This window comes from Triplophysa dalaica, chromosome 12 (assembly GCF_015846415.1).
Source record: "Triplophysa dalaica isolate WHDGS20190420 chromosome 12, ASM1584641v1, whole genome shotgun sequence".
Classification (NCBI taxonomy): Eukaryota; Metazoa; Chordata; class Actinopteri; order Cypriniformes; family Nemacheilidae; genus Triplophysa; species Triplophysa dalaica.
The window spans coordinates 2,176,026-2,415,333 of NC_079553.1; the positions used below are offsets into that span (position 1 = coordinate 2,176,026).

The 239,308-nt window shown below is 38.3% G+C and overlaps 19 protein-coding genes across 26 annotated transcripts; 12 read left to right on the forward strand and 7 right to left on the reverse strand.

Annotated features, from left to right (window-relative positions):
* The first annotated feature begins 204 nt into the window (after positions 1 to 204).
* Positions 205 to 1,999, forward strand: si:ch211-198c19.1 (uncharacterized protein LOC100151013 homolog). The gene is made up of 2 exons (XM_056763073.1): positions 205 to 352; positions 1,096 to 1,999. The coding sequence occupies exon 2, from the start codon at positions 1,109 to 1,111 to the stop codon at positions 1,622 to 1,624; it is 516 nt and encodes a 171-aa protein (XP_056619051.1). The 5' UTR covers positions 205 to 352; positions 1,096 to 1,108; the 3' UTR covers positions 1,625 to 1,999.
* A 6,114-nt stretch (positions 2,000 to 8,113) lies between these two features.
* Positions 8,114 to 27,635, forward strand: cep162 (centrosomal protein 162). Of its 2 annotated transcripts, XM_056762634.1 has the most exons (26): positions 8,114 to 8,227; positions 8,431 to 8,527; positions 9,249 to 9,405; positions 12,928 to 13,080; positions 13,161 to 13,329; positions 13,419 to 13,474; positions 13,564 to 13,683; positions 13,852 to 13,962; positions 14,068 to 14,229; positions 15,047 to 15,128; positions 15,785 to 16,016; positions 17,373 to 17,598; positions 17,719 to 17,867; positions 17,952 to 18,125; positions 19,994 to 20,131; positions 20,833 to 20,945; positions 21,030 to 21,135; positions 21,771 to 21,897; positions 21,985 to 22,148; positions 22,219 to 22,323; positions 23,580 to 23,828; positions 24,308 to 24,960; positions 26,274 to 26,415; positions 26,634 to 26,732; positions 26,833 to 26,967; positions 27,056 to 27,635. In XM_056762634.1, exons 2-26 carry the CDS (start codon positions 8,462 to 8,464, stop codon positions 27,275 to 27,277), a joined length of 4,110 nt encoding a protein of 1,369 aa, XP_056618612.1. In that variant the 5' UTR covers positions 8,114 to 8,227; positions 8,431 to 8,461; the 3' UTR covers positions 27,278 to 27,635. The 2 variants fall into 2 exon arrangements, with proteins under 2 accessions (XP_056618612.1, XP_056618614.1); XM_056762636.1 differs by lacking the exons at positions 8,114 to 8,227; positions 8,431 to 8,527; positions 9,249 to 9,405 and adding exons at positions 10,898 to 10,974; positions 11,168 to 11,452.
* Positions 27,636 to 28,841: 1,206 nt separating this feature from the next.
* Positions 28,842 to 37,491, reverse strand: mrap2a (melanocortin 2 receptor accessory protein 2a). Its single transcript, XM_056762637.1, has 7 exons — positions 37,355 to 37,491; positions 35,584 to 35,664; positions 35,455 to 35,504; positions 35,194 to 35,297; positions 33,422 to 34,956; positions 32,950 to 33,049; positions 28,842 to 30,208 (listed from the first exon to the last, which is right to left on the reverse strand). The coding sequence occupies exons 5-7, from the start codon at positions 33,537 to 33,539 to the stop codon at positions 29,773 to 29,775; spliced, it is 654 nt and encodes a 217-aa protein (XP_056618615.1). The 5' UTR covers positions 33,540 to 34,956; positions 35,194 to 35,297; positions 35,455 to 35,504; positions 35,584 to 35,664; positions 37,355 to 37,491; the 3' UTR covers positions 28,842 to 29,772.
* A 7,431-nt stretch (positions 37,492 to 44,922) lies between these two features.
* On the reverse strand, positions 44,923 to 61,977 carry plekho1b (pleckstrin homology domain containing, family O member 1b). The gene is made up of 6 exons (XM_056763492.1): positions 61,637 to 61,977; positions 60,508 to 60,654; positions 53,434 to 53,574; positions 51,015 to 51,119; positions 46,916 to 47,017; positions 44,923 to 46,008 (listed from the first exon to the last, which is right to left on the reverse strand). The coding sequence occupies exons 1-6, from the start codon at positions 61,667 to 61,669 to the stop codon at positions 45,325 to 45,327; spliced, it is 1,212 nt and encodes a 403-aa protein (XP_056619470.1). The 5' UTR covers positions 61,670 to 61,977; the 3' UTR covers positions 44,923 to 45,324.
* Positions 61,978 to 75,997: 14,020 nt separating this feature from the next.
* si:dkey-23o4.6 (retinol dehydrogenase 13) lies at positions 75,998 to 80,011 on the reverse strand. Of its 2 annotated transcripts, XM_056762403.1 has the most exons (8): positions 79,768 to 80,011; positions 79,596 to 79,680; positions 78,801 to 78,935; positions 78,521 to 78,712; positions 77,094 to 77,255; positions 76,804 to 76,923; positions 76,391 to 76,595; positions 75,998 to 76,318 (listed from the first exon to the last, which is right to left on the reverse strand). In XM_056762403.1, the coding sequence occupies exons 1-8, from the start codon at positions 79,843 to 79,845 to the stop codon at positions 76,213 to 76,215; spliced, it is 1,083 nt and encodes a 360-aa protein (XP_056618381.1). In that variant the 5' UTR covers positions 79,846 to 80,011; the 3' UTR covers positions 75,998 to 76,212. The 2 variants fall into 2 exon arrangements, with proteins under 2 accessions (XP_056618381.1, XP_056618382.1); XM_056762404.1 differs by lacking the exon at positions 77,094 to 77,255.
* Positions 80,012 to 83,861: 3,850 nt separating this feature from the next.
* On the forward strand, positions 83,862 to 97,197 carry pogzb (pogo transposable element derived with ZNF domain b). Of its 2 annotated transcripts, XM_056762580.1 has the most exons (21): positions 83,862 to 83,984; positions 84,466 to 84,526; positions 84,682 to 84,809; positions 84,952 to 85,041; positions 85,120 to 85,292; positions 85,397 to 85,505; positions 85,613 to 85,861; positions 86,033 to 86,212; positions 86,297 to 86,394; positions 86,521 to 86,807; positions 86,942 to 87,096; positions 87,712 to 87,812; positions 87,934 to 88,080; positions 88,323 to 88,457; positions 88,589 to 88,779; positions 88,869 to 89,009; positions 89,673 to 89,723; positions 89,821 to 89,933; positions 91,123 to 92,784; positions 93,474 to 93,507; positions 93,759 to 97,197. In XM_056762580.1, the coding sequence occupies exons 3-21, from the start codon at positions 84,686 to 84,688 to the stop codon at positions 96,106 to 96,108; spliced, it is 6,390 nt and encodes a 2,129-aa protein (XP_056618558.1). In that variant the 5' UTR covers positions 83,862 to 83,984; positions 84,466 to 84,526; positions 84,682 to 84,685; the 3' UTR covers positions 96,109 to 97,197. The 2 variants fall into 2 exon arrangements, with proteins under 2 accessions (XP_056618558.1, XP_056618559.1); XM_056762581.1 differs by lacking the exon at positions 83,862 to 83,984 and having other exon boundaries at positions 84,095 to 84,526.
* A 1,518-nt stretch (positions 97,198 to 98,715) lies between these two features.
* On the forward strand, positions 98,716 to 104,080 carry selenbp1 (selenium binding protein 1). The gene is made up of 12 exons (XM_056762572.1): positions 98,716 to 98,822; positions 100,705 to 100,764; positions 101,150 to 101,262; positions 101,468 to 101,653; positions 101,768 to 101,888; positions 101,958 to 102,140; positions 102,250 to 102,431; positions 102,513 to 102,591; positions 102,857 to 102,978; positions 103,175 to 103,267; positions 103,463 to 103,581; positions 103,678 to 104,080. Exons 1-12 carry the CDS (start codon positions 98,819 to 98,821, stop codon positions 103,838 to 103,840), a joined length of 1,425 nt encoding a protein of 474 aa, XP_056618550.1. The 5' UTR covers positions 98,716 to 98,818; the 3' UTR covers positions 103,841 to 104,080.
* Positions 104,081 to 104,715: 635 nt separating this feature from the next.
* pi4kb (phosphatidylinositol 4-kinase, catalytic, beta) lies at positions 104,716 to 120,878 on the forward strand. Of its 2 annotated transcripts, XM_056761872.1 has the most exons (12): positions 104,716 to 104,875; positions 106,820 to 107,868; positions 115,145 to 115,189; positions 116,800 to 117,027; positions 117,144 to 117,371; positions 117,461 to 117,570; positions 117,651 to 117,755; positions 117,845 to 117,968; positions 118,119 to 118,384; positions 118,686 to 118,818; positions 118,896 to 119,016; positions 119,103 to 120,878. In XM_056761872.1, the coding sequence occupies exons 2-12, from the start codon at positions 106,840 to 106,842 to the stop codon at positions 119,282 to 119,284; spliced, it is 2,571 nt and encodes an 856-aa protein (XP_056617850.1). In that variant the 5' UTR covers positions 104,716 to 104,875; positions 106,820 to 106,839; the 3' UTR covers positions 119,285 to 120,878. The 2 variants fall into 2 exon arrangements, with proteins under 2 accessions (XP_056617850.1, XP_056617851.1); XM_056761873.1 differs by lacking the exon at positions 115,145 to 115,189.
* Positions 120,879 to 123,635: 2,757 nt separating this feature from the next.
* myo1eb (myosin IEb) lies at positions 123,636 to 140,223 on the forward strand. The gene is made up of 27 exons (XM_056761823.1): positions 123,636 to 123,965; positions 125,380 to 125,517; positions 126,744 to 126,833; positions 127,953 to 128,047; positions 128,145 to 128,232; positions 128,603 to 128,692; positions 130,266 to 130,397; positions 131,490 to 131,624; positions 131,719 to 131,851; positions 132,014 to 132,210; positions 132,310 to 132,390; positions 132,490 to 132,576; positions 132,651 to 132,737; positions 132,828 to 132,995; positions 133,615 to 133,700; positions 134,021 to 134,102; positions 134,710 to 134,915; positions 135,028 to 135,172; positions 135,264 to 135,378; positions 136,100 to 136,269; positions 136,413 to 136,558; positions 136,827 to 136,973; positions 137,086 to 137,243; positions 138,996 to 139,070; positions 139,158 to 139,353; positions 139,475 to 139,650; positions 139,746 to 140,223. Exons 1-27 carry the CDS (start codon positions 123,963 to 123,965, stop codon positions 139,820 to 139,822), a joined length of 3,303 nt encoding a protein of 1,100 aa, XP_056617801.1. The 5' UTR covers positions 123,636 to 123,962; the 3' UTR covers positions 139,823 to 140,223.
* A 229-nt stretch (positions 140,224 to 140,452) lies between these two features.
* On the forward strand, positions 140,453 to 151,524 carry prune (prune exopolyphosphatase). The gene is made up of 8 exons (XM_056761824.1): positions 140,453 to 140,637; positions 144,941 to 145,045; positions 145,274 to 145,476; positions 146,230 to 146,414; positions 146,689 to 146,847; positions 147,045 to 147,139; positions 148,110 to 148,268; positions 148,383 to 151,524. The coding sequence occupies exons 1-8, from the start codon at positions 140,599 to 140,601 to the stop codon at positions 148,791 to 148,793; spliced, it is 1,356 nt and encodes a 451-aa protein (XP_056617802.1). The 5' UTR covers positions 140,453 to 140,598; the 3' UTR covers positions 148,794 to 151,524.
* Positions 151,525 to 151,693: 169 nt separating this feature from the next.
* bnipl (BCL2 interacting protein like) lies at positions 151,694 to 162,921 on the forward strand. 2 transcript variants are annotated; one of them, XM_056761825.1, is made up of 10 exons: positions 151,694 to 151,959; positions 155,760 to 155,840; positions 157,435 to 157,505; positions 157,987 to 158,238; positions 158,317 to 158,508; positions 158,627 to 158,729; positions 158,814 to 158,945; positions 161,152 to 161,238; positions 161,322 to 161,420; positions 161,620 to 162,921. In XM_056761825.1, exons 1-10 carry the CDS (start codon positions 151,916 to 151,918, stop codon positions 161,642 to 161,644), a joined length of 1,086 nt encoding a protein of 361 aa, XP_056617803.1. In that variant the 5' UTR covers positions 151,694 to 151,915; the 3' UTR covers positions 161,645 to 162,921. The 2 variants fall into 2 exon arrangements, with proteins under 2 accessions (XP_056617803.1, XP_056617804.1); XM_056761826.1 differs by lacking the exon at positions 151,694 to 151,959 and adding an exon at positions 154,275 to 154,412.
* An 800-nt stretch (positions 162,922 to 163,721) lies between these two features.
* On the reverse strand, positions 163,722 to 173,911 carry cdc42se1 (CDC42 small effector 1). The gene is made up of 5 exons (XM_056762083.1): positions 173,779 to 173,911; positions 172,193 to 172,493; positions 167,494 to 167,598; positions 165,262 to 165,340; positions 163,722 to 165,183 (listed from the first exon to the last, which is right to left on the reverse strand). Exons 2-4 carry the CDS (start codon positions 172,244 to 172,246, stop codon positions 165,272 to 165,274), a joined length of 228 nt encoding a protein of 75 aa, XP_056618061.1. The 5' UTR covers positions 172,247 to 172,493; positions 173,779 to 173,911; the 3' UTR covers positions 163,722 to 165,183; positions 165,262 to 165,271.
* A 430-nt stretch (positions 173,912 to 174,341) lies between these two features.
* On the forward strand, positions 174,342 to 178,768 carry gabpb2b (GA binding protein transcription factor subunit beta 2b). Of its 2 annotated transcripts, XM_056762080.1 has the most exons (8): positions 174,342 to 174,514; positions 175,257 to 175,364; positions 175,705 to 175,872; positions 175,995 to 176,189; positions 176,431 to 176,578; positions 177,132 to 177,272; positions 177,356 to 177,474; positions 177,557 to 178,768. In XM_056762080.1, exons 2-8 carry the CDS (start codon positions 175,257 to 175,259, stop codon positions 177,917 to 177,919), a joined length of 1,242 nt encoding a protein of 413 aa, XP_056618058.1. In that variant the 5' UTR covers positions 174,342 to 174,514; the 3' UTR covers positions 177,920 to 178,768. The 2 variants fall into 2 exon arrangements, with proteins under 2 accessions (XP_056618058.1, XP_056618059.1); XM_056762081.1 differs by lacking the exons at positions 174,342 to 174,514; positions 175,257 to 175,364 and adding an exon at positions 175,392 to 175,617.
* Positions 178,769 to 178,921: 153 nt separating this feature from the next.
* elp6 (elongator acetyltransferase complex subunit 6) lies at positions 178,922 to 181,526 on the forward strand. Its single transcript, XM_056762082.1, has 7 exons — positions 178,922 to 179,863; positions 179,945 to 180,023; positions 180,113 to 180,183; positions 180,481 to 180,605; positions 180,696 to 180,900; positions 181,086 to 181,235; positions 181,315 to 181,526. The coding sequence occupies exons 1-7, from the start codon at positions 179,810 to 179,812 to the stop codon at positions 181,435 to 181,437; spliced, it is 807 nt and encodes a 268-aa protein (XP_056618060.1). The 5' UTR covers positions 178,922 to 179,809; the 3' UTR covers positions 181,438 to 181,526.
* A 10,382-nt stretch (positions 181,527 to 191,908) lies between these two features.
* Positions 191,909 to 195,823, reverse strand: LOC130432382 (basic proline-rich protein-like). Its single transcript, XM_056761715.1, has 9 exons — positions 195,605 to 195,823; positions 195,067 to 195,462; positions 194,489 to 194,926; positions 193,932 to 194,348; positions 193,393 to 193,791; positions 192,844 to 193,251; positions 192,415 to 192,512; positions 192,237 to 192,290; positions 191,909 to 192,099 (listed from the first exon to the last, which is right to left on the reverse strand). Exons 2-6 carry the CDS (start codon positions 195,407 to 195,409, stop codon positions 193,157 to 193,159), a joined length of 1,692 nt encoding a protein of 563 aa, XP_056617693.1. The 5' UTR covers positions 195,410 to 195,462; positions 195,605 to 195,823; the 3' UTR covers positions 191,909 to 192,099; positions 192,237 to 192,290; positions 192,415 to 192,512; positions 192,844 to 193,156.
* Positions 195,824 to 195,832: 9 nt separating this feature from the next.
* On the reverse strand, positions 195,833 to 202,653 carry LOC130432668 (proteoglycan 4-like). Its single transcript, XM_056762160.1, has 14 exons — positions 202,170 to 202,653; positions 201,432 to 201,689; positions 200,517 to 200,801; positions 200,286 to 200,420; positions 199,771 to 200,145; positions 199,275 to 199,628; positions 198,681 to 199,133; positions 198,251 to 198,348; positions 198,073 to 198,126; positions 197,557 to 197,935; positions 197,304 to 197,360; positions 197,011 to 197,148; positions 196,269 to 196,831; positions 195,833 to 196,151 (listed from the first exon to the last, which is right to left on the reverse strand). The coding sequence occupies exons 1-13, from the start codon at positions 202,213 to 202,215 to the stop codon at positions 196,734 to 196,736; spliced, it is 2,730 nt and encodes a 909-aa protein (XP_056618138.1). The 5' UTR covers positions 202,216 to 202,653; the 3' UTR covers positions 195,833 to 196,151; positions 196,269 to 196,733.
* A 7,140-nt stretch (positions 202,654 to 209,793) lies between these two features.
* Positions 209,794 to 215,851, forward strand: aldh5a1 (aldehyde dehydrogenase 5 family, member A1 (succinate-semialdehyde dehydrogenase)). Of its 2 annotated transcripts, XM_056762087.1 has the most exons (11): positions 209,794 to 209,907; positions 210,369 to 210,611; positions 210,962 to 211,045; positions 211,201 to 211,371; positions 211,467 to 211,583; positions 211,825 to 211,968; positions 212,042 to 212,185; positions 212,766 to 212,924; positions 213,044 to 213,207; positions 213,419 to 213,477; positions 213,714 to 215,851. In XM_056762087.1, exons 2-11 carry the CDS (start codon positions 210,393 to 210,395, stop codon positions 213,923 to 213,925), a joined length of 1,473 nt encoding a protein of 490 aa, XP_056618065.1. In that variant the 5' UTR covers positions 209,794 to 209,907; positions 210,369 to 210,392; the 3' UTR covers positions 213,926 to 215,851. The 2 variants fall into 2 exon arrangements, with proteins under 2 accessions (XP_056618065.1, XP_056618064.1); XM_056762086.1 differs by lacking the exon at positions 209,794 to 209,907 and having other exon boundaries at positions 209,914 to 210,611.
* Positions 215,852 to 215,955: 104 nt separating this feature from the next.
* Positions 215,956 to 227,358, reverse strand: kiaa0319 (KIAA0319 ortholog). The gene is given in 20 exon segments (XM_056762085.1): positions 215,956 to 216,867; positions 217,106 to 217,200; positions 217,613 to 217,703; positions 217,816 to 217,938; positions 218,044 to 218,180; positions 219,339 to 219,498; positions 219,641 to 219,779; positions 219,868 to 220,019; positions 220,653 to 220,801; positions 221,166 to 221,295; positions 221,619 to 221,742; positions 221,887 to 222,115; positions 222,635 to 222,767; positions 223,159 to 223,254; positions 223,580 to 223,678; positions 224,368 to 224,527; positions 224,700 to 224,881; positions 224,884 to 225,414; positions 225,797 to 226,058; positions 226,271 to 227,358. Coding segments are annotated over 19 exon segments (2,952 nt in total). The 5' UTR covers positions 225,846 to 226,058; positions 226,271 to 227,358; the 3' UTR covers positions 215,956 to 216,694.
* A 559-nt stretch (positions 227,359 to 227,917) lies between these two features.
* LOC130433617 (tyrosyl-DNA phosphodiesterase 2) lies at positions 227,918 to 232,386 on the forward strand. Its single transcript, XM_056763577.1, has 8 exons — positions 227,918 to 228,062; positions 228,278 to 228,395; positions 228,899 to 229,028; positions 229,590 to 230,135; positions 230,298 to 230,389; positions 231,014 to 231,132; positions 231,467 to 231,637; positions 231,765 to 232,386. The coding sequence occupies exons 3-8, from the start codon at positions 228,997 to 228,999 to the stop codon at positions 232,041 to 232,043; spliced, it is 1,239 nt and encodes a 412-aa protein (XP_056619555.1). The 5' UTR covers positions 227,918 to 228,062; positions 228,278 to 228,395; positions 228,899 to 228,996; the 3' UTR covers positions 232,044 to 232,386.
* Positions 232,387 to 239,308: the final 6,922 nt, after the last annotated feature.

Consider the following 239,308-nt stretch of genomic DNA (forward strand, 5'->3'; position numbering starts at 1 on the left):
AGTAAAAATCCCTTGTATGCTATTGCAAGGCAGTTTTTTTTGAGTATTTCACATTATTTGTTGTTATTTTCACAGCTGTCATTCTTTGATTTTAATCAAATCTTTATTTTTGCGTTTAGATAATTAATAATCTGTAACTGAATCTAAGCAACAGTGCAGAACGCACCTGTCATGTAAGCATAACAGATTTAGTCTAACCTCTTCCTGTTAGATAGGGAAGGAAATAAGACATTATTCTTAAACCAAGGGCCCAACATACCCTGAGAAGACCCTTCAGAGATTCAGTTGTCCTCCCAAAACTTCCACAGCCTCTTCAAGACAGTCCACCCCCGGTTTCTGCTGACTCATTCAGGTAAATTACCATTAAATTATGTTTATTAAGGTGCTATTTTTGCAGGTATTCTTAATTGAAAAAGCTCAGCACAGCACACTTGGAAATGTGATTGTCCATGTTTCAGTTTAGGCTCAGAAGGTCAGTGGTTTTGTAGAAGATTGAATTGTCATACAGCAGAAATATGTTATATTTGGGGAAAGAAGCACCAACAGGGAACGTGATGTGACAAGATACAAAAATGATATGATGTATTCTTTCCACTGCTGGCATAGTTAAAGATGTCAAAAAACAAATGACCCAAATGTCAAGAATTTATCAAATTAAATATATCTTACTTAATATTTTACTTAATATACAATAGATTTCTACGACAAGTGTTTTTTTCTTAGGAATAATGCATGCAATGATAAATTGTTCACAATAAGAATATGTCCAGGGGTTATTTACCCCAAAATAAATATTCTGCCATCATTAATTCACCCTTATGTGGTTCAAAACCATGTTGAACACAAAAGAAGATATTTTGAGAAATGTTTTAATTGTTTTGTGTCCAAACAACGTAAGACAGTGGAAGTTAATGTTGTCCGGTTACAAAATTCTTTAGAATATCTTCTCTTATCTTCTACAGTAGAAAGTTATACAGGTTAGGAACGACATGAGGGTGAATATTTTATGAGTGAACTGTCCCTTTAAGAAATAAAATAAAGTATTTTGAATATTTGCCGTTTTGATCTTAAACTCTTATGACATTCTCTGTCTAGTCTGCACACAGCAATGATAGAACATCTCATCCGTCTGCTTGCCATCCTGGTCATCACATCCTCTTTAAAAACATTAAACTCTGAAGAGGAGCTGTGGGACACACATTTTGGCTATCCACCACCCCGACACGGACTCGCCCTACTCATGTGGTATTTGAGAAAATGCATCGACAATAACATGGTGGCACTCTGTGACCCGGTGGCAGGAGAATTTGGATTTCATCCGTTCCTTAACACTGGGTCCCTGCTTCCCCCGCTGAAGGACAAACGCACTTATGCATACTTCACCATAGGAAACCTACACTATAAGCACGCTAGTGATCTGCCCTATGAAGTGAGGAAATACTATGATCCGCATGATGAATTGAGCAACATGGACAGAGTGATTGTCAAGCTCAACATGAACAAAAACAAAATTGAGGACATCTACATATCAGAGCATTACAACCCGGACAGAACTTTTCATATGGGGGTGCTTCTTATTGAGGACTTAAGGCGACTCCAGAACTTAAGACAAAAGACAACTTAAAAATTGATTGTCTATTCATTGACACTTTGTCTTACGATTATCTTATTTCCTTCCTGTATTTCAACATAGTAGAAACCCTTTAAGTCTGTTTAATTTAAGCATTTTCGGTTTAGTGTTTTCCGGTGATTTGGTTGACTTAACTTTCACTTCTAATTTGTTTTTACGTGTTTCCCCATTGTAATTCCACTTCTCTGTTTTATTCACTTCATCAGTTTCTACTCTATCGTACTGTATCTTACACTATTAGTAAAGGTTTTTCTTCAGTACATTGAAGGGAGATCAGCTTTTCCTTTCTTCATTGGGAATTAGCTGTCTCGTCAAAACCTGAGTACATAAAAAATGAAAAGGACTTGTTCTGCTAAGCATTATAATGTACTGTACATTTGTATAATGTACTGTACCACCACTTTATTTAATATAACCAACATTTGACTTGAAATGTGCTCATAATACAAAACAGACATTAGGCTGGTGAGCAGGTTTAAACACATTTTTCAAACGTGCCTTTCATATCTGTACGTGTGAAACATTTTTAATGAGAGAACAATTAGTGCGTCTTTAAATGCTGGGTAGAGCCCACCTGTCAATGACTCATGTATAAACAAATTGGAATTTAATGAGATGGAAGGAACGCAAACTTATATCTAACGTTTCACTCAGGCTGTCCACAACAAAGAGGTGACCATTTATTTCAGTTTTCTGTATCTTCGGGGGGAAGTCAGCAGCACTTCGACAGAATTCTGAAGCAGGCAAAAGAACAGATGTCTTTTGATGATTAATGTGCTTCTCCTCTCCTCTGAAGAACCATGCGCCGTGCCTTTTGCACCCTCCTCTCTCGAGTTACAGAGCAGAGCCGAAGTCCCTCCCTCCATCCTGTCCCCAAGAGTCAGGGCCACCCTCCGGCTCCGCATCTCGCCGTCGAGCGAAGATGGGCGATGGGCCGCAAGATTCGTTCAGTGGCTCGGCATTTTTAACGTGTCATCTGAACACTCGGTGCTTGTGGATGTTAAGGGTGGTCTGATAGTTAAGTAATTTTGTGGAGATCATGAGAAATATGGAATCACTTGGTTGTGTTGTAGTGGCCTTTGACAGAATATCATTTTGTAGTGGTCTAAAGTCACATGGTGATTAATAAGCTTTATTTAGTGGAAGAAGGGCATGGAGAGCAGGTTTGTATGCTCAGAGGATTATTTCTAAACCCCAGGGATAGAAAGGGGCAGAAAGAGGAACAGAAGCCAAGTGGGACTGTTTATTAAAGCTGCCAAAGAGCAATCCTGCCCCCTTCTGAAATATATTGGAAATTAAAATTACATTTCAAGACTCTACCATGGCTCTAAACATTGGACTACTATGACTACTATGTGGCGTTTGGGTCCCAAAACTTTTTTTAAAACACGCTGGTGCTTCAAATGGTTCTTCACAGTGATGCCACGCACGGATGAGTCATTTTCGATTGAACTTTGTTTTATCTAAAGAATCCCTTTTCCCTAAAAAGAACCCTTGATAAAACAGAACCTTTCTTCAGATGTTAAAGGTTTTTTATTAAACCGTTCAGCTAAAGACTTCTTCTATATGGCATCAGCAAACCCCTTTTTAAAATGATAGTTCATCCAAATAGGAAAATGATGTAATCATTTACTCACCATCTTGTCATTGCAAACTTGTTTGACTTTCTTTTTTCTGCACAACATAAAAGATGATTACCGACTTTTTTCAAAACATAAAGAGAAAGAAAGAAAGTCATACAAGTTTGAAATGACCAGAGTAAATTATGACTGAATTTTGGGGTGAACTATCACTTTAAAAAAAGGTGTTTATTATTGATTGTGTCTGCATTTTTATTACCTTATCAGACTATGCATCATTTGAAAGCTAAAACACTCAACATTTATGTTCTGAACTTGTTTTCGCATAGAATTCTCAAAAATATGGGCGCTAATATAAAAGAGTACAGATGAAGCAAATCCAATCTAAATAAAGTGCTATAATAATTTACAAACAAAGAAATTGTTCCTTGCAAGCCTTTAATGCTAAAAATGGAGAAAAAAAAAATTATTGGGAGAGATACCTTAATCTCTCTGATACAACATGTGTGGATTATTGTCCAATAACCATCAAAGGCCCTGAATGCTATCAGCCTCAAACAGATACGCTGGATAATGGCCAAAAATAGGAGAGAAAGATAATTTTCGCTCCCTGCTGAGCGGTGCGTCAAGCTGCAGCACAAGTCTCACAATTGTTCCTTAGAGACATGAAAATTAAAATCCACGGTAGAATGCCAGTGAACATCAGGGTCAGTATTAAATATTTACAGCATCCTTAATATTTAATGCTTAAATTTTGTATCTGAACCACAATAAATATTTGATAGAAATACAATGCTTATGGGAATGGGAATCCTACTCTTAAACATGAACACGGACAATCTCTGTATATTAAAAGTTCTCCTGACTCATCCCTCAAAAATAACCATGATTTATAGATAATATCGCCCAAAATACTTTGTATTCATTAACAGATTTTGTGACGGGTTACCAAAACTGATGAGGGGGGCTACCCTACACCTCATGAATCGAATGCATTAATAAAAGCTTATCCGGAATAAAGGACTTGAGATTCTACAGGTGTGTATGGCCTCCACAGTGTCCTCAATGACCAAAGTCCTCATTATAGCATCATAAACAGCATCGTCTCCTTTTCGATGTGGCAGGAACGTGCCTGAGGCCACAAGACCAGAAGCTGACGATGAATCCGGCTGCCAGTCTGTAGTGTCCTGTGCCAAAGTGTTTCAGGAGGCAGTAGAAATTGATCAGTGAGTGAAGGGGATGATGTCTGAAGAGACTGCCAGCCTCGACATTTAATGGGCTCCCTCTCTTCTCGCATTTATCTTCACCACTTCTAGATCCATCGGAGCCACATTCACAAAGGTCTCCACATTTATTCCCCTCTTCTCTTTAAATCGATCCCAGCACTAGATTTACTAGGAATTAATGTTTAAGTGGGATTGGAGGCCGTGGTCATACGATGGGGCTGAAGTTCACAGCATTATTGAAAGATGAGATATAGCTTCATCTTCTCTTCCACGAGCACTTAAGTGAATCCATTAATGCGCAGAATGCATTTAATACATCTATTAAAATGTTGTGTCAGTATTTGACTTATTTCTTATTTTCATGTCTGTTCCATTCTATACATCTTTGAACAATTTTAAAACGTTCATTCTTTAACGTCTATGGCATGTCATGGATGTTTTTCTGTGGATAGAAGCATCCGCTAAATGAATAAAGGTAAATATAATGTGTGACAACCTTTTGCTCTGAATACATTTGTTATGACCTTAGGGGACGGTGCATCCTTATTCTTATTGGTTTTCAATCCAATGGCTTTGATCAAACTTCCATAACAAATTAAACGTGGAGCCGTGGCAATCTCCAAAGCACGGCCTGATGAAATGTATTCCATGTGGCTTTTAAACGTATACGTTTAAAGGACATTCAATGTCGGAGTAGGGTACGCCCATAAAATACAACTGAAAGTCACTCCAATTATCTGTAATGGACCCCCCCCTGCCTTGAAAGACGTTCACTTTGTCGAAAATATTAACAGGGCCTTGCATTAATATGAATTACAGTGATGGTGGGGTGGACGAGATCCTGTCCGGCCTCAGCGAGTGCACCTGCATCCCAATGTCAAGATGACAGGTGAGGACGATGCCTTCATCAGTGCAGGGGTGTACGGTGGTGGATGGTGGGGGCGCATTTGCATGAGAAACAAGGTACGAGGGAAGCATTCACGTCCTAATCACTCATTCAGTTATCTCATTGAGAGAGTCAGATAAAGCCCTGGTGACACCAGGGTCACCATTAGAATGCATTATGCGTTCATTTAGGGCAATCGGAGACAAATATTAGCATGAACCGTGCCCTCAGATGTTTGCCTTTCTGAATCTATGCCTGTGACTTGCTGATTGTCCCTTTCGGGCTCTCATCGGGGGGCTAATGCAACAGAAATGACAAGGCGAACGATGTGCGATGCCTGGGGTTGATATTTTACAGGGGTCTGTGATGTCACTGACTGAAGTTTCAGCCATTTGCTTATTTTATCTATTTTTATTCATTTGTGACTCTGGATCACAAAACCAGTCTTAAGTAGCATGAGAAAAAAAAATTTATATAGCTATAATTATATAAGTATAGCTATAGTCAAAAGTATCGATTTTTCCTTTGTGCCAAAAATCATTAGGATATTAAGTAAAGATTATGTTCTATGAAGGTATTTAGTAAGTTTCCTACCATAAAAATATAAAAACTTTATTTTTGTGTGTGAATGGTCTTTTACAGCGGTTCGGATGGACAACTTTAAAGGCAATTTTTTTTGATGTTTCGATTTTTTTGGACCCTCAGATTCCAGAGTTTTAAATAGTTATATCTCGGTCAAACATTGGCCTATACCAGTGGTTGTCAAACTTTTTTGACATAAGTACCCCTTTTTATGTTTTTTTCATGCCAAGTAGGCCTACCCCTTGAAATGAGAGTCAAACCTTTATTATTACTACATTTATTAATTAATTTATATGCCTCTTTGTGTAGTCCTAATTTCTTATATAAATACTATTATCATAATTTATTGATTTTCATTATTTATTCCTAAATGTCAGTTTCTCTCATGCACCCGCTGCAGCACCCCAAAGTACCCCTACCCCCACTTGAGAAGCACTATACTAACAAAACAACACATCAATAGAAAGCTTATTTATTCAATTTTCAGATGATGCAAAAATCTCAATTTTGATTGGTATTGTTGTTTAAGGTCACATTTGTGGTTTATTCATTTATATTTGCATATTTGGTAGGACTTGTTATCTATAGTTCTACTATTTTATGCAAAACTGCAAACAGACCGTACTAGAGACAACAAATAGGCTACTGATTTGTGGAACAGTACTGCCCCTTAAAGTCGCTCACTGCTGGTGAAATGGATTATGTGTTGTTATGTATTCAGCGATATTGCCCAGTGGTTCTCTTTTTCTCTCTCTCTTAAGTCTGTCTACCTCTAGGTGATGGTGTGACCAAATTGAAAGGAGTTCCTGATTGAAGTGTTCCATTCCAGGTTTGCATTAAAAGAGACTTAAAAGGATAGTTCAGCCAAAAACTCAAATTTGCCGTTTATTTACTCACCCTCAGTTAATCCGAGATGTAGGTGACATTTTTTCTTGAGTAGAGCCATAAAGAAGATTGTTCTAAAGTTCCTAAGAGTTCCTAAAGCACATAATTCCATAAAGTGGCTCCTGTTGACATGTTGACATTCCATGAAGTGACTCGCTCGATATTATCATAAATGTGAACGTCATTTTTAATAATATTTACCATACTGTACAATAAACGGCAAATTGAAGTTTTTGCCTAAACTATCTCTTTAAACACTTCTCTTGGTCCATTTTGGGCCATTTGGCTTCTGTTTGGGTTTAACCCAAGTTTGATTGTGTTTCGTTAAAATTTGCCTTTTGAATTCTGTTATATCTTCTTATCTAAGATGTTTGTTTGAGAACCTTTGATATTCTGTCTTTTCTTTTGTTTTAATGGTTTGTCATTGTTTTTAATTTAAGAGTAAGTAGGGAGTGTGTTGCCATTTTCATTTGGATGTATTTATTCTCCATCTGTTTTGAGTTTAGGGAGTTAGGTTAATTGATTGTATTTTGTTTCATTTGTTTATTTGTTAATTAAGGTGTTTGGGTTATTTAGTTGGGTATTTATTGACCACTATTTATTTGCGTTTCCTTTATACAATAAATATTTCTTTACAAAGGTTCCACCTGTGTGGACTTCCGTTTATGGGGTTTTCAACCTGGGGTCCCGGGACCCCCAGGGGGCCTCCAGAAGGTTACAAGGGTCCCCCCAGAAAAATGTTAACGGTCCACAGTGTTAATCTGCTTGAATCTTTCTAGTGAGTTTTTTGGGACTCAGAGTGAAATTGTTGCCGACGATTTAGAAACAATGTGTTTCTTTATAACATCTTATTTACTATTTGTCTAGCAAATTTTTACACACACAAAATATATATTTTAGATAAAGGGATCCCTTGCAAAAGGCGTATCATGTTTTGGTCCTTGGCATCATAAAGTTTGAAAAACCCTGCCCTAAACCATAAAAATAACTTTACATTGAGATACGTTTAGTGGAGATTTTATTGGGAGGGACGATGGTCGGTAGATCATATGTCCAACAGCAAATCACACCATACAAAATAAACTTGCAGGTAAAAGTTGCCGGTTTTTCTGGTACTTCCAAAGGTAATTTCGAAGAGCTAAAGTTTTGTTTTGGTGTCTGTTCCTTTTTTAATCATATTTTCCTAAATAACAAGAAATGTGAAAACGTTCTTGTTATTTAAAGTAGTGTAATACTGCCTGGCTGCGTGGATTACTCCAACATGGCAACCGAACACGCGGAACAGAACCGGCCAATCGAAACCCCTGATGACCGTGACGTAACATAACCAATAACATGTCCCTAATCCCCCGGTTGTTGTCGCGGGAACCACACACGTAAACAACCGTGTAATTTCAAAACAATGTGAATATTAAAGGATTTTCTTTCCATTGTATCGGTAAGTCCTACTTGAGTCTTGTTTTTACCTCAGTTTGTCTAAATCGTTTCACTCAAGTCTCATTGCCAAACTAGCTAGCAAGCTAATAACAAAAAGCAACACATTTGATTCAACAACAGTAACACATATTTCATCTCCTTTTATTTACGGAATATGTTCATTCTCAATGCGCCTCGTTAATTCAGTTTTATTTTTTCTTACAGATAACACACGTTTGAAACGTCATCGTGAATTATGGCACATAACGTTAGATTGACTAAAGAAGAGTTGGATCAACAGTTTGAACAGTTCCTGAAAGAGGTAACGTTACACTCTTTGTGTTCATTTGTTTAATGTGTGTTTTTGTTTACACGTTCTCTTAAACGTTCATAATTTACCTTAAAATCTACATAGTTAATGAACACGTTATGCATCAACTACCTATTTGCAAGAACTGAATCATTACAGATGATCTTTATGGCGTTGTGTATACTGTATACAGTGTTGGGCAAGTTACTCTGAAAAAGTAATGAATTACTAGTTACTCATGACATATTCAATAGTGTTATTAGACTACTGTACAAATTAATAAAAAGTATTTATTAACTTATTTCTATTTACTTTCTATATCCCATATCAACCTTGATTAGTTAAGTGATTCATGGATGGGCATGAAATGGCTCTTTAAATCATTTAAATAAATAATATTAAACTACATAGTAGAGTAGTATTATTAACTGACCGAGTACAACAAATGTGAGAATTGTCCATTAAAGCACAGATTTTAAAGTTAGACTTTGAACTTTAATGACAATTCCACTATTCCACACACATGTATTACACACAGTTTTTACTTCGATTACATCAGAAGTAACTGTAATTAAATTACAGAAAATTAAGAGAAATCCCTTACTTTACTTTTTCAAGGGTAAAGTAATTAAATTACAGTAACTGATTACTTAGTAACTAGTTACACCCGACACTGACTGTATATAATACTGCAATTCACTGATTCCCAGTCTTGGTTTCTGTTGTGTTTCAGTCTGTGTCTGATGACTCCTTTGAATTGGGCTCCAGCAATAAGAACCCCAGTGTTCTTGACAGCCTGGGAAAGCCACCCATCAGGCCAGTAAAGAAGAAAAAAGTGTCTGTACCCTGGTGGCAGAATGATGATGATGATGGCAGTGAAGAGGGAACAGGTTAGTCAATGTGACATTGAAAAATAACTTTTGAAGTGGCTTCTACAGATGTTCTGTGCTTAGTTTGTAGGGCTCCTGTGAATCAGAATAAATTGTTTGGCAAATTGCTTGTGTTGTTCCTCATTTGAATAAAAGACTCCGCCTGAAGACTAATTGTAAATGTAAATTGAGTTTTAATTCTGGATTTCTCTTGGGATACTCTTGCTGTAATGAGTGTATTGTGAGACTCTTTGGAAAAATAAAGGTTTTGTCTAAACATAAATTGTGCCTTGAAAAATGTGCACCTGCATATTACATGTGTGTCCACTTGAGGGCAGCAAGCTCCAAGCAGTGGGTGATATTCAGTGTATTAAAGGGAAAATTCTTTCTTCATTACTCGCCCTCAGATTGTTCCAAAACTTTATACATATTTTGTTCTGCTAAACACAAAAGGAGATATTTGGAAGAATGTCAGTAATCAAACAGATCTCAGCCTCCATTGACTCCCATAATATCTTTTTATTTTATTTTCACAAGATCCATCTATCAGAGACCCCTTAGGATACAAGATTAATTAATTATAATATAAAATATTAAATATTAAAAAGCTTTCAGCTTTACAGATTTTTACAGGAATAGCTTTCTTGTAGCTCAGTGGTAAGAGCATTGCGTTAACAAAGCAAGGTTGTGGGTTCGATCCCAGGGGATTGCAAATACCTATGTAAAATGTATAGGATAAAGCAATGCAAGTCGCTTTGGATAAAAGCGTCTGCCAAATGCCTAAATGTAAATGTAATATTAATCCTGAACTTACTTGGATTTTGTACAATGAAATGGATAATACAATATATATCTTAATTAATGGATTATATAAAATCAACAAATTTACAGTGTTTCTTATTTTTCTATTTTTTCTATATTGAGAATATAACATAGGAGTCGTGGATTAATGGTTACAGAGTTGGACTCGTGACCAGAAGATTGCCGTTTTGATTCTCAGGGCGGGTTGGAAACGACTGAGGTGTTCACTACTCACTGGATGGGTTAAATGCAGAGGTCGCATTTTGGTTATGGGTCACCATATCTGACTAATAGGTCTCTCACTTTCACTTCACAAAGGATATATAATTGGTGATTCTGTCGGCGTATTAGACCAAGCTGAATAGATGTTTTTCATTACATCATTTTAGATATTAAATCATGCTGGAATTATGGTGATGCATTAGTCATCTAGGCAGCCTAATTAATTTCTCTTCTGCGCTTAAACAATAGCAATTTTTCTGATTATATCGTACTCATTACTTATTTTGTTTTTATGTGCATGGGGTTTTCGGAGGTCTTGTGCTTAATTGCCAGTCAATTTCCTTTGCCTGTTACCCTGAAATACAAAAGTTGACACAAAGGTGCATTGCTTACATTACAGTATCTGACGTCATTGTCTCATCTATGCTTTTCATTCTATCTCTGTTCCTCCTTCGCTTTTCCCATCACTCTCAGAAAAAGCCATTAAACAACGATTTACTAAAGCTAGAGAGTCCCAAGTAGTGAATCCTCAGGTGGAAAACAAAGAGGGAGGAAATTTCTCTCTGGGTACATTTCTCACTTGCATTTTCTTCATGTTCCTATATGATATTTCTTTTGTCCCAAGTGCCCCTGACTTAATATAGTCTTGATTCATCATTTACTTTTACTAGTAAATGTTATGAGGCATTTTCGGCATGATCTGCTTTGGTTTAACTTTTGAATTGTTCTTTCTGTATCCCTTGACCCCTTCACGCAACAGTCCCGTGTAAGCCCACCCCTAAACCTCGTAGCAAACCTCTTGACAGGGTGAACCAGTTGTTGAATCAGAAGTCATCAGACAGCGCATGCAGACAGAGAAGCTCTGGACATAATGCATTAGAGGAGAATTGGCCATCCGAGGAACAAAGGGTCTCGGAGAATGACCCCGGGCTTGCACCCGATAACTCCTCCAGTACATCGGGGGAGAGGAGTCCTATTCACAATCACAGTTCCAATGAGGTGTCTGTGGAGAACGATGATGAAGAGTCAATTGAAAAGGGCCATGGTAAAGATTCAGTCCAGTATGACAACGCTGCGTCTCTTATCGTAAAAAAGACGTGTTGTATTAATATGCATTTGTGATTTTAAACCTGTATGACTTTCTTAGAGGTAAGAATGTCCCACTTCTATGGTATGGACACAAAAGCAATGCAAGTCAATGGTGACCCACGGTTTTCTTTTTCCAACATTCCTCAAAATATCATCTTGTGTGTTTTGCAGAAGAAAGAAAGTCATACAGGTTTGAAATGTCAAGAGGGCAAACTATCACTTTAAGGATATAAAATAGAACTCGTAACACGGTTTCATCTTCTACATTGTGGTGTACGGTTTTTATGCATTTCGTTTCAAAGTGAACAGTGTAGGATGAGACTTGATTTCATCAATCAGGAATTGATTGGTTTGTCCAAACAGGTTCCATGTTCCATGTGATCTTAGGGCTTGGTGACGTCAAATGAAAAGAAAAGTAATTTCAGGTGTCAAACCTTGATGAATGAATATTAAGCGTGTTTCCTTTGGAATACATCCCACTTATTAATCGCTAATAAGAAGGCCAGGCACACATGACGTTAAGGAAGTTGGTTTCACATGTATCCCAATATATGGTTTTGTTTGTGCCTAAAAAAAAGCTTACCCACAAATGAAAATTCTTTCTAGATTTGTACACCCTCGTGTCATTTCAAACCGGTAGAAGATATTTGGAAGAATGTTTGTAAATAAAACAACAATGAGCGCCATTGACTTCCACAGTATAGACACAAAATGAGACGCCTCTTGAAATATTATCTTTTGTGTTGCACAGAAGAAAGTCTTATGATTCAATGACTTATTGGTAAACTTTCCCTCCAAGTCACATTTGTGATCTTGTGCTCTGGTTTTAGTTTAAAATATTTATATTGCTTCTTTCTTCATCATTTTGCTCTGCACAATTATACAGTATAGCGGGGCAATTAAGTTGCTTTGGTTTTGTGTAGTTGAATCAGTTTATTTCAGATTTGCAGTAAACGAACCCTTTGCGTAGTTACTGCTTGTTGTTGAGCACATTCTGTGCAAGTTAAATGACGTCTAGTTAATTGAATATGTGAGGTTCAGAATGATAATGTGTCAAATTGAGAGGCATTTAATCAAACAGATGTTATTATAGTCTGATGCATCCCCAGGGAAACTTTTAGTAGATAACAAGAAGTTGATTAATTCTGGCACGCAGAACCTCCTCAGTCCAGTTTTTAAACTAATCTAAAGAACAGGTAGTTGAAGTTGTAATAATTGTGTCATAACAGCCATAAACGTAGCATCACAAACATCTACATTTTTCAGTATGTAGTACTTTGTCCTGGCCTAATGAATGACGGTGTGAGCTACGGTAGTACTCGGAGGTTGACGTCACATGCAAAACCGTTTCCATTTAATCTCATTTGAAACAAAATAAACACATTAAAGCAGAATATGGTGCGCCATCGTTATCATAATTCTCACTTTTAGGGATGTCATCATCTGGAAAGTCCTTCCTCAAGTCCCTCAGGAACACTCCATCTATTAAAGAGGTCGATGAGGAACAGTCAAAGGAGCAGATCTTGGAGAATGAAGATATACGAGATCCTGTCATCTTCAGCAGAGACAGTCTGGAACCTGAAGGTCTGTACTGCTTTTGAACTCCTCACATTCATAACAACTCTGTTTGTTCACCAGGGTCATCTGTATTTACTTCCTCATAGATATTGTTATGGCGTCCGGACCGGGAACAAGGGTAGGATTTTTAGGTTTGGACACGTCCGACAAGGATGAAAAGAGCAGGTTTCTATCCAACGTTAAGTCCTCATCCTCCGTCGACTTCTCCAGACCAGACCAAGAACGAGAGGTCTCCACACCTACCTTTCTCCAAAGGTGCTCGTAGACACAAAGCTCTGCAAGATGCCACTTTTGTGAGATGTGAACATTTGCATATTTTATGTATGTTGTATTTTTATTTACAGGGAGAAAGAGATTGATGCCACCACTGAAGAAGAACAGAAGAAACATGAACACACCGGTATGAGCAGAGCATGTGACTCTGAGATGATGATTTGTGTTATTTTTTTAATAAAATGTGTGTAGTAATATTGTGTTTGCACCAAACAGCGTCTCCAGCATATAGTGAAGATTTTGAGGAGGAGTGCAGTGAGAAAAGTGATGAAGAGCCACAAGAAAAAGTTACTTCTGTATTTCAGAAACCTGATGGACATGGAATGTTGGCTAAAGGTGAGCAATTCATCCTAAAAAAAAATCTGTAATTGACTCTCACTTCATTCCTCACTCTGTTGCCAGAATTTGAAATTAATGATGACGAAATTTTCATTCTTGATAAAGTATAAAAAAAAAACTGCACATTGTTGTTTAATCATCCTGCTATGCGCATCTCTGTTCCAGTTTCACTGCATGACTCTTTAAACTCCACGGATGGAGCTCTACACCTTCCTGTTGCCGTCGCGTCCCCCGAGAAAGAAAAACGTCCAGAGAAACCAGCCATTGAACCTGCAGGTGTGAAATCCCCATATCTGACCTAAAGCTTGTTTTGCTGACATTTGATTTATTGTGTAAGATACATGTGTGATGTAACGCTTGCTCTCCTCCACCTCTTTAAAGTACAATCGTACGGTCAGAGCGAAGGGAGCGAGATAGAGGCTCTGCAGGAGGCGTACAGACAGATCAGCGACTCTGTGGGGGTGTGCGAGGAAAGGCGAGCGGGGGGCAGCGGGACCCCTCTCTCTCCCTCCACCCTCCAACCTGCCTCCACCGCAGAGTCGGGTAAGACTCGGCACTCAATTAATTGTAGTCGCTTATCGTGTTCGTGCGGACCCTTAAAACCTTTTCATTAGCAGCTTTCGTCACAGAAAATGTTTCCAGGAATGGTTTATAGTAAAGGACGTGAGATTTTTGCCAGATGCTTTGTTTGTGCTGTGTGGTAAAGTGACGTCCCACTAGCCCACTAGAAACAACTGTTTGGTCGTGTGGTGTGGTATGTTTTTTTAGGTGTCTCACTTCTTAATGGTTTCATTTAAGTTATAACAAAATGGTTTCATAATAAGTAAATACACAATGAACTAAATAAAATACGTGTTAGACTTTTTATTGTTTAATTTTATTGTTGATATTATGATATTGTTATGGTAAATTATTTTTGCACATAAAGTAAACGTGATATGTTATGTTATATTTGACCATTGAAAATATATGATTTGAGAGAGCACGGACTGTTCTGCATGTGCCTTCTTATTTTATTAGGTGAACTCCAAAAGGTTGCAAAATCACCATTAAATACAATAAACATTTGCTATATGTGATTTTCATTCATTTAGCGTGGGATGAGGTTTGTTGGTCGCTGCCAAACTCACTCAACCTCGACCCGAGAATGTCAGCAATATTTTCAGAACAATTTGGAAGTTGTCATTGATGCCAGTATTTCAGCAGGGAGTTGAGTTCACCTGCCGTGAGATGCGGTCGTGGGGACCCACTCCCTTATAAATAAAGTTAAACGACCAAACGTTGTATGATTAATTGCCCAGTGGGATGCTGCGCTTTTCAGTATGTTCCATGTCATCAGGTTCTTGTTTGTGTACCTCAGATCTGCCAACTGCAGAGGAGCTGATGCGCCCAATTGGACCTGATTCTGGATTCACCCGTGGCTTCTCTCTCCAGCCCATAATGTGAGACCGGTCATTTTCATCACACTGTGTAAACCATATTCTCATTACAGTAGCTCTCTATAAACGCACGGATGCCAAATTGACTAATAATAATAAATTCTGCACTCAAGAAAGCTGTTAGGTCAGACAGTTCAGTGTTTTAAAAATGTAACGGTAATGAAAAGCAGGTGTTGTAGTCTTGTTCTTTTTGGGCAGACGTTGATTGATTTATTCACACTGTTGAATGTTAAATTCCATCTAAAACATTTTTTGTTGTTTTAATTGAAAAAGAAAATGAAGTCAAAGGTGCAGAAGTCACACTGTAAAAATTCTGTATTCTCTCTCTATTAAAAACAGAGTATTGCATAATGCTCACATTTAAGGATACGTTTTATTGAACATTAAGATGTGACGTCAGCTGATCCTTTTCTGCCCTAGCCTTTTTTTTTTGATTGTGTTGTATGACATACTTAGAGGTCTTGATAAGCTCATGATAAGATAATAAAAACACAACGCTTCTTCATTATGTAAGGGTTTTATACACCTCTGAAGACATAGTTATGTATTTCACATTACATTTCTGATAATAGATCCTCCTTAATATCACACATCGCACCGTTAGATTTCTGGTTCTGCAGAGGTTGTTACACATCTCAAAAGAGGTTTTTGTCTTGCAGTGAGGCAGCAGCTCAAGACAGCGAGAGTCACAGTCCATTAAGGGTCTCTTCAGACATGAGCCCTTTCAGCTCAGCTAATGACAGCTGTGGAGCAGGTTATACCACAGATGGCATAATTGGAGGTGAACATCGAGGTTCGTTTCAGCACACACAGAAGAGCATTGCAGAGGAGATCAAATGCCTCACGCAGGAGCAAGAAGCTCCTTCTCCTCCCAAACCCAAGAAACGGCAGGTGAGACGCCATATTTCATTTTATACATAAATGGTAATAGCAAAGCAGTGAAGATAGACCTTCTGGCTTTACTGTTGTCACCAAACTTGTCCGTTTATGTATGTGTTTGTATATTTGTATTTATAGAATGTGTATTTCTTTATTTTTGTGTAATACATTTTATATGAATACAATACGCTAAACACTGAGAGATATAGGGCGCTATCATACACCCGGCGCAAGGCGCTACGCAAGTGTTCTTGCTGGTCTCAGGCCGAAGCAGTGCTCATTTTCCCGTTGTTTAAATAGCAAATGCATTTGTGCGCCCATGGGCGTGTTGGTCTTAAAAAGAGGTGTTTTCAGACGCATTGTTTGGCCGTTGCTGGTTTGAGGAATTGAAAATAGACTGCTTATATTTTTTTGTTATTTAAAGAGGGCGTTAGTAGAAAATGCACCTCTGGACGGGTCCAGAACGCGCTTTCACTTTACTTATTACACAGAGGGAAGCAGCACACAAACATACCAAATATGAAAATAAATGGAGTACAATGTAAAATATTATTATTTTGTACATAAAGATAAGAATCTGGCTTCTGTAGATGCCTTTACACATTGGAGTCCAGTATTTGCTCTTGCAAAGTCTGCCGTGTAAATAGCGAATCTGCCATGGTGCGAGAGCAACTGGCTCATAAAGGGAATGAGAGATGAGACTCTGATTGGTTTATTGCACGGTACACCCAAAAAACACCCAATACTCATTAAGAGAATCGGGACAAACCATTTAGACTTTGCGCCCGGGCACGCCAACCGTTTTCCCTTCGTTAAACTAGCAAAAGTGGAATCGGACAAACCCTGAGTGTGCCATAGACTTTAGACAATGCGCTTAGATCGTGAAAATAGGGCCCATAAAATGTATTACATAAAAATGTATAGATTTCTAGCTCTATTAGATATGCTATATTGAAGCACTTCTTATGTTACTGCTTTGTAGATAAATTGCTTGTGCTCCTGAAGGGCTTTTGTTTGGATAAGAGCATCTGCCAGATAAATAGTTATAGATAAGTGATGTGAGCAATTCAAATGAAAAAAATTTAAGTGAGCAAAAACGCATCTCTCACAGCCTCGTTTTTATGTCATTTAACACACTTTACCCTGACTAAGAACTGCTATTAGTTATTTTATGCATTAGAGTTGGGTTTTAAGCATTGTCTGATCACACGCATGTCATTTAAAAAGTAATTTAAACTCACTTTCATTTGTAATGTGAATGTAGCCTTAGATCCCAGAATTTTGATGGTTTTGGAAATAGGTGGGTTGCAGCACAGACTATAATATGAGATATACTGGGTGTTGTAATCATATTAACTTTTTTCTCAGGTTCCTGCCAGATCTAGCGTATCTACAAATCTTTTAGCTCCCTCGAGAAAAGCTCCTGCTCCATCATTAAAGACTAAAAAATCTGAGAGTCGGCCACTACCCAAAGCACCTGCTCTCGTCAGAATAAATCAATCTTCCAAACCTCCATCACATCTAACTCAGAGGAAAGCTCAAAGCCAGGCCTTTAAAAAACCTCAGATCCTCAACCAGACACACACAGTCAAAGGTACCTGCACTTGAGATCCTGGAGAACATTAAAGAGTAAAGACCATCAAGAAATGTTCTGATCTTTCCCCAGAATGACTACTGCTAGATGTCTTATGTTGTGTTTTTACACCTCTTTCAGGTTTAGACACAAGTTTAAGGCTAAGCAATGAACTGGTGGCTTCAGTACAGTCCTTTGCTACGTTCCTACAGCATCAGGTTCAAGCTAATAATCTACAGGACAAAAGTCCTCACCAAACTGAAACAATCACACCCAAAGCCAAGACAGACGTGAGTTAACTGCAGTTTAATGAGCGAATCTGAGATCAATTCCAGTGATTTATTCAAGCATCTGTCCTGTTGTTTGTCTCTCAGCGTCAGGTGATGGAGGACGAGATTGAATCGGGTCTGACCTCTAACCAGGAGCGTTTACACCTGCAGTCTGCCCAGAAGGAAAGTGAGCTCCACCTGAGAGAAGAACAGTTACAACAGGAGCATGACAGAGAGAGAGCAGCGCTCTGTAAGGAGATCTACATGCTGCAGAGCAAAGTGAGCTTTTTTCTGTATCTGCAACTGTACTTTTAGCTGTATGATACAGTCTAAATATTGAATTCGCTTGTGAGGTTGAACAACTGTACATTCATTGTGTAGTAGGCCTAGGGGATATTGGAAAAAAAGGGATATGGAATGATTTGCCAAATAATCAAAAATGCATAGAGCAGTTCGATAATGCTTAAAAGCATGAAATTAAAAATTCTAATTGATTTACACAGTGTTTTACCTCTCTTCACTTCTGGTCATGGGGTATAGAGCGAGGGCGGTGGTGCAATAATTTACAGATTGCAAACTGTATTACAAATCTGACTCCATTTTGTTGGCAACATCCAACTTTCAACGATCCAATCAGTACTCAAGGAAATCAAGTCCGCCCTACATTTTTTTTCTAATTTCAGAAAAAACAATCGCTACTTCAGTCGACTTTAAAGTTTGTCGAATCAGTTTCAATTATATTAAAATTAGGGCTGTCGAACGATTCATCACGATTAATCGCATCCAGAATAAAAGTTTGTGTTTACATAATAAGTGTCTGTGTACTGTGCATATTACCTTTGTGTTTATAAACGCATACACATATATGCATTTATTTAAGAAACATATAAAATACACAAATTAATAAATGTTTATATGTTATTTAAATTATTGGTAAATATACATAATTCACCTAAGAATTAACATATATATATATACATTGACGTGTATGTTTTTGTATTTATAAATACAAAACGAATATGCACAATACCATATTATGTAAACACAAACTTTTATTCTGGATGCGATTAATCGCGATTAATCGTTTGACAGCCCTAGTTAAAATACAACTGCTGCAAAATTATGAGACCACTCCAAAATATAAAAATACTATTTTTTAGTTATTAAACCGCAGATAAATATATGTGTTTAGACTGTGTCAGCTCTGCCTCCTCTTCATCATTGGTGACGTAAAATGCACTCAACATAAATTATTTTCATGGCCTTCATCATTCTAGTACACACATACCTGTAGGCTTTTCTCTTGTTAAGATTCAATGAAAGACCTTCGGCACACTGAGAGCGCTCTTCATATATGCCCAGATAGTTGTAGATCAATTATAGTACTGTTTGTTCTGTAACTAGGCCAACCTGTGTTTGCAGATGAGTTTTTTTGTTCATGCTTATTAAACATTACATAACTATGGACGCACACCAAATCCACACCATGTTTTTATTCTCAAACTATTCAAGTAACTGGTCGGTTTAACAGTGATGGATTGTGCTTTTAGCACAGCTGATGGTTAAGGTATACGTTACATTACATTTAAATGTACAGTTCACCCAAAAACTACAATTCTGTCATGAGTTACTCACTCTAGTTGTTCCAAATCTGTATAAATGTCTTGTTTGGTTGAACACAGAGAAAGATATTTGGACGGATGCTTGTTACCAAACAGTTCTTGGACCCCATTGAGTACCATAGTCAGAAAATGACAAGGGTAGTCAAAATGGCTAGCAAAACTGTTTGCTGACATGCATTCTTCAAAATATCTTCTTTTGTGTTCAACAGGAAAAAAATGATAGTCAATGGGGTTCAACAACTGTTTGGTTATTAGCATTCTTCCAAATATCTTTCTCTGTGCTCATCGGAAGAAAGAAATGTATACAGATTTGGAACGACTCGAAGGTGAGTAAATGATGACCGAAATCTTAGAAACTCAGCTTTGGATTCAACCAGAAATTCATGTGAATAATTGGTTGATTTTAAGCATAAACTGAGCAGCCTACACCCAAACATGAACCCTGAAATATTGAAGTTTGATGCACTACCCGAGTACAGCCATCAGGGCAGAGAGTCTTCAGTCGAGTAACTGTTCGTTGTGTAGCTACACAGTGCAGAAGAGGCCGGTAAGAGACAGAAGTGGAGTTTTGGCGAGGCTTCGGACCCCGTGACTGAAGAGAAACTGAAGCTTATTGAGAAGGAGATGAAGGAACAGGAGACTCTTATTCAGGGTTACCATCAGGTAAGTCATCCTCTCTGTTTCTGTACGTTTTTTACGGTATATTTGAAGAGTTTATTTGCAAAAACGGAAAACTATGTTAGAAAAATGTTTAAATCCAGTTTTTATTGAGCATTCCAAGTACTATCAATCAAACTTAAGTTGGGTTGTTTCGATCAAGTAATAATAACTCAAAAAAAATACAGCTAACTTACACAATCAAACATTAAAAATTTAGAACATAATAAAACATTATTTTTTAAAATAAATGATAGTTTTTTGTTTTTGCAATTGAGGGATGCTGAAACATGGCTTACAGACTTGCATTATATGTCCGGTTTATTATTCAGTCCCAGAGGACAAACCTTAACACCCTCTCAGTTTTCTTTAGATCATTGCGTCATTTTAACATAATGAGTCAGGTAATGATACACGCCAGGTCTATGTGGTAAAATTACACTTTTACCTCTCAGAATTCAGAATAAGGTTAGTTCAGTAATTACTGTTTGTACATTCTTTCCTGACAAAAGATTTTCTGGCCTTTTCACATAGCACATCCCTTTACTTCTTCGAAAGCCTTTTTACACAGCACATCCAATTACTTCTTATCCAGAGCTGTATTCTGTTAAGTGCACATGCTGAATATTCATTTGGGTCATTGGTATTCATGTGCGGCAGCTAGGTTCAGAGCCAAACATGAAACTTGATGTTTTTTGACGATGCAGGAAAATGAGAAGCTGTACCTGCAAATGAAAGCTCTCCAGGCTCATAGCAAGCAAAACGAAGAGACTTTGTTCCTGGAGAACCAGAGACTTCTGACCGAGTTGGCCCACAGTAGGTCAGTGCACATCACAACAGGCTTTCAAAATGTACACAGTTTTTTTCCTGAAAACAAAGCAATGAAAGTTCATTATCTTATTAGGGACCGGTTAAATAAGAGCAATATTCAGAGAACTGTTGGGGTGAAAAGCATCGCTAATCAAAGCTTCAACACGGCCGAGTTGACAACTCAGGTGCAAGCCGCACAAGTAAGTGGAGCGAACAATATCAAACATTATAGATGTCGTAGTAGAGAGCATGTTAAGTTGTTCATTCACAAGAAGGCTATTCTTTAGGGAAAAGCTATTCTTCTTACACCATGTCTACACCGGACAAAAGACAATAAAACGCATTAGAACCCATTATAATTTTACATTTTGTATTCACAAAATGTGGCGCAATGCGACAAAGTTGTTTCAAATCTCTACACATTGTGTTTTCCTGAGACAGAAAGAAATTTCAGCAACTGACATCTCTTGGACATAATTGAGAAGCACAGTAGAAACAAAATTTGTATAATTTTTTGGTTCTGTTGGACACAAAATAAGATATTTTGAAGAATGTAGAAAAGCAAACAGTTCTGGGGCACTTTTGACTACCATAAACAATTCTAGTTATCGTAGTCAATGATGTCCCAGATATGGCAAACATTTTTCCTAATATCTTTTCTCTGTGTTTAACAGAACATTATATGTATATGTGTTTGAAACAACTTGGGGTGAGTAATTCATGACACAATTTTCATTTTTGGGTGCAGTATGCCTTTAAGTAACAACGTTTATCTAAGAATATTTGATGTTGAAGGGTTCTTAGTATTGCATCATATTCCATCTTTTTTTTGTAGCGAAACGAGGAGCGACTGTTAGAGGAAATCCGTAGGCTGAAACAGGAGAAACAAGCCATGCACGTAGACTTGGAGATGATGAGAAAAGAACGAGACCTCTCCAAAGCTCGGGCTGTCTACACATCAGGTAAGAGCTTTGGGTGTGGACGAGGAACAATGGCTTTTTTGAGGGATATAAGTGTCAGGTTTGACAGCATCTGGCTGCATCTGGCAGGTGATAAAAGTTTTGAGCTGAGGATGCTCCAGGAGAAACATCGGGATGAAGTGACGGAGCTGAAGAAGAGGCTGCAGTGGTACGCCGAGAACCAGGAGTTGCTGGACAAAGATGCAGCCAGACTCCGAACCGCCACAGCAGAAACTCAAAGGCTTACTGAACAGGTCAGCATAGATGCTGTTTTTCGAATAAATAGAGGTCATGTCCTATCAGTTGATCTTATTTCTTGATAAGGTTGAAAAGCTAAAGATGGAGGTCAACAGGAGAGCCAATGAGCAGCAGAAAAAGGTGAAGGAGAGGGCGGGTGAAGCTAAAAGAGTTCAAGACCTTGAGCGCCAGGTCAGGCACACTTTGCTTTCCTATTCACAAATTATGAAAATACAGCTCATTCACGGCATGTTCGTACACTGTGTGACTCGAGAGCTGGAATTATCCAGCTGTGTCTGCCAGTAATAGACCATCTGTCTGAGTGGAGAGTCTGTTGCCAGTTTTCTAAACCCTTTGTGCCTGCTGCCTCTTCTTCAGGTTGAATTTTATCAGCATTTTTGACTATTATGCTTCTACTCAGTCAGATAATTAGAACTGGTGTCAATATAATATGACAAACTCTTTGCACAACACCTGTAAGATCCTTTATGAGTTGGTAACAATTGTTTACATTGAAGGTCTGGTCACTTTGTTTTTGTTTGTTTTACACAATGAGCGCGTTTACATGCACAGTTTTAGTTGATTAATAAACGTGTAAAACGATTTTCTTTTATCAGGGAATGGTCAAAAACGGCTTAAGCAAAAACCGATCGGCGGTTAGTTTTTTGCCCATCACTCCGATTTCACGCTGCATGTAAACGCCTTTACCGGTTTTCTCTCAGTTTTGTTTATGTGCGCATGTCTGAAAGCACAGTAATAAAAGTCCCAAACAGAAGTAATAATGTATAAAAGTCCTCTCTCGAATCATGCAGTTGATGTAGAAACGTCAAAATGAAGAACTATTGTTGCATATGCAGGTACTGCGGACAGGAGAAGAGATATTAAAATACAGCTTCTGACCATTTTTAATGACTAAACAGACTATCGACGATGATGTAACTGCACCCGAGAAACCCGGCAAGTCTTAAACTTCTATGTAAACGCGGGTTTCCTCCTAGCCGGTTAATAACTATGCATGTAAACTTTTTAAGCAGATTTTTGATAGAAATCCGTTTATTTTGTGCATGTGCCATTGGTTTCTCTACAAGGCATTTTAATCAAGTATCCTAATTTAACTAAGGCATAGTTCTGAGTTCTGACTGATAGCTAAACCTTGTCTATGAAACCGGGCCCGAGTAAAATATTTAAAAAAGAATGTTAGTAACCAGACTTTTTTGTTGCACTATTGACCACCACAGTAGTTTTTTCCCCTACTATAGAAGTCAATAGTGCCCCAGAAATGTTTGGTTAGAAACATTCATCCAAATACCTTTTGTTCGGCAGAACAACAAACTTTACATCAGTTTGGAGTAAAAAAACATTTTTTGGTGAACGGTCCCCTTAATTGGCAATTAAAAGCATTTTTGTGGATTCTCCCCATTAATATGACGTTCCTCTTTAATTCACAGCTTAAACAAATGGAGGATTTGCTGAAGAGCAGACACCCAAACTCTCTGCCAGCGCTGATCTTTGCAGCTGCATCTGCAGGTGAAAAGGAAGCTGGCGCGGAAGTCCATCCACCCGCCGGTCCTCAGTCCTCCCAGACGGCAGCTCTGCTGGAGAGACGCGTCCATCGTCTGGAGGCAGAGCTGGAGGGTCGCGACGATGCTGCCAAACGCAGTCTCAGGACGATGGAGCAACAGTATCACAGGATCAAGGTACTCACCATAGAGAGTATTTTGCTTTGTAACACATTAATAATTACATATACTGGTTCGTTTTAATCCACAGTGGAAAGTTAATTGAGGAATTTCTTATATTAATTTCCGTAGGTTATTGCTTCAATTCAAACTCAGGAATTCAATTTCGTTCTGAACGCACAACAGAACTGCAATGTACAAAAACAACTCAATCTCTCTTGTTATTTTCAGAGAATGTTGTGTGCCAGGTCTCAGCTGGACTTTTTTAATGCTTTGAAACAGGTCAACAAGGAAAATAAGGTTTCTATTTAAAGGACTGAGAGCTGCTGTCAGCGTGGTACAGGTTCCATCTGATGCTAACATTTCCCATGATGCTTTAGTGTCTTTTCCTAGCGATGAGTCCCACTGACACAATATCGAGAGGAATCATAATGTAATTTAGATTCTGCCTAAAAATTAACATCTGTGTATTCTCTCTGTTCTCTGTGTCTCCTTAGCTCCAGTATGAACAGCAGATAACAGATCTAGAGCAGCGTTTGGCTGAGAGAAGCCAGACGAATCACAATGCTACATCTGAGGATTCCCAATCACAAATTGAAGCATTAAAGGCAGAGCTGGAGGAAATAAAGACGACCCGTCATAATCGAGAGAATGACCTCCAGGCGGAAGTGGCTTCTTTGAAAGAGCAGCTCCAACAAGCGGAGGCTTCATCAGGAGTAGACAAGCCCGTCCGCAGCCCCTCACGCCACCAGCTCCACACGGAGGCTGCGCAGGCATCTCGCATCGAGAGGCTGACCCAGGAGATGAACGCAAAGAGCCGCACCATCCAGGACCTCAGTCGCACGGTCGACCGTCTGCAGAGGGAGAGGAGGACCATGCTCTCTGCACCTGGCTTTAGCAGAAGAGCCGGCGAGCACAGGCGGCAGTCGGGCACAGCTAAAGAGGCCAAAAAAACAGCAGCTGAAACATTTCCTCCCACGCAGGATGAGAAGGACTATCATCCCGGGGCGTTTGCAGGGTCACACATCTCGGAGGTGCAGCTGGAGAATGACAGTTTGCGGGCAAGATCGGAAGAACTGGAGGCACAGAGAGAAGAAGAGAGAGATTCACTGAAGGCTGAAGTCACGCGTGCTCGTGCTCAGCTCAGCAGGTTGTTTTATCAGTTTTAGTTTAGTCTGCATTTCAAGCCCTTTTTCAAATACTGTCTTATGTATCTGGCCCTCGACCAGAGTTTAATTTTTAGACTCAAACAGCTCCAAAAATATATTGTTTTATATAAGGAAAGAAGATTATTTTCAATAAATAAATGTAAAACCTTCAAAGACCTTGAAGCAATCCCATGGTTCTTTACAAAGAAATTAAGCTTACATGCAGAACAGAATTTCTGATCCGGAGTTATGCACATTTTCCCTGAAATTTGTATTACTGTAGTAAATATATATATATATATAAGGAATGTATTATATTTCGATTATTACACGGCTCATTTAAACGCTTGATTCTGATTGGCCAGTTGCGACATTCCGAAGGTTGTTATTATCAAATAACAACCTCTCAAAAGTAATAACTTGCTATAACCCAGATGCATCAAATCATATTGAGAGGGGCAGTTTAATATTACACAAAAATGTATTATAAATAAGTCTTTTAATAACATGTACAAATGGTTAAACCTATTTGCCTGTTCATGACGTTTGGATGTCGAAATAAACGGCTTTTCCTCGCGGAAGGTCTGGATTCGGTAAAAATGAGCTAATCAAATATTTCAAAATCACATTATGTCCATTTTTTTTCTCATGTGGCAGGTAGCTGTGTAATAAGCAGGATAATGTACATGCAGCCGGCTGTTATATTGAAATAAGCCCATTCGGTGTGATACAAGACCATCCGCTTAGTGTCGAGTCCTGATCACACTGTCGAGGCTCATTTCTGCGATAACAACCGGCTGCCTGTATATTATCTCTCACATATTGTAGCAATAATGTAAAACATCCTTTTTCTGGACAAAATGGAACGAGTCACCCAAAAATGAAAATTCTGTCTTCGTTTACTCGCCCTCAAGTTGTTCCAAATCTACATAAATGTTCTGTTGAACACAGAGAAGGATATTTGGAAGAATGCTTGTAACCAAACAGTTCTTGGCCATCATTGACTACCATAGTAGAAATAATTGCTTTATAAATGTATTTGTTATGTTGAACACAAAAGAAGATATTTTGAAGAATGTAGGAAGGCAAACAGTACTGGAATTGGCTACTATTGTATTGTTTCCTACTATGGTAGTCAATGATGGCCAAACTGAACACCAATACTAAACTTAAGTTTTTTATTTCAATATCTTTAAGTAATGTATTTCCCTTCATATCCTTGATTTTGAGGTCAGATACGTAATATGACTGATGGGTTTTAAATAGTAACAGTATATAAATGTGTGAATGTCCTTGTGTGGTGTGATATTTTCAGGACTCGAGAGCAGAACGCAGAGCAGCTCGCAACTGTCAAGGCTGAACATCACAGAGAGATCGAACGCCTCCTGGCTTCACACGCCCTTGAGCATTCTTCATCCAAAGTGGCTGAACTCGCCAACCAAGTGAACACACAAGAGGTTGTTTTTTTATGAATTCTTAGCTGTTTATGTCTCTCCAGCAGATGTGCATTTATTTTCCACTAGCTATTCCTTTGCAATGACACTAGAAATGCCAACATTGTGAGTTTATTTGCCCACAACCTTTATACTGATAAAAAATGTATACTTTGAATTCATTTGTAGTCAATTTAGATAAAAGCATCTGCAAACACAAAAAATGCTATTTCTTCATGTAGATCGTAGTGCAGCATTTACAAGCACAAGTGAAGGAGCTCCAGGGAGCCAAAGATGGCCTGACCGTGTCTAAAATCAGAGAGGAAACCCTTCAGAATCAGGTAGTGACGTTTACACTATATAGACTACACATTGCTATCAAGGTTTGTCATGGCCTCGTCCTAATTCTCCGTTCGTTTCCTGTGTCACGCATGTCACCAGCTATCTAAGCTGCTAGAAGAGCTAAAGCAGGCTAAAGAAGCACACCGTCCTGAACTAAGACACTTCGCCAGTCTCGAGCAGAAGATTCAATCCATGGAGCTTCGCTACAGTCAGCGCGAGAAACAGCTCCAGCAGGTTACATCGCTTTCATTCACCTACTCGCATGCACACCATGTGCATGTTTCATACTTTAGCACTTATGTTTGACGTTGATGCGGTGCAGGTGATCGCAGACACACGGCGGGTGGTGGAGCAGGAGCAGTGGGGTGAGGTGGACCGCTGGAGGAGAATCGCTCAGGGCAGGGCTAAAGAGCTGGAGGCGTTCAGACTGGAGCTGGACTCCATACTGGATGTGCTCAGAGAACTCCAGAGACAGGGCGTGGTTATCCCCGCCCCAGAACACACTTCCACCTCTGCCCATGCATGCTTGCCCCTACGATCCTGAGCTGTGCTTGTCCGTGTCAATCGCTCTGTGGTGATATTTAAAGTTACTTGTGTGATAGTTTGTGCGTGTAAAAACTAAAGTCATTAATAACTGTTTAGGAACCTTCAGCGTATTTATAAAAGGACATTTTATAATAGTTATACTTTCTAACTACATTTCATCAGTGTAATGTAATGACATTTTGTATTAAAGTTCATTCTTATTTGCTTAAAATGATTTACCCTTTTAAGCTGCTCTGTTGGTTATCATTCATAGTGGTCACCAACCTTTTTGAGCCCGTGATCCCCGACCTTGGAATTGTTGAAAGGCAAGATCTACCACCAAAATTGAAAATAAAAACAGCCCAGGTTGAACCTCCCGCATGAGCCCTTTTATTTAGCCCGTAATTATGGGTCAAATTGAATTACCTGAAATTCTTTGTTCCACATTTCAGATGTAACCAAGCAAACTCTGTAACATGTAAAGTTGCCACATTCAGTGTGCCGAAATGAGGTGAAAAACACCAGTTTGAGGACTTTAATTCACACATGACTGCTTGACTTTAAAACGAGGTTAAGACTCGGTTTAACAACACCCTTATTATTTAGGTACATTGTGTACTGTAAATACAGTATATAGATGGAAAGTTATAATAATAACAACAACAACGTCAATCATTCATTTTAAATCATTTATCTATTTAATTTTACCCGTCTAATGGTATTGGTAATAATTATCTGTTTCACAAAATGTCTAAAGGTCTGACAATGTATTATGGAATGGGCTATCATATTAGACTAATTGAAAACATAAATAGGATGTCAGCAGTGATGTTATCTCCCGCACGAGATCGTACTGAAAACTGTGCACCATCACTGACAGACCTGCGGATCATTCACAATTACAACTTTGTGAAGAGACTGAAGTTGTCTTTCAGAAGCTGCCGCGCCTTTCGCATCCAGTGTAGATACGGTGTTAGTTCTGTGTGAGCCACCGTAGTGCTTTGAAAGGCAGGGGTGGAGTGAGCCATTGGTTGCAATTCGCAACCTCAAAGCTAGATGGCGCTAAATTACATAATTTAAAATAGGAGTTCCAAACTTTTAAAGGTCCTCTGTGTCACTCTGACCCAGAATTACATTTCGAGATTTAAAACCGCAAGCTAATAATAGGTCTGCGTCAGAGTAACTCAAATTGATGAAGCAGGTCAGATTTTTCACCACAGTCCATCTCATTGTCCTTCAAAATCTAGGGCTTTACATTTTCAAAGAAAATCTGAGAAGTGCTTGCTCACTCCTACACAGTGTTAGTTTTTTTTAAAGTGCTTGCGAGTGCATTACTGTGCAGTTGCTTAGGCGTCTTGTGGTTTTTAGGAAAGTTTTCTTCAGTTGCTAAGATGCTGCTAAATATGAACTTCGTAAATACCAGTCCTTGTTCTATCATCTGCCAGGCAAAATCGGAAAATCAGATCTCTCGGGGGGGGAAACAGCACACCCTCCTTGATAATCCGCACTTTTTGAAGCGTTGTTCATTTCCACCGCACAGACAGTTACCTTTATTCTCAGCACCTCTCCACAGGAAGCTTAGCGCCGGTGTGAACCAACTTTTATTGGCATACAGATGTTCAATAAAACAGAAGAGAAACAATCGAGTTGTTTACCAGCATTATCAGACATTCACAGAGATTTAGTATGCTCGTACACTGCAGATATTCAGTACAAAGACAAATTTTCAGCCAACAGACCGTTTTAAGCTATTTTTACTTGCACATTTGCTTAAAACAAAAGCCAGAGAGAATCATATTGTGCGAAACCAAATTGCTGCAATTGTGCTATTAGGCTACATTAGGACGACTCATGTCATTATTTACACACCCTCAAACATGTTCTGCTGCAGAACACGAAAGAAGATATTTGGAGAAATGTTGTGCTCCCCGTTGACTTGACTTGCATACAATAGAAGTCAATGGGGACCAACGGTTTCTGTTTACCAACATCTTTCGAAATAAATTATTTTGCGTTTTGCAGAAGAAAGAAAATCACACATGTTTGAAATGACCAAAGGGTGAGAAAATGATGAAATAATTTTCGTTTTGAATGTGAACTATCCCTTTAAGTGTATGAATGAATAAGGCATTACAGCGTTACATTCAGTTTGAGGAAACGCAACAGTATGATTTCATTTTTTTACCCTGAATATGCTCGCGACATATGTCTGACCAAACACGGTCATCATGTCTCTGTGTCTCACCATATCTCTCAAGAACATGCTTTCTGACCCATGTTTTTGATCTTTCCTCCTGACACAGCCTAACCCACATCATGCCACTCTGACATTCACTACCTTAAATATGAGAAACCAGCCCAACTCCCGGTATTCTTGCCACAGCTCAGCATGGAACTCTCGAAGCAAAACACCATCAATCTCCACATTTACCGTAGAGCTGCATTTAAGACAAAGATGAAACCATAAGTGAATCGAGGCATCTCTTGACCATCCACAGAGAGTCCAGAGTTGATTTAGTCAATAAAATGATGGGTACAGCGAGGACGAGCCTCTTCCATTATGATTGGTGGATCGCCCAGCAGTAAATCTTCATCCCCCAGTGCAGAGCTGAGTTCGGAATTCACAAAGTTAGGAATGTTGAAATGAGCCAAAAGAGCAGCCTCTCTTTCTTCCCTGGTCTCCGTAATCATATTCTGGACCACAAGACCAACCGGCTGCACCTGTCCTCTGGAGTCGCCGCTGCATGCACGTCCGTGAGCGGCCACACCAGCATCGCTCAAGGCCCGTCCCCCTTCTCGTTCCTCTTCATTAATATAGCAGTGAAACAGAGACCGAGATTCATCCAGTAAAGGGCGAGAGAGACCTGCATGGGTGTCTGCCTCACGTTGGCGACTCAAGACGTCTGCACAGCTGGTGAGACGCATGCATTTTTCGTAAGACTCTGCAGTTCTGCAGGTGGAAGAAAAAACAAGGTTCATTTTAGTTCTGCAGTATGTCTGCATTAAAAAACGTTGAGGCTATACTTCTTCTCTTTTTTAAATACCAGATTTACAGAAGTACAGTTCTAGATATATTGTGGCCATTTTACTCCAATGTCTCTTGAATTTAACAAAATCAAACCTCAGGAGTGACAAAGTCATCTGATGGCACATAGTGAAAGACTGACACATGAAAACTGTGATAAAAATCAAGTTACTTACTTTTCCTAAATACATATGTGACTGTTTTACTGCTTAAAAGTGAATATGAACTTGTTTTGCTGTATTCGATGTCTAAAAATACAGCGTTATGAATAAACTACAATGGCCCCTATTAACTTCCATTATATAAAATCAAAACCATTCGGACATTTGAGATGTTTCTCAAAAGAATGAGTCATATACAGATTTTGAACAACATGAGGGTGAATAAATGATGACAATTTTTATTTTGGGGCAACTATGCCTTTAAGTCACTGAAATCTTATTAATAAAGTTCCCTTGTTTATCAAATGGGAGGACAACTCTGGGAACCTTAATGTGTTGGGAAAAAAGCTGAAGTTATTTAAGCCATTTGCTCAGTGAGAATGTTTGTATTTCACCCAGTTCTGTTTGAAATCTAGATGAAGAGTCACCTTGATTCTGCTAGACCGTCTGAACGAGCACATCAGACTAGACCGTCTGACCGATCACATCAGACTAGACCGTCTGACCGATCACATCAGACTAGACCGTCTGACAGATCACGTCTAACCGATCACCTCAGACTAGACCGTCTGACCGATCACATCAGACTAGACCGTCTGACCGATCACCTCAGACTAGACCGTCTGACCGATCACATCAGACTAGACCGTCTGACAGATCACATCAGACTAGACCGTCTGACCGATCACATCAGACTAGACCGTCTGACAGATCACATCAGACTAGACCGTATGACCGATCACATCAGACTAGACCATCTGACAGATCACATCAGACTAGACCGTATGACCGATCACATCAGACTAGACCGTCTGACAGATCACATCAGACTAGACCATCTGACAGATCACATCAGACTAGACCGTATGACCGATCACATCAGACTAGACCGTCTGACAGATCACATCAGACTAGACCGTCTGACCGATCACATCAGACTAGACCGTCTGACCTAGACCGTCTGACAGATCATATTAGACTAGGCTTGCGGAAAGTTGTTGATTAGACAAATGAATCGTGCAACGAACCATTTGAGGATCAGTCAATAACTGCCTATTATTACGAAATAATAGTTGTAACGAGGTTCATTAAAAGGAAGGAGACGGGAACCGGATAACATTTAATAAAGGAATAACAGCCGGCGGCCCCTCACGGCCGACTGCCGGCGAACAAAACATAAATACAAATTCAAACATGTTCGGGCCCGGTCCTCTCGTCAACAGACCCGTCGTTCATCCTCTTATGCTCCTAATCTCCACCGTGAGATATCCGGGACCGGTGTGCACACAACTGATTCAAACTATCAATCACGCCACCGGCCCGCCTCACGTCTTCCTAACCACAATAGTGTTTTTACACATTCTCCGTACATAAACATGTTGTTGGACACTCCATAAACCAAAGTAGGACCTAAAAAATCCAAAAGTTATGTACACTTTAATTAACCAGATGTGTTTTTCCCCCTTAAATCCTTTCATCTTTTTGAGTTTAGTATTTCCTTTAGTATACTAAGGCATGAAAATGTTCTGCATAACAGGAGTGAACCAAGCAGGCATTGAATTCTAAGAGCAAAACCTCATTAGCAGCATTTGAGAGCACTGTTTCACCTTTCGGGAGGAGAGGTGAAATGAGATTTCGTGCTCTTGGTGCGTGGGAGTACCCTTAGCAAAATCTCCTAGTGCATCCTCCATCTGAACGGGTCTTGCTCGTCCCTCTTTTCAGTGATCTTGAGTAGTGGGCTGATTGCTTTCTGCTGCTGTTGTGTTAATGGATGAGTAGGTATAATTAAAAGACCGCTAAACACCCAGCCAGCTTGAGCCCCCGAGCGTTCCCACTTCTCCGAGGATGGGGCTATTATGGCTTACTATTATAACCGATTCTAAATACATGCCAGACTGTAAACCCCTTTAAAATGATCTGTCTAATACATTCAAATGTGAGAAGACTGGGGCCATTATTGATAATTAATATGCTTTCAAATGATTTTGGATTTGAATTAAGAGTGCAGAAAATAGATGATTTGTATAGCTGCATGAAATTGTGCACGTTAGTAAGCATGCGGTTGTGTACAGGCACAACTCCCGATACAGAAGTAAGTTCTGGTCCACGAAGCTTGTGCGATATCGATCGACTGTGAGAAATATAACACGATGTGATTCACGCAGAGAATACGCCGTTGAGTTTGTCAGACGTAAGCCTGTGCTAATTGGGCCGAGATCACAGAGAGAAGGTAATTTAATCAAAGTTTCTGGAGAGGTCCTTTGTTGGACTATAGCACAGTGTTGGTGGGGGGACACGACCTACCACAGACAGCTAATGAGAGCGAGGCGAGCAACAGAATCCCGCACGCGGCCTTTTGAAGCGTGATAATGAGACGGAAAAAAGCACAAGCAGCTGGAAACTAAATGCTGGGTGTTCAATCTGTTGCCTGTTTTCAGAGACGAACTAAAGAACAACGGTCTGTCGTCCTTGCTGCAAAAGCTTGTATTGTATAAATGTACTTACTCTGGATGTGGAGCTCCTGTTTTGGTGAGGAGGGTGAGAACAAAAAACATGAAAATGACAAATACTGCGAGACCCACCCAGAAGCCGATCACAATGGAATCTGCAGAAACAAAACAGAATTTAGTGGTGAAATCAAATCATCATTTATATTCAACCCACATTTTGTGACTTAGTCATCACCCAATAGTCTGCTGCGTGCAGTTCACACCAATAAAAGAATTCATTAAAAAAATGCATCTTAATGAATGCATTTGCTTGTAAATCTATTTCTTTTAATATCCATCTTTCTCCCAGGAATTCTTTATATTTCGTAATTTTCTTGTTTTCCATGGTTTATTTATATTTATACTCATATGACTATTTATTTGGAAGTCAGTATAAAAAGAAAAACACAAAAAGAAGAACAAAACACATACATGCAGAACAACACTTAAAGATGTAATGGCTTTACATAGTTGGCTGGCAGACTTACATCGATGCGCTTTAAGTCCCTCGAAAGACACGGGCTCTTCGTCGTCGTAGTATTCGTAGCTCCATTCATAATTGTGGTTTGGCACGCTTGTGCTGTTTAAATACTGCAGCCTCGGCATTTTAAAGTGATGATAACCGAGCTCGGAAGAAAGAAAACATCACAGTTCAGTGTCTGTGATCTCCGCATCTGCCGGATTCTTCAGATGGGCACGCGATCATTTCAGCATCTTACGTTATTTCTCCGCGTCACTTACACGAAGAAAATCTTCTCTTATCCAAAATCTGTCAAATAGAAGTGCTCAGATGTGCGGGTATGGTGTTGGCAGATTGTCGTCACTGTACTGTTGTCACGAGGGATGTTGCGAATGTGGGATGAGATCACGCATCTGCTCTATTTCTCCTGTAAATGGATTTCAAACGAGATGCGCTCAGGCGCCACAGGGGGCATCAGTGAGCTCAAGGGCCAATGGAGATTATTATTGACAGTGCGTCAATCAATGGGAATAACGCATTACGCGCAGTGTGCTTCCTGTTCTCTTTGATCTTCTTTCCTTTTTTTATCCATTCTTTTTTCTTCCGTTCTCAACTCAACTTTATTTATAAAGCGCATTTTATCATTTTCATTGCAGCTGTACATATTGACTAGACATATTGACTTTAAGCAAATCGATTATAGTGAAATATTTGTAAAAACAAGAAAAGGTTGAAAACACAGAAGACACACAAACTCATCGCACATACGAACACACATAGACACCGATGCGCAGACACACTCACGCAGACACGCACGCACAGTGAAAGCGCACATTTAAGATAAAGGAGAGAGAAACACAGGTCAAATATGACTTTCTTTCCTTTTATATAATGTATCCTACACCTACACACAGACCATTTGCACAACGTAAGCAGCAGTTTCCAGAAGAACCTCTTGATTCAGGTTTTTATTTTTTTATTGCACATACATAACAACTGTTTAGAGCACCCAGCCGGTTTGTGTCACAGCTACTCTAAGCTACTCTCTTAAAAAATGCTGGGTTGTTTAATGAAAAACTTATTATTGGGACATATATAAACCTCTTGTAATGGTAAATCAACTGGTCTGTGTAAGCTCTTTAGTGGTAGGATCTCTTTCTTACAGTCAAATAGATGAATGTTATTTGTGATTGTGTGTAGTTTGACTGTCTCAGATGTAAAAAGGTCAGGAGTAAAACATTTACATTGACAGAATTTCACATTACTGCTTCTGATGCATTTTTCCAACAATGCTTTTAAGCTATTCATTCAAAGTGAACAATCTGAACAATCACAGTTCTAGTTACTTAAACAAGAGTTTTATTTGATCGTTATTTTTTTCAAAGAGCATTGCTTTAGGCAATGACATGGATATAGTACAACCTTATAACCAAATATTTGCTAACTCTGTGCTTATTTAAAGTCAGATGTAATGGATACATTCGTTATAAGATGATTTGAATAATACACAGAAAAATGAACTTGTGTAGACAGTGAGCAGGTGTTCTGAGCCTTCATCAGCAGCTTAATATTTTGAAATAGAGAGAGAGAGTTTGTACATAAGAAACCATTATATTGCCATTATTTGTCATCGATCACATTTAATAGATGTCAAATATCCAATATCCATATATAGATAAATAAACTATATAAACAGACTGGGGTAAGTTTTCACAGTGGCCGTTTAAAGGCTTATTAATCAGCTTGACAATGATGAATTTATGAAACAGCTGAATTGTAAAGCAGGTTGGTTAAACATACCTTTTTTAGTCCACATAGGACTGTCTAAGTCATGTCTGTTGGCAGACTAGAATGACCAGCAGTCCAGATAATATCAGATCATGTCTAAACACTTGCACAGAGTCCTAAAATACAACAAATGGTCAAAGCAGAGCCAGTTCAGTTCAGAAGTTTGCTTTTTCTATAGATTGTCTGAAATAGCAAGTAAATGACAATCTTTTTTATTTATTGTTTGTGTTGAGCAGGTTGTATGACCTTGTGTTGTATGGCACCCTAGCCTACCTTATTTTTTGGATTTCCACTCTCATCGAGAACTTCGTAAAGTTCAACATCTGAAATGGAAACAAGAGATAAAAACACATGCCTCTGACTTCATTTCTTCGTTACTCTCTTGAATATTTGAAAACATACTGTATGTATAGTAGTCCATGGTCGAGTTCTCATAATCGTAGTCATAAATTGATGTCTGTGTCACATAATCGTCGTCGCTGCCTGTTTAAACAAAAACATTTTCGTTGGTTTTCGCTGTAATCTTGGAAAAAGTCTTTCATGCAAGTCTGTATGCACTGTATACTGAATGCACGGGCCATCTAGATACTGTATATTGGACAATATATCGGTTATCGGCCAAAATTTACATATCGTTGCATCCCTAATTTTTGGTAATCCGGGTGATTGTTATTTTGTAGATATCATCTGGATCTGATTTTTTATTGTTTCTTGTATTTAAGTGTTGCTGTTTTTATATAAAATAGTCTTAATGTTTTAAAAAAGGAAAATGGGGAAAGCATGAGGCCTTTTTGTTGTTTGTAGAGATATTGTTTTGAAAGTGAAAAGTCCGGCAAATGAGCCAAGAATGAAAGATGGGATTCGTGTTGTGATTTCCGATAGCCAGAAGAGTTTATTTCTTGGAAGTCACAAGTTTCAAGTTTCAAGCATCATAATTCGTATTAACTTTTCCCTGCTATAACACTCCTAAAACCTTACGACTCGCAAATTCTTTCACTCATTCTTTACTGTGTTGTTTTCCTGAAAAAAAAAAGCTTTGCTCAAATCTGTAATAAAAAAAATGTTATTATGTTTCTCAATCTGGGAATACATTTCTTAAAGGAAATATGCCTGCAAACTTGATTCTTTTTTTTTTGTTACTTACTCAGGTCGCTCTCAGGTGAACTGACACCATCACCCCTAGATGACAACTCTACCATAAAGACACATAACAGAAACTAAAGTGACTAGGCCTCTTTACCTGGTTCGACAAGCTCAGGCATGATCTGGATTTGTTCTAGCCTTTGGTAAAATAAGATAAAGAGTGAGTTGTTGGCAAAAAAAATGGTTTTATCAAAATATACCCATGTGTCTTCTTTTGTTATGTAGAAAAACTACCTTGGGCTATAGTTTCTTGAGCCTGAGATAAGTTTGTGCATGTTTTTGGCTATATCACAGAACCGCATACACCAAACTAATTTCCGTTGCAAAACTTCGTCCGTGTTAAACCCTTTAAATCTCCCCTTTTAGTGCTGCTGGAATATAAACTGCAGTATAATTGTGTATTTCATGAGGAACATTTTTTAATAAAACATCTCATGCTCAATACTGCTGTGGAAATTCCCAGCAAATGCCATCTATGTGAGTAATGCCAGTCATCCCACCATCACAGATAAGGTTCAAATGCTGGAACATTTGACATCAACATGAACAATATTTAGACTACAAAAGCATTAATCTATTAATTTGATATAACCAAAAAAGTATTGACTTTGGTCGTTTTGAAACTGAATTAGAGAAATGAAAACTGAAACAGGATTTGTTTTCAAACATTTGTACTTTCTTACCCATTTGTGCCATCATGTTTAACTTGACTTAACAACCTAAACTAATTAGTTAAGAAAGTGAGATAAACACAAACTTTTTGAAGTTTAACCAAAGTAAACCTTAAAAAAGCTTTATCCATCAGATCCTGTATATTCCTGCAAAGCAGGGCTGTACACTTTATATTACTGCTTTGCTGAAGACAGCACACATGTACTGTACCTTCACTGGGTCTTCTGCATATCTCGTACCACCTCAAACATGATCTATTCAACAGCAGCACTGCATTGATACTCTTAACACAATCTTATACGTAATGCATGAATACACCAGACTGTTTGGCAGGGTAAGCGGTTGGATTTGTACTTACCACAGCTTAGGGGCAGCAGCAAAGCCCCAGTCACCCAGAGAGAAAGTAGTCTTGTGAACATGCTGGAGCGGGAAGTATTTGGCATGCGTGTCTTTCAGTATCTACAGTATATGAGCACATGTGGAAGTGTAAGGGAGGGAGGCTAGATTGGGGAGGGACGCTTACAGGAAACGTTTTTGACAGTTCAAATTATTGCTAAATTTTCATGTCCATAACATTTCAAGGAAATGGCATCAACCTTTAGTTTAATTTCCATTTATTTCTCTTGTTTTAAATTAAAGCTATCAAAAGAAGAAGTGATAAATGAATTGTTACACCTGTAAATAATGAAAATGTTTTCCCTAATTTAATGTTCACGATTTTCAATGTTTCTTTACATATAGAAGAGTGTTTTTTTTCACATTTTAAAGAAACGCAGAAACTCTCAGACTGACAGATCCAAACATGCACTATGTGCTTTTATGAACTGACAGTTATTGTGTTTAGAAAATTCCCCCAGTCGATATGAAAACAGCATTCTGGGACGGTGAGAAGACTTTTAACAAATGTTTTTTGCAGTAGCTAGTGTTGCATTGCATGCAGTGACCTCATGTCAGATGAGACAAAGATATGTTCTAACAAATGCAGTGGGGGTATTTATTATTTGTAATTTGGGAGAAAACATAATTTAAGTCTGAAACATCAAATTAATCCTTCCTTAAAATGTCTCTTAATGTACGGAAGTCCATTTTTTTCTCTTTAACACATTTATAACATTTCCTTGTACTACCTTTACACAAGGAAGGCTTTTATTGCATCTTATAACTAATTGCAAAATAACTTGGAACGTTCCAGGAAAACAGTCTGGTGACTGAACAGGTTTGATATGATGTCCCCTCTGTGTTCCAAACGGTTAAGCCCTCAGGGGTGGATGCTGTCTTGCATGGCATTCAAAAACAATGTCTAGCTGGATAAAAACTGAGACATGTGTCAAATTATGAACTCAAAACAGGCCCTGCTGTTTTTATCAAGCTGATACTGGTTCCAGGTCTGTTTTGACTGTTGTGTCTGAATCTCTCCACCAGGTGGCGCTGTATACCGTAATTCCGTGCCGCTAAAAAAGGCCTAAACACCTTTTAGTAGTAAAACAGTGGATTTTTGTCATTTTCCTTTTAAAAAGGCCATGAAGCACAAAAAGCCAGAAAACATTATAATTTCTAGTTTTACTGATTTTGGTCATTGTGGTCAAAAAGGGTGCAGTGAGGTCATAAAGAACATGAACTTTTTATTTTGCATATTTTTTTCTATTGTAAATGATATAAGCCTTACCATAAGATGACAATTAATTTCCATCAAATATTAGTTTTTTCCCTTTTCTAAATAACGTTTTCTGTTATTTGTCAAATAAAATCCATATTTTACAGATTTTAATGTGTTGTTCTCAGGTCAACCCTCCTGTATAAGTTCCTGTGATAGGTTTACTTTTATTATCATCTATTTTAATAATAGTGCACCTGTAAATACAGGACAAATCAAACTGTTATATAAATAGAGAGTTTCGGTATTGATCTGTTTTCAGGAATTTTAAGTACCTAATCTGCATAAATCCTGATGCTCTGGTGTATTTTTCTGGTGTTGTTTTAGTTCCAACATAACCTTTGAACTTTTCAACTACATCGTTCTAAATGACTGAGTTCAGAACTGGGTGGGGCAGGAACATGTCAGAACCTGCATCCAGAAAATTCTCACATGTCTTCCATCTTCTCCTTGACTGATATATTATAATTAAGGGTGCTTATGGTGGTGCCTACTAAGAAATTGACAGCAGCTGATGTAATAATAACATCTCTTAACAAAGAATGGCCTTGTGTACTGCATGGCATGTATTTAACTGAAAGGAAATATCTTTATTCTGTTTCACATTAGACAGATGGGAGGATGAAAAATGCATGACAAAGTGTGTCCCGCAGTCAGCCTTGTTCATTTGTGACACTTCTGTCTGCTGGAGTGACTCCGCCCCCTTTGTGTTGCTCCTCCCCTTCTAGTCATTTGTCATATTGTCAACAAATGAGAATACTCTGGTGGGTTAATGCCTTATATGGCAAACTTGAACTCAACAGAAAGAGTGTTTGATCTACGATCAATTGGAGCATTTTATTTATTTATTAATACTATTAATCATTGAATAAATAAATTACATAAATAGGCCCTTAGTTTAGTTCCATCTTTTGCTTTCATTTTAATGCTCAATTGTATTTCATTTATACCTAATATTACAAACATATGATTACTTTGTGTGTGTCTTAGTATTTGTTATTGTAGCCACTCACATGCGTACTGTCACCAATACTATAGCTGCAATTTCATGTGAACTATTGTAAACATACTGGAAATTGTTTATGCTAAATCTAAGCAAAGATCGAAAGACTGGAATAGCAAAACGTTTAAAAATGCTTAATACACACAAAACAAAGGAATAATACTGATATGACACATTTTAATGACGCCCCCAACAGGATGCCTTACAGGAACATACGGACGGACTCAACAGCTGTAGGGTTCAGCCCTACTGGACTCTTGAGATTAATTACTGCCTAGAACCAACAATACATCCCTTTCCAAATTGTCACCATGGAAACACTTCTTGTGAGGAATGAGGATGCAACACTATAATATTATTTTATGGAGTACTTTATATGCAGTTGATTTTTGTGACGCATTAGTTCATCGTCTTTAGAAATAGCAAAATTGTATCTCAGTTCTTCTGCGTGTGATTATGAGTAACTAACCGATGTAACAGATTCAGTTTTGACTAAAACTTTGATGACGCACAATTAAGCGCAGAAGTGAAACTTGAAAGAATGTCCTGTAGCTCAGTGGTAAGAGCATTGCGTTAACAACACAAGGTTGTGGGTTCGATCCCAGGGGATGGCAAATACCTATGTAAAATATATAGGATAAAGCAATGTAAGTCGCTTTGGATAAAAGCGTCTGTCAAATGCCTAAATGTAAATGAAAATGTCAAATGTCTGATGTGTTGAGCGGTACAATGCTAAAAAAAGCTTATAGAGAAGTTAGGGGAACAATATATGATGAAATTCAGCTATTTTTATAACTTTCTAAAAATAATTTTGATCAGAATTGGTTACCCTTAGCCTAAAAAATAATCAGGCTTTTTATCCCAAATGCAATTCTTGTTTTTTGACTTTTTTTGTGTCAAACGCTATCTGTTAATATAAGGACTCTTCATAATTCTGCAGCTGTTTTATTTACATGAAATTTTCCAGTTAGCTCAAATGACTCCAAATTCAATCTTTCGTGATGGCATGTGGGGGTCATGCATTTTTTCCCATCACACAGAAAAGCACTTGTTTAGGAAATTGTTGTGAAGTTTTTGTAAATTGTTTTGAAAGACGCTATGGTCAGTCTTACAGCGATACAACAGGCCTTTCACTCCAAAGACTTTTTAACCTGTTTTGCCGTATGCACGATATCTTCCATGGCAGCAATACTCGGTTATTCACATCTTCACAACTGTCAGTTCCTGCTTTGCATAACTGTTGTCATATAAAGGCGTTGTTCCTGACATTTCAAGTATAGTAGCAAGCTTAACAAATTGTGAATGTTGTAACGTGCAGTCTTTGTTATTCATGCCGTTTATTTTAGTTTGTAGCAAATGTCAAGTGACCAGACAATTATTTGGTAAATATAGCATTTTGGTATGAAACTCTGGTTACCTAAACAGGCAATATTTAAATCTGATTTGTTATATATAGAATTAAACTATAATGTCAAATTGACGTTGCTAAAATAATTGGGTTCAATCCTGCAGAAATAGCTTCATCAACCTCTGCCAGTGGTGCCGAGCGCTGACACCAGAATACAGTCGATATTAAAATCAGACGGAGAATCTGTCTGTGTAAACATTATATCTGGGGAATAACCCAAACCGGCAGACTCAGCCGGGCAAAGGGCATTCATTTATGTTTGGTGTGTGTGCGGAATGCAATGACACCTTGACACAGTCCTAAGTAGTGAAATATTTCTATACTGCCATGGCAACAGTGGCTTTCTGCTGTCACACTTGTGTCTGACTGCTTACGTTTCAGACCACATTCGGTTTTACCCACCCAGCACCTGCTGGCTTTCAATGTGGTTTTTAAGGGGCACATATTCTGCAGTTCACTCATTTACATTTCAACCGTTGTTAATAACTTTCACATATTTAACATCAATAACTTATAACATATTTATAAAGTTCAGCTGCAGAATTCAGCTTTGTTCAAATAAACTAAATAGTACCAGTGACAGTGTTGGGTGTAACTAGTTACTAAGTAATTAATTATTGTAATGTAATACGTTTCCCTTAAAAAGGAAAGTAAGGGATTACTCTTATTTTTCTGTAATTTAATTAGTTACTTTTCATGCAATTAAACTAAATACTTTGTGTTATATATGTGTGTGCAATAGGGGAATTGACATCAAAATGTAAAGTCTAACTTTGAAATCCGTGCTTTAATGTATAATTCTCACATTTGTAATACTTTGGTTGGTAAATAAGAGTACTTTATGTAGTTTAATATTATTTATTTAAACAAATTAAATAAGCTTTTTCATTTATATCCGTGAATCACTTAGTTAATCAAGGTTGATATGGGATATAGAAAGTATTAAGTAATAAGTAACTAAATACTTACTGTACTCATTTGTACAGTAATCTAATTACACTATTGAATATGTAATTATTATGCCATGGTCTGTTTGAATACTGGATTCTTATTGGTTGGAAGGTGTGCATTAAAAGCCTTTAACGCACTGGTAGCTCCAGTCGGTTTAATTACATTTAAAATTAACTGACAAAATAACCATCATTTTCACCTGTTTGATCTAAAATAGCACTGTAAACATCAATAAATGATTTAACTTGGCAAACTACCATGGCTAGCTGTGCAATAAAGGATTTTAATGCACTTTGCGGAGGCAGCCACCCTAAGCTTCGCCTGGTTCTTCACCTCCACGTCGTGCATTAAAATCCTTTATTGCACGGCTAGCCATGGATTATCTCATACATATCTAATAATTAATTACTTTTTCAGAGTAATTTACCCAACACTGAACAGTGATGAGCTACTTTACATGTATGTATTCTCTTAGTGTATGGCTACTTAAGATTACTGTAGCAGGCATCGTATGAACATCTTAAACTCGTGAATAAAATGAAGATTAGTTTTATTGGACACATGGTTTTGTCTAAAGTAAATAACTAAGAGATGAGCCGGTCCTAAGCAACCTGACCTCCAGATCCTTTTTACTAGTCCTTTTATCAAATAGATTATTAATGCAATAATGTTTTTATTATTAAATTCAAACCAAATATTTAGGTTTTTCAATTAAAAAGAAGAAATTAAATGACCTCTTTGGAAAATTAACTTCATTTAGAAAGCGTAGGACAGAAACAGTGTTTTTTCAGTACGACTCGCTAAACCACATTTAAAACTGCACCCCCAATACGAAACTACAGGTCCGGCCACAATGACACAGAAGAGACATTTTACACATTCACATTTTATCACAGATCTGCCGAAGTCAAGAAAAATAGCAACAACAGTTGAACAATCTTATGGCATACATAAATGGATCAACGCAGCATTTAAGAAACATCAGAACTAAGCAGTCACATGATTTCTGACGTCAACATAGAGTAAACAAGTCATAAATGACTGATTTAATGACTCTCAAAGTACAGGCGTAATATGGCTGGGTTTCTGTTGTACTGCGTGATGGGACCTGTGGGACAGGATTGGTTTTGATGTAATCTAATATTACCCCTGCTGATCACGGCCGGTCTGAATGATGAATGCCACTACCTGACAGATGCTCGGGTATTGAGATTCACCTTCTGCTGGCACTGTAAAAATATCACATCATGACAGACAGAACAAACCAATTCATCTGAATAAGCATGAAAAGATCGCACGACGTTAGAGATGAGAGCGTGTGAGATACAGAAAACCTTTGGCATCTGTGTGGCGATAACATGAAGCGATTTTGAAAGTTTTGAAGCATTTACCTGTATTTCATTAAGTTAAGGAGTGCTGTAGGCTTTGTGCTTTGTATATGACGTTATGATTCGGACATTTTTTTAATCCAGAAGTGAGGAATGTCTGGTTGTTTCAGGAAAAGGGGTTTCTGAGTTAAACATTTTAAAAGCAAAAACTCTCCTCTAAGTCTCTCTACAAAAAAGCACTTTACAATAAAATGTACAAAAAATATAACACTGTTTATAATCAAGCCTTAATGACAGAACAGGATGACCTGTGTCAATTTAATTGTGCAAACACATTATTTAAGCTACACACTGTAAAACAAGGTGTGGTGTACTGGCAAGACGTACCCTTTGGTCACAAAAATCTATACCATACCGCACACTGCCAGTAAATCCTAAAACCTGTATCGTATGTAGGTGAATATCATGAAATCTGGTCATATTTCACCTCCCAAAAGAGTTTTTTTGTTGTAAAAAACAATTCTATCCTTATTAGCCTTAAAGCTCCCGTGTATGGAATTTAGCGGCATCTAGTGGTGAGGTTTCGTATTGCAACTAATGGCTCATTCCACCGCTCACGCCTCCCTTTCGTAGCACTACGGAGGCTGACACACAACTAAAATGTGGTTACGATTTTGCTTCTTTGCTGAAGGAGATAACGTATTTACGAAACGCGCTCTGTAGAGCAGTTTGTTCGTTTAGGGTTACCGTAGATCAACAAGGTGATGTAAGGTCTTTATACACCTCTGAAGACAAAGTTTTGTATATTATATCGATTTGTATATAGATCCTCCAAACAATTACAAAGCAAAATTAACATTTCTTTTAGGTGAAATGTGGCACGTTCTGACAGGTTTCATGAGATTCACCCATGCAATCTTGCATAGTTCCCCAAAGACAAACGTCCTGCAAAGCAAAGCACAAGCAAAATAAAGTCCTGCTAAATAGCATCTCTGCCAACATTTCTTGAGGCGCAGGCAACTTGTTTTTAAAATCTTTGAGAGTTCGAAATGCAATTTGCATGTGCCCTTTCGACAATAAGGCAGCTTTCGTATTTTGAAAGATCTTTATGAAAATACCACTTAGGTGTAAAGACTTGGAGCTACACGACCCATATTTCCCTACCTACAGTAGATTGTCTGTTCTGCCTCTTAGGTTCGAAAAGATAGCTTGCCAGTGTCCCTCTCGTTTTACAGCATTCTCCATAGTGCAAATGTGTAATTATTATTATGAATCGCTTCCTTGCAGCTAGATGCTTCCAGCCACTGCGTGGCGTGTCATCAATGGCAGCTTGGTCTCCCATCGCTTTCCGCAGCAACACTGGCACCAGACGTCAAACGTATTCATGTTAATACAGGTTACACATGGCTTTGTTCACAGTTACAGCCCATCTGATGGGACGCAGAGCTCTGCCGTCCAAACAAAGAGGCGTGGCCAAATGCATTGGGCCACGCCCTGATTGCATCATATTACAAGCTTGATTTGCATCAACAGCAAAGGAAAGTGTGCTGGGAATTATTTTGACAAAAAAGGACCCAGGGTGTAAAATAGACCTCCATTTTACTGAGGCTCCTCCAGTGTTTTCTGAAACATTCACATTGTGATAGGCTGGCGAGCATCACCGTCTGGTGTTTCTCACCCTGTTTTACCCTGATGGGCCCCTCGGTGACTCCACGCTGTGAAAACTGATAGCGCGGGGCACAGCGCAACAGCTTGTGTTTGGAAAACCACCAGGCCCTTTTGTTTCTGCTTGACTGAAGCTGATATTAAGGGAGCGGAAGAAACTAGATTTGCTCTTTTGCAATTCATACATACAAACATGTACAGTATAGCTCATGGTATTCGTTATTAACAACATTATTCATATTGTAATTCCAGCGATAACAAAGCAGGAAGAGTCCGTATTGTGTTCGGAGAACATTCAGTTTTACTGTCTGCGTTCCTGTTAAGACATCATGCTTTTCCTCTGGATTCCATGTTGAGGGCCGTTTAGTTTGCCATTCTGTGACGGACTGAGTGCCATCGAAGAGGCCGAGTCGAGCTGCTTGTAAAGAGCTCGAAGCTCCTTCACTTCCTCCAGTACGTCACGCGCCTGACCCCAGGTAGAGGCCGCCTCCTCCAGCAGGCGCTCGGCCTCCTTCCTCTGGCCGTCGGGGCTGGAGTTCTTCCCAGTTGGCGAGCACTTCCCCTTGGCCTGCGTCCGTACTTCCATCAGGAGCTCTTGTGTTCTCTCCAGCTTCTGGGTGATGAGGTCCTGAAGCTGACCGACGGGCTGTACGGGAGCCGAAGTGGAGCAGTGAGGGATGGCCCGCGTCTCCGAATGCGTCAGGATCTCGTCCATGGATGCGCAGCGGTTTTTCTCAGAGTTTTTTTTGCGCAACTGTGGCGTCTGCGACTCTGACCAGTCCCACAAGCACTCGCTCTTACGAGGGAGACTTTGGGATTTCCCAGGGGTCTCTTTACTGACGGAGAGCTTTGAAGTGTCAACCGTCGAGCACTGAGAATTGGGGGTGTGTTGAGACTCGGCTTGATCGAGGCTCTCCTTACAAGTGGCGAGGTCTTCTGTGGTGACGTCTTCTTCCTGTATGAGGTCAAGGGTCAGCATGCCATCCGAGTTAGTGGTAGAAGCCTGTAAATAATAAGAATAATGCACGATTCACATTTGAATACTTTCTGAATGTTTAACAAACAATTCTCTGTGATTCAACTCAATTCTCTTTGCTCAAACATTGCTCAGTCTATTTATATAGATATTTGTATATTCTATATATTTTCATTTTGTTTTTTTGTATTGTAATTTTTTGTATCTTATACATTAAACAAACTTTTGTATATTTGTATATTCTATATTTTAAAATTTTTGTATTTTGCTTTGTATTTTTTTTAGTGTCTTATACATTAAACAAACATTTGTATATTTGTATATTCTATATTTTCAATTTTTTGTATTTTGTCTTGTCATTTTTTTTGTATCTTATACATTAAACAAACGTTTGTATATTTGTATATTCTATATTTTCAATTTTTTGTATTTTGTCTTGTCATTTTTTGTCTCTTATACATTAAACAAAGTTTTGTATATTTGTATATTCTATATTTTCAAATTTTTGTATTTTGTTTTGTAATTTTTTAAGTCTCTTACACATTAAACAAACGTTTGTATATTTGTATACTCTATATTTTCAATTTTTTGTATTTTGTTTTGTAATTTTTTGTCTCTTATACATTAAACAAAGGTTTGTATATTTGTATACTCTATATTTTCAATTTTTTGTATTTTGTTTTGTAATTTTTTGTCTCTTATACATTAAACAAAGGTTTGTATATTTGTATATTCTATATATAAAAAAAATTGTTTGCAAATGTTTTGTCTATTATACATTAAACAAACGTTTGTATATTTGAATATTCTATAAATTTAAAAATGTTGTGTTTTGTTTTGTAATTTTTTGACACTTTAAACGATAGTTTTAAATGCATAATTTCAGGCTTCTCATTTTCAAAGAGATGACCTTCAGAGCAAATGGAGCACTTACCACAGCCATGAGGTGTCCGCGGGTGGGCAGGCGGCGAGTCTGGGGGATCTTAGCCCGGTCACGCGTCGGATGGGCCAGCAAGCTGTCCTCTTCCACCGTCACCTATGGGGTCACACAAAGAGTTGAAATAAAGCCAAACAGAATAGTTTAATCCCATGTGAACTATCAGATGCTGCATGTTTCACACCAGCCTGTGGCATCATGTGAAGGAGGAGGTGCAGGTGTTTTAATTAGTCAATGGATGAGTCTATTTATTATTTGCATGTGTTGTATGAGGACCAGTGTTGGGTAAGTTACACTGAAAAAGTATGAATTACTAGTTACTAATGACATATTTAATAGTGTTATTAGATTTCTGTAAAAATTATTCTCCAAAAAGTATTTAATTACTAATCAACCTTGATTAGTTGAGAAGAGATTCAAGCATAGAAATGATATGAAACTACATAAAGTAGTAATACAAATGTGAAAATTATACATTAAAGCGCAGATTTTAAAGATTGACTTTGAGTTTTGATATCAATTTCACTGTTACACACACATATATTACACAAAGTATTTCGTTTAATTACGTCAGAAGTAGCTGTAATTAAATTACAGAAAAATATTGAGTAATCCCTTACTTCAAATTTTCAAGGAAAAAGTAATTAAATAACCGTAACTAATTGTGTTACACCCAACACTGAGGAGGACACACAAGAGTAGATTGGAAAAGTGTGTATAGAAAATGTGTAACACAGAAAATAAAGCCAGTCAACAAAGCCTGTTGTTTACAAGAAAGCTTTTTCTGTGATGGTTTGTGTTGGGCCAGGAGCTTATAGCTTATTTTATTGTGTGACTGGTCAGTTTTAATGGAATAAGATTGCATTTGTTTATTACAAACTCCCTCAAAATGTTTGTAGATTATTTAACAAATTTTACTTAATACATATACATATAGACCATTTTGCAAGAAGTAAACAACAGCGTTCCAAAAGCACTTTCTGTATTATTTTAATTAACATATCTAATTAATTCTTAACATTTTGATTTAGTTCTAAATGTTGTGTTGGTTGTGTAGAGTTAAAAAACTAAAATAGGAAGTGTATCTGACTAGTGTTGTTTACATGTAAAAGTCTATATACTTAGATGTGCTTTCATAAATATCTTTTCACACACATCATTTTTTTTGTGGTATTTGCTTACACAAGCATCACTATTAATAGTGTTGCACAAAGGGTTATGTGTTCGTTCTCAGTATAAAACTAGTGAGCAACCCTTTAAGCAACCATCCAAAATCCCCAAGTGAACCCTTGACAACTTTTACCAAGCATAATGGCAACGAATTTTGCAGACAGGCACATAAAATCCAGTATATTTGTGCATGTTTGAAGATATTGGTGTTGCTTGTATCTACCGAATGCATATTTTATCAGTGTCAAGCTACTAAGCCTGCCTACACATTTCTCAACACTTGCATCATGCATCGGTGCTTGGCACCGGTTGTGCACAACTTTGACATGCTGAAATTTTAAAACCAAGCCAACAGGAGCAGAAAAGAATAAGGATGTGATTTAAACTTCATTTAAACAATCCAAGATTGATTCCTAAAATCATCTCGTAATCTACACGTTTTAATGGATGCATGTAAAATGTGGCTATGAACATTATTTTGAGCGTGCCTCCTGCGCAACAAATAAAGCAAATGCTGGCGGATCCTGGTAACCACCCCCACGCTTAGCTCTCAAACGCTCATTGTTCTTCTCTATCATATATCAGTTTTATGAAATTGCATTTGCTTTCAATTCTGTGACTGTTCACCCTCTCATTTAAAATAAATGGTGTCCTAGCTAGTCCCTTTATCTGAGCTGTGTCCTTTGCTATACTTCCTGTTACCCGTCTTGGGACCCGCAAAATACATGTGGTTACGTAATTAAAGCAGGCCTGTCAACATGTTTAAAAGGGAAAGCACAGACGCACGCTCTCTTTATTCTCTAGTATAAATCACAGATTTTCTCATTTAATAAGTAGACTACTTGTTTGCCTGTGCAATTCTAAATTGCGTGTGCACTTAAATGCGCAAATAACAATGCATGCGTATAGGTTTGACACAGCCCACAAAGGAGGCTTTTATGTGCATGAATGTTAGCAATGTCATATTTACAACTCACTTAATATGTATTTATTTGATGTGACAATGTACATAGGTCAATATGAAAAAATAACACATTTAAGACCCTTGACAACAAAACCTCTTTTGGGTCTATTTTTCGAAATGTAGATGTTAGGATAGGAAAATATCTGCAATCTGAGGGTGCAAAAAAAGATCTGAATATTGAGAAAATTGCCTTTGAAGATGATAAAAGAGCCAGTTAATGCTGTTTTTGAGGCTTTGATTATGTATTTTGGGTGTTTAACAATGGATGTTCATGTTACTAATTTAAAAAAAACGCTTTATATTTCACATATTTCAAGTCTTTTGTTCAACGCTGTCCCTCTTCTTGGATATCTTCCGGTCTATATAAAGTCCCTAGTTCCGAAACACTCTGATTGGTAAAGCTGAGCAGGTCTGTCGTGATTGGTTCCCCGCTTAGTGTGTGAAGATGTCCCACCCATACCATATCAGCGAGCTTCCGCTTTTAAGGCTGTTATGATTGGTTGGTCCCTATCTTAGAGCACGTGTATTCATAAACTTGGACTTTTGGCAATAAACTTTAACAATGGCGTGAACTTCACTTTATCAGTTAAACACATCCGGATCATGCAATCAATTTTTCCTACTATGGCGAGAGAAACGACACCGGACAAAATGCCGTCGGACCGGTTATATTAATTATCACTAATAACAGAAGGGATAGTTTTGGCTTTTTATATTAGACCCGAGTTGGATAATAAAGCAAGCAGATTGACCAGGAGACATTTGCAAGCAGGAGTTCAAAGGACGTTTCATAGAAGTGTAAGAGGTATCCGCACACACACACAGTATTAGTGTATTACACAGAACAGCTTTCACAGCCGATGTTAAAGTCATGGAAGCTGTTATTTGAGCGTTTGGTTATCTTAGAATGTGTGTAGCTGAATTTGTATTACCAGCTGTAGGACTATAATGAAAGTAAAAGGAGTTTAGTGCGTAGCTCAGTCAAATGTTTACCATGTCAGCGAACCAAACACTACTCCAGCGGCTCTTCCTCTTTTCTCAGGAAGGCCAAAAATCGAAAAACCCATACAATGTATATTTGGCTTTTATTAAAAGTGTTCATAAAAAAGTTTATACTAAAAATGTATAAAGGTCTGCGTTTTCTCATTTATACCTCGATTATAGTAGGTCTCTACGATTATGATACATGTCACGTCAAATGTTGATTTAAAGAAAGCAGACAGCATGAACATTGAGGCCGGATTAAATATTTGATCCTAAGGAGGAAAACAAAGGTGGGGATGTACTTCGATCTAACTGTTTGAGAGACATGACTCTCTAGTCTATTTTTGGTGGAGTGATTCATTTTCTTCCACTGTGTGCCGAGCGTGATTATAGATCCGCTTTTAAAATGAGCAAATACCTTGGCAAACAAACTGTGAAAAGATCAGGGATCGAGAAGGCAGGCGTCTGTGTGATTAAAACTTTTAATAAAAGTGGCTTCTCCAAGGGCCTGACAAATGACTTTTGAGTCTTTGTTGGAAACAAAGCGTGTTGGCCTGTGGGTAACTCAACAACACCATGCTAAAGTGTCGATGCCTAGGGGTTTCTATGCCCTTGCTACTCTCTGCGCCTGAACTGCGTATAGTGACTTCCTGCGATAAAATACGTCCCATTTGTCGTGTAATGTTGTAGTCCTAGTTTTGAGTCGTTCTATCTTTCTATGTGGTTACTAGTATGTTTTGAAGGTTGCTATGTTCTTCTAAGTGGTTGTGTGGTGTTGCAAACTGATTTTTCCCTATGAAAATGTTTTGGTCGCTATAGATTCTTTCCACACCACCAGCTACACGATTTTGGGTATCGTTGGCGAGATGTTGAATCCTGAGGGTCTGAACCCTTGTAAGCAATAGCAATTGCAAGTGCCACCAAATATTGACATCGTTAAACGTTTAATATGCAAATAGAAGGGCATGTCCTGCTTACCTCATCCAATATGCTATTCTTGGCCCTGGTGATCGCTCCATTTAAAGCATTGATCCATGATTCCTTCTCCTCTGGACTGACAGCCAGAAATACTAGATTTGGGACCTGCGTGTATGGGGTGAGAGGTTTTTTAAATAAAGTGCCTGAATATTAACAGTTTCACATTCAACTGACATTTTGAACACAACATTTGGCAGATTTACAAATGTCATGAGGCAAGCGTAAATGAGCAGGTATGGCCATACGGTTCAGTCTATGGACAGCTGATGTAGCAACAGCAAGAGGCAGAAAGCGCCATATTAGGCAACACCACTGCTGGTCTCTCTTACAGCGTCTGCTGAATCTGTGATGACCACCACCTTCTGTTAAATAGTGCAGCTGTGTGGATGAAACCGCTGATGTCATATCCCTTCCATTCACATCACCTCTATGCTGCTTGCAGTACAGCCAAGAAATCATACTGAGCCTCGTGCATGACATGTAAGCATATGTAAATCCGTGTTATTTGTTCATAAAGTCATTCTGGCAAATCCATGCATTTGATTAAACATGAAAAATGACTTTAGAATGGTTTTGTTAACGATTGCACCAATGATCGGTGGATAACCCAAAAAGGTCCTGAAGGGAAAGAGAGGTGAAGAAGGTCATTTATACGGGTGGTTCCTCTGTTGAGCTGCATGTGCAACAGCTGTTGTAAGCAGGGGGGACGTATTTATCCATGTGTGTGTAGACTAGAGGGCCGTGTTTGTGTCCTGAGGATTAACTCAGTCCCCGTGTTGGATTTTAAAGCATTGGTCAGACGTTACCCTAATGTTTTTCCTAGTTCTCCAAAATATATATCCAGCTGAATATATATATCCAGCTGGTAAGGGCAGCCGTTTAATCTACACAAATGGAGACAACTAAAAGGAACTTCCCTTAAGTGACAAGGAGAAGTGCATATATTGACTTCCTGCACGGAGCTATAAATTTAAGAGACAGCTATAATATACTTCGCTACATACTGTATGTACAGCCCTATTTTCACGATCTAAGCGCATGGTCAAAAGAACTCAGGTACACTCAGGTTTCTCCACTTTTGCTAGTTTAACGACGGGAACACGGTTGGCGTGCCCGGGCGTATGGTCTAAACGGGCTGTCCCGATTCACTTAAATAGTCATTGGTGTTTTTGGGCGTTACGTGCAATAAACCAATCAGAGTGTCATCTCTCATTCCTTTTAAGAGCCAGGTGCACTTGCGCCATGGCAGATTCGCTATTTACACAGCGGAGTTTGCAAGAGCAAAGACTTTGGCTTTGAGTTGGTCTATGGCCAACATTGCGCCTGAAAACATCTTTTATTAGACCAGCCCGCCCATGGGCGCACAAATGAGTGCAAGTGCATTTGCTATTTTAACAACGCAGAGCGAGATGGTGAAAATGAGAACTGCGTTGAGCTGAAACTAGCAAAAACATTTGCGCTGTACATGTGTACGATTGGGTCCGTAGTATGTATACTAATGAAATACTATGTTGGCTTTTCTGTGCAACCAAACATAATTTCACTACAGCACTTTTTTAAAGTATTTTATTTGATTTCTGCTTCTATTACTAAAGCCAAATTTAAATAAGAAGTAAATACTTTCTTTGTTGCTACAAGGCGGGTATTTTAACATGAAAATACACCCATTTTAACCATTTGAAATAAGCCTAAACACTGCACTCATGTTCTGTTTGTGTTGGTCTTTAGGATGAAGGATATTCATGGACGCCTGTGGTGTACTAGTGAAAGGCATTAAGCTGAGACGTTCTTACTAAAAGCCAATTAAGCAAGATGGGATGACTAAAGAGGTCAGTCCAAGTATGAGCTCACAGACCGATGACATGCCAGCTATCGACTAGTGGCTAATTGTCCAGTAAACAAAGCTCTCAGCCCTCGGTCCCAATGCAACTCACCCAATCCAACAATGTAACATTTTCCCAAAAAACAACATGTATTCACTCTCCTTTACCTCAAGTGTGTTCAAATGAATAGGCATGGAATTTTGGGTTGTGCGACAGGTTATCCGGTCTCATTTTATAACTGCAAACTGACAAACCAGCCAGCAGTCTTCTGGTGTATGCCGCAAACCCATTAAAGGGGATAGTTCACCCAAAAATAAAAATTCTGCCACCCCATGCTTCTTTAAACCTGTATATGACTCTTATCAGTCAGTTGAACTTTTGAGAAATGTCTCCGTGGTTTTGTGTCCATACAATGGATGTCAATGAAATCAGCAACATTCCTCAAATTCTATTTTGTGTTCTGCAGAACAAGGAAAGTCATACAGGTTTGAAATGACATGAAAGTATGTAAATAATAAAGGAATTTCCTTTTTAGTTGAACTTTCCCTCTATGCTTTATCTTCTGCTGTAAAAACTCACTTCCTTTAGAAACTGACCGTGTTTCCTGGCTGCCGGGAACACAGGAGCGTGAACTTGCTGTGGTTCTTTTTGCTTCTGCTCTTGGCTTTGCGGAGTTCCTCAGACCTCTCGTAGTCGGTGAGGTCCACCACTTCCTGGATCTTTTTTTCATCTTTTACCTGAGAAAGAAAGCAGACATTTCTCAAACCTGCAGAAATCGGCACTTCAGTACTTGGGGTTTAGTCAAAGTGGCCAGAGATATTGCTGCAAATTGGGATCTGGGACCGATGTCAAACATGGTTCAAAAACCCAAAGACCTATGGGGTCAGACAACAGAACCTTTTAGCCCAGATTCAGCGGGAACAACAGGGTCCGATTTGGCATCACCAGCCAAACGGTCTCATTAGATCACACAATCAATTTCCATTAACACTGCACCAAAGAAAAAAAAAGTTCTGCATGCACGTAAGGCCACAGCTGGTTGTGTGTTGTACTAGAGCCGGTCTACAGCGCAGTACTTAAGAGTATTGGCATCACACACACTGCCCTATGGGTGTCACATCGGGGGAATGGCTTTACAAATAGTACATCTACTATTCCAGCAGCACAAAGACTGCAATTAACTTGCAATCTGATCATGGAATCCTTTTTCACGAGTGGATAGATAGGACACAGTCCGGACATTTGAAAGCTCTACCTTCAACAAGATTTAAAATTGTACTGAAGTTTGCTGTTCTGACTACTTGCACTCTGTAGTGGATGAAGATACTTTGAGGTATGATGATGAAAAATGACGCGATGCAGATATTCAAGCATTTATTTGAAGAGATCTAAAGGCATTTGGTTTCACTGTCATTATCTGTAAAATGATCGCTGACATATCTGACACCAAAACTGGCACAGTAAAAGTCTGTAATCCGAGATCGTTCTGAAAAATTCATTGAATGAATGTGCTAGACAGCAACTGGAATCGTATAAGACTATTCGTTTCATGTTAAAGCATTTTTCTAGTTTAGGAGTTTGGTGATTGTGTATGAATCTAATAAGAAGCTTGTTGCACAGTCTACAAACGGACAACACATACGTGTTTTCAGGCTCTATTTGGACCTTTAAAGAGAACTTAGGAGACTTGAAATTGCCTCTTTAAAACTGAATTGACAAGGGATCACGAAACGGCTGACCTTTTAACAGCAAATAAAGAGACTCATCTATATTTAATGTGTTGTCCGTTAGTCTTTAAACAGATTCAATCTTCTGCAAAGAATAAAACGGCAAGAATACCATCCTTAACATCGAAAAGAAAAGCTCAAATTAGGGCTCCGCGATAACTCGAGCAATTCTTATGCTCAGTTTCCTCAATAAATTACAGTTAAATGCCGCAACAACCGAAAGCCTCAGGACGCTGTCGTACAGAAACTCTGAATATGGGACACAGTATGAATGGGAGTAGTATAAATACATTTTACGCCCTCAGTTTCTCAATGAATTACGGTTAAATGCTGCCAGATCCGAAAGCCAGAGGGCGCTCTTGCGCAGAAACTCTGAACATGGGAAACAGAAGAAGAACAATTAGTTCCAGGAAATGACAATGGTCATATTCTATCGCTGTTCTTCAAAACTTTTTAGGAATTTCATGATAATAAAGTTGATTTATGGTAATGATGATAGACGAGTGTTGCTTTTTCAAATACACGTTATAACGACTCAATCTCGTAGTGATTTTAGATCGAGCAGTACTTCCTACTGATCAAAGAGCCGTAGTTCACAGAAGAGCTGTGCATAAAACATCAAATTGATTTCAGAATCGAATTAGACATGTTTAATTAGTGTGAATCGCGATATATATCGCCCAGCCCTATATTATGGTCATGTTACCCGTATGCTCCTTGACCTATGACGTAATGACAACAACCTATACGTGAGCTTTGATAAAAATTAATTAGTCATGTGATATTCATTTATTGGCACTTACTGACGTCCGCCTTAAACTTTTCCGTCATATTTATTTGAGTGTATTTATTAGAAGTGTCCATCCCATCCACACTCCCGAATCTCGGCGGAAGTAGTAGACCATCCGGGTATTTCTCGCCTACTGTTTTTTGCATACTGAGATTTCGGCCATACTATTAATTACTCACACTCATTTTCGGCTATTTGATAGTATGAAAAAAAGAAAATTTCGGACGCAGCCACATCGTTCCAGGAAATGACAATGGTGATATTCTATCACTGTTCTTCAAAGCTTTTCAGGTATTTTTATGATGATAAACTATATTTATAATGATGATGTTTGACGACTGATGCTTTTTCAAATGCACGTTATAAACGACTCAATCTTGTAGTGATTTTAGATCGAGCAGTACATCCTACTGATCAAAGAGCCATCGTTCACGGAAGAGCTGTGCATAAAACTTTGAATTGATTTCGGAATCGATTTAGATTGTATAATTAGCGTGACTCGTGTTATATTTCGCCAAGCCCTATAAGTTGACAAACTTTCTTCCAAGCAGAAAAAACAAAGTAAAAATAGTGTACTTCAGAAATAACGGCACCAGGCTGTCTGATATGTGCTCTTTAATCACAATGCTCTCTGTTTTATACCAAAGCTGTCTGGAATCTTTGTTGTGTGTGATGTTACATATTCTGCATCTGTGGAATGCTGTCAGTTACCACGGAAAGTAATTTAGCCACGGATTGAAAACAACTTAAAACAACCAAAAGTCACGTTGACTTCAGTAATAAACTTACAATGGAAGTCTATGAGGAAAGAAACTGCACTGAACAAACTTTAAATTCCAGTGTTTTATAAAAACTTGCACATTTTTCTTAGTAGATTCATTGCTTTGGCATTATTTGTCCAATTTTTTTAACTCGGGTCATAAACATTTGCACAAGAATAATCTGACTTAACCCTCCATGCATACTGCAATGCACCATGTAAAAGGTACTGTGATTTATATTTGTAATGCATGCCCTAACTATTATAGTTATGCACTGCACAGAATACTAATCTAACTGTCTAAAAGAATGATTTATACAATTTTATGGCTAAAAAACCTAACATTTTTGCACATACAAAGTTTAAATGCTATAATAAAAATATGAGCTTATCCTTTCAAAACGCCCTAGACTTCCTTTCTCAGTGCATTACCGTAATATGCCATTTGTTTGTTTTTTCAATCTGATATATATTTTCTGACGTGAAATTTCGTTTCTTGTAGGCTAGTAGTTGCTTTTTTGTATTGTGTTGTGAGACATTTGCTCTCCAGCACTGATTTCAATGTTTGTTCATAATGGGACACTCAACAAATCAACTGTATTACGGAGACTTTTCTTTTGACGTCTCTTCATTCAATTATTTTTAGTGTGAGGCCAGGTGGATCATTCAGAGACTCGTTTCGTGTTTCACTGTCATTTAAGGGGCCAGTCGAGCCCTTCCTTAAATCACATTTAGCTATTCAATTTCATGTTTACTTTCCCCATTAAACCGTCTAAGCGTCCAACAATGTCGATGGAGGTTACAAAACATTGCAGGGTGTATTAAAGAAGCCAAATACCATAAAGGGAAATCTGAAATGAATACCGCAGGGAATGAGTCCCCCCGGCCCACACGTTAAAAATTCATGATGAAGTGTTTAAACAGAAATTTATGAACGGGGTGGATATGAGTTCAATGGTGCTTTATGATACGAAGGCTGTAGGAAGGATCTGGCATGTGGTGAATGTGGTGTGTTTGTTCAGTCTGATAGAGAAACAGAAAGGGCAGGAGAAGGAAGCAGAACTGCTTCACATAAAGGTCTGATGAGCTCACATCACCTCTTACAAACAGATAACGGTAAAGAGTTTGAAGATGTTTCCTCTCTGGCATTCAGTGCGTCAACGGGTTTTTGCTTCAGTTGGACATTAGGTGCTGAAAAAACATATTACAAAAATAATATGAAGATTAAATTATGTTACATTATTATGTAACAAATGCAGAGCAGGTCAGGACCTGACCGGGTCTGATGAATGCAGTGCCTCAAGGCTAAATAAGGGCTCGTCTCTTCGGCATCGTTCTTGTATTAAATATATCAATTTAATGTGGTTTCCTTCTTCTGCAGAACACAAATATCGAAAGATTTTAGTAACCAAAAACATTGACCCCTATTGATTTCCATTGTGTGGACACAAAACAACAGACATTTCTTAGAATCTCCTCTTTTGTGTTCCACAGAAGTAAGAGGTAAAAGTAAGGCATGCACCGATACCATTTTTTAAAGACCGAGTACCGATATTTTTTTCTGGTACTCGCCAAAACCTATAACTGATGCCTGTATAGTACGTACGTATATCGTACGCATGTACAATAATGTTAATAAACCAGTATCTAAAAAAAAATTAATTTTGTTTTTAAAAAAAATATATGATAAGTAGCACAATTTTACTAGCACATTAACTTCAGTTTGCTAAAGTAAACACTATAGTCTGTGGTCAAATTATAAAAAATTCAAGGGGGGGTGGTTTGGTAAAATGTGAGAGTATTTTAACTTGTTCAAGTCAACCGGACTTTTATTTTGACAGATCGCCGCAAATGTTGTTTGTTTATGTGTTTGTGTCCTCGTGCAGTGAAACGCTGGCTCTGAAAGCTTCACAAGCACAATGTGTTCAGGTTCAGTTCACGCAACCGCACTACTCTTTCACACAGCCATGTGATTTCCGCCGATAGCCGGCTGTTTAGTTAGCAGCGGCAGTAAAATTCGTCCAGTTAAGAGTTGTCCTACCACTAAAATAATTTTGGAGAAATAATTTTGGAGAAATAATTTTAAGGTCGAAAAACGGCTAGTTGTTGCTTTAAAGTTTAAACTCTTTGCTACTTGCAATTTCGTATTAGTAATAGACATCTGATTGACCAAGATTCTTGTGAAACTTTGCGGAACAGAAGAAAAACCCTAAAGTAGTCAGAAATAGTTCATGACTGTAGCTGGCATGGCAACACAAGTACTCTTTTCTTTAGAGAAAGGGAGACAGACACATACCAGGACCTAATGATTCATTCATTTTGTGATTTCATTTGTGCTCATGGCAATGCAACTGGACACCGCATGGATTTGTTCAAATGTGCAATGGGGTTACCTAACCTTTACTATTGCACCGCATCATCTCTGCATTCCATAACACTGATTCACACAGCTAGAATAATTAAACCATCTGACATCTGGCCCTCGATATTATTCACATCTGAACCCCTTTTATCGGAAATGCTCTACTAATATGGGAATTCAATTGCTGTGCGATACACAAAATGTATGAAGTTGCTCATAATGTTGACTGTCTTGAGTGAAAAGTATAACATCATTTCAAACGATGACATCGGTACCATGGTAAAGAGCTTTCAATGTGAGTATTCTCACTTGAAATGATGTTTTATTAGCGAGTAGGGCGTTTAAGTGAAATAGCTTTACAGAACTGGATCAATCAATAGTTATCAAACTGAAGGAACAGAAAACAGGAACGCAGAAAGTCAGCAATGAAGCCTATCAGACAAACTCTGATGCCGATGTAGCTGATTTAATTTTAGGGAAGCAAAGAGGACAAAGGACCTTTAAAACAGATTAAGACCACTACACCCACATCTGCCTCTGACACATTACTGCAAAAAGCAGAAGATAAATACAGGAGAGTTTCTACATAGATTAGACCACAACTTCCTTATAAAGACTTGAGAGCACAGACAGAAGCGCAGCTTCTTGCTCTCTTCTTCTTTCAAGTTTTGATGCCATTTAGGGGAAAGGGGACGACTTTTATTTACAGTATTACTTTGCAAAGTGTGAGAAGTACATTACACAGAGACCGACGGCCTGCAGCAATTGGAAGAGAGAGGAATGTAAATGTGCAATGGAGAAGATTACAGTACGTTGGGGGAAAGCTCTCCCACACGTCTGTGTATGCTCCATACATCATTTTCCAGGAATCTGATCTCCAGACCAGACCGGGACACCAGACAACAATCACATGATATCTGCTCCTATGAGCATTTCTTAACTTAAACATACTGTCACATGAAAAATGTCCATATGTCCAAACGTGCAATCTCTATAACAAAATTCCAAAATGTGTAAAAAATTACCGTGGACCAAAACACTATAGTTGCTGCCTACAGCAAACCGTAATTTTGCTTTTCATAGTAAAGCTTACCGATTCTTTCTTGAATTTCTGTCGACAAAAGTCATTATACAGTGCTGCCATGGTTTTACCGTGGTAAAAACGCAGTGAAATATCATCACTGTATATTTAGAGGTCTATTAGACGAAAATAAAAACGAAGAAACGCGTTTAACTCCTCCAGCTGGGATATTTTTATGTTTATGTTCTCGTTCTGTTTATCTGAAACGATGACACTGCTGGATCATTAAAACTGTTGTCTGTCTAGACAGCTGGAGGCGAACATCTAGACACCAGCATGATGAAACCTCAGTCTGTTAAGCACTAAAAGGGTCAATCCTCCTCCTGAGCTGCGAGCCAGAGCCCATATGCTTCCTCTGCATTGTTTGATCTGATGCTGAGCGCAGCAAACGGTCTTGTGCGTGACCATGACTCAAACTCAATCATGCTTCTCCTATACACCCACACTGCAGTAAATCTGCCACGGTGAAGACAAACACTGAGGTTGTATGCAAAGAGTCCTCGTTCATCTTACATATCTCATTCTGAAACTTGTTAAACCTCTCTGGAAACATTTTTGAAATGAGAGGAACATTGTTTAAAAGGCAAAGTATTGACATTGTGTTTTACACTGTGGACTAATGAGTAATGAGTGTTTGTTTACAATATTGTCGTGTTCATCTGAGCCCTGGCGTCCAGATCTAATCCCCAAACTATGTCTGCAATTGGATAAAGGTGTTATAGGCACTAAGATCACAGTAAGCCTCAACCGAGCAGGGCACGCTATTAAAGGAATAGTTCACCCAATATGAAAATTCTGCCATTATACACCAAGATGTCTTTGTCATGACTAATATTGATCAAAAAGGAAATGTGTGATTTAAAGTGAGCAGTTGTTTCATTTTATCAGTCAAATAATGACAACATCCCCCCAAAAAAGAATATATACAGTAGGTATATAAGTAGACTAACCTCTTTTTCAGAAATGTAAAGTTGGTCTCCTTTCAGCACCACAAATCTGTTTTTCCAAATTTCCCTGAAAATCCCTTTGCCGCAGAACTTGCGAATCCAGCCGGTTTTGTCGGGCTGCGCGGGCTGTTGATTGGCGTCCTGAGGGCCCTGCGTTTACAAAGACGAAATCAGAGAAGTGAGATTATCTCAAAAGGTTCCCAAGGGTCCGAGTGGGGAGTCCCACGTTTCAAAGCCTAAAGGCCTACCTAGACAGCACTTGCCATTCATAGGCCTATGACGCCCAAATGTGTTGTCTAGGATGGCAGCTCGCTAGGGTTAGAGACACGGCCATGGAGACAGAAAGGGGGGTCTTTCTTAAAGACCATGTCTTTGTTATGTAGATTTAGATTATATCACATTCCAAGCGCTTACTTCTCACACTACACACACACACACGTCATTTTCATAACATTGAGATATTATGAGCCCAAAAAATGATATAACTATTATTTCGTTCCTGCGTGATATGCAGAGCATTCTTATAAAACAAATACAGACAACTAATAAACAATAACAAATAACGTAAGAAAATAAATAAATATGCCAATATGGTGTACATGGGAATAATATTTGAGTACACACGCTTTGAGGAGCATGTCGTTTAATATCTCTTAGGAAAATTAATAATACTACACTAACCACAATTTAATTATATGACATTTGAAGAAATGCAATAAAAGCTCAATTTTACCATTATCTCACTACATGAACCATATTAATATTTAATATTTGAATGGCATTAAATCCATCAAAGGCATACTATGCTTATAATATACTAATAAAACCACGATTATGTTTCTTGAAGACTGACACATAACGGAGCAAGTATGTAAGTACGATTAAATATTGCATGAAGCGCAATAAGTCTTCCTCATCGTAAACCTGCTCAACTTTAAATAAAAAATGCATATAAGAAAATACCGCTATATCGTCTTTAAGCGCGCGGACTGACATCACATATCCAATGAAACATTGACTGCGATGCACTTGTATTGTTAAGTAAGTACAAATAGTGTTTAAAGTGCGCGCGATGCGGTGTTTAATCCCGGTGTAGAGAGACTTCACATTGACAATAGACTCGATGTCTTACCCGCTTTGTTGAATTGTTCTTCTTCATGGCCATGAACCAGCTTTCCGACTCCCGGCGGATCCAGATCCTTTGTTTTCGCAACAACGTAACAAAATCCTCAAACGCTACACGCAGAAGCACGATGTAGCTTCGGTCTACGCCTCCTCCTGTATACGTACTTCATTCACTGTCCTCCAGATCCACGCAGGATATCGTGAGACGGTCACGCCTTTGGATCGCGATCATCTGAGAAATCTGCTTCCTAGAGCAGCAGAAGAGTCGATGCTGACGGCATCGTGTCGCGCGGGGCTGAGCGCTCGTGGAGTTAACTGAGATTGAGGAACTTGCAGCTGTGTGGTCCCTCTCTTTGTCCCCCACAGCTCCACCTATGGACACCACAATGATGTCACTGGCGAGATAATGGGGTGGTCTGAATCCAACGTGATGTAGTTCACATTAATGCGTCTACTGTTTTATAAGCTGTGAATTGCTTGGACTGAAAAAAAGTGTTTTTAATTATTTGCAATATAGGTGTCAATCTGACATCTCGTATCTCAAAATGTCTTTATTTGTTTTTTCTTGCCATAAATCTTTATTATTTGAACCCTTTATGTTTGTCACTGGGGTTTGCAAATATCTGACCGACAATAGGTATAAAAAAGTGCTTGTCAACTTTAACGACACGGTATCTATAAGCACATACAAGGGAGTGTGTTTTTTCTGTTTCCTTAAAGACTGTGAATTGTGACATCAGAGGTTTTGGAAGGACAGGGAGGATATGTTCTTTATTACAGAATAATCACATTACAAGTGACTACATCAGAATATAAACAACAAAAGTCATTTTAAAGGGATAGTTCACCCAAAAAGGAAAATTCTGCTTGAATTGTTCACTCTCAACATGTATTACTTTGTTTTGATAAATACAAAGAAAGATATTTGGGAAAATGTTAGAAATTTATCTTTAATGTTAAAATGGTTTAAATGGTTGCCCCAAAATCCTACAACATTCTCCAAAATCAACAGAATTCTTCCAATTCAACAGAACAAAAACATTATGCAATAGTTATTTCTACTATGGTAGTCAATGGTGCCCCAGAAATCCCAGTTGCTAACAATTTTTACAAAATGCACGTTTGGAACTACTTCATTTTTTGGTGAACTATCCCTTTAAAGGTATAAATCGAGTGGAAATAGATGGCAATAAACAAGCACATTACACAGCGTGTTACTGTAGTATTATGAACGCAGTATAATCATAGTTTTAGTGACTACATCAGAGTATTCCAACAGATTTCATTTTTCAAGAAGGAAGGCCAACATTTCAAAGAGTCTAAAAAAGCCGCCCATGGGGTGTTGGGGTGTAAAATGATGCAACCCAGCAGCAATAAAAACATGTCCACCTGTTGTCTTAAAACCATCCTGGCTCTTCTTAAGAGTTTAAAAATAGTCATGCATAATGTTTTGAGTGTGAAACACCCCACACCAAGTGCATTTTATTTTATGTATTGTTTCATTTTGGAATGCGTCAGGAATGTGAAGTGGCGTAACTGAATTACTTGAACAACGTAAACACAACTGTATTTACTCTATGTGTAGACAAACACTTTCTACAACCTTTACGATAAATCACAACGTCTGATTTTGTCGCTATTATGATCAATGCTAGCTGAAAACTCAGCGTGAAAAGCATAACATCACAGATTCGCTTTAAGGCCGTTCAAGGAGTTAATATGGGTCGTCAGTTAGAGTAACCTCTTGGCAGGGTGACAGGGTGTTGCTAGACTAACACATTTTTGTCTAGTCTCCTACTTAAAATTCCACTTATAATGTGAAATTAGGTCATTTTAAAGGTCTATCAAAACAACACGTGAGGCTGCTCTCAACTGGTGTAACAACGTGGTATTGAACGTTAGTTATTATTGACTGGCAAGAAATGTGAATGTAATGTAATTCACCTCATTACGGGGTGAATTCTCAATTTTGTCGTCTGCCATCCAGGAAATGAATGTCCTTTTTGTCTACATTGCTGTTAAGAGTTCACGTCTTTAAATCAGTATTCAGCGCACAATCTTTCTGCCTGAGTATCAACAAACCTATTCAGGGATAGATGATAGAAAAATACAAAGTGGTGCAATCCTGATATTTGTTTTCATTTACAACCTAGAGATGTGCAAAAATATGCAGCTGCTCTACCGTACATTTAGGACCCTGTACAACAAAACCAGTCTTAAGTAGCACAGGAACATCTTTTGTAATTGTCAAAAATACAAGGTATGGGTAAAAAAACAGATTTTTCTTTTATGCAAAAATCATTCGGATATTAAGTAAAGATCATGTTCCATGAAGATTTTTTATAAATTTCCTACTGTTAATATATAAAAACTTTATTTTTGTGAGTGGATGGCCTGCTGCATTGCCTCAGATTAACAACTTTAAAGGTGATTTTCTCAATATTTTGCTTTTTATGCACCCTCAGATTCCAGCTTTGTAAACAGTTGTTGTTCCGATATTGTCCTATCCTAACAAACCATATATCAAAAGAAAGCTTATTTCTTCAGCTTTCACATGATTTAAAAATCTCAATTTCAAAAAATTGACCCATGGTCACATTTATGATTCGTTACAGATATGTGGTAATTTTGGGTGAAAAGTTCCTACTACGCAGGCCTTCAAATATCCATTTTTTTAGTTAATACTTGTATTTATAAACCCAGGTAATCACACCGTGGCATCATTGTAATGACACACGCTGATCCAGCAGTGAAGTAGAATTAAGCAGCGCCGCTGGCCCACTTTAAATAGAGCTCTTGCACAACTGCAGCGGAAATCAGCTTACCGGGGATAGCCGCTCGTGACGCCACTGCAGAGAAAAGTAACACCCGGGCTTCGGGTCACTGTTCTCATGTTAGATGACATTTTGTGTTAATAATCATCTATATCCTATAATGCTTGTCACCTTTGTTATGATTATCAGTACAGGAATTCCCACAAAGCTTACGACATCAAAACATCCCCTGTTCGACATCTCTTATTTTCTTATAAAGCGCTCCGACCCTTTTTGTTGCGATTGAAAAATTCACCCTAATATAGAGACCAGTCTGACTCATAAATGTTATCAGCAACATTCATCGTGTGATGCTGATGGGGTTATGAACTTATATTATGTGATTACCTGTATACAATCTAAAAAAATGTTTCTGGTATGTACAATATGTCACGATGATAAATTGGCAGTTTTATTTATTTATGTAAACTATATTTATATCTATATCCACTTTACTATATGGATCACACAAGTTAAATAAATGTTTAAGGACTGGTAACAATGACCCAGCTGCACATGTACAGGTATAAAGTTGCACACCGATCTACAGGTCTGCACATTGATTAAGATGTGTTGACAAATCTACTAATTTGACTTAAACCACAAGATTTACATCTCTGCTTTCAGATACCATGCACATCCCGGAACGTTTACAGCATGAACATTGTGATGTCTGCTCTGTGTAAAAGATACTTTTCGCAAAACCTAGATACATTCTTGTGATTAACTTACCTTTAAGTTCAACGTATCGTAGCGAACGGCTAAAATCGATCAAACTATAAGGACATGATAAGACTCCATTAACTGAATCATAAAACAGAGTCGAACCAAAATGGATTCCATTATTGCTTTCATGATCTCAGGCTGATTGAATTCGTAAGGTTTTGACAGACACAGTTGTTAGTTTGTTTCCTGGGATTAGAATAACAAGAGATCCCTCAAGAAAAGCGACATTTACGACTTGCATGTTGTCTACAGGCTTGTGTTTTCTTAAAGGGTTTTAAAGGGGTCATATGACACGAATACGTGTTTTCTTTTTTCTTTGGTGTGTTATAAATTGTCCATGCATGTATTAGACACTTACAATTAAAAAAATTAAAGTGTCGAAACAAAAAGATGCATTCTATCTAAAAGCGAATGCTCACCCAGACCTGCCTGAAACGCCTTGGTAACCACACCCCCACAAATCTACGTCAGTTGGTGGTATGACTTGACTAAGACCGCCCAAATGTAAACGCAAGTAAGGTGGGTGTACCTATAAATACTATTGCTTTGGAACCTGATGTTCCAAAAATGGTAAGAGGCGCTACATTTCAGTCACACGCTTGCAGTATTCCACCAATCACTACACACTGGTTTTCACTGGTATTCAGAGCGATGAGCTTCGTAAAATGCGTTTCAGAGAGGCGTGGCAAAGACGAGATACAAAAATGTACGTTATATGGAAAATACAGCATTTTTGAACCTTTAATCGTGCATACACATTACATTCCATCTAAAACAAAAGATAATATATGTTTTAGCAGTGTTATACATTTGGGCGGTCTTTGTCATATCATACTCCGAACTGACGTAGATGTGTGGGGTGTGGTTAAACAAGGCGTTTCTGGCAGGTCTGGATGTGCCTTTGCTTTTAGATAGAATGCATATTTTGCTCCGACACTTACATTTTTTGCAATTTTCGTGTCTAATACATGCAAAGACAACTTATGACACACTAAAGAAAAACACGTGTTCGCGCCATATGACCCCTTTAAGAGAACTTGTCTGTCTAAGCCATCTGAGGCGTTCCAGATCCAAATGAGCTTAGATGGCTGTTAACATCTAACCACGTCTTGTTGGCCACTTGTGCAGGACAGAAACATATACTTAAGTTGAGAAAGTATTCGGGTATTAGGAAACAGGGGTTTGCAGTGACCCAAAGCAAATGTGGAATGTGAAAGAAAGCCTTGAAATTCAAAGTGGCCGTTCAGCTGCGCTGACAATCAAAACACACCACATCCTCGCACCGCGTGGGCTGATTCGACAGAAAAGAAGCCGCAATAATGAACCCGGCTCCACCCCTAATTGGTTTGTTGTTTCAGTTCGAACAGAAAAATGTGGAGCCTTCAGTCATGTTTTTGGGGTTTTATTGAGTTTTATGAGTGCGTAAAACCATTTCTAAAGAAAACGTGAGTGCTGCTTGTTTGTGCAAAAGTTGGCACTATTCTGACTGGTTGTTATTGCACAGCTGAGGAACCACATTGTGGTTTCTGCAGTTCTACAGTTAGACTAATAATATTTAGCAAGCAGCATGGATGCTATATTTAATGATTGCCGGATTATTTAATGACTAACCGTATGAGATTTTCCATGTACTGCTTACATATATTTACTGTAAACAGTGTATCTGTTGTGTATACTGAATATACTCTTCCGTCCAAAGATAGACTATGACAGTGTGTCTGTTTCTTGTGTGTATTGTTACCTTACACTGCTCAATGAAACATTCAGTGAAATCTCATCTGCCTGACAATGATGAATCTACTCGTCAACCTTTAAGTGACCAGGTAGTAAAATGTTAGTGTGGAGTGAGTTGTGGAAATGTATACCCTTTTCAGACACACGCCATTTACATTTAAAGGAAATATTAGAAACGGTTGGTGTGTCTTATTTCACTGGTTTATGATTATGCATCACAGACGTGCTTTACTTTTGTAAAAAAAATCTTCTTTTTCATATAAAATATATCAATTGTAATTTAGCATTAACGGAATTGTCGAAAAGTACTCGCAGGAAATTACCAGTAAATTTACATATTTTACAGTGTGTACATTTTTGTATATGTGATTCACATTGTACGAATTCATAAGAATTCGGCACCATGTAAAATAGATGCGGTCAGGTTTGACAAACCCAATATTTGGCTTTAAATAAACCTATGCTGTTGGGTTACATTATCTATGTTGATTTAACCAAGGGTTTGGTTTTGCATTTTTTACTATATTTACTTATTTTTTTTAGAGAACTGATTCTGTATTTAATCAATAAAGCAAAATGAAAATAAAACACTATGATAGATGTTTTATATAAACATCTGCTTCCCTAGTTTGTTTAGAATGCCTCACAACGGTGCATTCTGTTTTTATTTCTCAATCCCATTAGAAGGCCATGGATTGGTTTCTGGAGTGTAGAACTCTTTTGCAAAAAGACCACCTTCAACTGGATCATAAATGAAAAAAGGTGGATTTGGGAGGGTCTACTGTTCTTTGCAAAAGTCAACAGCATATGACCACAATTCCTGCTTTCCATGCATGTGTCTCTTCTGCCCTTTCAAACAAATGCATGAATCTTTATGAAACAACTTTATTTTAAATCTCCAAATGATTAAGAAATAATACAGTTATTCCATAAGATTTCATGGTTTCAAATTATTTAGAATTATTCACTTGTTTTTTTTTATCTTGGGTCTTTAACATCATGTTGGTTTTGTAAGAAACTGTCAAATCCAACACCAATCACCACCAAAAACTGTGAAGAGCAATTCTGTCTACAAAGTGTCATAAACAAACCAAAAGTGTCACATTACTGCATTCCAGATATGCAGATGTTCAAAACAAATAAAATAAATCTGTTCCTAATCACATTTCCCAGCGGGGCAATTCTGTGAAAATGTCAACCTTACCACGAAAAAAGTAGCATTTTTTACCATGGTAACAGCACAGATTTTAACATTTGGTTGATCAAATACCCATGTGAGATCTCTCTTCAAATGTCATTTTCAGGATTGTCACATCCATAACGCTACATATTCCTCATAAATGGACACAATAAAATGTATATAAAGTAACTATTTTATGTTCTATAAAGAGGCATCCCTTCTCCATTCATTGGGTATTATTGCTTCAGGATTGTGCATTTTATTTTACAGAAATCCTACAAAATTTATCGTCTCCCAAAAATCACGTCCTTTTTGTTTGTCACATGTCGCATGTTTATTTCCTTAATTGATTTTTTTTTGTTAAGACTATCAGCAAGGGTTCAGTAAAATATAAACAGATGGTTCAATATAATCGTATTAATTCTCTGAGCATGGTATGTCACATCCATAACGCAAAATGTCACGTCCATAATGTTGGAATTGCCCATATGCTAAACATCACAGTCCTTGTGATGTGAAGTGAGTGTTTTGGACGTAAAATGGATTGACTTGTGCTGCTAGTGTAGCTCTATCTGAAGGAGATCTGGGTTTGTAATGCTAGCCCTGAAACTTAACTCAGATCTATCAATTATAAAGTAGACCAACGTCAGGACCTGATACTCTCTCCCACTATCTTTCCTGAAAACCTTTGGTAGCATCAAAAACAATAGAAGAATGACAGCAAGTTTTATTTCACAGGTGTCGTTTTGGTTTTACCATAACGTGGTATTCTTCTCATACCATCCAAATTGCATGCCTTGCATCACTGATCATTGTGTACCATCGAGGAATTATTCACCAGACCGTGTTATATTCTAGAAACAATATTGCATTTCTTAAACCAGACAGCTTGAGATTACAAACACTACTACAAACACAAACTATTTTTCCTTTAACAAAACATGAGTTGAAATCTATAACATCAAAATCAGATCACACTCTTTGGGTGTTTTAACAATAGAAAGTTTAATAACTGCGCGTCCAGCGTATGGGCAACAGTGTGCTGCTTTGGTTTTTATCATTGCAGGTAAGTCTAAAGTTTATATGTATGTGATCTGAGTTGCCCTCCTTCATTATTTAAGCATCTTTTATTGGGTTGCTCATTATTTATAAGCTTTAAAAAGGGAGCAGTGCCCTCTCGTTCATCCTTTAGAGAGACTCATGTCATTAGAGTAATCCTTCATGTAAGAACTTGAGAACATTTTATGATATGATCACCACAAACCCTTAAAGTACCTTCATGGACCCAGGGGCAGACTGGCAGGTAGGACATTTAGTCAAAATCCAGAACGGCCGTCCCACCGATGGCCTACGGCCGTGACCAGGGGTGGACTGGCCATCTGGAGCACTGGAACTTTTCCCCGTAGGCCGCTAACTAATGGGGCAAGAATGGAACCTTGGGTCGGACAGACGGATGTATTATAAATGTGAGTGCACGCAACGTAAAGCGATTAGCGAGTCGGACACGTATGCATGTATAGCAATGACACATAACCAGAAATCCACCAGAAATGGTGGAGGGCCGATGCCATCAAACAACCCCCCCCTCGACAGAAATGATGGAGGGCTGATTTGGGCCGAAATAATCCAGGGCCGATTTTGCATCCCAGTCCGCCCCTGCGTGGACCTATGTTTTAATAAGAGATAATTCAATTTATTCAAAATGCATCATCTCAACAATATTTCAAGTGTACACGAGAGTACATAAGACAACATGACCCCAACAGAGCAATTCTACAATACTGTGCTGACGTACAGTAGAAATACTTGTCCAGTCAGTTCAAAGCAGATAACTGGGTTTGAGATATTGACTTGTTCTAGTGCAGCGTTGTTGTTTTCCGTGTGATCTTTCTCCACCACAGACAGGAACAGTGTTGTGTTTTTCCATTTAGAACACAGCATGGTCACTTGAAATGTCTGGCAGCTACATTAGGTTAGATAACACAATCGAAGCCCTTCAGATCAATAATGGCTTCTCTCTCACTCATTACAACTCCTGTGATCAAACACCAAAGTCACAGTGACTTTCTCATGAAGATTAGATTGTGGAAAACACATTTCAGAATGAATTCTTTGAATCTGTTCTATTCAACTATTTGAAAAATGAGAAAGAAGTATTATCTTTATTTTGTTAGAAATGATAAAGGTCAGTGCATTGATTTTTGTATAGTTGCTATATTTAGTAACCAGCAGTAGTGAGAAGTTAAATTTACATTTATGCATTTGGCAGACGCTTTTATCCAAAGCGACTTACATTGCGTTGTACTATACATGTGTGTCTGAGTATGTGCAATTCCTGGGATCGAACCCAAGACCTTGGCACCATGCTCTAACCACTGAGCCACTTTTAAAGTTACATTACTATCACGTTCCATTAATAACCACAACTATTCTATGATATCTGGTTCTGATGGATGTAAATAGTTTTTCGTTGAAGTTGCTACATGATTGCTTACTTCTCCAAGTGCAATGAGCCCACGATTCTCGTGGTCCCATCATGCTTAAACATCATCCATAAATATTTATTGAACACGTCTTTTTAATACAATGTATGACCTCATTCACCTTTGCACTAAATACTAAGTTCTAAAAGAGTAATATGAGGGCGAGGAAATGATGACAGAATTTTCATTTTATTATGAGCAGAAATGACAATGTATGTACTACTGATTTAAAAGCTGCTGTGATTTTAGCAGCAAATAATAGTTGCTGATAATGTAAGCAACGCTTTCCAATAACTGTCTCAATAAAAACAATGGACATCTCCACTGAGGAGTTCCGTCCTGTTCCATTTCAAAGATGTCTGCCGGGATGATTGTGTCTAAATGGATTATGAAAAATGCATCAGTATTGATCCTGATGCTGGGAAAAATAAAGCACTTTTACCCTATTTAAAACAGCAACCCGGCAGTAAACTCAGATAGAAGAAGATTTTAGGTAAATCTGACAAATGATGACAACTAATCTTACTAAAAGTCAAAAATCGCATCGCTATAATGTGGATTGTTTACTATTGTAAATGACGGAATATTTAGTAACACTTTCCTTGAAGCATGTATGTATAATGCATTATAAAGAGTTATTAAAGGGTAAAATGCATCATAATTCTTCATAATGTGTGTTGTATTGAGTTATATGTAGTTGTAAAGAATTATAACCAATTTAAAATGTGTAGTGTAACAATGAATTGCTAAGTGTTATAACGTATGAACAGTAATAACAATTATTTATAAGACATAAAAATGCATCAAAAGGTGCATCACAATGCTTTAAAACTACTTGTATAATGCATTATACATACATGCTTCAAGGAAAGTGTTACCGAATCTTTTATTGTCATCACATAGTAAAACAAAAAAATTCAGTTTAGCAGCTACTAAGAAATGCTGTATTTATTTCATTTAATAACTATTTTACTTACAAAACATCCGCATCCACTTCTGCATCTTTCAGCAAATCTCATGTTAGATGGCCTGTGACTCATTTAAGACAGACGAATGCATCTTAGACAGTTTTATCATGAGTCACTAACGTTAAAAAGCACCACAGGATCCGATCACAAATTGTACGATATGTGATTTACTGTGGAGACTTGTATGTGTGTCAACGCTTACTGCCCTGCGTTTGTAAAAGCGGCCAGCTGCTTCTATACCGCTCGCTATGAATTTGCCACCGTGCCCACATGTATCCGTGTAGCACAAAGCAGACAGCAGTGATTACGGCAAACGTGCAGCTGCAAGCTGCTGTCAGAGCTCAGTGTTAATTACACAGCAGTTCTGATCCGTCTGTCTTTCTCTAAAGAGCCCGTCTTTAACCCCCAGCAGACCACCACAGATTCAGGGCATGGAGAAGCGGAAAGGGGGCCGAGTGTGATTACACTCTTGTTCTGTGTTCGTCTGAATCATGAAGAACAGCAGAGAGGAAGGAGAGCTGATGTTCTCAGCTGGAAAATTAATTATTACAGTTGAAACATGATCTCATAATTCATAACCACTTACCCTGAATGTTGTGTAATTATTTCACCCTAGTGTCATTAAAAACTGTAGATGACTCTTTCTTCTGCACAACACAAACGAAGATATTTTGAGAAATGTCCATATAGTGGAGATCAAAGAGAGCCAATGTTGTCTTACAATGTTGTGTTCTTCAGAACAAACGAAAGGCATAAACGTTTAGAATGACTTGAACACTTAGCAACCCTTAGCAACACCCAAGAGAACCTTAAAAAACGCATAAAAGCATCCCGGCAATCACACTTTTTTAAGGGTGGCAATGTCAGTTGTATCCTCATGCGGTTTAAAGTCTCTAAGCAGGTGTATACTCGGGGGTGTCATGCTGACTAAGCAGCTTGTGGACGACTGTGGTCTCCCATCAGCTGTGGGTGATAACTGCTGGTCGAAGACCCCTCTTAGATTTCACTCTTTCTCACCTGTTCTCACCCCTGGCCCACGGCCTTCAACCTTCTGTCACAGTCCTGACATGTTTACTGATGTTGAACCCAAGATCACAAGATGAGCTCTCAGGTTTCCATCAACTGTTATGCATAGCTGTTTGCACTGATAATCTACAAAGATAAAAACAGTTTCCTTTGTCAATGCAACCGTGAGTGAATATTCTTCGTGTTTCATCTCCCTCGCCGCGTCCCTGGGCTATTTTTATCACCCTTTGTGCCAACACCCCATGGTTCGCATGTTTGTGTGTGTGTACCGGGAGACTCATAAATAACAGAAAAACCGATGGCGACCCCTGAGGAGCTGCAAATCAGACTGGCTTGCCTGGAATGGAGCAGTAAGGGTCTTGTACACTGGTCCATTCTTTCTAATGAAAGACCTCTCCATGTACCGCTATTATAGAGTCTAATGCATTCCAAGTGTTTCCCAGCAAAACAAGGCAGTTCAGCTGAATCAAATTCCCTCTGAGCAAGTGAAGTTTGACTTTAATGGGGCCCCAACGGTCAAGTCAACTCAATGGGTCAGCAGTTGCTGCGACCCCACGGCTCCCGGGAGCCAACCACACAGAGACCCTGGAAGATGAGGCTTTTATGATCTTTTCAGAGCTCAACCGGTCTCTATTGAGGTTCTGTTACAGCCCTCCCGATTCCCACAAATCCTCCCAGAAGCCTCATCAAGACATAATGGATGGGGGGTTTTGCACAACATTAACCCCTGAGGAAAAACAAATAGAGATGTTTTTAATGACGTTTTAAGAGCACGGCGAGAAGTGCATCGACGAGTACATGTGTATGCGTAGTAGAAAATTTAAAATGCACGGGAAACATGATAAACATGGATGTTTTGACTTTGTAATGAGACTTCTTTTATTTAAAATACAAAAAGCTTTTTTAGGCCACTAGGATGCACCATCTTTATATTTACATACGTGTCAAAATCACAGATTTATTCTGGTGACACGATCACAAGAATTAGCATTGTTTAAAGGTTTTTTTTACCTATAGATTATTTTTGTGACCTAACAAAATTTTTTACTAAACAAATAAAATGAAGACTTGTGCAGGCATGTCCAAAAGAACAGGAAGCCAGAAGAAAGTCGTTGTTATCTCTTACAATTGTGGCTAGTTTTAACAATTTGCATTTTCTTTGTCAAACAAATCGGCATTAAATCCTTGTATTATGCTTATAATAAACACAAGGATTATGAAGGATCTTCGGTTATTGGACAATTGTTTTTTTTACCAGCCGTCCCATATTACGTAGGTAAAAATAAGCTGAACCTAAGACCACATTTGACTATGAAACATACCTGTTGTTTAGTGTACATGCAAATTATACTACAGTGCCCTCCACTATTATTGGCACCCTTGGTATGAGCAAAGAAGACTGTAAAGATAAATCTGCATTGTTTCTCGTTTTGATCTTTTATTTAAAAAATCTACAAAATTGCAACATTTCATTTAAGTAAAACAGTTCGAAGTGGAGGGAATATCACATTGTAAAAAAAATCTCTAATACACCCTGACCACAATTTTTGGCACCCCTAGAAATTCTTATGAGTAAAACATCTCCCAAGTATATTCTCATAAATATTTAAATTTTCTGAGCACACCAAGGTGACCAATTGGTCACTGAATACAAAATCAAGATCCTGCCACAGCCATCCCAGTTCCCTGACCTGAACCTATAGAAAATGAGTGGGGTGAACTGAAGAAGATGGAGCACCAACATTTGAAGGATCTGGAGAAGTTCTTTATGGAGGAATGGACTCGGATGACTCTCAATCTCTCAAACCTCATCAGACTGAAAAGAAAACACTCAAGAGCTGTTTTTCTTATCATAAAGGTTGCCGAGTCAGTGTATTAAATACAAGGTTGCCAATAATTGTGGCCAACATGTATGGAATAAATACAAATTTTTACAATGTGATATTTCCCCCACTTCAAATTGTTTTCCTTCACTAAAAAGTTGGATTTTTTTGATTTTTCAAATATAAGATCGAAACGAGAAATAGCCTTCTTTGCTAATATTTACCAAGGGAAAAAGCACATTTTGAGTTTTAAGTATGAACAAAGATGTGACTTTATCTTCTCTTTTGCTATGGAAAATGGGTTTTATGATGTCATCATTTCTTTTGCCTTTTGTCCATATATTCTTTAAACATATATGAAGCCAGCAGACGGACAGACTTTGGGATATGCCCATAGGGGTCAGCCATGCAGCACACTCATTGATTGAACAAAGACTTCAATCAGGCCTTGTATTGTGCTAGATATAAGTGAATTACACACTGTGTTGACCATAAATGATGTGTTAATGGTACAAGCTAAATTGCGCTGGGAGTTGGACAGTTTGATTGGCCCACTGATGGGTTTTTCATTAGATTTTATCTTTATTCTCGGTGGCAAGACACTCGGAAATGACTGAGGATGTCACATGTTGTCAGGCTGTAAAGACTTTGATGAATCACCTTTTTTAAACTAATTGTTCACGTGATACATCTCGGTCCCGCTGGAGAGGAAAAGTGATTTTGTGTAGCGAGTAGATGCCATACTACACATGATTAGTCAATTAACAGTAATGAATTTACAAAGCAACGAATACTACAGGATAAACCAAAAGGGATATTCTGTTCAGAGGCCGATTTTGCACAAAAATGATTCCCTGGAGGAAAACGTGAGGGCTCGGCCCTAATGAGACAATTCTTTTCTCAATCTTTTGGCCTGAATTATTCAGCACAGTCGCATTTGTTCTGAAGAACAAAGTAAAATAAATGATGCCATAGCAAAATAAGACATGAAATCATGTAATTTAGGATTGTATTTTAATCGTATACGAAAAAGTGATGACTGAAATCTCTGCCTATGGATTCTTACAGGCACATAACAGGACATCTTAAACATCAAACAAATATTTTATTTATTAAATTGCAACTTTCAACTGTGAATGTATATCAGGTTATATATGAACAGATTGTATTCAAAAATACAATTTATGCATCAACCAGACTACTTTGTTTTTCTACCATCAGTGCTAGTTTTGTATCGATTGTTCTACTTATTGATTTTAGTGTTCTTGTTACATAATTACTGTAACTATGACCATATTACTGGGCTATCATGTTATACATGGTCTGCTGCTTTCCCCTCACATATCTTCTATTATTAGTTGACTTCAAAAAGTGTTTCACAATTTAAAAAATCATGGCATCTATACAATATGTTTACAAAAACTGCCATCTAGTGGCTATATGTAACTCTTGCAACCAGTAATACTGTCCAAGAACACTGGAAACTGCTTCTATTTTGCATCTTTCTAATGTAGCTTTTTTTATTTATTCTAATTTTCAATGCAAATTATGACATTTAAGAATTACATTTAAATCAAATATAAAAAATTAATGGTATAGTATAATTAGGCGAACCGGGACGCAGCATACATCACTAAAACAGAACGCCATCACACTGCAGCAGCAATTTAATATCTAACATAAATTTACTAGTGGTATGTATTTCTAATGGTCTGGCATCTTTGAGAAAGATCTCTGGGCTGCTCTCTGTTTACGCCACCTGTACGAGTTTTCGTTCGCAGGATCACCTCTAGGGGAAGTAAGTGCGTCCTACTTGTGCAGTATGACGTTTCAGCACTGGTCATTTAGTTCGACCAATCGAGCGCTCTCCTCCCACAACCTTCTTGCCACTGCATCATCTTTCCCTTCTGGAGCAGGGTCTTTATCAGCACAATCACTGTGATACATATCAACATATAAATACAAATGATTTAGGAACGAAATGGTTAGTGCCACATCAGAGATTCACCTGAAATAGCAGCCGGACTTCCTCTCCAAGCCCTCTGTGACAGCACAGTAGATAGAGGTTTGTGCACCCTGCCAGGGAGTTTTCATCAGCAGCATACTGGGCAGAGTCATTACGGTCTTCATCATGGGGTACCACGACTCGATGTGACGACCCAGGCCTGTGCGAATAACTCCTGGATGCAGGCTATACGATGAGACTCCAGTACCTATAGAAGCATCCATTGGGACATAATATAACCTGAAATGTTTTGTACATGTTTTTGTAAATGCAATTGCTTTGTTTGCTAATGAACTGATCAAAAATGTAAATGCATCAGTAACGCCAAGATCAGTTTCATATTTGATCAAAATAAGTAAGCACGCAAAGAAAAACATGACTGTGGTGAATGTGTTAGCTATACTATGAAGGGTTACCTTTCATTCTCCTTGCAAGTTCTCGGGAGAAAAGAATATTGGCCAGCTTGCTCTGTTTATAGCTGGCCAAAGGACTGTAAGGGTTTTTGTCAAAAAACAGATCATCGAATTCAATTTTCCCTGTAAAGAATAAATATTGACAGCTGTCATTGAACGACAAATGTGTGTTCATCCTTGTATCTCATTCAGTTTAATTTGATCTGTACACCCAAAGATATTCTACAGCTTGGACTGACAATAGCTCCAGACTATATTTTGGGTGTGCTGACATTTAATCTAAAGGAGATTACCTCCAACATGTGCAATGCTGGACACGTTCACGACCCGGCTAGGGGAGGATCTTTTTAACATTCCTAACAGCAGATTGGTCAGAAGAAAATGCCCCAAATGATTGACAGCAAACTGTGTCTCAAAGCCATCCTCTGTGGTCCATTTGGGACACATCATCACACCTGTCAACAAAAAAGACGCCTCTGAATGAAACATCTCACTAATTGTTCATCTTACTGTTGGCTGATAAACTTAATGGATATTTAAAGATGTAGTTCACACAAAAATAAAAAACGATGTCATTCAAAACCTGTAAGACTTTTTGCTTCTGCACAACAAAAAAGGAGATATTTCGAAGAAAATTGCTATCCAAATAAAATAGGACCTGTATATGCATTTTTTTGAGACACGTTTTCGCTTGTTTGGTGGGTGTGTCATGAATGTCAGCCCAATCAACAGGAACATGTTTTATAACTCACCGGGTATTAAAGAAACATCTCGCAAAATAGGTCCAACTGAAGTTGTTTACAAAAGCAACAGTTGAAGATATTAGAAGACATGTTTTTTGCAGTTTTCAACACATTTATAATGATTTCTTCAGACTCCGAAAATTCTTCAAACGAACACAAATAATGGACTTCTCAGCTGCCATAGTTCAACTCTTAGTGTCATCACAAAAGGGTGTTCAACCCATAGACATTATAAATAGCTGCCATATTAGTGAGGGCAACAGTGCACTAAAAGCCCACTGAACCCGATGGGAGGGCTGCGCGTTTTCAGCATTAAAAGCACAATCACGTTTACATTTCTAAACATATTTAATTTTTTTACGATACACGTAGAGAACAACTTCAGTTATATCATATCTCGATAGTTATAGCCTGCTCTACAGTTAAATGATTGCGTGACAAGCCTGAATTTTAACCTATCCGTATTACAATAAATACATCTATAAGTCTATAACCATGTTCAACTGGAGCCAATACGTTTCTGCATACTTCACGTAAATAGAAAAGTATTGAAATTAGTTGAGAAATGAACACGATGTTATTGAAAACATCCCATTATCCAGAAACCTTCAGCTCCACCATTCACTCGTATGTCATTAAAGTCGGACCTCACCAATATGGCGGCAGCGTTGATGTACAATCCATTACACAATGAGGCGTCTAGTTTATATATATACGTCTATAGTTCAACCACACCACCGTTTCCGTTTAAAAAACCTTTTGCAACGTTTGTCGGGGCTGAATGCAGCCCTGGTTTGTGGTGGTTTAGGCTGGTCATGTGCTGGTTTAAGCTGGTCCTGAGCAGCACAGGACCAGCTTAAACCAGCACAAACCAGCTCCCATGTTTCAAAACCTACCTAACCACCATATGCTGGTTTTTTTCAACAGGGAGGATTTTTAGTTTGGTGTGAACTGTCCACTTAACTTTGCCAGTTTACCTGCATTGTTGATGAGTATGTCCAGTCGTTCCTCTGTGGCAATGAGCTCTTTTGCAAATTGTCGGACAGAGTAAAGAGATGCCAAATTCAAGTGCCTGACGACTACATTGCCATTTCCTGTGGAGCGACGAATAGAGTCTGCAGCGTTCTCAGCGCTAGTGAGGTCACGGCAGGCCATCACTACCCGAGCACCTAGGGATACACAAGCACATGTACATTCATACTTATACAGATACCCAACAGTGAGGCTTTCCTTGAGTGCCTGAATAATATGCCATACCTCTGCGAGCCATTTCTCTTGCAGTTTCCTTCCCAATCCCATTATTGCCACCTGTGATCACAACCGTCTTTCCGTCCAAACCAGCACGGCTTTTGCACACTCCACCAGCTATCCATTTTCTCAGCAGAATCAAGCCTGTATTGGGAACGAAACTAAGACTATGCAACATACTAATGAAAGGTTTCAGACAGATTTTCAGCTTTCCTTGAAAGGCTGAAAGAGTGTCACATTTTTATAACCGGTTTATAAGATCATATGAAGAGTTTGGATAACTCCATTTTAAGAATTTTCAAAGATCATGTTTTTATTATGTTATCATGTTTTATTGTGTTAGTTAGCTGTATTTAAGTTATTATGGCTTAAATCAAAATCAACCAACTGCAGTTTCACTGATATTAATTGGAATGCACAGTAAAAAAACATACATTTACATTTAGGCATTTGGCAGACGCTATTATCCAAAGCATTTTACTTTATCCTATACATTTTACATAGGTATTTGCAATCCCCTGGGATCGAACCCACAACCTTGTGTTGTTTTAATTATTAAAACATAATTAAAAAAATTAGAAACGGAGTTAGGTCATTATGAAACCAAACTCTTCATATATAAGAGATATAAGATCACAATAAACCCTGATAACGTGGAATTAAGGATGCATTTTTAAGTCTTGGTGATTTCAAGAGTTTATTTATTATGTTACACATATTTACATGGATTTTAGTGGATGTAGTACGCACTTTTTAAATAAAGACATTAAATGTGTATTAAAAATAAACAATTAACGAACTTACTGACTGCTGCCAGCGCGATGACAGCGCCGTGATTCACGCGATCAGATGTTATAACTCGATCCATCATCTCTCCCGTATCCAAAGTCTAATGCCGGGGATGTCACATTGTGTGCTCTCAGTCTACAATCGGACTATATTTAGGGCTTAAGCAACTTAAACAGAAGCTTAGGACCTGTTGTACTTCTGCCTGATTCCTCACCAATGTCATCGACATAAGGTTAGGAGGACAACAGCTCCCACGAAGAGACATCTCAACATAATAATATGAATAATGTGAACGATTGATTGTTAATATATTTAGAGTTGACAATACAATATTTACTATAAAGGCAGGTTATAAAATGGTTACAATAATACACAGAAGTATTGCCGTTAGTATTTTGAGACATTGGGCACAGAAATAAATTAGGCTATCAAAGGCGGTCCGGCCCAAGTACACCTGTTAGAGGAACGGGGCGTGGCTTGCCCTAGGGAGTGGGTGACGCTCACTTAACAAGCCTTTTTATTGGTTCATTTGTCGACGCCTCACTGTGAAAAAACGTTTTTACCAAAAGTTTTACTATACTAACAGCACAGATATTAACATTTGGTGGTTCATATACCCATGTGAGGTTTTTATTTTTAAGGCATGATTTTTCATAGTCAAGATTTTTCATTTTCAAAATTAAAATAAAGTAATTATTTTTGTGTTAAATGAAGAGGCATCCCTTCTCCATTTGTTGGGTATAATTGCTTCAGGTTTGTGCATTTTAATTCAGAGAAATCCAACAAAGTATAATCTTCCAAAAACCGTGTCCTTTTTTGTCACTCATAACGCATGTTTATTTCCCTTTTTGCAATAGAAAATCCCCCTGGGGTTGAACCCACAACCTTGCTCTTACCACTGAGCTACAGGAAAGCTGTAGCTTAGTGGTACAGTGAATTCATTACTTATACCTGGTAACATAATGTCAAACACTTCGAATTTGATTATTTCATTCACATTAACATTTTTAACAATAATTAATTCACTTAGCGTTTTTAATGTCACATTTTTGGCAACTATAAATAAAAATATCAATGAATAGGCTATTTTTTAGTTACAATTTCTTTGCATGATATTTATGGACATGCTTTTAGGTTACACATGTAAATGATTACTTTCTAAGAGTGTTCTTAGCAAGAGTTTCAAGTCTTCAGATCTTATTAAATTATGAATTTCCTAGAGATAAGGAAAAGGGTTGGTATCAACGTTATAATTGTTTGTTAATAAATAACATGCCACAATACGATTATTTTATTGATATTTATTTAATTCTGATTTGATTGCAGATCTTTTTTGTTATATTGTACAGTTATCCCTCATCGCTCCCCCGGCACATAAAGTATCACTCTGGGTCCTCTAAGCAGCCATAAAAATCCTTGGGGATAATCGAGTTTCCCATTTCCAAAGTACCCAGAGCAGGATTTGAAAATTGTTTCACATATCTTACACTCTTTGACTTGAAATTAATTCACTCTGAATTCATTTTCCCCCATTTTAGAACTGTAGCAAAAACACAGCAGAACTCTTTCATATACACATCTTAGCTTATTTGTTAGCCATGATATTGCTTTAGAAACACAAAAAAGATTACATAAAGCCAAACTTAATGCCCAAGAGGCCTTGTGCAATACTTAGCTCGAGTTTTTCCAAATCTATTTACATGTTTGCTTGAACACAGAGAAAGATTTTTGGAATAATGCTTATAACCAAACAGATCAACACAAATTGAATAGGAAAAAAACAATGGTGATAAAAAGTGCTCCAGAACTGTTTGCTGTCTTACTCTTCAAAATGGCTTCTTTTGTGTTCAACCCAACAAAAAAAGAAAAGTTTTTTCTCCTGCTATGGGAGTCAATGGGTGTTTCTATGTGTTACATCTGGAAAAATCTAGAGTGACTAAATGATGACAGAATTTTAGTTTTTGGGTGAAGTATCACTTCAATAGCTTACATTCAAACTTTAAGACAAGCCAGACATATAGACCCTTCTTTTGGAACAGGGCTCTGTTAAAACAAAAATAAAAAAGCAACCTTGGTACACAGAAAATAAACGGGGATGACAATGACCTGTAAAAATAAAAAGCTAAGAGCATCAATATTGACATCAAATGTTTTATTTCTCTTGTGCATATACAGTAGCAGTATGCAATATAACAATACACCCTACTTTCAATTGCTGTTTTACATGGATTTACTCAGTGAAAAACAACATAATTTTGCATATAGTTAATATTAGTTAGTTTCTCTTATATATTATGGTTAAGTTTTGCCACGTCTTATGCTGCGTTCAAGAGACCTCGGATTTTAAGAATTAGAAGGAGCTTTACTATACAAATTATGTTTACACACACAAAGAATTTGACTTGGCGACAGGAGGTTAGTGCAGAGGAGACTGTATACATGGTACAAACATAGTGAAAGTATGCATTAAGATAGAAAAAATGAAAAATTAAATAAAAACAATAATGCACTATATATAAAAAGTGAAAAAAAACCAACAAATGATTTTTAAAAGAGTGTACAGATGTGTTTTTTACAGGTTAACCCCTTTTGTTTCTCACAAAGTACAGTTTCCAGATCCTATGTGCGACTGTGCAATGTGATGAGCAGTGTGCTCACTGATATCCGGAAATATTTTTTTAACGTGAATGTTAATAAAAACGTGTAACTTTTAAATGCTGCTAAATCATAAGTTACGTTTACATTAAATATTCTTAAATACTTTTAAAGATACTATATTCAGAGTTTCCTTTCGGGTTTGTAGTAGTGGGAGTTTCTCAATTCGAGTTGACTTGAAAGCAGCATTATTTTAAAACTACTCAACTTCTGTCATCGACAAATTTAGCGCAACTTTAGAATTAACAATTTTTTTACATAAATAAAATAAAAGACGTAGCGCCTTGATCACCAAGAACAAAATGCGAAAACTGTGAAAATAAAAACCTGCTAAGATCAACGTTATTCTTCTTCTCCTTATCTTACGGCGGGTGGCATCCAGAACATTACGGTGCATTACCGCCACCTAGGCGTGTGGAACACAGTATCAATTCATACCATTTCCACTAACCAATGAAAATGCTTGTGAGCGGAGCCTGTCATGTAGCCCCTCCCTTTGGGTAGCCCCTCCTCGATCTGCATTCTGCAGACAGGAAGCTGGTTCGAGTTGACACATACTAGCCAGCCACAGCCGAAAGGGCTTCGTGCTTGCCGTAGGGAGCTGAACCAACACCATACCCCGGGATATTAATTTCTTTAACAGTGTTTGCGTGAAAATGATAGGAATACTTATTTTTTCGCATTAAGTTCAGTACAATAAACATTAAATGTGTTATAAAATTCTAATTTGTGAATATAATCGTAACCGACTGTGTCAGAATAAACACGCAACACATCTTATATATAAAACGTTATATACGTGAACAATCTGGTCAATGAGAATAAAGTGTATCGTCATCATTATATTAAAAAACGAAAAATAAAGTAATTAAAATATATATATATTAAACAATCCATAAAGCCACAGGTGCATTATAATCGTTATGTCGAATGTCCGCGAGAGGATACCGTCAGACGCAGGTTATATTACGTCAGTGTCCGAAATCGTTCACTCATTTTCATTCACTTCTCCCCCATATAGTGGACTATTTAGCATTCGCTATATAGGGAATAGTGAATGCGTGAACAAGTGCGCGAATTCAGACGCATCTAAAGTCGGACAAATTGTCTAACCAGAATGCTGTGCTGTTGTCAGGCGGCTGAAGATTCTTGCTGCGCCCCTTGAAGTCGAACAAGCATAGGTGTTCTCGTCACGCGCGTAGAAAATGGCAGGAGCACAGGAACACACGCGAGTTCACCCAAATATGTTTAGGCACATTGTTATGCAGTATTTAATCCACGCTTTGTATATGCACAGATTTTACATAAACAATATTTTTTATATAGGGGTCATTTTATGTGATACATAATATTACACAATGAAGTGCCTCTATAAAACCCCATTTGTGTGATGTCTTTATAGTGTCTCTGTAATCCACAATCAATGTGATGAATAACATCCCAACACTGCATGCGCTACATTATTAAACTGACAGTTGTGTGGATACTGAAAATGTTGTCGTTGCAAGGAAGGACGCCATTTTCTTGCTCCAGTGACCACTCCTCTTTATTTCTGGGATAACAGCGAACCAGCGGTCGGAATTCAAACCCGGAAATGGCGTCTTCCGCGTATCAACCAATGAGAGCCCGGGTACGAGCTAAACGTCAGTCCTTTTAGCGCACTTATTTGTCTCGTATGTGACGTGCCGGCTGGCTTTGTGTTCTTTCAGTACATTGATTTGAACATATTTCAGTAAAGCTTATTCACTGGTAAGTATCATTTAAAAATTCGACCGTATTTGCCAGATTCGGGTTTAATTCACTCGTTGGATCATCGCGTACATTATATGCGCAGAGGGCAGTATGCGGAGTGCGCACTCGATAGGCGACGTGTGAGAGGTTGCTGCACAATTTGTGACCGAGCGTTTGAGATATATGTCGCGCTTATTCTCGTTCGGGGCAACTTTTAATATTCACCCCTACGCACTGTTATAGTACACTGACGTATGGCGTATGCTTTCGTTCAGGTCCGTCAAATCACCCACAATCTCGCGCTCGATGTCAGGGGACAGGGACTACTTTCTTCCATGAATTATATTGCGCGGATTTATACAGTTTACGGGGGGGTTTGCATAAGTAATATGACAGCGCATTGTATTAATAATGTCCGTCGATGTGGGAAATGTTTACTATATGCAACACACGTGAACATAATTGTTTATAATTTAATAAATTATTTTCTTATTTTTAGGATGAAGTTTTGTTTATGGACAAACGACAGCGTTGACGTGTAAACCTGACGGACTTGAAGGGTACTGTAAATACTAAACATCTTCACTTCAGAAGTGTTTCATACAAGAAACCTTTAACAATCTCACCTGATTTGTAGCTTTTATTAATAAATTAAGTAAATGACGGAAATAAAATAAATGCACATTTTAGCTCAATCTATATTGTTGTTTTTCAGAAACATGGATGCAGATTTGTTTATGGAGTGTGAGGAGGAGGAGCTGGAGCCATGGCAACAGCAGCCTTCAATGGAGGAACAAGTGGGCAATGCAGAAAGCAACACTTACACTAGTGAGACCAACATGGGTGTGTAATTTTACATTTTCTGTAATATTTGTAGCTGATTTACGTATTATATTTAGACATGTATTATATTTTTATATTCACACTATATCTAAAGCCTGTTTTTCCCACTTCTCATTGTCTCCCTCTCCTGCCACAACTATAGATATTCCAGCTGAGCCTAAGACCATGGTGATCCAAAGCCTTCCACCTGTATTGAATGCAATGAGCACCATGCCACTGCTAACAAAATCATGTGAGTAAACTCTACCCTATTGATGTGTTGATTGAGTGTTGTTTATTTTGTTAATGAAATGTTTGTTTTTTATTTTAGTAACTCCTCAAGTAGTTTCCGCTGATATTCCTAAACCAGTGCAAGGGCAGCAGGTCATCTTGACTCCTAGCGGAGGAGGGTTGAGCACTGTGTCTCTGTCACAGGTTCTCCTGCCTGGCACATCCACAATTACCAATGCTGGCAACAGCCAGCCGTTTTACTTCACCACTCAGGTAATGCCACCACTCAGATCTCTTCTAATTTCCGCTTATCTTTACAATTGGTAATTGTGTAGATTGATTTCAACCCTGTTTGTTTTTCTGTTGTGTATGAACAGGGTCTTCCAGTCCAGAATATTCATACTCTCCAACATGGCCAGAGCCCAATGGGATTGGTGCTAAATGTCCAACAAGGCCAAACTGTTCGACCTATAACTTTAGTCCAAGGTGTGCCAGTTTTGTATTTTTTCTTGTAAGCTCGTTTGGGCTCCAGTTTTGTTGTGCAGACTCCGTATTGTATAACAATATGACAATTATGTGTCTTTGTATGGCAGCACCTGGAACTCAGATTTTTAAGCCAGCTGTTGGATCAACCCAAATAATTACCCAGCAAGCTCAGATGAGAGGCGCAGCTCCGAACGCAAGCGTGGCCCAGACACCAAGTTCCTTCAGCACAGTCCAGATCCCTGCTACTCTCACAATACGTACCACAACGGGGGTAACCCTGCCTACTGTTAATTCTCTGAGCACCATGTCCTCTACAACTGCTCACCCTTCCGCACAACGGACCACAACTAAAATCTGTAAGATAATTTTTTTACATTGCATGTTAAGTAAACCAGTGTTCAGTCGGCATGGTGATTCACATACTAGCTTGTGTTTTATAGCATGAGTGAAAAACTGCATTGACCAATCAGCATCCACTGGACCTGCCTGTTTTGTTTTATAACCAGCTTTTATTTTTACCGTTACAGTGACGATAAAGCCAGGAACTAGTCCCTTAGAGCTGCAAAACCTTATGAGCCTTGTGAAATCGGTTAACCTTCCTGGTGGAGCTCAAGCACAGACATTTGTTGTCATGAACCATCAAAAGACCAACGGGCCTCCTGTTGTCTCCTCTGCTGTTCCTTCCACACCTCCAACTGTTGTCCAAAGTAAGTAGTTGTTGAATGTATGACATGTCGGGATTTTTCCTTGATCTTAAATCCGCATCCATAAATGTGCTTCTTTCTTTTTAGCGATCCCTGTTACAAATATAGCACAATCTTCATATCATTCGTGTCCTCGATGTGGAGCTCCGTTCAAAATGATTGAGGCTCTGCGGAGTCATATGTGTGTAAGTATATGATTGCATTTTCCAAAATGGCATTACTTGATAAATCATCAGAATTATCTCTCAATGTACTGTATCTGATAGTGATAGTCCAACATTGGTCACATTATTTTTTAATGCCCTCTCTAGTTCTGCTGTCCAGATGCCGGTACAGCTGCCACAGGCGGAACCACACCTGCTTCTAACATCTCAGCCTCCCAAACCTCGCCCAAAACTCTCGTCGTTGTACCTAAGGTTAACACCGAAAGTTCCTCCATCAAGGGAGAAGAGACCCAGTCCAGACTCGTAATGCTGGTGGATGACTTTTATTACGGTACATTTGAGGGAAATCGAGTCTACGTTCCAATGGACAACTTAAAGGAACCGTTACCGTTCAGATGTCTCACCTGTAATAAGAAGCTGAAGAATAACATCAGGTAGGAAAGTGATACAAATGGATAAGGTTAAGTTGGTGCTGTTAACACTACATTTCATCATTTAGCAATGGGAAAAATGTGTAATTTTATAAACTAGAATGCAGTAGTTGTGCAACTTTTGGTTCTGCCTACAGGCTTATGACCCATATGAGGTACCATGTCGAGCTGGATCAGCAAAATGGGGAGATGGGGACTCACACTTCCTGCCAGCACTGTTTTCGCCATTTTCCTTCTCCGTTTCGCCTTCAGTGTCACCTGGAGAGTGTCCACACTTCTCTGGAGTCATCGAGTAAGAGCTGCTTGTATTTCTAATAATAATCCCAAAAGATCACAGAACTAGGCCTTAATGTTTTTAAACTTGTAGACTTTTGGTCTTTATTTTATATTTTCACAAAATAACTTTAACATCAACAGCAACATTACCTGTGTCCTTAACGAAGAATCGAACGAATTTCGGCATTAAGCAGATGCTTTTATATTTACAGCATCGATAATTGTATAATTTGTACTAAGATACAAAGTTTTGCAATGCTTTATTAGATTTAGCATTTAACGGGTTTATGTCTTAACTGTTTTTGAATATGTTAAGGGGTTATCACATTTTTTAAAGAAATTATATTGGTTGTTATTAATTGTTAAAAGTAATATTGATTCCGCCTGCTATATAAACCCTTGAAAATGAGATTGCAAATCCAGTTATGCTGATAAGAACTTGTGGAGAGACAGTTTCTCACTCTTAGTGTATTTCAAATTCTTTACAAAATGAAATACATTTTGTAAATGACTTCTTTCTGGTTGTGTTATTAGGCTATCTATAAGCGCATCTCCCTTTATCTAGCTATTTGCTTTAGTGACCGTAAACTGCATGCAGGTACATTTCTATTGAATTATGTTTTTTTTGCAGCCACGTGTAAGATATGTGAGTGGTCCTTTGAGAACGAGCCAGTGTTTCTCCAGCACATGAAGAACACACACAAACCTGGAGAGATGCCGTACGTGTGCCAGGTAAATAAAATGATCTAAATAGAAGAACCTTTTGAACAACATTCAACCTGTTAAATTGTTCTTTTTTAATGTGGTTCAAATGTATTCGTGTCTATAAAGGCTGTTCCTGTGACATTTTCAGGTGTGTGAATACCGGTCTTCTTTCTACTCTGATGTTCTTAAACACTTTCACACCTGGCATGAGGATACCCGTCACCTTCTGTGCCAGTATTGTCTTAAGGTTTTCAAGCATTCCTCCAGTTACCAGAAGCACTATGTTTGTCATCAGGTTAGCAAGAATTTATAATTAAGGACATATAAATAAAACTTGTAATAGAAAATTATAACAGTAAAAATGTGTTTTCCAAATACATTTAAAGGGATTGCGATGTGATAAAAAGCAAACCACGTTTAGTCATTAGAAGGCTTGAAATAAAACATTCAATGCAGATTTGGATATGTACAACACATGCATGGTTGTTTGACTCAACAGAGTTGAGAAAACGTGTTTGTTTTGTTTGTTTCCATCAGAAGTCAACTGTTTACCACTGTAACAAGTGTCGCCTTCAGTTCCTTTTCACAAAAGACAAAGTCGAGCATAAAGTGAATCATCACAAGACTTTCCGCAAGCCTCGTGAATTAGAAGGACTCCAGCCAGGAACAAAAGTAAGACTATTAATCAGTATTTAGTTCATGGTTAAATATTTGTGTCATTTTCTTCTGGTTTTTGTTTGCCATGTTTTAAAGGAAAACAAGTGAGCAACATGCTAAATATAAGTTTTACCTTTTTTACTCAGGTAACCATTAGGGCATATGTTGGACAGAAGAAAGCAAGTCAGTCGTCTTCAAAGACACCTGTGACCTTAATGAATAGCATAACCAGTTGTCAACCCATAAACACTGGTGACCAGAAGACACAAAAACAAGGACCAGGGAGAAAACAGGTCAGCAGGATGTTTGACTATATAGTCAATTTCCAAGAGCAGCGGTAAGTTGCCGTTTTCCTCTTATCAATTTAGACAGAAATTAAGTTTCAAATAAATGCTTTTCATCATGCTTTTTTCCCTTCTTTTTTAGTGCACTGCTGGGTAGACATAAGTGTGTTGAATGCACTTTTGAAGTCCCAGACTTTGCGAATCATTATCCTACTTACGTCCACTGCTCGCTGTGTTTTTACAGCACATGCTGTTCTCGTGCGTATGCAAACCACATGATTAAGTAAGTATTTTCTCGTGATAACATATTTTTGTGAAAATAAAGAAGTTCACCCAAAAATTTTAATCATAATTTACTCACACTCATGTTGTTCCAAACCTGAAATGTCTTTGTTCTGTTGAACACAGAGAAAGATATTTGGAAGAATGCTTGTAACCAAACAGTTCTTGACCACCAAAATGGCAAAGTTAGTCAAGTGCTTCAGAACTGTTTGCTTTTTATACATTCTACAAAATTTCTTCTTTAGTGCTCAACAGACAAAGAAATGTGTAAAGTAATTTTTCCTAATATGGTAGTCAATAGTGGCCCTGAAGTGTTTGGTTACAAGCATTCTTCCAAATATCTTTCTCTGCGTTCATCAGAACAAAGAAATCTTTATCTATGTTTTTACCCGTAAGAAGTCAATTCACATATTAGAACCAGAATACCGGTAAACTTAAATCATGGGTGGGTTTGACTTTGTATCCAAACATATGGGGGTCTGTATTCATTGTTTTTAACTTCTCATACCGAAAAGCTGCCAGTATTCACTGGTATTTTTGAAAATGTGTTGTTCATACATGATCTCTAAATAGTCATTTTATTTACTAGTAAAGAATTGATGTGTGAACTCCAGCTGTAGTCAAAGGGAAGTGAAATCAATTGAAATGTCATTATTCATTTTAGCAATCACGTTGCTGGAAGAATGGCCAAAGCTTCTAAAAGGGGTCCCCCAAGGTATTATATTAATATATTATATTATCATGTTTTTACATTTCTGATCTGTAAACGAAGTATGATCTTACAACTTTTACAAAATGTTGCTCTTTTGAAGCGGTTTGAAGCTGAGCTGTGCAGAATGTACCTACTCGACCTCTGTGGGAAACTTAATGGCCAAACACATGGCGAAGTTCCGTGGTCACTCCTCTTGTATCTTCACTCGTAGAGGTGAGTTTTATCCAAGATAGTAGAACATTAAAGCCTAAAGTGTACTTTGGTATTTACGGTCACACAGGTATATGTGTATAGCCTTTTAATGTATTCCTTATTTGACCATGAACACATGGTTAAAGCATAGCTTGGCTCTACTCTTCCTCACCTGCAGAGTGTTGCAGAGAGCTTTGTACTTTGATTCGTATCTAAAAAATGCGTTGTTCGCATGTGACTACCCGTAAAAAGAGGTTGTATTGTATTGTGAACCCACTAATTTGTAAAAAACGAATTGCATTTTAGAATCGTATTTTCCTAAATTTGCATTACCTGTGTAGGTGTAATAAAAGTATACTTTGGGCTTGTGTTCTTTGAGTCCTTAACTCATAACACTCAACGTACAGGAAACTCTGCTTTTTTTGCATGGTCCCAAATCTGCATGCTTGATTTTCTTTTTCCACATTGTTGAAAGCATCCAACCCTATTGTAGGTGTCAATAAAAGTAAATTCATGATGATACATCGTGTGTAAAATACAGCATAGTAATTAAAACTTGTAACATGATTAACAAAAGCATTCGTCTGAATTTTTAGATTCTCTTTGTTTGACCAGCTTGGTTGTTATTAAATCTATTGATGGACACCTATAATAAAGATGGATCTTTTTTAACAAATAATAATTTCCCTTGTGTTCATAGCTACACTCGCATATGACAGATTTGCCTGCAACATTTACTCAGTGGCCAATCTTGGGGAGCTGTCACAGCCCAGTGTAATAGCCCACAGTATGTGATAAACCGTGATCACACGTGTGGGATATAAGCTCAAGCTGTCCATTGTTAAAATGGAGAAACTTGGGCTTTTACTGGTGTGACTTTACAGGACTTACTGGCAAGCATTTGTGAAAGCACTCTGGAAAATAGAGACAATAAATTTTGACACAAATCCTTCTGCAGCGAAGAATATCAGGAGGAATACAAAAATCCTAAAATGATAAACATGACAAATGATTAACAACCAGGACTATCCCTCAGGAAAATATCTGCTGCTTCTGAGCTGCTTATTGTTGCTTTTTTTGAAAAGCTTACTGACCTATCAGAACCACATATACATTGAGCATGGTGTTATAAAATGGAATATTGGTGATGGTAGAGACTCCGAGGAGAGGACTAATTCTGTGTTCCTATAATCCCTCCCCTCCCCTACAGAGTGTTTGGAGACAGATATAGAGTTCTGCCAGGTTGAGGAGGAGGTGGAGGGTCCACAAGGGGATGAAGCTTGTGATGTTGGGACACAGCCTGACTGGTTGTCCATGGAACACTGGAGTGTGCCGAGAGATGAAGGAACTGTGCCACAATTCGCGGAAAGTTGTGGCCCACAGCTTTTAATGTCCAAGACAAGCGATGTCCTTGACTACTTCACGCTTTTTTTCCCAGATGTCCTCTTTGAGCAAATCGTTTACGAGACCAACGCCTACGCTAGCTACTGCTGTAAGTTCGGCAAGGGGGATCCTACCTGGTATCCTGTGGTTACAGAGGAAATCAAAGGCTTTTTTGGTCTCTGCATCCTGATGGGGCTTGAAAGCCTGCCAGATCTAGAGATGTACTGGTCCTCGGAACAATGTCAGGGGCGATTCGCCTCCAAAACACGCGAGGTCTTTCAGTGGACCATGTCTGTCACACGTTTCAAGCAGATCAGGGCTCACATCAGAATGAGCAGCATGATCGTGGAGAACAATGAGCAAAGTGTAGACAAGCTGCTCTTTTTTCAGCCCATGTTGGATGTCTTGCAGACAAGCATGAAAGACGCCTACATTCCAAATAAGTGTCTGACAATCGATCAAGCTTTTCTACCAAGCCATGAGAAAGGAATCGCCAGGGAGAAGAGTAAAAATTCTCAGCCGAGGATATGGCTCCTGTGCGATTCAAAATCTGGCTTCTGCCACAAACTGTTAGTCTTGACACAGCAGGAGAAGCACAAAGACATGGGGAGATCCGTTGTGCCGCATCTCATAGAAGACCTTCAGGGCAAACATCACCACTTCTTCTTGTCCAGCTCATTAGCGTCTGTTCCTCTAATGCGGGAGCTGTATGAAGTTGGTATATACTGCTCCACCTCTGTCCTGCCTAACAGTTCTATTCTACCTGTTGAGTTATGGGATCTGCCCCCATTGGAAAGTCCAGGAGATTTTCAACAGTACGACTACTCTCCACTACTTGCTACCAGATGGAAAGATTCCAAGCAACTAGTATGCCTCTCCACAAACGCTGAAGCAGGCCAGCCAGACACCGTGTGGAGGAGATCCACGGTTAAGATAGGTGATCTTACCTCCATCGAAAGACCTCTGGCCTTTAAGCTGCTACAGGACAATATGCGTGGAGTTGACATCTGTAATCAGTTACTGACCTGCAATCAACTCGGCGGGCTGATTCTTGACACTAACTGGCGACGCCTCTTCTGGTTCCTCGTTAACTTGAGTGTCATTAATTCTTTCATCGTTCTACGAGAGACCCGCAAAGACCGTCCACCTGTGTGGTGTCTGGGCGGTCACTTCTCACAGGTCATCTATCGTAATCGGCTAGGATACCAGCTGGCCAAGATCGCTGAAAGATACCACCGGAAGCAAATCTTTGAGAGCACAGTCCTGCAAGACTTCAGTCAGACATCAGTCAAGCAAGAGAGCTCAGAGACACAAGAAGGGGTCAGACACCGATTAGCCAAAATTTCTCGTAAGACGAAGAGATGTAAGGTTTGCAACCTGCTAAATCAACGTCATGAGACCGTGTACGGCTGCACGGTGTGCCTTGTGAATCTGTGCAAGCGTTCTTGCTGCTTCTGGGACTTCCATGGTTTCTCACCTAATTTCCAAGGTTATACAGCTAAGAAACTGACACTTTTATTCAATGTATTCTTAAATAAACAGTTCACCCAAAAAAACTCCCCTTGACTCACCCTTGAGTCCAAATCTGTATGCATTTCCATGTTCTGATGAACATAGAGAAAGATATTTGGACAAATGCTTGAAACAGTTAATGGCCACCATTGACTACGGTAGTAGAAAATATTACAATGGTATTTAAAAGTGTTCCAGAACTGTCTGCTTTTGTCACATTTTTCAAAATATCTTCTTTGGTGTTCAACAGAACAACAAAATTTCCAAGCAATTTTTTTCTACTTATGGTAATCAATGGTGGACAAGAACTGTTTGGTTACAAGCATGCCTCCAAATATCATTCTCTGTGATCATCGGTACAATGAAATATATACAGATTTGGAACAATTGAAGAGCGAGTAAATGAAGACAAAATTTTCATTTTTGGGTGAACTGTTCCTTTGATGGATACATTGGCTTTCCTTTAAGATGTTGCACAACATTTCAAAAAGTACTTTTTTACAAACATTTTAATTACATGCGATATTTCGGAGTTATTATTTCACAACAATAATTATTGTTGGTAAGCTTTTGTTGGTTTTGAAAACATCTACCTTATACATTGTTTACATATATTTACATTGTTTACAAATATTATTATTTAATTTGTGTTTGTTGTCTGTACAGGTAACCCCAGGGTTGGATTTGTGGCCCCTAAGAGGTACATTTCTTATAAGTTTCTTTCTACCTCAAGGAATTATCTGATTAAAAAAATGATATGGTACATTTATTTTGGTAACTTTCTGCGACGATGTAACACGTTTTATCCTTTATGTTATGACTTCATCCTTTTTAATGAACTTCTTAATATTTTTACGGGATGAAATGACATGCAGCTAGCAGGCATTTGCACAATATATTTCTCCATAACACTGTATCGATTTTGCAAATTTACATCCGTTTCACTTTCAGGGAAGGCATGCCATATGCACTTGATCGTCGCACTAAAAGATTCAAGGCTAAAAGAGAGGTGCACCCCTCAGAGGACAAAAATAGCTGGTGTGGTGGCGATTCTGAGGATCAATGTGTGGATCAGGAAATGGCTCCTCTGGAAGACACAGACATGGACACTGATACAGCTGGAAGTGATGTGGACCCACAGGAAATCCTAAACAGACAAAAGGGAGCAATAGAGGTAGCCAATTCTACACTTTCCCACCCTGCTAAAGACAGAGATGAGCCTCTCTCTATTCATCAACGTCGAATTCTACTGCTGGCATTGTGCAGTGGAATCCAGAAAGCGTCTAATGAAATGTCCACCAAGCCTCAGCTTATTAAATCCTGGCTTCGAGACAAAGAGAAACAGTTAGATGAAGTCAGCTGCAGTAGACGTGGGGAGGCCTTTGACCGTCTGGTGGAGTGGGTTCTGGCCCAACGGGAGCAACAGTTTCCTATCAGTGAGGCGAAACTATTTGAGAAAACTTCAGAGATGCAAAGTCAAACCAACGAGGGCGACTCGTTCCGTATTTCTTATGAGTGGGCTGTGAGCTTCATGTTGCAGAACAAACTGGGCTTGGATGTACCCATTTCAGAACATAGGGAACTTCCTCATGCCATGGAGGAGAATTGCCAGCGCTTCACAGAGTTTGTGCACAGCCAAATCAAGACCAACAACATCCAAAAATGCATGATCGGGGCTATGGATCAGCTCTCAATTTTTGTGGACTTTAATTTGTTGAATGAGAACACCAGCGTCAGCAATGAGAAGGCCTTTCAGTTGACGGGGTCTGGGAAACCTTTTGTCAAAATTTACCTTACGGTGCTTGCTGATGGAACTGTGATGCCTGCGATGGTCTTTACGACTAAAGCCGGGAGCAAGTCGAGCGAAAGCCTCCCAGACTCGGTCTTACTTATGGCTACAGAGGGAGGTTTAAGTGGAACAGAAGAGATAGAGGTTTGGGCCGCCCGAGTGTGGAAGCAGCATCCTGACTGGCAGAGCGAGATGGAGGCCATGCTGGTTATGGATAGCCACCATACCCGTGTGTCTGAGGATTTCATATCCACGATCAGCAGTGCAAAAATTTTACCTGCTATTGTTCCAGTTGGGTGTACTGGACGACACCAACCCCTTGAGATGTGTGTGCGGCCCGTGCTTCAGAGGTTGCTTCTTGCTCGATGGGCGCAGTGGTCCGCAAGTGATGGAACATCTGATGTCCAGCCTGAAGATGTGGTGCAGCTTCTTGTTACCTGGTTAGGAGAGGCCATGTCTTGCTTCTCGCGTAAGCGGGAGTTTATTCAGCACTCATTCTGCTTGGCTCGACTGATTCCTGACCATTCGGAGGAACATACCAATTTGCCAGGTAATCCATTGAAGCTGATCAATTTGCTATTGGATGGGTTAGGGTTAGTGTCTGGACATGAAGTAGTTGAAATTGACTCTGCAGATGAGGAAGAGACAATGGAAATGTGTACTGTAAGCAAGACGAATCTGGTTGATGCACCGATTGATTTAACAGAGGAGCCAGAAATGGCAGAAAATGAAGATGAACAAACAGACGATGAAGACAAAACTCCAACAGAGAAAAATAAGATAAAAAATCAAACACAGGAAAGGACTGAAGATTGTTCTGAAATTGTGAGCGAATCTACAGATATCTCACAGTCGCCTAAATCAGACACAGGTTCAAATAACTCTGAACACGACGATACCTTAGAATCTTGTAAAGATCTCAATGAACCCCGTCAAGATCTCAATGAACCCCGTCAAGATCCCATTGAGCCCAGTCAAGATCCCATTGAACCCCGTCAAGATCCCATTGAACCCCGTCAGGATCCCAAGGAGCCCCGTCAGGATCCCAAGGAGCCCCGTCAGGATCCCAAGGAGCCCCGTCAGGATCCCAAGGAGCCCCGTCAGGATCCCAAGGAGCCCCGTCAGGATCCCAAGGAGCCCCGTCAGGATCCCAAGGAGCCCCGTCAGGATCCCATGGAGCCCCGTCAAGATCCCAACGAACCCAGTCAAGATCCCAACGAACCCAGTCAAGATCCCAACGAACCCAGTCAAGATCCCAACGAACCCAGTCAAGATCCCAACGAACCCAGTCAAGATCCCAATCCCATTGAACCCCGTCAAGATCCCAATCCCATTGAACCCCGTCAAGATCCCAATCCCATTGAACCCCGTCAAGATCCCAATCCCATTGAACCCCGTCAAGATCCCAATCCCATTGAACCCAGTCAAGATCCCATGGAACCCCGTCAAGATCCCAACAAACCCTGTCAAGATCCTGATGCTGATCAAACAGATTCTGCATCCAACAGGTGATGTTCGGTTTAATGAGAGGTTCTTGTGGTTGTAAATATAACTCTTGAGTGTCCCTAACAAGACTGTTATTTAATGTATAACTCGTGGTGGGGTAAAAAGGGGGTCGGGGTCTTGTGTTTCATAAAAACTGTATTGATTCAAAACATTGATGAGCATGGGAGTTTTTTTTACTGTTTGATCATTTTTGCTTATATGTTAGCAGGTCAGCTAACAGGCAGTGTAAACTTTTATTGTATTTGTTTTGTGTGATGGTTTTGCATCCCAAATGAACATTTCAAACATCAGCATATGTTTTTTTTTCCTGAACCTATGGGGCCTAAAGTTAATGACTCAACATGGAATAACCTAAATGATTACACTTGAAATTAAATGTTAAAACTGTTATGTTATGAAAATGGTAATTAATATACTTTACAGTTATTTCATGCAGTAAAAGTTGTGATTATGGGTCATTTGTTGAGCAGGGTTCCTAAAACAAATATATATATATATATATATATATATATATATAAAATTTGAAATGTGTAAAGAAGCAGTGTTCTTGACCATACAATAAGATGATATAAACAAGGAAAATCTAGTTGCCAAAATATTGCAGTGTAAAACATTCAAGTTTGACTTAATGCACATAAGTGATGAATCAAATCAAAATGTGTCTTAAAATTGTAAAGGTCGTGGACAAACATATAAATGGTTAAAAAAAGTGTGGGAACCCATTTATTTCATTTGGCTATTTCTGAGCTACATTACTGAGGTTATTACCTAACATGTTTAAAAGTCTATTTATGATAAAGATGAATGACATTATTTGTCTTTATTGACATTCATCTTGCAGTGTTTCTGGGCAACTGACCAAGTTTGTCTTGAAGTTCATCTGACATCCAGAAGAGTCTTAAAATTTCATACTCTAACAATGAATGCTTTGGAATCATGTGTACATTGAAATATTTATATTCTGTATTGATTTCAGTATCTGATTTATACACAGGATGGTTTACACTTCCATTTGTTCTTCAGCAAATATAATGGATCCTTTCATATTTTTCTTGAGTGTTCTGCAATAAATAAAAGAAACTGCTCATGACTATGTGTATGAATACTGTTTGAATTAATATTGAGTTTTTTCTATATTAAGATTTTACATGTGCTGTTTTGAATACATTGCTAAAAGGGCATAGAAAATGATCATTGATTATCATCGAAATAATCAAATGTGATGGTTGTGTGTTGGACTTGTCTCTCTTAGCAATTATTAACAAATGAATCATAATAAATATGTGCATAAAGCCCATCATTTTCACACAATCTACACACATCTAGAGATGTGGTCAGTAGGTTATTCTGGTTTCCTACAAAACGCAATTTGTTACTTTTATATAGTTAAAATATTTTCATCCATCTCTTTAGGACTCTGAAGTTTAGTCCTTCCTGCTGAGCATGCGCATTGCTTAAAGATTATGCAATACAATAGAATTGTTCTTCCAGTCTACTCTTTTCATTTTTAAAGAACTGTCAGGTATATAAAGAATTCTTTTCTGACAGAAATAATAACTTTTGCTTATTTTCGTACGCTTTCATACCAGCATTTGTACTATTAAAAGGCAAACTATAGACTGACCCTAGTCATTTTCCAGGACTGCAGAGGATATTTGATCCTAAATGAATCCTACAAAACAAGTCTAAGGTGTGGTTTAAAAGGATCGTTTACAGCTCCTGAAGGCATCCTTGAAAGAGTTAAAACATTCCCGCTGTGTGCTCCTTGGTCCTTAAGCCGCACGTGGGCTGTACAAACTTCCAGAGGATTTTAATTGGTTTATTTAATGTCGTGTGATGCAGTTGGTTCATGATCCACAGTTGGTGTAGTATCTTGCGATACTAACAAAAAGAAGACTCGGAGAAGACCATCATTCTCAATGGTCACCTTATTGAGGACCCATCGTAGCTTAAAACATGCACACAAAAGTATACACCACGCATCTTCACAGCCTTCTCAAAGCCCCAGACACAAAGCCTTACTGAGAGATAAATCTCAATATCCACATACAACAGTTGTAATGTTTAGTGTTTTTGTATAAAATATACAAGACTAACCCCTCCCCAAACCCTAAATCTAACTCGCATGATAGTGCTGCACAATCTGATGGGAGCACAAAATGTTAGAACAGCGGCGAATTATCATTTTAATAATTGGTAACATAAATAGAAACTGCAGTGCTCGCAGTGGTTTAGAGACATTGTGTTTTCTGAAATTAAAATACAAGCAAAGCCATTATTATTGTTTTTCTATCAATGTGAAGACATCTGTTTGAACTTTTGTTTTTACTTTTGTATGAACTTTTATTGTGCCATGCTGGCCGTGAACTTCCGGAAGACTTAAACGTGCTTTGCTCATAAAATAAATCGTTTTTGCTTTATTGTATATTCATTTGATGGATTTGCGATCAAACAAAACGTTACACTACGATGTATATATATATATCTATAATGTAATTTTTATAGTGTTTTCACTACTGTCTCTAGCTCCTGAGATCCTTAATCACCGCGTGAAAATCCAGCCCACTTGCGGCCTAAGCTCCTCCCACTTGCAGTTTGTGGCGTTAACTCCTCCCACCTGCCGTTCTCCCGTTTGCAGCGACCACTGCTTGGCTTGACTGCTTCCGTTCAACTTCTGCAACTTTCCTCGAGCCACTCAGTAACTAAGTTCGCCAGAATGGGTAAGTGTCACGTCTTCTGCACGGTCTTACTGATAGCACGAAAGTCTCTAAAACTTGTTTTACGCGATTTGTCAGGTTTGTAAGCATGATGTTCGATGACGTTTTACATTAATATTGTTTTACGGTATTGTCATGAGTGACACACGAGGCTTGCGGAATTCATTGTTAATACTCCCCTTTTTATTGCTAGCAGTGCACTGAATGATGCATGCAACAAAATTGAAGTTCATCAACTGTTAGATTTGTAACAAAATTTCAAATGCTATTAGATCGTTAATGATAATCTGTGTTTAGCTGTCAGGAAGCAGATCTCCTTAAACTAGTAAATACCTCACTGCTTTCAGGAACTTTCCCAGAGTCACTAAAAACTGCAGTTGTCAAACCAACTTAAAAGGGCAATCTAGACACAACCTTACTGTCTAACTACAGACCAATATCAAATCTTCCTTTTATAGGTAAGATCATTGAAAAGCTTGTCTTCAGTCAGCTGACCAAATTCTTGAACTCAAATGGCTACCTGGACAATTATCAGTCTGGTTTCTATCAGCATCATAGCACAGAGACAGTGCTCATAAAGATAATCAAATATATTAGATTGAATTTTGATTCATGCAAAATATCAGTTCTGGTATTACTAGATCTCAGTTCTGCCTTTGACAAGGTAGATCACAGCATACTCCTACATCGGCTGGAAAACTGGGAAGGGCTTTATGGGTTGGTACTTACTTGGTTCGGGTCATACCTTAAAGTGAGAGGTTACTATTTGAACATAGGCAACCATAAATCTGACTGGACACCTATGACTTGTGGTGTTCCACAGGGCTCGATTCTTGCTCCGCTCCTCTTCAATTTGTATATGCTCCCACTTGGCCAAATAATGAAAAAGTACCAAATTGCCTACCACAGCTATGCAGATGACACTCAGATCTATCTATCCCTCTCATCCAATGACTACAGGCCTATTGACTCTCTTTGCCAATGCATGGATGAAATTAACAGCTGGATGTGTCAAAACTTCCTTCAGTTACATCAAAACAAAACTGAAGTCATTGTTTTTGGTAACAAGGATGAAACAAACAAGGTAAACACAAACCTTGACTTAAGAGGTCTAAAGACACAAAGCAAGGTAAAAAATCTTGGGGTCATTTTAGAGTCTGACCTTAGTTTCAGCAGTCATGTCAAAGCAATAAGCAAATCAGTGTACTACCATCTCAGAAACATAGCCAGAATCAGATGTTTTGTCTCAAACCAAGATCTGTTTAATATTTTAAATGTGTTTCTCTCTCCTTTATCTTAAATGTGTGCTTTCACTGTGTGTGTGTGTCTGTGCTTTCTGTGTGTACATGTGCATATTGTGTGTGTGGAGTGTTTTGTGTGTGGGTGTGTCTGTCTTCTGTGATTTCATCTTTTTCTTGTTTTTACAGGTATAACTTTAATTGTTTTGCCGTCAATATGTCTCATGTACAGCTGTTTTGTAATGAAAAATTGTAAAAAGCGCAGTATAAATAAAGTTGAGTTGAGTGCTTGATTTTGAGTTGAAGCGAGTATTAAAAGATACACAAAAGCTGTTTGTATGGCTTTCCTTTGAACCTCAATCTACAATGAAGTACAAACTCAGGGATTACAAAGAATTTGCTGACTTTTTAAAACATGTAAACAGTTATTTAAAATCACCCCTTGTGCATTGATTACACAACAGTAACATTGGAAGAGGTTGCATTGACCTGAATGTAACCCATAAACATAAAAGAGAAGGAAGTTATCTTCTTGGAACAATTCCTTGGCTAGACATGTCCTCTTATTGTGACATTACACATCTGTTGTAGCTCTCTTTGGTTGTATAAACATGTAAGTATATATTTTGTTTTCCAAACATTTACAGAACAGAGGACTTGCTCAGGATGTGGACCCGGGTTTAAAACCCCTCTTGATGCAATGAAAGGTGGGTTTATGTCAAAAAAAACTTATTGCCTCAATACAAACAAGTTGTTGGTAACTTGGGTTATACAAATGTTGCAAGACACTTGGAAGTAAAAGTGACCCTTTGCACAACATCTGATCCTGCAGTTTCTCCTACCCGCCACTAGAGTTCCCCCCTAAACTGATTATTGCCTATATTTACATTTACTTATTTGGCAGACACTTTTCTGCCATGTTCTAACCACTGAGCCACAGGAAAGCTTGAAAGCCTATATGCTTTTTCATTAATCTCTGACCATACGCCTTAAGCCTGATTTTAGATCTGACATATGTTGTTTGAATACAAATAGGTTGTTAGATGACAGGAAAAAAAGAAATATAATCAACCTAAATTCTTACCCTTGCAGGGCCAAGAGAAGAGATTGTCTATCTACCATGCATTTATCGCAACACAGACATCCTGAAACCTGACTACCTTGCAACTGTTGATGTTAATCCAAAATCTCCAGATTTTTGCAAGGTAAAAACAATAATGCAACATAATTTTTTAGATTAGATTAGATTAGATTCAACTTTATTGTCATTACACATATACAGGTACAGTGTAACGAAATGTAGTTTAGGTCTAACCAGAAGTGCAATTAGCAAGTGCAGATATACAGTGTGATATCAAGACGTTGATAATGTGCGACAGATTATTATAATGTATCTCGGCTCTTGTCCAGGTGATTCACAGGCTACCGATGCCAAATCTGAAGGATGAGCTGCATCATTCCGGTTGGAATGCCTGTAGCAGCTGTTATGACGACGCTTCTAAAACACGCAATCGTCTTATTTTGCCCTCCCTGATCTCTTCCCGTATCTACGTTGTTGACGTGGGTACAGATGCTCGGGCGCCGAGGCTTCACAAGGTTCATATAAAAACACTTGTATATGAATGACAAAGCTTTAAAATCTAGTGTCAATGGCTCACTTCCATGTTTAATTCTTATCTAACCCCTACATGCACTACCGTCTACCTCCAGATGGTGGAGCCCACAGATCTGTTTTGGAAATGTGGCCTTGCCAATCCTCACACTTCTCACTGCTTGGGCAGCGGCCAAATCATGATAAGTGCCATGGGTGATCCCTCCGGCAACGGAAAGGGTAAGGTCTTAACTTCAGGGTATTTTCAATAAACACGTTCAACTAAGTTAACTTTGGGTGTGTTGGAAGGGGGTTTTGTGCTGCTGGATGGACAGACCTTTGAAGTTATCGGCAACTGGGAGCAGCCGGGTGAAGCAGCACCCTTTGGTTATGACTTCTGGTATCAGCCGCGTCATAACGTCATGATAAGCACTGAGTGGGGAGCGCCCAAAGCCTTGGGGAACGGCTTTAACCCTGCAGATGTCAAAGCTGGTATGTGTTGTACCCACAATTACAGGCCTGAGTATTCATGCTTTCACACACAAAAAATATGCAGTTGCAAAACATTGTAAATGACTGAATAGGAAATAAACGTTTGTAGGACACTACGGGCAGTGCCTTCATGTGTGGGACTGGACAACACACAAGCGAATTCAGACTTTGGATTTGGGAGAGGAGGGTGCAATTCCGCTTGAGATCCGTTTCCTACACGACCCTGCTGCATCCGAGGGCTTTGTGGGCTGTGCGCTGCAGGGCACGGTCTTCCGCTTCTACAAGACACCGGCAAGTGTATATAAAATACTATTTGAGACCATTAAATGACTTGAGAGAAGAAATCTTTTGTTATAAAATTTGTTTTTATAGAAAGGGGATTGGGCAGCAGAAAAGGTCATCAAAGTTCCTATCAAAAAGGTTGATGGTTGGGCTCTTCCCGAGATGCCAAGTGGGTGTTGTTTTTAATTATCCTTTAGACAAGTAATGCATAAAGTTGCATAATTTCTATTTCTTTTGAGACCAACACCGTAAATTCACTGCATATTAACCGCTTTGTGACATCACAGTTGGTAGGCTATAAATATAAAATGAATTGCATCAAAAAAATTCATGTAATTTCGTCTTTTGAAGCTTTGTAATGACTATTGCAAAAGTTAAATGTAATTTTTTTACTTTTTTTAAAGTCACAAGGTTTCTAATATCTGTTCCCATAGGTCTTATTACGGACATCTTAATTGCATTGGATGATCGCTTCCTGTACTTCAGTAACTGGTTGCATGGAGACATTCGGCAGTATGACATCACTGACCGGAAAAATCCACGGATGGTTGGTCAGGTGAGACTGCTGTGATAAGCAGAATCAAGAAACCTAGGTTTACATTTCAAAATGTCTAAGTAGAATACTATTACTATTATAGTGCAATATATTATCTTTGTGCATAAAGATGGTGGTTATAAAATGAATTTGCTGTACTATTGTACAATATAACGTGCAGTGACATTGTCTTATGTTCTAAATTAACATTCGCAAGGTGTTTCTGGGGGGAAGCATTTTAAAAGATGGACCCGTCAAGGTATTGGAGGATAAAGAACTGGATACCCCGCCAGCGCCACGAGTGGTGAAGGTAACTTTTTTCAACTTTTTATTTTTGCTTGTTTCCTTAAAGTGATTGACAAAATCACAGATGGAGCCTTAAGATGATCCCAGATGACAGATGACCCAACTGATTGTCCTCCAAATCATGAGGTCACACAGACAGACCTATGAAGAGTTATAGAGCATATTATTGCTGGTGGTTAATCATTGTTTTCCACATCAGGGAAAGAGGATACAGGGAGGACCTCAGATGTTACAGCTGAGCCTGGATGGAAAAAGACTCTATGTCACCACTTCGTTATACAGTGCATGGGACAAGCAGTTCTACCCTGACCTCATCAAGTGTGACCATTTTTATTTCACTTTATTAAAAATATCTGTTTTTAATATAATATATACATATGCAATGGTTCAACATCTCTTTTACTCTCTCTTCAGGGAGGGTTCTGTCATGATGCAGATTGATGTGGACACCGATAAAGGTGGCCTGAAGCTCAATGAGGACTTCCTTGTAGATTTTGGAGCAGAACCAGAGGGTCCAGCGCTTGCCCACGAGCTCAGATATCCCGGTGGAGACTGCACTTCTGATATTTGGTTATAAAATGAGATGTACTCAATTATTATGATCATGTATGTAGTAATACTCATCATTTAGAGAAGACACAGGTTTCACGTTATCATGATACTTATTGGTTGAATGGACCAAACGCTTAGTAGAATCAAAAGTATTGCAATTAGCTTCTGAAAGAGTAAATCTTGTGTATTACGTGAATCACATCAGCCAACAAAACAAATGTCTGTGCACTTTGTATGGTTTAATAAACAATTTTAACTCCGTCAATTCCTAAGGTCTTTTTCATTTGTTGTTGCTAGGGCTTTCCAGCTCATTAGAATTGCAAAGCGGCTTTTCAAACATCTTATGCAACTGCACAGAGGATGCACACTACATCATGCCAAAATATTTTAACAACAAGTTAACAATTAAAAATATATGTTAAAATGTGATTAATTGTTACTCTGTGTTTCAGTGCTTAGACAAATCACAACGTTTACGAATCTAACATTTGTGCACTAAAAAGAAGATATTTTCAATCGAGCAACAATACTTATAATGTCAAATTATAATGTTACGTCTTTGCTTTATTTTATTGTTATTCTAGTCATACGAAAATTACAATTAAATTAAAATATTTTAAATAAATTGCGTATTTTTATAAGTAAATATTATAATACAAAATAAGTATTTTAGTTTATTCTTGTTAATATTATTGATGTATTTTTTTATATTTAGCAGTCAATTATTTGCTTGACTATGTTCTGGTGTTACTCCGTAGTCTCTAAAAGAGAAAGCATGTCAAATTCACTTTGTCTGTGCGTCAAACCCAACCAAGCCTCCTACTCAGACAGCATTTTTCAGTTTTGCCGAGGTGGCACAAATGTTATCTAAATAGTCAGCTCGTCATGTTTTTATACGCCGCCTGTACCAGGCAGTTGATGCGGGCAGCCCTAGCGTATCATTGCTCCACTCACTTAGCGAACCGGCTAGTCAGCAACAGGAGATCGGCTGCTGCCAAATGGGGCATTTAAAACACAGATAAGCCGATTAATATACCCCTTTCACCCGGTTTATTTTGAGGTAAGACTGCTGTTCCACTTTAATAAGTGTTCCTTTGGGTCGCTCCTGAGGTGAAGGAAGGGACATTTAAAGAAGAGACGTTGCATTAGCCGCTCGGCTAAGCGTTTAGCATCCGTTTGTGTATTTATGAGGCTGTTTAATTTTTGGCCTTCACAACTGTCAAACTTTATTTAATCATTCACCAATTTATCATAAATACTGTAGTGCTGCCTTCGGGAAGATTTTTGGGGGGTATTACATGGCAGAAAAGTAGTCGACGTGTCTCCGCTAAGTATGCTCGGATGCTAACTCGGTACAAAAGTCATCATGTCGAGTCGGACAATAACAAATATTATTGCGATTATAAAGCCCATCGAGCTGTAAATACGGACACTTTTATGAGTTTTGACAGTCTAAACAATGCACTTGTTTAGTTCGAAGTATCTTCTCAAACCTTCATTGAACGTCAGAGGTATTTAAATATGTGTTTTATATGAATGATTTGTTGTGACGATGTTGATGACTTGTTCTCTCCGGAAAGCATCGTTGATACTTTTTTATTTTTTCCAAGTTATTGTTGACAATGATTCTATAGAAGTTGGGTTTTTACATGATGCGTTTCTTTACCGGTCTTATGAAATACTGATAGTTGAGATAACTTGCTCAGTGCAAGTCTAGATCACGATCTACGTGTTGTGTGTTCCTCTAGATCACTGTGTCAGTGCTGCTCTCACATTTCAATGATTGCATTGCCTTCTTTCCATTGCAATAAGAGAAGCATATATTTCGGACGACGGTTTTCATGTGAAACCAAAGATAACACTTGTGTACAAGCAAAGTTTGAATGTGATTTTCTTTCTAACACAATTGTGTGAATCCATGTTGCAATGCTATCACTGCCAAGTATTTTTCCATCATGCAGGAGGGAGCTGGCACAACACACAAACTATCAGCTCGGAGTAAACGGTCCCCAAGACTTGGATGCGTCATATCACACGTGCAAAGCAAGATGGTTTCTTCATTCGAGATGACTAGATCTCCACTAGTTGCCATGTGCTTTATTCTACATCCCTTTCAGAATCGGTTTTGAAGTGAGGTGTTGAAGTTTCGGGGGTTCTTAAAACAGTTGTATCTTCCTCTTGTAATGACTAATGATGTAAAGTTCTGCAGACATTTTGATGATCAGGCTTTCAACTATGTCAATCGAAGTCAACTTTTCCATTGTTTTCTTGATGACTTCACTATCTCGAGGGCTTTAAAAGATGATAACAAAATCAAAGAACAGGCGTGCTACTAATGAAAATGATTAAGCGCTGTATCTGGTGAACTGTGTCTCGTATGATATGTATCAGCACTCAGGCTTTTATAATGTGGAAGTGTTGTGGTAACTGGTATTTTAGACACCGATGCTTCACATTGACTGGTACTGGTCTTCTGGTTATGGCGAGGTAATCTGCTGGAGGCGGATTATGGCGTTGTGTGTAGCTGGGGATCAGCATGACCCTGAGGAAGAGCTTTTCTTGCCTCGCTAAAGGATGTTTATCTAAACATAAAAGTTGGTTTTAATGTGATCTAATATATTTTAAAGACACAGAGGAGTTTACTCTTTTAATGTCTTTTGTCTTAAAGAGATTCTGTCATTTATTCACCCTCATGTCATTCGAAAACTGAATATGACTCTGTCGTCTGTGCTCACAACACAAAATTAGATATTTTGAGAAATGTCTCTGTGGTTTTATGTCCATACATTGGATGTCAATGGGGGCCAATTTTGTTTGGTTACCAACGTTCTTCGAAAAATCTTTTGTCTTCTGCAGAAGAAAGAAAGTCTTACAGGTTTGGAATGACATGTTGGCTTAGTCTCATAGAAATGATGCATGTATGTTTTATTGCTTTGTAAAGCAAGTTTGCTCTAGTCCTGGTTTTATGTTGCCTCTTTCTAAAACCTGTCTGTGTCTTTTGCAGTGGCCTGAGAGTTTGTGGCCATGGGTGACACCGAGCTGGAGCTGTCCCCTGCCCTGCTAGAAGAGCTGCAGAAGAGCCCGTCAGCCTCTTCCACCACCTCCTCAACCTCCTCTCTGTCCCTACCCTCTTCTCCATCGTCTGGCCCTCATCCCCTAACCAGCTCCAGCCCGAGCACCAGCGAAGGCCTGTCCACTTCCAGCCCCCCTCTAGACGTCATATCCGAGGGCGTGGGTGAACTCAGCCTGGTGATTGATACCGAGGTGGCTCAGAAAGCCTGCCATGAGGTTCTCCAAAAGGTGAAGCTCTTGAAGGGCGACGGAGATGTACCTCCAGGGGAAGCAGAGCCCGGTCTGCCAAACGGTACCGTGCACCACGAGGCCACAGATGTAGGCGGAGGAAAGCCTCAAAAGATCAGAGAGGAGGTGGCGGAGCCCCTAAAGAGCGTACGGCGGCGTCAGAAGAACAACTCATCCAAGCAGTCCTGGCTCCTGCGGCTATTTGAGTCTAAGTTGTTCGATGTCTCCATGGCGATCTCTTATCTTTACAACTCTAAGGAGCCCGGTGTCCAAGCTTATATAGGCAATCGACTGTTTAGTTTCCGAAACGAAGACGTGGATTTTTACTTGCCCCAGTTGCTCAATATGTACATTCACATGGACGAGGACGTGGGCGACGCCATCAAACCCTACGTGGTTCACCGCTGTCGGCAAAGCATCAACTTCTCCCTGCAGTGCGCCTGGCTGCTGGGGGCCTACTCTTCTGACATGCACATCTCCACGCAGCGTTACTCTCGCGGCACGAAGCTGCGTAAACTCATCCTGTCAGACGAGCTCAAGCCCTCCAGCCAGCGTGTCCGCAGGGAGATTCCGCAGCCACCCCTCTCCTGCCCTCCTCCCCTTCAGCATGGTCAGGGCATGAGCGAACACAGCCTCTCGCCCTCCAAACGCACGCACCAGCGCTCGAAATCCGACGCCACCGTCAGTATCAGCCTCAGCAGCAATCTGAAGAGAACCGCCAGCAACCCCAAAGTAGAGAGCAGTCAAGATGAGGTGAGGTACCTTTGAGGTCACATGCTTGTGAAATTGTCATATTTGTGTCATGTTATCTTTAGTGTTTCAGTGATTAAGTTCACTCTCCAGCCATTGCATACACCTGCCACCGATGTTGGTTCTCAGCTGTTTGATGCAAATGAGGAAGGCAAACAGCTCACCGATTTGTGTGGTTTCTATGGATGCGATGGAAAAGGTGTGTCCCTGTTCCACATTAGCTAGTGTAGTGTGAGTCTGGGACTAATAGTCAACTGCTCGGCAACGAGAATGTTAAAGCGGTTTCTTTAATGACCGGTCTTTGTGAGATACCATACTGTGTTCTGTCTCGATATATTATCAAAAAAATTTTTAATAAAAAAGACTTTAATATATAAGTCGTGATTGTTTTGGAACGATGTTTGTAGCCGCACAGATAGCACACACTTCTGTAAAGCACATAGGAGACTTCATTCGAAGGTGGATTTCAGTAAACTAGTGTAATATTACAAAGCTGATGCTTAGAAATACAGCCGCAGAAAAATGTAAGATATTTACAAAAAATAGTGTTTTTTCTGAATTCACTGTTCTGTTATTTAACTACTAACAATATTTCTCCCGAATTCCAATATTTGTACATGTATTTAGGAAAGAAGATAGCCAATTTTTATATGAATTAATTGAATTTCAAGTCTGCATTCCTCTCAAAACTTTTCAGCTTGTCACAGTGCATTATGGATTGCATACGATGTATTGCTGGCGTAAAATGTGTCCTTACAAGCTAAGAATGCAGCCTAATGTTGCCGGCTACCTTTTGGAAAGCCTTTGGTAACGTGGCTTTGATGCTGTCTAGATACTCAGCTGATTTGATTGTGGAACCAAGCCGTGGTTTCGTGGCGTATTTGATTACATTACCGCAGCCACATATGTACATTTGAAACCCCCAATCCTATTAAAGGCAGGAGCCAGAAGCGGGTGAATCCATTTTTGTTTGTGCTCACAGAAGAATCTCTGCAGTTCTCCTTGTTAGGACAGCCTATTCTTTTGTTTTTTTTGCTAAAAATCCTCACGCTGACCTCTCTGGGGATCAAAATTCCAGCATTAGTTTGGAGATGTGTGTAGCAGATGGATCGGGTCCTGTCGGTATGGCCAGGATCCACCTTATTTTTGGCGTTAATGTGGGCGCCGCCATCTTTGAGCTGTTTGTGTTTAGACTTCCAGTGAGCCTCTTTAGCTGATGGCAGTCATATTGCGAGTTAGACGAATGTGCTGTTTTGACTGGCTAGTTAATATTTATTATGGAATGAAAAGTACAAGCTTAATGTTTGCAGTTACGAGTTTGCCATAATATCCAGTGCAAACGCAAAAAAGTCTACTAAAGATTTGTTTTGACCGTAATCCACGCACCAGAACTGAATCTAGATGTCGCGCTCCCTATGATCTGGATCCATTATTCATTATTTTAGCCCACTGGATGCCCTTTCTCCTGGACAATTTACCTACTTGAATACAATAACTAATAATCATCGTTCAAAGGCACCACAACTAAATAAGCAGTATGCAACTATTGGTATAATAATATTAGCAGCAGTTCGAATGCTGTCAGTATTTTTACACGTGTTTAGCAGTTTAAAACTTAATAGTCAAAAGTAAACTTTCCTTCAAAAGAATCGCAGCTGCATGACTTCGTAACAGGACTTGTGCTGCCATTACATTGCAGTTTTATCCAAAGCACATTTAACACTTTGTCAACATGTTAAACAGTACTGATAGCTTGTAATTTACCAGGCCGTGTTACTATGAGGAATAAAGCTGATGTGAGTTAGGGAGAAAGTAAGCATGATGAAATAATTTAATTTATATAAAAACAGACAGTTACTGAGTGTGACGGATGCTGCAGCTCGGTGGACACCAGTGATAAAAGAGCAACCAGCCGTCTCGATTCTTCCGTAATTAGTTGGAATGTTTTATCCACTTTGACTGGGATTCACGTCTGCTTTTAAAAATACGAATTCATGTTCTTTGTCATGTACAATTTCGAACGACTTTCTCACCGTGCATGCACTGGTATGTCTATCCAATGCGAAGACCCGGCAACTCTGACAGAATATACGAAATAATTCAATATATCAGGCCACTTCATCCTCCTACTGTGTAAGGCGTTGCGATTTGCGGGTGTGAATAATATTTCCCAGAACTGTTTTAATAGTGTTGTGAGCGTGGTCCCGCGACACCACTTCCATTGTTTTCCGCCGGCTAGTAAAACAGAAGTCTCAAGACCTGATGTACGTCACATCGTTTACCTCCGCCTTTGAAAATAAGGTGGATATTGTGAAGGAAGTGGAAGGACAGTTATTACCTTTTCATTATACCATAATGGCCATTTCTCGAAACAATGTATTTATTACCTGATAAGGATTTAAGGTTTGCTTTCCAACTCTTTAAGTTTAGAAAACTGATCCAGGTGTGTATTTGTTGGTCAGTATAATTTTTATTTTGTGTGTCTAGTTTATATCAACAGTCTCTTCATCAGCCCAGAAGGAAACTGTTTATATGGGTTAGTATGAAGAGCGAGTTGTCTTTTTTTCGCAACCTTTATATAGAGTCAGGTCAGCAGGTTATGTAATGTCCTCCTACGGATCATGTTCTTTTGTAATGTGTAACTTCAGAGCACCTTTCAGTTGTTCTTTATTTTTGGTTCCTTTATTTCCATCTCATGACGCATCTCACCCCGCCGCTCCTTTCACCCAGTACTCCCTGTGTTCTGACATCCAGTCATGTGGACACAATCATTCGCCTTCCTCTTTTATCTCTGCGCAGAGTTGTTTTGTACCCCCCTACTGAACGTGATCTCGGTGCAGAGATGTTGCCACGTCTGCTATGGTAACAGAGGTGACGTCATTTCCACGACAGCAAGCTGTTCTTTGTCAAATGATTGTGAAATGTGTTCATAGCATTGGCTCACAAAAGAAGCATGTTAAAGGTGTAAACGTAGGAATTACCTTTAGAAGTGTAGTGGTCGTTTACTATATGCAAATTCGAGAAAGACAAGCATTTAAATATATCATGAGTATAGGACAGATTAAACATGTTGTAGTGTTTTTTTTTAAAGGGATACTAACCATCTAGTTGTTTTTACCCTGTATGAATTTCTTTGTTCTGTTTAATAACAAAGAAAGATATTTGGAATAATGTGGGACACCATTGACTACCATACTAGAAAGAATTAAAATGGTAGGCAATGGTGACCCAGAACTGTTTGCTTTCCTGAATTCCTCAAAATATCTTCTGTGTTCAACGGAACAACACATTATACAATAATTTTTCTTCTATGGTAGTCAATGGTGCCCCAGAATTGTCAGTTGCTAACATCTTCTATATATATTGCTTTGTATTTATCTGAGTAGTTCATGAGGTCATTTGGAATCGGGGTGCATTTTAAAATGAAGTTTTGCTTTTTTGAACGTTGATCTTCTCCGGCATATTGAGCTTTGCCGCTTGTGTAGTCTTCTACAAGTGGATTTGGTGCTGACTCTAATCAGAGCAATTTGAATAGCATACAAGTCTATCAGATTCTTTGTCAACAGAAGTTCTGTGTAAATAAATCACTGGTGCTTTTTAATCTAATCATGCAAATGTTTCATTCTTTCTATAAACTTTTAGGAGTTATAGCAGTAGTTGTATCTACTTAATGGAGCTTTTCCGGATAGAGGTTTTATCTGGGGCGGACAATGTTACTCTGTGTTATCAGGTGGAATTTGGACCCCTGCTTTGCTGGAAGAACTGATGGGTTTAGTTCAGCCTTATCAAGAGACAAAGGTTTATAATTCAAGTAATTAACAGGGAATTAATAACTCTCATCCACAGGCAGTGCCAACACAAGATAGTGTTGTGCTAGAAATACAACCGACTGTTATTTTACTGGAGGATGCTGTGAGTAGTTTTTAACGCTCCAAGCCGTTGATAGATATGGCTCACGTCTTTTTAATGGAATTGAAAAGCCTCCATCCACCAGTGTAAAATCAACCCAAGTGTAAAGGGACCGTTTGTTGGACGTGTTGCAAAAAAACTGATTTTATTTTAATGGTGGCTTCAGTTCACTCCTGATCAATTTACAATTATTTGGAGGCTGTATTATTGACAGTAAAAGCCTAAATCGTAAATATATGATGACCCAATTTTTTCCGATTTATTTCCCCAAAAAAATATCTTATATTCAGAACAATATATTTGTTTCAAATCTGAATCAAAAATGTGTTTAATGGCAAAGCTCTAAAACAGACTATTAATCGTCATAATCGCAATGATTTATTAGACAATTATCTATTTCATAATCGTGACAGTTGTAATATTGAAGCATGTTTATCTCGTCATTTAAGAGGTACAGGTCAGTCGAGAGGTGGTTGGGCGTCCTGCAGTCATAAGGTGTGGGGGAAGAAAGCATTAAGGAGTGTCAACAGAAAGTTGAAATGCTGATGTGTCTCTTTGTTAGGGAGATGCTAATGTGGCTCCGCAGGACTCTTTTGTATACATTATTGGGTAACACTTTACAATATGGTTGCATGTATTCGCATTATTTATCATAAACTATCATAAAATTATGAAACTCGAAACAAAATGTTGTCATTATTTACTCACCTGTACCCATTCACATCTATTGTATGGATACAACAACAATGCAAGTCGATAAAAATGTTCTTTAAAGTATTTAGAAGTGTTTGAATTGACGAGAAGATTTATAGGACTCCCAGCATATGCATGTTTATTTTACTTCCACCCTGTTGGGTGATTCATCATCTTTCGCATAAGACCACCACAGTCATGGTGTGTGCACAGAGTATGATGTCATGATGTTGGTGCTGGTCCAAGATGCAGTATGATGCAATATCTCCGTGACTTTGATTTTATGATCCGAATTACTCCTGATGATGATTTTAAATGCAAGATATGATTTTCTTTATGGTTGCAGCAGCCTTGAAGTATGATGATGCAGTAATATGACGCCACACATTTGGTAAATAGTCAGTATAAACATGCCTGTTAATAAGGGAAATGCTTATATAAGTTGGGGTTAGGTTAGGTTAGGGTCAATAAACTTTATTACACGGCTTGTTGGAATGCTTGATTCTGATTGGCCAATCGCGACATTTGCAGGTTCGTTTTTTTCCCAGATAACAAGCTCTCTAAACTAATAACACACAGTAACCCGGATGCAGCAAATCATTTTGACAGGTTTATTGATAAGTTAAATATAAATGTCTTTTAATAATATATATGACATTATATTTACAAATTATTAAACCAAATTGCCTGTTCATGACATTTGAATGTCATTTCTTATCTTAAAATCGAAAGTAAACCGCTTTTCCTCACGGGAGGTCTGCTTTAGGTAAAAATGAGCTAATAAAATATTTCAATTTCACATTTCATGTACAGTTTTTCTCATGTGCCATGTAGCCGTATAATAAGCAGGATAATGTACAATCAGCCGCATGTTATAGTGAAATAAGCCCCTTTAGTGTAGTGTTAATTTCGTTAGCAAAAATAATGATGAAAAATATTTGCCAACGGCTATTTTCCCAGGATGCTGGTGAGACAAAAAGCAAGGCCATTAAACGACAACTGAGCCTTTTTCAGATTGCAATATCGTTGATGAAAAATTATGAGACTAAAATGTAGTTATACAAATACAAACTTACCTAAAAACTCTTTTCAGTTTGTCGATAATAAAACAAAATAAATATTACAGATTTTTGTGCAAGCGTCCATGTTTGCTGGCACCAGATAACAGGAGTTCAGATCCCCCAAACAGGGATGAAAGGTTAAAAAATGTATACGTTTCCTTCCTTTTTTCAGACATCAGAAAGACGCTAGTTATTTGCAGGAGAAATTTAGGTAGAGGTTGGATGTCATGAATATCATCATGGCATATGTCCTATGGACTTGTCAAACCTCTTCTTAGATGAAGCTAGATGAAGTTGAATAAATGATGCACTTGATTTGACATTCTTTTGATTTGTGCTTCTTGGTATAAGAGATATTTATAATGAGTTGACATTTAGTCGACTAAACAAAAAACAGGACAGGGATGACTTAATAAAATAAAAACTAAAAGGTGTATTCGTCGTGGGAATAAAACTAAGAATAAATGTAAAAATAGCTGACAAAATGAACATGACTTCAGTGTGAAACAAAAGCCTCCGCTTCACATCAAGTCCTGATCACACTGAGTGGAATTATTTCTGCGATAACAACCGAGTGCCTGTACATTATTCCTTACATGTTATGTTCGTATTTCCAGCCCTAACTTAACCATGATGAAATCTCAGCACATTGGCTATTGTGTAACTGACAGGAAATAATGGTTTGCTGTTCACTCTTCCGGTGTGTTTGTGAGCGGAGGAACCGTCTGTGGACGGAAGGACGTGTTGAATCCATGCATTTGAATGCAATCATAAATAGCGCTGCTGGCAAAATGTGTCTCTAGCCCAGACCCCCACTTATTTCCATCAATTATAAAATATAGTTTTTATACTAATGCATTAATATACTATTGCAGTAATATACATTCTGCTGTAATAAAAGGTTATAATGTTATGAGTTGTCACTATGATTTTATATTTATATAAAGCGATGGTTTTGAGCCTTGTTAGCTGCTGTAAATACGACGTTTTTGTGGGCTGCAAGTTTTATCTTCATACTTTGTCAATTTTATGTTACAGTTTTGTCACCCAAAGACGAACATTCTGTCATGGACTCACCCTCTCGTCAGGTCAAACCTGTAGGACTTTCTTTTTTCTGCAGAACGCAAAAGGAGATATTTTGAAAAATGTTGTTGACCGAAGCACTTGCATTGGATTTGTGTCCATACATTAGAAGTCACTGGCTCTCACTGCTGTTCGGTTATCAACATTCTTCAAAATCTCTTCTTTTGTGTTCTGCAGAAAAAAGAAAGTCCTACAGGTTTGAAATGGCAACAGCAGAACTTTCATTTTTAGGTGAACTATCTCTTAAGTATGTATCAAATCTAGCATTAAGCCACGTGTGTGTGTGATAGTGTTTCTGTGTGTCCTGTAATCCCTCGTCCTGTCCTCACCACCGGCCATGGAGTGTTTGATCAGAGTAGCTCTCAGGGATTAGACCCAGTCACATCAGTTGCCAGAGATAAACATGACAGGACATCCTGCAGGCCTGCAGTCTCGGATGCTGAAACGCATGAGCGGAGTGTAACCTTGTGTTTTTGTCTTGCTCTTCCTCTGCTCTTGTACTGTAACTGCCCCCCTCCCTTTTCCTTTCTCAGGATTTGAGCTCCAGCTCCGACAGTCTCGAGCTAGAGGCTGGTACAGTAAGTCTCTCACCGTCCATACACTCTCCTCTGTGCGTAGTGGGATGATGGCTGTGTTTGTTTGCAGGCGGGGTTGACTCCACAGATTCCTTCAAATGTGTGCCTTTGAGATTTGCAACCATGCTGCCGCATTTCAGTTATATATTATTCATTTAACAAAAAAGGTACAAAAAAAAACGTATCCAAATCTCACAGTATTTATGTTAGTTTGGGACCAGACCAATTTTTTTTGCTTCAATCCATTAGGAAATTAATGGATTTACACCTGGATAGTTTTGGAAAAACTTGTACCTTATTTGTATGAAGAGATTGATGTAAGCTTCTGACCAAAAGTCTTTTTCTACGACCTGACAGCATGCTTGCAAACACATTTGTGTGTATGTACTTTTACGTTTTAGTTGTAATTATTGGGAGGTGTAACGATCCTCTTATTCTCTTATTTAATCAAATGTGAAGGTGTTTTGAGCTGTTGGGTTAGATGGAATAATTGATGCGGTTTGTGTCGGCTTCAGACTGGGGTTTTCTCTTACAAGTATGATGTTAATATAATACAAGACTTTAGGTTTTCTTACAGAGATTATGAAACACAATTAACAACACAGAGTAACAGTGAGATATTCTTTGGAAGACATTGGTGGTATGAACTCCTTTTTTGTTCTGGGTATATGCAAAGGCTTTAAAGGGGTCGTTCAGCCAAACAATTCAAATAGTTATAATTTACTCATCTTTATGTCAGCCAAGATGTATATGACTTCCTTTCTTCAGTTGAACACGCACAAATCATTTTAAGTTGAAATGCTGTACTATATCTGACATGCATATACATCCATCAATAAAAATGATTCATTTGGGTTTAACTGAAGAAAAAAGTCACACATCTGTGACGGTATGACGGCGAGTGAATTATGAGAAAATTTTCATTTTTTGGATGATCTTTTCCTTTAAATGACTTTTTAGTCTCTTTAGGTTCTTTGAGATGGAAATCATTTTATGGCACTGCCGCTTGTTTCTACATGGATCGGGGGTCTCCGTGTTCCCTTTGGCATTTGTAACCACAGGTCGCACATGTGGAGGAGTTTGATGAGTCTTTCTCCACATTTTTTTTCTGTTCTTGGATGAGCTTTGATGTTTTTGTGTTAATACTTTTTCCCATTTCAGGTGATTCTATTCATTCATGACTCTTTTGCTCCACCTTGTGGTCAGCTGTCGCTTAACTTTTTTTCTTTAAAACGCTTCATTTTCAGTTTACAATGCTGTGTCAATCATGCATGCAGATGTTTTGAGCACTGCTCATTATGGTCCTGTGCTGATTAATATATAAAAGCTATTATAACTCATGTCCATAGAAAGTCAGTTCTGACTGGTTTCATCTTTGGTAGCAGTGTTGACTCAATATCCAAATGTTCAGCTACTTGTCAATACTTGCTTAAAATGAATATATATTGAAGACATATTGAGATATTTTGTTATTCGAGCGTACTGTTTCTTTGGTAAAATACATTTTCAAATCTCTATATCATTTTTTTCCACTCTTTCTTTTCATGATGTTGAAAGGATGTTTCTCACTTCTCCCGTCATCTTTTGTTTCCCCCTCAATCTTCCTCTCTTAGCCAGTGCGTCTGACTCCCCAGAGAGAGTTTATTAAGTCTCTGATGGGCATCGGCAAAAGACTGGCCACTCTGCCCACTAAAGAACAGAAGACTCAGAGGCTGATCTCAGAACTGTCCCTGCTCAACCACAAGCTGCCTGCGCGGGTCTGGCTGCCCACGGCTGCTTTCGACCACCACGTGGTGCGCGTGCCTCACACGCAGGCCGTCGTGCTCAACTCGAAGGATAAAGTGAGATTGTGCTCGGTTTCTCGTGAAATAAGTGGAAGTTTGTTTTATGCTGTTTATAGTTTGTTCTTTATGTACAAATGTTTTACGATTTCCCGAAACGTTTTTTGCTCGTGCAGGCACCTTATTTAATCTATGTAGAAGTTCTGGAATGTGAAAACTTTGAGACGTCAAGCGTGCCGGTCCGGATTCCAGAAACAAGGATCCGCAGCACACGCTCCGTAGAGAACCTCCCGGATTGCGGCATCACGCCCGACCAGCGTGCCAGCAGCTTTTCAACGGTTCCCAATTATGACAACGACGACGAAGCGTGGTCTGTAGACGACATCGGAGAGCTGCAGGTGGAGGTACCTGGACAGAATGATAACCATCTTTGCGAATGAACTTTTATGATTGTCATCCGAGAACTCAATATTTTTGCTTCCTTTTCTCTAAGCTTCCTGAGATCCACACCAACAGTTGTGACAACATCTCCCAGTTCTCAGTAGATAGCATCACGAGCCAGGAGAGCAAGGAACCTATTTTTATTGCAGCTGGAGACATCAGGTAAACTTGTAGCCTGTTGAGCTCACTACAAATAGTGAAGACTGTAGTTATTATACGACATTTGTGTTCTGTTATGTTAGACGACGTCTGTCGGAGCAGCTGGCCCACACACCCACCACTTTCAAGAGGGACCCCGAAGATCCCTCAGCTGTAGCTCTAAAGGAACCGTGGCAGGAGAAAGTGACGTCCGTATTATATTTTACACCTCAGTTTGATTTGTCATTCCATTGTTTTGGACTGTGATTGAGTTTCGCTCTTCTGTGTTGTTGAATAGACGAATCCGAGAGGGCTCTCCCTACGGGCACCTGCCCAGCTGGCGTCTTCTTTCTGTTATTGTGAAATGTGGCGATGACCTGAGACAGGAGCTGCTTGCCTACCAAGTGCTAAAACAACTGCAGGTTGTTTATCAATACTATTTTGTTTATATCACAAATAGATATGGTATTCATGTAGTATACAATTCTGGTACTGATCATATATGGACAATACACTTCTGCTATTTATCTTCATCATTGACCCTCATTCTCATCATGTTTGGGGTCTCTTAGATTATCTGGGAGCAAGAGCGGGTTCCTCTTTGGATCAAGCCCTATAAGATCCTGGTCATCTCTTCAGACAGCGGCATGATTGAGCCGGTTGTCAACGCGGTGTCCATTCACCAGGTGAAGAAACAGAGCCAGCTGTTGATGCTGGACTACTTCCTGCAAGAGCACGGCAACTACACTACAGAGGCCTTTCTGACCGCACAGCGCAACTTCGTCCAGAGCTGTGCAGGCTACTGCCTCATCTGCTACCTTCTGCAGGTTAAGGACAGGTGAGGCTGTTATATAGTTCATTCTATTAGTTAATTCCTTCATTATTCACTCATCCTGATGTCATTTCAAACCTGTAGGAGCTTCTTCTGCAGAACACAACGAAGATATTTTGAGAAACATGGGTGACCAGACAACATTGGCTTTTATAGACTTCCATTGTATAGAGACGTTTTTCAAAATATATTTTTTGTGTTCCACAAAAGACACAGTGAGAATTGGCCGAAGTGTGCATGTTTGCTAAGAATTGTCGAAAATGTAATGTTGCTATTATACTAATAACATATGTTATTTGCATTATAGGCACAATGGAAATATCCTTCTGGACTCGGAGGGCCACATCATTCACATCGACTTTGGTTTCATCCTCTCCAGCTCACCACGAAACTTGGGCTTTGAGACGTCTGCCTTCAAACTCACCAGTGAATTTGTCGATGTAAGTGCAGATCTCTAAAAAGTACTCGTCATGTCCGAATTGGGGAGAAATAACGCATGGCTGAAATCTGCTTTAAGGTGATGGGAGGTCTGGATGGAGACATGTTCAACTATTACAAGATGCTAATGCTCCAAGGACTCATCGCTGCACGCAAGCACATGGAGAAGGTCATCCAGATTGTAGAAATCATGCAGCAAGGTATCACTCATCTTGAACGTTTACACACAGCCTGAAACTTTTGGTACCGTTGGGCTTTTCAACAGAAGCGTGTTTGTATTCGACAGGTTCTCAGCTCCCATGCTTTCACGGCTCCAGCACCATACGTTACCTGAAGGAGAGATTCCACATGAACCTGACGGAGGAACAGCTGCAGGTTTTGGTGGAACAGATGGTGGACGGGTCCATGCGCTCCATCACGACCAAGCTGTACGACGGATTCCAATATCTCACAAATGGCATCATGTGAGCGGAGGGTGCACGTGGACTAGAACGCTAGAACTGGAAAAAGGCTGCACCGTTTTGAAAAACCACTCCCGTTTCCCATAACCACACCTGCTTGTCTGCCTGATTATTTTTCGTTATGGATTTCTTTTTACTCTGAAGAGGTTTTGTGACGTAACTGTCCTCTTTTCTCAACAGGATATCTGGTTTAAACTCTGTCTTCTTGCATTTCCCTGGATGTCCCTTCAGAGCTATTTTAGCCAGTTTTTCAGTGCCTCATTTAAACACTAGACTAGGCTGCTGTGTCACGATCTGGTTTGACTCGCACATGTGTACAGATTTTACTATCCCATATTAACATCTGCAGTTTCTTTTTTGCTATACCACTAATGCTTTTTATCCTTGATTGATGGAAATTACTGGACAACATTCGGATTTTAACACGCATATCTGCAATGTGTAGTCCTTGCTGGGGTGGAAAACAGGAGATGCTGTATGTAAGCGTGTAAATTGCCTGTAAAATGAGAGAACGGGGTGGTTAACATTGCTGCTTTGTCCAGCTATGTGAAGTCAGTGTTACATTAAATGTTTTCTAAGAGAACTTCAGCTCTCTGTCTTAGTCAGCGCTGCCGAATGAAGAAAGCCATCAAGCCATCAAACTTTTACTTCAAAAGCCCTTGTGCAGCAATGGGTTGAATAAAGCTTTTGGATGTTGTAAACTTTAAAACACCAAAGACACTGACCAGTGATATACTCTCATCCAATTGGTTACTGGTTTAACTGAAAAAAACTGAAATAAAATTATGACTGGTCTGTTTTTTTTACTATGGTAAAAAAGGATAGGATGAGTTTCCAAAGGTGGATGCTGTTTCAAAGGTTGCAGACTAAAATATGAACTCGGCAACTTTGAGACAAAAACACTATTTATTGCCCATTTACAAATATTTCATGCTTACATGGCATTTGTGAAATACACGATAGTGTCCGGAATTCAGTTTGTTGTTCTGTTTGGCAGAAGTTATAATCCAAGTGCTCATTTGTACAGCTTACCTGAATTTATAATGGCCATTTTCTCATCTGATCTCTGGCTACCTGAGGTGGGTCAGCCATCTTTAAATGTAAATTGACTGAGCCACTGGAGTTTTTTATTATTTTTAATAAATGTGAGAGGAGTTTAGAAGCTGTTGCACAGGGTTTGATGGAGAACTGATTGCTGCTCATATTTTAGCAGAAGTGTAAGGGCTATGAAAAAGGGGGGATGACATACCCATTAAGTCTTTGTTTTAATTCCTTTACATGTACAGGTCTAAAGTTCCCGGCCTAGTTTTTCATTCTTTTATTTTCATTGAAATTTGTGAGGGTTCGCCCTTTCTTATGCCTCTGTGACACCTGTACTATTTATCTGTTTCTTATCTATTTTAATTCATCTCCCAGTGAAAGACACAAATTCCTTTTAGATGTGTATGTTTTCAACAGCTTTTTCTTGACTGTTTTATACTTCTGTTGTTTCGACGTTCAATTCTTTCTTTCCTTTGAAACTTGTCAAACGGACCAGCTCTTAAGATCATGTGAATAACCTTTGTGAATGTTCCTTTGTATAATAAATTAAATGTACCTATTCCACGTGTTTTAAACATTCAGTCTTTTGACTATATTCTCCTGGGACCCAGCAATTGAACTTTGCGATGCACATATAGTTTTATGGAACATAGAGATCTGGTAAAGAATTGTGGTAAAGCTCGTTTCTAGGATGTGCTTTTTGTTCCAAATGTTCGCCACAATTTTACAAAACATATAATGTGTCCTAGACTTAAAATAAAGTGCAAAAAATGATTACGACACCATGACATGGTCGTTAAGGTAAAACATTGATGCACATCAATTTACATTTCCTTTTGTGAATTTAAAACACAAGCTTGAATCCAGTTCACAATAGGATACGTATGTTACACTGTGTGATATTTTTAAGAATCATTCTTCTATTAACTTTTACATTTAGTCATTTAGCAGACGCTTTTATCCAAAGATGAGGTGTGAGGTAAACAATGGAAGGAATTGGAACAACATAAGAACAGCACAAAGTCTCATGTAGCCCACCACCGTATACAAACTAAGTTGTTAAGTCTACGTTTTTTCAACTGGCTTCGGATATATGAGGTCCCAGAGGTTCTCAACTTGATTTAGGTCTGGGGAAGGTGAGTCAATGGCATCAATGCCTTCATCGTCCAGAAACTGCCTACAGACTCTGATCCCATGAGGTCGGGCATTATCAGGCACCAGGAGGGCTCTGCCCTGCATCAGCAGATACTTCATAGCATGTGGAGGTCTATGAGACCCTCTGGAGATGGTCCTCCCCAGACCACCCTTGCAGTTGCGTCTCCAGTGTACCACTTCTCGCTTTCATTGCACAGAAACAAGTAAAAATGCTTCCGGGTTGATTGATATTCCAGGAGGTTAAGCTGCGATGACTAAGCGTTCCCTTAAAAAAATTTTTTAGGAGTGTATACATTTATTATAGTTGTATATATTCATAATTTCGAAGTTATTGCATATTTTTCATGAATATATTGTAGTGATTCTGTTTTACCAGAATTTTTAATAACCGTGATTTTAACATTATGAGTCACAATGGTTACAAACTCTCTCTCTCTGCCTCAGCAAACTTCTATATTGAGTGATTCATCGGCCAAAAAAGAGAAACACAAAAATGTAACTGACCAAAGTTGACCATCGTCTCAAATTGTATACTACACATCATTTAAGCTTCAAAGTTTCAAAAACACCAGAGATTGTTGTCACCGAATGTAAGGTTATATGTGACCCTGGATCTTAAGTAACACGGGAACATTTTCAGTTAAAGACAAAAACACTTTGTATGGGTCAAAATTATCCATTTTTCTTTTATGCCAAAAATCATTTGGATATTAGGGATCGTGTTCCATGAAGATATCAAGTACATTTCTTATCGTAAATATATCAAAACTTTATATTTGTGAGTGGATGGCCTGCCACAGTGCAAACAACTTCAAAGGCAATTTTCTAAATATTTATGATTTTTTAGCACCCTCAGATTCCTGAGTTTTAAACGGTTGAAACTCTGCAATATATTCTTCTATCCTAACAAACCATATATCAATAGAAAGCTTTTTTATTCAACTTTTGGATGAGGTAAAAAATTGACAGGTTGTGTCGTCCAGACCTCACAAAGAACATGTTTTTATACTTCTGCCTAACCATGTTGCACAAAGAAAAGCTGTTTTAAAAAATTTCATGAATGTAATTTTTAATGAGCACTCACATTTTAACCACTTATTGTTAAGCCATATTTAATAACAGCAGCCCTCAATGAGCTTGTTTTTACAACAGTCACAATTATACGTACTGTATATATACGTGTCTGAAGTGTGTTTATAGACATTTTTACCTTTACAGATAAACTTTATCTGAACATTGAAGACTGATTATTGTAATCGATGACTGTGAAGATGGTTCTTGTACACAGAGATGTAGGAATGATCCGGCACTATTTAGAGATGTTGAGATTGGGGCGGTTTCCAGGATAAGAATTAGGTTAAACCAGGCCTGGGCATTAGTTCATTTGGGATAATAAAGTAATTTTAAAAAGCAAACTTTACAAAAAGACATTACTGTGTACATCTTGAGACAAGGCAATGTCAGTGCTATATTTTAAGGTACGTCAGTGCAAGTTGTTTTCGATCAAGGCATCTCTGAGATAGGCTTAAGCCTCATTTTTTTGAAAGAAACAACCCACATTCTCTCCAACCTGAAGCTGAGATTTCATTATGCCTCTGATGATGAGTGACATTACACCATCTATCGTTGTCATGTCACGATGTTAATTCATATCTCCATTTTCACCACCAGATGGCAAAGAAACATTAAATGTACACAATCAGACACATTACTGATGTTCACATGTGCCACCTAAACACCTTCACTTTTCTGAGGTGTTTGGGCATCCCCCCAAAAATCTGCTATCCCACCCATGCATGTGTTGGTCACCCAAAATCATTTAAAATATCCTTGATTCTCCCCCAAAAAATATTTTGTGTGAAACATATCTTCCTTTGCGTTTCACAGATTAAAGTCATACAGGAATTTTCATTTTGGGGTGAACTATCCCTTTAAGTGAGGCATTTACACAACGTAACGAAGTGTTGTCTATGATGTTGTCTACATGTTTATCTCTGCAGTGGTTCATATAGAAATCCTTTATATTGACGGAAACAGATTTGGCCCAAGATGATGTTCTTAGTGAAGGATCGCTCACTCGCGGCTCATTTCCGTGTGTTTGTGGCGACTCGCGCGCTGTAATTACCTGTCAGGCAGGTAAATATATTCAGGGTCGTGAGGTGGCGCCGTTATGTGTTTCGGTATCACAAGGGTAAAAAAAGTCTCCAATACCTGCCTACACTTGCCGCTGCATGGACAACACCCGTAAAACCGATCATTTATTCTCTCTCGCAAGCGCTGCCGACCCACGAAACGCAAAACGTATGCTGTTTTTACACTCGTGGATATATTTAAGAAGCCGTGTCGGAAATTATAATCGGAACATCAAATGGATGACTTGTAATAAACTAATCCCGGAGTTTCGCCTGAAACTTGCAAGAGTTCCTCGAAGTGTCCACGCAGGGCTACTCGTTTACTGAGGGTGTAACAGGAAGTGCCTTCAATTAATAATGGTAAGAGCATCTAAATCCAGAGATCATGTATTCAAATATTTTGATCGTAGAGTTATGCAAATGAACAGTTAATCCCAAGATTTTAAATAGATCCGAGAGGTGTGATTTGTTTGAAAGACACGAAAACAACATCAGATTTTGCATTCTTGCTTAAAAGTGAAAACCCGACAAAAGGACTTTAAAAGATTTATCGGTCGTTTGTGTCTTAAAATACTTTCTCCTTCCATCCGGACTTGCTCCACGTGAGCTTTGAGTTGACCTGTCCGACAGTCTCGTCGTGGCCTATTGGAATGTGGGCTTCTATTTAAAACACTTAAGATTCAAAACAGCAATTTTGCAGGTAAAATATTTTTAAACGATCCCTAAACGTCGATATTTTGGGACGATAGATTAAAGGTAATGCATTGAGATGTGAAATAGGCTTCCTAGATCTCCTCAGTGCTCACAACGTTTAGATTATTGAGCCTAAGTTAAATTGAGATGCATGTTTACATTTATTGTTACTCAGTGAACGTACAAGCAGCCCATCACATAGAAAAACTCTTTTCCTAGACATCCCAGAAGTGTCACAGATCCGTCTCATTTGGTTTCGGAAGAGATGTCATCAACAAACAGACCTTAGATGTTTTATCACAGACACATTCGTCTCATTTGTTTCTATTTTGAAGTCACCCAAGCAATTTGAGTTGAAACATTTAGGACCGAGTTACATTTTGGTTGATACAATGTGACAACTGGGAAGTCTGTCAAATCTCTGAAGCTATGAACCGGAAAACTCTGATTTCCCCTCGTGGTGGATACAGATGTGAAACATAAAAACAGCTAAAATGGCAATATACAGTATTACTAATTTCAAATGACTCGATTAGTAATAAATATGACATGCTCGGGACTGTGTTGTGGATCACGTTTGACTGTTTTGTTGGAGACCTGGACTGAATATTTCTGACGTAATAACATGCTTCAAAGCGGCAGACCGGTATTGTCTTCACACGAGCTGATTCAGGACAAAATACTTTTTGTTATCAGACTCATTACAAAGGTTGACACAAAGATATCAAGCTTGTATTGCACTACACCAGCTGTCATTTGCATTTAATATGCCTTGTGAATGGCTTCCTATATTTTCCTTTACGGAAATTTGCCATTGCTTGCTCTAAGGAATCAATACTTCCAAAAAAACAGGTTACTGCACTTGTACCACAAAAACACATGGTTGATTTTCGTAAGAAAGTTGTTGGTAATGACTGTTAGTTAATATGTATTTTCTTGCACTTATTTACTAGATCTGACAAGTCTGTCGCATGTGTGTTTTGGATTCCTTGTGTAAAGTAGTTGAATGTGTTTGCGTTTTCTTTGTGTGTCAGGAATCAATCCGAGATGCCACAACATATAGATGTGTTTCTATTTACAGGGGAGCAAAGAAAAGTATCACTGGCAGACGCAGAATGTGAAAGTGAGCGGAGTGGATGACATGGTCCTCCTCTCCAAGATCAGTGAAGATGCCATTACAGATAACCTGAAGAAAAGATACATGGATGATTATATATTTGTATCCTTTTGTTGGTAATGCACCATCACTAATGGTGTAATCTGTCACCTCAGTTTTATTCAAAGGTTCAATGTGTAATTTCTTGGAGGATCTTAAAATCCTTGTCTTAAAGCCCTTGCATAATGAAGGGTTATGTTTTTATAACCTCAGAATGAGCTATTTCTATCTTAATACACCGCGGGTCCCCTTGCATGGAATTCACCATGTTGTTTCTACAGAGGCCCTAAACACAGAGAGTGTTTCGTAAATAAGTTATTTCTTTCGGCAAAGATGCAAAAACCTGATTACAACTTTGGCGCGATTCACATTTCGTGTCTAAAACCGCGTGGAAAACGCGAGCAGCGCCTCTTTCTCTCTTAAAATGACCCGCAGTGCGTCGTCCCCTAATTGCCGCGCATCTACATTTAAAGAGTACATAACATGAGATCATGAAAATGATGTTTCATGCAATGTTTGATGTTGCCGTGTTTGAAAGTAAGCAGTCTGCCAATTTGTAAATCCGAAGGTGAATGAATAACAAAGTTATTGGCGAGGAAAAAAGGGAGTCGACTCTGAATCACGCAAACGAGTTGCCACCTGATTTGCGAACCCCCGCGGTTTATGTCACTACATATAGTCCCCGCCTACATTTTGCTAGGACTGCCCGAGAAAACTTCACTTTTCTCCCAAAAACACTGTAGCTCGTGAGGCTCATTCACAGTAGACCAATCACAGCAGACTAGATCATCTGACCAATCACATCAGACTAGGCTAGCGGAAAGAAGGGGATTAGACAGATGAATTCCAGAATGAATCATTTGAGAGTCGGTCAAGATGTGAGGTAAGAATAACTGCCTATTATTACGAAATAATAGTGTTTTCACACCTTCTATGTACATAAACTTGTTTATGGACACTCCATAAACCAACGTAGGACCTTGAAAATTCCTTGTTATTAAGTCTTTAAAACAACGAATATGTGCATGGAAAAGGTGCGAAATGTGAATCGGGCCTTAGTTCTGTGTCAGCCAACGAAACGCTTCGACCGGGTGGTGGAGCTGTGAAGTGAGCCGTTGATTGCAATTCCAAGCTTCACCACTAGATGCCGCTAAATTTCATACAATTTACCACGTTAACTGGTTTTAAATGTGCAGATTCTTTCAGGACTTATCCAAGGGTATATAATCAAAAGATGATGGGAAAATATGCCGTGAATAAACTTTTAGTCCTTAACCACGAGTCTTCAGACATACATCGGTCCTGTGCTGATATCGGTCAACCCTTTTAAACAGCTGCCGTATTTCACAGATCGTGAGATTGAACTCTACCAGGGAGCTGTAAGTATAATAACACAAGCTTGAACTGAACACCAAATGTATATAACATATAAAATATTCAAGATGAGGCACAATAAGATCTTCAGATGTTGAATCATTCTCCAGGATAAGTCATTCAGGCTTGCCAGAGCTGTGCAAGCCATAGTAACAGCGCTGCATGTCCTGTCTTGCTTTGTTGCTAAGAAAGCATACAGATCAAATCTGATATGTATCGTCACTCTTCTTTCTGAAACCTTGTATGTCCATATTCGTTTTTCAGGAAATGGGCTAAACACAGTATTGCCCGGTTCCACAGACAAGGCTTACAGCTTGTCCCAGACTGAAATGAATGTTTGAGCTTTCTTAACTGAAAAGAACTTGCCCTAAAATATCTTTAAATATGTCTGTGCCATTGTTTTGTCTCAAGATGCACACCAGGAATGTTTCCTTTAAAGGCATTTTTATAAAACCAATTTAAACATCCTAATTTAACTAAGGGTTAGTGCTGGCATAAGATGCCCTGTCTGTGAAACCGGGCCTATGTTTTTTTAAAGGAGTTCACTTTCAAAATAAATGTTTATGATAATTTACTCGCCCCCATGTCATCCAAGATGTTTATGTGTTTGTTTCTTTGGTCGAATAGAAATTAAGGTTTTTGATGAAAACATTCCAGGATTTTTCTCCATATAGTGACTTCAATGGACTCCAAACGTTTGAAGGTCAAAATGACAGTTTCAGTGCAGCTTCAAGGGACTTTAAATGATACCAGACCATGAATAAAGATCATATCTAGTGAAACCATCAGTCATTTAAAAAAAAAAGTATATGCTTTATTAACAAAAATGCTCACCTTGCTCTGTACTGCTATGCGCGTTCATTATCCTTGAGGGTGAGTAAATTATCATGAACATTTATTTTGAAAGTGAACTGCTCCTTTATATGAATAAATACTGTGTTGTCAAAGTTGACAAGCGCGTTTTAATATTTTTTTTATTCAATATTTTCAAAACCCACAAACATAAAAGGAGACTAATATTAATGATTTATGGCAGAAAACAATAGTCACAAAATATCAGACTTGCGATATATGTTCACACTTACAATCTCCATGACAACAATTTTCTGTTCTGTCGTTCCCAGGCCCAGTATGAGAATCCCCCCCACATCTACGCACTGGCCGACAACATGTACCGCAACATGATGATTGATTCAGAGAATCATTGTGTCATTATAAGGTCAAATATTCACACATCTGGACTCTTACTTTTACTAAATCTGTTTATTGAGCATCAAAGGTTTGAATCATGTGATATGAATGTGTTTAAAATACAGCGGAGAAAGTGGAGCAGGAAAGACAGTCGGAGCAAAATACATCATGGGCTATATTTCTAAAGTGTCAGGAGGTGGCTCTAAAGTTCAGGTGAGTCGATATTACTGTCCCACGTGCTCTTTATTTGAAGAGAACCTAATGGACCTCTGGTAGGAATCTGAATGAACTGGGTGTGTCTGTTCCTTTTGTTAAAATCTCTCAGATCCTGTGCATATGTGATATATTACACCCCTTGAATAGTTACTTGATGTGTGTGATGGTCAAAATACAAGCATCCTCTTGTTTCTCCGCTTTGTGACGTTGAACAGTTCATTAGGAGATTTTACATGAGTTTGAATGATCAGAAACTATAAAAAAGCCTAATTCAGTGTGCTTGTTGTACTTTAAACAAATAAGCTGTTGTTTTTGTATTAAAATGTAGTGTGTGTGAATAATAACATCCTTTATCTTCCTGTTTAAGCATGTGAAAGACATTATTCTCCAGTCTAACCCGCTCCTGGAGGCTTTTGGGAATGCTAAAACTGTCCGCAACAACAACTCCAGTCGCTTTGTAAGTTTTGCCTCAATCATTTTTCTGAGAGTTTGTTTGATGAGGACGGAGTAATGATAAGTTAATGACGTGAAGGTGATAAACTTTACTACACGGTTCTGGATTTGGAAATGCAACATTGTTTCGCTTCGGTTAACTCAAAACTGCAATTTGTCATCTTTTGTTGTCGTTCAAAACAAACAAAAGCTCATTTATTGAGCAAGTAGACAAAATTCAGTGTTGCTTATCCTACCTCATTCCACAACAATAAGCTTAAAACTAGGTTTCTGAAAAAAAATTAAGTGATGCTTTCCTGGCAAACCGCGGAACTCGGCACTAGGGGGATGACACTTTAAGTACTAATGAATCTAACCAACCCCTGTGATATTTATGCAGAGATATATATGTTGCTAAACGGTTGCTGACTAACCTGTTCGATTGCTATGGGCACGGCTTGGCATTTGCAATTCATAGTACTTTAACCTATGAGTGAAATGAACAAACCCCCGTGTCTCTATGATGGTCTGATGCAGAGATATAGCTTTCGTATACGGTTGCTATGCAAATGTTTTTGGTTGCTCAAAGTATGCCGAAAAAAAGTGAAACAAGAATAATTATTATAATGAATATTGCTGCAAGCAGCAATCCTCGGGTTCGAGCAGTCTAAGGCGTCTTAAGGGGTCGACTAGGCTCGGGAATCGCACCATTACAATCCACGACGGAGGTCACTCTCCCACACCAAGAAAAATGATGGAACCATTCAAACCTTTCGTATTTCCATTGACTTGTATTGGTTTGGTGTTCATTTAATGCACATTCTTCAAAATACCCTCTTTTGTGTTCTTCAAGAAGTCATGTTTACCATGTCTAAATACTTGAGTGCATTGATTTGCTGCCATGTGACTGGTTGACTATCAATTTGGGTTTACATGCAATTAAACTGGTGTACCTAATAAACGTTTGTTATGTATATAAATACAGCATCTTACAACCAGCAAGAACCAGCCTTCGGGCTCAAACCCTAAATATGCTCGAATAGTAATAGTGAGTTTTTCCAAAGCATCGCTATTAATGATTTTTAAACTGGAATGATGGTTATGATTTCACAGAAAACATTTTAATGTTGTTCCTCTCTCATTATCATCTCTGTTTTAAACATCAAATTGAAGGTTACTTTACTTACTCACGTTTATGTGTTGATGTCAGATGACGTCAATTTGCCGTTTCCAATGAAATCATAACCATCAGCCCAAATTATAAGTCATTATTATAAGCTTTTTTTTCCCACAAAGCTTCGGGTTAACTTTATTATTAATTATTATATTATTTAAATATTTTTTGTATGAAATGTAAATTATTTCAGGAATGATTCTGCCTCTTTAGTCCCTAGAATTGGTATCATCCAGTTTTAGGAATGTAATTTGGAGCATGCTGGCTCACATGTCACAACTTGTTGTTGCTGCAAGATTCAAGTATGAGTGCAATTTGTGTGACTGTAGATTGAGATGAAAGTGTATTTCTGTAAGCATAACCTTCTGTTTATGTCACAGAAAGGTGTGTTTCACTGTATGTCTGCCAAAATTCAATTTTGCAGGGAAAGTACTTTGAAATTCAGTTCAGCCGCGGAGGAGAACCTGACGGTGGAAAGATCTCTAACTTCCTTCTGGAAAAGTCTAGAGTGGTGTCTCAGAACCAAGGCGAAAGAAGTTTCCATATTTATTACCAGGTAAAGATTGAAACAATGGAAGTATATTCAGGTTAAGATGACGTCAGGGCATGACAACACCGTATGCGTCATGGTGCTGTCATGTTTGGCCAATGTGATATCATCTTTTTAAAGGGGTACTCGTTGTTTTTCCAACTTTAACCTGTAAAGAAACTTAAGAATAGTACTATTGAAAAATGCTTCAAATCTTGAAAGGTATATATGCAGAGTTTGGTTCCAAAGCACGATAAACGGCATAAAAAAAATCAGTATTGTATCAGGTCGGTTTTGAAAAGTCACTTTTAATTTTAAGCAAAATGCGATATCCGCAGTGTTATTCTGTCATGTTTTCTCCTTTTTTTCCTAACCGCAATATACGCCAGTCTCACTTCTCTGCAGAATGCGATATACCCGCTCAACCAATCACAGCACATCATTCCACGCATTGTACAAAGTAATGGCGGCGCTCTGAATACACAGCATCCTAGTTTCCCTGATATACTTTGTACTTCGTGTTGAACAAACAAACAAAAAATGAATAATTTTGACGGCATTGATGAACATGTGCTGGTTTCTGTGGTGGGGAAGATCATTTATGTAAGGAGATTAAGAAGATGTGGCACTGCATAACTTTTTTAATTGTCATGGATTTATTGAATTTTGCGAGAAACATGATCCGTTTTTATAATAAATCTTTTCACATCAAAATCTGGATTTGAATTGTTTATGTTACTAAAAATTAAAGATGCTATGTGAAACTTTGAAACAGAAAAAAGTGGTTTTCATCTCGCCACTTTCTTTGTAAAGAAAATGCATTTTTACTCAAATTAATCCAAATGGATTTACCGCGTTTTGGAACCAAACTCTTATTTAACATAAAAGTGGGTCACTTCACAGGGGTCTCCATATTGACTAGTTGATGATTTTGTTTTTATATTAGTAACTCTTTTGTTATTGTAAACTCACAGAATAAAGGTATTCATTGCTGAATGTATATGTCCATGTCGGGTGTATTTAAAAGATCAGTCGCTGATTTATAATTATTTGAAAGATACATGAAACCAATGTCTTGACATTGACGTTAGCGTTTTTTCTCTGATGTTTCTATGTTAGCTCTTGCAAGGAGCCAGCAAAGAGCAGAGAGAGAATTTAGGCGTCACCACGCCGGATTATTACTTCTACTTAAACCAGTCCGGCACCTACACGGTGGAGGACATCAGCGACAAGAATGAGTTCGCAGACACCATGGTGAGTTTGAGCCAACGTCCTAATGCCTGGTTCAGTGAAGATCGTTTGGTTTTGAGTTTAAACTGTTTACACCATCAGGAATGTTGTGTTTCAGGCTGCCATGTCAGTGGTCGGTCTTTCTATGGATGAACAGGACACCGTGTTACAGATTGTGGCAGGAATCCTCCATCTCGGTAACCTCGCTTTTAGGGAGGAGGGCAACTACGCTGTGGTGGAGAGTGAAGATTGTGAGTTTGAAGGAGTTGAAGGATAATAGAACATGATCAATTTCAAAGAAGTCAATAAGTTTGGGGGAATGTGTATAGTAACTAAAAGACGGGTCTGTTTGAATTGTGAATCCAGTTTTCTGATGTTGTGCTTCCTGTTTGTCCTCTTTCACTCCGGTGAAGTCCTGGCATTCCCCTCATACCTGTTGGGAATTAATCAGGACGGTCTGAAGAGTAAACTGACCAGTCGCATCATGGACAGCAAGTGGGGTGGCAAGACGGAGACCATTTCCGTCACTTTGAACACGGAGCAGGCCTCCTTCACCCGGGATGCCCTCTCCAAAGCGCTCTATTCTAGACTCTTCGACTATCTTGTTGATGTGAGCCATTCTGCTGGATTCAACCCACAAACTATTATTTACGTGTAAATTGTGTTTTCGTGGTATATGTCTGAAACGCTCATTTCGAATTGTTCGTAGGTCATAAACAAGGCGATGCAGAAAGACCACGAAGAGTTGAACATTGGCGTTTTAGACATCTACGGCTTTGAAATCTTTCAGGTGGATATTTTGTTTCCTTTCTAAATGGATGTTCAACGTTTCTCTGAAAGTATTGCATTACACCCTCGTGTTGGACCTCATGCTTTTATCTGTTTACAGAAAAACGGATTCGAGCAATTTTGCATTAACTTTGTAAATGAGAAACTGCAGCAGATTTTCATCGAGCTCACGCTAAAAGCAGAGCAAGTGAGTAGGGCTTTTTAAACCTGCGCACGAGTAGATGAAAGCGTTTGCTGATGTTTTCACCGTCTCTTTTGAAGGAAGAGTATGTACAAGAAGGAATCAAATGGACCCCCATTGAGTACTTCAACAACAAAGTCGTATGTGATTTAATTGAGTCCAAAGTGGTGAGTTTAAACTTTCACCGTACATTCAAGTTTCGTTTTCATAACAACTCTTCAACTAAAACTTTATTGGGGTTCTTTTACACTGCCCAGAATCCTCCTGGTATCATGAGCATCCTGGATGATGTGTGTGCCACCATGCATGCTAAAGGAGAGGGTGCAGATCAGACTCTTCTGCAGAAACTACAGTCACAAATCGGCGCTCACGAGCACTTTAACAGCTGGAACAAGGGTTTCATAGTACACCACTATGCAGGCAAAGTAAGAGACGTATACCGTCGCTATCCTTTCAAAACCTATGATATCCAAATACACAGTTTGTCGGAAATGAATAAAGAAATACTGTGTCGTCAAAGTTGACAAGGACTTTCTAATACATTATATTAGGTTGATATTTATAAAACCCATTGATTAACATAAAGTGACTTGTTAATATGTAAGGGATTAACTCATTTATGACAATTACAGCCAAACTTTTACCCGTTTTTTTACCCCTTTTGAAACTGGCAGTATAGTGGGGTGCAACACTGCCCCCTATTGGGGATGTTGCCACTGTACATATATGCTTAGTTGATCACTGTCCTCTCTTGTAACATAACAGCCAATCATAACTGATTTGCTAATTAATTTAACTTTCAAATCTTATTCGGGATTTCCACAAAACATTTTTGTGCAAGCGTAAGACCGTATCAATCCATTTTAGAAATGTGACATTCTTTCCTGATATTTTAATAATTGTTTGCACGAAAAAGAATAGTCACAGGAATTCATGCAACCGAATATATAGATGCTTTTAGGGTTGCAGTGCTTTTAAGTGCTTCCAGCAAGCAGAGTCAAGCAGATATGGATTGATTTAATATTAAGAGCTCTGTTTTTCCAGGTGTCTTATGATGTGAGCGGCTTCTGCGAGAGAAACAGGGACGTGCTGTTCAATGACATCATCGAGCTCATGCAGAGCAGTGAGTTGTAAGTGCTTATCGGGTTATTTGTTTTACTCGTCTAGGCTCTGTCAACTGGATTACCGCTTTTTAAACGCACCCACGGTAACAGAGCTTCTGCCGTCTGACTGTAATTTCCTAATGAAATAATAACATAAATCATAAAATCGATACGATGGAGCTTCTCTCTTGCATATGTAAAGTTGTCTTTTGTTCTCACTGCAGAAGAAATATTCAGAGCTGAGTGTGACTTTAAGCTGTGTTGGAACGGTGTCTGTAAAGAATAAACTGTCAAAAGAATTTACAGATGTGTGAAATGCTTGACACGGTTTGCTTGCATCTCTACAGCGCCTTCATCCGAGATTTGTTCCCAGAGAACCTTGAGGCTGAGAAAAGAGGCCGTCCCACCACTTCTAGTTCAAAGATTAAGGTCAAACATCTTATTCACAAGACAGAAATGCATACTGTTAAACTTAAAGGAGTAACTAGCGATAAACATTCTGTGCCTAAACTTTAAGCCAGGTTTATATAATACTAAGAGTTGTATTAACTAGGGATGTAACGATACACGATTCTGATCTCACAATGTGATTTATTCACAATTTATTTTTACAAAACGAAAACAAATTAGAAATGAACAACTTCCCTTGTATTTTTTTCTAAATGCTTCGTGTTCTTTGTATAGTAAAATTATGTTTTAATTCAAATATCTAAACTAAACTGCAATTTTAAAACGAATGAATACTAGTCAAAGACTCTTTAATATAAAAAAACTAATACTGTCTGTGCCTTTCTTGAATTTTGTTGCATTTAAGAAATATCATCATGTCCAAGTTTAGGTTTGCTGTGAACATGGCGGCCTCTGCTGTTCAAAACATTAACTGCGATTCAGTTTACACCTCAACCGAATTGAATCGTCACATTATAATCGTTTATCAACCGGCTCACGGTGAATCGTTACATCTCTAGTATTAACTACATTTTATATAGGTTCAATGTGTAGTTTTGTTTACGATGATTATGATCTTCATTTACAGAAACAGGCAAATAATCTGGTTCAGACATTGATGAAATGCACCCCTCACTATATCCGATGCATTAAGCCCAATGAAACCAAGAAGTCTCGTGATTGGGAGGAAAGCCGAGTCAAACATCAGGTGGAGTATCTGGGATTGCGGGAGAACATCCGCGTGCGCCGGGCGGGCTACGCGTTCCGCCGTGTCTTCAAGAAATTCCTGCAAAGGTCAATCTTTTGGCTGCTTTATTAATGCTTTGATTCTGTCAAATGCTGCGTACACTTGTACTTTACAAACTTTCATTACAAATAATAATGAAAGATGATGATATCTGGTTAGGTACGCCATCTTGACCAGAGAAACGTGGCCCCAGTGGCAAGGGGACGAGAAACAGGGTGTCCTGCATCTTTTAAGATCTGTCAATATGGATTCTGATCAGTACCAGCTGGGCAAGACTAAAATCTTCATCAAGGCTCCAGAATCAGTATGCTTTTTTGTAACTTGGATATTTTTGTGTATAGAACACCTATCAAAGTGGTTTTCTTATGATTATGTAAATTCTTTGTCATATTTAGTTATTTCTGCTGGAAGAGATGCGGGAAAGAAAATACAACGGACATGCTCGGGTAATCCAGCAAGCATGGCGCAAACACATCGCTGTGCGCAAGTATGTCCGCATGCGAGAGGAGGGTAAGGACTCACTCAAATTCCCCAGCCGCATGAAGAATACGATTTTTCTTTAATACCACTTATAAATACATCCAATCTTGGCCTTAGAATAGCTACGTTTTTGTAATGTTATGTTTTGGATTTGTGTCAAGCCACGGCCTAGTAATGAGCACATGTGCAATTGACACAGTGACCCATTTTCATGGAGAGACACGAATCGAAAAACTCCAAGTGCCTTCTATTGTATCCATCAATTATAATATATATAATATTATTTTTACACAATTAATGTTCACCAAAAAAACGAATATTTTGTCGTTGTTTACTCGCCCACTTGTCATTTTAAAGGAATAGTTCACTTTCAAAATACTTTTTCATGATCATTTACTCGCCCCCATGTCATCCAAGACGTTTATCAGTGAATTATAATGGACATTTATTTTGAAAGTGAACTGCTCCTTTAAACCCGTATGACTTTCTTTCTTCGTAGAAGATATTTTGAAGAAAGTTGGTAACTAAACAGCGCTGGCCCCCATTCACTTCTATTGTATTAACAATCAAACCAATGCAAGTGAATGTGGTCCAGTCAACAACATTCTTCAAAATATCTTCTTTTGTGTTCTGCGGAAGGAAGGAAGTCATACGGGTTAAATGACAAGAAGGGGGGTGATTCCAGATTTTTATTTAAGAATTGAGTTTGAGAACACACAGAAGTTCGTAATCACGTTGACTTTCGTTTCAGCATCTGACCTCCTGTTGAATAAGAAGGAGAGAAGGAAGAACAGCCTGAACCGCAATTTTGTAGGCGACTACATCGGCACAGACAACCGCCCTGAAATCCGTCAGTTTGTGGGTCGCAGGGAGAGAATCGACTTCGCTGACGTGGTGGTCAAATACGACCGCAGATTTAAGGCACGACTCATCTCCTACCAAACCGGAGATCTAAAATAGACATCGGTTGTTTTGAGCCAGTGTACTAAAGTAACATGACAACGGATGTTTTTCTGCACGGTCTGACACATTTCACATGACTGTTACACATGATTTTACTACAGATTGTCAAGCGGGACCTTATTCTCACCCCTAAGTTCCTCTATCTGATTGGACGGGAGAAGGTGAAGCAGGGTCCTGAGAAAGGGCAGATTCAGGAGGTGATGAAGAGAAAGATTGAGTTAGAGAAGATCCAGTCTGTTTCTCTCAGGTGATCTTTCATTGAGATTGTATAATGTAAATGCTTGATAACTTTTGTACATAAAAGTCCTCTGGACAGGAAAAAACGTTGCTATCAAGTTTCCCTTAAACTTGAGAAGACTTAATACATGTAAATTGGAATAACTGATGTTTCAAAATAAATAAATAAAAGTAATTTTCCACAACTGAAATTGCACATGAATGGATTTGTGGATGTTGACATTTTTATTTTCTGTTATATTCATAATTATTTGTTTATGGTACTTTTGTTCTCTCAGCACACTACAAGATGACTTCTTTATATTGCACGAGGAGCAATATGACAGCGTGCTGCAGTCCGTCTTCAAGACAGAATTCCTCAGTCTGTTGTACAAACGCTACGAGGAGAAAACCCGGAAGAAGCTTCCACTTAAATTCAACAATCTGTAGGCACCGTAGCATTTATATTCGCTGTTTCACGATGAACATTAAAATGTGATTCCGTCACACTTTTGTTCTGTATTTGTTTTGAAAGACTTGAATATTGCTTTCTTACAGACTTGAATTTAAGGTGAAGAAAGGAGGCTGGGGTCCGTTCTCATCCGCTGGTTCTCGGCAGATCCAGTTTCAGGTGGGGCAGGGGGACGAGGCGGTTCTGAAACCAAGCAGTAAAGTCCTGACTGTCGGTATTGGACAAGGTCTTCCTAAAAATACAAGTGAGTGTGTGGTAAAGTTTTCTGTAAACGTAAAATATCTTCATTGCTTGAGATTGTTTTTGAGGTTTGACTATTGATCGGTGGAGTGTTTACAGTTATGCACTCCACTTGGGTAACGAAAATAAATATTTTGGAGTCTTTGCATTGGCTCCCTCTTAGGTATAGGGATGATTTTCATGATTTTAATTTTGATGCTTAATTAAAAGGCTTTGCATGGGCAGGCACATCAACATCTATCTGAGGTTTTAATTCCCTTTACTCCAGTACGTGACCTTCGCTCATCCGAAACTGGTCTTCTAACTGTTCATCAACCAGGTTGAGATCGATGGGTGATAGGGATTTCTCTTCATTAGCTCCAAAATGATGTTATGCTTTACCGAATGAGATGAGGCAAGCAAAATCGCTTGGCACTTTAAATCTCGTCTTAAAACTCTTTTTTTAATGGTAGATTTCCTTATTTTTTTATTTTATATTTGTACGGTTTATTGTTAAATTTTATAATTGTGGATTGTTTTGTTATGCATTTTACTGGTAAAGTGCTTTGAGATACACTTTAAAGGGCTATAGAAATAAAATTGTATTATTTAGGGCTGTCAAAAGATTAATCGCGATTAATCGCATCCATAGTAAAAGTTTGTGTTTGCACCATATATGTCTGTGTACTGAGCATTGTGTTTATAAATAAAAAACATATACATATGTATACATATTTAGGAAATATTAACATGTATTTATTTATATTTACCAATAATTGAAATTATATATAAAAAGGTTTTTCTTAAATATGTGTATGCATCTGTGTGTTAATAAATACGAAATTATTATGCAAAGAACACAGATATATATTATGTTAAGACAAACTTTTATTCTGGATGCGATTAATCGCGATTAATCTTTTGACAGCCCTAGATTATTAAATAATAATAATAATAAATAGCCCTGTTTTAATATAGTGGTTTTGACAATAACTTTTAAATAAACCATGATTTTTGATATTGTGCTAATTCTACACGTATAATAATATTGTAAATAATTCTCTGTCTACTGGTTTATATTATCTGAACATTGACTGAAATTTCGTATTACTCTCTGGCACTTCTCATCGTGATTATTGCTTTTTTAAGATGAATCGCTTGATGCATTTCTCAGCTGTAAGTCGCGTTGGATAAAACATCTGCTAAATGAATACATGTACTTAATTATTAAATAAATAAACAAGTCAATATGTGTAAATGAAGATTGAAGTATTTACCAAACTACTAAATTACAATTAATCCTGTATGTGACTGCACAACAGACCATTTCCTCATGGCAAACTATCTCTACAAGTATGACAAGTATGACCTTGACTTTTAATAAAGACAAAACATTTGATATGTCGATAAGCTTTTGCTTTATCAAACAGTTTTGACTTAAGAGCCACAGTGGTCACAAACTCCCTCTGACTTAAATTTTGAGTGCGATTCATTGCCCAAAAATGTAAAAACACAAAATAATAGTGATAAAAAATGAAAGAAAAAATAAACAAATTAAAAGAGATTTAAAAATACATATATATGATGGATACAATTATATATATTATTTAAATGTTAGTACATAATGCGATAATATGATTAATGTGAAATCTTTGAAAGCCATAATAAAAATAATTTATAATACATAAACGTTAAATATATATAAAAAAACTACAGTAGATTAAACTACAATCCTGACACCATCCTGATTCATTCCTAATATTTATCGTCTCTACAGGACCCACTCGCCGTGACAACCGAAAGAGCAGGTCCATCGGAAACACGAATCCCAAAGCAGGCCAGTATTCTCGTGGTAAGTTTACGTGTCGCATATCACACTTTACCTGCCAATGAATCTTTGAATGTTGCGCTATGAAGTTTACATGCTCGGTCATTTAAGAACCTTCCAAAACTGATGGTCGAGGAAGAGGAACTCAAGGTCCTCAACCCTACGTGAGGAACTCTCTGCTGCGTCAGCAGTCCACTAAGGAACAGCCCACCTTACCCCGACATGGAGGTTCACGTCGCAGTCACCATGACAGCCAAGTCTACGCAGACATGGGCTTCATGGAAGTTCCTGACCAAGGAGTGGCAGGGTGAGATGAAGTGGATCGAATACCATCAGAAAGCACTTAAAAACAGAGCTGTCAGTTTGTAAAAGCTTTTAGGAAATTTATTAAACTCATTTTGGCTTTTTGATTTCTATTCTGTCAACAGAATGCATCGCAGACGTTCAAAAGAGTACAAACCTCTCCCAGGGTCAGGACGCCCTAAACCCGCCCCCAAACCGAAGCCCCGCACCCCACAATGCAAAGCGCTCTACATTTATGACGCTCAGGACACTGATGAGCTCAGCTTTCAAGCAGATGATATTATAGAAATAGTAACTGAAGGTAATATACCTTATTAGATATATATTAGTATTATGTGTGTAAAAAATGATACAACCTGATCTGTACTTTATTATATTTATGTGCTCTCTCTCCAGACCCCTCGGGTTGGTGGTTTGGGCGTCTGAGAGGAAAGGAAGGCATGTTTCCTGGAAACTATGTTGAAAAGCTCTAAATTGAAATTGTACTGTAAAAAATTCAGTGGTTCATTATATTACATGTAATATACCCAAAGGATGTTTTAGGCTAACAAAAATGTGTTTAAAAAATTTACTTAAATACTACTTTGGAACACCTACAACTTTTATGCGATTCAGTTTTTAATGCAATCTTAGCGGAATGTTGAAGAATCTCATAATTTTGACTCCCCATGTTATTTCATGTAAAACGCAAGATCTTTTTAAATGTCTTTATGAGAATTTAATAGATGTATCAATATTTTAATGTACTGTTTGTGTGTAATTTTACAAAAGTCGTATTTTTAAAGATTCTTTTTTACTTGTACTGTTGTAATTTTGTAAAATCAGAAAAGTGTCTTCAAAAACTAGTTGAACAAAAATAAAGAGGAACCGTTTGCATCTAGATTAAATGTTTCATTACAATTTTGGGCAAAAACATGGTATGATTTATGTCACTTTTCAGAGAAATAAATTGAAGAAATATATTAAAATATAAACATTTAAATTTACCATCCCCCAAAAATGTACTCGCCTCAGATGTGATTTAAACGTAATCCAATTGTGCGGAGGAAAGAACTACATTTCCCAACAGTGTTACGCCTGTGCGTCAACACGCACTGTTTCTGCGAGTTCACGTTGTACTAGCAAAGCTCTAAATTCCACTGTCATATCGAGCGCACAGTGAGACGTGCACGTTTCAGAGGTACTTTGAAGTATTTTACACGTTTGGAGGATATTTCGCTACGTGAAAACCTTGAGACTCCGTGTGACAATGGAGGCTTATTTACGGAGCTGTCGCGACGTCCTGGAGGTAAGACTAGCGCGCGTGGTCTGCTGGTTTCACCCATTTTACGCACTTATTACGTGGTCCCCTCGTGAGTGCATACACTGTTTATGTTGAGAGCTTCATATAAATATTATTGTTTGCTGTAAATGATGGCACACTTGTTAAATACTGTATGCAACTGTTTGAAGTACACTTGATAGTGCACGAGTCGTAACGTTACTCGCGCTTAGACTCTGGCCCCTCGCGCCAATGACTGAAACGACTTCATGCTTTGACAGCAGACTAACATGATTGTTTTATTAATCTGTTAATTTTATTTCATGTTTTGTTCAAGAAACTTTCGTATAAGTTGTCATTTTGTGGGTCAGTGTTTTGAGGTTCCTGCACACGTTTATAAATAAACTTCAGTTGAGTTGACCCCAGAAAGTATTTAGAGAAGGTTGCATTTAGTAAAAAACTTCATCTCCAGAAGACTAACTTAAGTTTCTCTCCACTGTACGAATGTTGCATATTTTAAACCTTACAAACGTGTTTTTGATACATGACTACTTTAGATGAGATATTGACGATTGATTAATGTATGGCTTTACTATGAGTACTATATGTATACTGTGTTTACCATAGTAAACCAAGGTTGATTTTGTAAGGGTCGCTTTAAGATTGCACCCTTTTTGTTTGATACCTTTTCCTAAATATGTTTACAGGCGACTATAGTTCTTAATAATTTAGACAATTGGTATATTATAAAATATATATTTTTGAATATAATCTAAAGGATTATTTTTTCCTAGGGATGTTTAACACAATTCTGTGTTTTATATTCTGAGGAAAACTTTACCGTTTTTTTTCTCCGTTTTGTTTATGTGCGCATGTCTGACAGCGCAGTAGTAAAAGTCCCAAACGGAAGTCATAATAACGTATAAAAGTCCTCTCTCGAATCATGCAGTTGGTGTAGAAAGGTCAAAATGAAGAACTATTGTTGCATATGCAGGTATTTCGGACATGAGAAGAGATATAAAAATTAGGGCTGTCAAAAGATTAATCGCGATTAATCGCATTTAGAATAAAAGTTTGCGTTTACATAATATATGTCATATGACAGCACACAGATATATTTTTTGTACACAAACCTTTGTTCTGGATGCGATTAATCGCGATTAATCTTTTGACAGCCCTAATAAAAATTCAGCTTCTGAGCGTTTTCCCGCTGCATTTTTAATTTCTAAAAAGACTATCGACGATGACGTCACTGCACACGAGAAACCCGGCAAGTCTCGAAAAACGGGCTGATATAAACGTGGTTTTCTGCTATTATTATGCATGTAAACACGTGAAAACGGGCTGATTTGTGAAAGATATCCGTTATTTTGTGCATGTTAACGCACTCATTGTGTTCAGTCAATAAAAGCCATTCCCACTTTTCTAGATTTACGGCTTAGTGTTCTCCATTTCACGACTAAAGGTTAAAGCTGTTTGCTGAGACAATAATACCTGCTGCCTGGTGCATATGATCCCTACAGCATCAGTCAGAGCATCTCTCTACCCCTAACACTGTTGTTTGAAAGCCAAACACTGTGACACCTGGGGTCATCCACTGCTGGGAAGACATAGTGTTTGACCTGAAACTGTAAATCTCAGCCCATAGAAGCACGCAGAGTGGGGCTCTGTAACTAATTCAGTCAATGATTGAAGAAACAAAAAGGGAAAACAGCAAACATACACGGCTGCACTTGTGGTTAAAGTGCCTTTTGGCTCCAATGAAGCATAAGAGTTGCAAATATAGAGCGTGCCAGCGAGCCAAGTGCTCTTTCAAAATATTCTGTTGACCCAAGTCCCAGTGGTTCTATACTGTTTGCTCAGTGTCCCGTGGTCCATTTCACATCGCTGTGGCGGACTTCCCATCCGGCCTTCAGTTACGCACATGTAGGCATGATTTTCGAGCACTTCCCTATCCAACAAGATTTTTGAAGATGATTTTCGCTTGACAAAGAGAAAGAGAGAGAGAAGTGCGTACCCAAACCCTCGTCCATGTCCTCTGGCCAGCGCGAGCTGTGATCTCAGTCTGTGTTGACCAAACAGTCTGTCGTTCAGTATTTACAGCAAATCCCAGCTGGCCGCTTAGATCAGAGTACATCAATTGATCCTGATGTCACAGATAGCTTTTGTGTTAGGCTAGAGTAATGAAGAAGACTTACTGCTCATTAACACTGTGGGTGTCATTGTAAAGAGGGATAAGATGTTTTATAGGGAAGCGGGATGATGCATTCAAAGTGATTCTATTTTAAATGCTCTTCATCATGTGATTTTTAAGCAATGAAAGTAATAGGAGACACGCTCCAGTAGACAGAGCTATCATAGGGCTTTGCTATTTTTGGGCGATGTCATTATGTACTGATGTCAATCAAAAGCAGCACAAAATTAGTTTGGTCTTAATTCCCAGTTTTAGCACATATTGTGTTCAAATGTTATAGAGAAAACATGTCTGGCGTCTTGTGTCTGGTGGGAAGCCACAGATTGTGTTTTAGCTTTGGCACATTGCACCCCACCTCTCACTGGCTCTTAGTCATATAATGTTACTGGGTGATTGTAAGGGTGAGTTCAACATTGTTTGTGGGATGTTGAGCTGGATTTAAAGACGTCACCACAGGCAATCTATTGTTTCTGTTTGATGCATTTTCAGATTGAGGTGTATCTTACTGCAATCTTATTTCTCATTTATTTGTTGTAGGAAACCTGTCATTGGTAATTCATTTTAGTTCTCCAATGAGCTATTCCAGCATTTGGAGTCAAAACTTAAAATCGATAAATTTTTATGTGCACATTTATTAGGAAGAAACAATATTGCACCAACTGGCTATGGGAAGTCATAACTTAATCCTCCGGGACTCTTCAGTCATTTTTAACATTTCATTCATTCATTTAGGAAATGAATGTGAAATATTAAAACTCAGAGAATCTTTTGGTAGTACGAAGTACAAATCAGCGACTGTGCAGAAAAAAAGTGCACCGCAATCAAGAGTGCAAAATAGTGAAACACACACTAAAAAAATGAACTGGTATGGCTGCAATAGAACAAAATTTGAGAATTTGTAAAATAAAGTCAATAAATGAAATAGAAAAAGAGTCTCTCTCTCCTCTTTGACACACATGTGCGCTCACAAAATGTAAATAAATGTAAAAAATAAATCAATGGGGAGAAAAATGTATAATAATTAGGGCATAAATATTAATTAATACCAAAAAATTCTCTCAAAATGCAAAAAACTGAATGAAATAACAATTAATTGCAAAATGTTTGTGTAAATTGTTTGATTTATCGCTATCCATTCCTTATTTTGTTATACATTTTAATTATCAAATACTAAGTAACAAAAAGGCTTTCCGTGTGTTCCCTTTAGTTTATAAAAAGATTTTTATGTTTGACTGTTATTATAAACTTGGTACTTATCAAACAAAAAATATCTAAAAGTTGACAAAAAGTTGAAAAAAATACATTCTTTGAAATTGTCTAAATGTACATACAAATCCTAAATCATATTTGAACAGCTTGTGAATTCACAAACTACACTATAGAGAGCTATACTGGAACCTAGTGGTTACTCCAGTACAAATGCCACTAAACATGTTTTTCCTTTTTTTACAACGATTAAAAACAATTTGAATAGCCTATTCTCTGTTTAAACCTCAAATAATGCATTCATTGAAAAATTATTTTAAAATATAAAGTAATTTGTATTGTTTTCAGTGGGTAAAAATGGGTAATAGTTATTGCATACATATTAATGTTAAGTACAATCAAATTTAATAAAAAAAATATTGTCAATATATGCCATTAATTTCCTGAAAAAAGGAAGTTAGTTACATTATTTACCATTAAGGTTTCACTTACTTTTGACCGCTTAGGAGCCAAGTGTGACCCCTAAATGAAGTGTCCCAGAGGGTTAAACAAAGACCTTGTGTGGCTATTAATTAACCACCAAATATTGACTTAAAACAAGTTAAAACTTAAAAAAAGGTTGGTATTGACATTTGCTTGGAATTGCTCAAATGAAATGCATTAACTTTATCCCATCTTGGGGTTAAAGTGCTTTCTCAAGGTCACACTCTGTATATCCTGCTCCTGGGTCATTACTCTAGCTTTAGTACTGCACATGTTAGTTTTATTTTCTGGGTTTGATATTTTTATTTTTACCAAGTAGTACTGAGTTCTTATTTTAATGTTGTTCATCAGCTTGGTTTTATAGAGGCAACCAGACCTGCTCATGCTTTTAGACATTTTTGTCCTACAAAAGTCGAGCAGTCTGTGACATTGTTCACTTCTTCTCAGGGTGATTGTAAGGACAGCCCTGGGCTGCATATCATATTGGGGAATGAGGCTTGTGATACGGACTCTATGGTATCAGCCATGACCTTCGCCTACTTTCTTTCAAAGGTATGCTATGACCAACCTAGTACACTCACAAATAAACCCTTTTATAAAATGCTAAAGGTTGAACCTTTTCTGTACATTTTGTATCACTTGTACTGTGTTCAAGAAGCAGATCTGTGATGCTGATACACATTTTAAATGCTCTGTTCTAGTTGCTCTGTCGCTTAAACGATTCTGTACCGGAGATGGAGGGTTATTGATTTGCTCATCAGTATTGTTTACCTGTCGTAGACTCTGGACTCTAAAAGGGTACCGGTGCCTGTACTCAATATCCCTCGGCGTGAGTTTCACCTTCGTTCAGACAGCATCTTTCTGCTAAGAGAGAGCGGTCTGTCTTGGGAACATCTCCTCTTCAGGGACGAGGTGGATCTTCATAGCTTGCACAAGGCCAAAAAGCTGACGCTAACACTGGTCGACCATAACGTTCTGCCCAGGTCAGTATTGTGTTCTGAAGCACTTAACTGTACTCTATTGATGTTATATTTTATAAATACTCATATATAAATATGTTCCACTAGAGTTCTTATAGTTTGTCAAACCAGACGTGACTTGTTCGAATGAATCGCACTATTCGGGCGTAGTTGGACGCTCGAACGTTTTGAGTTTACTTGCTTTATTCGCGTGTGAAATTCACTTCACAACAATCGCAAATTCGTGTCATGGGAGGGGCTTCTGCTAGGCGGCTTCAGTCTCGTATATATTTATAGCTCAAATTGAGTAAAGAGCGTTTTTTGCAACTTACCAGATTGTCCGACCTCCTCATTCTTCCAAGCAAGATTGTTTTTATTCCTGTTTTGATAAAAGTAAGATGTATCGTACATTTCCAGGTATCCACATACGGCAACAATGATTTTGTCCATTGTTATTTCAGATTTGTGCCTCCGCTCGCTACGTCATAATCACGTCACCACTAGAGCAAGCACCTGACTGGTTACCGCAGCGCGAATATTCGCCAAAGTTCAGATTTTTCAACTCGCTCGACTGCGAATCACGTTATACACGTGTCAAATGCCCAAAATGCTCAATTCCAGTTCTCATATCTCGCGAATGGCACCGCATTGACTTAACATGTAAATCACTTGCGCATAACACTTTATTCGCATCTGGTGGGAACACAGCATTAGGAAGAAGATCAAAATAAATGTTTATTGAATGCTTATGGCAATGTTGATCTTTTTTATCTACAGCTCTGACAGGGATCTTGAAGACGCCGTTGTGGAAGTGATTGACCATCACCTCCACCAGAGGTCCTCATCTCCCTCATGCTCTGTCACCGTGGAGACTGTAGGCTCCTGTGCCACTCTTGTGACGGAGCGCATCGCCCAAAAAGCGCCTGACGTGCTGGACCAACAAGTGGCTCAGCTTTTATATGGTGAGCGTCATTGTGACACGGATAAACATGGAGAGGAATGTCTGCTCTCCCAGCAGGACCCCTGTTTTATTTGCTAGACACTGTTAGACATGGATGGACCCAGAACGGTTCAAGGGTCATTTAGCTGTTGGAGATTATCCAGAGTGAACTTAATTAGCAAAAACACCCTATTCTTTTGACACAATGTAATATCTGAATCAGTAGAAAGATAAGGTCTTGCAAACGTTACGAAGCGAAACATCTTGTGAAATGTATTTTTGCTTTCTGTTGACAGGTACCATAATCCTAGACTGTGTAAACATGGCGCCTGAGGCAGGTAAAGTCACCCCTAAGGACAGCCAGTACGCCATCTTTTTGGAGAAGCGTTTTCCAAAGCTGCCCCCGAGGGGCGCCCTGTTTCAATCCTTACAGAATGCCAAGTTTGATGTTTCAGGTCAGAGGATGTTTTATTGTGTAATATATCAAATATCCTTAACATTTTTCTATAGTCAATAATAAAAATACTGGAGTAGTTTATTTCAATTAATTAGCTCAAGACAGGATCGTTCAAATATACTGAATGAGATCTAGAGGTTAAATTTGTCTCCGATGATATAATATGAATGTATGTTATGTGGTTCTGTGTATCAGGTCTCTCCACTGAACAGATGCTGTTAAAAGACATGAAAGCTGCATCTGGTGGGGATCTACGACTGGCTGTCAGTGCCATTTATATGACACTAGAGGTCAGTGATGTTATGCACTTTCTTTTAATGCTCTCTTAAACAGAAACTTGCGATGAATCTTTTCGGGAAAGTTTGGCTGATTGTAGTTTTATGAAAATTCTGTGGTACTTTTGCCATTAGATCACTATTTTTTTTTTATTGTGCTTTTAAAAAACAGTATTCAACCACACACAAATGTACAAATACTTATTTAAACGGTTTTAATAGCTTCTGGCATTCCCATTAAACATTATCTGTTTTTTTGGATGTGTAACTTTTATAACTTTTTTAATATCATTCAATATTTATTATTCTTATTAAATTAAATAAATATTGTAATATTACTAATATTATTATTATATTTGGACATTTTATGCATAGACTGTTTCATCAGACACACGCACCTGTCCCAAAGTAAACTTACGGTCTGTGTTTGGTTATAATATAACAATCTATTTCTTATTTAATTTATATAAATATTATTAATTGTATTAAATTGAATATAAAATATACAATTATATTACAATTATTAATAAAAATAGTTATTTTATTTTGTAATTGCCTGTTTAAAGTTTGTGGTGGATACATTGGTGCATCCCTAAAGAAAATCTTAGGTGCTAATCTGCTCAATTCTTAAATCTTTGCTGTGCTTTTTCGGATTTAAATTCTCCCGATCACATGCAAATGACACGTTTCCTCTTGAGTGAAGCGAGTCTTGTGTGTTAACCTCAATACTCAGTTCCACAAAGCGATAGAGGAAATGTGGACATAGGAAATGTGAGGAGCTCTTGTTGTGGGCACGAAATGTGCTCATGTGCCCATCCTCATGACTCATGAACGCTTCTGTAATCCTGAAGAACAACTGATTCCAAGTTCCAAGGCACACCCTATCTCACTGCAGGGCTGGGCAGTCCGTCTCACACCCGCCAATTACACCGCATGTTAGCACACCTCTTCATCAAAAAGTTTGAATGTGTTTTCCTGTCTTTAGGATTTTCTACAGAGGCGTGGCCTGCAGCAAGACCTGTGTGAGTTCTGCCACAATCACAAATATAACCTACTGGTTGCCATGACGATCTCTTTCATCGATAACAAGGAGCCCTTCAGACAGCTTGCTGTCTACAGTTCCAGCACTCTCTACAGGGAAGAGGTACATCTAAAGTTAAAAGCGATCTTATTTACTTTACTGTCCAACCAAATGACATAATGTCACCAAAATGTAGTAAGTTACTCGACCTCTTATTTGATTTTTCTGTTTTTATAGATCTGTAAAGCGCTAGAGAAAGCCAGAAACCCCAGTTTGGATCTTAAGCCAGTGGGCAGTCCATATTTGGATATCAAAACCTATATACAGGGTAACACGTTGGCATCACGCAAGAAGGTATTTCCTATAATCACAGACTTCCTGAAAGAGTGGGAAAGTAAAGTATTTCAAAGCGGAAACATGGAGGACTTGTATCTGGATGATGAATCCAATCAGGACCAGAGTTACTCGCATCAATGTGCGGAGGATGCTGGGAACGAGGACGATAGCCGAGTCCCCCCAACGCCGATGAACAGTCTGGTTGACGGCTGTCCTTTGGACAACGGCCTGCCGAAAATCTGTCCCGAGGTTTTGGTGGAGAAAGTTAGCAAGATGGCCAGCATGGAGGATGAGTCTCCTGACGGACAGTGATGTAGGAGCTGTTGTGTCAAAGAGTTCATCATAGGAGCTGGAGACGGCCAGTCCTTTATGACAGCCTACAGATGCAGTGCATATACAGCAGTGGTGCACAAGGGTGAGGAAACGAAGCGGCAATTTTTTTTATCGTCTGCAAGCTGGTACAACGAGGTCATAGGAGGACTTTCTTTTGACTTAACGGATTGGTACATTGAATGCAGCATTACATGCGTTATATCTATCATAAGGGTCGCTCAAGTCTGTATTGCTGGACGATAAATTCCCTAGTTATTAATTGGGCATATTCATATTTTGTCATTAATTATTTAAATTGATAAGGTGTGGCTTTGACCCACGTCATTTTTTAACAGTGTTCAGATCATTTGGGGATTATCTTAAACGAATGATTTAATTTGGTCCAATGATTGACAACGTGCATCCAGTGCTTGTAAAAAAAATGGAAAAGTAAACCATCTGAGTTATGTATAATGCCCCGGCATACTTCTGTAATGTCAATCCAGTGAAGTGTCTTAAGGCCATTGCACATTGAGTCAGAAATTTGCGTCCAAAATTTCCTCACGTTTAAAAATAAATACGACCTCGCGTTTTGTCAATCACATTTACACACTGCCTCCAACATTTTCATCCGTCATAAGACTGGGCTTGAATTTCTGCATTTTTCGCACCTGTAGCGTTTATTTTGAGAAGCGTTTTGACAATTCAGAGACACCGTACAAACCAGCACCAAATACGGAAAAACGCATAAGAAAATTTCTGACTGTATGTGCAAAGATCTTTAATGTTACAAATAAACGCAACATTGAAAATCTAGATACTCTGTGGTATAGATGTAAACAAAGAAGGTGTTTCCCGAAATGTTCTCTGTGGCTGTTTAATGGCATGTTGTTGATTCCCTCGTGAACTAATTGAAACTTGTTCATAGGTTTGTAAGAAGTGAACTGAAAGTGCATTTACACTAATACACTTACTGAGCCAGTAAATGGTTCATAAGCAAAAATGTGAAGCCTGCATTTTTGTTAATGCATCTGCATGACAAATTTTAGCCTTGTGTGAATACCAAGTTCAAATAATCAAGTTTATAACTTTAGCTGTTATGGTTCTGGTCACATGCATGCTAGGCTTCCATTGTAAGTGTTACTGTAAATATGTTTCCAGTTTATTCTTGCAAGCTGAGGTACGAGTAAACGTTTTGTCTATGGTTATCAAGAGTGTCACAGATGTGTTTCATATGTACGGTTAATAACACATTTCCCAGTGATTGTAAGTGATGAAAAACGAGACCAATCCTTATGAGGCCATTTGTAGATGTACTATATGTTAGCTCAAATGCTGATAGCTAAAATCTCAGTTTTATGTAAAACCAAGGAGGTACGAACCTTTAGGTCTGTGGGAGGCATTTTAAGCATTTAATCATTTTAAATGATAGTTTCCCTTGTACTTTGTATTATTTTAGCTTTTATTATTTATTGATTTAGGTTTTGTCTACATATATTTTAAGCTTAAATGTGTGGAGTGGTCCTATTAGAGGCTTATCCAACTCCAGTTCTGGAGGTCCAGGTATATCAAACCAAAACAATCCCACCGCAGAAACGTAAAGTTTTACAATTCATTTGTATGAATTCATACGTTCTTATTTCAGAGGATTTGCTTTCGAGCTAGTGAAGTTAGTGTGAGGGGCGGGGTTAGGGGTGGAGCCGCCGTATTGCTTTTTTTCTAGTAACCGTACGTTTTTGTGCGATTCCCGCGGATAAGCATCCTCGTAAAATAGTTACGGATTCCTGTGAGATCAGGTTGATAAAAAACGCATCAGAAGAGGGTATTGCGTCCTGCGGCCCCCTAGTAAAGGAGTTGAATATCTCTGCTTTATAATTTGGTTAATGGATTGCAGTTTATTTACTGGTGTGTATATGACCGGAATTATAACATCAAAGACCATCACATTAGTATATACAACTTATTTGGTAGTTACAAAAGCTCAATTACAAGGTCCTGATTGGAAAAAACATACAGTTTTAAAGGTACAGTGTTTCATTTTTTGGAGGATCTATTGACAGAAATGCAGTATAATAAACATTACTATATCTTCAGAGAAAGAGATTACACAATGAAGCGTTATGTTTTTATTACCTTAGACTGAGCTATTTCTATCTACATACGCCGCGGGTCCCCTTATACTATCCCCATATAATACGCCATGTTCTGTCAGCCGTCGTCTCGTTTTGAACAGGTGGAGCGAGTGGTCATTTCAATTCTAAACCTTGCCATTAGATTTCACTGACTGGACCTTTAAATCATTTGGATTATTAACATGTGGATTACTAAAATTGAATTTTAGTTTGAACAGATATCGGCCTCTGGTATTGAAGTTGTAGCATATGATATGAGATCATATTCTGATGTTGTAGGGTACTTCTGTGTTGTGTATACTATACTGTTAATAAACCATGACTGATGATGGTGAACACCGAGCATTGCTGCATGCTGCCTGAGGAAATAGCACATTGTTTTATTTCCAAATGAGTCTGCCAATCTGTAAAGAACGACAAATCAGTTTTTATGGTCTGACATTTCAAGGTACATGTATTCGTGTGCTGTTATTGTTGTGAAGCAGGACATGCAGAATCACCTACTGTATCACATGTATTTTGATGCGAAAACCTTTTTTTATTTCAAATCGCAAACTTTGTAATATTCATTGAATATGAATAAACTCCTGTTCATTGTTTGATTTGTACAACTATTATCTGTGTACACATCGTATTATACATGCAAGACATGAAGTCCACGGAAGAGGTTTTTAATCCCAGGGGTATTAGGACCATGCAGCCATGCGTGTTTGTTGCGGCTTCCTCCACCTTCCCAACCTTCCCTGTGGGGGAGCAGAAGTGCTCAGAGCGGCTGAGCCAATGGGAAATGGACAATGCAGTCAGCAGAAGTCAGAAATGTTGAAAAACCTGTAGTGACAGTCAGGGTGAGTTTCCTCACACGAGACACCAGATACAGTCATAGATACTGTATTGTATTGTTGGGAAAGCTAATGAAACCGCTCGGCCCCACTTATGGTCTTCAACTGAGTGCATTTCTAATCTAGACCCTTTCTTTGAAAGAAATTTGTTATGGGGACTTACTCGGACCAAAAGGATGGGGACCTGCAAAATGGGTAAGTCTTTACATTTAAATGAAGGTTTTTTTATGTAAAAATTCTCGCCGTAGATGTTGAAGGAACATGAAGAACTGATGATATATTATGATGCGATTACTGTATGTTTAATTGTTTTCAGGATTTACCTGATCAAAACGCATTGACGAACTCAAAACAAACAACACGAGAGCACTGTTGATTTAGAAATTGGAAAAAGTGTCATGAAGTAAACAACAGTAAGACTTACAAGAAATCCTTCTGTATCGTGTTATGTGGAAAGAGGATTTAAAAAAAAGGAAGTGGAAGTTAAAACTGATTTCCGGTGGTTTGCCAGCCTTCTTGAATAATATTAAAGTCTAGTAACGGCGAAGGACGACTGTTCCCAATGGCTTCACTAGTTTTGCTATTTACTTAGGACACAATAAGGCTTGCATATAGTGTTACTCGTGATATATACAGAAGCAAAGCTACAAAATGTCACCGAAAGTATCTTAAAAGTGGGAAAATATGATGTAAACAATCTTTATAATCACAAACTTTACATTGAAATTATATGAGGGTATGATTTCCATCAGTAACACTACAATAACACATGCATTTAGATTATACAATTTAACATGGAGATTAAAACATGTTACGCAATAATTTTACTACAGTCCAATCCTCTTGAATCCTCATAATTTATTGTTATTTTCACTAAGAACCCCTTCATGCCCAGACAAAACCAGAATGCATGGAATTTAATCGTGAAGTTTATGTGATGAGAGTCAGTCTAATAACGCCTTTATTGCAACAGTAAATATCAGAATGTATCACTGAAATATACAAGCACATCTATTGTTTTACAACCAGTAATTACAAATAAATATCACAAATATAATTTCTCATTGATAATGGCTTTTGTTTGCCTAAAATATAATTTGATATGATTTGCTTTTAAGACAATAAGGAAAGATCAACAAGATTTTTGCGAATGTTTTGTTATTGAATGTCTGCCTTGAAAAGTTATATCAGATGTTAACGTATAATCTATAAGCAGTCTTGTCTTGTATTGTGTATGTTTCACAATAACATGTTTGATACACAGACAGATCTGATCTAGGTGTAAATGAGTTTAATGCTAGCTTCACATCACATGAACAGGTTCAGTTATGGTTCACATATGACATAATCAGAATAAAACAAAACAAGATTGTCTGCATTTGTGCCACGTGTAATTATAAGGTGCTGACGTAACAAAAGTGTACAAGTAATGCTTGAGGTGTGAACAAGAACCGGTTTTATTAAACGGCCAAGGTTACCCTTACGAAAATTAACCATGTTTTCTTTTTTGTGGGACAAGTGTAATGACCATGTTTTTTTTTGTGCATTGATTACCATGATTTTACTACAGTGACCATCATTTACTATGTTTTTTACAAAAAATGTTTTTCAAAACCATGGTTATTCTGTGATCACCATTCTTTTACTACAGTTACCCTGTTTTTTAGGTTTTACCTGTAGTATAGCCATGATAAATTGTGTCTTGTGGGTCAATTTTTCGATATTTAAATTTTTACATAATCTGAAAACTGAATAAATAAGCTTTCTATTGATGTATGAGTTGTTAGAATATAACAATATCTGGCTGAGATACGACCATTTAAAACTCAGGAATCTGAGAGTGCAAAAAAATCTAAATATTGAGAAAATCACTTTTGAAGTTGTTTATCAGAGGCACTGTGGCAGGCCATCCACTCACAAAAATAAAGTTTTGATGTATTTACTGTAGGAAATGTACAAAATATCTTCATGGAACATGATCTTTACTTAATCTCCTAATGATATTTGGCATAAAAGAAAAATCTATAATTTTGCCCCACACAATGAATTTTTGTCTTTTACAAAAAATGTTCCCGTTCTACTTAAGACTGCTTTTGTGATCATTTTGTTTATAATATAATGTAGTGTAGTTTTTAATCAACCACATCATTAACACAATCTATGAATCCATTAGAGAAACTCGTTTTACTTTCATTCGTTCAATGTGCATTTTGTCATGTCAATATCATGTTACTAGGGTTTTATTGTAGTAATTAAGCCTATAGTAATGTCAAAACGCCTCCGTAATTGTGTTAATAACCATTAATTTCGTTTCTTATTGACTTGACGAATTAAAAGATTCTGTGATTTATCTCCAAAATGTTTTATTCGGTAGAGCTCACCTAGTACTCGGTAAGTGGGCGGGGCTACTGAACACCTCTCAGGTGCAAAGAGAACGTCATCATGCGAGGCGCGCTCTGATTGGCTGGACGGGTTCTGTGTCTGGCATGTTGGTGTTTGGCTTTGGTGAGGTCGATTTTAAAGGCGGAAAGCGAACAACATTATTATTAACAAATTATAACACCGGATGGCAATGCTTCTGTTTTTCTTATTAAATGAAAACGCGTTTTGTTTTTGAAACGCACTGTTTTTGGGTTAGTGGTGAGAAGGTGAGTTCTGCATACATTGTCATTATTTACATATGTCCAGAGAGAGCGATGTGACGGGCGTTAGCCAGCTTTACACACACCTGTTTTACATACAATCTGCCACAACATGCTCTCAAATGATTTAAATGTCTTCCAATCTGTTTACATTTATCTCATTTTAAAATTGTAGTTAACTCTGCCCTCAAAAGTAGTTTTTTGTCTTCATAATATTTGGTCATTTGCAGTTTACCAATGTTTATTGATTGGTACTAACACTAATCTAAAATCTCAAAGCATATATTATTTCAACCCTGCCTCAGTAAGTCTGGAATGTACTTAAAGTAGGATAGATAAGGATTTTAAATCAATCAAATCATCAATATCTCTTCATATTTGAACTAATAATAATGGCAGAAATATGTTACAATTCTAATTGTGCCTAAATGTCGTATCTCGCTCTTTATTGTGTTGTCTGTGTTATAATTTTCCTTTCAAATTACACATTACACGACAATGAAATCTATAAAATAATATTTGATTCTTTATCAGTACAGAACTTACAAAAATAGAACTTTGCATCCTTGTTTTCTTAAGACAAAGTAAAGCAATTTATAAATTGAGATTGTCATATTAAATCAAATAACTTCAATAATTCCAATTTGGTCTGTGGTAATGATTCGTGTCCTATTAAAGCAGCTAAATCTGTCCAGAGGTTTTCCAGTTCCCAGAATGCTTTGCATGGCTGAATAATGAAGGTAAATGTGGAAATAAAGTGTTATGTAATGCATTTTTAAACAAGATGAGAAATAAGAAGACTTATTAATGCGTTGTGTTGTGGTTTTTTTTAAGTTTCTGTTATGTTGATGGTTTTGAGAGGTAACCACAGTGCAGAAGAGAAGACTATTTGCTTAGACTTATCAAGATCAGCTTTGAATGTTGAAATAGTGTTTTTTCAGTGGAAATGCCTGAGCCAGGGCCGGCTCTTGCTTCTGCCGGTCCAAACTGCAAAACAAAACAATGGGTAGTTTTGTGTAACCACTGTCCATGATTGAAGTGTACTGAGTGATGTTCACTGGAGGGAAATCATGTCCTCATCTAATATTTTTATTCGGAAAATACTTCAGTACAAGCAGCTGTTTGCCCTTCTACAATCAATTCAGTCTTTTACTGAACATCTCACTGTGCCTGACGTTATATCTGAAAGCAAACACTTGAAGCATTCACCTAAGGGCTATATCAATATATTGAGAGGTGGTCTACGTGAAAACTAACAAAGCAGAACATTCGCTTAGATACACAAAGCCAACATCCTCTGGAGTTAGAGTTTAAGCGACAATCCTCCTATAAATGTTTCAATTTGTCCTGCAGGTATTCAGAAAACAGCAAGACATCTGCTTTCATTCCAGACATGGAGCTCAGGGAGGAGTGGCAAGACGAGGAATTTCCCAGGTAATCCGTTCTAACAAGTTCACACACCTTCACGTGTCCATCTCAAACTGAGCACCGACGCAACTACAATGACCCTGAAATGGATTATGAGACTTATTTATAGTGACATACTGTATTCAAAAAGACGATGTTTGACATTAGATCAAAATAAGTTATTGAAAATGAAATACAGCTGCTGACCAGTTCAGAATTATTTTCAGTTTTTCTGAATTTACTATTTATAGATATAAGTTTAGGTAAATTGATCAGTTTTGTTTCATTCTGTGAACTACTAACAATATTTCTCCCAAATTTCAAAATAAGAATATTCTTACTATTTGCATTTATTTACAGAAAATGAAAACTGGAGAAACAGGTCAAAATAACAGAAAAGATGCTCTGTATTTTTTAAGAGCTCAAATACTACAGAAAGAAAACAAGTTCATATTCACTTTTAAGCAATAAAACAATAATATTTGTACATGTAAAAGTAAAAATGAGATATACTGTACATATATTTATGTGATTTCCTCTATGTTTATCAGTTTTTCACATTGCTGTTGGATGACTTAGTCGCTCCTGAGCTTTGATTTTGTTGAAACATTGTAATGACCACAATACATCTAGAAATGCTGATTTAATGAACATTTGGAATGGTATTTTATTTTTTCCACGGCTTTATACACTCACATAAAGGATTATTAGGAACACCATACTTATACTGTGTTTGAACCCCTTTCGCCTTCAGAACTGCCTTAATTCTACGTGGCATTGATTCAACAAGGTGCTGAAAGCATTCTTTAGAAATGTTGGCCCATATTGATAGGATAGCATCTTGCAGTTGATGGAGATTTGTGGGATGCACGAAGCTCCCGTTCCACCACATCCCAAAGATGCTCTATTGGGTTGAGATCTGGTGACTGTAGGGGCCATTTTACTACAGTTAACTCATTGTCATGTTCAAGAAACCAATCTGAAATGATTGGAGCTTTGTGACATGGTGCATTATCCTGCTGGAAGTAGCCATCAGAGGATGAGTACATGGTGGTCATAAAGGGATGGACATGGTCAGAAACAATGCTCAGGTAGGCCGTGGCATTAAAACGATGCCCAATTGGCACTAAGGGCACTAAAGTGTGCCAAGAAAACATCCCCCACATCATTACATCACCAACATAATTGCATTAATGAGAAATTGAACAGGTGTTCCTAATAATCCTTTAGGTGAGTGTATATTCCAATATATACATTTGTAAATCGCTTTGGATTAAATCGCCTGCTAAATGAATACATGTATATGTAAAATATGAAGAGTTTGGTTCCAAAATGAGATAACTCAGAAATCATGTTTTGTATTATGTTATCATGTTTTATTGGGTTAGTTAGCTGTATTTTCTGAGTTATTATGGCTTAAATTAAAACAAACCAACTGCAGTTTCATTGATATCAACTGGAATAAAAAAAAATTGAGGAACCAAACTCTTCATATATCGCTTTTGACTTTCAGTTTACAGTATTAAATGATTTATTTGGAATAAATCCCAATTGATTTAATATTTTGTTATCTTTAAGAGATGCATTAAGATCATTGTAAATGCTGTGATGTATGTTTCAGGCCTCTTCCTGAGGATTCACACGATCCTGATGATGAAGATGAAAGCTCCGGAGCTGACAGTAACAGGCCTGGTAATCTCATTTCTCCATTTCATACCTGCTTGAAATATCCGGTCCCTTTATTTCCCCAGTATTGACTTTGTGTGTTTGTGATAAGCTGTTAGCGTAGTTCTATTGTAGTTGTCAGCCTCTGACGGCACACCCTCTGTTAATTCCTGACCGTCTGATGCATATTCCACACAATAATGTCAGCAGCTGGCTCAGAGTCACCAGATCCATTTTGTTTGATCGACTCGCAGATCAACAATATTTTTTGTGCACATTTGTTTAGGATTTCTCGAACACATTTTTCAGCTTTGTTACCATCTTTACATAGACCTGTAACCAAACCCCATTATTTGAATACATTTTCTGCATTTTATTATCGTGGCTTTGTGTATAATTTCCCATAACCTCCACCCTGAAGAAAATAACTGTGGTAGTGAGCAGTGCTTGTGTGATCTGTTTGGGGTAAAAAAACATTTTTCGTCTCTTTATATTTTGTTTCTGCTAGTCCCACCGACCAGCCTGGCCCTGACCGGCAACAGTGTCCGAAAGAAGCGTCTAGTGGCACCTTCTCTTAATCTCACTTTGGATAAAATCTCTACTGACCGGAGCTTGAAATCTGACGAGTTTGATGCTTCTGCGCTGTCGCCGTCTTACGAAGATGATCCAGACCTGGATATTAACCTTGAGGCTTTAGAAACACCTTCAGACAGCGAGTCCTGCAACTTTCCAGACAGCATGCGCGATTTGGAGTGGGAAGGTATAAAACTGTTTCGACATTGAATGCATTTGGTTGGTACTTGGGAAACTGTTTAGCAAATGGAAATATTTATTGCAGATGATCTTCCTAAAATGGGCAAAGCGGCGCTCAGGAAGGGCAGTTTGCTGGATCAGGCAGAAATGGGACACTTGGAGTTGGATCAGGTGGATGGTAATGGTGTGCGATGGAGATGCTTCCATATTGGCGGGCAGGACTATCAGGTCAACATGAGCGTTCTGGAACCTTACCTCCAAGTTCTCTCCCATGGAGGTGAGGTGTTTGGGTACAAAGTGTGATCACGTGATTCGGTTAAATTCAAGTTTGTTTACAATGTTACATCGTTGCTTTACAGGAGAGTTAAATGATGATTTCTTTTTGATCTTTTAAGGGTATTTTGGGGACGGATCTACAGCCGTCATCATGTTTACCTCCTGCTACCTACCAGAAAATACAATACAACATTATGAATATGTGATGGACAATCTCTTCAGGTAACTGGAATCCCTATTCTGCGTTATTTTGAGCTACTCTCTCTGTATTCTGTTGGTATAATCACGATTTATATATTGATTTAGGTTCATCATTGGCACGCTTGACCTGATGGTGTCTGAGAATTACATACTAGTGTATTTGTGTGGCATGGCTCCTCGCAATAAGATGCCCGGCATTAAATGGCTCAGGCAATGTTACACATCCATTGACAGAAGGTAAGTGGAATATTTATATTTATTGATATAACTTAAGTTATAAAGAATATTAACTGCAAGATTATTGGCCTAATGAAATAAAACATCAAACTAACTGTAAAAACTGAGTTTTGAAAAAGGTAAAATGATAAAAGAGTTAGCAGGTGAAATGAAATGTGTTACTTGCGATTACTGTATTTACGCACATCTCAAAATATTAGCTTAAATGTCAAACTCTCACTAAAATCCCTACTCTTATTTCAGTTTAATGTGCAGAGACAAACAATCTCTGCAAAGTAAACATTTTGACAAGCTCGACTTTCACATGAAATGTAAACACTATGGCTTTGTGCCCATATCAAAACATCTCTCTTGTTTGTTTAAGCATCCTGACCAGCCTGACATAGAAACCTTGTTTAACCAATCAAACGAGGTATGGGGCGGGGCTATCTGTTTTCTGAAATCATTTCACAAATTAGTGTACACTTTGATGTCAGGGAACACTCTTTAAAAACAATCCTTACTTTCGCAATTCCTCTAGGAGGTGATGCTAGCTAAACAAAATAAAGGAAACTACAGGCAAACATATCAGATGTCCAGTAGAGGGCGCCTGTGATCTGAATGTGGTGGACCTCAGTTGAGTCCAGTTCCTGTAGATCATGAGAAGCTATGGCTCTTTCTTCATACCTCTCAAATGAAATATGACAGGAATGTTTTGACTCGTACGTTGATAACGGTGTTATCAGAATTCTGACAGACATTCCAGAGATAACCTCTGACCCTTTCCCAGCTATGATGTTATTTGGATATATTTAGAACGTGTGGGTCATGGAGGATTAGTGTTGTAGCTCATCTGTACTCTCTAATGCCGGTGTGGCTTTTTGTAATGAAAGTCATATGAATAGGAATATAAATAAACCTTCATAAAGTACATTCTCAAATTATTACATTCAACACGTCGCGTCTATCTTGACTCATATCTTGCACCTTAACCTCCCTTTTTATTAGATTTATGTCTAATTTCTCAATATTCTGGCCGGGTTTTTACAGTTGTAGTTCGTTGTAGTCGGCATGAATTCATATGAAGGTTAACTCAGAAATGTTTATGTGAGGAATTTGTGCTCCCAGTGAATTCAGGGACTTTTCTAGAATTGAACATGTGAGATTTATGTAAGAAATGAGGAAATGAAGAGTCTGTGATGTTTAAAGACAGCCTGATCTGTCATGACCACTAATTATGAATCATTGCATGAGGTGTCCTCTCAGAAATCATGCTGCTGACTTTACAGACGGAGGAAGAAAAAACAAACAAACATTGTCAGACATGATATCATAGATTTGCGAAGGAACTGTTATAGGGTGGAAAAATAGCTGGAAAACCCCGATGATCAGTTTCTGTAACCTGGATACTTTCTGGAAACGTTGACCTTTTGCTAAATATATAAATAGTGGGCGTTATAGCTTAAATACTGCATAAAAAAACCGTGGGTTTTTCTGTGATCTATAAGAATACTTGAATGGTAGTAAATTTAATCGACTTTCTTTGTTAAATGGACAATTAAACCCAAAATAAAAATTGTCGTCATTTACTCGCCCTCGATTTGTTCCAAATCTGTATAAATGACTAGTTCTGATAAACACAGAGAAAAATACTTGGGAGAATGCTTGTAACCAAACAGATCTTGATCACCATTGACTATCAAAGTAGGAAAATTGACAATGATAGTCAAAAGTGCCCCAGAACTTGTTTTGCTTTTTCACATTCTTCAAAGTATCTTCTTTTATGAACAAAGAAATGACGAAATACAATTTGCTACTACCATGACAGTCAATGGTGGCAAAGAACAAAGGCAGATCTGGAACATCTCGAGGGTGAGTTTTGGGTGAACTGTTCCTTTAACAAAAAACCCAAACCCTTGATATCTGTAAGAAACCAAAATGAATGTGACGTGAAATTCCTTGATACATTAGATCATCCTTGGGCGATGAAACCAAAGGAATAGTGTACAACAAACCAGCGTCTCCAAGTTTCTGCCTGTCTGAGGCTTGTTTGATTCAACCGCCCTGCCTCTCGCCCTTTCACACAACTGACATCCAGCCATTAAAGTCTCGTGACGTCATGTTCGATTGGCAAATATCTCAATTTCCTCTTGTTAAAGAAACAATCTGTTGTTATTTATTTGACTTTTTCAAACTGCTGGGTCAAATATGTAATTTCTCTCTGCAGATTAAGGAAGGACCTGAAAGGTCTTCTTGTGGTTCACCCTGCGTGGTACGTGAGAGCTTTAATCACAGTCATCAAACCTTTCATCAGGTGAGCACAGATACTCTTTCACTCGGCAGGCCCAGATAAAACGGTGTAGTCATCATGTATGGATTAACTCTTTCTTCTTGCAGTGAGAAGTTTGGCAGGAAGATGCGCTTCATCCACAGTTTGCAGGAACTGGCTGAGTTTGTTCCTGTGGACCAGCTGCAAATCCCAGAAAGCATCAGAGAGTGAGTCCGCATCACGGCTGCACGTTAAGTTATTGTGAGACACCTGGCTGAAGGTGTAAATAGCCAAGCCACTTTCACAATTTTGGGCTAAAACAATGTTATTTTTTCATACATTTTACTAAATTAATGAGTTGAGAATTCAATGCATACTGTTTGAACTCACATACAAAGACAAATCTTGTTTTGTTTTATTTCGCAGGTATGATGAGCAGCTCAACAGGTGAAGGTGTCTGATGCAAACATTGATGTGTACATACTGTATAGACTTCACACTGGGGTGACCGGGGTTAAAGGTCAAGCTTCAGGGCATTGACGGAAAACCACTTCCTGCAGACTATACAAAAGGACAGTGTCTGGAGGAGAGACACATCTGTGTCATCCTATTGAGCTCGCATGATGAGAATACTGCGAGGAACATGAAAGATCTCCATTGATCTAAACTTTTACAAAACAAACCTAAACACAGCGTTTCATAGACAACCAAATCAAGTTTATACCTTTAGAAAAGGTAGTTTGAACATATAAAAGCTTGCCAAGTTGAGGGAATATTTTTAAGGCTGTCGAGTTTCACTTTTTCATGTTTAGATTTTTTTATATGATGATGTGGCCAAAGATGGATTGATTTGATCGCACAGAGCTAACATAATGGTACAGGTAAATATTAGAATATAATTAAATAACGTCGTATGGATCTTTATTCATATATGCACCAAGTTTACAACAATGTCTCATTGTAAGTCTAATCTTTATCTGAAAGTCATATAAACTATGATTTATATAATAATTGCTTAGAGTAATTCTTTATACTATTATCTTTCATCCAGAGCCTGCAATTACAGGGATTTGATTTTCTTTCTGTTTGGTTTTATGAAATAGCTTTCTAAATAGATTTTGTTTGTGGTTATTTTTCTGAAGAATAAGTTTAATTTACAGATTTAATCATCTTCAATCCAGACATAATTAAATCTAGCAGTGGTGATGACTCAAATGTTTGATGCAGAATCAAAGAGCTGAAAGAAACAAAGGGGTATTTTATTTCTGCACTGCGAAAAATGATTAGTTGTTTTTTGTTCATTTAAAGGCGGTTGACTTAAAATGTCAAGTTAGTTCAACTTAATATAAGTAAACTCAATGTCTTTTTCAATTGACTAAACTCATTTAGTTTTTCGTTTTAAGGCAACCAGGTAAACCTTTTTTTTTTTTAAGTTGAACCAACAATTTTTTGTTGTTTTTGTAAGGTGATCTGTTTTTTTCTTTATATTAGTGTATATATGTTAAATATTGATATTAAAATATATGTGAGGGGGTTTTCTTCTTGAAGACGGTGGAGAAACGTTCTCTTCGGTTCAGCTGCTGTTTGTAAACGGCCCTTTCATTTATTAGATTCTCCTATGTGCAAATATTTATACAAGGTCACACTTGAACAACCTGGACGTTCAACAGCAGACGTGTACTACATCTTTTTACAATATGTATGGCAATAAATGATTATACTGTTAAACATATGCTTTGATGTCTCTTATATTATAAAGTTAGAGATCTCTTTTTTTAATCTTTTGACGGTCACCATGGAAACATTCTTGAGCCTTTCAGGAAACTAGCTTTGCCAGGGTGAGGAAGTGAAGGTAGCTGAGAGGTGAAACTTTATGCATTGAAATCATAAACAGGAATAGAGACTTAACTATTGGAAAGTTAAATAACAGATTCCTTTTGTAACTTCAACATAACATGTTGTGCAAGAGATACAAATAACTTTTCATCACTGTGTTTTGAAGTAGCTGTATCATGATAATCGAGTCAAATATCTAATTCCTTTTATGTAAAAAGTAAATACAGTTAGTACACCACAGCTGTTTTGAAGTTTTCCACGCCATTGTTTGTTAGAAAAAGAAAAGGAAATAAAACATAATTTGGTTTGTGCCCGTGTAAGTTAGCTAAATAATGTCCATGCCAAAAGTCCATTGTTTGATGGTTTGTTGCGCAAGGGTTTTTTAGGCAGCGGTCCATGAGATCTAAGTGTAGAAACCTCTTTGCTAATGAGTGTTAAGGTGTACACAGATGTTAAAACCTACTTTTGGATTTCCTGTACATAAAGTACAGGAATAGTGATAAAATCATCTTAAGTTTGAAAAACCATCATACCTGCAAATAAAAGTAATGTCAAAACCACTATGCAAACAACATAACACTTTGGTTATGTGTTATAAACGCCTCTCTAATGCTAATTATTTGGACAGCCAATGTACTGCTTCAGTACAACACTATCTCTATGTGCGTTTAATAAAAAAAACAAGCATACCGCTCTTTGTACAACTGTATTGTTACAAATTAAAGCACAACAAAAAGGTACAAAAAGATGCACCAACATAACACCATGACATGAACCACAATATCACAGCTCAAATTTGATCACACAATGAGTAAAACTATAAAGAAAAACAAGAATAAGGAAGCAGGCAGAGTGCTTTGCACCATATACATTTTGGCTTTGAAAGTGACAGCATATACTTATTAAAGATGGTAAACAGCGCACACGAAAAGAAAGCCGACATTTATCATGACGTTAACAGAGATGTCTTTGGCTGCAACAGAAATATCTGTATCCTATACTGAATAATGAAATGTGTTTGTTGAGCACCACTGGGCAACTCGTTACTATAAAAATGTGTTCCTACATTATATTTCTACAGCAATACGGACATTGTGGAAGCTTTTCCTACCAAAATATTTTTCCTACCAAATTACAGCAAGTAAACTACAGTCTGGGATCCAGCAAAGCAAAACGTGATTACAAGCAAACATCCGTCTGTCAACATGAGGAATTCCCCATAACACAGTGCTACACAGAGCGAAAAAACATATGCAAAGTATACAAGGTGTGCGTCTGCGATTTAGTGGCAGTCACAAGCAGGTGCACAGCGGTGCAATGTGATTACGGAAATAAGAAAGTGTGTGTTTGAGCTTGCGTGGGGTGGAGCTTGACGTGTGAAAGTAAATATCTAATGTGACTTTTACCGGCAGGTAGCCTTGATGATAGCTGACGTTCAAAGTCCCAAAAACCAGACAAGCGTTTAAAGGAACGGTTCATTCAAAAATACAAATTCTGTCACTTCTAAAAATATGAGCATGTTTGTTTAAAAAGGGTTTTAAGCCGGATCAAAAATGTCAGAATTTTATATTTGAAAGTTTCCTTAAACACCTACTGGAGACTAAGACAAAGAACTAGGACTTCTGCAATGGTTGTAAAAAGGAATCCTGAGTCACCATTAGAAAGGATTTCGATCATTGTGCAACCGTTAATAGAAAGTAGTTTGAGATGCCGTAGGTCAACACATTTTCCATCACAAAACGAAATCAAACGCATTTGCACACATCCTTATCAAGGGCAGACTATTACAAACAGGCCAGTTCTAACTTTGGGAAGGCAGTTAAACAGTCCCCTGTGTTACCGTGATAAGAGCCTTTCCTCTTCCGTAGCGCACACAGTGTCTCGAAACATTCAAACTCACACTTCACACGTTCACAATTTTCCACACGTTCCCGGTCCAAAGGTATTAAAACAGTCTTAAAGTAGGGACAATGTCTCCTCTGAAAAGAAGATCAATAACATAAAGAACCCTGCAGAGGAGTCATCCACATTGGCAACTGCAGCAATCAGATGTTGCTATTCGTCACCAAAACCTGTTCTGTTGATGTACAGCCGGTCCTGTGCTAATTGGTAAAGTGCTGCTAGCTGGACAGGTTCTGCTGAGGGGTTAAAAACCTGAGGAAGAGAAGATGGCTCGATATTAAAATGACTGATTGTTTGATTATGAGAGAAAGTGTGTGTGTTTGTACTCACAATAAAGAGGCTATAACAGGCTGTTTCGTCCATTAGCGTGAGGCACTTTGGATTTCATCTGTTCCTGCATGGGGCCAGACTGCATGAGGAAGTGACACAAGCAGGTTATGGCCATTGCATCATTGAACCGAAATGAATGACCTCGGTGTATGGGTCACCGATGTATAATAAATAAATAGTCTATTGCAGCTATTCAAACATAAATAATGTGGTGTAAACTAAAATCACTTAATCGAATATGTAATTATGTGTTTTTCATCTATGAATTGGCCATAGTCTTAAAAACGTCATGATCTTTAAATTAATTCCTTTCATCACTATGCTCAAAATCACATACAACTGATATAAATGTTTGAAAAATACCATTCACTTAAGTATACTGTATCAGAGATTCATATTTATGGCACAAAAATTGTATATATTTTATTTTTAAATGAATTTAATTTCATAATGGTCGCACCACATAATATATGGTCATTTTGTGTTATTAACCCATTTACAGAAAATAATAAAAGTCAATTAGTATATTTTGAACAGTGGGATTCTTTTCATGATAATTTAGAACACTGTACACAACATTTTTGAGGCAGATTTTTTTTTACGTAGTATGAAAAATGCTTGTAAAATAACCAAAAACTGTTAATATTTAGTAAATTGTCAAAGTGTGATTAAAAAGTAGTATTTGTTTGCCTTTATTTGTTAACTTAATTCATAATGCTAATGTTGGAGCAAAAGTATGCGTATTGTCATAAAATAAAATTGCCACATAGCAAAAATAAAAAAGGTATTAACAGATAAAAATGTCTTATAATAAAAAGTCCCACAACAGGCTTTATCTTCTTCAGTCCATTTCTCATTTTGGAGACCTGTGCATTAATAAGATTTTTCTAAGCAATACATCACATCCAAATTATAGTATTTGTCAACTGAATTAAATTACAGAAATGTGGCGAACTTTTCATAAAAAGCACTAACTGGAAGTCAATAAGAAAGAACGAGAAATTCAGACACGCAAAGGTGGAAAAACAACGTCCATCATGCAAGAACAAGCCTGCATCACAAACACAGCTCTTCACTTCGACACACCCGCTGTTACATCATATGTCGCAAAAACACTGAATCACACCCCAGCAGCAGAAAGAGGAAGCTTGTCTTCACCGGGACATTATAAACACACTTCCCAGCACAACACAAAAGAACAAAACCACAACCAGCAGGTCAATCCCCGAGTTAAACGCTCGGCCTGCCGCAGCTCACACGGACTCTGAAAGACCGATAACAACCAATCCTGCGTATCACTGGACGGGTCCGGCCTGAACTTTATTAAAAAAACAACTAATAGCACCATTCATCAACACCAGAGAAGAAATGAGGATAACCTGATTGAAAATGTAATACTTCAAAAAGCACACTTACGTAAAGCTACAGACTTCTCAAAGTCAATTATAAAAGTTTGACTTTAAATGACCCCTGCAAAGAACTTAACAAACATTTCCTCATTAAAAAGCTCAATTCTTCCTCTCTCTCCAACGGGACACCCGCCAACATTCCTCTGAGCAAGTTGCAGTCTGCTTGATTCTGCCCAGGTATTCAATCACTCAAGATGCAGGATTAGGTAACTCCTCACCTTTACTTATGACAACACAACATAGCAATGAGCACAAACTAAAGATAATACAAGCCACGCATCTCTCTACATTCAACCATTCTACTTCTATTTTAAGTTCTGATGTGTGTATTAGATTAAACACATTAACTATGGTTTTTAAAAATAATATTTACAAAAATATTGAAATAAATCAACATTATTTCTATAGCACATTTACAAAAGACAAGTTGAGCTTATACGCATAAAATAAGATGCAATGCTCCAACTAAAAAAGGCTTGGCAGATGACCACCGCATCAGGGAAACTCCCACATACATTAGCATTTAAACCAGTGACAACATGCCATGTTCACTTTCACACGCCTGGCAGGTGCACAGAGTACGAGATCGTCCGTGTATAAAACGAAAGAGAAATATGGCACAAGACAAATGATGGGGATTTTAAATGGGTGCGATATGTAATTCTACAAAAATTCCAGCAACCCTCTTAGGATTTACTGTAAATGTGTTGCCTGTGGCCGCAGATATCTGTAGATCTATAGATAGAACCCTTGTCAGAAGAGAAGCATTCATTTAGTCACATTCACAAGTCCCACTGTACCAAACTAATGGAGTACATCTTACCGGCTGCATGCCATCTGCCATTTCACCAGAGCCTATGTGTGTCAGATGGACGAAGTTTGTAGGCTCTCCGATCATGCTACGGTCAATTCTCCTCCGTTTCTTTTTCTGTAAAGACAGACATTTATATTAAAGAGAATCAAGTATTGAGATCTAATGCACTTGGTGACTCAGCATGAATTAAAACACTTTATTTTAGGTCTCTGTTAAGGCATTGTCAAAAAAGGCAATCGCAAAAAAGCCAATTTCAGTTAAGCCTATAGATAATAGCTTTCTTAAACATTAATGTAGTTTAACAGAATACAAGGACGCCTGTTTAAGTGATAATTCAATGACATTGATCATTTTAGGCAACACTTTACTATAGGGACCAATTCTCACTATTAACAGGTTGGTTATTGGCATGCATATTATTAGCATGTTGGCTGTTTATTAGTACTTATAAAGCAGATATTCTGCATCCCTTATCCTATCCAATACCTAAACCTGACAACTATCTTTCTAACTATTAATAAGCACCAAATAAGGTGTTTATTGAGGCAAAAGTCATAGTTAATGGTTTGTTAATAGCGAGAATTGGACCTTAAAATAAAGTGTGACCTAATTTTATTAATATCACAAAGCAATACACCTGGCAGCAATTGTACCATAATAAAATAAAAAAATGTAGGTTGTCCAGCTAATGTGCAATGGCATGTTTGTTTCGGGGAATAAAAAAGCTCACTAAGGCAGTGTTCACACTTGACTTCTTTTATGAAGCTGCTGGCGTCTGTTTTACATCATACTTCTATGGAGTAAACAGTGTTTTCAAAAAAGTCCTGGGCCTGTTTTCATGAAAAATCTTAGCTCAAAGAGTTGCTTCTAGTGACAAAATTCTACGAAAATTCTTAGAAATGTGGCAGTTTCCCCTTAAAATTACAGAACAGATCCTAGTGAAGAAAGAAGTATTTCATAAAGCATCTTAACCCTTCAAAGAGCTTTAAGGTCAAACATTAAAGGAGTAGCGAGGAGGACTTTTAAGAGAGTTTCTTGTGAGAAGTGAGAAGAAAAGTTGCAATGCATGGCAATTTCCATATTACTTTAAAGGTTTATCTGATTTTTTTGTTGTGTGTTCAACAGTTTTTCTTAGTTTTAGTTTTCTTGTACAGCTGCTTTGATACAATGCAAACTGTAACAGGGCTATATTATATTGAATGGAATGACAGCAAGTTAATAAGACACAACACATTAGATCGTGCAGGGGTCATGTTTGTGACCGATCCTATTAGACACGATAACATCTCCAAGACAGCGCAGAAATGCCACAGCGCCAGAAATAGAAGTAATCACTACATTAACATATTTGGCAACTGGAGAAATACAACTATGCAGCAGACATGATTCGGTTCTGTCATAATCTGATTACACAAACAATTAAAGCACTAACAGAAACTTACTGTGTCAATGTTCATTTGCTCTCAAATACGTTGACATTAACAGCATGGGGAAAATAAAGAATAAATATATATATGGTTCTGAATCGCTTTTAAGCTAAGACTCCTGCATAGAAGTTTTTGAGCTAAATTGTGAGCTTTCTTAGAAGATTCTTAGAAGCTTTAAGAATACGGGCGTCTTTTGAGGTTAAAGAGTTTCACACAATTGATGGGGTGTGAATTAAACATTTCGGGCGTTTGAAAATCTGTTAGAAAATCTGTAATTTGAAGAAAATTTGCGCTGTGTTAACCAATCAGGAGCTAGCTCTAGTAGTGACGTGATTATGATGCAGCGAGTGGAGAAAGAAATCAATGAGCTTATAAAGAATGGAAGACAAAATTATCGTCGCTGTATGTGGATACCTGGAGGTGTACGATACATCTTACTTTTATCAAAACAAGAATAAAAAGGATCTTGCTTGGAAGAAAGTGAGTGTGGAGGTCGGACAGTCTGGTAAATTGTAAATAATGCACTCAATTTGAGCTAATATATATATAAACACACGTGACTGGAGCCGGCTGGCAGAAGCCCCTCCCATGGTCTGTTTCATGCGCGAATGAAGTGAGTATACTCAAAATGTTCAAGGGTCAAACTACGTGCGAAATAGCGCGTTCTATTCATGCAAGTGGCGTTTGGTGGGAATGCTCTATAAGTCAAGCACCTTTTTCGCAGCTAACCAATGACAGAGACCTGTCGTCTCCATAGCAACATGCAAGGAACGTGATTGGTTGAGAAGGCACAAGCTCGAAAAATGAAATGCCTGTTGGAGCACAGTTTTGTATACATGTAAGTTTAATTTTCACTGATTGCATTTCTAGCGAGAAATGAGTATTGTAGATTTTAAATATTTGATTGGTTATTACAAAGACGCTCTCTGTTTATAATTTGAAAAGACTTGTTACGCTGCCTATGGAGCCTGTCTCTTTAAGCTGCCTTCGTGCACAAATGCTATCTCTGAACATTGCTGGCTAATTTTCATAAGCACAACACTGTGAGTGTTTTTTTTTTTTACAAAAAAGCACCATTGTCAACTTTTTCTTGTCAAAAAAGAAGTCACATGTGAACACGGCCTAATGTAGTGCTAAAGTTTTTTTACCACATGGACCAAGTTAATAGTTTTTCATTAATGGTTGTTGAGCCTGTTCAATTGCAAGCCTTTGGCTGCTAACAATATTCTGTATACGAGTATTGATAAATAGACCATAAGATTTTAAAAACAAATTGTTAAAGTTTATTATTTTCTATTAGTAATATATATATAATAAAAAAGTATGAGAGAATTACTTTATTATTAGTTTTTTTTTTTGCTGTCACATATGACTGGTTTATTTGTCGACAACTACCCATTTGTGTTTTTTTGTACAAAAATGAATAATAAACTGGTCATTGATTTGACAGATCGTTCCACTTGCACTAAGATTTGATAATCCAACTGACTGAAACATTTATCCTTCCTTTCCCACAATTCCACTGTGTGTAAGAGTTAGTGAGTCATATAAACGAACCAGGTCTAAAAAAAAGCTTCAACATCAGAACATCAACAACCAGAATAATTATTTGATGAGATCATGTGCCATGAGAGGGAAGTTGGCATGCTTGCTATTACTTGCCTTCCCACAGAAACTAAAGCGCTCTCAGCACAGCATACTGCAAGAGTCTTCATTTATCTATATAATAAATAATCCTCAACACCCTGCTGACATTTTACATTTCACAGCCGCATCTCCACCTTTGAAATGTCTTTACATAACCTCAAACATCCTTCAAAGGAGTTTACTTTCGTAATCTATGTATAAGCAAAGGCCAGTATCACAGAAATACGCAGAACAAGTTCTTATCACAGACTGTGATGTAAGGTGACAGCTAATCTAAACGCACCCATTACATCTGAAAGGGTTTGAGAAAACAGCTTGTGCTGGGAAGCACCATTTGTTCACGTTACAGATGCCCACTGTCGTTTGACATCACCCCCCACCCAACAATAGAACAAACAAGAACCTAAAAATAAGAAGAGGAAGGAGGGAGGAAAAGAATGAGAACTCCCAGTTCAGAGGAGCCAGCTTCCCTTTTGAACCCCCTGTCATTGTTACCGGAGAGACTGTGCTAAACCTGGGCTCATTGGCTCAGGACCACAAACCAGATAACAACAAACCTGCTCGCAAGCTTCAGTCGAGCCAATGGTCAAATATGCAAAACACGTGTCTGGTAATATAACACAGCTCTTTTTATTTAGAGAAATATTAAAGGAACTGTACATCCAAAAATGAAAATGATATTATTCTCATCCTCATTTCCGTTTGGACATGCATGACCTTGTCAAACAGATGTCAACAATGTAAAAGCTAATATGATGCTAAATATTAAAGTGTCTACAGCCATAAAGTTGTAAACCACTGCTTAAGAAACAATCCAGGTACATTATCATTAAGAATGATTTATGCTGTGCATGTCTTAAAGTGATAGTTCACCCCAAAATGAAAACTCTCTCTTAATTTACTCACCCTCTTGTCATAATAAACCTGTATGATTTTCTTCTGCAGAACACAAAATAAGATATTTTGACGTTAACTGGCCCCCATTCACTTAAATTGGTTTTGTGTCCATACACAATAGAAGTGAATCACTTTCTTCAAAATATCTTCTGTTGTGTTCTGCGTAAGAAAGAAAGTCATCAAGGTTTGCAACGACAAGAGGGTGAGTAAATGACAGAATTTTCATTTTTGCGTCACCTATGACTTTAATTCAAATGTGCTTTACTAGCTACAAAAATGGTCTGGATCTACAAACAAACTACATTTTTAAGACCGCCGCTTCTGGAAATATACCCATGCAGCGTTCTATGACAAAGTATCCTTTGTTCATCTGCATTTCACGTCTGGCTTTACTCTCCAAAACACATTTGCAGTACTGGCAAACCCCGGAGAGTATCTGGGTCACATTCACATCAGCTGAATAGCTTCTTTTCGGTGTAAGCCTGAAGAACCTGCGTGAGTCACTTTCACGTGATCCCCGAACACTAAATTCCCACAAGGGCCAGTGACTGAGCTGTTGGGTAATTGATTAAATTAGTCCAGATGTTGACCTCATAAGAAGCTGTGTATCGGAACCTGCAATTCATGATGGTTCTTGAACACGGACCATTATTGGGCAAAAACCGTCCACATTTTGTAAAATGTGATTGAGAAATAAAAAACTGGAAATGGTTGAGATAAATTTCCGAGACACTTACCGGAGGAGGTTTGGCTACCACACAGCAGCCAATCTTATGCCAGAACGCACTCATCTCCGGCGTGCACCGGTTCGATTCTCTCCTCTCTCTCGCCACCCTGCAGGCCGTTTTGACACGAGATGGAAGGAAAAATCTCAATGAAATAAACTGAGGTTCGTCCAAAACCCTTCGTCCTGTTCGATTCTCAGCTTGTGTCTTTTCCTTTATTATACACAAGACCCCTTTATTCCCAGAGTTATTCCTGGGCCCCTGATTTTTTTGTTGGTTCTGTTTATGTGAGGTTTTGCTGTTTCAGTAGAATCTGTTTAATGAAAGGGGAAAAAGAAAGATTTTAATGAAACAAATATAAATAATACATCAAATAAAAAAAAATGTATTCATAGTTACAGCCCAAATAAATAATATATGTATGTTTTAATGAAGAAAATATCATTAATATCAAATTAAATCATTAATTATCAAATAAAAAATGTAATTCATATTTACAGACCAAATATATATATTATAATATATATTTTAATGAAGCAATTATCATTAATGCATCATATAAAAAAATATTCATAGTTACAGACCAAATATATACATTATATATATTTTAATGAAGCAAATATCATTAATATATCAAATAAACATTTAAATTCACAGTAACAGACCAAATATATATATATATATATATATATATATATATATATATATATATATATATATATAATACATGTTATTATGAAGCAAATATCATTAACACATCAAATAAAACATGCAATTCATATTTACAGACCAAATATATATATTATAATATATGTTTTAATGAAGCAAATATCATTAATATATCAAATAAAAAAATAACAGTAACAAACAAAATATGTATATATTATAATATATTATTTAATGAAGCAATTATGATTAATACAAATTCACAGTAACATACCAAATATATATAGCTCTCACATTACAAATAGAGAGTTTTTATGCCGTTTTCAAGGTAGTATTTGTATTTTTGAGATAGTAATCATACTGAAAGCCAAACTGTTGTAAAACATGTTTTTAAAGAACAAAAGAAGCTCAAACTTTACAGAGCTATTTGTGAAATCCCAGTCGCTATCTCTCGAGTAATATCGCGAGAAACAATTGATTGTACCCCAGTAACAATGACAGCTTTTAAACATTTTGTGGTTTATAATCTCTACAAAGAAGCAAACCAAGTGAAATGTAAACAAACAGCTCGAGGAAGCAGAGAAGAAAAAAACAACGTTGTAAATGTCTCTGAAATGAATTTTTAACCACCAACCAGTTTAAACTTGCAGCCCAGTATCACGATAATTAAGTTGTCAAAAAGTCATGCGTCTAAAGTTAACTTTACATTAGTTACGTTAACTGTTTCACAAGCGTTCAAACTAAACTCGCGTTTCTTCTTCTTCTCGAGCACACAGGCGGTTTGTTTTTTATTCAAACCAAACTGGAGTCGATCGTTACCAGCCATAGCGGCTCCGGAGAACTGATAAAGTTCATCCAACTCTGAAAACTTTCGTGCAAATGAAAGTACACGTTTTACTTTTGTAAAAACGAAAGAACGAGGAGTACTGTACCTTAATGTAAAGCTGAATTCATATGTTAACTCTGGAGTGAATGGTCTCTTGTCTAGATAGAGAGCGGTGAGTGGAAAGACTGTTTCCAAGATCTCTGAGGTGTGGTTGAAGTTTCCCCCCTTAATATAAGGAAATGCTGAAAAAACTCCAAAACAAGGCCCATTAGCGCCACCGACGGGCAGTATATGTCATTTAGCACATATACATTACATTTATTTTACATGAAATAAATCAACTAAAAAAACGATACACGTGGAATAAGATGTTTGTTTCAGATTCATTAGTTTCGATTACTTTCAACTCTCCTCTGTCTATATATTGTCCAGGGGCCGAAATGTGAAATCACCGACAAATCGATAAATATTTTTGCTCCTATTCATGTAAAACGATAACATACAAAAGTATTAATATTGAAAAAGAAGACAACTGCACAAAGTTGAGAGTATACGGAACTTTTCACTGAACGAATGCGGTCCGCTCCGATTTGTTTGGGTATGCGATAGGGGGCGCTCTAGATCCAGCAGCTTCCAACACCACCAAAGAAGAACCAATCAAATATTCTCACTTCCGGTACCGTTCGTGCGCCATCTTTGACGGCTCTGTTATTTTTGTTTTCACAAAGTACAGAAAAGTATGATAGAACACTAAATCCCGTTAAATAACACAAACATAGATTTCGTTTTTGCATTTTAACAGTATTAAACTGTAGAAGTCGTTGGGAAAACATTTTACTGAGGTAAGAAGCAGAAGTTTTGTTATATTCTGTTTATTAGCAACTGACTGCAGGAGTTTGATGAATTGTTTTTAAAAGAGATTTTTATTACATGTGTAATTCAGCACATACACGTTGTATTGACGACAACGTGGCGTGAACGATAACATCACAACCTAAAAAGTTATTTTATAACTTAACAACTACTTGAGCTTAACTTAAAACTTAATAAAGACAGTACATCTATACTTTTAACCGCTAAATTTGAACATCGATTATTGTTAAAGTGACAGAGAAACATTCTGTAGTTTAACATTTCTGATAATAAACTTCGTAACAGACAGACAAATTTGTTGTGTTGATAGTCACGTCTGTAAATGATTTATGCATGTAATTTTGCTCCATTAAGTGGTACATTACGCTGATAAAATTATTAATATTATATAACATTTAATCCAGACATACCGTACAGTTGTCAACAGAGAAGCTTAGCATAAGATCAACCTGAACCGGAACTTGCTTTGATTATAAAATCATGACTATTTCCCGTCCTGTCACTAATGATGAATTGTGTCATATAGTAATGCACACATCCGGTTCCTGATGCTTACAGTAATCTGCTATCTGTGTAGTCAGGTATTAATCAAACTAAACACAGATATTGTCATAATATACTGTTTTATATGTGAAAATGCACATCTTTAATGTTACATTATTATAGTACTGGAAAGAAATCTCATAATTCCAGGTTCTATCCTTTTTTTAGATGTCACTTGTGGATTTAGGAAAGCGTTTGTTGGAGGCAGCGCGTAAAGGCCAGGATGATGAAGTGAGGTCTCTTATGGCCAATGGAGCACCTTTTACCACAGACTGGGTGAGGGTTACTTATTCCACTCAAGCGTACTAAAATCATATCTGTTAGTGGGCAGTCGTGGTCTAATGGTTGGACTTGTAACTCAAATGTTGCTGGTTCGAGCATCAGTATCAGCAGGGGTGTAGGTGTGGGGAGTGAATGATCAGCACTCTCCTCCACCTTCAATACCACGGCTGAGGTGAGACCCTTGAGCAAGCCACCTATCCCCTAACTGCTCCGTGGGCGCCGCAGCAATGGCTGCTCACTGCTCTGGGTGTGTGTTCACGGTGTGTGTGTGTTACTCACTGCTGTGTGAGTGCACTTGGCTGATTTAAACATCACATCTGTTCATATGTTTTAGCTGGGGACCTCACCACTTCATTTAGCAGCACAATACGGCCACTACACTACAGCTGAAGTGCTCCTCCGTGCCGGGGTGAGTAGAGATGCTCGCACTAAGGTCGATCGGACCCCTCTCCACATGGCTTCTGCAGAGGGCTTTGCAAGCATTGTTGAATTATTGGTCAAGGTAAGAACACATTGTGTTGATTTAGTATTGGATCGCCTTGGCTTTAATTAGTTGATGTCAGTCATATTTGTTATAATCTGACATATTTATTATATATTTGGTTCTGATCATATCTTGGACAGAGTGGAGCAGACATCAACGCCAAGGACATGTTGAAAATGACTGCCTTGCACTGGGCGACAGAACACGGTCACAGAGGGGTCGTAGAGCTGCTGATCAAATATGGTTCTGATACTCACTCCCTCAGCAAGTTTGATAAGACGCCATTCAACATTGCAGTGGACAGAGGAAACACTGAGCTTATGTTGTTATTACAGGTAAAGCAATATTTTACTTTTGGAGGTTTGCTCCGATCTTAATAAAACACACCTGATCACTTTTGTTTGACTTTTTGCCTTATTTTAGAGTAAGTCTTTTAACTCTGAGTAAAGTTCTAAAACCAGCTTCATCGCTCATGCATGTGCTATGTTTAAAGCTGATCAGAACATTGGACCAGAGTTACCTATAATGCAGTCATGTTGTTCTTAACATGACATTTTTTGTATTATAATATTCTAGGATGGAATGCAGAACCAGGTGAACATGAATCCAGAAAGAACTATCTTAGGTAGTTCTCCAGCCACTGCCAGTCCTCAGTACATCATCTCATCAGCAGGAGGGGTCAACCTCTCTGATATTGTTCTCACTAATGCTAAAACAAACACAGGTAGGATTTGCACAGATTATAGACATTTGCCTACATGAACAACAGGCTTTAATTTCCCTAAACTAGCTTTGTGGTCCTTTTTTGCTTCTTGACAAGTTAAAAGAGAATTAAGACTTATGTAATTGACACTAAATGCCAGGCCATAACTGTGTTTGAGTTAGTGGGATTTCTTATAGTGAATCAATTCAGATTGTCAGTTTCAATGAGTTGAATCTAAATTCTAAGGGGTGGTGTCTCATACAGGGATTATCCTAAATCAGTACTAGGCCGTAGTTTAATCAGGAAATTTAAGTAGTTTTTACCAAACATGCCCTCCTAAAAACAATACTTGTGTGCATTTTAAGACAACACAAAATCAGTGATGTATTTAAAGATTTGGGAGTGCAAGTTGTTTTCGGTTTGGAGAGCTCTAGCATTTATCTGAGTCTAATCCCTGTCTGGGAAAACGCCTCTAAATTATTTTGCATCATCATTAAAAGATGTTAATGCAGGTCTCTGTGTAGCATTTCAAATATTGTGAGATAGTGTAAATTGTTCTTTTCCGTTCCTTTAGGAGCTGGAGAGAGTGCAGACTCTGTGGACTCGACGATCCAGCACCTTGTAGGAGAAGATGGCCAGAGAGTGATTACCATAGTAACAGACCAACAAGGCAGTCTTGGACAAAAATTCTATGTCACAATGCAAGGACAACAGAGTGAGTAGACTGCTGTGTTGTTCATTCCATAATGCCTTTAAGACTTTGATTCAATATTTTAAAATGCATCTGGATATATTTAGTGGTTGCAGTACCCGCCGGACAGATTTCTGAAGAAATCGTAATGGAGGACACCAAACCGCTTTCATCACGCAAGAGGAAGTTTGAATCATCACTCAACCACACAGATTCCAGACATAAGGTTCGACCAATAGAAAACATCAGATTTCTATTTAATAAAATGAGTGTCAATATAAAGACTAACTGTTTGTGGTTTCCTGTAGGATGTTACCGAGAAAGACAGCCGGGAACGATTGGAGCAGCAGCTAAAAGAAGCCAACAGAAAAGCCCAGGAGTATCGGCAACAGTTACTAAGGAAGGAGCAGGAAGCAGAACAGTACCGGCTTAAACTTGAGGCCATTACCATACGACAAACCAATGGCAACTGCACAGAGCCTCAAGAGGAAGTGGTCCTTCAGGAAGAGGAAGAGGAAGAGGAGGAGGAGGTGGTTGGTGGAGAGGAAGTTGTCATGTTCTCAGAAGGGACCATCATTATTAAGGAGGAGGCCCTTGACTCTACAGAAGGAGAGACGGTGACATTTGTAGATGCAGCAGATATTACAGCCACCTCTGAGGTCACACCGTAGCAGTAAATCCAAAGACTGAAACACTCAGGAATCACATAAACTTAACTAGTGTGTGTACCTGGAGTGCCATGTTGTATTTATTTATTGTAAATCATAACCATTTGTTTTTTATCCATTTTTACTTATTTTAAGGAACAGTTGGGATGAACTTCTGGAATGATTTTGCATATAGGTGGCCCCAGCATCAAAGCTGAACCCTTCAGATTTATAGGAATAGAACAGAGAGAGTGTGCTTTTTACCACAAGTGGTTGAAGCAGGTTATGTTGGTTCAAGTGAACCAGCGCTCAAGCCACATTATTAATCTAATTCTTTTGTAAAGTACACTATGTGACTGCTTCATATTGCTTCACAATTCACTTATTTAACAGTGAATGGAAAACAATGGACTTAATTGGCAGAATACCAAGCATTTTGCAAAGTTAAGGCAGTTGTTAGCTTTGAACAGTAGTTGAAGTTCGCTAGTTTGAAATGGGTAATAAGTCAACCCTAAGTAGCTGTTAATGTACTTCGTAAAAACACTTTATTGGGATTTTTTAGTGGTTGCTAAGACTGTTATTCCCTTCTGATGAATGTTTTGCTTGTTTTTATCTTACATTGTTTCCTTTGTTTTGTTAGATACACTAAATCACAGTTGCATTGCTTTAAAGAATATGCGGCATTACCTTGCACGTGTGTCTGTTTTGACATCATCTGATATATTGTTAAATGCTGCTCTGTCTCCAGATGTGAGCAGCTTTTACAGTTGTTCTTGCAGTGACGTTATATCATCAGTTGTGTTGAAAAACGTCATTTCTTGCAGCATGACAATGAAATGTTTTAAAATGTGAATGAATATGAATATTGTTTTACCCTGTATTAGGCGTTTGTCTTTTCACAGAAATGTTAGCAGTATTTTTGTTTAGCTTTCCAGGTACACAGCTGATGATGAATTTTAAGGGCTTTATTTGTAGCTCAAAATTATGCTTTGTACATATGCAAATATTTCAATTTTTTCCATCCAAACCCATGCACATTATGTATTTATTTAATGGGTGCTTGAGGATTTGTTTGGACGTTTTATCAGTGGATATTTTCAGTTGTATATGATGATATCTGGAGTGATTTTTAATTCTAAATGACGACAAGCATTAAGATTTGTTTTTTAAGGTTCAAATCTAAGGCAAATGATGTTTACCTCTTCAAATAGTTTTTGGAAAGTTTGATAGGCTGAATAATCAATCACATTTATTTTTTTAAAGTGTGATGGATGGAAATGCTAAGAGCTCGACAAACTTTCAGGCAAACCCAACACATAATGCATAACACACACCAACAGTTTGTCCCTAGGGTCTGTTCGTATATTTTACATGTATATTATTGTAATTAAACACTATTCGGTGCTGCCTTTAGTGCGCTAAATTTTGATATTTACTAGTTTTTATAGGAAAACATGAATAAAGTAATAAACACTCGTTAACAGAAACGGATTTTACTCACATTTTCTTGTGTTCTCATGACCGGCCTAACTGAAACGATTTTTTTAGAATGTCCTAATGCGGCATCCGTATTCACGTTGCACGCATAAGCTCTAGAGACAACAAGCAATTTTTCTGCTGTTATTTACGCCTTTTCAAATGCAACATTATTTCTAAAGAGTTTAGGTTAATCATCGTAGAACATTTAAACAGATTTAAAGCTCGTCCGATTTCGGTTACGTTGTCGATTAAGTTAACGTTAGCCGATGTCGTTTAGTAATATTGTTTAGTTGGTTGCGCATGCACATAAAAACTTGCACTTATAAAATGTATTATTTCCGTTTCAAATACGTTTGTTAATTTGATCTACAGCATGTTAAATGTTAAGGAAGAGTAGTTTTAGTCTCTAATTTGTCCAGTTTCAAACTCTCCGCCATGTTTCCAGAGTTAAACAGTATTCTTAGTTCCAGCCCAGACAGTTTCAGATCTGTAAGTATTTGACTTCACATCTTTCACATGTTTGAAGTATGTTCTGTCATACAGTCTTCCTGTTTTTGCGTGCACGTGTAGGGTGACTTCATCGTGCTGTCTGACAGACAAGCTGATGCTTCATTTCTCATTCATCACTATCTGTCGTTCTACTTACGTGGTAAGTGAGCTGTGTCGTAAAGTTATATGTAATGTATATATACAACTCAAGATTACATAGATTTGTGAGTTATACTTGTATCCTTTCAGCTGGTTGTAAGGTGTGCTTTCTGGGTCTCGTGCAATCTTTCAGCCACTACAGTGCTGTCAGTCAGAGGCTGGTGAGTCCTGTTAAATACTTGTTTTATTTAGATATTTTGGGAACAATTTACAGTAAGATTCAATTTGTCAACATTATTTAATGAAAGGGTGTTCATTATTTTAGATAACTTCTTAATAGTCGAATACATTATATTGCACATCAACATTGGTTACAATTAATTATTATAATAAGAATAGTATATTTTTGAGCTCATGAAACCTAATGCATGCAGTGTCGTTGGCTTATTGAACCGTTTTAAGAAGCGTTATAGATATTTTCACAGAAATTGTATGAATTATAACAATGTTTTGCACAGGGTGTGAGTCTAACCCAGGCCAGAGAGAAAGGGCAGCTAGTATTTCTCGAAGGATTGAAGGACTCCATTGGAGTTCTATCACAAGAGGAAAGCAGCCAGAGCAAACTACCTTTGAGTTATCTCAGGCATGTAAAGCACATACTCTTTTTCTTACCAATAAATGAGATTTCGTAGAAAATGATTTGTCTTGCCATCGCTTTTGTTTATCTATCTAGGTCCCCAGGTGCTGGACTGGAATGTCTTTTCAAATTTGTGGAAAGTTCTGTGAGTCAGAATACAGAAAATGAAGATGGTGAAAAATGGGGTCCTCCGGTATTACTCATAGATGATCTAAGTGTACTCCTTACCTTAGGTGTCAGTGCTGGAGCAATACTAGACTTCACCCTCTACTGCCAAGCCACCATCTGTTCTGAGTTACAGGCGAGTCTCAGTGTTTTTGAATCAGTGCCTGTGTGAAAAACAGTACAGGTCCTAAAAATAAATAGATCAATTCATATTTCAGCCTTACAACCTTTGTCAGGCATCAGACGGGTAACTAGAGCAATATGTTCTCTTTATTCTTATTCTACATTAAGATGTATTAACTCTTAACTGTTTGTGTCCAGGGTAATATAGGGATACTGGTGAGACGTGAGGAAGAGGATGTAGAGGATGAAGGTTCAAACCTGCTTCAGAAGGGACTAATTCATCAGTGCAGTTTGGCACTACATGTAGAGGGGCTGCCCACAGGTTACTGCAGGGACATACATGGACAGGTGTGCTATCATGTCAAAGTCGCTCATACTCTATAATCAGTTGCTCTAAATTGATTTATGTTTTTTATGGTCTATTCAGATGGAGGTGTGGTGGAGATCGAGAGAAGATGCCATGTACAATCAAAGAAAAGTTTTTCATTATAAAGTCCACGATAAAGGAGCATCATTTTTTGCTCGAGGCACTTCTAGTGCTCTTCTCTGACAATTTTCAAATAAAAGGCTTCTCTTCAATTTTTACACTAAATCAATGTCGTTATTTTGTTTTGTGTCCATAAATTCATTTAAAACATCTTGCTTTTGTTTTTATTATCGTCTTCGTCTAAAGTTCATTTTCATTGCTAAATAAGTTTCATGTTAACATGAAATTTATATTAAAATCTGGGAAAGATCACTTTTTTCCATATCCCTTATCTAAATCTAAAGTCTAAATCTGATACAAACAGATAGAAATGTGTACATTTTTGTGGTTTGTAAATATAGTAGAGTAAATATTCCTGGAGAAGCCGGACAGTCTACCCAAATTTCCCCAACTACAACAACAATTTTGTATTTTTGTTGTCACTTACTTGGCATACCTTGTCAAACGTTTTTCATAATTTCGATGAAGTCCTCCGTGAACATGATGAAAATCTGTTATTTTTTCTGTGGTAAAGAAAAGTAAAGTTGTTGATACTACCACAGTTAAATCACCAAAGAGCTCTATTACTAGCACTTATGAAGGATGGTTACATAAACTATTCTTTATTGAAAAGGAAAAGTAATTATATTAACATAATGTAAAATTGGATTATGAGACTTTCTGCAAGATAAGTAAAAAATTGCCACAAAACGGCGAGGTTGTGTTCATGTGGATTAACTCACGGTTAAAACCGTACCTTTCAAGATACCGGGATATCTGCAGGTCGGAGAAATGGGCGGGCCGAAAGATGGAGGCGTGCCGAATGGTCTTTACAATTGGCCACGAAAGCTGCCTGTTCAACATCAGTTTAAACACTATTGGCCTACATCCAAAGTGATTGTGGTGTTTTTGAATCAAATAATCTGGAGTTGATTTATAAAGATAATAGTGCCTATTTTTAAATTAGAGGCCACTCCCTCTAATAGTACTTTAGTAGTAAACATAGGATTTTATTAGCTTTGGTTACAGTTTATAAAGTGCAATCTTTAGTGTGATGAATATACTGTATGTGTTCCCAGACTAATCGTTTGGACTGTGGTCAGAGTTTCATAGCTGAATGTATTTGCTAGTTAAACTCAGTCTTGGAGCACTGCCTTTGTACTTTTGACTCAATTGTTTTTTTCCCTATTGTACATATTTCTCATACTTTACAAGAATATATTGGTATGGTATGTATCATATTTCATTCAAATCACATCAGCTTATATACACAGAGAATGAAAACGAAAAGAAGCAGGATAGGGTCGTGTTAACATCATATTGCATTTTATTGGAAATGTACAATGAAGCTACATATTGGAGATCAACTATTTAAAAAGAACTGCATTTAAGAAACAGCTGATAATTGTCACAATCAAAAGCGAATTACAAAGATTATTTAAAGGGTGGTACACATGTCACTAAAATAACAAGTACAACTGCAGCGTTTTATAAGTTCAAAATAGTTTGCTTTCCTTGGTGTCATGACAGCATAGCAACAACATAGCTGTCATATAAGTAAATGGCATTTCTATGGGTTTAGTACAATTATGATTAAATAAATGTAAATAAAAACACGCAGAAAAACTGAAAGGCCTATAAAAGATAACGACAGCTCCTTCTAGATGAGCAAGAGCTTTTTGTTACCTTCTGTAATTTATTATGAAGCAATTTAGCAAAAAACAGAACACAATGATCTGATAAACATTGAATTTAGTCTCTAAGGGCTTATGTTCACAAACTTAAACATAACACAATGACGCCGTTCCGGGGTGGGGGCCTGGTCAGCTCGAAATGCATTTTCAAGTCCACATTGAATTTTGCTACACTCATGCGCTGCGTGTAAATGAAAATGCATTCCCAAATGTTCAACCTGTTAATGTTAATGCATTTATTGAAAATGACATTAGAATTTTCTTTTTGCTACAGTTTTGCTTGACTATCTTAAACATATATAATCAATCCCGGGAATGCATTTTCATTTTAATTTTTCAACTTAAAGAGCGTTAAAAATATCCATTTAAATAGAATTAAAACTTGTGTAGGAACTGACAAATGTAATTGATTTAAATTAATTTTTATTTTCATTTTGCACTTAATGTTGCACATACGTTATTTGAAATGTATATTTAGATACACAATTGCATTGTCAATTTACATATTGCATTGCCATTTTGCATATTACATTGCAAATTGAATTTTGCAACACATATGCTTCCATATCTGTGCTCATTATGAACTCTATCTGTGGATAGAGGATCTGTAGATTGTGACCGTGTTCATGGTGTAGTGTCCAGTCTGCTGTTATCATGTTGGGGGGGTGGGGAATTCGGGAGTTGTGGGATATTGTCGATATTATGAAATGTAGCATGGAAAATGCCCAGCTTGAGAAGGACTTTGAATGCAGTAGTCAATACTCAAACCTAACACTGGTTATAAATATAGGTGATGAAGAGCTGAGAGTCTCTTCTGAAGTATATAATATATACAGTACATACAGTTGAAAGAAAAAGTATGTGAACCCTTTGGGCTTTCTTGGATTTCTTCATAAATTGGTCATAAAATGTGTTCTGATCTTCATCTAAGTCACAACAATAGAGAAACACAGTCTGCTTAAACTAATACCGCACAAACATTATACGTTTTCATGTTTTTATTGAACACAACATGTGAACATTCATAGTGCAGGGTGGAAAAAGTATGTGAACCTTTGGGTTTAATAACTGGTTGACCCTCCTTTGGCAGCAATAACCTCAACCAAACGTTTCCTATAGTTGCAGATCAGACCTGCACAACGGTCAGGAGAAATTTTGGACCATTCCTCTTTACAAAAGTGTTTCAGTTCAGCAATATTCTCGGGATGTCTGGTGTGAATCACTCTCTTGAGGTCATGCCACAGCATCTCAATCGGGTTGAGGTCAGGACTCTGACTGGGCCACTCCAGAAGGCGTATTTTCTTCTGTTGAAGCCATTCTGTTGATGATTTACTTCTATGCTTTGGGTCGTTGTCCTGTTGCATCGTCCATCCTCTGTTAAGCTTCAGTTGGCGGACAGATGGTCTTAAGTTTTCCTGCAAAATGTCTTGATAAACTTTGGAATTCATTTTTCCATCGATGACAGTAATCCGTCCAGGGCCTGAGGCAGCAAAGCAGCCCAAACCATGATGCCCCCTCCACCTTATTTCACAGTTGGTATGAGGTTTTGATTTTGGTGTGCTGTGCCTTTTGTTCTCCACACATAGCGTTGTGTGTTCTTTCCAAACAACTAAATTTTGGTTTCATCTGTCCACAGAATGTTTTGCCAGTAGTGCTGTGGAACATCCAGGTGCTCTTTTGCAAACTTCAAACGTGCTGCAATGTTTTTTTGGACAGCAGTGGCTTCCTCCGTGGTGTCCTCCCATGAAGTCCATTCTTGTTTAATGTTTTCCTTATTGTAGATTTGTCAAAAAAATGTTAGCATGTGCCAGAGATTTGTGTAAGTGTTTAGCTGACACTCTAGGATTCTTCTTCACCTCATTGAGCATTCTGCGCTGTGCTCTTGCAGTCATCTTTACAGGACGACCACGCCTAGGGAGTGTAGCAACAGTGCTGAACTTTCTCCATTTGTAGACAATCTGTCTTACCGTGGACACATGGACGTCAAGGCTTTTAGATATACTTTTGTAGCCCTTTCCAGCTTTATGTAAGTCAACAATTCTTGATCAATTCTTGATCGTAGGTCTTCTGAGAGCTCTTTTGTGCGAGGCATGGTTCACTTCAGACAACGCTTCTTCACAACAGCAAACTCAAAACTGGTGTGTGTTTTTTATTGGACAGGCCAGCTTTAATCAACACATCCAATCTCATCACATTTATTGGATCCCAGGTTGGCTGACTCCTGGCTCCAATTAGCTCTTGGAGAAGTCATTAGCCTAGGGTTTCACATACTTTTTCCACCCTGCACTATGAATGTTTATATGTTGTGTTCAATAAAAACATGAAAACGTATAATGTTTGTGCGGTATTAGTTTAAGCAGACTGTGTTTCTCTATTGTTGTGACTTAGATGAAGATCAGAACACATTTTATGACCAATTTATGAAGAAATCCAAGTAAACCCAAAGGGTTCACATACTTTTTCTTTCAACTGTATATTGATGTTAATAATGGAATGACATGATCAGGAACTCTTTATTGGCCCCTTGAAAATGACACTTAAGTTTTGTTTAATGTTTCACTGGTGATATTTTGTGTGGACAATTTTGATGGAATGTTTCAGTGAGCTCATATCAAAGCTAATGAATAGCTGCATTTTGTTTATATTGCATTTTTAACTTGTACTACATACATTGAAATACATGGAGGCAATCATGCTTTTGGTCACTTTATTTTACTCTTTATCCATGAATACATTGATAAATTGTTGGATTAAGGTGTGATTTTGGGTGATTCAGTTACAGTTCAGACATGACACTATCTTGACTTCCTTGATCGCGGCCTCAAATATAACAACACAGCTGTCCTCAGACGAGCTCACGCATTGTTAACCATCACAGTGCAACAACAACGTTAAGCTATGAAAAACATTTGGCAAAACGACAAAGAAAAGCAATTGATAAATAGAGAGAGGAAAGCATTTGCCGATTTAAAGTGTGCATTCAAAATGTACATAACTACCCTAATTATCATGAAACTGGAACTGCAGCATGTGGAAGGGCAAGCGCAGAACATGGAAAAACAAGTAAGGGAAAAAAATAGAAGAAATAAAAATTTAAGCAAATAATAACAAAAATCACAAAGAATGAGTAAAACAACCAAGTGCAACTTTATTTTGTATTCGATTTGGACAACTTTGTCTTTAAGTATACATTTTGTGAAATTTAAAATGTGTCTAAAGTTCTGACTCGCGGTTTTTATTTTTTGATGTACGCTTATTATATTTTTAAATATGCCGCAAAACATTTGGCAGGATTCCGATCCCATACATACACTGTCCATTGAGCCGACCTGACTGATTATATTCTGTATAATTGTGTATGTAAAGAATAAAACCTTGAATCCTTGAAAACGGAATTTTGATAATGGTCTTAATAAATAATCTTGTTCACGATGACCTTAGAAATGTCTTAAATTGTGGTGTTCTTCATTAAATAGTAAGCAGGACACTGTTCTAAATGCATGGCAGATATTTAATTGATGGTTCATATGATTCCACTTAATGTCTGATGGACTAAATTTGGTTAGTATTTGGATGTAACTTTAAACATGGCTATATATTCGCAACAAACACTCAAGTCTTCTGTATATTTGTATATAACTAGGTCACAGTAGATTATATGTTATTGTTGTAGGTAAACATCTGATCCAACTGTGTGCATTTTTCAATTGACAAAAACACTAAATTGCAAATCAATTGTCTCCTGTAAGATATGTATTACTACAGTTAGTAGATATGTACAAATACTTTAACGCACAAATGGAACGCCTACCATCATACCTGGATTATGGCAATCTTTGGTGAGATGACGTGCACACAGTAAAACCCTGGGGTTATACTCTTTTGGTGTAAAAGAATTGTAACCATTGTTTCCACAGAAGCTCTTCCTTTGGTAGTTTAAATAAGACAGACTTAGTTTCACAACGTAGAACACAGGTTCTTGACATGATGTACACGCATCACAAACGAGCGACAGTGTTTTGGGGAGGAGATTGAAGCGGCAGTCCAATCAAAACGTAGGCCGGGACTATGTCTTGTGACGTAGATACGTGGCGGCACTAGTTCACGTCTCGTTTGTTTGATTCAGAGTCCACTCCCTTTTTTACAAGCCAATAACTTTATTGTTATTTATTCACCTTCGGACTTAAAACTTGGCAGACTGCTCACTTTCAAACACGGCAACAACTTCCAGAATCTGGATTTTCTGTATACGTAACAAAACGCTGTCGAGTCACCATGGAATGAAGATTAGACCCCCACTTTTTTGAGTACTGAAACAGAAGTGTTTGGCATCTATTATTCACGGACTCTCTGGAAGCATAAAGATAACTCGCAAAATGATGTTCTGAATGAATTTATTAAAATAAATCAAATTTTTGCAATTACGTGGTTGATCCCAGCGGTCAAAAAATAGGGATATTGGTATTTATATGGAAAAATCACATCGGTCATTTTGAAAAAGCAAGATTATGTTTTTTGGGCAAATCACCCAGCCACACATCGTGATAGATGAATGTTCAACCCCAGTGCACTCTCGGCTAGACATTAGCCAATCACTGCAAAGACATTTATTATGTTTCATTGAAAACTTCGTCGTTTCATTGGATGCGCTCGCCTGGACTGCAGTGAACTTCCAGTGTGTGTTTGGCTAGTGTCTAATAATATAAATAGTGAAGTCAATCAATAAAAAAAATGATCGGCATTGATCGCACATAACATTAATGTTTTAATATACTTTTACATTGTGATAATTTCACATTTAATCTCCAAATGAATGTAGAAACAACAGATTTCTTTAACTGCATCATTTTATGAATGAAAGCCAACATTCTGATATTAATACTGCAAGTGATGTCTCCATTTAATGGATTATTTTTCAACATCTAAGTACAGTATAATCGAGAGCGATCGTTTCTAACATGTACGAAATATACAGAAATTGAATGAAGTTCTCAAATACTTAACTGTCTTTAATTCTGTATTTCCTTTATAATTTAACATTGAAGCTACAAACACATAGAATTGCTCTTTTCTTTTGTTCTTTAGCTGCTAGATAGCCATGTTATTATTCAAATAAACTGATGATAGCATAGCACTACAATGAGGTTAATAGTAGAGTCATATCTGTTGTTCTAATATGCATTGCTTACGCATTTTCTAGGACAAAGAAAGAAGCTTCTATCTTGGGAAAGAGATGCAATGCCCGCAAAATATACACAAAAACAGGAATTTTATATTGTGTTAAACACTCTCAGAAATGTCTATTCTGTGCACTGCAAAGCTTTTTTTAGCACTAAAACTTTAGAATTTTTTGAATAAGAGAGTTATGTAGGTACTGTAAAGAGTAAACGGGCTGGCCATTCATTTTGTATAACAGTAAAATTAATGAATTTATTTTATTTTGTATAAAGCAGAATATTTTTTGCTGTGCAAAACTGTTGTTTAATAAAGTATATTATTAAGAATTTTTTTATATTTATTTGAGATACATTATGGATTTTATTAATCAAGCAACAGAAAAATAACTGTTAGATTAATTGCCCAATTAGTCGACTAATCGATAAAATAATCACAAGATTAATCGTTGAAGAAATAATCGTTTACTCCTAGCCCTACTGACACCTCTCCCATCTTAACAACTCTTTACATTCTTTTGGGATTTTATTTAACATGTTGAAATCTGTGCTCACGAAAATGCTTGACAAAACCGGATTCTGGCATGAACTGGTGTTTTTGTTAATTTAAGCACAAAAGAGAATTTAATACTGATGTGCGCTGTCTGACAGACATTCACTGACGCAGTCATCCATCTATAACACTTCTCTATAATGAGCCAAAGCAACTGTTTCAAATCACACTTAAATGGTTTAAAGGCCTTTACATGTATACGAGCGTGATAATATAATGTAACGCTAGACAACGGATGACAAAATAAACTGATGCCGTGTTCATTAAATATTTTAATGCATTAATCTGAAAACTAATTATAGCATGCGTTAAAGGAGTATTTCACTTTCAAAATAAATGTTCATGATCATTTACTCCCATGTCATCCAAGATGTTTATGTGTTTGTTTCTTTAGTGGAAAGAAATGAAGGTTTTTGATTAAAACATTCCAAGATTTTTCTCCATATAGTGACTTCAATGGACTCCAAACGCTTGAAGGTGAAAATGACAGTGCAGCGTCAAATGACTTTAAATCATACCAGACCACGAATAAAGGTCTTAACTAGTGAAACCATCGCTCATTTATAAAAATGTTTATGCTTTATAAACACAAATGCTCACTTTTCTCTGTTCTGCGATGCGCATTTATGACTTCACAAAATATGTAATTTTTCAAGTAATTTCTTTTCCACTAAAGAATGAAAACCTTGGATGACAGGGGGTGAGTAAATTACCTTTAACATTTATTTTGAAAGTGAACTACTCCTTTAACGCATTAAATATAACGATTTATTGTACAAAAAAATTTGTTGAATGGGTCCTGTAATGTAGTTGCATTTAAGGAAAGCGTACGGTACACTGACATCTAGCGGTTGCGCTTGGTATCACAGTCTACATTCAAAATATTGGAGAGACAAATTTAGCCAAGTAACGCTTCTTCTCAGTTTCTTTTGCTTGTCATCAGAAATCATCTACAGATAACTCTATTGTTTGGGAATGTGTACCAGAAGTTAAGGGGAGTCCATGAACGCGCATACGCAGTAACGTCCATTTATGTTGTCACTTTGTAACGAGTACGTCTTTTTTATACAACGCAGGATGCGCAGACATGAGTCAGACACCCTTCTTCTTTATACAACGCAGGATGAGCAGACATGAGTCAGACACCCTTCTTTATACAACGTGTGATGCACATGAGTATTTTCTCATAAACTAAAGAATTTTACACGGCCAAAAAGTTTACTGCATAACTGAATAGTAAAAAATGTAAAAATAAAAAGTGAACAAAATCAACCAGCTAAGAAGACCACTGATTGAAGTATAGAAAAACATAAGATACTCTTGACCTTTAACCTTGCTTGAACCACTCATGGTCTAGTAGCTCTTGTAATGTTAGCCTAATGCGCAGACACGAGTCTGACACCCGTCTTCTTTATACAATGTGTGATGCACATGAGTATTTTCTATTAAACTAAAGTATTTTTATACGGCCAAAAAGTTTACTCTATTACTGTATAGTACAAAATGTAAAATGAAAAAATAAAAAGTGAAACAAAATCAATGACGTACGCGTTACAAAGTGACAACATAAATGGACGTTACTGCGTATGCGCGTTCATGGACTCCCCTTAACTTCTGGTACACTTTCGCAAACAATAGAGTTATCTGTATCACATGAGTATTTTCTCTTAAACTAAAGTATTTTTATACGGCCAAAAAGTTTACTCTATTACTAAATATTAAAAAATGTAAAACGAAAAAATAAAAAGTGAAAAAAAAATCAACCATCTAAAAAGACCACCAGCTGTGCAAATATCACTGACTGAAGTAGAGAAAAGACATAAGATACTCTTGACCTTTAACATCCCTTGAACCACTTATGGTCTAGTAGCTCTTGTAATGTTGGCCTAATGCGCAGACACGAGTCTGACACCCGTCTTCTTTATACAATGTGTGATGCACTTGAGTATTTTCTCATAAACTAAAGTATTTTTATACGGGAAAAAAAGTTTACTGTATTACTGAATAGTAAAAAATGTAAAACGAAAAAATAAAGTGAAAAAAATCAACCAGCTAAACAGACCACCGGCTATGCAAATATCACTGACTGAAGTAGAGAAAAAAATAAGATACTCTTGACCTTTAACCTCGATTGAACCACTCATGGTCTAGGAACACCTCTAATGTTGCCCTGTCGGGTGGTGAAGCGATAGCGGACCGATGGATCAAGTCAAAGCATTCTGTGAGGAGAAGTGTTTACGAGAGGATTAATCACGTATGTTCTTTGTAAACTCACTGTCAAACATAACAATAACTACTGAAATATGTAGGTTCATTTATCACGTTTCTAAAAACAATATCCTGTTTTCTTTCAACTTATATTTAGGAAGTTGCATTTGCAGTTGCACTGGTCTCTTACCTTCAGTTAAACCAAGTCGCGTGAACTCAGGGCTGTCATTTGTAACATCCTTTTTAAGAGTCACCCAACTTCCACCCATCATACACAGGAGCAGTCTACCCAAACCATAGACCGTATCAGCAACCGCATGACCTCGACCTGGAACACAAGCATGAAGTGAGCAAACATTTCACAGGTAAAAACCATTCAAGTCAAAGTATAACACCATCAATCCAGTACTGCTGTTGGGGGGAAACTCATTTTGGGTTGGCCTCAATGTTTGTACGAGGGTCATTACATCGGTCAGTACTCACCCCAGGTTTCACCGCTTGGTTCGACCCAAGTTGGTGCAGGAATGCAACGTACAGGTTCTATCAACATGAGCGTCATGGAACACAAACAAGAAGTGAGCAAACATTTCACTGGCAAAAATCATTCAAGTCAAAGTCTAACGCCATCAATCCATTACAGTAAATTATGACAGGGTGCTTTGAGGGGAAACTCATTTTGGGTTGGCTACAATGTTTGTAGGGGGGTATACATCGGCAACACAGAAACTCAACTCACCGGTGTGTTCAGGGTCTGGTTTGCCCCAAGTTGAGGCAAGATGGCCACGTCCAAAGTCTATGAACATGAGTGTCATGGTCTGTATATTGATCACAGTGTTTCTGATCGCCAAGCTACCATGGCAGACATCGTGGTCGATGCAGTGCTGGGCTGCGTTCACTGCTTGTCGCATGAGAGGACGTGCCTGATCTTCAGACAGACGTTCAACGTCAAGGAAATCTCTCATGCATAAACTGGGATATGGATATTCTAGAACGAGGATGTAGATGATGTCCTCTTCAAACCAGTCCAACAGAGCCACAATGTTGGGGCATCTCTCTGGTCTCTGTAGCATCAGATTTAGAGCCACTTCTGAGACGAGAGTGGCTCTAAATCTCCAGGCTGGTGAAAAAAGATCAAAGATTAGCAGACGTTAGGCGACTTTTCAGTTTGCATGAATCATTTGAATCACCTATACAGCAGATTCTTTAAGATTTTTGGACCCCACTTCACATTTAAAAAACGTAAATATGACTCACAACATGAATAAATCTTTCCGTGCCGGGTGACTTGGACATAAATTTGATGGCGACCTGCAAAGAGAAATTTATACAACAGCTTCACAACAGTACATCAACATATCTGGATCAAAACACTCTACACGTCTGTATGTTGAGACACAAGGATGAAAATGTTTGATGAATTGGGTAAAAGTACCTTCAGGCCATCGGACTTGCGAGTCCCCTGATACACAATGCCGCCATGTCCTTTTCCTAAACAGTTCTTTCCCACCTCATAAAGGGCTGAAAACGCTTCTAAAATGTACAAACAAACAATACATAAGGACATACATCAGAATAACACATGACATTAATTCAATATTTAATAATAGGGCTGGGTATTGCATCCAATTTGGCGATTCATTTCGATTCTTATTTAAAGTGTTTCAATTCCAAATCGTTTCCTTATTTTTGCAACAGTTAGTTTCCAAATTGATTTTGTTCCATTTAATTTAAGATTGATTACAATCCAATAAGTGATATTTTTGACCCGGTCCTATAACATAATAGAAGGTGTTTCAGTGAAGCTGACAATGAAAACAGGACAGAATGAAATTTAACCTGAACATAATGGCAGTATACTCACCAAATTTATCAAATTCATAAAGAAACAATTGCCCAGAACGCCATGGAGCGGGAAATTGGGGAGGCGAATATGGTCGAAAAAGTTTGAGCAATCTCTGAACATATGGATCATAATCAGATAAACTACGATAGAATTCCTCTATTAGTTCAGTAAAATCAAAGCTCTGTGGGTTATAAGCTTCACGATCTTTAGGCTGAGGATCTACGGGAGCTGGCTGAGGATCTAAGGGAGCTGGCTGAGGATCTACGGGAGCTGGCTGAGGATCTTCGGGACCTGGCTGATGATCTGATGGATCCAGGTCAGGCTTTGTAGGTCAAGCCACCACTTTGTTGTTTCGGGCGCAGGACTGCTTCATAGCCTGCCATCCATTCTTAAAGCGGGCACGGACACCCTTCTTCTTCTTCCCTTCTGTTTGTTATTTTAAAAGATAAAAACAGAGAGAAAAAAACAAACAGTAAAAATTATTTTTAGATGCCAGAAATTTATCACAGCAAACAAATTAATAAAACACAGTTCTCTCTGGAGCTTTTTGCTCATGGTTAGACAGACCCGATCTGTCTTCAGCTGGATCTTCAGGAGCTGGCAGAGGACCTTCAGGAGCTGGCTGAGGACCTTCAGGAGCTGGCTGAGGACCTTCAGGAGCTGGCAGAGGACCTTCAGGAGCTGGCTGAGGACCTTCAGGAGCTTGCTGAGGATCTACAGGAGCTTGCTGAGGATCTACAGGAGCTTGCTGAGGATCTTCAGGAGCTGTCTGAGGATCTTCAGGAGCTGTCTGAGGATCTTCAGGAGCTGTCTGAGGATCTTCATGAGCTGTCTGAGGATCTGATGGATACAGGTCAGGCTTTGTAGGTAAAGCCACCACTTTGTTGTTTTGGGCGCAGGACTGCTTCATAGCCTGCCATCGTTTCTTAAAGCGGGCACGGACACCCTTCTTCTTCTTCTTCCCTTCTGTTTGTTGTTTTAAAAGATAAAAACAGAGAGAGAACAAACAAACAGTAAAAAAGATTTTTAAATGCCAGAAATATTTCACAACAAACAAACAAATAAAACAGTTCTCTCTGGAGCTTTTTGCTCATGGTTAGACAGACCTGGTCTGTCCTCAGCTGGATCTTCAGGAGCTGGCTGAGGATGTACAGGAGCTGGCTGAGGATGTACAGGAGCTGGCTGAGGATGTACAGGAGCTGGCTGAGGATGTACAGGAGCTGGCTGAGGATGTACAGGAGCTGGCTGAGGATGTACAGGAGCTGGCTGAGGATGTACAGGAGCTGGCTGAGGATGTACAGGAGCTGGCTGAGGATGTACAGGAGCTGGCTGAGGATGTACAGGAGCTGGCTGAGGATCTACATGAGCTGGCTGAGGATCTACAGGAGCTGGTTGATGATCTGATGGATCCAGGTTAGGCTGTGTAGCTAAAGCCACCACTTTGTTGTTTCGGGCGCAGGAGTGCTTCATAGCCTGCCATCCTTTCTTAAAGCAGGCACGGACACCCTTCTTCTTCTTCCCTTCTGTTTGTTGTTTTAAAAGATAAAAACAGAGAGAAAAAACAAACAGCAAAAAAGATTTTTACATGCTAGAAATTTATCACAGCAAACAAATATATAAAACACAGTTCTCTCTGGAGCATTTTGCTCATGGTCAGACAGACCTGGTCGGTCCTCAGCTGGATCTTCAGGAGCTGGCTGAGGATCTTCAGGAGCTGGCTGAGGATCTAGAGGAGCTGGCTGAGGATCTACAGGAGCTGGCTGAGGATCTACAGGAGCTGGCTGAGGATCTACAGGAGCTGGCTGAGGATCTACAGGAGCTGGCTGAGGATCTACAGGAGCTGTCTGAGGATCTACAGGAGCTGTCTGAGGATCTACAGGAGCTGTCTGAGGATCTACAGGAGCTGTCTGAGGATCTACAGGAGCTGGGTGAGGATCTACAGGAGCTGGCTGAAGATCTTCAGGAGCTGGCTGATGATCTGATGGATCCAGGTCAGATTGTGTAGGTAAAGACACCACTTTGTTGTTTCGGGCGCAGGAGTGCTTCATAGCCTTCCATCCTTTCTTAAAGCGGGCACGGACACCCTTCTTCTTCTTCCCTTCTGTTTGTTATGTTAAAAGATAAAACCAGGGAGAAAAAACAAATAGTAAAAATGATTTTTAGATGCCAGAAATATATTACAACAAACAAATTAATAAAACACTGTTCTCTCTGGAGCTTTTTGCTCACGGTTAGACAGACCTGGTCTGTCTTCAGCTGGATCCTCAGGAGATGGCCGAGGACCCGCAGGAGCTGGCCGAGGACTGCCAGGAGCTGGCCGAGGACCGGCAGGAGCTGGCCGAAGACCCGCAGGAGCTGGCAGCGGACCCGCAGGAGCTGGCCGAGGACCCGCAGGAGCTGGCCGAGGACCCGCAGGAGCTGGCCGAGGACCCGCAGGAGCTGGCCGAGGACCCGCAGGAGCTGGCCGAGGACCCGCAGGAGCTGGCCGAGGACCCACAGGAGCTGGCTGAGGATCTGATGGATCCAGGTCAGGCTGTGTAGGTAAAGGCACCACTTTGTTGTTTCGGGCGCAGGAGTGCTTCATAGCCTTCCATCCTTTCTTAAAGCGGGCATGGACACCCTTCTTCTTCTTCCCTTCTGTTTGTTATGTTAAAAGATAAAACCAGAGAGAGAAAAATCAAACAGTAAAGATTATTTTTAGATGCCAGAAATATATCACAACAAACAAATTAATAAAACACTGTTCTCTCTGGAGCTTTTTGCTAACGGTTAGACAGACCTGGTCTGTCTTCAGCTGGATCCTCAGGAGCTGGCCGAGGGCCCGCGGGAGCTGGCCGAGGACCCGCAGGAGCTGGCCGAGGACCCGCGGGAGCTGGCCGAGGACCCGCGGGAGCTGGCCGAGGACCCGCGGGAGCTGGCCGAGGACCCGCGGGAGCTGGCCGAGGACCCGCGGGAGCTGGCCGAGGACCCGCGGGAGCTGGCCGAGGACCCGAGGGAGCTGGCCGAGGACCCGAGGGAGCTGGCCGAGGACCCGAGGGAGCTGGCCGAGGACCCGCGGGAGCTGGCCGAGGACCCGCGGGAGCTGGCCGAGGACCCGCGGGAGCTGGCCGAGGACCCGCAGGAGCTGGCCGAGGACCCGCAGGAGCTGGCCGAGGACCCGCAGGAGCTGGCTGAGGATCTGATGGATTCAGGTCAGGCTGTGTAGGTAAAGGCACCACTTTGTTGTTTCGGGCGCAGGAGTGCTTCATAGCCTTCCATCCTTTCTTAAAGCGGGCATGGACACCCTTCTTCTTCTTCCCTTCTGTTTGTTATGTTAAAAGATAAAACTAGAGAGAGAAAAATCAAACAGTAAAGATGATTTTTAGATGCCAGAAATATATCACAACAAACAAATTTATAAAACACTGTTCTCTCTGGAGCTTTTTGCTCACGGTTAGACAGACCTGGTCTGTCTTCAGCTGGATCCTCAGGAGCTGGCCGAGGACCCGCGGGAGCTGGCCGAGGACCCGCGGGAGCTGGCCGAGGACCCGCGGGAGCTGGCCGAGGACCCGCGGGAGCTGGCCGAGGACCCGCGGGAGCTGGCCGAGGACCCGCGGGAGCTGGCCGAGGACCCGCGGTAGCTGGCCGAGGACCCGCGGGAGCTGGCCGAGGACCCGCGGGAGCTGGCCGAGGACCCGCGGGAGCTGGCCGAGGACCCGCGGGAGCTGGCCGAGGACCCGCGGGAGCTGGCCGAGGACCCGCGGGAGCTGGCCGAGTACCCGCGGGAGCTGGCCGAGGACCCGCAGGAGCTGGCCGAGGATCTTCAGGAGCTGGCTGAGGATCTGATGGATCCAGGTCAGGCTGTGTAGGTAAAGGCACCACTTTGTTGTTTCGGGCGCAGGAGAAAAGACATAAGATACTCTTGACCTTTAACCTCGCTTGAACCACTCATGGTCTAGGAACTCCTCTAATGTTGCCCTGTCGGGTGGTGAAGCGATAGCGGACCGATGGATCAAGTCAAAGCATTCTGTGAGGAGAAGTGTTTACGAGAGGATTAGTCACGTATGTTCTTTGTAAACTCACTGTCAAACATAACAATAACTACTGAAATATGTAGGTTCATTTATCACGTTTCTAAAAACAATATCCTGTTTTCTTTCAACTTATATTTAGGAAGTTGCATTTGCAGTTGCACTGGTCTCTTACCTTCAGTTAAACCAAGTTGCGTGAACTCAGGGCTGTCATTTGTAACATCCTTTTTAAGAGTCACCCAACTTCCACCCATCATACACAGGAGCAGTCTACCCAAACCATAGACCGTATCAGCAACCGCATGACCTCGACCTGGAACACAAGCATGAAGTGAGCAAACATTTCACAGGTAAAAACCATTCAAGTCAAAGTATAACACCATCAATCCAGTACTGCTGTTGGGGGGAAACTCATTTTGGGTTGGCCTCAATGTTTGTACGAGGGTCATTACATCGGTCAGTACTCACCCCAGGTTTCACCGCTCGGTTCGACCCAAGTTGGTGCAGGAATGCAACGTACAGGTTCTATCAACATGAGCGTCATGGAACACAAACAAGAAGTGAGCAAACATTTCACTGGCAAAAATCATTCAAGTCAAAGTCTAACGCCATCAATCCATTACAGTAAATTATGACAGGGTGCTTTGAGGGGAAACTCATTTTGGGTTGGCTACAATGTTTGTAGGGGGGTATACATCGGCAACACAGAAACTCAACTCACCGGTGTGTTCAGGGTCTGGTTTGCCCCAAGTTGAGGCAAGATGGCCACGTCCAAAGTCTATGAACATGAGTGTCATGGTCTGTATATTGATCACAGTGTTTCTGATCGCCAAGCTACCATGGCAGACATCGTGGTCGATGCAGTGCTGGGCTGCGTTCACTGCTTGTCGCATGAGAGGACGTGCCTGATCTTCAGACAGACGTTCAACGTCAAGGAAATCTCTCAAGCATAAACAGGGATATGGATATTCTAGAACGAGGATGTAGATGATGTCCTCTTCAAACCAGTCCAACAGAGCCACAATGTTGGGGCATCTCTCTGGTTTCTGTAGCATCAGATTTAGAGCCACTTCTGAGACGAGAGGCTTGTCATATCCAGGCTGGTGAAAAAAGATCAAAGATTAGCAGACGTTAGGCGACTTTTCAGTTTGCATGAATCACTTGAATCACCTATACAGCAGATTCTTTAAGATTTTTGGACCCCACTTCACATTTAAAAAACGTAAATATGACTCACAACATGAATAAATCTTTCCGTGCCGGGTGACTTGGACATAAATTTGATGGCGACCTGCAAAGAGAAATTTATACAACAGCTTCACAACAGTACATCAACATATCTGGATCAAAACACTCTACACGTCTGTATGTTGAGACACAAGGATGAAAATGTTTGATGAATAGGGTAAAGGTACCTTCAGGCCATCGGACTTGCGAGTCCCCTGATACACAATGCCGCCGTGTCCTTTTCCTAAACAGTTCTTTCCCACCTCATAAAGGGCTGAAAACGCTTCTAAAATGTACAAACAAACAATACATAAGGACATACATCAGAATAACACATGACATTAATTCAATATTTAATAATAGGGCTGGGTATTGCATCCAATTTGGCGATTCATTTCGATTCTTATTTAAAGTGTTTCAATTCCAAATCGGTTTCTTATTTTTGCAACAGTTAGTTTCCAAATTGATTTTGTTCCATTTAATTTAAGATTGATTACAATCCAATGAGTGATATTTTTGACCCGGTCCTATAACATAATAGAAGGTGTTTCAGTGAAGCTGACAATGAAAAGCAGGACAGAATGAAATTTAACCTGAACATAATGGCAGTATACTCACCAAATTTATCCAATTCATAAAGAAACAATTGCCCAGAACGCCATGGAGCAGGAAATTGGGGAGGCGAATATGGTCGAAAAAGTTTGAGCAATCTCTGAACATATGGATCATAATCAGATAAACTACGATAGAATTCCTCTATTAGTTCAGTAAAATCAAAGCTCTGTGGGTTATAAGCTTCACGATCTTTAGGCTGAGGATCTACGGGAGCTGGCTGAGGATCTACGGGAGCTGGCTGAGGATCTACGGGAGCTGGCTGAGGATCTACGGGAGCTGGCTGAGGATCTACGGGAGCTGGCTGAGGATCTTCGGGAGCTGTCTGATGATCTGATGGATCCAGGTCAGGCTTTGTAGGTAAAGCCACCACTTTGTTGTTTCGGGCGCAGGACTGCTTCATAGCCTGCCATCCTTTCTTAAAGCGGGCACGGACACCCTTCTTCTTCTTATTCCCTTCTGTTTGTTGTTTTAAAAGAGAAAAACAGAGAGAAAAAAACAAACAGTAAAAATTATTTTTAGATGCCAGAAATTTATCACAGCAAACAAATTAATAAAACACAGTTCTCTCTGGAGCTTTTTGCTCATGGTTAGACAGACCCGATCTGTCTTCAGCTGGATCTTCAGGAGCTGGCTGAGGACCTTCAGGAGCTGGCTGAGGACCTTCAGGAGCTGGCTGAGGACCTTCAGGAGCTGGCTGAGGACCTTCAGGAGCTTGCTGAGGATCTAAAGGAGCTTGCTGAGGATCTAAAGGAGCTTGCTGAGGATCTTCAGGAGCTGTCTGAGGATCTTCAGGAGCTGGCTGAGGATCTTCAGAAGCTGGCTGAGGATATGATGGATCCAGGTCAGGCTTTGTAGGTAAAGCCACCACTTTGTTGTTTCGGGCGCAGGACTGCTTCATAGCCTGCCATCGTTTCTTAAAGCGGGCACGGACACCCTTCTTCTTCTTCCCTTCTGTTTGTTGTTTTAAAAGATAAAAACAGAGAGAGAACAAACAAACAGTAAAAAAGATTTTTTAATGCCAGAAATATTTCACAACAAACAAACAAATAAAACACAGTTCTCTCTGGAGCTTTTTGCTCATGGTTAGACAGACCTGGTCTGTCCTCAGCTGGATCTTCAGGAGCTGGCTGAGGATGTACAGGAGCTGGCTGAGGATGTACAGGAGCTGGCTGAGGATCTACAGGAGCTGGCTGAGGATCTACAGGAGCTGGCTGAGGATCAACAGGAGCTGGCTGAGGATCAACAGGAGCTGTCTGAGGATCTACAGGAGCTGGCTGAGGATCTACAGGAGCAGGCTGAGGATCTACAGGAGCAGGCTGAGGATCTACAGGAGCTGGCTGATGATCTGATGGATCCAGGTCAGGCTGTGTAGCTAAAGCCACCACTTTGTTGTTTCGGGCGCAGGAGTGCTTCATAGCCTGCCATCCTTTCTTAAAGCAGGCACGGACACCCTTCTTCTTCTTCCCTTCTGTTTGTTGTTTTAAAAGATAAAAACAGAGAGAAAAAACAAACAGCAAAAAAGATTTTTACATGCCAGAAATTTATCACAGCAAACAAATTTATAAAACACAGTTCTCTCTGGAGCATTTTGCTCATGGTCAGACAGACCTGGTCTGTCCTCAGCTGGATCTTCAGGAGCTGGCTGAGGATCTACAGGAGCTGGCTGAGGATCTACAGGAGCTCGCTGAGGATCTACAGGAGCTGGCTGAGGATCTACAGGAGCTCGCCGAGGACCCGCAGGAGCTGGCCGAGGACCCCCAGGAGCTGGCCGAGGACCCGCAGGAGCTGGCCGAGGACCCGCAGGAGCTGGCCGAGGACCCGCAGGAGCTGGCCGAGGACCCGCAGGAGCTGGCCGAGGACCCGCAGGAGCTGGCCGAGGACCCGCAGGAGCTGGCCGAGGACCCGCAGGAGCTGGCCTAGGACCCGCAGGAGCTGGCCTAGGACCCGCAGGAGCTGGCCTAGGACCCGCAGGAGCTGGCTGAGGATCTGATGGATCCAGGTCAGGCTGTGTAGGTAAAGGCACCACTTTGTTGTTTCGGGCGCAGGAGTGCTTCATAGCCTGCCATCCTTTCTTAAAGCGGGCACGGACACCCTTCATCTTCTTCTTCCCTTCAGTTTGTTGTTCTAGAAGATAAAACCAGAGAAAGAGTAAAGAAAAATCTAAGAAATTACCACCAGATAGCAGAAATGCATCACTAAGAATCAAATTACTGAAACTGACACCCAGTGGCACCGAAGGATTATTTAATATAGCCTTGTCAGTTATATTTTGAATAAGTTTCACCCCCCCCAAAAATGTCAAATATTATATCTGTTGCATATAAATTATCTCAAACAGCAAGACATTTGTCCCATTGCAGTAGGGTTTAGTTTACTGTGGTGTTTAGAATGTACAGGTAACACATTTGAACTGAACAGAAACAGTTACGCTGCCCACTTTGACAGACATGTTGTACAGTGATATTGTGAAATCTATTAATGAAACGGATATTACACGTATAGGTTATTGTTACAAGTGTGCTTTAAAAGTGTGCTTAAGCGACTTCAGCTGAAATAAATAAGGTGCAATTAACCCTTCGAAAGCAGTTTGATTGACAAGCGATCTGACCAATAATAACGCCAATATATCGTGCCCCCGTGACTGATCGCCATTTTGTCCGACAAACACCACAAGGCGTAGTAGAGCTTTGGTGACTGATATGAAAAAAGTTGCTTTTTAATTATTTGGAGCTATTTTCTCACGGTTAGACATACCTGATGTGTCGTCAGTTGGTTCTTCTGGAGCGGTTTGCTTGAGTCCAGAAGGCTCTTGGGGAGGATCGACCGGATCTTCAAGAGGCGTTTGCTCCAGGTCACAACCAGGGCGATCAGCTGTGTCTGCAAAGACCACCGGGTTCAAGACTGGTAGATACGGCTCTTCAGATGGATCCAGGTCATTGCTTCGGGTGCAAGAGCAGCAGCCCTTCACTGCCCACCATCCTTTCTTAAGCACACCCTTCTTCTTCTTCTTCTCTGTTTGTTGATGTAAAAGATCAAACAAAGACAAACATACACAATAAAGCTGTTTTTAGGTGGTAAATTACAATTTCACTAACTCACTACAACAATCATAATTCTCTATGAAACGTCTCTAAAAGATTTAACTATAAAAAAGTTATACTTCTTAAAAATAAATTATAAGACAACTATGTCATATTCTTCATTTCTTGTGTCATTATAACTTGAAACTGCAGTACTGTACATCGAAACATAATCCTTTAAAAACAAACTAAAAGATGAAATGAACTAAACCTGAACACAAACAAAATGTTTTTCATTTAAAGGGATTTTGAAAACTTATTCAAACATGATAAATCTTGAGATTAACACTCGCTAAACAAAACAAGTCTGATGTTGTGCTTTACTCGAGTCAGTAAACAACCGTTTTGTCATATTATCTGAATCTATATTTTGAAGTAAATGATTTATTTTGGGATGTGGTTTTTCACTGACCTTGATTTTTCTCCATGTCGTTTGTTGTAAGAGATGAAGACGCCATGTGAAGATCTTTAACTCGTCTATTTCCCGATCCTCTGTCTGTCTGTGTGTGTAGACTCGTCGAGTTTCGTATCGTCGCTAGCTGACCGTCTATAAACACTTGATAGCAGGTTATGTGATCCGTCGTCGCTTTCGATTAAAACAGCACTGAGAAGAAACTTCAACTCTGCGTCCTGATAAGAGCTGTTCACAGCGTCGACTCTCTTTATGACGTTTGCGTTTCAAACAAACACACACGCTGAATTCAGGTCGCCTAGGAAACCTTTTACAAATGTTACGTTCAAAACTAGCGCTCGTAACTGTGTTGTGCGCGCGAGCTCTTTCTTTTCTTTGGTTTTTAATGGGATCCTGAATACACAGTGCTGCACTACTGCCATCTTCTGGTGGAAATTAACTTCTTCTTCCTCGTTTTTTTGGAAAAGTGCGGAGTTAACTGCGGAATAAAAATCATGAAATAAAATGATTTAAGCTATGTTTTTATAAAACTCTAAATTAATTATTTGTTTAAGTATATAAATATTTAAAAAATATGCAGTATTTTTATACTATAATATTTAATATATATAGTCATCATGGCTATCTTTATTACAAAGTGTAGATTGTTGAGATGTTTGTAACTGGTATTTTACCAAAATTGTTTTATGTATACGTATTTAATTTATACAATTTAATTAATTGCTCATTTTGATGGAAGTAAAAAAACTATTTTTTGTTAATTCTCCGTATGTTCAATAAAAAATCGACCTTTATTAGGTTTACTGAAAAAGGACTTTATCTTGTATCAGCTTTATTCCATCAGTAGCTGATGTGTCATATTTATGGAGGCTCTTTTAATTCAAGAAAATACTACATTGGTCATCATTTTAGAAAAACTTGTGTAATGCTTTTCAGTAGTCTACACTATGAATGGTTATTAATTTACATCAGAGGATGAAGGTCTGCTGGGTCAGAGGTAGACGTTTAAAATGTTAGTAGGGCCAGTTAAAAATAATAATCATGTAGTCTTTATATATCCCTTTCAAATACACATACATTTAGTTTCTTTTGACTTGGTTTCTAAAAAGCTTTGCCTTTGCAAATGTTAAAAGAGGTGGAAACGGTCGATCCTGAAAGGCTAATTGTCATTTGGAGAAAGGCCTTTCAATACTGAACTGTAGGAGGAGGCTGATGATCAGAAAGACAGTCAGAATGAAAATATTAATTCTAATTTTGTGTGTATTTTTTATGTAAATGGATATAAAAAATAATATAAATTTAAACATGTGAACAGTATGCTATATGTTATCCCATTGGGGTCACCTAATAAAGCCTTGAAAACCTGCCAGCCTCAAAACAAAATCCTAAAGGAACATTCGGTGTTTGTTGGCGCTCGTCTGGGAAACCGATATACGTCCGGTTAGTATAAAGGCATTTTTATGAAAGCAACATAAATATCTAAATTCAACTAAACCACAGTCTTGGTTAAACTGCGTCTGTGAAACCGGGCCATAGTGTATAGTATGTCATTTGAGACACAACTTAAATATTCAGGGACAAGAGGGATCGGTGTTGAAAAAATAGAAGATACAGACAAAAACTTTTCAATTCAGAAGGAAAGAAGATGATATGCAAAAAACTGTTAATTGGAAAATGATTAATTGGAAGCTTGGATTATAAGAAAGACATCTTTAATCATTAAACAAAAGAGCAGGTAATAAAAAACATTCTGAAGAGTTAACAATAACAAATGGTAAAAGACACTGAAGAATATTATAGGAAAGCATGCAACTGGACTCTGTGAACCCTGTAAGTTTAATGATAAAACATGAACTTGATAGTCACATTATAAAGAAGAAACAATGAAATGAAAAAACAGGATGAACAGAACATGGACTAGAGGTGAAAAGTGACCAGAGCCGGAAGCTCTTTTGGAACTTCATTAAAAACAGGATCAATAACAAGACTCTGACAGAATCACCGGGAGAAGTTAATTGCCACCAGTAGATGGCAGTAGTGCAGCTCTATGAATCCGGATCTCATTAAAACTAGATGTCTGCAGACCTGGAGCAGGCAGTTTCACGCCCCCGTTGTTCCTTATTTGTCCAGTAGGGGGAGTTGAACGACAAAATATAATATCTGTAACCGAATCAAACTGTTAAACAAAAATGTAATAATGTATGTATGTGTAAGATTAAAAGTAAATAAATGAACTAAACTGAAACTGGAAGTGCTTCTGGACCAGTGAAAATGAACCATGGTAAAAGTGTAACATGTTGTTTTGTTGTGGTTGTAAATGTTACTTTTGGCAAAACCAATCTTACTACAGAAACCATGACTTCACTAACGATAATATACAGAACAGATTAAAGTATTTGTTCGTGTCTACTAATGGTCCTAATACATATCTTACAGGAGACAATTGATTTGCAATTTAGGGTTTTTGTCAATTGAAAAATGAATTATACACACAGTTGGATCAGATGTTTACTACAACAATAACATATAATCTACTGTAACCTAGTTATATACAAATATACAGAAGACTTGAGTGTTTCTTGTGAATATATTTCATAGTTCATGTTTTTTTGAAGTTTTCGAGAAGAGGGAGTGTGCAGTCCTGGAGCTACAGTTTTGCGGTCATGTTTTGACCTTTTTGTCCAGTAGGGGGCGCTGTACACTAACAACCACCAGAACATTTACATTTAGGCATTTTGCAGACGCTTTTATCCAGAACGACTTACATTGCTTTATCCTATACATTTTACATAGGTATTTGCAATCCCCTGGCCCCTTGTTAACGCAATGCTCTTACCACTGAGTTACAGGAAAGCTAAGAACACATAACATCATCATCCATCACGAGTTATGGTAAAAAAACTTTTTGTTATTAAGCAAACACCAACATGTATAGTTTTAAACGATTCATTGATATCTATATGAATTCATTTCAACATCTAAACAGATATGTACAGTAGTGTAATTTATAATCTAAGACAATAACACGTATAAATATTAACCAGATCGATGTTCTGTCTGGATCAACCTTGTATGCTTACTCGATATCTCTTCTTCATTTTCATCATTTTCTTTCTAATTGTATTTTGTTGTCTGCACTTTTTACCAATAACTTGTCTAATAAATACATAAATGACTTACAGAGACATATGTGGCAATATTTTAATGACATTCTCAATTTTCTTTTCTCAGTCCATCATCAGTGGCCAAAAGAAATCAAGGTGGCTTGACATATTTTGCAATTCTTCTGTCAAGACCATGCTTGTGCCCCTATACATTGACAATCAGGACCAAATTGATGTCCTACTTTCACCTCACTTTATTTCTGGACAGGACACCCACACAGACTCACAGTGACACAATCAAGTTTATTATGGATGTCAAGTGTTAGTTGTGCTCCTCAGATTTATTTTGTAATTGCTTTAAAAAAAAAATTTGGTTGATGTAGAAAAGCTAGAGACATTAATAGACTTATTTAAAATGTTTTATTTAATTTTCAAAAAAACATTTGCCAAATGCTTTACTATCTCTATTTGCCAATTTTTTTTCTTTATCCATTTGTCAATCGAGTCAAAAAATGCCATTGGACAGTACACACTTGTGGGCAACCAATCAGCTTTCGGCTGAGTTTTACAACCCGAATTCCAGAAAAGTTGGGAGGTTTTTTAAATTTGAATAAACTGAAAACTAAAGGAATTTCAGATCACATGAGACAATATTTTATTCTCAATAGAACATAGACAACATAGCAAATGTTTAAACTGAGAAATTTTACACTTCAATCTTTTCAAATTTAATCCCTGCTGCAGGTCTCAAAAAGGTTGGCATGGGGGCAACAAATGGCTAAAAAAGCAAGAAGTTTTGAAAAGATTCTTCTGGGAGAACATCTTGTGACCAATTAAGTTAATTAATATCCGTTATGTAAAATGATGAGCTATAAAAGGATGTCTTAGAGAAGCAGAGTTTCTCAGAAGTAAAGATGGGCAGAGGCTCTCTAATCTGTGATCCAGAGATTGTGGAATACTTAAAAAAAATACTTTTGTCACGTGACGTGACAGCTTTGGACAGAGAAATTAGTTAATTTACAACCTTCCTTCCAAACGGGTGCAAATCCACAGTCATTTCTGGTCTCAAATTATTGCTTTTAATGTCTGTCTCGATGGTTCTTTTCCATAACACTGAATGTGGAAATAAAGATAATAAAGAGTTTGTTATGCTCTAAAAACAATAAGTCTAAACTTCATAAAATACAATACCTTGTTGTATTAATGTTCTTTGAGTTAGCCCTTTGGATTAGACTATAGTGTTACTTACTATACTTTTGTAACATATGACACTTTAGACATTAACAGAAAAGATGGATGGAGATGATTGGATCTTTGTTGAATTCCACCTTGTGGTCACATCCTGTTTTAACCGCAACGTCTCTTTACCCATCTGTTTTTTGTCTGGCCTTGAGCTTGTCTCAAGCAACTGTACTTCTATGGAAGTATTCAACTATTGTCTTGACCTTTTGCAATATTGCTTGGACCTCCTTCAATGCAGCACTGACAATGAGATTCTGCATATGTGCAGAACAAGGTATGTGGTCCCAGTGGAGATGGTCTTTCAGGGCTGAAACAATGTTGCTGGTGTAACGGAGGCAAGCTAGTGTAGAGCTGTGCAGTATGTAAACCTCACTTCCCGACCTCAAGGACGCTCTAGCGACATACGCTAGAGACTGCGGTCTTTAGCCTCCTCGCTAGAGTGCCTGACTCCCATGCTGGACCGACCTGGTTCAAGGCCTGCTTAGAGTGGTGCGGAGCGTTCTGGTTACACTGTCATTGTCTGTAACACAAGCTACAATTTTGTCACCCACACCCCATTCATTTGTAACTCTTGCCAGCTCACTTGCCAGGTGAGCAGCAGTGTGTCTCTCCATCAAAACAAAGCAGTCCAGAAGATAGGAGGTCATCTGAAAGTCCTCTATGAAATGACATGTCACAGTCATGTAACTTTCTTAAGACAAATAGGTCCAGCAGTCTGTTGTGAGACAAACAGCAGAGGCACTCTTGATTTTGTCCATTCAATTACCTCTTAACTTGTCATACAGCCTAGGCATTACAGTTTTTGACAATGTTTTTCTGCTAGGTAAACTGTATGATGGGTCCATAAGATGTGAATATTCCTTAAAGCCCTTGTCCTCCACTATAGAAAATGGCTGAAAGTCACAAGCAATCAATTCAAAATTGGAATAAAAACTATAAGTGCTTTGTAATTTTAGGCTTGGATTTTTTTTATTATATAGCCTAGTCCTAGTGTTTGTTTATTGATGGACAAAGACTGTGAAATGACAAATCAATCAATATATTATTGTTTTATTTATTTACAAAATAACACAGATCCTTAAGAAACAGTAACAAAAACATAGTGACAGAAATGAGCAGACCATTTTTATTTCTAGGAAAATGATAATTACACATATTTTTATAATTTTATGATAATTCCTTAAATAAAATCTAACATACAAAAAAAACAGGTTTACTTTATGTGTTTTACAGTGATCCGGCAAGTGGTCACGTGACAAAAGAACGAACGCGTCAAACCCGGGGCCCGTTTCAGAAAGCAGGGTAAGTGCAAACTCCGAGTAAGTCAACCCCAGAAAACGGAATACTCAGGGTTTTTGGTTTCAGAACGCGAGGAATGTCAAACCCGCGACCGCGGAGTAAGTCAAGCCCATTTCAGAAATCGAGGTATCTTATACTCCGAGTGAGTAACCAGAGTAACCTACTCCGTGAACCTAACCTGGTCGGGAGCAGGTTTTATTCCGCAAACGCAGGGTTTGTTACAATCTCCGCCCCCTTTTCGAAGCGCGAGCGGGTTGAAATGACATACGTCATATGTTTATTGATTAGAGTTCCTAATCGCGCTCTATTTAGTCACACAGAACTTAAAATAGCATGTTCGTTTATTCATGAACCCATAGATGAGGAAGCTGCATTAATTCGCACAGAATTATATTTATGTCGGGAGAGAATTCTGAGGCCCCGTTTGGACGTTTTATCTTAACTTTTAAGGCCAGTTTAAGAAGTATATTTAACATTTCCCAATCAGTCATCCTACTAGCAAGACTATTTTATTTCTTTAAACTTTCCTGAATGAATGATGTTATTGTATTTCTACCACGGCGTTTTAGTGCCACGTTAAAAATAACATAAATTCAAGATTACGAGAATAAAGTCAAAATGTTACGAGAATAAACTCGTCGTAATACGTATTTTATTTTCGTGAAAGTTGTAGTTTAAGAGTTTAAATTATGTTTAAGTACGTCATCTGAATCAGTGAGTTAATTCGTAGTTCATGTCAGATTTTGACATTTCGACTTTATTCTCGTAACATTTCGACTTTATTCTCGTAACATTTCGACTTTATTCTCGTAACATTTCGACTTTATTCTCGTAACATTTCGACTTTATTCTCGTAACATTTCGACTTTATTCTCGTAACATTTCGACTTTATTCTCGTAACATTTCGACTTTATTCTCGTAACATTTCGACTTTATTCTCGTAACATTTCGACTTTATTCTCGTAACATTTCGACTTTATTCTCGTAACATTTCGACTTTATTCTCGTAACATTTCGACTTTATTCTCGAAATCTTTTTTTTTACGACGCCGTCGTATATTTCATATTCAGCTGCTGCCAAGATCTTTTTATTGCAGAAGGATTTCACCTACATGAGAGCAAGAGAGTTAAATATAATTTACATTTTCACAGTTTCAACAAAATAAATATAAAAGTGATTGACATATAAACTTGCGCATTAACACGTGAAGCACTTTTCTCCCACGCCAACTCTCTTTCTTTTGCTGCTGCGGCTGTGTTGCACTTTTTTCTAAATATCTGCTCATATTCACTATACGCTTGTAACAGTTCCTTCAATTTGATTGGCGAGAAATGAACAGAGCGCTTTTTGTCACGTGCCGTTGCCATGGTGAATCGTGCTATCTTCACTCAATTGATGATGGCTTTTCATCGCCATGCTGCACGCGCGTAACCTAGAGTGAACTTACTCAGGGTTGATTGAACTAACTCAAATCAGCTGTTCTGAAACTGAAAACTCAGAGTAACGATTCTCTGAGTAAATCAACTCAGGGTTCAGATTTTAACTCAGTGTTGGTTGAACTTCCTTATTGAAACGGGCCCCTGAAGACTTGTTGTCAGATGAGTTGAGCTAATCATAGACTAAAGACCCAGGTAAACAATGAATTCATCTTTTCTGTTTCTAATAGCATTAACGTTTTGTATTGTTTGTAATGTGATAAACGTTTGCATAAGTAGTAGATGTGTAAGTAACCTGTAATATTTGAATTATATTTTGCTAAAATGAACGATATGACTCGAAAAAAGATTCGTTTATTTTGCTGAACGAGACTTAAATGTCCGAGTCAGTAAAATGATCCGAATTTCCCATCACTATAACACACCTTACCGCGTCATTCTACCTGTTTAAAATAAAGGACGTATGTGTGGGATTAACGCTGATTGGTCAACTCAGTTTGCAAGAGAGAGCGCCTGAGCTTTGACCAATGAGAAACCTTTTGGCACGCCTCTATCTTTTGGAACGCCCATTTCTTCGATCTGGAGAGACCCTCTCGCCTTTCATCGTTGCTGTGACGTTTAAAGCTCGAATACGACCGGATTTCCTACTTCTGAAGTGAGTGAAGTGCAAACGCTTGTGTAACATGCGTACAAGTCAAGCAAATCTAAACATAAATTACTGTTAAATTCAATATCAATTATCGCTATCTGCTCCGGAAATAGTTATGCTGTATTTCAAACGGAAATAATTCGGCTGTAATTTTCTCTTCGATGTCAAATTGTCGAGGTTGTCAAAAATGAGTTCGTTTTTTATGTTTTGCGCATGAAATCGAAGCACCGCGAGAGCGATTCGAAAGCATACGGAGCTGTCTGCTCTCGCGGTACTTTGACGTCATACGTCGTTCAATCTGCACAGCTCTTGAAGCACCGCCCTCTGGCCCCGCTTGTTGTTAGACCTGCAAGCGAGGCGCTGCAGACAGACTCGTCTCGTATAAAGGTTGCATAATAGTACGAGACCTGTCAGTACCCGCCATGGGGAGTTTCTATCTGTCAGGATTTCGGTGTTTTGGTCGGCAGGTTTTCTCCGGCCTGCCCAGCACGATGCAGCGACGGTACAGCCTCGACATTTCAGGGCGGCTTCTGCGGACTGAAGGCTTCATAGACGGGCGCTGGGTGTCAGCTGCATCCACGTTCCCTGTGTTAGATCCAGCCACGGGAGAAGAGGTCGCAAAAGTGTCAGACTGCGGTGCGAGAGAAGCCCAGGACGCTGTCAGTGCGGCATACAAAGCGTTTCACTCGTGGAAGAATCACACGGCTAAAGTGAGTTTATAATGTCGGGACTGGAGCTCGCGAGATTGCATTTCATGTGGATAGGATGACATGGAGGTTATTGCAGATGAACACGGAAATGTACGAAGAAATGTTTTGAATAATAATACCTATCAAACAGAGATTTACATTACATTGCATTTAGTCATTAAGCAGACGCTTTATCCAGACTGACTTACAGATGAGGAACAAGTGGAGCAACTGTGATGGGTTTCTATTGTTTTATTCAGCAGGATAGTTTAGTACATGTGTTACATAAAGTTACTTCCGGATCACGTGTTGTGCATTATAATAATCATAATCTGCATATGATTGACATATACTTATGTATGGTTTTGCAGGAAAGAAGCATTTTGTTGCGAAAATGGTTTGACCTCATCACTCAGCACAAGGAAGATCTTGCCAAGCTGATCACAGCAGAATGTGTATGAAGACTGATTCATTACATTACATGCATGTATCAAATAAGTTGTTTTATGAATAATATATATACAACTATGGTGCATTCCTAATTGGATCAACTTTAATTAAGGTCAGAAAGTTTCATGCAAGTATTGATTTTTTTATAATGTTTATACAGGGGAAGCCTATGACGGAGTCTCTTGGAGAAATTGCGTACTCTGCCGCCTTTGTAGAGTGGTTTTCAGAGGAGGCAAGACGTGTCTATGGGGACATTGTCGCACCACAAGCCAAGGACCGAAAGATCTTGATAGTTAAACAGCCAGTGGGAGTGGCTTCTATCATCACTCCTGTGAGGACTCCACCTTTATTTCGATGACATCATCAAACTGTAGTTACTTTAGATCAACTGACTATACTAAACTTACAAACTTTCCCTTCATACAGTGGAATTTTCCCAGTGCCATGATAACCAGAAAGGTGGGTGCTGCCTTAGCGGTGGGCTGCACTGTAGTGGTGAAGCCGGCTGAAGACACGCCCCTTTCTGCACTAGCACTTGCTGAGGTCAGTCTCTCTGTTAGCTATTAATAAATAATAACGTTGAGAGGCACATGCCATCCACTCACAAAAACAAAGTTTTTATATAATTCTTGGAACATGATCTTTACTTATTACTATATCTACTAATTACTTTGGGCATAAAAGAGACATACAATGTATTTTTGGCTCTTACTAAAAATGTTCCCTGTTTTGTGATCCAGGGTCACTCACAAATGATAAATGACCTATTTTGTTTTTTATTTAGCTTTCAGTTCAGGCTGGTATTCCTCCAGGGGTGATTAATGTGGTTCCTTGCTCAAGAGAAAAGACTCCTGCTGTGGGAGAGGTGCTCTGCACTGACCCTCTAGTGGCCAAAATCTCATTCACTGGCTCCACAGCCACTGGCAAGGTAAATAATCCACCTAGCTTTAGAAAATACATTTTTGCATACATTTCAAATAAATATTCGAAATATTTTACAGATACTGCTTAAACATGCCGCAGGAAGTGTCAAAAGGGTGTCCATGGAGCTGGGAGGTCACGCCCCCTTCATTGTATTTGACAGCGCTGATGTAGACAAAGCTGTGGCAGGAGCCATGGCCTCCAAATTCAGGAACTCGGGCCAGGTGAGTGTTCTTTAAAATCAGAATATTGTCTACAACATGTTGTTGAAGTCACATTATTCACTGCAAACAATTATTAATGCATGAATTGAACTCTAATAATTTCATCCAGAATAGGGATAGGTCACCCAATAAGGAAAATTCTGTCATCATTTACTCGCCTTCGAGTAATTCTGTATACATTTCTTTGTTCTGATGAACAGAGAGAAATATATTTGGAAGAATGCTTATAACCAAACAGATCTCGCCCCTGTTGACTACCATGGTAGGAAAAAATGCAATTTTAATCAAAAGTGCCCCAGAACTGATTAGTGTCCTACATTCTTCAAATGTCTTTTGTGTTCAACAGAACAACAAAACAAGATTAAGTCATTTTTCCTACTATGAGAGTCAAGATCTGTTTGGTTATAAGCGTTCTTCCAAATATCAATCTCTGTGTTCATCAGAACAAAGACATTTATACAGTTTAGGAACCACTCGAAGGGGATTGAATGATGACAGAATCTTAATTTTTGGGTGAAGTGTTCCTTTAAATTACAAGGAGATGTATAGCAGCAATATCTTGTACCTGTCTATGTCGTAGACCTGTGTCTGTTCCAACCGCTTTCTTGTTCAAACTGGGATCCATGACACATTCGTGGAGAAGCTGGGAAAAGCCATGGACGTGGAGCTGAGGGTCGGCCACGGTTCGGAGCCCACCACCACGCAGGGACCGCTCATCAACGTCCGTGCAGCAGAGAAGGTACTTCACATGAATATTAAATACTCACTGAGAATGCCAACACACTCTTATATTATTAAAAAATGTGCACACACAAAGAGTTCAGAAGAATGGTACTTATCAGCTTTTGTTTGTTGTAGGTGGAGAGCCAGATTGTAGATGCTGTGTCTCAGGGGGCTGTTATAGTGAGAGGTGGGAAGAGACTGAAGGGTTCCTTTATGCAGCCCACCCTACTGTCCAAAGTCACCACTGATATGCTCTGCATGCAGGAGGAGACCTTTGGACCCCTTGTTCCTGTCGTAAAGTGAGTGTCTTTATTATGACATATTTTCATACGTATCTTGACAAAATTAAAGCTAACCTGTAGTGGATAAAAAAACTATAACCCGATGGGATTTGAGATTTGATTTGGAATTAATCCGTAAAACCTTGGGAACTGATTCTTGTATGTCTGAATAATTATCTGTTTGGTTGAGCTCTCCTCAAGATGCTGAGCGTTTTGTTTTCTTCACCAGGTTCAACACAGAGAAGGAGGCACTTGACATCGCCAATGCTTCACAAGTTGGTTTAGCAGGTGTGCATTATAATTTTCTAACTTACACTCTAAATTATGATTTTTATATTGGTAGGATAGTCTTGAGCTTGACCACTGTTTCTCATCAATTATTAGAAGAATTGTTTGAAAATGAAGTAATGAGTAAATAAGGCTAAAAGAGCTACACACCATACATACATGCTATATTTGAAGCAACTTTCAGTTTATGGCTTCAGCTAAATGCACGTTCCACACATGTTCTTTTATTTCAACAGGTTATTTTTACTCCCGAGACATCGGTCAGATCTGGCGAGTGGCTGAGCAGATGGAAGTGGGCATGGTCGGGGTCAACGAAGGTATGATCTCCAGCCCAGAAGCCCCCTTTGGTGGAGTGAAACAGTCCGGACTGGGCAGAGAAGGCTCCAAATACGGCGTGGATGAATACCTGGAAATAAAGTACATATGTTTTGGAGGACTTGCTTCTTAAATGCCCCATTCTACAGATTTGACAAGTTAAAGCAAGTATTACAGTCCAGTATCAAGCTAGACACAAAATCATCAAGGCACAAAAATATTGATACATGTAACTATCACACCTTTTTTTTTCAATAGTGTATCGAAAGTGATACCTCTACTATCGCATTTTGTTTTTTAAATCATGTCATATGCATACGGCCAAAAGTAAGTGGAGGCGAGCAGCAGGTCTCAGGACAATTTTTTCGGGTTCTAATGCGATTCTCTGTCGCGTCCAGTGTAGACACGGTGTAATGTTTCTTCCAAAAAGTAACAATGACATTTATTGCGCTTTCACGGATGAACCAGGGGCTTAAACTGCCCATGTTCATTGTTTTAATGGTAATCCCCTGTGCTACCCACTTGAGTGGCGCATTCCATAGTTTGGGACCACAAACCTCTGATCTAACGGTCCATGCACCGCACATCATGTCGTATTTCTAGTTCTACTTTTTCTATTTAAAGTAGTGCAATATATCGCAAATGTGTATCGGAGCGTAATACACGGCAGTATATTGCATCCTGACCCTTCTATCGTGATATGTATCATATCTGGAGGCATTTGCCAATACACAGCCCTACAAAACACTGTGAAGCAACACTGTCAGTTAGACAGAATATCATTCCATATGTTTCCAATGAGCAGAATCATCTTGGTAAAGGGAAATTTACCATAAAAAGGAATGGTACATATGCCCTCCTTAAAAATTTCATAGTTCACTGATGGAATAAGATTAATTTAGCTAGTTCATGGCACTGAAGGACATTTCACAGTTATAATTAAGGATGCAACATTACTTTTCTTTGGGGATCTGAAGAAAAAACAAAGCAGTAAAACTGCAGGTTTTCACCAGATAATCATCTAACACTGGTTAAGCTGATTGTGTCCAGCACCATGCAGAATAAATCTCTGTTTTTGTATTTGTAAAGACAAGTGATGCTTGATAGCGGAGACAGGTCTTCTACTAAACATGTTGAAATGAGAATACGCACAATAGACTTTACTCGGGAAAGTGAAATTATACATTTCTTACCTTTAAAACAGTCCTTGCTTAGTTTATGTTAGGATTATGTGCAGCAATATATGTTAGAATAAGAGAAGTTTATCTCTGTGTTTCATGAATAAAGCCCAATGTTAAAAAGGTACTTAAAAAATAATAAACAAAACATGTCAGGCTGATGCCTTTAAATGCATTTCTTAAAATGTTTAACATGACATGACTGCTCTATTTTTATATTTTAGTAAAGTTGGCTGCTAATGTTTAAACAAAACTCGTTTTGAGGTTCTGTGGATGTGTATGTTGAGTCATGTCAAAGAGGGATGTTACGATTCAACGTATGCCGGTTGAAAATCGATTATAATGTGTTATGATTCAAATCGGTTGAGGTGTGAACTGAATCCAGGTACATGTTTTGATTGCAGGGGCCGCCATGTTTACTGCAAACCTAAACATGGACATGATGATATTTCTTAAATGCAAAAAATCCAAGAAAAGCACGGAAACTATTAGTTTGTTTATATTAAAGAGAGTTTTTCTATTATTAATTTGTTTTAAAATTGCACTTTAGTTATTTGACATAAAACATAATTTTATTATAAAAAGAAACATGAAGCATTTAAGAAGTAATGCAAGGCAAGTTGTTCATTTCTAATTTGTTTGAACTCATTTTGAATAAATAAATCGCATCGTGAGGTCTGAATCATGAATCGCATCATGAATCGTTACATCCCTAATGTCTAGCAAGGTTTAAAGTGTTTTAAGAAACCCAATTAATTGTCAAATGTTGTTCTAAGTGCCAATGTGCTTTTTAAAAGTGAAAATCTGTCCTGAATTTAAATGTTTATATATTCTGTTTAAAATAGCAATTCTCTATGAATAAAAATATACAGTATAACTAATTGTATTGTGTGCTGTAATGGTTGTGAAAAAGACATTAAGTCTAAAGAAGTGAATAGAATTAAATTAACACAATCATGATTATCTTTTCATGACAGATGCATAGTTGAAGTGCAAAAACAAACCTTTAATTCTGTTACAGACAGTCAACCCACAGATGTTGTCACAAGCACACAGCCACTACAAATAAATATCTCTGTATAGGGCCACAATCTTATTTCTACATTTAAAACTTGACAAAATTTCAACTTGTTAAGAGATATGACAAAATCTGCTTATTGGATAATGTTTGTTCATAAATATCTCTACATTTAAATAAACACTGGGTATAAATAAACATTTATACTCAGTATAAATGGCTTTCTACTGCATGTTCAGTTCAAGCAAACTTTAGATCAGTCATATATCAAACGAGACAAAATAATCCTTGTCAATCAGGCAAATAAATACATAACATTGGTTAATAAATAAATAATTTTGCATAAAGTAAATGGCTTTCTCTGCATCAGTAATATGCAATTTCTCCCCATAGCAAATTAAACTGGATGCGAATCGCTTGCAACACATCACTGAACATACAAGCATTATTAAGTGCATAATAAAGGACATTGTGAATTTAATGCACAGCTCCTAAATTCTAATTTAATATGACATTAGCACTTGAAAATCAAAGTCAAAATGCATCCAGTAAACAAATGGGGATTCATAACAAGACGAATCGCAATCAAAAGTCGGTCAGTTTTGAAAAATTTCAGATGATTTTTCAACAGCACAGTGGAGTTTTCCACCCTGTCCTTGTTTTTAAAAGATCCAAGTCCACCCTGAATTTTTTTTTCACCTGGGACTCAGCCTTCAACAGGGCAGAGGCTGAATGCGTCTCCGTTTCGGACCGCTCCATTGGCTCTGTTCCGGGGTTTACTGCTTCTTGTATAGTTGAAAATGTTTTCCTGTTCGCTGTCCAGCTCTGATTCTGACATCATCAGGCAGGAGTTGTGCTCTGTGCTCTTGTGTTTGATGTCTATAGACGACACAAAAAAATGTGAATGTGATGACTGTTATGGCAAATGTGGGTGTCTTATCTGGCACCCTAGTCGATTTCTTTGAAACATTTTGTCATTTAGTGGATGCATTTATCCAAAAAAAGCCACATCACAAGCGATTTGCCGCCTCAAACAATAGTGGTGAGGGTGAAGCATCTGTCTTCAGTCTGTGCCACAATAAAGGGACGGTGGTGAGAAATTAGATCTGGAACTTACTGTATTTTGGCTGGAGCTCCATTCTCTCCTGCTCGTCCATGTTGTCTAGTATTGTGTACTTGGTTTTCTTCCTTAATTTTGTTCGCCGTCTACCTCTAAAACAACCAAAACAAACATGAGCACAAACACCGGAAGCAGACGAACAAGTGTGCTAATAGTCTTTTACCCGATTAGAGAACAAATAAATGACAAGACAGCAAGTACCCTACGTTTGGAGACATGGATGTTTTCATGGAGCGATACCATTACAAAATATTTCAATAATCTCATTTGATCTAGACAGAAATATACTTAAAAGAAGGGGAACCAAACTTTCAGTGAAGTGTGAAAAACTGCTCATATTTGCTAAGACACCATCTGCAATAAGACATTTCAATACAAACTCAAATATTTCAAATTACATACACTACACATCCATTTTTAGCATCTGATTGGCTCAAATCCCACATCTGAGACCATTGCATGTAATCCACGGTCGATCGATTTGATAAATGAATTATTGATCACCTTTTACAGCAGCAGATGCAAACCCAGCTGACAGACAAGAAGAACATGACTGTCACCAAACAAGAGATGGTGACATACGATACGCTCCAATCTGCAGAAACAAGAGACAGAAGATGAGCTGTCAATCATATATGACTGAATTAGCTTTTATCTGATACAGTACGTTTGTCTCATCCAGTATAGATAAACAGAGACTCGGGTACCGCAGTTGCTCTCGCCGTCGTCAAGGAAACGGCGAATGGGGTTCTCCATCCAGAGGGGGTCACAGGAACAGCTCTTTGTAATGGGGTCACACTGGCCACGTCCAGAACAGAGCAGTAAGCACACTGCATGTATTCAGTAACAGATTGAATGTGAGAGAGGATACCTTTCGTAGGGTTCTGGCGGTACATGAATGTATTGTGAAATCACGATATTGAAAAATAACTCACTGACTGTGTCCACTCGCAGAACCTTGAAGAGTAAGAAGTCAGTCTTCTCGTGTAACAGCTGGTTTCTTAGGAGCCGGGTGAGTTTAGGGCCTGGGATTGTTCCATCGGGACCCTGTACTGATAACCTAAACACTGTGCTAAACACACAAAAACATCTAGATATTCAGGGGCTTCAACTAAACACTGTGTGCTGCAATACAAATATGAGTTCCCAGAAGTTTGATAAATCTAATATTAGATACAATATTAATATTAACAATATTAGATACAGTAGTGGCCGAAAGTGATGTCCGGGGGTCTGTTTTTAGCGCCTCCTCAGATTAGAATACCAAAATCAAGAACCGAAAAAAGTGTGTTTTTTACATTACTTTATATTTACAATCTACATTATTTGTCAAAAAAGCCAAACTATAGCATATCAGGGAATATCAGGTTTTAAATATACAAAAAATGCATAGAAAAACAAAAACTCACAGAAAATATAAGAAAGCATTGAATAAAATTGTATCGGTTACTAATAGTTGGTGATCCTCTTTTGTAGTAAGATTTTGTAGATATCCTCCTGGGAAATCACTCGGTAAGCTTTGTTTACATGTTGTAATTTTTGGCCAATTCTTCTTAAATTCTTTCAAAGCAGCAGCATCGGTTTACACAGTATAAACTGTACAACATGCATAGCCAATTTTTTTATACATCTTTAATAGATATGCACATACAGTATACCAGCTTTCACCACCGATACCTGATGAACACGGAGAAAGATATTTGGAAGAATGCTTATAACCAAACAGATTTTGCCCCCCACTGACTCCCATAGAAGGAAAAATTACTTGTTCTGTTGAAAATAAGAGAAGATATTTTGAAGAATGTTGGACAGCAGTTCTGGGGCACCTTTGAAGAACATTGTATTTTTTCCTACTATGGTAATCAATGCGGGGCAAATATCTTTCTTTGTGTTCATCAGAACAAAGAAATTAATACAGATTTGGAACAACTCGAAGGTGGGTCAATGACAGAATTCAAATTTTTGGGTGAACTATCCCTTTAATATTGTTTCTTAACATTTTCAATATACAAAGCACAAATTCATTACATTTTCCTTTTTATTGACAGTATACTGTATATCGGCCCTGATCAATGGCTATTTTGAGACTATCGACCGATAGTGTGGAAAATTGCTTTGACACAATCACTTCAAGTCACTACTGTATGTCCTTATCAAAACTAATAATAAATAGACAAAAACATGTCTTTATTTTCTATAATAAGTAAAAGGGAAGTCCCGGGTGTCATACCTGATGTCTGACTGGCCATGCAGACCCTTCAGTCCAATGTCTGAATCCAGAACATGCAGAAGAGCAGCCAACTGTCTCACCACTGTGTCCTGCTGCTGCTGACTGACCTGAGCCACGCCCACCAGCAGCTCAAGCTCCACCTCCTCTCGCTCGCGAGGATCTGCACACAAACATCAACAGCATCGAACACACACGCCACTTTTCAAAACCCTCTGTACCAAGAGATGTGACTTGAATTGAAATTTTCTTTGTATATTCTTATCATGATATAGTGAATTATAGATATCCTCTTAGCTGCTTACCGGGACGCACTTCTATGGTAGCTGTGGCCGTGCTTGACCGGCCAATGGCCTCAGTGACCCGGAGTTGAAACAGGTATGTTCCCTCCACCAGGTTGGCCAGGTAAAGAAAGGCCTCTTGATCTGAACCATATAAAACTTCCTACTCTCAAAAGACAGTGAGAGGGAGGGACGGTCAGGTAAAACACAGAGCCACGGATCAGGATATTATAAGTGAATTATTTTCTCACCCCTGCAGCAGGACTCTGTTCATCTCTAACCCAAAGAAAAGACACATTCGCCACTCCGCTGTTGGACACGGAGCCCCGGAGGACCAGTGAGTTGTTGGGTAAAGTCAGGGTGTGGCTGCCGCTAGCATGGGCAACTAGCGGCAGGCTTTTGGCTGTGAATTTAACAAAATACACAATAATAATTACTTATAAAAACAGTCAACATAATAGGGTGACAAATCCAGGGATATGTCTAAAATAAACCGCAAATTTATGCGCATAGGAAGGATAAATATACAGTAGGGTCCCAACGTTTAAATTAAAATGCTTTATACTATGGAAAATCTGCATTTAAATAATAGATCACCCAAAAATGAAAATTCTGTCATCATTTACTAGCATTCGTGTCATTTCCAGCACGTTTGACTTTCTTTCTTATGCATAACAACAAAGAAGATATTTTGAAGAATGTTGATATCCGAACGATGACGGCACCCATTGACTTGCATTGGTTTTGTGTCCACACAATAGAAGTTAATGGGTGCCGATGCTGTTCGGTTAGCAACTTTCTTCGAAATATCTTCTTTTGTGTTCTGCGTAATAAAAAAACTCATACAGGTTTGAAATGACAAGAGGTTGAGTCAATGATGACATCATTTTCATTTAGTCATTTAGCAGACGCTTTTATCCAAAGCGACGCACAAAGTAAGGCAAAACAAAAGAAGCAATTTGTGCGCCAAAATCATTTTTGGGTGAACTATCCCTTTGAGACTGAAGATAGGAGGTAACATGGATTATCTGCTCACCTTCTTTGATAGAGGTGGTCAAAACCGCGCTGTCTGTTTCTCCCTGCTCATCTTTCACTGTCAGCCTGAACTTGTATTTCCCAGCTCTCAGGCCCATTACTATAGCGACAGGTTTGTTGGCATCCTTCACCCTTGAGCCTGGAGGGCCACTTCACCATTATAAGGAGAACGGCATTGGCACATCAATATGATTGACCACACATTTCACTATCAAACACATATTTGACTAACTTGCTTTCAAATAGGTAGAAATGAGCTAGGCTCAAGGCTAATATTATGTTACCAGCTTATGCAAAATGCACAGAAAATTAAATAGAAAAATTAAATTTAAATGGATTCTTTGTATAACATTTACATTTATGCCATTTGGTAGAAGCTTTTATCCAAAGCGACTCACATTGCATTGTATAATACATTTGTTTCTGACTATGTGCAATCCCCTGGGATCAGACCCATGACCTTGCGAGTCAATAACTGAGCCCATAATCACTTGTTCTGCTGGTGTACAGATACCTGAGCATGTCCCATTGGAAGCTGCAGATAGCTTGATCATCTGTGCTGCCACTGCCATTCAATGTGATGGTGGAGACGGGGAGAATGAACTCCGTGTCTGGTCCTGTTATAGCGACCGGTGCCCTGTTTGCTACCCCACAACAGATATATGTTATACACCATCTTCAAACACATTCTAAACAAATGTGTGATTGCTAACGCAAAAAAAAATGTTCCACAGAACAAAAAAGAAGATATTTTGAAGAAAGTCGTAAGCTGGCCCCCAATCACTTGCATTGGTGTTGTGTCCATTCAATAGATGTGAATGGGTTCCAGCGCTTTTCGGTTACCGACTTTGCTCAAAATATCTTCTTTTGTGTTTTGTGTGTGAAAGAAAGGCATAAAGGTTTGAAATTACAAGAGGGTGAGTAAATGATGAAAGAATTTTCACTTTAAGTATATAATCTGTGTTACCAGGCAGCACCGTGACTGAGATGGTATCTGAGCCTTGTTGACCTCTGGTGTCAGTAACTGTGAGCTGAAATGTGTACCGACCCTCCTGGAGGTCAGAAAGCTGCAGGTAGGGTGATCTCACACCCTGAAAACATACAGATAACATCAACATTAACAGTTCACAATAAACATCCACTACACTCACATATACATACAACTGATCAAAAAGCGTAAGAGTGCCCTGGAAGCTGAACACATATGCTCATACGTCTGGATGAAATCTAACTACCTGCATGGTAACCTCTCGGGTCAGGCTGCTGGGATGGAGAGTCCAGAAGAAGCTGATAATTCCATTGTCATCTGTGCTTTGGTTACCCCACAGGGTGAGATGGTTGAGAGGTAGAGTGATGACCTGGTCATGGCCTGCTCCGGCCCGAGGAGGGTCGTCTTTTGGAGTTTTGACCCTTATGGTGGCAGTGGTGGAGTCAGTCAGCCCTTTCGAATCAGAAACTGTCAACCTAATGTAGGCCGAGCAAAAATAAAGTTAATGAGGTCAAGGCAAATAAAAAAAGCCCACCAGAGGCAGACGACAACTTCCGAGACAGCCTAATGTAGGAGGCGAAGAACAGAAATGAACCACATGATCCGACACCAATAGAGTATTTACTGATGATCACCGTTCAATGACATGTAATGTGTTTAAAAGAGTTTTACTCTTATTTCTTACCATGATTTCTATGCCAGACTCATGCCTGTACCAGTCTATATATACAGTAATGTAAAAGGACAGTGAACACCCAAAATGAAAACTTCATAGTCAAACCTGTATTACTTTCTTTTTCTGCAACGCAAAAAGACGACAATTTGAAGAATGATGGTGATGTTGTAAAAACCATTAAAACATTTCTCAAAATATCTTCTTTTGTGTTCCACAGACTCATATACAGGATTTGAATGACATGAGGTTAAACGCACGATGACAGAATTTGTCTTTTTTGGGTGAACTATCACTTTAAAGACCAGATCTAAGCTCTCACCTAAAGGTGTATTCTCCTGGTAAAAGGTTGTGTAGCTGGAGTACAGGTGTGTCAACAGGGCCCTCGGGTTTCCATACAGGGCCGTTCACCTTCTCCCACAGGTAACTGACTATTCCAGCATCATACAAGCTTTCTGGAAACATTCAGGTATATTAGCTTGCGAAATAGTACATTTCAATACTAAATTTGTATATTAGGCGTTGGGGGATAACCTGCTTTGCCACTGAAGTATGTTTGACAAATACCTGGCAAATTGAACTTGTTTTGTGGTAAGACCATGAAAAGAGTTTCGTTGGGTTGGAAAAATCTATTTTGGGTTGTAGTGTATTTTAGCCTTAAGTTTATGTAACTGGTCACAGGACTTAATATGTAAAAGATTTCATACAGTAAATGGGAGAAAAGACTAAATATGTTTGTAATATTTTTTTTATCTTTGTCAAACAAGTTTTATATTTAATATATTAGAAATTAAAGTAAGGTTAACAAGCAAAGAGAGAGAGCAATGGTGAGAAGCTGCTACATACGGCTGGCATTGATGATGAAAACAGCGCCAGGCTGGAGAAACACATCCTGGCTTTTGGGCATTGCGATGGCTTTAGGAGGCATGTTTACATTCACCGCTGTAGAGAAAAGTACATTTATTCATATAGTTTATAAGCCACATGGGTAAATAATGTCAAATCACCAAATATTGTTGCAGAAAAAACTATATGTAACAATAGTTCTGCCAAATTTCAAATAGAATAAGTTTCTAATCACATTAATTTGCAGAAAATGAAAACTAGTCAAAATAACAGAAAAGATGCTCTGTATTGTTTTAATCCTCAAGACCTCAAAGTTAATTTTCACTCTTATGCAATACAACAATAATATATGTACAAGTATTTAGAAAGTCTTTTCATGTGGCTCGTCATGCATAAGATTTTTAGTTTGGTAAAAACACACCTGCAGTATCTTCTGGATTGACTGACGCCGTAAACTCTATGGTGTTTTGAGGCTGCGTCACTTCAGTTGGGTCTCCAATAGACACAGCCAGAGTTTTCACTAAATAATGAGAATAAATCAGTGGAATGAAACCTTTTCATTTGCATTTCATTCATCACGTTTCAGTGCTTTTCAGTGCCAGCACATTAAAGTTCACAAAAAATAAATATTCTGTCATGATTAACTCACCCTCTTGTCATTTCAATCCTGTAAGACATACTTCCGCAGAACACAAAAGAAAATATTTTGAAGAATGTTGGTAACCATTCACTCTCATTTGGTTTTGTATCCATATAATAGAAGCAAATAGGAGCCAGTGCTGGTCGGTTCCCAACTTTCTTCAAAATATTGTATTTTGTGTTCTGCAGATGAAAGAAAGTCTTAAAGGTTTGAAATAGACAAGTAAATGATGGCAGAATATTCATTTTTGGGTGAGCTATCACTTAAAAAAATATAAAAAATAAATGCCTGCTTACTTAAACTTAGATAAACTAAACTTAGCTCTGTACACTGTTGTGGGTTTTGCGAGACATGTTTTTATTGCACTTATGCATTTTGTTGTCCTAATGTTGACCAAATTGCTTCCATTTTTTTACCAATCTTGTAGGTCACTTTGGATAAATGCGTCTGCTAAATGACTAATTGTAAATGCATTATTTCTCAATGGCGCAAAAACAAAAGTAATTGTATCATTGTTAACAAAAGTAAATTTATCATGATTTTTCATTATAAATGTATATGAGCGTTACCTGTACCTGGCTCTTCTGTGATCACAGGTGATGTGGGTTCAGTGCTGGTCTGAGTTGTAAAGAAAGTACCAAGTCTTCTTAACTTCAGAGTCTCTGTGCTGACATATTGCAGCAAGCTGGGCTCAGTAACAGATGAAATGTTGTTGGGGTCTTCTTCAGCCTTCAATAAGAACAGTATCATAGCTTTCACACTTTTCACTCACAAAGTCTGTGCACAAAAACAAGATGATGTGTTCTATATACAGAGATTTCACATTGCAGATTGTATGAGATTGATTAAGAGTTTGGCCAGAGTGCGAGTGCATTCACAAAGGTTTTTAACCAACACTGACCTTCACGACGAGCACAGTAGTTGATAAAGGTGAACCAGTGGGTTCTGCTTCAGTTACAGACAATTTACTTTCATTTCTTAATTCAGGTAAGTGACTTGGGGTCAAGGTGTTGCTTTCGAGAGAGTCCTGCAATGCTGTCAGTCCTCCCTCAACTCTCTCTGTCTCCGTTTGGTTGAATTCTCTTTTCTTTGGACAAGTGGCCATTCATACACTCCTGGGCGTTCTTCCTGTTCTAGCGCTGCACCATCCCCATCTTCAACCCTGTCGACTCTTTTGTCTTCCAAACTTCGAATACTCTCAGCATACTCAGCATCGGTGGAGTCCAAATCCCGAATTCCATCCAGCAAGGCCAGATCCTCCATGGGGTCTTCAGAGCCCCTGTGCCGGGGCAGAGGTCGCCAGTGGTTAGGGAAAGAATCTCCTCGTACTAAGGACTCCAGAACTGAAGTCTGCGGAGTCCCACGTTGCAGGAAGGCAAGGAGAGAGTCAGTACCGGGTCTCTGCTTCGGCTGACAGTTTTCTTTGCGCTGACAACTTAGCACAAAGCAGCGGTGCTCAAAAAACCAGGCCAGGTCACAACCCGGGAGATCACAGCAGGCTCCTGCGCATTGGGCCAAAGATGACACCTCCGGGACCCTCAAAATACTGCTGCTCCTCATCTCTGGGGACACCACACTCTCCGAATAGGTAGCCGCCTGCCAGCACTCTCCTGATGCTGTCAACAACAAATGCAAAATACATAACTGGGGTTGTTAATATAGATCTAGCACAAAAGATGATAATTGTAGTGATCATTAATATATATGGTGAAATGGAGACGCGTGTGATGCTCAATATTCCAAAAGAGAACTTAAACCCAAACTCTGATGGACTTTTTGGAAACACTAAAGGCACTCTTTGCTTAGATATTCCCTCTGGGTCGCATGCACTGAAAGTCAGTTTAGATAAGAGTTTGCTAAATCAAGCACTTATCAGACAGACTGTTGTTAAAAATCACAAATGGGATTGCAAAATTCACTTTAGTTTGTGCATCACAGCTGCATTGACAGATATGATCACAGACACCAGTGCAGACCTGCAAAGTACCGTATCCTCACCTCTGATCCAAAACAGCGACACAAGTGAGAGAATTGGTGAGAAGTTCATGTCGCCTTTTCACAGGGATGCTTTCTGAGAATCATAACCTCTTCAGACACCTCTTCAGGAGAAATACCGAGTTAGAAATCAAAAGCTAGTTTTGAGAACGAATGAAAGACAAATCTGGCAGCATAAAAATTGTAAGAATTTAGGGATTCTGATGATGACCTGGCAACCGCACCTGAGAGCTTTGATACCTCTGGAGGTGTGGGTTATGGGTACCTTATAATGACAAACCTCAAGCAAATTAGTAAACATACTTAAATACACAATTATTCACCCTAAGTTCTGTAGGTTAAAAAAAAGCATCCACTAACCATTAACTGACCAATTGCATTATCTAGCCAACATCATTTAGAATCACTAGCCTTAAACCAAAAAAGCATCAAAACACAAAATCTAAGTGTGTATTGTCAGGTGTAGCAGCTGCGTACCTATGGCACGGGATGCGCTTATTTACGCATCTGTTTCCATGACATCCTCCCTCAGCTTCCGTTCTGCGCATCCATCGCGAAACCGCGCTGGATATATATCGATGATAAATACTGTTGATGTAGTGATAACATTAAGGGTTGGTTATGCTGGCGTGATGTTGCGATGTAAAGCCGATATCACCGACGTGATGTTGTGATGCGGAGAAGCGGGAGAGGGTGTCAGGAGACGGGCAGGGCGCAGAGAGACACGTGATCAGGGAATCATGTGACGTTGCGCATCAGATATCGCAAAGCTATTACATTATTTAGAGTTATGTAATATTCGCCAAAAAAACACGGAATGATAAGTATTCTCCCCTTTTACATAACAACAGTGTCATTTCTCAACAAAGTACAATACTTTATTATTTACACGTAGTACAGAAAAATCAAGGCCGCAGTTTAAGATGGTTGTAGACTTAAAAAACATTCACACATTCAAACATTTAGGTTTAATAATTGCGTTCGCTAATGTGATATAATTTAAGGTAGTTCTACGTGAAAATCACAGAGCTCGTTCACTTTAAAATCTTGGGAAATAACCGGGTTGTTTTAATAACCATGTTGCATGTTATCTATAATGCACGAGGGACGGCATTGTTATTTGTTTCACCATCCCACCGTTGTACTGCTATAATTGTTTTACCGGATTCATAGAATAACATCTTTTATCTTTGATAAATGATGACAGAAAAGCCATTTCTATGGAAGTAAAATAGTGACTAATGTTTTTGAAGCAAAGAGACGTGCTGAAAAGCACTAACTGAAAAAAATGCATTGTTTTAACAGTTCTTGCATTTTAAGGTTCTGCAATTCAATATGGTTGTACATTTAAGCTGTGAATATTTCAAATTGAAACATTTCACACTCGGTATCACCGTTTAAAAATTAAAAAATCTAAATTCACCTTTTAAATTTCATTAAAAAAATTCAACTTGTTTTTAAATACAACCTTTAATATTCGACGGATAATTTTCAGTCCATATTATTTCGATTTAAAAATTCGCTTCCACAAATTCAGCGGTTCAAATTCAGCTTGAAATTCAAAGTTTCACATCCGGGAATCCCAGGAAAAGCAATAGAGCGCCGAATCTACAAATGCATGATCTCTTCCTGCTGCCTGACCGCTTCACCAGCAGGTGGTGTAAGTCGGTTCTGACGTAGATCAAATCAAGAAATGCAGATACTCTTTAAATGTTTGCCACGGAGTCCACTCATCTGCTCGATTAAGTGAATTTAGTTGTTCTCATAGATGGCTTCTTAGGCTTCATCAAGAAAAAAATGAATTTAGATTTTTTAATTTTTAGACAGTGAAACCGAGTGTGAAATTTTTCAATTTGAAATATTCACAGCTTAAATGTACAACCATATTGAATTGCAGAACCTTAAAATGCAAGAACTGTTAATACAATGCATTTTTTTTCAGTTAGTGCTTTTCAGCACGTCTCTTTGCTTCAAACACATTAGTCACTATTTTACTTCCATACATTTCCCCAGTTAAAAATCTATATTTTTTATAGAATATGTAAAAACAAAACTTAGGAACAATACATCGTTGAAACGATGGATATAAAAACTGAATGCCGCATTCAAGCGCTCCAGGCACGTAGGTGTGTCCGCCATCTTGGAACGGTTCACTTACGTCACTCACAGTTGACTACAATGCCCTAACACGGCTCCTTGCAGCCATGGCTGTGAAAACCACGGGGATTTAAATTCCCGAAAAATGGGATAACCTTTCGTTATGTTGTGTGTAAGTATAACAGATATACTGTTTGAGTTTACACAAGAATATTTGTGTTTTCATAATCATACACAGTCAGCTTAATTTTGAGTGTTAACGGACCGGCTCGCACCGTTCCAATACGGAGGACGACATACAAAGGTAAAGCAAAAAGACATTGCTGTGATGTAATTAAGATGTTTTATTATTTTATTGGCTGTGCTGTGGTGGATTTCCATATCAAGTGATCACGTGACACGAGTCAAGTGGGAAATCGAAAGTAAAGACTATACAGCTGTTTTAAGAAGACTTAAATTGCCTTTCTTGAAGAAATAAATCTGTCTGAGACAAGAAAAGTTAACGGTAAGTATCAAATTAATTTGATCGTCGATTCTATAGTAAATATGTTAGATTGTTGTGCCCTTATATTTTGCCATTGTTACCTACTCAGTTCAATTTTAAGTTTATTTTACTTAATTGCGATATCTTTTCATTAAAAGGTAATTCATTAATATAAAATGAATGCATTTTATAGATATATAAAAGCAAAGGATCGCATATACAGCAGCCTATATAAAGCAGTAGCCTACTTGCAGTTTGGTTAATTTAACTTTTATATAAGTGCAACATCACGAAGGCAACATGGCAAAAAGATACATTTAATGAATTTACATAAATATATTATCACATAAAGCCTAAACTAGTTTACGTAAGGTTTTTGATCTAACGCTTAATGTTGACAGTAATGCTGACTTTTTACCCTCTTGCCATATTTACATACAATAACACATGATGTGACGCACAAATGTTTGCATAACGATATCTTTTGTTAACACAACCACGTCATAATAATCACTACTGTACAGGACCAAACCCCGTTCAGAAGACAGAAACCGAACGAGAAGACAAAGGAAAGACAGCAGGGACAACGGATTCAAAACTGATCATATCGTCCCAATTTAAGATGGATGATAAATCAAACCAAGGTTCACCAAGGTAGGAATCCCAGAATTTTAACATAAATAAAAGAGAGTTAGAATATTCTGTAATAGTTCATATGTTTCCTTTGTGATGTTGACTTAGATCTGTCTTAATCTTGGCACTACAGCAACTGTCTATTTTATAATCAATTTAAGGTTTTAAAAACAATGCGTTTTTTAATGATTGTGGTCTAGGGATGGGCAGAAATTAGATTTTGACATAGAGTTTCACGTTATTGCAATTACAATACTAAAATCTGTTATTTTCAAAATTCAAAACTTTTCGACTGGACACAAATAAATTAGATTTTTAACCAACATTCATATAACATATATATCAGTTAAAAATAAAGCCTTTAAATTATAATACTCTTTCAAATAAATATTTTCATCATAGTCGACCTAAACATCAAATATTGCATTACATGACTTAATTATGTATTTTAGTGGTAACACAATTTTAGTGATTGTGAGACTCTTTCAAACCTAGGTATACCTTTAAAGCAGTATTTGGCCTATATTGTGGTCTAACTAAATACATGTGTAATAAATGCTTCTGGTTACATCATTTTGACAGTCACAGCTGCTCAGGAGAGCCACCTGTTGGCACTAAAGGAAATCCTTCAAGTCTTGTGGAAATCAAAGTTAATGGAAAAACTGGAAAGAAGAAAAAGAATAAACGCAGACAAAGGCCGGCATGTCAAAACACAACAGAATCTCTGTGCTCCAGCGTCGAAGTTGAAGATCAGTCTAAGCAGACCAAAAAAAGGTCTGCAAGGTCAAAGCAAGAAAATAGTGCACAGAAAACAGATAGATCGACCCGTGACCAGTCGACCCAAACGGAGTCTCCAGAGTCTGTCCAAACACAGATTGAAACTCCTTCAGATCAGGGTATAAACTCACCAGCAACAGAATCAAAGTCCACCCAAACACTTCGGAGCAGTTTTACCTTACACCAGGCATACTGGGGAAAATCTTCAACTGTTGACGGGTCGGTTGATGAACTGGCACCTCAGTCTAACTCCACTAGCAACCAACTGACTGTGATCTCCTGGAACATTGATGGTCTGGATCTAGAAAATGTTTATTCCAGAAGTAAAGGCCTGCTGTCACACTTAGGAAAGTGAGTGTTCCTTTTCCTCCCATTGTGGTAGGAGAGTAGAGTAAGTTGTGTAAACAATTTTGTTTTAGGTTTCTTATTGTTTCTCTGTTGACAATTTATGAAACACAAAAACCTGTCAGAAGATGTTATAAATGAATTACTGAATTGTCATTTGTAATGCAGGTACCGTGCGGATGTGGTACTGTTGCAGGAGCTGATTCCTCCGTATGTGAATCTTTTACAGAGCATCATGAAAGATTATGAGTTTGTGCTAGGTATGCGTTTATAAAGTTGTACACTCACCTAAAGGATTATTAGGAACACCTGTTCAATTTCTCATTAATGCAATTATGGTGGTGGTGTAATGGTGTGGGGGATGTTTTCTTGGCACACTTTAGGCCCCTTAGTGCCAATTGGGCATCGTTTAAATGCCACGGCCTACCTGAGCAGTGTTTCTGACCATGTCCATCCCTTTATGACCACCATGTACCCATCCTCTGATGGCTACTTCCAGCAGGATAATGCACCATGTCACAAAGCTCCAATCATTTCAGATTGGTTTCTTGAACATGACAATGAGTTCACTGTACTAAAATGGCCCCCACAGTCACCAGATCTCAACCCAATAGAGCATCTTTGGGATGTGGTGGAACGGGAGCTTCGTGCATCCCACAAATCTCCATCAACTGCAAGATGCTATCCTATCAATATGGGCCAACATTTCTAAAGAATGCTTTCCGCACCTTGTTGAATCAAGGCTACGTAGAATAAAGGCAGTTCTGAAGGCGAAAGGGGTTCAAACACAGTATAAGTATGGTGTCATAATAATCCTTTAGGTGAGTGTATACGATTTCAAATAGTCAAATATCACCGCATGAATATCTGATGATGTATTTTAGGCAATCAGGAGGGCTATTTCACTGGGATTTTGCTTAGAAAAGGCAGAGTGCAATTTCTTGAGAGCAACATTGTAAAGTATCCCACCACAGAGATGAACAGAAATCTTCTAATCGCAAATGTAAGTCAGTGTGTATTAGCCCCTTAACGGAACAGTTCACCCAAAAATCAAAACCATGTCATCATTTAATCACCCTCGAGTTGTTCCAAATCTGTATTAATTCCTTCGAACACAGACAAAGATATTTGGAAGAAGGCTTGTAACCATTGACTACCAGTAGGAACATTTTGGGTTGAACTGTTCCTTTAAATCTGTATTGGATGTTGACTGATTGAGAATATGACATTTTTGCATGTGTAAAATCTTTTGAATGATAAAACACAGAAGGGTGCGTTTATGTGAGAATAACCAGGTTTCCATTCTTCTTTTTTCTTCTTTCTTCATGCTTGTTTAGGTGAGCTTTCTTGGTCATCCGTTGTGCATTATGACATCTCACCTGGAAAGCTGCAAGGCTAACTCGCAGGAGCGCTTGAACCAGCTACGCAGAGTCTGGAAATGGATGAAAGAGGCACCGCTGGACCATACGGTTATATTTGGAGGAGATACCAACCTTAGGGATTGGGAGGTTGTGTGTGATGTTTTCAAACCCTTATATTCCTGAAAGGAATCAGAGCTTTCTTATGACCTATATTTGACCTATATTATGTATACATCAAAATCTGGTTTGTAAGTTTGTCTGTTTATTGTGACAGGTGAGAAAGCTTGGGGGGCTTCCTAATGGTATCTTTGATGTGTGGGAGACGTTGGGGGAACCAGAAGAGAGCAGATATACCTGGGACACGTCCATCAATGATAACAAGGAAATACCTAATTCTATACGCATACGATTTGACCGACTTTTCTTCAGGCCTGCAGGTGCTCAGGTGCAGCCTGAAACCATGACTCTGATTGGTCTGGAGAAGCTGAAGTGTGACTATTTCATTAGCGATCACTGGGGCATCCTTTGCACATTTTTATATGGGTCGGCATAGAAACAGTGTGTCACGCAATGATTTTAGTGTTTATGGCCCGAATAACGTTATAACACCTTTTAAACAAGCTATCGCTGATAAACTTGATGATTGACATCATGAGCATTTGAACTCCAGTTTAAAGGATTGCCATATAAACCTAGTATATCTATATGTGGATATTAGTTGATTTTAATTGTATTCAAATAGTAATGTTTCTTTTTGCATGCTACAACACAAAAGAAAGAATGAAATTGCTTTTTTTGTCCACTAGAGGGAGCCCAAAGAACAGCCTGTTATTCCCCTTCAAGCTTCGACCTTAAGGGAATATTAACCAAATAAATGTTTTTATTTTGTTGATCTTCATGCTGGTCAATACTGTTCTTTTCATCATAGTATATGTATAAGTACTATATAGACACTGGTTTAGGATTACTGGCCCAATTTTAAGATCATTGTGTTTCAAAATCATCAATAGTAAGCTGCATATGTTTTGCACCACACAGCCGCAGAATACTTGGCCTAAATCTTATTGGTGACATGGAGCAATCAAGTCTTAATGAATGGATAGGAAATCATTTTTTAGCGAGAAACTGGCAAATACAGCCCGGTTTTATTTGCAGAAATGATTTACAGGACATTCTCTTCCCTACTTAGCTAAACAGAATTGAAATGTGCCGGTGCAGTTAGATGCACATTTTGAGAGGTGCCAGACTGACAACAAAAATGATTCTTTGTCACTGGCAAGGTTTCAGGAATCTGATTAACAAAGAGCCGTCTACCAGCACTCTAAAATGTGATTCGTTGTCTCAACAACCATATTGTATTATGTTAAGCTCCTACTTAGAAATAAACATATTTATAACATTTTTAGCTAACTTTAAATCCTTTGTTCATGCAACACATAAATATAAATGACAAGAAAAGCTCAAAAATATGCATAAAGTGAATGGAAAATTTTGAGTTGTGCAAACTAACCTAACATACATTTCCAGTGCAATGAACTTAATATTATCAGTGCAAATGCTGTGGGGAATACCCATAAGCCCTTGCGTCTTAAAAGTTTGATTATTCATGCTTTTTTCAATAATACACACTTTTGCCATTTATATAGATTTTAATAAGATGTGTAACAAAATATAAGATGTATAGTATTATTGATGTTGTTTTGTTGTGAAGTAAACTATTCAGGTGATTCATGTTTGCGTTGGTAAGTATAGACCCTGTTCAACCCAACGCATCTCTTTTAACCACAATAAGGAAGACACACATCATAAAAACAGTTGTGTGCTTCTGAGGGAAATCATTTAATGACTGACATCAAATCAGTCATCAATTATCTAATAATATATGTTATGATATATTTCACTATGCTATATGAACATTAAGGTAAATTAATTAAATATTTTAGGACAGCCACATGAGCAGTTGATTGAACTTGTGCTACGTCGTAAGTAAAGGTCAAGTGAACTCATATATTTGTGTAAACGCAACAAAGATTTTCTTGTTATCTTGACTTAAAACCTCCTTAAGTTGAATTTACTTTAAAACCATGATGGAAAAATGGTGCAGACATATTCTGCGTGAAGTCAACACATCATTTTATACAGTGACAGCAGTCAGCATCAGGACCCACTATAGATAGGCCGTTTTAGGCCTGTGAAGAATTTACAGTGCACAATGTGCCATGCATCTCCTAAAGTACATTTCCTTGTTTATATTGCCAGACATGTGTCATCGTCATTAGAGTCTAACCAAATTCTGCAAGCATTTCCTCAAAAAACACATATAGCAATCATTACATCAGTTAACAGCATGAATAAACATTGACAAAACTGCCACTTCCAAATTTTTTCTCAAAGTTGAATGTCAATACCGTTAATCAAATATATGACAGGGAATGGATTAACCTGTCATGCTATATTTGCTAAATTCCATCATGGAATGAGAGCAATTGTCATATCTCCATATCTCTTAATTGCCGCATCTGTAAAGTGTTTAATAAAATGTTGAAATAGACTATTCCATCTGTATCTAGAGAGCATTTTTAATATGAAGCACTAAGAAGGTTGTGATTGATCATTAATAACCACAGGTAGCCCTGAATATACGCATATTAGTATTTTAGATTGGTTTATGGTGCGTTTAGGTTTGGCCATACCAAATTTCCATACCAGACGGCTGTCCGAACATCTGATTTCAAAACAAAGAGTCACCAAGGGACTCTCAAATTTGACCTCAGCTCTTTGATTCTGGACATTGGGCTTTGTTTCATTTTTTTACACTCTTGCTTGGGTTTTCATATGCACGTGGTTCTGAAAAGCAGTGTGTTCTAGTTTCAATGGAAGGAATGACAGAAACAATTGAGAACCACTGGCATAACAAATTGTCCTTCACTTGCAGTGTCCAAACTTTATGCTGAGCTCTTTTGAATAAAAACAGACCCCTCAGCAGATTCGTCTAGTTCAATGACATCAGGGTTCACAGGGAAACATGGCAAACCAGGTGTAAATAGGCATAAACTATCAAGACATTGAATATATTATACCGATTTGTGTGATAAATATACAGCATAACACACCATGCAACTTAAGACAACATTGCAGTTAGTGGACATATTTTGTAGGATTACTTGTATAAGAAAATAGGAAAAATGTAAGGTTGTTTGAAGGTCAAAACAACACAACACAACACCAAACTTGACAAGACTTGTTCTTAAAGTGACGATCTTTCCATAAACACAGATACTAGATGGGTTATTCTATGTAGCTACTGTGTAGAACACACCATTTGCAGGTCTCCCAGTAATAAATAAATCAAACACATTCCCCCTGTGCAACGACAACATCGCTTGGGATGCGATCACTCACAAACTGGCTGATAAAACGCTGATATGCGGCCATTTTCAAGCTCAACGTCGCTATCCTTTCCTGCCTTGATCCACCCTGTTAGTGGGACATTGTCATGAAGACAATCCCACCGTGTATCATTAGTCAGGTAATAGGCTGGTGATTAAGGAGACACTTGATGAAGTGTGGCAGCTCAATTATATGACGTGCTCGATGCGATAAACACATACGTTTCTCCTTCACCCAACAGCTCAACCAGAAACCTGATGCATCAGTTTGGACCGCTTCATTTAATTCCCCTGTCTATTTGTCCAGCTTGATCTTTTGTAATTATGTCCCAAAGGTCTTTCCTGTCTTTAGGTGCTCATTGGCTATATGTCATATGACCAATTCACTCTCGTTGACGAATGAAAGATCCAACATTTGAAAAGAATGATAGTGCACACACACAATAAATGGCTGCTGGTACTTTTTCCTATTTTTGGAAAGCAGTCCACTGTGCACTGTGGCACTCTTGTTTTTTCTCTAGGATGCGGTTGCCATGAACACCATGTTGCGGGTTCTGACATGGCGGTGACCTGTGAAGAAATCCTGGTGACTGGACCAGCACAGGTTCTCCTGCTGGTAAATGATGCCACTTTTTACCTGCTGCCTTTGCTTTGCATCCTTACGATAAAAGTGATAGTTCACCCAAAAATGAAAATTCTGTCATCTTTTTCTTAGGCTTATATAAATTGGAAACCTGTATGACTTTCTTTCTTGTGCACGACATAAAAGAAGATATTTTGAAGAATGTTCTCAACAGGGCTCCCATTGACATTGGTTTTGTGTCTGTAGACGAGAAGTGAATGGGTACTATCTTCTTTTGTGTTCTGGAGAAGAAAGTCATACAGTTTTTAAATGAAAAGTAATTGATGACAGAATTTTAATTTTGGGTGAACTGTCCCTTTAATTGAGGATTTAAATCAGGCGGCCATTTTAAAACAAAATGTCCGAAACTCAGTCTTTAATTATGAAACAATGGATTTAATTGCCTAATTTGTTTTAATCTCAAATTTGCATTAATTATTCCATGAAGCAGATTTTGATTACCCAAAAGACAAAACTCTCTGAATTATTGCTTACTAATTCCACCAGAGAGGAAGTTTTATTATGGCCCATCTTTTTGTCATCAGCCAAACACTGCACATGAAAATCAAATCATCCCACTATTTTATTGAGAAGTATTTTGTAAAAAAATAAAAAGACAAGCAGTTATTACAACCACTTTTATCTGAATCTGTCCTTCTCTCCAGCTCTGATTAGAACCTCAGGGAAACATAACACTGAATTGATTATTTGCCTTCCTATTGTCATGGCTACCTGAAAAACAAATGATATCTCTATGTGACGGGATGATGGAATTAAAAATACGCTTTTACCATCTTGTCTTCCTGAATGCAACAATGTGTTGATGCTGTGTAGATGCCACGGTATGAGGCATTTTGTATTTCGTGGCATATCAACAATTTTCCATATTGGCGTACCATGTTGCAAATAGAATTGTAATCTTTTAAGCAAAAACATCACTGATTAAAAACAATTTCTTAGCTGAATAGATAAGAGTAGAACATGTGCTGTTAATATTTTACTACTGTATGTGGTAATATGAATAAATTACTCAATGCCAATTAAAGGAATAGTTCACCCAAAAATGAAAATTCTGTCATCATTTATTCATCCTCTTGTCATTTCAAACCTGTATGACTTTGAATCTACTGCATAACACTAAAGAAGAAATCTTGAAACGTGGTAAAAGAACAACGGCGATACCCATTGATTTACATTGGTTTTTGTTTTTTGAATGGGAACCGTCCTTGCTAACTTCCCACCATTCTTCCAAATATATTCTTTTGTGTTCTGCCAAAGAAAGTTAGGTTTGAAATGATAAGTAAATATTACAGAATTTAAATTTTTAGGTGAACTATCCCTTCAATGACTATATATACAGTATATACCTGAACTATAACGCTGATGGTGAGTTTTATTGCTATGTGAGACGTTACATATGACCCGTGACTACAGCATTGACTGTTGGATGAACAATAACAAAAAGGGACCCCAAAGCAAAATAAATAATGTCCAGAGCAATGAATCATCCACACAAGGACAACCAGCTAATCCAGCTCACAGCGGTTGAATGCACGCATGCATGTGTGTGTGTGTATTCCTTATCTCTTGAGAGTGCCTGTATGCCTGTATTGATCTGAATGTGGACTCAATTCATCACAATAAAGTTTGACTCTCTGTATTGATTCACATCACTATATTCCAACGGTTGCCACCTCATTGGCTCTTCAGGTGACAAGACAACTGTGAAGACTGTTTGGACAAAGTATCTCTTGCATCATCTGCCCCAGATGATGGGGATGCTGCAGGAAATGTTGGTCTTCTCCAGTATGAAATGCATTCGGTCAAAGCATTAGTAGAGTATTTAATAACTCCATAGGATTTCTACAGCTGTTCTCTTTACTAACCTCTGACTAAATGTACATTCCTCTTCCATTCTTGTTCACACTTTCCAACAATATATCCTTTGTCCTACAATAACTGTTGACACAGTTGCTATTTTGACATCACAGAGCTCAACATCAGACAGCAAAAAATTGAAAATATTCTTTGCAAGTTTAGTCCAAGATTTTTGGCCTACAGATAAAATGGACACCGTATGAAATGCACAAGCACGGGCAGGTTCGGAGTGACCAAAGCGCCACCAGGAGCCAGACTTTCATTATCACCTGCCCGTAGACAACAGCAGTGGGCATATTTGTATTCATATAGCATGATGAAAACACATCAGACCTTCGGGAATGAATTTTCTCAAAGGTAACACGCAACCAACTGCATGCTTACATGTGAATAAATAAAAGACAATCATACAACTTCATTCGTGTTGAATTGCAAACTGTTCATGGATACTGATTTGATTCTGTTGGTTTATTTGATCAGTAACTGATATTACTGGTTGTGGGTCACTTGGCTGAAAAGTTTCTTGTGATCTTAAATAACATTTTGTTTTATTGGATTTACCGGAATGTTTCAAATCAGTTTATTGGAGAACAACGTAACTGAGATAGAATATTAGTTTCTTCCATTACAAAACAAAATGTAAATTGTTTTCAAAGTGGATGACTTGGTAGCCAATAAGGACCCAGAATAGACAGTCTTCTTCATTTCACTATGAAAGTGCCTATGAAATTAAAGTGCCATCAGTAGATTTTTGAAAAATCTAGGCAAAGGGTGACTACTAAGATACTAAAATATAACACTTTTGATTTATTTTGAAAAAACTATTTCCATAATTACATTTGTGTTATTTCCAGTTGGTTGTCATTCTAAAATTTGGAAAAATTATGTAGAATATATAAGTAATTACTGTTGTGTGTAACTAGTTACTAAGTAATCAGTTACTGTAATTTAATTACTCTTCCCTTAAAAAAGTAAAGTAAGGGATTACTTTTATTTTTTCTGTAATTGAATAACAGTTTTTTTTTATCTAAGTATACTAAATACTTTGTGTGCAATAGTGGAATTGACATCAAAGTTCAAAGTCTAAATTTAAAATCTGTGCTTAAATGTATAATTCTCACATTTGTAATACTACTTTATGTAGTTAAACATTATTTATTTGAATTAATTCAATAAGCCGTTTCATGTCTTTCCTTGAATCACTTAACTAATCAAAGATGATATAAGATATAGAAAAGTAATGAGTAATAAGTGAATAAATACTTTTTGGAGAGAGTAATTTGTACTAATTACACTATTGAATATGTCATTTGTGCCTCGTAATTAATTACTTTTTCAGAGTAACTTACCCAACACTGGCTACTGTAAATAAGCCTAAACTTTTGAATGGTAGTGTGAAAATGTAAAACAATGTTTTAATAACTGTTGTTATTGATAATTCATACATCAGTGTCAATCTCAGAGCTGACAAAGTGGCAACCTGACAAAAATAACAGGAATTACCTTTTGTCAGATGCTAGTTAAAATGTGAGGTCTGTCAGCGTGTGTGCTCCCCTGCCTGCAATTGCTTTTCTTCTGCATACAGCATTTCAGCCCGAAAAAAAACTCTACAAATATGGCATGTGAATAGCTTTCATGTAATTTTAGCTTCTGCACACCCAATCTTTCAAATATATTCATGTTTAGAGACACAGAAAAACTGTCATTTTTAATGACGTCAAATCATTTACTGTTATTTTCCAAACCCACAGAAATATAAATAAACCATGAAATTATTAGAAATAAAGGTCACAGGAAAAGAGAAATACAATTACAGTTTTGTTTATACCCTCTGCCAGCCATTTGTGTTCTTTTGTTTCGCTCTGAGGTCCTGCAGTAATAAATTGTACTGAGATAGTATCAGTTAAACCACCATTGCAATTTCACAAG

Coding starts and splice junctions, on each gene's coding strand:
- LOC130433617 (XM_056763577.1), top strand. CDS start 228,997: ATGGATGATAAATCAAACCAAGGTTCACCAAG. Junction 230,136..230,297: donor CTGCTGTCACACTTAGGAAA/GTGAGTGTTCCT, acceptor TTTGTAATGCAG/GTACCGTGCGGATGTGGTAC. Junction 231,133..231,466: donor GAAATCTTCTAATCGCAAAT/GTAAGTCAGTGT, acceptor ATGCTTGTTTAG/GTGAGCTTTCTTGGTCATCC.
- gabpb2b (XM_056762080.1), top strand. CDS start 175,257: ATGTCACTTGTGGATTTAGGAAAGCGTTTGTTGGAGGCAGCGCGTAAA. Junction 176,190..176,430: donor AGCTTATGTTGTTATTACAG/GTAAAGCAATAT, acceptor ATAATATTCTAG/GATGGAATGCAGAACCAGGT. Junction 177,273..177,355: donor CACAATGCAAGGACAACAGA/GTGAGTAGACTG, acceptor GGATATATTTAG/TGGTTGCAGTACCCGCCGGA.
- si:dkey-23o4.6 (XM_056762403.1), bottom strand. CDS start 79,845: ATGTCTCTTCGTGGGAGCTGTTGTCCTCCTAACCTTATGTCGATGACA. Junction 79,681..79,767: donor ATCAGGCAGAAGTACAACAG/GTCCTAAGCTTC, acceptor CCCCGGCATTAG/ACTTTGGATACGGGAGAGAT. Junction 77,256..78,520: donor CATACTCATCAACAATGCAG/GTAAACTGGCAA, acceptor TTTTGTTGACAG/GTGTGATGATGTGTCCCAAA.
- prune (XM_056761824.1), top strand. CDS start 140,599: ATGGAGGCTTATTTACGGAGCTGTCGCGACGTCCTGGAG. Junction 147,140..148,109: donor CCATTTATATGACACTAGAG/GTCAGTGATGTT, acceptor TCCTGTCTTTAG/GATTTTCTACAGAGGCGTGG. Junction 148,269..148,382: donor GCACTCTCTACAGGGAAGAG/GTACATCTAAAG, acceptor CTGTTTTTATAG/ATCTGTAAAGCGCTAGAGAA.
- mrap2a (XM_056762637.1), bottom strand. CDS start 33,539: ATGCCGAGGCTGCAGTATTTAAACAGCACAAGCGTGCCAAACCACAAT. Junction 33,050..33,421: donor GGGACTTAAAGCGCATCGAT/GTAAGTCTGCCA, acceptor TTGTTTCTGCAG/ATTCCATTGTGATCGGCTTC. Junction 30,209..32,949: donor ACAGGAGCTCCACATCCAGA/GTAAGTACATTT, acceptor TTCCACCTGCAG/AACTGCAGAGTCTTACGAAA.
- aldh5a1 (XM_056762086.1), top strand. CDS start 210,324: ATGGGGAGTTTCTATCTGTCAGGATTTCGGTGTTTTGGTCGGCAGGTT. Junction 211,969..212,041: donor GCTCCACAGCCACTGGCAAG/GTAAATAATCCA, acceptor AATATTTTACAG/ATACTGCTTAAACATGCCGC. Junction 212,186..212,765: donor AATTCAGGAACTCGGGCCAG/GTGAGTGTTCTT, acceptor TCTATGTCGTAG/ACCTGTGTCTGTTCCAACCG.
- pogzb (XM_056762580.1), top strand. CDS start 84,686: ATGGATGCAGATTTGTTTATGGAGTGTGAGGAGGAGGAGCTGGAGCCA. Junction 86,808..86,941: donor AAGCTGAAGAATAACATCAG/GTAGGAAAGTGA, acceptor TTCTGCCTACAG/GCTTATGACCCATATGAGGT. Junction 89,010..89,672: donor TATGCAAACCACATGATTAA/GTAAGTATTTTC, acceptor TATTCATTTTAG/CAATCACGTTGCTGGAAGAA.
- LOC130432382 (XM_056761715.1), bottom strand. CDS start 195,409: ATGAAGCACTCCTGCGCCCGAAACAACAAAGTGGTGCCTTTACCTACA. Junction 194,927..195,066: donor TCCAGCTGAAGACAGACCAG/GTCTGTCTAACC, acceptor CATAACAAACAG/AAGGGAAGAAGAAGAAGGGT. Junction 193,792..193,931: donor TCCAGCTGAGGACAGACCAG/GTCTGTCTAACC, acceptor AACAACAAACAG/AAGGGAAGAAGAAGAAGAAG.
- cdc42se1 (XM_056762083.1), bottom strand. CDS start 172,246: ATGAGTGCGTTCTGGCATAAGATTGGCTGCTGTGTGGTAGCCAAACCT. Junction 167,599..172,192: donor TGGTAGCCAAACCTCCTCCG/GTAAGTGTCTCG, acceptor CTGTCTTTACAG/AAAAAGAAACGGAGGAGAAT. Junction 165,341..167,493: donor TGGCAGATGGCATGCAGCCG/GTAAGATGTACT, acceptor TTCCTCATGCAG/TCTGGCCCCATGCAGGAACA.
- LOC130432668 (XM_056762160.1), bottom strand. CDS start 202,215: ATGGCGTCTTCATCTCTTACAACAAACGACATGGAGAAAAATCAAG. Junction 200,802..201,431: donor ACCAACTGACGACACATCAG/GTATGTCTAACC, acceptor TTTATCTTCTAG/AACAACAAACTGAAGGGAAG. Junction 198,349..198,680: donor TTATGAATTGGATAAATTTG/GTGAGTATACTG, acceptor TGTACATTTTAG/AAGCGTTTTCAGCCCTTTAT.
- selenbp1 (XM_056762572.1), top strand. Junction 101,654..101,767: donor GGGCGCCGAGGCTTCACAAG/GTTCATATAAAA, acceptor GTCTACCTCCAG/ATGGTGGAGCCCACAGATCT. Junction 103,582..103,677: donor TTCTACCCTGACCTCATCAA/GTGTGACCATTT, acceptor CTCTCTCTTCAG/GGAGGGTTCTGTCATGATGC.
- plekho1b (XM_056763492.1), bottom strand. CDS start 61,669: ATGGCCATGAAGAAGAACAATTCAACAAAGCGG. Junction 53,575..60,507: donor TTTACATTTCTGAAAAAGAG/GTTAGTCTACTT, acceptor TTTCTTTCTCAG/GTAAAAGATGAAAAAAAGAT. Junction 46,009..46,915: donor GCGGACACCTCATGGCTGTG/GTAAGTGCTCCA, acceptor TATTATTTACAG/GCTTCTACCACTAACTCGGA.
- myo1eb (XM_056761823.1), top strand. Junction 133,701..134,020: donor CTCATGCAGAGCAGTGAGTT/GTAAGTGCTTAT, acceptor GCATCTCTACAG/CGCCTTCATCCGAGATTTGT. Junction 134,103..134,709: donor CTTCTAGTTCAAAGATTAAG/GTCAAACATCTT, acceptor CTTCATTTACAG/AAACAGGCAAATAATCTGGT.
- cep162 (XM_056762634.1), top strand. CDS start 8,462: ATGGCACATAACGTTAGATTGACTAAAGAAGAGTTGGATCAACAGTTT. Junction 24,961..26,273: donor GCTCGTGCTCAGCTCAGCAG/GTTGTTTTATCA, acceptor TGATATTTTCAG/GACTCGAGAGCAGAACGCAG. Junction 26,416..26,633: donor ACCAAGTGAACACACAAGAG/GTTGTTTTTTTA, acceptor TTCTTCATGTAG/ATCGTAGTGCAGCATTTACA.
- pi4kb (XM_056761872.1), top strand. CDS start 106,840: ATGGGTGACACCGAGCTGGAGCTGTCCCCTGCCCTGCTAGAAGAGCTG. Junction 107,869..115,144: donor TAGAGAGCAGTCAAGATGAG/GTGAGGTACCTT, acceptor TTCCTTTCTCAG/GATTTGAGCTCCAGCTCCGA. Junction 117,372..117,460: donor TCGGAGAGCTGCAGGTGGAG/GTACCTGGACAG, acceptor CTTTTCTCTAAG/CTTCCTGAGATCCACACCAA.
- si:ch211-198c19.1 (XM_056763073.1), top strand. CDS start 1,109: ATGATAGAACATCTCATCCGTCTGCTTGCCATCCTGGTCATCACATCC.
- bnipl (XM_056761825.1), top strand. CDS start 151,916: ATGGGGACTTACTCGGACCAAAAGGATGGGGACCTGCAAAATGG. Junction 161,239..161,321: donor GTCATCAAACCTTTCATCAG/GTGAGCACAGAT, acceptor TTCTTCTTGCAG/TGAGAAGTTTGGCAGGAAGA. Junction 161,421..161,619: donor ATCCCAGAAAGCATCAGAGA/GTGAGTCCGCAT, acceptor TTTATTTCGCAG/GTATGATGAGCAGCTCAACA.
- elp6 (XM_056762082.1), top strand. CDS start 179,810: ATGTTTCCAGAGTTAAACAGTATTCTTAGTTCCAGCCCAGACAGTTTC. Junction 179,864..179,944: donor GCCCAGACAGTTTCAGATCT/GTAAGTATTTGA, acceptor GTGCACGTGTAG/GGTGACTTCATCGTGCTGTC. Junction 180,606..180,695: donor CTACCTTTGAGTTATCTCAG/GCATGTAAAGCA, acceptor TTATCTATCTAG/GTCCCCAGGTGCTGGACTGG.